The sequence below is a fragment of the Manis javanica genome, chromosome 7 (genome assembly GCF_040802235.1).
Source record: "Manis javanica isolate MJ-LG chromosome 7, MJ_LKY, whole genome shotgun sequence".
In the NCBI taxonomy this organism is placed as follows: domain Eukaryota; kingdom Metazoa; phylum Chordata; class Mammalia; order Pholidota; family Manidae; genus Manis; species Manis javanica.
In genome coordinates, this window is record NC_133162.1 from 90,784,607 (window position 1) to 91,015,575 (window position 230,969).

Genomic DNA, 230,969 nt, shown 5'->3' on the forward strand with positions numbered 1-230,969 from the left:
TGGCTTTGAGTGTTTGGGGTCCTTGTTGAGACCTGCTGCGTCGGGCTGACACTTGGACCCCAGCTAGCTGGCTGAATAAAGACTTTGCTTGAATTTACATCTCTATGCCTGTGTAGTTTGTTCTCTGGAGAAGCCTGGGAAGCCCAGACCCTAACATTTGGGGGCTCGTCTGGGATACGAGCGGCTTCCCTGAGAACAAAGGACAGCTGGAAGCAAGGTCTAATTGTCCGGACGGGGCAGTGTAATTCGAGGGTCGCTCCCTCGTGTCTGCATAAATCCATTATAAAGCGGGAGTCGCCATCCCGTGTATGGTCTCAAGTTAGTGGTCCCGAGTGAGGAAGTCCGGGCTGGTAGTCCCGGCCCCCAGGTTAGCGACCCTGGGTAAAAGCCCAGGTAACCAATCCTGGCCCTAGGGTCTGAGTGACTCGGCCTTAGGAAGGCAAATCCGATCAGCAGAAAACTGGTGCCCGAGGAGGAAAAGATTGAGCTCGTCACCCTGCGACAGTCCAAGTGGACACCCTTCGGGAGAATTACGAGAGTTTTTGAGGACCCTGAAAGTGGTGAGTGTGGTGCGCACCAGAGTGAGAGAAGGACCAGTCCGAACGAGTGCGATAAGATGTGGTGTGTGTGCTTGGTGTTATCATTGATTGTTTTACTGTGTTTTGGTTTCGGTTTATATTTTTTTTGCGCTTCTCATTTTAAGTTTCCTTGTTCTAAGGTTCTCCTGCTCTCTCCGTTCCTCCTTTCTGCCACTACATCATTCCCCGCGGGCACGGGTCGGGCAATTAAGAGCCATTAGGGCGCCTGCCGCTAGAAGACTCCCGTGACAAGATAAGGGGGTCACAGCCGCGAATCCCAGATAAATTTGCGTCCCCCGTGGAAGGAAAACTGTGCAACGACAGGCACATACAACAGTCATTTTGTTTGAAGTGGCATCTTCATCCTTCGCTTTTGTCTCCCTCATATTCCTTTTCCTTCTTCTTTCTCACCATGGGACAGACTCAGACGACACCCTAAGTTACACCCGGCTGTTACTGATAAACTGGAGCATGTGGTGCCTGAGGGATGAGGGAGGGGGCAGAAGCTGGCCAATTCTCTCTGGGCCGGCTAGGCTCACATCATTGGTTCAAGAAACATCAGCAGACAACACAGGCCCTCAGGCAGGTCATAGGAGACCAGCAAGGGCTGGTAGCTACTGAGCCCAAGCTAGTTAGATGCAGTGCAAATCCGTGACCCAGAAGACAGGTCATCGGATGGCTTATAGGGAAAAGAAGGGAAGATGGGTGTCTGTAATGGCAGCTTTCAAATTGTAATCGTCAGCCCATGTTTTAGTCTGACCACTAATTTGGATGCCCACAGAGCCCCATGTGCTTGTCAGGCTGGCTCTTGCCATGGGGAGGAAGAGGGAGAATCCTGCCCCCATAATGCATAGAGCACATCTTTGCCACCTTAGTGCCCAGCCCTGGCAATGCTGTTTCCACAGCAAGGCCTCTTCCTCCCCATGGTCCTGGGCAAAGAGGAGACCAAGCGTTCAAACCCCATCTGTGCTTTCCTCGCTCTCTCCTTTCTCTTCCTGCCCCTTTCAGAAACCCACCTGTCCACCAGCTCCTGGAACCTTTGGGCCTCATGCACCACCTGCTTATGGGCTTCAAGTACTTCCCCCTAGAGGTGGCTCCTTTTCCAACTTCTTCCTATTTGAAATTCAGCCTTGTGCGCTGCTGACCAGACATCCCCAGAAACACAAGACAGGAAAAGTTTTACCCACAAAATTATAGTGACAACTGAATAGGGCAAAACCCCTCCCAGTAAATGGCCCAAACCATTTCATCTCAAGATCTTTATGAAGAGACTTTAACTCTGAAACTTCAGGCCTATGTTACATCATTACTGTCAGGGGCCTTTTGACTCCTTTCCCTCCACACTAGACAACTAGCACCTCTGAGTCAAGAACTCCTTTTCATGCTCTCACATACTCCCTCATTCCAGCAACCTGACATTTTTGGGTACTCTGTGTCCTTGACTGTGGCTCTTCAGCTCAGCATGCTCCCTGCTAACCTAAAGAACCTCTCACTGCAGATCCCACACTTTGCTTCCTCCTCCATTCAGGGAAGGGGCAGGCGAAGCATCAAACCTCAGCTCTGGTCCTGATTATCACTAGCTCTATTAGAGCGTTTCCTGTCATAGCCTCAATAAACGTATAACCGCTGACCTTCTCTGAAGACCCTGCATTGGAGTTCTGGTTATTACCTTCTTCACTTCTCTCGCAAAGAGAACAACAAAAATTGAAGTTCGAATCAGCCAACAGCTGCTCTGTGGATGCTCAGCTAGAGGCAGACCCAAGCCCCGCCTGGGAGCCAGGAACACCCACATGTGTTAGCCTTGGAGCTCCAGTCTGCACAACAGGACCACGGCATCCCTGTTGAGAAGGGACACAGGAAGGGGTGAAAAAGAAAATAAAAGGCCGGAGAAAGAGGAATAAAGGAAGGAGAGGAACAGGAGGGGAAGTAAAGAGAAAATAGGTAAAAATGAGAGGGGCGAGCAAGAGCCAGCAGAATAGCAGGATTTACAGTGAGGGGAGCCTAGGGTTCGGGGCCGGGTGCTCCCTTTGCCCATCCCTGAATCCTAGCCACAAGCACATGGCTTTTTCAAAAGCAGAACTTTTTGATTCCTCTGGAGATGAGTGTCCTCTGAGGTTTTTTTCCCTTGTTTACCAGCCAGCTAGGCAGGAGCTCTAAAGTTCACTTCATACCAAAATGCACTCATTGCAAAACACTTGGAATATTAGCACAGAAATGCCAAGGGGAGGATGGAGGCTTTTTCTCTCCCTGCCAACAAGGGGGTTTCAAATGCTTGCACACTTTCTACAGGGGGCCTTAACTAAAGGAATGATTCAAGGCTTAGTGGGTTAAAAAGACAGAGTCCTTGCATTCAGCCAAACTGAGTGTTTCCTGTTGTGCCCAAAGTCACAAATCCCAGAAGACCACCAAGGAGCCAACACTGATGCAAAAGCAAAGAGCCTTTATTCGAGCTAGCTCGAGCTCAATCGCTCATCTACACCATCACAGTGGCAAGATGTCAGAGAAAGAGAGGGAGTTTCAATACCGCAAAGGTTTTATGGGGTTCTAGGGCAGTTGGTGGGGTGATGGTCGTGGCTCTGGCTTATTGGCTGGAACTAGGGGTAGTTGGTGGGGTTATAGGTTGTGGCTCCAGTGAATTGGCAGGGTCTAAGGGTGGTGGGTGAGCTCTTTGCTGACTCGAGAGGAGAGAGACCAAGCTCCAATTGGGTGAAATAGGATCCAGGTCCTGATTGGCTGAGGTAGGATCCGGGTCCCAATTGGCTGAAATAGAATCTGGGAGCTTGCCCTTTCATTTCCTAACCAGTTTCCCATTAACCAGCTGATAATCATTTACAAGGACTTAACATTTTTTCTAAACAAATACAACTGTATTGAAAGACCTGTTTTAATGTGTCAGCACACAAGGAGAGGGAAGCAGCTCACTGATGGTAACAGGACAATAACATCAGGGCCATGGGCTGTGTGCCTGGGCCTCCTCCTCTTCCTCAAAGCCTGATGATGAATTCCTCCCACCCTACACACTTAGGACGGTTTACTAGATAGAGCCTAACTAATTAAAAGCATCTGTACATCTAACAGAGACTCTCCCTGGCTTCACCAGGTGCTCGCTACTTCTTCTGATTCCCTTGCTTTTCCTTCTGTATTATTTTCTATACACCACTCCAAACACTCCAAACAGCCATGGGGAGCCTTGTACACAGCAGCTCATCGCCCCCCATCCCTACATTCCAGCGCTGCCTCTTTGCATCTGAAGCAAAATAGGTGTTCCAGCTGAATATTAAGCTATTACTTTCTTTAAATCTGTCTCACTTTTAATCATATGGAATAGCAGGGAGAACTAACCTTACATGTCAATCAGTAATGAAAATAAAAAAAGTGGATTTAAATAAAATACCCCTCATTGTCTAAGAGACAGCCATCCAGAGCATGCCAGTAAGGTGGGCTTTAAGAAGGTTTGCCACCCTGTCGTGCAACGGGGAGCCTGCAAGTCCAAGGCAACCCTAGGAAGACTGGTGATGCTATCAAGGAGGAGTGTGCTTGTGTGCTGATTGTTAGGGTCTAGGACTCCGGGGTTTCCAGAGAACAAGACACACAGACACAGAGATGAAAATCCAAGCAAAGTCTTTATTCAGCCAGCAAGCTGGGGTCAACAGCACCTCCCCTGACACGCAGGCCGAGTCCGAGCTGCCGACCCCGAAGCAACTTTGGGTACTGATTATATAGGATCTTCACAGCAGTTACACCAAAGCCCACGCAGTTCTACAACTAACAGGTTTAAAACACAGTCTATATTGTAACCAATGGGAAACTTTGTAACCTTTTTAGGGAATGCACCAGTTGCCTGCCAGCTTCAATTGTTATCTCTTGCTTACCCAAGCATGTCTATGTGACTTATCACGGGTTACATCCCCAGGCGTTCCCAGGCTGTTGCCCACTTCTAGTTATCTAACTTAGGGTAGGCACATTTCTCAGAAGCCTCGGGTAATTTACACAAGAAAAGACTGGGTGGCTCTCGCTCTAGGCAGTCAGATTAAGTGTCATTAGTTCTTTTTCCTGACTTGATGCTCTCTGCACTCCGTTACATTTCCCCCCTTTTCTTGATCAGAGTAAGGAATCTTCCACAGCGGTGTCTAGGGCCTGATATTTTTGGCGAAGGACCAGGAGTTGGACGGTGTCAAACCTCTCCTGCACAAACTTAAGCAGCCTGTTTATTATACACGGGCCGATGGTAAGCAAAAACAGCAGGATGACCAGTGGCCCTGCAATGGCCAAGAGGAGGGTAGTAAACCATGGCTTTTGCTTGAACCAAGACTCAAACCAGCCTTCGCTGCTGCTGTTTTCATATTCTTCATGCCACCTGTCAAGATCTTTTATTAGTTTGGCTAAGGAATCTCTGACTGCACCTGTCTTATCTACATAGAAACAGCATTCTTCTTTTAGGGCTGTGCATAGCCCACCTTCTTTTAAGAACAAGAGGTCCAGGCCTCTTCGGTTCTGTAGGACCACCTCTGACAGGGAGGTGAGGGATTGCTCCAGGTCTGATATTGACTGTCGGAGTCGTTCTAGGTCCCTGTTGACTGCCAGCCTCAGGGCTGTGAGCCCTTTTTCCCGTGTCACAAGGGCTGCAACCCCAGTGCCTGCCCCTGCTATCCCTAGGGAGAAGAGGGTCCCAATGGTCACGGCGGTAACAACCTCTCTCTTGCTCCAGTGGGGGCTTGGCCTTTCTTCCCAATAAGAAAGGAGAGATTCATGAGAATGATATATTAGGCGAAGTAGAATGGCCACCAGCACACAAAACTCACTGTTACAATTGAACACAGAGGTGGATAGGGCCGGAGTGAGGCCTGTCTTTGAGCAGAGCCACCAACCCAAGGAGGGTATAATCCACTTTCCCTGCTCCCACATAGTGTTATTATAGGAGGAGCATAACTGGCTCTGGGTCGTCGGGACTGTGCCTACACACGTACCAACAACTGAGACTTGAGCGATTGTAAGTCCCCACGGTCTCCCGTCCCAGTAAGTGGAATGGGAGTTGTTGATAGTGTAGGAGCCATTTATCCCGATTGCCTCATAGAAGGGGGGTGAACCTGGGTAGCATAGCCAACAGGGATCGGTGAGGGAGGAAGTGGTGTGGTTAAGAATCTGTACTACTGCCTGTACCATTTCCCACATGGGATTATCTAACCCAGAGGGAGTGTGCTGGGCCCATAACCCAGAGGTCGATGGACCCGGTCCTCTCGTGGGCTCTGGAGCAAGCGTTCTGGTTGGCATTTTCTCATCCTTATTGCTCAGGCCCTTGTCCTGGATTGAAGGTTTCTGGGGATTTATAACTGGGTTGGGACCTACGGCGGCGGTGGGAGTTGACACGGTTAATTTAATGATGAGGGTCGAGCTGGCATGCCCCCCATATTTATAATACACCATTCCCCATGTTAGTCCATTTATCCAGTGTGATACCTCAGTGTTTTTGCCTGTCTCAGTGAATTGAACTCTTACCCAATCCTGGTCCGTTTTGTCACAAGCCTTGGTTTTGTAAAGGGTCATAGGCTGGTGACAAGGGATGCCCTTGTTGACATAAGTAAATTTGACAGAATCGATTTTTGTAACTGTCCATTTCCAATCCCCATCATTCGAGGCTACACAGTCCCAGCTGGCACAAAAGAAGTCATGCCCCCCCCCCCACAGTGCCTTCCTTTACCTGTTCCTGGGCAAGCATAAAACCCATGGGAGCGAGCCAAATTTGGAGGGACAGAACGGTAAACAGGGTTGATCTGCTGAAAGCAGAAATACAGGTCAGGCCACCAGGTTCTGATTGGCGCACTGTGTTGTGTGGAGTTGATGACTTCACCATTGTCGCTATCAATCAGCATCCAGGTCAGGTTCCTTGGTTGATGGGGGTTGGTGCCTCTGATCCCCACAGATGTGGCTCCCGTGAAGATCCATACTAAGAAGCTTATTAGCAGGATCTCTTTCGTCTTCGGCTTAAGTGTAGTTTTAGGGGATTGGCAGGATGCTGCTGCACCTTCCACTCTTCTTTTCGGTTCCTTGGATCGTTACGAGGTAGGACCCGAATGTGGGTGTGGTGCACCCATGGAGCAATACCATCAACCTTGAGAGCAGTGGGGGTGGTAAACAATACAACGTAAGGTCCTTTCCACCTGGGCTTGAGAGTCCTCACTTGGTGTCTCTTGACCCACACCATATCCCCTGGGACTATGCCATGTTCCAGGCTCGGAATTTTCCTGCCCTCATAATATGCTCTGATCAGGGGCCAGATTTCCTGCTGCACTTTAGCAAGAGCTTGCAACACATTCAGATAGTCAGGGGCCGGGTCCTCTGCACCGGGAAGCTGCACTTGCCGAGTTATGGGTGGAGGGGCCCCGTACATTATCTCAAATGGAGTTGAACTATGTACATAGGGGGAGTTCCGAGCGCGGAAGATGGCTAAGGGAAGGAGGGTCACCCAGTCCCCGCCAGTCTCCAATACCAATTTAGAAAGGGTCTCCTTCAGGGTCCGATTCATTCTTTCTACCTGCCCAGAGCTTTGTGGATTATAAGCACAATGTAACTTCCAATCTAGTCCCAAAGCTAGGGCTAGTCCTTGCAGGATTTTGCTAACGAAAGCCGAGCCATTATCGGAACCTATTGCTTCAGGGACCCCATATCTGGGGATGATTTCCTCAATTAATCTTTTTGCTACTACCTGGCTAGTCTCATGCTTGGTTGGAAAGGCCTCCACCCACCCAGAGAAAGTATCTACCATAACCAGCAAATACTTGTATTCATACTTCCCTGGTTTTATCTCCGTGAAGTCTATTTCCCAATTCCTCCCTGGAGCCCTCCCCCTTTCCCGGGTACCTGCCGGGTGCAGCCCTCTTGGGGCTGGTCTTAGCATTGCACAGCTACTGTATTCTTTCGTGATCTGACGAGCTGCCTCATTCTGGTGGGGAAACACCAACTGCGCAGACTGGAAAAGGCTGAGCAGTTTTTTCCAGCCTAGATGGGTGGACTTATGCAGATTAGCAAGCATGTACTGCCCCAATACTTCTGGCAGGATCAACCTACCTTCTTGGTCCCTACTCCAATTTCCCTCCCCAAACACTTTCCCCGAGACTTGTTTCCACTCAAGATCCTGGGGGGAATACTCAGGTTTGGGTGGCAAGGCGGGCAGTTCAGGTATGGGTATTTCGAGGGCTGTAAGTACAAGGGAGTCCGAGAGGGCAGCCCTCTTAGCTTCCACATCAGCATGGTTGTTGCCGATAGCCTCAGGTGTCCTCTTTGGTTGGTGGCCCGGTACATGTATAACTGCTACCACCTTTGGTTTTTCTATAGCAGCTAGTAGTCTTTGGACTTCTTGCAGATTCCTCAGCCCCTTCCCTTCCACGGAATGGAATCCTCTTTCTCAGTAGATGGCACCATGGACATGGACAGTACCAAAGGCATATCTGCTATCTATGTAAATGTTGGCCCGCTTGCCTTCTGCTCTTTCCAGGGCCTCAGCGAGAGCAATAAGTTCCGCCTTCTGTGCTGAGGTGCCAGGGGGCAGAGCTGCGCTCCAGACAACTTCCCCTTCGTGGGTTACTTCTGCTGCCCCTGCTCTCCTGACCCCCTCCTGCACAAAGCTGCTCCCATCCGTATACCAATTTAGCTCACAGTTTGGTAACAGTGTGTCTTTCAGGTCTGCTCGCACCTGGATAATTTCGGAAAGGATGTCTCTACAGTCATGGATGGGGGTCGTCAGATCTGGGTCCGGCAGAAGGGTGGCAGGATTTAGTGTTACCGGGTCAGAGAAGGCGATTCTTGGAGAATCTAGTAGGAGCCCTTGGTAGTGAGTGAGTCTTGCGTTCGTCATCCATTTTCCTGGAGGATGCTTGAGGATCCCCTCTACGGTATGTGGGGCTGTTACTCTCATGTTCTGGCCAAAAGTCAGCTTGTCTGCCTCCTTTACCAGTAGAGCGATAGCTGCTAGGATACACAGACAAGGTGGCCACCCGGAGGCCACTGGGTCTAGCTGCTTGGACAAATAGGCCACAGGTCTTTTCCACAGGCCCAGCTGCTGAGCCAGGACTCCTTTAGCCACACCCTTCTTTTCATCTATAAAAAGGATAAAGGGTTTTTCTGGGTCTGGCAGAGATAGGGCAGGGGCCCGGAGGAGAGCTTCTTTTAGTCTGTCAATAGCCTCTTGTTGTTCCTGAGCCCATTGCCAGCCCAGCCCTTCTTTGGTTGCTTCACATAGCGGTCGGGCTATTTCTGTGTACCCTGGAATCCAGAGCCTGCAAAACCCGGCTGAACCAAGAAATTTTCTCACTCCCCGGGGTGAGGAAGGGATGGGGATAGTCAGGATAGTTTGTTTCATGGCCTGCGTTAGCCACCTGGCCCCATTAGATATTTTGTACCCCAAGTAGACTACTGACCTCTGACAGATGTGGGCTTTCTTGGCACTGGCTCAATATCCCAGTTCGCCCAGTTCAGCCAGCAAGTTCCCCGTGGCTTCTTCTCACTCTTCACGGGTTTCCGTGGCCAGCAACAGGTCATCCACATACTGCAGCAGTGTCACACAGGGGTGGCTCCTGCAAAAGGGCTCCAGGTCCTGGGTTAAGGCTTCATTGAATAAGGTGGGAGAGTTCTTGAAGCCCTGTCGTAGTCTAGTCCAGGTAAGCTGCCCTTTTCTTCCACCCCCCCCCCCAGCTCTTGCCACTCAAAGGCAAACAAAGGCTGACTAACTTCAGAAGGCATCTTTCAGGTCCAGAGTAGTATACCACACATGTGAGGGTGGCAGGTGGCTGAGTAGGGTGTAAGGGTTGGGCACTGTAGAGTGGATGTCTTCTACCCTCTCATTGACTTTCCGCAAGTCCTGCACTGGTCTGTAATCTCTACTGCCAGGCTTCCTCACTGGAAGCAGGGGCATATTCCATTCAGATTGGCAGGTTTTAAGGATTCCTGTCTCCAACAGTCTATGGATATGGGGTGCTATACTTTTCCTAGCCTCTTCTGGCATTGGATATTGCCGGACCCGGATGGGTAGAGCCACGGCTTTGAGTTGAACAATGACCGGGGATAGGTGTTTAGCGAGAACAATTTCTCTGGTCTCAGCCCATGCGGAAGGGAACCTCTGTAACCAAGAGTCCATTTCTCCCCAGCCCCCCTTTCCTTGATCCGCCTGAAACAGATGATGTTCGCCGGCCAGGGACAGAGTTAACACATGCACCGGTTGTAGGGGCTGCCCTTCTTTGTCCATGATTTTTATCCCTTCGGGTTCAAAATGAATGTGCGCCCCAACCTTGGTTAGTAAGTCTCTACCTAACAATGGTGCGGGGCTCTCGGTACGACCAGAAATGAGTGAGAGACCTGATGCCTTCCTAGGTCCACTTTTCTGCTAGTGGTCCAGGCACATTTCTTGGACCCTGTCGCTTCCTGGACTATACTTGTGCGTCCTGGGTTCAGGGGACCGTGGGCCTGGTTAAGAACTGAATATTGTGCCCCATGAACCCAGTGGAAGTCCCCTCCATGCACAGGGTTACCCAGGACTCAGGGAGGGGTGCCAAGCCCCGTCCCCATCAATCCTCCTCTCCTAGGTGCAGGGTCTTAACAGGGTTCCCTCTTCCTTGTTCCCTCCTTTGGGGGCACTCCCTCTTCCAATGTCCATATCTCTTATACAGGGCGCATTGGTCTCGTCCTAGTCAGGATTGGCGGGGTCCTGTTCCTCGAGGTGGCCTAGGGCCCTCCTTCACCCCAGCCAGGAATATCCTTGCCATCTCCTCCCTCTGCTTCTTGTTCTCCCTCTTCTGAAATTCTCTGTCTTCCTTCCTATTTTACTCCTGCATTACCCATTTCTCTTTCCTCAGCCTTTCTTCTCTATCCTCCGGAGTTTCCCTAGCATTGAAGACCTTCTCCATCTGCTGCAGCAGTTCCATAATAGAGATCTCTCCCAGGTCCTCCCGCTTGTGGAGTTTTCTCCGGATATCGGAGGCTGCCTGGTTGATGAATGAGAGGACTACAGCTGATCTATGTTCCTCTGCTTCCGGGTTTATGGGGGTATACTGCCTGTAAGCATCAAACAGCCTTTCCAGATACGCGGCTGGGTTTTCCATTTCCCCCTGAACAATAGTTTTTACCTTAGCCAGGTTAGTGGGCCATCTGGCGGCCGCCCAGAGACCGGTCATCAGAGTCTGGCAGTAGATCCGGACACGCTCCCTAACCTTCTGCAGTCCCGAAGTCCCAATCCGGGTGCGTAAGTGGGAACACCTCATCGATGATGGGCTGGAGGGTAGTGGGTCTTCCATTCTCTCCAAGGACATTTTTCCTGGCCTCATTGAGGATACGCTTTCGCTCTTCTATCGTGAAGAGAGTGTGGAGCAATTGCTGGCAGTCATCCCATGTGGGACGATGGGTAAACATAATGGACTCCACTAGACCTATAAGACACTTGGGGTCCTCTGAGAAGGGAGGGTTCTGAGTCCTCCAATTATAGAGGTCACTAGATGAAAAGGGCCAGTATTGATATTGTTGAGCGATGCCTGTACCGATGGCTCACACAGGCAGAACCGGCACTGCTCCTTCTGAGGTGGAGGAGGGAGCCTCCCCTTCTTGTTCCCTGGCCCCCCGACGCCTTAACTGCATTCCTCCTGTTCTACCTGATGCCCAGCATGGGGCCAGGGTGGGGGAGTGTGGGGAAGCTCTTTCCGGCCTCCTGCCTCCCTCTGCTGAAGAGTCTGGGGAAGCTGCGGCCGCCTGGTTCCCGCTGGGTTCCCCAGCCTCGTTTTCTATCCTCCCGGCAGCTTCACCCCTCTCCTCTGCATATGAGGGTGGCTGCTCAATCGGCAGAATGGGGTAGAGAGTAGAACTGTCGGGGAGGACAGGCGGCACACTCGGGCCCACAGGATTTCTGGCCCTGCAATCAGAAGGCTTTAATTTTTCCTGAGCAACTAGGACGGAGGTCTTTAGTGGGTCAGTATGAGGTTTCCCCACCAAAAAGGGCCTCAGCCAGGATGGAGGATTCTTGGCTAGATTTTCCCAGACCAAGATATAGGGGAGTTGGTCAGGGTGGCCCTCAGGGTCTGGTCAGGAGATAATGGTTTTGACTTTGCTGATAAGGTTCAGGGAAAGAGACCCCTGGGTTGGCCAGCCTACTCCAAAGGAAGGCCACTCAACTGAGCAAAAGGTGTCAAGCTTACCCTTCTTGATGCCAAGGCTCATATTTAAGGCCTGTTCCTTGACCTTTGGGAAATGGGAAAGGATCAGACTCTTAGGAGTAGCCTGAGTCTGACCCATAGTGAAAAAGAAGAAGAAAAAGAATATGAGGGAGACAAAGGCGAAGGATGAAGATTCCACTTCAAACAAGATGACTGTTGTATGTGCTTGTGAACGGGTGCCTGTCATTGCACAGTTTTTCTTCTGCGGGAGACGCGAATTTATCTGGGATTCACGGCTGTGACCCCCTTATCCTGTCATGGGAGTCTTCTAGTGGTGGGCACCCTAATGGCTCTTAATTGCCCGACCTGTGCCCGCGGGGAATGATGTAGTGGCAGAAAGGAGGAACGGAGAGAGCAGGAGAACCTTAGAACAAGGAAACTTAAAATGAAAAGTGCAAAAAAAAAAATAGAAACCGAAACCAAAACACAATAAAACAATCAATGATAACACCAAGCACACACACCACATCTGATCGCACTTGTTCAGACCGGTCCTTCTTTCACTCTGGTGCGCACCAACCTCACCACTTTCAGGATCCTCAAAAACTCTCGTGATTCTCCTGAAAGGCGTCCACTCGGACTGCTGCAGGGTGACGAGCTTGATTCTTTCCTCCTCGGGCACCAGGTTCCTGCCAATCGGACTTGCTTTCCTAAGGCCGAGTCACTCAGACCCTAGGGCCAGGATTAGTCACCTGGACTTCACCCAGGGTCACTAACCCAGGGGCCGGGACTACCAACCCGGACTCTCTCACTCGGGGTCACTAACCCGAGACCATACACGGGATGGTGACTCCCACTTTATAATGGATTTATGCAGACACCAGGGGGCGACCCTCGAATTACACTGCCACATCTGGACAATTAGACCTTGCCTCCAGCCGTCCTTTGTTCTCAGGGAAGCCTCACGGATCCTGGACAAGCCCCCAGATGTTAGAGTCTAGGACTCCGGGGTTTCCCAGAGAACAAGACACATGGACACGGAGATGAAAATCCAAGCAAAGTCTTTATTCAGCCAGCAAGCTGGGGTCGACAGCACCTCCCCTGACACGCAGGCCGAGTTCGAGCTGCTGACCTCGAAGCAACTTTGGGTACTGATTATATAGGATCTTCACAGCAGTTACACCAAGGCCCGTGCAATTCTACAACTAAAAGGTTTAAAACACAGTCTATATTGTAACCAATGGGAAACATTGTAACCTTTTTAGGGAATGCGCCAGTTGCCTGCCAGCTTCAATTGTTATCTCTTGCTTACCTAAGCATGTCTATGTGACTTATCATGGGTTACATCCCCAGGCATTCCCAGGCTGTTGCCCACTTCTAGTTATCTAACTTAGGGTAGGCGCATTTCTCAGAAGCCTTGGGTAATTTACACAAGAAAAGACTGGGTGGCTCTCGCTCTAGGCAGTCAGGTTAAGTGTCATTAGTTCTTTTTCCTGACTTGATGCTCTCTGCACTGTTACACTGATTTAACTGTTGTTTTTAACCTGAATTTTACAGGAATAATGACTGGTTAACCCAGGTTGATAAATGAAGTCTTAGAAATGCCGTGTTTCGAAGTTCGTCCCAGGGAGTGGTGCCCTCAGAAGGCACTGAGGATGCGCGCACAGCCAGCTTTGCCACGGCGCCCTCTAGTGTCCAAAGCACCACAGTGACAGCTTTCCCTGATCCACTAGGGTCCTGAGAAACCCTATTATTACTTTAATTACAGATTAATTACACCCTTTCATCAAGATTAGAACATTCCATACAAAACATGACGGCTGAAGAGTAGAAGACTGGCTTTTTCTCTTCTCTTCTTATCGTGACGTCATTCTTCCTAGGCTCTTTCGACTTAGTAGTAACCAAGAAAACAGCTGTGCGCTCAGACTCTCAGGGTTCAAGTCACAGTTCTCTGGCTTGCAGTTGTCCTGGGGCAAGGGACTAATTTGTCAGGGTCCAATGCCTGTCTCCTAAGGTAGCTGGAACAGTAAATGGAAAGGACTTTGAATGAGCCTGACTGAAACCTGATGACAAATGTCAGCTATTGGTCCTTTTTGTTATTGCCATTATTTTTAAGTAAATCAGAGCATCGTTAGATTTGTGAAGTGATGATTAGGTCCAATCTCTTCGTTTTACAGGAGCACCTTTTGCTCTGAGTGTGCAGGGTACGAGCTGCTGGGGCACAGCTGTGGGGACTGGGTCAGAACCGAGCCTCACTCATATGTGTGGGTGCAGGAGTTAAGGGGAATCCCTGCCCATTGTTTCTGAGGAGTGTGAGGATGATGAGATCCAGAATCCAAGGCTGAGAGAGTACAGAATGACGTTAACTACAGTCTGCCTAGAAGTACCAGCCTCACACACTTTTGGGAAGCCTAAAAGGACAACGCACACAAAATTAAAATCCAGTACTTGTAAATCTGCTTCCAGAGTGCTAGATTTCAAACCCTTACACATCTTCTGAGGCCAGATCCAGCTCCAATGGCCAAGGTTCCAGAGGGCCTTGCCCACATGTGGAACAAAGAGGCACCCTGGCCTCGGAGCTGACTTCTCTCAATGAAAGGTTCTGTTTGTTTTGTTTTTAAAGAAGAACCTGCACACAAAAGGCCAAATGTATGATTCCATTTATATGGAGTTCCCAGAGCAGGCAAATTCATAGAGACAGAAAGTAGAACAGAAGTTACCAGAGGCTGAGGACAGGCGATGGGGAGTTATAAATGAATGCGTAGGCTAGTATTGCTAAGGAAATGTATGCCAGTCTGCATGCTGGTTCATTCTTAAGGCTGGTAAATCTCAGCCTAATGTTTCTTTTATTGTGCTGAAGACTATTGTACCTTGGGTTAAGACTTGCAATACAGCAAAAGCTTAATGAAACAACACCACCTCCCCCGCTGAGGGAACCTCTGGGATTCCCTGACCTCATTCTGATCTCCTGACAGCACCTAATGCTGGCTTACATATAAATGGGTATACACACAATTACCAATCAACAAATTTGGTGGTCTCTGGCAAACATGAAGAGGGGCCATTAATAAATGGTACCAGAAATTCTCTTCCAATGCGAAGACACTTGAATTTCAAATATGAAATGTTCAACCTATGGCAATCACCTGAGTCACCAAGTCAGCATGCCTGCATGGAAGGAGCTCTATAGTAAGGATGAGAAGCCTGGGTTCTTGACACAGCTCACCGGCTCACTAGCTGCAGGATCTTGACAAATGGCATGACCTCTGTGCTTCAGATTGCTTCTTTCTGAAATGGGCTCGCAAGGTGATAAATAAAGGCTTCCAGTCATCATTCTGTGATCTGGGCTGAATACTGGTGTTGGGTCTACCACTGCCATGGTGAAGGGTACCCCTCACAGCTACATAATTTAAAGAACTTCCAAAAAAGATCCAACTGGACTAAGGTTATATTATTTGCCAATAAAAAAATTCTACCCTCTCTTTGTGGAATAATCTGCAAGCACATAATGAAAGATTGAATATAGGATTTCACATCTCAAAACAAAAAGAGCATTGAAGGAACAATGTACAGGATTTTTATTTAAGGTACTATCCTTAACACCCACCTATTCTTCTTAAACCCTCACGCATTCAGTCCACTACTGAGGGAGGGTACCACATCCCCTCAGTTTTCTGATGACAATACCAATATGTAGAAAACGGACAACTCTGATAAGCCATATACATAGACGACTTGGATATTTTTCTTGAAATTAAGACTAGATACATGAAAGTGTGACTTGGGCAGGGCAGGGGTGGGGCAGATGAAAACTTGTAAAATCTTTTCCTGTTTCCATCTAAAAATTTCCCCTCAGAAATAAAGCTGATGAAAGAGTATGAGTCTCATTTCACATGTATGCGGAGTTGTTATGTTTTATATTGTTAATTTTATATGAGGAAAACTATGTTTAAGCTCAGAGAGTCCAATACTGCTATCTGGTTATACTCAGCAAAAGGATGTATGAAAAAAATCTTCATGAAACAGTGTCCATGGTGTCAGCCATTGCAGCCCTTTTCTGTGGATAGGCACCAAAGAAGAAGCCCCCATTGCAAGAGCCAGGGGCGTTTTCCTCTTCAGGGGACACAGTGATTTCCCCATGAAAAGGAAGAACAGAGGGTCCTCTGTGATTCTGTGTTTCCTGTCAAGGACTTCAGATCAGAGTAGTTCTTCCCCTTCCCACCCTGCCCCCAGGGACTGGGAATGGACTAGACATTGGCAGCAGCCATTTATTCTTTAAAAGGTCAGGACAAAGAAATGGATGAACTAGTCTAAAGATTCTGTATGGGAAAGAGTTGTGATCTGTCTCTTGACAGTTTTATGATTTCAATCTACACGAAGGATCTGAAAGCAACCATGTTATCTTATTAAAATGAATGGTTCAAATTTATCTGAATTTGATATGAAGCTATACTTTCATTAAAGAAACTTTTATGAACTATATCAATCACCACTGAATTCTTATTGGGATGATATTTTTGTAGCAATGAGATTGCCACGAGGGGACATCCTTACCAATGTTGAACGATTGGGGCTGCTTGGGGCTGATCTGCAAGCTAATGAAGACATGTCTGTCATTCATTATCCTGTATCAGAGTGGGCTGACCAACTTTATCACATGGAAACCATGTAAGTGATTTGGAGTCAGCTAAAACTGGTTCAAATACTACTAGCTCTCTCACTTATTTGCTATGTGAATATAAGAAGGTTTTACTTACACAAGCCTCACTTTCAGTGAACTGAATTCATTAGTGTCTTTCTTAAGGTGAGAAGCAAACTGAGTAATATTTATAAGCAACTCCCAACTGCGCCTGACACACAGGAAGTCTCCAGTAAACAGTAGTTGCCGCCATCATCGTTCTACACGGCAAGTCATATTTAGATTATCACACACATGATGTGAAAATATTGCTAAATTATATGTTTTTTCAAATGCAACAAAGATGTCCAAATGTTTCCCAGGTCACTGGAAGTGGTTCAGAGACATTTATTAAATCCTCTATAAAAGGAAAATGGAGAATCACGGGAAGATGGCAGCGTGAGTAGTTCAGAGGAAATCTCCTCCCCAAAACATATATATTTATGAAAATACAATAAATACAACTATTCCTAAAAGAGACACCAGTGGTTGCAGTAAAATGGCCAGGATACATCTACATCTGTGAGAACTCAGCATCACATGAAGGGGGTAAGATACAAGCCGTGGCCAGGCAGGACCCAAATACTTCCCCACCCCAAAACCCAGAGGGAAGAAAGGGGTCAGAATGGGGAGGGAGTGAAATCCTAGGACTGCTAAACAACCAGCTCTAGAAATCTGCACCCGGGATGCAGACACAAGGTGCACAGGGTGCTGGATATTAGAGAAATGGAAAAGCAAAATCTGTGGGCAGGTCCCCACAACTGGCACCCCTGAGACAAAAGAAAAGCGAGTGCTTTCTGCAAGTCTTAAAGAGACAGGGACCCCATAGCTGGACGAAGTTGTCCTGGCAGCTGGGAAAACTGGGGAAACTTAGGCAACCTAAACCCCGGGGAGGCAGTGTAGCTCTGAGCCCATCATGGCACTAATGAGCCTGCCAGTTGTTCCTCCAACTGGCGTGGACCCCAACACAGTGGCCCAGTAGCGGGAGAGTGGCAAAACGTGCTGGGGATGGCAGCGCCGGAAGGGATCGGGGGAAGAGACATGCACCACAGGAGAGGCTTGTGCTAGCTGTAGTGGCACAACTGAACAGCCTGGAACGGCTCGCGCGCACTGGCAGCAGTAAAGCCAGAGGAGCCCAGTATAGGCCTGCATGGAAGAGACCCACGTGCACCTGCAGCGGAGCCAGAGGGAGCAGGCACGCTCCCAGCAGCCAACCAGAATCCCAGCCCAATACACAGCCACCCAGGCCAGACCAAAAGGCCACTGCTGCTAAACAGCTGCCCAGAAGGGTTGCTGCTACTATGGAGGAGGGCATCTGGAATGCCTGCCACTCCCTGCAGGGCTTGTGCTGCTCTGATGGACACATTGCCCACAGCAGCTTATGGGACTAACCCGGTGGCTGCTCCAGGAGTACGGGTAACTGAAACAGTCAGCGGAGAAGGGCAAGGCATCCAGCAAGCAGGAAAGGACTTTTTTCTCCGAGCTGACACACCCGCAACCTGCATACAGCCACCGCTATCACCATGAAAAGGCAAAAAAATTTAGTCCAGTCCAAGATAGTTCAAACAACACCTGAGGAAGGATCTGCAGAGGCAGAACTCACCAGTCTCCCTGAAAAAGAATTCAAAATAAAAATCATAAACATGCTGACAGAGCTGCAGAGAAATATGCAAGAGCTAAGGGATGAAGTCTGGAGGGAGATTAGAGATGTCTGGAGGGAGATTACAGAAGTGAAACAAACTCTGGAAGGATTTATGAGCAGAATGGATAAGATGTAAGAGGGCACTGACAGAATAGAAACCAGAGAACAGGAATGCATAGAAGCAGATGCAGAGAGAGATAAAAGGGTATCCAGGAAAGAAACAATATTAAGAGAACTGTGTGAACAATCCAAAGGAACAATGTCCACATTATAGGGGTACCAGAGGAAGAAGAGAGAGAAAAAGGGATAGAAAGTGTCTTTGAAGAAATACTTGCTGAAAACTTCCCCAAACTGGGGGAGGAAATATTTGCTCAGACTACGGAGGCACACAGAACTCCCGAGAGACAGGATTCAAACAGGGCAACACCAGGACACATAATAATTAAAACGGTAAATATCAAGGACACAGACAGAGTATTAAAGGCAGACAGAGAGAGAAGAAAGGTCACCTACAAAGGAAAACCCATCAGGCTATCATCAGACTTCTCAACAGAAACCTTACAGGCCAGAAGAGAATGGCATGATATATCTAATGCAATGAAACAGAAGGGCCTTGAACCAAGGATACTATATCCAGCACGATTATCATTTAAATATGAAGGAGGGATTAAACAATTCCCAGACAAGCAAAAGTTGAGGGAATTCGCCTCCCACAAACTACCTCTACAGGGTATCTTAGAGGGACTTCTCTAGACGGAAACACACCTAAAAAGACCACAGAACAAAACACCCAACATATGAAGAATGGAGGAGGAGGAAAAAGAAGGGAAAGAAATAATCATCAGACTGTGTTTAACTCAATAAGTGACTGAGGTCAGACAATAAGGTAGTAAGCAAGCTAAACTTGAACTTTTGGTAGCCATGAATCTAAAGCCTGCAATGGCAATAAGTACAGATCTTTCAATAATCACACTAAATGCAAATGGACTGAATGCACCAATCAAAAGACACAGAGTAATAGAATGGATAAGAAAGAAAGACCTATCTGTATGCTGCTTACAAGAGACTCACCTCAAACCCAAAGACATGCACAGATTAAAAGTCAAGGAATGGAGAAAAATATTTCACGCAAACAACAAGGAGAAAAAAGTAGGTGTTGAAATACTAGTATCAGACGAAATAGACTTCAAAATAAAGAAAGTAACAAGAGATAAAAAAGGACATTACATAATGATAAAGGGCTCAGTCCAACAAGAGGATATAACCATTATAAATATATATGCACCCAACACAGGAGCATCAGCATATGTGAAACAAATACTAACAGAACTAAAGGATGAAATAAAATGCAATGCATACTTTTTAGTAGACTTCAACACACCATTCACTCCAAAGGACAGATCCACCAGACAGAAAATAAGTAAGAACACAGAGGCACTGAACAATGCACTAGAACAGATGAACCTAATAGATATCTACAGAACACTACATCCAAAAGCAACAGGATAAACATTCATCTCAAGTGCACATAGAACATTCTCCAGAATAGACCACACACTAGGCCACAAAAGGAGCCTCAGTAAATTAAAAAAGATTGAACTTCTACCAACCAAATTTTCAGACCACAAAGGTATAAATCTAGAAATAAACTGTACAACAAAAGCAAAAAGTCTCACAAACACATGGAGGCTAAACAACATGATTCTAAATAATCAATAGATCGATGACCAAATTAAAAAGGAGATCCAGCAATATATGGAAACAAATGACAAAACCAACACAAAGCCTCAACTTCTGTGGGATGCAGCAAAAGCAGTCTTAAGAGGAAAGTATATAGCAGTCCAGGCATATTTAAACAAGGAAGAACAATGCCAAATGAATAGTCTAATATCACAAATATCGAAATTGGTAAAAGAAGAACAAATGAGACCGAAGGTCAACAGATGGAGGGACATAATAAAGATCAGAGAAAAAATGAATAAAATTGAGAAGAATAAAACAGTAGAAAAAATTAATGAAACCAAGAGCAGCTCCATCGAGAAAATAAACAAAATAGATAAGCCTCTAGCCAGACTTATAAAGAGAAAAAGAGAGTCAACACACATCAACAGAATCAGAAACGAGAAATGAAAAATCATGACGGACCCCACAGAAATACAAAGAATTATTAGAGAATACTATGGAAACCTATACCCTAACAAACTGCAAAGCCTAGGAGAAATGGACAACTTCCTAGAAAAATGCAACCTTCCAAGACTGACCCAGAAAGAAACAGAAAATCTAAACAGACCAATTACCAGCAACGAAATTGAATTGGTAATCAAAAAACTACCCAAGAACAAAACCCCTGGGCCAGATGGATTTACCTCAGAATTTTATCAGACATACAGAGATGACATAACACCGATTCTCCTTAAAGTTTTCCAAAAAATAGAAAAGGAGGAAATACTCCCAAATTCATTCTATTAAGCCAACATCACCCTAATACCAAATCCAGGCAAAGACCCCACCAAAAAAGGAAATTACAGACCAATATCCCTGATGAACATAGACGCAAAAATACTCAACAAAATATTAGCAAGCAGAATTCAAAAATACATCAAGAGGATCATACACCATGACCAAGTGGGATTCATCCCAGGGATGCAAGGATGGTACAACATTCGAAAATCCATCAACACCATCCACCACATCAACAAAAAGAAGGACAAAAACCACATGATCATCTCCATAGATGCTGAAAAAGCATTGGCAAAATTCAACATCCATTCATGATAAAAACTCTCAACAAAATGGGTATACAGGGCAACTACCTCAAAGCAATAAAGGCCATATAAGATAAACACACAGCTAACATCATACTGAACAGCAAGAGACTAAAACCTTTTCCTCTGAGATCGGGAACAAGACAGGGATGCCCACTCTCCCCACTGTTATTCAAAGTGGTACTGGAGGTCCTAGCCATGGCAATCAGACAAAACAAAGAAATACAAAGAATCCAGATTGGTAATGAAGAAGTGAAACTGTCACTATTTGCAGATGACATGATATTGTACGTAAAAATCCCTTAAGACTCCACTGCAAAACTGCTAGAACTAATATCTGAATTCAGCAAAGTTGCAAGATACTAAATTAACACAAAGAAATCTGTAGCTTTCCTATACACCAACAAAGAACTAATAGAAAGAGAAATCAGGAAAACAATCCCATTCACAATAGCATCAAAAAGAATGAAATACCTAGGAATAAACCTAACCAAGGAAGTGAAAGACCTATACCCTGAAAACTGCAAGACACTCTTAAGAGAAATTAAAGAGGTCACTAACAAATGGAAACTCATCTCATGCTCCTGGCTAGGAAAAATTAGTATTGTCAAAATGGCCATCCTGCCCAAAGCAATATACAGATTTGATGTAATCCCTATCAAATTATCAACAGCATTCTTCAATGAACTGGAACAAATAGTTTAAAAATTCATATGGAACTGTCAAAGACTCCAAATAGCCAAAGCAATCCTGAGAAGGAAGAATAAAGTGGGGGTATCTTGCTCCCCAACTTCAAGTTCTACTACAAAGCCACAGTAATCAAGACAATTTGGTACTGGCACAAGAACAGAGTCACAGACCAGTGGAACAGAATAGAGACTCCAGACATTAAGCCAAACATATATGGCCAATTAATATACAATAAAGGAGCCATGTACATTCAATGGGGAAATGACAGTCTCATCAACAGACGGTGCGAGCAAAACTGGACAATTACATGTAAGAGAATGAAACTGGATCACTGTCTAATCCCATACACAAAAGTAAACTCCAAATGGATCAAAGACCTGAATGTAAGTCATGAAACCATAAAACTCTTAGAAAAAAACATAGGCAAAAATCTCATGGACATAAACGTGAGTGACTTCTTCATGAACATATCTCCCCGGGCAAGGGAAACAAAGGCAAAAATGAACAAGTGGGACTATATCAAGCTAAAAAGCTTCTGTACAGCAAAGGATACCATCAATAGAACAAAAAGGTACCCTACAGTATGGGAGAATATATTCATAAATGACAGATCTGATAAAGGATTGACATCCAAAATATATAAAGAGCTCACATGCCTTAACAAACAAAAAGCAAATAATCCAATTAAAAAACGGCAGAGGAGTTGAATAGACAGTTCTCTAAAGAAGAAATCCAGATGGCCAACAGGCACATGAAAAGATGCTCCACATCGCTAATCATCAGAGAAATGCAAATTAAAACCACAATGAGATATCACCTCACACCAGTAAGGATCACCATCATCAAAAAGACAAACAACATCAAATGGTGTCGAGGTTGTGGAGAAACAGGAACCTTCCTACACTGCTGGTGGGAATGTAAATTAGTTCAACCATTGTGGAAAGCAGTATGGAGGTTCCTCAGAATACTCAAAATAGAAATACCATTTGACCCAGGAATTCCACTTCTAGGAATTTACCCTAAGAATGCAGCACTCCAGTTTGAAAAAGACAGATGCAACCCTATGTTTATTGCCAAGATATGGAAGCAACCTAAATGTCCATCTGTAGATGAATGGATAAAGAAGATGTGGTACATATACACAATGGAATATTATTCAGCCATAAGAAAAAAACAGATCCTACCATTTGCAACAACATGGATGGAGCTAGAGGGTATTATACTCAGTGAATAAGCCAGGTGGAGAAGGACAAGTACCAAGTGATTTCACTCATATGTGGAGTATAAGAACAAAGGAAAACTGAAGGAACAAAACAGCAGCAGAATCACAGAACCCAAGAATGGACTAATAGTTACCAAAGGGAAAGGGACTGGGATGATGTGTGGTAAGGGAGAGATAAGGGTGGGGAAAAAGAAAGAAGGCATTATGATTAGCATGTATAGTGCATGGGGGCATGGGGAGGGCTGTGCAACACAGAGAAAACAAGTAGTGATTTTACAGCATCTTACTACACAGACGGACAGTGACTATGAAGGGGTGTGTGTGGGGGACTTGGTGAAGGGGGGAACCTAGTAAACATAATGTTCTTTCTGTAATTGCAGGTTAATGATACCAAAAAAAAAAAAGGAAGGTATGGAGGAGCCCTTCTGGTTCTGTTCCTATTACATTAATGAAGGGTTGCTGGAATACAGCTTCCAATCAACATTATAAAGCAATTTTCCCCTTAACCCTTTATTTGAAGACAAAATGACACTTAAAGATCAGAGGGAGGCTGATTCATAAACAGGCTATTACTCTTGCAGGATATTCTCAAATAAATAAAAATGAATAATCTACTAAAACCATGGAAAACTAAATAGTCATCTCTTGACCTCTTTAGAGAGTTCAAATACAACACCACTAAGGATATCCTCACAATGGAAAGCAGTGGCCATGAGGCAGGAGCACCAGGAATGCAAAATTCTGTAGCACGTTTCTGCCCCTGCCCTGGCTTCCAGTCTCCACCAGAGCTGTTTCCAGCCCTCCTGGTCTCTGAGTTGCAGGTAATTCCTGCAGATAACCAAACTACAGGCTTATTCTGTAAATCAGAATGAAATCATGATGATAAACCTTTTTACAATCTGTAAATTCCTTTAACTGTTGTCACCCTGGTGTTTTCCAGCCAGCTCATACTACCTGGCAAGGGAGCCAACTGACAAAATTTCAAGTTATTGTTCAACCATTGGTAGCTTGAAATCAGCTACTAAGGGAGTGTTCACACAGGAGGTATGGGAAGACATTGCCAGTCAGCACTTTTCTTTTCTGGAGAGCTTGTTATTAAGCACTTCCAGCACACCACTTGTTCTAGTTGTTATTGTCAATATATATGAAGTTTCCCAAGTCTACAGATGAGTGAACAAAAGTTTAGGGAAAAGAAATCCATTGTGAGGCAATCCATCTCACTCAGATTCTTAAAGAAGCATGGTAATCCGACAGAGTGGACATAGTGTAGCACACAATTGGACATGTTAAATCAAAAGAGAAGAATATTTATTAATAATGCAAGTAATACAAGAACATGGTAGGAGATGAAAATGGAAAAACAACATGAGTTGCTGCACCTTTTGTGCATCCTATGGACTGAACTTGATTTTGAGTGACATCATCAGGCTGCATAATCACTGAAAATCTACCAAAATGTAATACAGGTTAAAAGATAGGGAAGTGTACTGTGAAAAGTAGTATAGAGGTCTCTCAAAAAATAAACAGAGAAACGCCATATACCCAGTAATTCCAGTTCTGGGAAGCTACCCAAAGAAAACAAAATCACTAATTTGAAAACCCTGTGTTTATCGCAGCATTATTTACAGTAGCCAAGATAGGAAGCAATATAAGCATTCATTGATAGATGAATGGATAAAGAAGATGTGGTACATATACACAATGGAATATTACTCAGCCATAGAAAAGAAGGAGATCTTCCATTTGTGACAACATTGATGGACCTAGAGGGTATCATGCTGAGTGAAACAAGTCAGACAGAAAAATGACAAATACCATATGATTTCCTTTATATGTGGAATCTAAAAAAACAAAACAAATGAACAGAAATAGACTCATAAACTTAGAGAACAGACTGGTGGTTGTCATTGGTATGGGAGGATGGGTGAAATATGGAAGAGAATAAAGGGACACACACTTCCAGTTATAAAATAAATTAGTTACAAGGATGAGCAGTAAAGCATAGAGAATATAGTCAATATTATTATAATAACTTCATATAGTGACAGGTGATAACTGCACATACAGGTAGTAATGTATTTAATTGTCAAATCACTATGTTGTAACTCAAAACTAATATAGTATTGTATATCAATTGTATTTCAATTTAAAAAATCAATGGTAAAAAAATAGGTAAATGTGACAAAAGATATAGAGGCTACTCATGAAATCAGGAAAAAATTAAATACAAAGAAGTAAATACAGTAACCCCCTCTTATGAGAGGGTATACATTCCTAGGCCCCCAGGAGCTTCCTGAGACTGCAGATAGTACAAAACCCTATATGGCCTCTTTTTTCCTATATGTGCATACTTGTGATGAAGTTTAACTTATAAATTAGGTACAGTAAGAGCTTAACAATATCTAATAATCATATAGAACAATTATAACAAAATACTGTAGTAAAAGTATGTGAACATTGTCTCTCTTTCTCAAAATATCTTACTGTACCACACTCACCCTTCTAATGATCATGTGGTGTGATAAAACGCCTATGTGATGAGATGAAGTGAGGACACAGTGCGAGGCTATAATGACCTGGCCACCACAGGTCGGAAGGAAGATCAGTGGCTTCTGGGTGATGACTGACCACAGGCAACTGAAATCATGGAAGGAAACGGCAGATAAGGGGGACCACTGTGATAACTACACTTGAAGGAAAATCCAGGAGGTTTGGCATCTCTAAGAAAGAAGCTTCCCAACAACAAAAAAACTTGTTGAAAACAATGACAGGAAAAATTCTTAAACAAACCAAAAATGTAGGAAACACCCGACCTGGAGGACAGTCTCCGCATGGGTTGCTGGATGTCTATTAGACAGATAAACATTCTCTGCAATGAGGATCTTGATTCACATGGGGCTTCACCTCACAGGGGGGATAAACCCCTGTGGCTGGTGTTGCTATTTAGAACTTGCATGTGCTGATATTTACAGCAACAGAAGAAAATAAAGGTGGAGACTTTCTTAAGAATCAGAAAACAGGGAAAACACTGTTTTTACTAATATCATTCTAAGATAAAAATGCCCCTGAGGCACGGGGCGGTGGCGGGGCCCGAGGAGCTGCCTGTGCCACACCCACATGAAGCCTCTCTCGCTGCATCCCTGCCCCGCCACCCCGCTCCCGCTGCGGGTCTCTGGGCAGAGGGGAGCCACCCAGCTGCCGCTGGTTCTGCCGCCTGAGCCAGCCTGACCCAGACCCGCGACCCTGCCACCGCCCAGGCACCAGCCTGCCTGGCAGTCGGCGGTGCGTGACCGGAGCAACCATGGCCGCCCACAGGTGTCCGCTGGAGGTGGTGCCACTGCCTGCAGATGTGCGAGAGGGCCTGGCCGAGCAGGAGCTGGAGCTGACAGAAGACAACTCTTCCTAAAATAGAGACCAGAGGACACAGGACAACATCCAGACCACATCCACACCTGCAAGAACCCAGCACCTCGCAAAGGGGCAGCCCAACCCAGGCCATGCCCACAACAACAGCGGAGATAAACCCCATAGGAGCCGGGCAGGAAGCAGAAGCCCTGTCTGCGTGCAGCTACCCACCACAAGCCATTAGACGTCACTTTTCTCCCAAGAGAGGAAGGCCACAAACCATCAAGAAGGGAAGTTCTTCCAGCCGTCACTAGTCCCAGCTCTGCAAACTATTCCCATCACCATGAAAAGAAAAAATTACAGGCAAACCAAGATCACAGAGACACCAGAGAAGGAGACAGACCTAACCAGTCATCCAGAAAAAGAATTCAAAATAAAAATCATAAACATGCTGACGGAGATGCAGAGACATACACAAGAAAAATGAGATGAAGTCCAGAGGGAGATCACAGATGCCAGAAAGGAGATCACAGAAATGAAACAAACTCTAGAAGGATTTATAAGCAGAATGGATAAGATGCAAGAGGCCATTGATGGAATTGAAACCAGAGAACAGGAACACATAGAAGCTGACATAGAGAGAGATAAAAGGATCTCTAGGAATGAAACAATATTAAGAGAACTGTGTGACCAATCCAAAAGGAACAATATCCATATTATAGGGGTACCAGAAGAAGAAGAGAGAGGAAAAGGGACGGAAAGTATCTTGGAAGAAATAATTGCTGAAAACTTCCCCAAACTGGGGGAGGAAATAATCGAACAGACCACGGAAATACACAGAACCACCAACAGAAAGGATCCAAGGAGGACAACAGCAAGACACATAATAATTAAAATGGCAAGGATCAAGGACAAGGAAAGAGTTTTAAAGGCAGCTAGAGAGAAAAAGGTCATGTATAAAGGAAAACCCACCAGGCTAACATCAGACTTCTCGACAGAAACCCTACAGGCCAGAAGAGAATGGCATGATATATTTAATGCAATAAAACAGAAGGGCATTGAACCAAGGATACTGTATCCAGCACGATTATCATTTAAATATGATGGTGGGATTAAACAATTCCCAGATAAGCAAAAGCTGAGGAAATTTGCTTCCCACAAACCACCTCTACAGGTCATCTTACAGGGACTGCTCTAGATGGGAGCACTCCTAGAAAGAGCACAGAACAAAACACCCAACATATGAAGAATGGAGGAGGAGGAATAAGAAGGGAGAGAAGAAAAGAATCTCCAGACAGTGTATATAACAGCACAATAATCAAGCTAAGTTAGGTGGTAAGATACTAAAGAGGCTAACCTTGAACCTTCGTTAACCACGAATTTAAAGCCTGCAATGGCAATAAGTACATATCCTTCAATAGTTACTCTAAATGTAAATGGACTGAATACACCAATCAAAACACACAGAGTAATAGAATGGATAAAAAAGGAAGACCCATCTATATGCTGCTTACAAGGAACTCACCTCAAACCCAAAGACATGTACAGACCAGAAGTCAAGGGATGGAAAAACATATTTCAGGCAAACAACAGCGAGAAGAAAGCAGGGGTTGCAGTACTAATATGAGACAAAATAGATTTCAAAACAAAGAAAGTAACAAGAGATAAAGAAGGACACTACATAATGATAAAGGGCTCAGTCCAACAAGAGGATATAACCATTCTAAATATATATGCACCCAATACAGGAGCACCAGCATATGTGAAACAAATACTAACAGAACTAAAGGGGGAAATAGAATGCAATGCATTCATTTTGGGAGATTTCAACACACCACTCACCCCAAAAGATAGATCCAGTGGGCAGAAAATAAGTAAGGACATGGAAGCACTGAACAACACAGTAGAGCAGATGGACCTAATAGACATCTATAGAACTCTACATCCAAAAGCAACAGGATATACATTCTTCTCAAGTGCACATGGAACATTCTCGAGAATAGACCACATACTAGCCCACAAAAAGAGCCTCAGCAAAACCCAAAATATTGAAATTCTAAGAACCAATTTTTCAGACCGCAAAGGTATAAAAGTAGAAATAAATTCTACAAAGAAAAGGAAAAGGCTCACAAACACATGGAGGCTTAACAACATGCTCCTAAATAATCAATAGATCAATGAACAAATTAAAATAGAGATCAAGGAATGTATAGAAACAATTGACAACAACAACACAAAGCCCGAACTTCTGTGGGACGCAGTGAAAGCAGTCCTAAGAGGAAAGTATATAGCCATCCAGGCACACTTGAAGAAGGAAGAACAATCCCAAATGAATAGTCTAACATCACAATTATTGAAATTGGAAAAAGAAGAACAAATGAGGCCTAAAGTCAGCAGAAGGAGGGACATAATAAAGATCAGAGAAGAAATCAACAAAATTGAGAAGAATGAAACAATAGCAAAAATCAATGAAACCAAGAGCTGGTTCTTTGAGAAAACTCACAAAATAGATAAGCCTCTAGCCAAACTTATTAAGAGAAAAAGAGAATCAACACAAATCAACAGAATCAGAAAAGAGAATGGAAAAATCATGACAGACTCCACAGAAATACAAAGAATTATTAAAGACTACTATGAAAATCTATATGCCAACAAGCTGGAAAACCTAGAAGAAATGGACAACTTCCTAGAAAAATACAACCTTCCAAGACTCACTCAGGAAGAAACACAAAAGTTAAACAAGCCAATTGCGAGCAAAGAATTTGAAACTGTAATCAAAAAACTACCCAAGACAAAGCACCCGGGCCAGACACATTTACCTCAGAATTTTAACAGACACACAGAGATGACATAATACCCATACTCCTTAAAGTGTTCCAAAAAATAGAAGAGGAGGGAATACTCCCAAACACACTCCATGAAGCCAACATCACCCTAATACCAAAACCAGGCAAAGACCCAACCGAAAAAGAAAATTACAGACCAATATCCCTGATGAATGTAGATGCAAAAATACTTAATAAAATATTAGCAAACCGAATTCAAAAGTATATCAAAAGGATCATACTCCATGACCAACTGGGATTCATCCCAGGGATGCAAGGATGGTACAACATTCGAAAATCCATCAACATCATCCACCACATGAACAAAAAGAAGGACAAAAACCACATGATAATCTCCATAGATGCTGAAAAAACATTCCACAAGATTCAACATCCATTCATGATAAAATCTCTCAGCAAAATGGGAATAGAGGGCAAGTTCCTCAACATAATAAAGGCCATATATCATAAACCCACAGCCAACATTATACTGAACAGCGAGAGGCTGAAAGCTTTTCCTCTGAGATTGGGAACTAGACAGGGATGCCCACTCTCCCCACTGCTATTTATCATAGTACTGGAGGTCCTAGCCACAGCAATCAGACAAAACAAAGAAATACAAGGAATCCAGATTGGTAAAGAAGAAGTTAAACTGTCACTATTTGCAGATGACATGATATTGTACATAAAAAACCCTAAACACTCCACCCAAAACTACTAGAACTGCTATCAGAATATAGCAAAGTTGCAGGATACAAAGTTAACACACAGAAATGTGTAGCTTTCCTATACACTAATGATGAACCAATAGAAAGAGAAATCAGGAAAACAATTCCATTCACAATTGCATCAAAAAGAATAAAATACCTAGGAATAAACATAACCAAAGAAGTGAAGGACCTATACTCTGAAAACTACAAGTCACTTTTAAGAGAAATTAAAGGAGACACTAACAAATGGAAACTCATCTCACGCTCGTGGCTAGGAAGAATTAATATCATCAAAATGGCCATCCTGCCCAAAGCAATATACAGATTTGATGCAATCCTTATCAAATTACCAGTAACATTTTCCAGCAAAATAGTTCAAAAATTCAGATGGAACCATCAAAGACCCCGAATAGCCAAAGAAATCCTGAGAAAGAAGAATAAGGTAGGGGGGATCTCACTCCCCAACTTCAAGTTCTACTATAAAGCCATAATAATCAACACAATTTGGTACTGGCACAAGAATAGAGCCACAGACCAGTGGAACAGATTAGAGACTCCAGAAATTAACCCAAACATATATGGTCAATTAATATTTGATAAAGGACCCATGGACATACAATGGCAAAATAGTCTCTTCAACAGATGGTGCTGGCAAAACTGGACAGCTACATGTAGGAGAATGAAACTTGACCATTGTCTAACCCCATACACAAAAGTAAATTCAAAATGGATCAAAGACCTGAATGTAAGTCATGAAACCATTAAACTCTTGGAAAAAAACATAGGCAAAAACCTCTTAGACATAAACATGAGTGACCTCGTCTTGAACATATCTCCCTGGGCAAGGAAAACAACAGCAAAAATGAACAAGTGGGACTATCTTAAGCTGAAAAGCTTCTGTACAGCAATAGACACCATCAATAGAACAAAAAGGAACCCTACAGTGTGGGAGAATGTATTTGTAAATGACAGATCCGATAAACGCTTGACGTCCAAAATATATAAAGAGCTCACACGCCTCAACAAACAAAAAATAAATAATCCAGTTAAAAAATGGGCAGAGGAACTGAACAGACAGTTCTCCCAAAAAGAAATACAGATGGCCAACAGACACATGAAAAGATGCTCCACATCACTAATTATCAGAGAAATGCAAATTAAAACTACAATGAGGTATCACCTCACACCAGTAAGGATGGCTGCCATCCAAAAGACAAACAACAACAAATGTTGGCGAGGCTGTGGAGAAAGGGAAACCCTCCTACACTGCTGGTGGGAATGTAAATTAGTTCAACCATTGTGGAAAGCAGTATGGAGGTTCATCAAAATGCTCAATACAGACTTACCATTTGACCCAGGAATTCCACTCCTAGGAATTTACCCTAAGAACACAACAATCAATTTCGAGAAAGACATATGCACCCCTATGTTTATCACAGCACTATTTACAATAGCCAAGAATTAGAAGCAACCTAAATGTCCATCAGTAGATGAATGGATAAAGAAGATGTGTTACATATACACAATGGAATACTACTCAGCCATAAGAAGAGGGCAAATCCTACCATTTGCAACAACATGGATGGACCTGGAGGGTATTATGCTCAGTGAAATAAGTCAAGCGGAGAAAGAGCAATACCAAATGATTTCACTCATCTGTGGAGTATAAGAACAAAGGAAAAACTGAAGGAACAAAACAGCAGTGGAATCACAGAACGCAAGAATGGACTAACAAGTACCAAAGGGAAAGGGACTGGGGAGGATGGGTGGGTAGGGAGGGATAAGGGGGGGGGGAGAAGAAGAGGGGTATTAAGATTAGCATGCATTGGGGGTGGAAGAAAGTGGAGGGCTGTACAAGACAGAGATGACAAGTAGTGATTCTACAACATTTTGCTATGCTGATGGACAGTGATTATAAAGGGGTTTATAGGGGAGACCTGGTATAGGGGAGAGCCTAGTAAACATAATATTCTTCATGTAAGTGTAGATTAAAGATAACAAACAAAAAAAAAAGAAAGAGAAGGGGGATTATTCCCTGATCGGATAAAACTAACTGCAAATCAAGATTAATGCATGCTTTAAATATCCTTAATTTTGATCACTTAAAGGGTGTCAGATGATTGCTAATGGATGTACACTTTTCTCCTAATAGTCCTTTCTCTTAAAAAAAAATGCCCCTGAAAAAATGTCGATGAGATACAAAACCATTTTCAGATGCTTGGTCCAAAATGCTTGCAAATTTCTGCCAGACTCATCCTACCATCTCCCCCATTACAGGAGCCTGACTTCAGTCCCATGAGCTCTACACCAGACACAGGTGACCCCACCATCTATGCATGTGTCAGGAAGCTAATTATGATTAGAAAGATTTTCCCCAATTCAAACAACAAGCAGGTTAGAGATAAGGGGTTGAGAAATGAGTCTCATTCAAACCAAATTTCAGATTTTATAAGTATAGACAAAGATAACAAAAATGAGAGGTGAGAGGAAATTAGTAGATGGCTGGTAGTGTTAAGTCTGAAGCTTAACACTGTCTGTCTTCAGTGGACAGAAGTGGTATAACATAGAGCAAGGATGGGAAGAAATTGGTCCTTTTGTTCTCAATTTTTTTTTCTGAGAAGGTGGATTTTTCATATCTGCTCAACTCTGAGGAGGTTCCAAAGATGCCTGTGCCTCTCTCTCACAACCACACCACACAGAAATCTTATCCCAAAAGACACCTTTTTCAGTATATTATGTTGCAAGTACCTTTGGCTTAAAGTGCTATCCATTTTTCATGAACTAGAAAAATCAATCATGTCAGATTTCTTAATGTTTTACTAGCTTTATAAATGAATTTGTGATAAAGCATAGATGATTAAAATTAATTTAGTTTGTAAACATGAAGTAGTCTGGAAGTAAAAATACCACTGCCTTCTGTCCTGACCCGCAGGACTATCAACGGGGGTCGACTACCTGGAGGAGAGAATGAAGGGGCAAGGGACACAAAGAACGGACAGCAAGACAGGATGTCTGATCAAGCTGACACAGTTTATTGTTTGCAGGCTCAATTTATACAGGTAACAAGGAAGGGGTGGGTCAGAAGGTGATTAGGCCTTAGGTGGCATTGGCGGAAAGGTGTAGAGGGGTAATTGGGCCTTTGCTGGCGCCGGCGGGAGCAGAGGACCCGGAAGAGAAGCAGGGAGTTCGCCATCTTGTGGGTGGGGGCCCTTCGGAGGGAGGTTTCAAGGGTGGGGCTTTCCCCTGGGGCAGAGGGTGTTTCTTGATTAACAAGATGTTGGCAATATTAATAGGCCAGTGGAAAGAACAGAAAAGCACAGGTTGCTAGGTAACTTAACCACTAGTTGTGGCTTAGGAGTTTGCTAAATGCATTTCTTGGTAATAGGGGAAAGCTTGTTTCTAATGCATGGATGGATTCATTGCTTCCAATTTTACAGGAGAGACTTTACTCAAAGGTTGCTGTTGTCTTAAGGCTTTCATAACCGAGCCTGCCTAAACCTGTGGGTTTGCTCCCAACATCTCCCCCATTTTTCTTATATTGAAACAGCCAGCCTAGCTCTGGCTGGGTCAAGGCCTGTGCCTGTCTTAGGTTCTACCGTTGAAGGAAATCCTTACCTGTCATGGGGCCATAGTCCTCTAACGACTATACCCTGACTTAGGTTGGTATTCCCAATACAACCATATCTTAACCATCATTGGCTACCAGTCTTGACTTAATTTGTTGTAAGAATTCTGTAAAGCTGAGTACTCCAAGGGGGGGGTGCAGGGGTCTGATCCTCAGTGGGTACCTTGCGTATGGGTACCTGGCGTGTGAAGAGAACTCCTTTAGTCCTACAGACTGTGCTGAAGAGAAGGAAGTTGCTTGATTACGCCCGAAATGTCCTTATTTTCTGAGGAGAGGAAGACACTGGACACAAACCTCTATGCAATCAGACATGTCCTTCAAGGCAGGTTTTTCGCTGCTGTTACCCTTGGTACTCAGCCAGCTTACTCAAGGACTCTTAGAAGAGTCATACTGATATTCATATCTACTGGAGGAGGGAGCTTCCTCATCATCGCTATCACGAGCAAGTTTGTGATAGTGGACTTGAATAGGCTTGCCAACAAGGGTGTCTATTTGCTTCTTTACAAGGCTCGTCAAATGTTTAAGAGCCCAAGGGCCAAAAGACAAGAGCAATATTAATCCTATGAGGGGGCCTAAGAGAGAGGGTAAAAGAGTAGTAAGCCATGGAGAGGTGGAGAACCAATTTTTATACCAACTTTCACTCTGCTCTCTTTCTATTCTCTTTTTTTCTAACCCTTCTCTAACTCTTCTCATACAATCTCTAACTACTCCTGTTTTGTAAGCATAGAAACAACACTCCTCTTTCAGGGCAGCACAAAGCCTGCCCTGCTGCAGACAGAACAGGTCTAGCCCCCTGCAATTTTGGAGAACTACTTCAGCGAGGGACGAGATCGAATCTGTCAGGTCAGAGATTCCTTTCTGCAATTCTTGTATATCTTGATCTATAGTGGCACTGAGCTCATGATAGCGGGAGTTAGAAAGAAGCAGAGAAGATATGTTTGTGCCTGCACCTACAGTCCCTAGGCCAAGCAGAATAGTGATAGTAACAGCAGTAATGGCTTATCGGCGGGAGCGTTTAGGGAGGGAAGGGTCTGAAGATTGTTCCAAGATATGGAAGAACTCATCAGGCTGGTAGTAAATGAGCCTGGGTATAACTTTTACGAGAACACAAAATCCATGTTCTTGTAATACTAGATTGTAGGCACAGGGGGTGAGTCCATCTAAGCAGGCCCACCAGGTGTCACTGGGGGGAACTATAAATTGGGGTCCCCGTTCAATGGAGAAGATTTCTCGACAGAGGTGGGTGTACTCATGAGGGATCTTTTGAAGAGTGTTAGTTATACAAGTCCCGTTACCGACTACTTGGGCTAAGGTTAGGCCTTCCCAACTAGAGCATTCCCAGCAGTTGTAGGTATCATTGGAGGTAGAAAAGTTGCCAGGGATGGTGGCACCTTCATAAAAAGGGGGGGAAGAGTGGTAACATAACCAACATTCAGCGGTAAGCTCAGGAGTGGTGGAATTAAGACTAAGGAAGGTTTGATTTATGAGAGTGAGGACAAGGTCTTTAGAGCTCGCTAGGGCCGGCACTGGTGGTGTAGGGGAGGGTTTAAGACTGCTAGTTGTGAAGCTATGGTCAGGCGAGAGGGCGGAAGGTTTTGGTGGGGGAGGGTGTTTCCCACCTAGGACTGTATTTGGGCCTATGGCGGTGGAAGGGGTGGCAGGGAACTCTTTAAGGAGTTTAATAGTGAAGGTGATGCCTTCATCATAATGTTCTTTATATAAGCGAAGACCCCAAGTATATCCTTGTGTCCAGCTTGAGGCTTTTTTCCCTGTTTCGGTGAATATGACTGAAAGAGGGTTGCACCAACCTCTAGTAGCACTGTATGTGTGCTCGCATTCTGGGAGGGCCTCAGGGTACTGAGGATTCTTGAACGGATGCCCGTTCGCAAATGGACTGTGGCAGTAATTGGCTCTGGCTATAATGTAATCCCAGGAAGAGGATGGCTTCCAATAGGTATCTCCCGTGGTCTCACACCCCCATGAAGCACAATAAAAATCTGTTTTGCCTCTGCATTTATGGAGGAGTTCACGGGGTTGGTGTTGCCCGGGGCAGACATAAAAAGAATATGACCTAAGAACTGACCGGCACCCAGAATCTGAACAACCTGGCATGGCTACATGATCTTTCTGGAAGATATTGGGCATGGAACTCTGGTCTAGAAGGTGTTCTATTCCCAGGGGGCCCCTGCTCCCAGGGCTAACTTACAAAGATCAGGTTGTAAAACACTTGGCCACCAGACGTCTGGCAAGGTTTGAGAGTGGGACCAAACAACATCTCCTCTTTCAGAAAGAACTATCCAGGTCTAGTTCCAGGGAAAGTGTCGGGATCTCATGGGTTGTGGCACTGGCTGATGGCTCAGAGCTGTGGTCATGATCAGGAGGATGAGGACTTTTAGCGACTGCATCCGCATCTGCAATGGAAAGAGAATTTGTCTCAGGCAGAGATGGAAGCTCCAGTCTGGACTGTGGTAAGTTAGCGGTTTTAACTAGCCTTTCAGGGAGCCATCGAGGCTCGGAGTTTTGCTGGTCATAAATGCAGATGGACCCTCGGCCCCAGATAATAACGGGGTTGGGACCTTTCCATGCGAAGGTCAGTGGATCTTTCCATTTTACTAACACTTGAAGTTCATTGGTTTTTGGGTGTCATAACCGATCAGCAGCTGAGCGTCCGTGGGATTTGAGTGTCAAGAAGTTAATGACAAACAAGGCATGGCTAAGTTGATTGTGGGGGCTGATGGTTATATAGAGGAGGGGATTGTTCTTGAGGTGGGAGAGCGTGTTTTTAAGAGTTTGATGAGCTCGCTCTACAGTTTCTTGTCCTTAGGGATTATATGGGAGGTCTGTGATATGTTTTATCTGGAAGTCAGAACAGAAGCGCTGAAATTTAGCTCCCGTGTAACCTGGCCCATTGTCGGTTTTTATGATCTTTGGCTTGCCTAGCACTGTAAAACAGTGCAAGGTGTGGGTAATGACATCTTCACAAGCCTCTCCGGTAAGGGACGATGTGAAGATAAAACCACTAAAGGTATCTATAGTAACATGGAGGTATTTCATCTTTTTAAAGGGGGTGAAATGAGTGACATCCATTTGCCAAATTTCATTCGGGATTAGTCCCCGAGGGTTCACTCCTAAATGAGGGACAGGAAGATGTGGAGCACAGTCATTACATCTTTTGACAATTTCTTGGGCTTGCTCTCTGGTAATTTTGAACATGAGCCAGAGTATTTGCTGAAAGGTGGTGGAGGGAGTGAGCATGCTGAGCTTGAGTTAGGGGTGCACTGCTGAAAGCTGGCGCTTTTAAGGGAAGAGTATGGGTGGCCTGGTCAGCAAGGGCATTGCCTGCTGAAAGAGGGCCGGGGAGTCCTGTGTGAGCCTGCAAATGGCCAAAGAAAAGGGGTTGGAGCGTCGGACTATGAGATATTGAATTTGTTTAAACAGATCAGCGGTGTTGGAGGAAGGTTTAATAAAGGGAGTGGTTTCTAGGAGAGGTACTGAGTGGGCTATGTAAGAACTATCTGTATAGAGATTGAAAGGGGTATTAGAACACTTGGAGGACTGTGTAAAGTTCAACAAGTTGGGCAGATGAAAAGGGAGTGGGCAGGGAGACGGGGGTTTTATCTTGAATAACATATGCTGCCCACCCTGTTGCTGAGCCATCTGTGAAGATGAGGAGGGCTTCTCGCAAAGGAGAGGGGGGTAACTTTGGGAAAAACTAGGGGATCTGGTCTACTAAACTGGATTAAAGGGTCAGTGGGATAATGATTATCTATGGTCCCAGCAAAGGAGGCACAAGTGATACCCCAGTCATCGTTGGTTTGTAGCAACCTATCTATCTGCTCTGTAGTATATGGAACTACAAGGATATCGGGATCTTTACCAAAATACTGTCTGCTTAGTTTTCTTCCTTTTATGATAATAGAGGCAGTTAGGGAAAAGTAAGGTGTTAGGACTTCTACAGGTTTGTTGGAGAGGTAGACTCAAAGGGGAGGCTTGCCTCATTGTTCAAGGGTCTTGGTAGACTGCCAAAAAACTCCTACTGGAGCATGGGTGGTGGCACAAATTATAAGATATAAAGGAGAAGAGTAGTCAATCTGAAAGGAGGTTTGTAGAGAGATAGCTTGATTTATCTGTTCTATAGCAGTAACTGCTAGGGGCGTTAGGGTGCAGGGGGAGAGGGGATGCGAGGTGCCTGCTAGTAAATTGTTTAAGGAGTTAAACTTTCAGGGGGCAGTTTTAGGTATGGCCTTAAAAACTGTAGGTTGCCTAACAATTTTTGAAAGTCATGCAGCGTCTTAAGGGAAGAAGTGTGGAGCTCTATTTTGGGTGTGAAAATTCGGTGAGCTCGGAGGCTATAGCCTAGGTAAGTATAGGTTTCAGAAAGCTGAATTTTATTGGGAGCAATTTTCAGGTGGGAGGCTTCAAGGGTTTCTAGGAGGTGTTGGAAACAGGCAATGCCTTTAGCTTTATCGGGGGAAGCAATAAGTATGTCATCCATGTAATGAAGGAAGTAAATATGAGGCATTGTCTCCTAACGGGGTCTAGAATTCAGGCTACGAATTTTTGGGCTAAGGTAGGGCTATTCGCCATACCTTGGGGAAGAACACGCCATTGATACCTAGGTGTTGGTTTGTTAAAGTTGATTTGGGGAAGGCTAAAGGCAAAATGGATACAATCATCTGGGTGGAGAGGAATAGTAAAGAAGCAATCTTGCAGGTCTATAACAATCTTATAATAGTTTATGGGTATAGCAGCAGGGAATGCGAGGCCGGGCTGCAAGGCACCCATAGGGACCATAACTTTATTAATGGCTCAAAGGTCTTGTAGGAGCCTCCATTTGCCTGATTTTTTTTGTGATGACAAAAATGGGGGTATTCCAAGGAGAATTGGAAGGTTCAATATGGCCTGCTACCAGCTGCTCCTGTACAAGCTGCATGGCTGCATATAGTTTTTCTGCATTCAGAGGCCACTGATCAACCCAGACAGGCTCAGTTGTTTTCCATGTTATTTTATCGGCATACTGCTGGGGTACAGGTATGATTGTGGCCTCTAGGAGAAAGGGAATCCTAGTCCCTTTCTCTGAGTATTTGATACAATGGTCACAGGAGTTCTAATACCTTGTGCATTCTTTCCTAGCCCTTGGCCAGGCAAGTAGCCTTGTGTCAGCATTTGCTTGGTCACTAACTCGTTTGAGCTACACATAATAATACTCATTTGAGAGAGAATGTCTCATCCCCACAAATTGACTGGAAGCCTAGGAATTACAAAAGGAATAACTGTCCCCGAATTCCCTTCTTGATCTGACCAATGAAGGGACTGGGAACTAACTTGAGGGTTTTGTGACTGTCCAATTCCCTGCGGGTGGGTGGTGGAGTTTGTAAGGGGCCAGGAAGGGGGCCACTGCTCTTTGGCAATAACAGTGGCATCTGCTCCTGAGTCTAGGAGGCCTTGAAAGGCTTTCCCATTTAAGGACAGAGTTAGCATGGGGTGGGCACGTGTAATTTGTTGAGTCCAATAGACATCTGTGGTGCCTATGTCACTCGTTTCACGGTGTTCTTTAAGGCACTTATTGGAGGAAATGATAAGGGGTAGGAGAAGAAGTTGGGCAAGGGTATATTCTGCTGGAATATATAGAGGGCCCTTAAGAGTGGAGGCTAGGATCTGAATTTCTCCTTTGAAATCTGGATCAATTACTCCAGGGTGTATTTGAAGCCCTTTTAGGGAGGCTGAAGCACATCCCAGAATTAAGCCGAAAGTGTTAGGGGAGAGGGACCCTCAGATGCCCATCTGTAGAAGCTTTGTCCCTTATTCTGGAGTCAATATTGTACTGGTGGTGGAACAGAGGTCCTGGGCTGTTTTTTGTGGCTCTCCAGAGGTCTGAAATTGATTTTGGGTTACTGTCGAGGGGATGAACCCAATTGCCCCGGGGTTCATCTTCTGCAGGAGGGCCAGCGGCTGCCCCCTGAAGGGGTTTCCCTAGTTCCTAAAAGGGAGGGGCAGACCTTGTATATCGGTTTTTGACCGGCATTCTTTGGCCCAGTGGTATCCTTTTTGACATCTGGGACAAGGGGTGGAGGGGGGGAATGGATTAATTGGTTTAGGGGTGTTGCCAGAATCGCTAGGAAGGGGCAGATTAAGGCCAGAATTGGGAGGCTGAGGGTTTCGAGGCTGTGGGCAATCCTTGGCAAAATGACCAGGCTGCTCGCAATTAAAGCAAGTTTTTTGTGTTGAGCCAATGCCTGCCCTTTGCAAGGCAACTCCAATAGCCAGTCCAATGGCATGACTAGTTCCGGCACCTGCACAGAGGTGCACGAAGTTGGACACTGACTCTTTGCAATGATGCCGAAGCAGGTCTTGACAGACTGGATTAGCATTCTCAAAAGCCAGCTGTTTAATAAAGGGGTTGTCAGGCTCTTGGATTCCAAACATGCGCTGAGCTGCCTCCATAAGGCAGCTGAAGAAAGAGCTATAGGGCTTGTCTGCTTCTTGCCGTATCTTAGTAAGAGCAGCAGTAGCAGCTCCTTTAGGGGGTAACTTTTTCCAAGCTCCAAGGCCAGCTTGTCTGACTTGAACCAGGAGGCCTGTGGGAAAGCATGCTTGGACTGCTAGAGTGTTATAAGGAGCTTCACCTAAAATTCTTTTTGCTGTCCAGTCTCAGGAACTGGGTCAGGTAAGATTTTTACTTTCAATTTCTTTAGCGAATTCGACAAGCTCGGCTTTCCAAAGAACAAAGTCTCCCCTGCTTAAGGCTGCGCGAGCAAGGTGATGGAATTCATTTGGGGTAAGCCAATCATTAGTGATAGATTCTAGCAGAGCTAGAGTAAACGGGGCAGTAGACCCGTAATTGGAAACAGCTGACTTGAGCTTTTCTGGAGCATGGATATCTATGGGTGAAAAGGATGTTACTGGAGGCCTGTCATTAGGACATGGGCCTCTTTTGGCTCGGTCTTTGGGGCCATGGTCTAAATAGTCATCTTTATTGTCATGCCATGAGTCTCTCTGAGTTCTATCAACAAGAGTAGTACTCACGGGACCTTCTTCTCTCATATCAGGATCAGTGCTCTCTTCTTCAGTGTTATCAGGGTCAAATAATCTAGGGGAGGGGACTCCAGGGAATAGAAACCCCACTCCATAGGGAGACAGGAAAAGTTAGGACAGGGTTGGGCGATTTTTTTGTTTTGTGAAAAAGTGATTTTGAGGGGGGTGGGAAATACTTTTAGAGGCAGAATTTGGAGTGTGGGTTAAATGGATTAGTTTGGAGAGCTCTTGATCTAGGTCGCAGATGGCTTGTAGGAGTTGGATTTGTTCTTTTCTATTTTTGACCATCTGCCTGAGGACTGAGAGGTCATTTGCAGCATGTAAACGCTCACGGGAGAGAGAGGAGAAGGCGGGAAATACTTGGTCAAGAACAGGAGAGTGATAAGGTGGCGGGGGGATGAAGGGGGGTAAGGTTACTGCTTGTGGGTGAAGCACAGAGGCAAGGGCGATGGTAGGGGCTTTAGGTGGCCAGTCAGGATTATTATAACACACTGCCTCTTCCTCCAAAGTGGCTTCATCAGTGGGATTAAGGGGCTCATCAGGATTTAAGTTGATGAGACTAGGGTAAATATTTGGGGGAGGGATAACAGGGAGAGGACGGGAGTCAGCGGAATTATCAGGGGAGGAAAACTTTTCCGTCAGTGATGGGGAAAGAGATTCAACCGTCAGTAAGGGTGGGAGTCTGTCTGATATTTGGGAGGGGTTTGCAGTGGAATCTGAAGGATGTGTTTTGAGAGAAGGGGAGGCTGGCCAAGAAGCCTTGGAAGGGGGACGAGAGCGAGATCTCAAGGTTTTTTCTCCCTCAATGACAACTTTCTGTAAATCGGGCCACTCACGATGAACGTGCAGGACATCATTAATGAGATTCCAATAGCTAAATGCTGACACAGGTACTTTTTCTGGACCAAAAACTCTGTGATAGTCTTGAAGGCAATCGCCCACTTGTTGCCATTTCTTTTCACTGATGGTTCCTTCTTGAGGGAACCAAGGACAGACATCTTCAATAAAGACTAAAAAGCGTTTCAAATCTTTTTTCTTAACCCTTATTCCTTGTGTCCTGAGGGACTCTTTGAGTCCGGCTATAAATAAATCTTCCTGTGAGGATGCTTGCCCCATGCTTACCTTCCTAAATGCATTGCCGATTGAGTATACACGAGTCTATCTCACACCAGGTTCGGAACATGGCGACTCTGGCGAGGGTCTTGTAGCTGCAGACACCTCCTTTCATGGGTGGGCCCACCCCACCCCACCCCATCCCACCCTCCTGGGGGCAACGTTCTCACCTCTCCGGTCTGTCGGGCCCCAAGTTGGGCTCCAGTTGTCCCGACCTGCAGGACTATTAACGGGAGTCGACGACCTGGAGGAGAGAATGAAGGGGCAGGAGACACAAAGAACTGAAGCAGGACAGGATATCTGATCAAGCTGACACAGTTTATTGTTTGCAGGCTCAATTTATACAGGTAACAAGGAAGGGGTGGGTCAGAAGGTTATTGGGCCTTATGTGGTGCCGGCGGGAAGGTGTAGAGGGGTAATTGGGCCTTGGCTGGTGCCGGCGGGAGCAGTGGACCCGGAAGAGAAACAGGGAGTTCGCCATCTTGTGGGTGGGGGCCCTTGGGAGGGAGGTTTTTCCCCTGGGGCAGAGGGTGTTTCTTGATTAACAAGATGTTGGCAATATTAATAGGCCAGTGGAAAGAACAGAAAAGCACAGGTTGCTAGGTAACTTAACCACTAGTTCTGGCTTAGGAGTTTGCTAAATGCATTTCTTGGTAATAGGGGAAAACTTGTTTCTAATGTGTGGATGGATTCATTGTTTCTGATTTTACAGGAGAGACTTTACTCAAAGGTTATTGTTGTCTTAAGGCTTTCATAACTGAGCCTGCCTAAAGGCCCACATGTTTGCTCCCAACAGCCTTCCTTAATGTAAGCACTCACGTTTGTGGTTCTTTGAGACTGTTTCCTGTCTGCTAGGAAAACTGGACAGCTACATGTAAGTGAATGAAACTACATTATTGTCTAATTCCATACAAAAGTAAACTCAAAATGGATCAAAGTCCTAAATATAAGTTATGAAACTATAAAACTCTTAGAAGAAAACATAGGCAAAAATATCTTGAATAGAAACATGAGCAACTTTTTCTTGAATGCATCTCCTCAGGCAAGGGAAACAAAATAAAAAATGAACAAGTGGGATTATATCAAACTAAAAAGATTCTATACAGCAAAGGACACCATCAGCAGAACAAAAAGGAATCCTACCGTATGGGAGAATATATTTATAAATGACATATCCGATAAGGGGTTAACATCCAAAATATATAAAGAGCTCACATGCCTCAACACCTAAAAAACAAATAACCTGGTTAAAAAATGGGCAGAGGATCTGAACAGACACTTCTCCAAAGAAGAAATTCTGATGGCCAACAGGCACATGAAAAGGTGCTCCACATCGCTAATCATCAGGGAAATGCAAATTAAAACCACAATGAGATATCACCTTGCACCAGTTGGGATGGCCTACATCCAAAAGACAACAACAAATGTTGGCAAGGATGTGGAGAAAGGGGAACTCATCTACACTGCTGGTAGGAATGTAAATTAGTTCGACCATTGTGGAAAGCAGTATGGAGGTTCCTCAAAAAACTAAAAATAGAAATACCATTTGACCCAGTAATTCCAGTCTTAGGAATTTACATGAAGAAAACAAGATCCCTGATTCAAAAAGACATATGCACCCCTATGTTTATTGCAGCACTATTTGTGATAGCCAAGATATGGAAGCAACCTAAGTGTCCATCAATAGATGAGTGGATAAATAAGATGCAGCACATATTAAAAATGGAATATTACTCTGCCATAAAAAGAAAAGAAATCCTACCATTTGCACATGGTAGAAGCTAGAGGGTATTTAACTCAGTGAAATAAGACAGGTGGAAAAAGACACATACCAAATGATTTCACTCATTTGTGGAGTATAACAACAGAGCAAAACTGAAGGAACAAAATAGCAGCAGAATCAGACTCCAAAAAGAGACTAGCAGTTACCAAAGGAAAGGGGTGGGGAGATTGGGTGGGGAGGTAGGGAGAAGGGGATTAAGGGGCACAATAATTGCAATCACAATATAGGTAGGTCATGGGGAAGGCAGTACAGCATGGAGAAGGCAAGTAATGACTCTATAACCTCTTACTACGCTGATGGACAGTGACTGCAATGTGGGGTGATGACTTAATAATATGGGTAAATATCGAAACCACAGTGTTGTTTATGTGAAACCACCATAAGATTGTATGTCAATGATACTTTAATAAAAAAAAGACTGTTTCCTGTCATTATTTTTGGCAATTTCTCAAAGACACCACTATATTTTCCCCTTGAATTCAAATTTCTGTGTTATATAGAAAGCATCTACACAAACTCAGGCTGAAACAATTAAGCTTAATCTCATCATTGGCGTTTTACAGGTTGTGAAAGCAGGCTTGTGTGATCTTGCTGTGTGATCCCACATGCACTTCATCTGAAATACTATTTCCCTTTGGGGCAGTAGATCGGCAGAAGAAGGGAGAAGTCCCGACCAGGAGCTTGGATCATGGCTCTGTAGATCCTCAGTCTTTAACCAACTCAGACTGGAGAGTCCCTGCTCCCTGACTCCCAGGCATTCAGAGAACTCCATCATCCATTGGTGCATCTTATTTTCTTAAGAAAAAAAATATGAAAATGCAAAAGAAAAGAGAAACAATAGTTACAGAGAAATCTGCTTTTATAACAAGCCAAAAGAGATTTTGATGCAATACCAAAAAATTTTGAAGTCAGCATAAAATGAAGATAAACTTAAAAGACACACAGCAAGATAAACAGAGTTAGCTAACTGATGGAGAAACAAGTGAAAATACATCAGAGAGACATAGGGCACTTTGCAAAAACCTTGGAGAAAACAACTGTAAACAGAAGACTGCTTTTAAGCTGAATCCTCAGAAGTATGCTAGTTTCCAAAATGTCTCAGGTAAACAGAGGCAGCTCCCAGAGATGAGACAGTCAACCCAGATGCCATGCCCCTCGATGGTGAATGAACACTCAAGGGTTATGGAGTACATTTTAGAATATGAAGTTTCTTCTGGATTAGAAGGCTTTTCCTGAAATCCACTGACCAGGTCGAGGTCACCAGTGAGCTCTTCAGTGTCTTGCATCCAGGGCTCCTTTTATGACATTTCCATTTCCCCCAGATACTCACCACAAGCGCATCCAAGGATCCAAGCAGGAGATAGTAAAATACCAACAAGACCAGAAGCATCTGAGTGAGGTAACTCCTACAATTCTCGCCAGAGATGTGCACAAGAGGAGCAAACTTTGATGCATCTTTTTGAAAGTAAATAGAAAAAGGAAAACTGCAGGAAATCAACTCCAAATTACAACCTTCAGTTGAACAACAAAAAAACTGGTCTTACAGGGGTGAGTGAGTGGAATAGTAAGTAGAAAGGCTGGAAAGATTTGAGGGAAGACAGGAAGGCAGTGTGCAAACAGGCTGGAATGAGGACGGAACTCCGGCCATAACCAGAGACAAGTGCAGCACACTCCTCATATTCAAACAGTACTCTACCCTCTTAGCAAGATTTTCTATTCAAAAAATTTCCAAAGGAAATTAACCAGGTTTATCCATGTGACATTTGATAAACAGTTATAAATGATTTATAAACTGACTAAACATTGGGGTTACCTGGAGAACTCTGAAAAAATGCTGAATCCCAGACTCCCTCCTTCAACCTAAGGCCAGGAAGGTGGCTCCAAGGCCCAGCCAGGGAGGGACTCCGGCTACAGACCCCTGCCCTCAGGCCTTGGAGAATAAGACAGGAAAGTCAGTAAGGCTCCATTTTCCAGAGCAACTGAATTATGAATTGGGTTAAAGCAATCTATCTTATTTTACTCCTTTGTGGAATCCACCTTATCAGCACAAATGGTGTGTTGTTTTGATGTTCTTCAGGCTCAGTCTAAAATTGCTTTGAACATACCAGGCCTCTGGAATGAAATTCTCTCCCTGGGACTTGAGCTGGGCTCTCAGCTAAGCAAGCAGTGATGTTCTCTCTGCTCAACTGCCCTAGGAGGAAACTGACCTTAAGGTAGGGCAGTGGCAGGACTCTTCAGACACCTTTAGAGTGTCTTGGAAAAATGACCACAGAAACTAAGTAGGCTCCTTGAATGTGTGGGGTGCTTCCCTGCAGCCTGCCTGGGCATACTGTGTCTGTGTGGCACATCTGGTCCCGCCAATGAGAAATTCTTCCTGTGTTTGGGCTGTGCTGATTCCAGAAGAAAGCAAACAGACTTCAGCTAACTTCAAGATTCCAGCCAACAATTCTAGATTACTGTTTGCCCATGATAGTTGTAAATTCAGAGCACCACAGAAAACACTGTCACAGGCCCTGTAGAATACCTAGTATAAACTGGATGTGGCCAAATGACATGGCCAGTGCCACTCAGCCAATTAGAGATCTGGGACAAAAGTCACATGTCATGACTCCCAGGCTGGTGGCCTCTCCACATCTCAGGGGAATTGGTATCACGTATTCCTCTTTTTGGAAGCAGATTCAATGATCAAATTCGTTGACAGTAATCAAATATAAAAATTTTAAGCCAATTAAAGAGACCAGAGATTTCCCATTCTGAACAGGCTGAGTCTAGCAGGAATAATGTGATTTGTTCAACAAATGACTGTCTGAAATCGTAAAAGAGTGAGAGCATTTTCCTCTCTGAGGTGAATTGGTGCTTGAAAATCTGTGGCTGACCCTGGAGTCTCTAGGTAATGAAACAGCTTGGAGGGGCATATTAAGGGAAATGCTCTGACTGTGGCCCCCGCTGAGAGGGGCTGCGAAGCTTTACTGCAACCTGTTCACACAGGGTCACATCGGCATGAGGCCCCACAGCCTTGTGCACAGATTTCCAACCAGAAGATCATGCTTCTGAGCACAAGACAATTAAACTGGAGCAGGGACATGGGGGAGAGCCCACTCATGGGAACTGACTGGGCTTGCACTGGCTAAAAGAATACATAAGGAAGCTCATTATTAAAATACATAAGACGTTTCCACAGAGTTGTTTGAACAACTTTGATTTCTAAACATTATCAACTGTATTTTAATCGGTAACCCAAGAAGCAGAGAGGAATACAGAGTCAGGGAAGGAGTATATACTGTTCTCATGCTCCCAGACTCCCACCGTCTTCCCCCCTTGCACTGCACAGTTTCTACCCTGACTTTTACCATCTCACACATCACAGGATTTTTTAAATTTTGATACACTGGGCACATAAATATGCAATCCAGCTCAGAGCTCATAAAGGCAACCATCCAAATTGGGCCCCCATCTCCCCATAATTCCAACAGCTAATGAACTGGTTAGGCTCACACAGCTTGACAAACATTTGTGCAAATTTATATTCTCCGAAGCCTTCAACATGCACACCAAGATAAAACAAAGCTTTAAGTACAGTAGCCAGATAATCACAAGGAATCCAGATTCTCAACACTTACATTCTAAAGGAAATTTTAGGATTTGAATTTAAGCAACAGAGAGTCTATTTGATTGGATATTACATCAAACTAATGGCTGTCCTAGAATGAGAATCTTCTTTAGCATATGCATGTGGACACTTACAGACAAGAAAGACATATCAGGGTTTTTCAGACTTTGACTCAAATTCCAAATGAAGGCCCTCTTTTGTGGACTATAAGATGGAACAACTGTGGAAAAGAGGAGAAAATTCCCTTTGGTTAAAATCATCCATAACATAATCTCATGGTTAGCAAAATAAACCATAATTAGGAAGCACAGAACATACAAAAGTTTTGGTTTAAACATAGGAGGAACATCTTAGTTTTATTGCCACTCCCTGCCCACCTCCAGTCCCTGCCCACCAATATATGTGGCTGAAGTTCCACACTGTAAAAATAAGAAATGTGACCACTTTATGAAGAGAGATGAAAAGGGGAAAGGGAAATTTGAATTCTGGAGAAAAGATTGTTGGTCTTGAAAACCAAGTTTAATTGCTTGCCTCAAATAGGGAACATTTTATCACTATGGGTGAAGTGACTTTAACTCTTTATAGAAAGGTATTATTTAAAGACATTCTTTTATCATGCTTTACACTATAGTATACAATTAATGAAGAAGCCTGGAATAAAGTATAAGTTTTCAGAAGTGTGACTCACAAATTTCAGAATTTGTGAAGGAAACTGCATTGATATGGAAAATTGCAATTATCTCCGTTTTAAAGGCTGACTCAAGGAACTTCTTTCCTTATCTAGAAAATTTCCTTAGATTCTTATTTCACATGCCACTGAGTATATGGTGATACGCTATATATCACGTGGAATTAAACAAACTTTAATGTCTAGGTCACACAAATGAACATTTTCAGTACATGATAAATATAGGACATTCCTGCATAGATTTGCAAATGATGAAAAGTTAGAAGCAGGAAGGGTAAATGAGAATTAATAATTGTAGCCAGGTGTTTTATTAGAAGCTTTGTATATATTATGTATATATAAAGAGATAATACATAAGAGACTCAGGTGTAGTAGAATGTGTAATATGTATATGTAATATACCTATGATATGTGTATGTAATATACTTATGTATATGTGTTACTATGATATGTATATATGATATGCATTTTAATCAGCTTTACACATTTTATATTATCATATCTATTATATTTTATGTTACCATATATATGACCTCAATTATCCCTCACAATGACTATAGCAGGATTTAATCCCCATTTTATAGTTGAGGAATCTGAGGCTCAGAGAGAAAGTTAATGACTTAAACACCATCACACAACCAGTGAAAGTCTGGTCAGTATTAAAACTCAGGTCCACCATGCAACAAAGAGGATGCACAAGCTGGCCTCAGGTTGCATATTTATTGCTAGCTTTTAGGTGATTGTCAGCCCCAGAGTAACTACTTCCCATGAAGCTGCCTTGTGTCAAGCACCACCACACGTTCACAGTAGACAGCAGATCATTACTGCAAGTTAACATAAAGCCAGTTGTTATGGGGGGCCTTTCCAGTATTATCAGGGCTTCCAGGCTCCCAAAACTTCAAGCTCAACCATAAAGATGGGGCAGCGGCATGTCTGCCCATGTCAAGCCTGGAACCCAACTGAAGCCCACTTCAGCCTCCAGCTCTGCATCCCTCAACACTACCATCTCTAAAACGGGAAGTGTGTGCCTGTTCCTTCCTCAACCACTCAGTTCAGAGGTGCTTCAATACCAGTGTTTGATTATTTTGTCTCTGAAAAATATTTTTTTTCCTCCAGCCTTTTTGCCAAGGACAGCAGCATTTTATTAAAGAAGCTAAATACCTCCAGAAAGAATGCCAAAGGCAAATATTAGCAAAGGTGTCTAGCATGGTTTTCTTGCATTCCCAAATAATGTTACTCTTAAAAGCAGAAAAGAGTAGAATTAATTTGGTTTTGCTTAAAAATCAGATCCAGAATGGGTGGAACCAAGATGGCAGCATGAGTAGAGCAGCGGAAATCTCCTCCCAAAACCACATATATTTTTGAAAATACAACAAAGACAACTCTTCCTAAAAGAGAGACCAGAAGACACAGGAAAACAGCCTGACCACATCCACACCTGTGAGAACCCAGCACCTCACGAAGGGGGTAAGACACAAGCTCCAGCCAGGCGGGACCCAAGCACCCCACACCCCAGCTCCGGGCTGGAGAAGAGGAGTCAGAGTGGGGAGGGAGAAGGAGCCCAGGACTGCTAAACACGCAGCCCTAGCCATCCACACCTCCAGCACAGACAGAGTGCATATGTGGGGTCCTGGATAATAGGGAAACAGGTTGGTAAGACCTGTGAGTGGGTCCCCACAGCCAGTGCCCTGGGGACAAAGAAAAGTGAGGGCTTTTTGGAAGTCTTAAAGGGATAGGGACCCCACCACCAGATGGAAGAATCCTGGGAAACTTAGTCCAGCAGCAGGGAATCTGGAGAACTCTGGGCACTCTAACCCCCTGGGCTGCAGGGAGCACAGAAGCCCCTCATGGAGATAAATAGCCTCCCGGCCATTCCCCCTCCAACACAGCTCCACCATGTCAGAGCAGCAGCTCAAGGCAGGTCACGCCCACAGCAACAGCGGAGATAAATTCCATAGCAGCTGGGCAAGAACCAGAAGCCCTGCCTGCGCGCATCTGCCCAGCACAAGCCACTAGAGGTCACTGTTCTCATAGAGAGGAAGGCCACAAACCAACAAGAAGGGAAGTTCTTCCAGCCATCACTCGTGCCAGCTCTGCAAATTATCTCTATCGTCATGAAAAGGCAAAATTACAGGCAGACAAAGATAACAGAGACAACACCTGAGAAGGAGACAGACCTAACCAGTCATCCTGAAAAAGAATTCAAAATAAAAATCATAAACATGCTGACGGAGATGCAGAGAAATATACAAGAGCTACGGGATGAAGTCCAGAGGGAGATTACAGACATCAGGAGGGAGAATACTGATGCCTGGAAGGACATTACAGAAGTGAAACAAACTCTGGAAGGATTTATAAGCAGAATGGATAAGGTGCAAGAGGCCATTGATGGAATAGAAACCAGAGAACAGGAATGCATAGAAGCTGACACAGAGAGAGATAAAAGGATCTCCAAGAATGAAACGATATTAAGAGAACTGTGCGACCAATCCAAAAGGAACAATATCTGTATTATAGGGGTATCAGAAGAAGAAGAGAGAGAAAAAGGGATAGAAAGTGTCTTTGAAGAAATAATTGCTGAAAACTTCCCCAACCTGGGGGAGGAAATAATTAAACAGACTACAGAAATAAACAGAACTCCCAACAGAAAGGACCCAAGGAGGACAACACCAAGACACATAATAATTAAAATGGCAAAGATCAAGGACAAGGAAAGAGTTTTAAAGGCAGCTAGAGAGGAAAAGGTCACCTATAAAGGAAAACCTATCAGGCTATCATCAGACTTCTCAACAGAAACTTTGCAGGCATGATAAATTTAACACAATGAAACAGAAGGGCCTTGAACCAAGGATACGGTACCCAGTATCCAGCATGATTATCATTTAAATCTGAAGGAGGGTTAAAACAATTTCCAGACAAGCAAAAGTTGAGGGAATTTGCCTCACACAAACCACCTCTACAGGGTATTTTAGAGGGACTGCTCTAGATGGGAGCACTCCTAAGGCTAAACAGATGTTACCAGAGAATATAAAATCACAGCAAAGAAAGCAGACCAACCAAATAGTAACTAAAAGCAAAAAATAAAATCAACTACCCACAAAAGCAGTTAAAGGAAACATGAAAGAGCACAGAATAAAACACCCAACATATAAAGAATGGAGGGGGAGGAAAAATAAGGGAGAGAAATAAAGAATCAACAGACAGTGTTCATAATAGCTCAATAAGTGAGTTAAGTTAGGCAGTAAGATACTAAAGAAGCCAACCTTGAACCATAGGTAACAACAAATCTAAAGCACGCAATGGCATTAAGTACATATCTTTCAATAATCACCCTAAATGTAAATGGACTGAATGCACCTATTAAAAGACACAGAGTAATAGAATGGATAAAAAAGCAAGACCCATCTATATGCTGCTTACAAGGCACTTACTTCAAACCCAAAGACATGCACAGACTAAAAGTCAAGGGATGGAAAATGATATTTCATGCAAACAACAACTTGAAAAAAGCAGGTGTTAGAGTACTAGTATCAGACAAAATAGATTCAAAACAAAGCGAGTCACAAGAGATAAAGAAGGACATTATATAATGAAAAAGGGGTCTATCCAACAAGAGGATATAACCATTATAAATATATATGCACCCTATACAGGACCACCAATATATGTGAAACAAATACTAACATAATTAAAAGAGAAAATAGAATGCAATGCATTTATTTTAGGAGACTTCAAAACACCACTCACTCCAAAAGACAGATCCACCAGACACAAAATAAGTAAGGACACAGAGGCACTGAACAACACACTACAACAGATGGACCTAATAGACATCTATAGAACTCTACATCCAAAAGCAACAGGATACACATTCTTCTCAAGTGCACATGAAACATTTTCCAGAATAGACCACATACTAGGCCACAGAAAGGGCCTCAGTAAATTCAAAAAAATTGAAATCCTATCAACCAACTTTACAGATCACAAAGGTATAAAACTAGAAATAAATTGTACAAAGAAAGCAAAAAGGCTCACAAACACATGGAAGCTTAACAACATGATCCTAAATAATCAATGGATCAATGACCAAATTAAAATGGAGATTCAGCAATATATGGAAACAAATGACAACAACACAAAGCCCCAACTTCTGTGGGACACAGTGAAAGCAGTCCTAGGAGGAAAGTATACAGCAATCCAGGAATACTGAAAGAAGGAAGAACAATCCCAAATGAATAGGGTAACATTACAATTATCGAAATTGGAAAAAGAGGAACAAATGAGGCCGAAAGTAAGCAGAAGGAGGGACAATAATAAAGATCAGAGAAGAAATAAATAAAATTGAGAAGAATGAAACAATAGAAAAAAATCAATGAAACCAAGAACTGGTTCTTTGAGAAAATAAACAAAATAGATAAGCCTCTAGTAAGACTATTAAGAGAAAAAGGGAATCAACACACATCAACAGAATCAGAAATGAGAAAGGAAATATCAAGATGGACCCCACAGAAATACAAAGAATTCTTAGAGAATACTATGAAACCTATATGCTAAGAAGCTGGAAAACCTAGAAGAAATGGACAACTTCCTAGAAAAATACAACCTTCCAAGACTCACCAAGAAAGGAACACAAAATCTAAACAAACCAATTACCAGTAAAGAAATTGAAGTGGTTATCAAAAAACCACCCAAGAACAAAACCCCCAGACAAGATGGATTTACCGCGGAATTTTATCAGACACACAGAGAGGACATAATACCCATTCCCCTTAAAGTATTCCAAAAAATAGGAGAGGAGGGAAAACTCCCAAACTCATTCTTTGAAGCCAACATTACCCTAATAACAAAACCAGGCAAAGACCCCACCAAAAAAGAAAATTACAGACCAATATCCCTGATGAATGTAGATGCAAAAATACTCAACAAAATATTAGCAAACCGAAATCAAAAATACATCAAGAGGATCATACACCATGACCGAGTGGGATTCATCCCAGGGATGCAAGGATGGTACAACATTCAAAAATCCATCAACATCATCCACCACATCAACAAAAAGAAAGACAAAAACCACATGATCATCTCCATAGATGCTGAAAAGCATTTCACAAAATTCAACATCCATTCATGATAAAAACTCTCAGCAAAATGGTACAGAGAGCAAGTACCTCAACATGATAAAGGCCATATACAATAAACCCACAGCCAACATCATACTGAACAGCGAGAAGCTGAAAGCTTACCCTCTGAGATCAGGAACAAGACAGGGATGCCCACTCTCTCCACTGTTATTTAACATAGTGTTGGAGATCCTAGCCATGTCAATTAGACAAAACAAAGAAATACAAGGAATCCAGACTGATAAAGAAGAAGTTAAACTGTCACTATTTGCATATGACATGATATTGTACATAAAAAACCCTAAAGACTCCACTCCAAAACTACTAGAACTGATATCAGAATACAGCAAAGTTGCAGGATACAAAATTAACACACAGAAATCTGTGGCTTTCCTATACATTAACAATGAGCCAATTGAAAGAGAAATCATGAAAACAATTTCATTCACAATAACATCAAAAAGAATAAAATACCTAGGAATAAACCTAACCAAAGAAGTGAAAGACCTTTACCCTGAAAACTGCAAGAAACTCTTAAGAGAAACTAAAAAGGACACTAACAAATGGAAACTCATCCCATGTTCTTGGCTAGGAAGAAATAATATCATCAAAATGGCCATCCTGCCCAAAACAATATACAGATTTGATGCAATCCCTATCAAATTACCAGTAACATTTTCCAGTGAACTGGAAGAAATAGTTCAAAACTTCATATGGAAACACCAAAGACCCTGAATAGCCAAAGCAATCCTGAGAAAGAAGAATAAAGTAGGGGGGATCTCACTCCCCAACTTCAAGCTCTACTACAAAGCCATAGTAATCAAGACAATTTGGTTCTGGCACAAGAACAGAGCCACAGACCAGTGGAACAGATTAGCGACTCCAGACATTAACCCAAACATGTACGGTCAATTAATATTTGATAAATGCGCCATGGACATACAATGGGGAAATGAAGTCTCATCAACAGACAGTGCTAGCAAAACTGGACAACTACATGTAAGAGAATGAAACGGGATCACTGTCTAACCCCATACACAAAAGTAAACTCCAAATGGATCAAAGACCTGAATGTAAGTCATGAAACCATAAAACTCTTAGAAAAAAAATAGGTAAATATCTCTTAGACATGAACATGAGTGACCTCTTCTTGAACATATCTCCCCGAGCAAGGAAAACAAAGGAAAAATGAACAAGTGTGACTATATTAAGCTGACAAGCTTCTGTATAGCAAAAGACACCATCAATAGAATAAAAAGGTACCCTACAGTATGGGAGAATATATTTGTAAATGACAGATCCAATAAAGGTTTGACATCCAAAATATATAAAGAACTCACCCAACTCAACAAATAAAAAACAAATAATCCAATTAAAAAATGGGCAGAGGAACTGAACAGACAGTTCTCCAAAAAAAAAAATTCAGATGGGCAACAGACACATGAAAAGATGCTCCACATCACTAATTATCAGAGAAATACAAATTAAAACCACAATGAGATATCACCTCACACCAGTAAGGATGTCTACCATCCAAAAGACAAACAACAACAAATGTTGGCGAGGTTGTGGAGAAAGAGGAACCCTCCTACACTGCTGGTGGGAATGTAAATTAGTTCAACCATTGTGGAAAGCAGTATGGCGGTTCCTCAAAATAGACTTACCATTTGACCCAGGAATTCTACTTCTAAGAATTTACCCTATGAATGCAGCACTTCAGTTTGAAAAGACAGATGCACTCCTATGTTTATCACAGCACTATTCACAATAGCCAAGAATTGGAAGCAACCTAAGTGTCCATCAGTAGATGAATGGATAAAGAAGATGTAGTACATATACACAATGGAATATTATTCAGCATAAGAAGAAAACAAATCCTACCATTTGCAACAACATGGATGGAGCTAGAGGATGTTATGCTCAGTGAAATAAGCCAAGCAGAGAAAGAAAAATATCAAATGATCTCACTCATCTGTGAAGTATAAGAACAAAGAAAAAGTGAAGGAACAAAACCACTGCAGAATCACAGAATCCAAGAATGGACTAACAGTTACCAAAGGGAAAGGGACTGGGAGGATGGGTGTGTAGGGAAGGATAAGGGTGGGGAAGAAGAAAGGGGGTATTATGATTAGCATGCATAATGGGGGTGGTGGGAGAAAGGGGAGGGCTGGGCAACACAGAGAAGACAATAGTGATCCTACAACATTTTGCTATGCTGATGGACAGTGACTGTAATGGGGCTTGTGGGGTGGACTTGGGGTAGGGGAGAGCCTAGTAAAGATAATATTCTTCATGTAATTGTAGATTAATGAAAACAAAAAAAAAGAGAGAAAGAAAATGGGGATTACTTCCTGATAGGATAAAACTAACCACAAATCACCAATTAATGCATGCTTTAAATATCCTTAATTTTGATCATTTAAAGGGTGTCTGATGACCAGCTATGGAAGTACATTTTTCTGATAATATTCCTTTCTCTTACAAAAAAAAAAAAAAGCAGTTCCTGTGTGGTGATCTCCAATAAGTTCTTCAGAATGGTATAAAGGGCATATCAAAGTGTAGGCAAAAGGTTAGTTTGTGTTTATACAGAGGATCAAAGCCTAATTTGGCTACCCAGAAAATGAATTAAGATACGATATGAAGAACTTCCAACATCAACATCCTCTGGAAGAGTCATTCCAGAAGATGATCGTCAAAAAACTACAACAAAGATCCTGGCACTGTTGCAGTTGTAGCTGCATTCATCCCATCAGTCCCTGGACTTGCCATTGGAATGAAGAAGGAGCTATCTAAGCTGGCCTGTGTATACAGTAAAACAACAAATTTGACTGGATCTATACTGTCGGAACTCAACCAAGAATTAGGAGAAGTGCAAGTTGCAGTGCTACAAAATCGTGCACCTATAGACTATCTACTGTTAAAAGAACATATGGGATGTGAACAGTTCCCAGGAATGTGTTGTTTTAATTTGTCTGATTTTTCTCAAACTATTCAAATTCAGTTAGACAATACCCATCATATCATTGATAAGTTTTCACAAATGCCTAGGGTACCTAACTGGTTTTCTTGGTTTCACTGGATATGGCTGGTAATTGTAGGTCTGCTTTTGTTATGTAGGTGTATTCCTATTACATTAATGTGTGTATGCAATTTAATTAGTAGTTTAAGACCTATACATGCTTATGTTACTCTACAAGAAGATATGTCAAAGAAATAATCAATCTTCCCATGTTTTCTTCCATCTGCTACCTCTATAGCTTTTCTTCTTCCTTCCTAATTACAACCCTTTAGTAGAATTCATGCCTCATATCGAAAATTACTGAGTATCATAATTCTTCCAAGTGGTAAAGATACCTCAAGACAAATGCTGGGCATAGAAGCCACAGGGCATAAATATGCAAAGAAGTAAAAAGCTAACCTTTTCAAACAATATTGCTTCTCTCTCACTTACCAACTTTACATTTCCCTGTATGGCCCCGGAAGATGACTGGTTAGCCAGAGATGGGTAAGATTCCTCAAGGGAGGAACAACCTAAGACAGGCACAGTCACAGGGGGGCCATCAGGTGAGAAATTGTGGATCAACAGAGGTGAGGCTTAGAACCTCACCCCTCTGTTTTTTAAATTTTTTTTTGAAGAACATTATGTTTACTAGGCTCTCCCCTACCCCAAGTCCCCCCCACAAACCCCATTAGAGTCACTGTCCATCAGCATAGCAAGACGCTGTAGAATCACTACTTGTCTTCTCTGTCTTGCAAAGCCTTCCCCTTTCCCCCACCCCCAACATTATACATGCTAATCATAATACCCCCTTTCTTCTTCCCCACCCTTATCCCTCCCTACCCTCCCATTCTCCCGAGTCTCTTTCCCTTTGGTAACTGTTAGTCCATTCTTGCATTCTGTGATTCTGTGGTGGTTTTGTTCCTTCAGTTTTTCTTTTGTTCTTATACTCCACAGATGTGTGAAATCATTTGGTATTTGTCTTTTTCTGCTTGGCTTATTTCACTGAGCATAATACCCTCTAGCTCCATCCATGTTGTTGCAAATGGTAGGATTTGTTTTCTTCTTATGGCTGAATAATATTCCATTCTGTATATGTACCATATCTTCTTTATGCATTCATCTACTGATGGACACTTAGGTTGCTTCCATTTCTTGGCTATTGTAAATAGTGCTGCGATAAACATAGGGGTGCATCTGTCTTTTTCTAACTGGAGTGCTGTATCCTTAGGGTCAATTCCTAGAAGTGGAATTCCTGTCACACCCCCTGTTTTGAGAGAAATCTTCTGCATCTGTGGGTGTTTTGTTGCCCTGGTCTAGCTTGGATTAATACTTAGTCTATAGGCACAGACCTGATCATCTACATTTGCCCTCTTACAGCACTAAATTACGTTTTCTACCTTTATCTTGCATCTACCTACCACTTCAGCATTTTATTAAAAAATAATAATAATAAGGGAGAAATGTGGGATTCACATACAAATCAAGTATAAAAATCAAATGAATAATCATATCTGACTTGATTGTTTATAGTTCATGATGTGTGATCAAAACTGAAAGTTTCTGTAATATGACTGCCCTTGCACTGTTCACCATGTAAGAACTTATTCACTATGTAAGAACTTGTTCACCATGTAAGAACTTGTTTGTTATGCTTCAGAAGATTGGAGACTGTTGAGATTAGGCTTGGGGTTGATTAATGATTGTGCATTGAGTCCCCTATACAGAATTTTACTGTTGTTAACAACCATTTGATCAATAAATATGCAGATGCCCTCTCAAAAAAAAAAAATTCAGGGAGGGCACGGTGACCACAAAGGAGAAAAAAAAATCAGATCCAGAGGGCATTCTCCACCAAACTGCAATCCAATCTCTTAGAGTCACTATGAGGTTAAATATTGGATCCAAATCCAGAAATATCTGGCATAATCCCTTGTCATTTAAAATGGGATTTGCACAGTAAAGAAACTGAAACGTAGTTACAATTCTATTTTCCTTTTGCCTTAAAAAAAAAAAGTCCCTGACTTCCTTTCACTCATTATCACTTATAGCCTTACAAAAGCATTCTCTTTTGCAATCTTCTCTCCTGACTTCATCCCAGATGGGGACAGAAGTGGTGACTGTCTTCATTAATACCAAGTGGATGGGCTAAATGCAGCCCAGGATGCTAATGCCAGATTAGGGAAGGAGAAAACCTAAACTGAAAAACAAGTATGGCTCGTTAAACTCTGCATCCTGAGGTGGTATAATATGTAGCCACTCTTGCCACTGCTATTAGTCCAAGAGCATTTCGCTTCCCCAAATGTTGGTATGTGAATGCTTTACAGATTATTACGAAAAGAGATAAATGGTACTTGACTCTGTTGTTTTGGTGAAACCTAATGTGCATAAGGAACATGCATGTAAAAGTTGCACATGTTTTTATATCCTTTGAACCCTTGCTGTATTCATCACTGGCCATACTTATGCAAAGAAAGTGAAACGAATCAATGTTTTTCAGAGCCTTCCAAACCCAAAACCTAAGACAAATAAGTCTCAGAAAAAGAGACTCAGGGTAATTGAAGAAAGAATCAATTCCAAATATAACCTTCAGATATTATGAAATGGGATCCTCCTGGTCTATTACAGAAGAAAGGTAAAATAATTTGCATTGTTTGGATCAGTCAAGCCTTTGGGGTTTCTACCACTTACTAGCAGTAAGATCTTGAGCAAGCTACTGAGCCTTTCTGAAACTCAGTTTTCACTACTGTAGGTAGAAATAATCACCCCTCTCTCATCTGGCCACTTGCTACCACTCTGATAAAATGTTCCAGACAGGTCACACACATTAGAGGGAAAGATCACCACCCTAAAACCAAGAATGCGGTGGACCCAGTATTCCGGGCCTTGTCCTCCAAAACCTTCCTTACTCAGTCTAACATTTTCTTATCCCCTTTCAGATACAGTGCTCTGATTTTATACTCTGAGTCTTTGGTGAACAGGGCCTCGGAGAACCCAGAAATTCCCCTCACCCTCAGTGAAGGTCTGAAGTGCACACTCCTCCTCCAGCTCAACCAGTCCCGCAGCTTCTACTGCTGTCCTCTTTAATGGTGTCTCTCTTCCCACATCCTCTAAACCTATGAAACGGGCATAACTGTGCAGGGAAGGCCCTGCTCTTCTTTCAGGTTTACAGTTCCATTGGAGGTATAAAATGGCCCCATTTCTGTCCACTTGGAACAGGAGGGTGGGTTTCCCCAGCCTCGGCTCACCTGTGTGAGGGACTCTGCAGCTGCTCCTTGGGGCCAGCTTGATTTATTTTCAGGCTTTGTAACATATTTATCCTCCCAGATATGAGAGGAAGCTCAGTAAGAACAGTAGTCCTTTGTGTGTTCACAGCTTTTCAAGGACAAAGACTTGAGGACAAGAAGTGAATTATCCACCGAAAAGACTTATGAATCTGAAAATAGACAGCCGGTCACCAATATTCAAGTGGTTGCTTAACACTTAAATTGTCTTAGGAAATACAATTGGAAAATACACTCAGAGGCTCTTGTAATCTAAATTATATCTAAGGATATTTACAGTAACAACTACACACGTGTGTATTGAACTACGTGGAGGAGGAGAAGGAGCACTCAGGAAGTCTTACCCACGGAAAGCAGGGCCCCTTGGAAGGTCAAGGGGCAAGTGGACCTCACCAGACATGTGCTCTTGGGAAGCATTTGTTGCCCTTGCTGTGACCTGCACACACTACTATTGCTGATTTCCCTGTAAGGGTGTCAGAGATGACTAGGTGACAATTATAGTCTGAACAAATCTAAACTTAAAACAATGAGCAATTTGTGCTTCCCCCTCCTACTGACAACTGACTGAAATGAGCAAAAAGCCAGGTCTGAAATTTCCAGAAAAGAAAGGATATCAGAACGATTCAAAATGAAAAATAAACCAAACAGGCTCCTTTTAAGTAGAAGTTTTCCTACTTTCACCATATTTAAGACAAATCTGGTATATGACTCTTCTGCAATTTCATAAAAGACAGAGAATGCTTTTTTCCCTTTTTTATTTTTACTTCATTTCTTAATAGTAGCAACATTCTTTGCATTCATATATTACCAATATCTCTACTGTTTATTTCTTTCACCTGTCACTGCCCACACAGTTATTCAGAATATTCCCTGTCAGGGTCAAAGCAGAGGTTCTATTTTATGCTGTGCACAACTCTGGAATATTTTCATCACCCCAAAGACATATGAGAGAAATGTATCATTTACTGGAATTATAAACATCTCAAGCCCCAACTTATTTGGGACATAAATTTCCAGACAGGCAAGCCTTTCAACAGGCTTGTTGATTTTTTTACTTAATGGCACTTTGGCATCATTCCTGACTCCCTAAGGGCTGTCTGTCATAGGACCATGCCTTATGCCTCAGTCTGTCCCCTGATTTAGCCATCAGTGATGCCAGTAGGGAGAGAATAAACACAGCAGCAGGAAGGACCTTTGCTGCCTTTAAGCACCTGCCAGTTATCCCTGGATTACTCCCACCTCCCTCTGTGCCCTGCCTGGAGCATACAGCAGGCTCCAGTCCAGTCCTAGCTGACTGAGTCCTCTAGCAAACTGCCAGAGTCCTCTCCACATTGGGTCTGGCCCTCCCATGGATATTAACTCTTCATAGAAAATACCACAAATCAAAATTAATCAAGATAGAGAAACCACAAGCATTCAGAGATTTGGTAACCTTCAAACACCATAATGACTCCGGGGGGAGGTCTTTTAGGTACAGAGCCCACCCCATGCTTCCCCAAGTCTATTCAATTCAAGCTGCACCAAAAATATAATGATTGAGTTCTGTAGGGAATAAAATGGAAAGTAAGCCCCAATCTCTGCTCTTAAATAACTTACAGCCTATAGGAGAAAACTGCATATGTGCCCATAGAAGATGCCATTAGAGCCTGGACAGATCAATGGGCTATGGTGGTTAAAAGACAAGATTACACCAGAGATCAAAAAGTTTCTGGACTCCTTTGCAGGCTCATATTTAACTACACACTTTGTCTTTTACTTCAAATCACATACATGGAAAGAACCGAAAGGATTATTTGTAAGCAAAGCAATATGAGGGAAACATTCACACATATATAAAGACTCTTTGGAGCCCTGTAGTTTACTGATCTGGACATCTTGGACATTTCTTAACTTCCCTGGGCATCCATTTCCTCTTTTATAAAATGGGGACGATGATTCCACCTTGTAGAAATGTAAGAAGTAGATGTAACGTGTGTCAAGAGCCTGGCGCTACAGTGGGATGTGCTCAGCAAGTGTTATATGTTGATATCTAGACTAGGTTCCTCAGAAGTGGTAACAGAAGGTTAAGAGAGGTTAAGTAACTTAGAAATTGCACATGTCATTTTGGGACAAACTAGGATATGAACCTTGGTCTTTTGATGACCAGCCAACTCACAAGATTACCTCTGGTCCTGCATGCAGACCATCAGCACAGATAGCAGAGTCCCACCATGCAAAGCTGGGTACAAGGACCAGTGTTGGCTGCAGCACCCAGAAGCTGTTAGAAATGCAGACTCTCAGGCCCCATATGCCCTTCTCCATCAAAATCTGCATTTGAACAAGCTCACCAGGTGATTCAGAAACATTCACATTGAAGAAGCACTTATGCTTCTGTTCCCTAGGTGACCTTCAAAAGACTGTTTGCTCGTATCAGTTAAATATTCACTCTTTTTAACAGTTAAATATATCAGTTAAATATTCATTGTTTCACTTTACAAACATTTACAGTAAGCCTGCTATGTGCAAGACATTGTGGGGTATGAAAACAACAAAATCCCTGCATCACAGAATATGGTCTAGGGGTCATAGTTCTATGCTGCCTGAAATTTGATCCAAGATACCAGGCCTGGTATGAAAGGGGAGACACAGGGCGTTCAGGCACATCTCCAAGTCAAACCTAAACATGTCATCTGCTAGCTAAAATAATCATGGTCACAGAAAAGCCAGCCACCTGGATCAGAGCAGCCCTACAGCTCTGGGGCAACTTATTACCCCAAGATGGGTCCCATCTGTAATAAAGTCTTGACTCCTAAACTCCAAGATTCCACCAGCTTCTTTTATTTTTCTCCTCACTTATTTGACTTTATTCAGCAAATAAGAGACGCTATTTGCTGGGACAGCTTTGATGCTGGGAATACATTGGTAACAAGTTATAGGAGACCCCATAAGCCAGCAACAAGTGCTGTGGCAAGAACTGAAAACAGGTCACAAGATGTGGAGTCACAGTGAGATGGTCGGGGAGGCCTCCTGCAGGGGCAGTTTGACCTGCAGACACAGGCCTGTGAAGACCTACAGGTGGACCATTCAGGATGAGGAGCAAGTTCTGAGGGTGAAGCCAGCATGGGGCATCCAGGCACGCAGAATATGAGGAAGGTTCCAGGCATGTGGAGGAGAGAAGAGGGAGAACCTCGGCAAGATCTGGAACACTGCCTGTGTGGAACAATGATCTGGTTTTAAATTCTCTTACCATAAAATGTAGTACTGAGTAATAACCTGTTACGGGCTGACTTGCATCCCCACATTCCCATGTTGAGTCCCAGCCCCCAGGACCTCAGAGTGTGACTGTGTTGAGGGTTTATTCTCCTCAGTTCCTGACCCCTCCGCAACAAAGAACTGAAGGGCAGACACACAGTAGTGAAGCAGAAGGAAAGTTTTAGTTGCATACACTCCAAGAGAGGAGCAGGCCAGAGTCAAGGGAGACAAAGGCAGGTTTACTTGAATAAAGCAGAGAGGAAGGGGAGCTCATTGATGGGAACTTGCAAACTCAGATCAGATCTCTCAGTAGCCCTCCCTGCTTATCTGAAGCAGGACAGAGAGAGTGAAGACTTGTGCTTAAAGTCTGGAAAACACAATGAAATAGCAAAGTGACAAAGACACTACTGGAAGAGCACAGAGACAAAACATAATTAAGTTGAGCACTAAGAAGTCTAAAAATACACACTTCAAGGAAGGGGAGCGCAGGCAACCTCAGAGAGGAGGAGCTCTTAAGGGTTTGGGGTCTGGCGTTTTATAGGGCCTTTTGGGTGGGAGTCAACATAAGGCATGATGTATACAGGTGATTTATAATCCCTCTGAGGTTTTTTCTTAAGAATAGTGTTGTTTAAATGACTGTGTTGGCCTGGATCTCAGCTTTCTTTGTCCACATAGGTTTATTTACACTTCAGAGGTCTGTCTCCTGCCCTAGTTAGAGAGTTACTTGATTAAGAGACTGGAAGAAGAGGGGAAAAAAAACAGCATAAAAAGTTAAATTAAAGAATAAGCTGACCTTTTTTGCAGGCTGAGTAGATTTTACAGTGGCATGATCTAATTGATACAATGAAGACATGGGCCGTGCTTGGATACTTTTCTCTACCTGGGGAATATCTGGACATTCCAAGCTGCTCTTGGCCTTTGGAACTTCAACTGATTAACTCATTAACTCTCTGAGTCCTTTCTGGCTCTCTGGTTTTATCTGGTTAACTCTTTGAGTCCCTTTTAGTGGGCTCCACTGGTCTTATTCTCCTTCTACTCACTTACTTCTATTTTTCTGCCTAACGAGTGTATTTGGAGAGAGGGCCTTTAAGGAGGTGGCTTTGGTCATGAGGGTGGCCTAAATCCAATAGGCTGGTGTTCTTGTAAGAAGAGAAGATGAGGACACAGACACTCACAGAGGGAGACCGTGTGAGGACTCAGGGAGGACACAACTATCAACAAGCCAAGGAGAGGGGCCTCAGAGGGAACCACCCTGTTGACACCTCGATCTTGGATGTCCAGCCTCCAGAACTGGGAGACAATAATAGGCTTCTGTTTAAGCCTACAGTCTGGGGATCTTTGTATGGCTTCCCTAGCAAACTAGTACATACCTGATGTAAATTTAAGAACAAGAGTCTTTACAGAGATTCAAAGGAAACTGGGGAGGCTCTGGTACTTTTCTAACTGGTGAATGTCCTCATAAATGTTAATAACCTTCATAACACTGCAGGTCTTAAATTGGCCCCAAAAGTCCTCAGGCCACTGAACTAAACTCCTAAGTCTGTCTCCTTCCAAGAGTCTTTTTCCAACAGTTCCTAAACTAATCATAAAGAAATGCATGAGTTTTCTTCTCAAGTTTTCCTATGTAAATTTCTCTGAACTAAAAAGAAGGTTTTAAGTAAAATTCTCTCATCACTTTAGTTACAGTTGCCTAAATTCTAAGGTGCACTTTTTTCCCCACTTTTCAACATTTTGAAAAATCATGAGGCAATCTTGCATTAAAGCAAGCATTTGGCCTTGGTGTCTGTCCCCCTGAAAGCCATTGTTGAAGCCGTGATGCATCTTACAATTGCTGGCCTTGCAGAAGTAAAGGACACAGCAATGTTCTGGTTCTTTTGAAAGGTCAGTGAAAAGCTAGTGCAGAGGCTCTTTCTCCTTTCTGAATGTTGGCAGCAATGCAGTGGCAGGGATCTTGAAAAAAGCATAGACTTCGATTCAGAAGGACAGCATAGATTCAGTTCACACCTGAACCTGGGCCCTGCAGGATGGGCACTGGGGCAGAGCTGGGCAGCATCTGCCTGCCATATTGTCATGTGGACCCCTCCTTCCCCAACCCAGCTATGCTGTCTGAACCTCCATCGTCAGCACGTTCCCAAGACTTCCTCTTCTTCTTTGCCCTAACGGTGACTTGGTCATCCCTCAATGGCCTCATATGTCCCTGCAGCCACTCACACCCACCCCCCATTGCCTAAGAGGTCACTGTCCCCCAGGGTCTTTGTGTGGTTCTACATCATGTACAGTCCAGGTGCCCACGAGGCTCAGAGTGTCCAGCTTCATACCATAGGCACTGTGCCCTGGTGGTCCCCTTCTACCCTACCCCAGGCCCTGATGTCATCCTCAGATAAATGGGTCAACACCCTGGCTTCTCTGCTCCTTGGCCTCTAGGGTCCATCACCTCACCCATTGTTCTGCCACTATCTCCAACACCCAAAAGGACTGGCCTGGAAGAACCCCAGCCTGGCATGCCTGATGACAATGCTCTCACTCCCCAATGCCCGCCAATGCTGAGCATGGCTGGAGAAATGACACAACCTCAGAGGCTGGCACCACTAAAAGTCACTGGGTCAAATTCCAGTGGGTGCCCCCAACTATAGCTGGCAATTCTTCTGTTTCCCACTTGGGATGTCTGCCACCTCCAAAGCCTATACTGCCATCCTCCACATTCATCCACTCAGGTGGATATTTATTCAAAAGCATTCATGGAGAACTGATGAAGAGCCCAGCCTGGTGCTGGTACAAGGGCTTGCTCAGCCAGGCTTCTGCTCTGCTTTCTCAAGGTATCCTATTGCTACCATCAGAAAGACAAAAGAAGGAAGGAAGAAAGGAAGGGAGGGAGGGAAAGAGAGAGAGAGAAAGGAAGGGAGGGAGGGAGCAAGGGAGGGAGGGAGGGGAGGGAAGAAGGGAGAGAGGGAGGGGAGGGAAGAAGGGAAGGAGGGAAGGAAGGATGGGGAAGGAAGAAGGAAGGCAGGGAGGGAGGGAGAGAGTAAAAAGGAGGGAGGTGAGAAAGGAAGGAAGGAGACAGAGAGAGAGCATGAGAGAGAAATTCCTCGGTCCATTCCCCCTGCCCACTCCCTCCTTCTTTCCCTTCACATTTAACTCACAGTTTTCTCCTCACTGCCTCTGGCTTCCATCCTGCCTCCTTGCCCAGTGAACCAAACCCATCCCCATCTCTCTGTGCACCTGGTGTCCTGAGGCAGAAGCACCCAGGCTCCAGGGCACCCAGGTCTCCCTGCAACATTAGCTATCACTGCCCTCCTTTTCTGAAATAATATCTTCCCTTTACTTCCTTATTAGTCAGCATTCTTTAGTTACCCTGTAGAAAGCTGAAAAATAACTATCAGAGCTCAGTTCAAACCTGCTGAAGCACAAAGGGATCTATTGGTTTACACACTGGGGAGGGTAATAGGGTCATTCCAAGGCCAGAGGCAAGAAAAGCGTTAGTGCCTAGATTCTTGGAAAAAAGAGACCAGAGCTTTGCAGCTTCAGGGACTGCACTGCCACTCCGCACCCACCTCTCATCTCTGCTTGTCCCCTCGTGGCTTCACTGTGCACTGCCACTCCGCACCCACCTCTCATCTCTGCTTGTCCCCTCATGGCTTCACTGTGCGCATAATCTTTCTACATGGCAGGAAAATGAGCCCCTGCCAGCCCTGGATTCTCATGCTCCCGGTTCTCCTTAGGCTGGTGTTTGCTTTCTAAACTGCCAAGGGGCTCTGACAGTCTTTCTCAGGTCACAGCTAAACACCTCTGCAGTCTCCTCCTCCTTTCAGTCCCCACAGCCGCGTCTTGTTCCCAGCCACTTTCCTCTCTCCAGGACGAGGCAACAGCCCCACTAGCTCCATGCAGAGGGAAGGCACTCATGCCCAGCACGGGCCCCTGTGGGAGCCAGACCCGCTGTGACCTGTGCTGCTATCATTGTGCAGATTTAATCAGATCACTCCCTGCTGAAATCTGTTCAGTTGTTCTCTCTGCCTGCTACAATAACTTCCAAGCTCCTTACATGGTGTTCAAGCCCAGCTGGACCTGCCTAATTCTGGAGCTTCAGCAAGGCCTGCTCCATCACATCAGACCACCTACCACAGCTAACATCTCACAATCCGCAAAAGAAGTGTGTTCTTTGTCACCTACAAGTCCCGCTCTTTCTCTGTCTCCATATTTTTCTCTGTCTTAACATTTCCATGTCCTAAGTCACAGCTTGAATGATGTTTAATCCAGAAACTTTCTCCCACTCCCTGTGCTTTCCTGTCACACACTGCTTGCAGCACTTCCCATCACAACTGTCTGCTTTCTGGAAGCATCTTTTAGCAGGCTCCCATTTGAGCACTCAGCACAGAGTGGCCCTTGATAAAAATTACTTGAAAGCAAGAACAGATTTACCATGAACCTAATGACACATATACATCAGGGTCCTTCAACTCCATGGGCCCCTTCCAAGCCCTGCAACTAATTTTGATTCATAATTTTATATACTTTCTCTTAAATAAGACCTACCTCCAAACTGTATGAGCTTCAGGGTCCACAAGATCTGGATTCATCACTGATAACATGAATAAATGGGACAGAAACTGAAGCCCCTGCTCTACAACATGGCACAATAGGGATCAAGCTTGCACATCTCTGCTCAGAGTGCATGCTGTCCAGTGTGCACACTGAGAAAGTCGGCTCAGCACTCCAGGCCTCAGTTTCCTTATTCAGGAAGAAGGATATATATGCTTCACAGAATTTATAAGGTATCATTCATAGAATATCTCTAAACCCACCTACATGGAAGCTGGCATGTGAATGACTCTGTATATGACCATAGGATGAATAATACTTAGAAATAGCATTCATCTCAATTTCCATTCAGTTCTCAAACTCAGTTTGTACCTATTTCAGCAAGCCTTTCCTGAGCCCCTGCTCTATATGCAGAGCACAGACACAGGGCAGGGAACATGGGGGAGGCAGAAGACAAATAATCTCAAAAAGCTGTCACAGAGGTTGGGGAAGTAGAAATTTAAACAAATAACTATAAAATATGCATAAAGAACTACCTTTCTCCATCTTTTTTACTATGTCTCCTTATTTCATATTTTGCTCTTTTTTCTCTCTCTAAGGAGTTATCTCCTACCCTCTGGTCTAAGGTTGTCGATGTTGGTAAATTAACAGCTCTACTCGGGCCCAGTTCTGCCTTGGGTTACCACCTGAATGATATTTAAGGAGACTAAGTTAAAGCTGGGAAATGAACACAAGTTGAACAAGGTTTTCACTGGTGCCACCATAAAAACCCTCTAGGGAGGTAGCAGCTCCTTGAAAAGAAGCCAAGTTTAACTTAGCCAACAGTACGAGTTAAGAAGTTAGAGATAAAATATGCAACAGCAAGCTCTCTCTCTGAGACCACACGCTTAGGAGAAGCATTTAAAGCTCTTGCCCATTTGTAAAATTCAAACAGCAGGACATGCAGAGCAACATACACTGACAATTCAGCTGGGTGACTGAGGTGCAGCCTGGACCACATGCTGAGAAAAGTGGCTGCTGTGCAATCCCAGGGTCTAAAGAGGGACACAGACTTGGTTTGTGCTAAGCTTTGCCTTTGGAAGGAAATGACATTGAGATAAGCATAGCAAAGCAAAGCCTCAGCTTAGTCAGTAATAATAATAATAGTAGATACCATAATATAGAGATAATAATAGCATCAGCCTCATAGAGCTGTTGGGGGATTAAGTAAGATGTGATGCATGCAGTACAGGAGCTATAATTTTAGGGTTTTTTAAAGCTTTTTTTCATTTATTAATTTACATAAAATAAAATATGCCTGGGTTTCTGTGTGTGTGTGTATGTACAGTTCTTTCTGTTTTAATCTATCCATGGCTAGATTCTTGTAATCTCCATCACAAACAGGATACAGAACAATCCCAACAGCCCCAAAGAATTACTTCATGCTGCCCCTTTATAGTCAGACCCCAACCCCATAACGCTGTCCGCAAGGGTCTGTATTTTTCACAGTGTCGTATAAATGGAGTTGCATAAGATAAAGCCTTTTTGAGCTTCTTCTTTGAGTCAGCATAATGCACCCAACTTGCTGTGTGTATTCATAGCGTGTTCCCTCTCATGGCTGAGTAGACTCCAGTGTGTGGATATACCACAGTCTGTCACTTCATTTGTCCCTTGAAGGACATTAGGCTTTTCCAGTTATGGGAGATTATAAATAATACTGCTATAAACATTTGTAACATGTTTTACATTGATATAACTATTCATTTCTTAGGATAAATAAATATCTAGAAGTACAATTGCTCAGTCACAAGGCAAGTGCAATGTTTAACTTCATGAGAAGCTGTTAGACTGTTTTCCAGAACATCTTACCATTTCACATCCTATCAGCAATGTGTAAGAGATCCACATGCACCACATTCTCACCAACACTTGGAGTTGTCAGTTCTTTTTGCCTAAGCCATGAGAGGTATTAAGGTTAGTTATATTTTTAAGATAGAAACATTTATATAAGGTTGTATCTAATCATTTACTTCTTAAGATAAGAACATTCAGGGGTGGTTGAGGTCACAGAAATTGAATTTGTCCTAATGACTAACCACCACCTTCAAAAAACCTTGAAAACTTGAGCATGGAAAGAGGTCCTTCCCTGGAAAGAGGTCTTCCCCACTTTTCCAGCCTCATCTATCATTGTCAATCCAGCCAGGCCAACAATAATGTTACCTAAGACTGAATGAGTCCTTTCTACGAGCCAGGGTGCTGAGCCAGGCCTGTACATATAGTATTTCATTTCATCCTCTCATAGCCCCATGAGGGCCACACTAGTAACAGTCATATTTCTGTGCTATGGCAGAGGAAACTGAGGCTCAGAGAGATCAAGAATCTCCGAAGTTACACAGCTGCCATAGGACAGGGCCAGGAGTTCCTCCTGGTCTCTTCATGCCCCAAATACACCATGCTCCCCGACCAGGGAGTCTGCACTATCTGCTTGCCCAGAGTCCTACAGTATTTCTGCCCTCATCTACCTTCCAGCCACAGCTCCCTCTCTGCCTTCTCCATGATGCCCTTCCTGGCTCTCCCAAGGCACTCCTAATTGTCCCATCTCTGCTCTGTCTACCATTTCATGTTTCTTCATTTCACCCCTGACTCCAGTGTTCTGTTTGCCATGTACATTTTTTGCCTCCCACACCATGACTGTAAGCTCCTGCAGCAGGAATCAGATCTCTTCACTCTTCATGCCCCTTCCCCCAGTGCCTAAGAGGGCCCAACACCAACTGTAGGTGTGCACTGCCAGCTATGGTGTCCAACTGAGAGGCAAGCGGGGCTCACCAGAACCAGTGTTGCCTGGAACTTTAAACATAAGCTCATAGTCCTGAAACAGATACCCAGAAGAAGCACCCATCATATTCTGAGTAAGTAAAAACTTACAAGCAAAGAAAGGCCATTCCATGGACTTACACATAAGTCCCGAGATAGACCCAGACGTCCATCCCTATCAGCATCAAACAGAACCTGGGATACAACATGAGGTGACAACAGGGGAACTCTCCCAACGTGAACAACTTCAGGCCAAAGAGGACAAAAGGAGTGGAAGAAAAAAGGAAGAAGCCGTTTTTCATATTCATACCACAGTTGTTGTCCCTTCTATTTACATAACACGGTGGTCTTATTTTCTCCATTTCTGTGTCATGAGGTTATTAAATTTTTATTCCTCTCTATCACTGTCAGTGAAGAAAGATCATTTTTAATTGGAAAAATAATTGGAATCAGTTCATTACCCCTTAAAGCCCCTTAAGGGATATAGACTCTCCCTCTGGCAAATCTGACCACAAACCCTTCCTAAGAGATGGTGCTTCAGCCCCCAGAGCACAGCTCAGGGGGAGGGTCTGGGAAAAGCAGCTCACTGCAGTGTCTGCATTCAATGAATATATGTTGAATTAACAGGCTAATTTTTTAAACTGAGGCATTTAGTAGTATCAAATGGCAACAATCAAACATTTCATGGACAAAGAATCTTTCCCAGTATTCTCCCAAGTAAAGCTCTGAAGGCTTTGGAGACCATGTACATGTACTGATGATCCAAGACTTTTTTTTATCTATCCCCTAGCTATTGATAAATGTTTTTTGTTAGGCAGGAAAATAGATATGAGTTGGGTAGAAAGATAATAAGGCCAGGAAAGCCCACTAAAAAAGACTCAAAAAGTTAACCAGTTAAAATTAGAAAACCATGAAAGACTCAGAGTTAATGAATTAATCAGTTAAAGCTCAAAAAGCCAGGAGTAACTTGGCCTACAATGTTTGAATATTCCCCAGATAAAGAAGGGTACCTCAGCATAGTGCATATCTTTATTGTGTTAAGCATGCAGGCTCAGCCATAAACAACATAGTGAAGAGCAGAAAGAATTTCATCTTAAAGATGGGATTGCATTTTAAAATTCATAGAAGCTGATGCAGAGAGGGGTAAAAGGATCTCCAGTAATGAAAGAATATTAAGAGAACTGTGTGACCAATCCAAACAGAACAATATCTGCATTATAGGAGTTCCAGAATAAGAGAGAGAAAAAGGTATAGAAAGTGTATTTGAAGAAATAATTGCTGAATACTTCCCCAAACTGGGGGAGAAAATACTCTCTCAGACCATGGAAGCCCACAGAACTCCCAACAGAAGGGACCCAAGGAGGACAACACCAAGACACATGATAATTAAAATGGCAAAGATCAAGGACAAGGACAGAGTTTTAAAGGCAGCCAGAGAGAGAAAAAAGGTCACCTACAAAGGAAAACCCATCAGGCTATCATCAGACTTCTCAACAGAAACCTTACAGGCCAGAAGAGAATGGCATGATATATCTAATGCAATGAAACAGAAGGGCCTTGAACCAAGGATACTGTATCCAGCACAATTATCATTTAAATATGAAGGAGGGATTAAACAATTCCCAGACAAGCAAAAGTTGAGGGAATTTGCCTCCCACAAACCACCTCTTCAGGGTATTTCAGAGGGACTGCTCTAGATGGAAGCACTCCTAAGGCTAAATAGATGTCACCAGAGAAAATAAAATCGCAGCAAAGAAAGCAGACCAACCAAATACTAACTAAAGGCAAAAAATAAAATCAACTACTCACAAAAGCAGTCAAAGGAAACACAAAAGAGCACAGAATAAAACACCTAACATATAAAGAATGAAGGAGGAAGAATAAGAAGGGAGAGAAACAAAGAATTATCAGACTGTGTTTATAATAGCTCAATAAGCAAGTTAAGTTAGGCAATTAATTAGTAAAGAAGCTAACCTTGAACCTTTGGTAACCATGAATCTAATAAAAAACAAAGAAAGAAGAAATCTTAACTCATTTTTAAATCTATAAGGATCTATATAAAAGATAATAGGAAAAAGAAAACTAAGTTCTAATTCCAGTTAAGTTCTGATAATCATAATAATAATATATTTTCACATCATAACATAATGCTGAAATTATTCAGTTAACTTAGAGTGGTACTTACTGCTCCTACCCAGGGACACTTAAAAATGGGGGAAATAGGGATGGGAGAAAGAGGTGCACAAAAACAATAATCAGAGATATGAAACAATCTGCAATACATAGTATAGTCCCATGCAACAAATAATCTCCTCACTCAAACCACAGCCAATGGGCTCTCCTCTAGAAATCACCAAGTCCTACATACCACCATTCTTAGCTTGCTCTTCAAGAAAGAATAAGAATGTGTTTGTGTTTGTGTGTGTGAGTGTGTGCATGCGCATCAATGCTATCAAAAGCCCAGAGTTCAAGTGAATTGTAGAAAGACTAAGATAGATACTGGTTGCCAAGAATGATCTATAAAGCAGAACATCTGTCATATACTTGAGTCACATGTACCCACCCTATTACATAGAATCAAGTTCCTGCTCCAGACTAACTCCCATGTCAAAAAACTGTCCATAGCAACTGGGTATGAAATACAATTAAAATCCTCACGCATTCCCACTGAGGGGATGTGTGGTAGAAGTACTGTTAAGGGCATATAGGAAACAAATGGAAGGAGAGATGGGAAAAGAAATAACAATAGTAAGGACTTCAAAAAATAACATGGATAAAAATAGAAGGAGCTCAGAAATATTTGAGAGCAAGAAAAAATAACAAGGAAAATATGAATAGAATCACAGGAATTCAAGACAGGAAGGGACAGAGTAAATGGCGACTTCAGGAGGCTCAGGAACCTTATTCATTCTGGACCACAAAGACCTCACACAATGCCCGGCATATTTAAGTGCTCAATAAACAATTATTGAAATGACAGGTGGATGGATGAAAAGGAAACTTAGAGATCTGTCTGCACTATATCACACATAAAGCAACTGAGAAGATTTAAAAATTCAGTGAGTTGCTGAAGAGCATTCATTCACCAGCCTTATCTTACACTGTGATACTTACATGCCAGGTGCTAGCAGATGGTTAGCAAACAACAGAACCACAATGAAATGGAGGCCTCCCACATGCTCATATAGGCTTTTCACATGGCATGCAGACATCTCCCAAAAGAATGGTCACAATTATTTAATAAAGGAAGAAGGAAGTTAATTGGAGATGTCAAGCTTAGCAATCACAGGCAAAAGTGGCTGAGGAGAAAAAAACATACAAGCAGAGATGCAAGGACACAAGCGGAAAGAAAAAAAAACCATGGTGTGAAATTAAAAATACAAATATGTACTCCACTGGGCCCCTGATAAAATAATTAATTAATAAGATGAATCAAAGATAAATGATTAGAGATGTAAAAGACCAGCTATGGAAAAACCAGAGAAAAAAAGATTTTGAAATTGTTAAAAAGAAGTTTCCCTCCAAAAGTTCATATTATCTATATGATTAAACCTAAACAAACAAGGATGTACAATTTAGGAAGGCAAACACAGCTAAGATATTTCCCATAACAATCTAAGTTTTGCCATATACAGACAATGTCTACTATGCAGAGTTTCATTGAAGCTCAGAGGAAAACAGGTGACACGTGGTGACTGCAGCCACTCTTCTAGTTCTGGGTCTCACCTTCAAATCATGTCAGATCCCTAGAGGATTCCATATTACACTTAATTAGCCCTACACTTCCATAGTATTATAATTTAACATGCTCCTTAAAATTTGAGAGAACTTAAGACCGACTCCTTTAAGAATCTGCTGAAAAACTAGATATTTTTTTGTGGAATAAAACACATACTCACAGATCTGAAGCTTGTGTACAGCTTCACAGTCTCCATGAACTCCTATTTTGAAGGCATTCCCTAATATTTTTTACTATGGAAGGGGCTGGTAACATCTGTATGAAAAGCACTTTTGTTATAAATCCTTTTGTAAGGATTTCCACTATGCTCTCAAAAAATTTGCCCTTAAGAATTTATTACCACTCCACATTCCTAAAAACTTTGAGCTTTAAGTTGCTTTTGAGGAGGACAGATAATACTCCAACTGTCATTTTTGCGCTGGCTTCTAGGAAGCTCATTGTTACATCAAATTCTCAACCAGAATAAGTAACATTTATCACTAGCATTTTTTTTCAACTCAACTTTCAAATTTTGAATTTTTTTGTTAATTTTGCTATTTATGTCTTTGCTATATGTATTTTCTTTTTCTGATCTTCATTTCCTCCCCCCAACATAAAAAAAGAAAAAAGGCCTACGGGTTTTATTCTTCTGTCCTAGTTTATTTTATTGAAAGTTTCTTCTAAATACAGCTGATAAATGTGGAAAGGAATTACTACCTACACATGCAGAACTTGTTATGAACAAGATTTCTAAGCCAAAGGCTTTCTTTGAGGAGACTTCTGAAGGCGGTCTCACCGGTGGACTTCAGAGTTAAAGAAACCAGTATGCTCACTAGAGCAAATCATCCTTCCTTTTATATCTCAAGCTCCTAAATCAAGAGCAGGATCATGTCAGTGTGGTCATATGGTCTTTCTCCTCTAAAGCAAAAGGTAGGTACAACCATCCCCCTCTCATCCATGGGGATACATTCCAAGAACCTGGGGATGCTTGAAACCACAGAGTGTACGGAGCTCAATATATACTGTGTTTCTCCCTATACATACAGACCTGGGATAAAGTTTAACATATGTTAGGCACAGTATAAGCTTAACAACAATAACTAATAACCAAATAGGACAATTACAACATACTACTGTAATAAAAGTAATGTGAGTGTGGTCTTTCTCTCTCTCAAAGTATCATACTGTCCTGTCCTCTCCTCACCCTCCTTGTGATGATGTGAGGTGATAAATGCTTGCATGATGAGTTGAAGGGGAGTGAGTGTAGGCATCCTGATGTAGCATTAGGCTACTACTGACCTTCTGACCATGTCAGAAGGGGGATCACCTGCTCCTGGACCTTGGTTGACCATGGGTAACTGCAACTATGGACAGTGAAATGGCAGGTAAGTGGAGACAACTGTGCTGGCCCCAAACCGCAGTTGAAAAGTTGACTCCACTCTAACTTTATTACCTTTATAAACTGCCCCTTATCTGCTTCCACTTCCTTCTTACTCATTGAAAAACAAAAAAGTTAAGCGGAACCATCGCTACCAGTAAAAGCAAAGTCCTACCATGTGATACTATCCCTGAGAATCCCTGTACGTATTTTACAGATCCTCTACACAAATTCCTGACAGCTCAGCAGGCCACAGACCCAGCAAGATTTTGAGCTACATCTACAGTATCTTTTCCACTTGGACAGCTGGCATAAAGTAGGAAAAGCCATTAACATGCTAATGATGTCCTATTTAAAATTCTAGACCTGATTATTCTGTGATTAAATCTCTCCCCTTAACGTCTGCTTCCTTTATATCTGAGTTATGTGGGAAATCAACAATATTAATAAAGTACAATACAGATTACCAATTTATACACAAGGAATGGAAAAACATTTATGTAAATCTCAGGGTTGTCTTTTTTCTGAAAAAGAAAAGCAGATGTAGCAAACTGTAAAAAAGTTACTGATTTTTTTCATCCCACCCTCCCTTAAAAAAACAATTGAAATCCACAATCATCAAAGGTTTATAGTTAATTTCCATAAGCATTCAGAGGTTGAAAACAGATTTAGCTTCTATTCATTCTATTTCACTGCACTTAAAATTGCTCAGAATTCAAAGGCATTCTCCTGAAGTCTTGAGAACAGCTGACTGGGAGTCAATCATACCCCATCTTGCTTCTTCACAGACCCTGCATGTCACTGTGACAAAAGTTAGTGGATCCCATGATGATTTCTGTCTCCCTTTGCCCTCGAGTGCTTTGGCATATTTCAGCCCTTTTCATCAGATTGTGCTGTCTGCTGACACCCCAATCTGAGTATCTGACTCAGACAACTCAAGCACCTTCCATGAAAGTATATCAAATGTGTCACGATTCTCAGTAAATTGGAAAAAGAATTTGAAATTTAAAAAAGAAGAAGATCCAAGGTCTGGGTCTGAAATTTAAAATAAAGAAAGGACTAATGTTTCATTTTAACATCTGGCCCCAGTAAACATACAGTTATGGTGCATTTACTATTCTTAAAGATACTATTATAGTGGATACTGCAACAATACAATACAAATGAAACCTAAGGATAGTGTTTGGACCTCAGTGGACTTACAATCTAGCCAGAGACACTGGATGCAATGATACCGTAAGTGATCGGCAAAGCAGGTTCATCTGTGATGAGTCCCTACATACACACTTCCCATCGAGGCCAGCTCTCTGAATTAGTAATTGTTTCCTAAGACTATAAATCTCTCATTCTGCAACATAACCCCTGGCTGGACTTGGACATTCACCTGGTGGGGTCAGCCTTCTTGAACCAAATGTCACCTGTTGGGGACACAGACAAATAAAGCAGAAGAGTCTGATGCCTGACCATCATGGAGTCCATCCCTGACCTTCCTTTTTCCCCAGAATGGCATATTCTGCAACCAGTGCTGGAAGTCAAAATCTACTCTTAAGAACACTGCTGCTCATTTCTTAAATAGTCTTATTTTTAAATGGTTTATCTAAGAAGAAAAGAGTTATCTCATGGTATGTACATGCATACATATGTATACTATTCATTTTCATTTGCTGTACATTTTAACTTGAGCACAGAGTTCCCTCTGAATTTTTAACTTTCAAAACCCAACAAATGGCAGGATATGGGCTTTGGCCTCCTTTTATTACATTTCAATAAGTAAAAGTGTCAGTTTACTAAGGAATTCAATATTGATTTATTTGCTTGTCTGCCATACTCTAACCAACCCAACATTATTCATTTGGTGCACCCAAAGCCAAGTCACCTCAGGTTGATTAAAAATTAGCCTCAGCCCAATAACAGGGAAAAGGGTAAGTGATCCAGCAAAATCCAAATGTGCAATGAAGAGAACGCTTTCACAGCAGTAATGAGCCATCTGCAATTTAGAATCATCCATGGTAACAATCTCTCATTCCATTTGTTTATGTTTTATTCATCATTTTGAAAATACTTAGTGAAGTGACAATAATGAGATTCAAAAATACTATAGAGCTCTTTTTTTTTTCAAGAAATACTAATGACATTCAAGAGCCCAAATGCTCAAATGAAAATACTGCTGGACTAAATTTGACCAAATTTGTTCACATCTTCTTTATTTTTGAAGGGTCCCCACCAGTAAGATGGCAAACTTCCGGTTTCTCTTCGGGGGTCCTCAGTTCCCACCGGCGCCACCTGAAGCCCAATCACCTCTCACCCCCCACCCAATCCCAGCACCTAGCCAACAGCCAACAACCCCGTAGAAGTGACACCTCAATCAATTCATGCCCCTTCCTATATAACCCAGCACCTTTCCCTAATAAAGCGGAACTCTCCAGTGAATTGCTGCTGTGTGTCGCTCCTTTCCTTTCATTGGTGCCGAAACCCGGGAGATGAGACACCCCAACTGGGCCCCGTCTTCCCCCCGACACCAGCAGCAGCTTGCCCTCGTCCTCTTTTTCCGGCGCTGGCTCATCATACTCACCACTCCTCTCTGGCCTTTAGGTAAGTTTTCACCCCGGAGTGGGCCACTCTTCTCTGAGCTATCGCAGTGCCATTGACTGTGATCGTCCGGCAAGGCCCTGACGCTCAGGGATGAGGAGGGAACTCTCCCCGCCTCAGGCCTTCATGGCTGCGGCAGACCCTCAGGCCCCTCCTCCAAAAGCCATAAATCCCCGCCTCAGGCCTTCACGGCTGCAGCGGACACTCAGGCCCCTCGTCCAACAGCCATAAATCCCTGCCTCAGGCCTTCACGGCTGTGGCAGAATCTCAGGCCCCCCCTCCAACAGCCGTAAACAAGGTGACTCCTTTGCGGATGAGAATGCTCCCTTTCCCTGCCCCCTCCTCCTTCCGTTCCATCCTCCGAAATCTGTTCTGTCTGCCGAAAACGCCTAGCGCTAGGTACCTCGTGACTCCGGCACTCTGCCTTCTTAGGGAAGTCTGGGTGATGACCCACACTTCCCAAGAAATTCCGACTCATATATGAGTTTCCGCAGACCACCAAGGATCATCAGGGACACCCTTTGTCTCCTTGCCATCTGCCGCCGGTCCGAGGATCTCCATTCATCTTCCCCTGTTTGTCTCCTAATCTGTCCTTTAGCCATGGGAGCCTCCTCATCCCTCCCTGAAAGTTCACCTCTTGAATGCCTGCTTAAGCATCTGGCTACTCCCTCCCTGACGCCTGATATAAAACCAAAACTTCTCCATAAATATTGCTCCCAAGATTGGCCAACATACCCCCTAGACAATAACAACCAATGGCCCGCAGGGGGAACTCTTGGTCCTAACATCACTCGCGATCTTTTTAACTACTGCCAGCACCTGAAAAAATGGAAGGAGATTCCCTATATCGAAGATTTCTGCCTCCTCCTCTCCCCGCCCCCTCCCAAGTTCTCCTAGCCTGCAAGCCGCCACCCCCGCAGAAGCCTCCCGTTCACTCCCTTCCCCTTCTTCTCCTACAACAGCCCTTCTCCCTTCCTCCCCAACCATCTCCTCCCCCATCTCACCTCCTCCACCTTCATTCCCTGCAGATTAAGCCTGAGCCTTTCAGCCCCCCTTTAATGAGGTCCCAGGGGCCTCCTCCGTCTTTGCCCTCATCACCTGTTTCTCCCCTGTTAGGGACTGCCTTTGTCTTCTCACATGTTTGTAGGGAGAATGGGAAAGCACCTTCCCCCATGTCTGAACGCAGCATGGGAAAGCACAAGCTAGAGAACAATTGGTGCAGTCCTTAGAAGTTATCTGTCCACAAAAACATATCTTGCCAAGACTCCTCACTCTGAAAATAGGGAGACCTTGAAGATGTGTAGAAACACCACCCCTGCTTCTAAATATGCCCTTCCCCCACTTTTGGATGTGGCAGGAATGGAGAACAAAGAACATTCTGTTTACGCATTCCATAAGCAATTAACTAGAGCCCTGCTGCAGCTCAGTTAGTACAGCATGGGACTCTTAATTCAGAGTCATGAGTTCAAGCCCAACTAGAGCAGCAGAAGTAAGCAGCTAAGCTGCTAGCTGGTGACACGTGGGTCCGATTCTATCTTTCTTTATTTTCTTTGCCCCCCTTCTGCACTTCAGGACCTGCTTGACTAGGCACGGCTAGACCGCGTCACTCCCCCACACTGAGCCAGAACCCTTCAGTCCCCCTCAGACTCAGTCCCGAGAGCCTCCCAAAATTATTGCCCCCCTCTGGGAGGTAGCAGCATCCAAAGGCATCGTGCGCGTTCACGTCCCTTTCTCCTTAAGAGATTTAGCCCAACTAGAGAAACGCCTAAGTTCCTTTTCCACTGATCCCATGACATACATCAGGGAGTTTCAATAGACCCTCCAGTCTTACAGCCTCACACATCATGACATTTTCATGCTCCTGGCCAATACTCTCCTCCCTGAAGAGCGTAGATGAGTTTGAGACTTCACCCAAATGCAGGCTACCGAAACCCACAGGACTGACCCCACCTATCCCCCTGGCCCCATTGCTGTCCCCGAACAAGACCCACACTGAGATTATAACACCGCCATGAGACTCTGCTCTCGAAATATTTTTGCCTCCTGCTTAATAGCAGGTCTGAAAAAGGCAGCTCGTAAAGTAGTCAATTTTTAAAAACTCCAAGACATAATTAAAAAGAGAGACAAAACCCCCTCTGAGTTCTTAGACTCACTCAAGCCCTATTACAGCATACCAGCCTGGACCCAGAAACACCTGAAAGAAGACATGTCCTTATGACATACTTCCTAGCTCAAAGCTACCCCGACATTAAAGCTAAACTCAAAAAGTTGGAACAGGGCCCCACTACCCCACAGACTGAGATCCTAACAATGGCCTTTAAAGTCTTCCATAACCGAGAGGAGGAGAAAGAATGCCGTAAACAAAAGGCTGATGAGGCCAATTTCCAGATGTTGGCCCAGCTGATAAAACCACAACCTGGGCGCCCCTCTACAAACAAGCCCCCCCCAGGAGCTTGTTTCAAGTGTGGAAAAGAGGGACATTGGTCAAGGGCATGCCCCTCCCCCAGATCTCCGACCACCCCATGCCCCAGATGCCACAAAAAAGGCCACTGGGGGTCTGATTGCCCAACCACCTGAAGGGAAGGCTGGACGAACAACCCCCATTCTAAGCCAGCCGTAGTGGGGCTGGCAGAAGAAGATTGATGGGGCACGGGGGCTTCTCGCCTGACCATTTCCATCACCAAACAGGAGTCCAGGGTTACTTTAACACTAGATGGTCGCCCCATCTCCTTCCTCCTAGATACAGGAGCCACCTTCTCAGTCTTGCGAGAATACCGGGGCCCTACCATGCCAGCCATTACTCCTACAGTCGGGGAAGGAGGTAAACAGATTTTCCCATTAACCCCCCCCCCTTTTATGCACAATCCTAGACAATCCCATACCTGTCTCCCACTCCTTCCTGGTTATGCCCCAGTGTCCCATCCCTTTACTAGGACGGGACATCCTTTCTCTCCTCCACATTTCCATAACTATATCCACTCCCACAGCCCCCAGTACTCCCTTTCTGATGGCCCTAATAGCCGACGACCCCCCTCTACCCAATGAAAGCCCCTGTTCTGTCCTCATACACCCTGTAAATCCCAAAGTTTGGGACATTACAAGCCCCTCCATGGCCCTATGTCCCCCTGCCTCTATCAAATTATGTGACCCCTCTCAGTATATCTGTCAGCCCAATACCCCCTAACCAGTTCAGCCCTCATAGGCCTCCAACAGGCCTTCATAGGCCTTCAAGCAGACCCACTCACTCCCCATTTAATACAACCATATTAGCTGTTAAAAAAACCAACAGATCTTTCCACCTTGTCCAAGACCTTCGCCTCATCAACATAGCCGTTGTCCCTATCCATCCCTTAGTTCCAAATCCATACAGCCTTTCATCGCAGATCCCTGCCTCAGCATCCCACTTCTCAGTCGTAGATCTCAAGGACCCATTTTTCTATCCCTCTAGACCCCTGCTCCCAAGATTTTTTCATCTTCACCTGGACGGACCCATACACAAGACATTCTGAACAATTCACTTGGACAGTTTTGCCACAAAGCTTCCGAGATAGTCCCCATATTTTTAGACAGGTCCTAGCTCAGTACCTCAAACAGTTTCATCGTGATCACTCCAAGTCCACCTTATAATACATAGACAATCTTCTACTCTGCAGTCTCTCGTGGGAACAGTCTCAACTTGACACTGCCTCCCTACTTAACCTTCTAACTTCCAGAAGTTACCGAGTATCCCCCATCAAAGCTCAAATCTCTTCCCCTCCTGTCACTTATCTCAGATTCCTCCTATCTCAACAAAGAAAGTCCATTGCCTTAGACAGAAAATGGCTCCTCTCTGACCTACCCGTTCCCAAAACCAAGACAGAAATCCTTTCCTTTCTAGGCAGGGCTAGATATTTTAGAGCGTAGATCCCTAACTTCTCCCTTTTGGCAAGACCCCTATACGACCTCAGCAAGAGCCCCCCCTAAAAAACCATTATCCTCCTCACCCCGACACTCCTTCATTAAGCTCTGTCAAGCCCTTGTGGAAGCCTGGCTCCTGACACCCATATCCTCTTGGCACCATTGGAATCAACAGGTTCTCGATCTATGGTTACAGAGAACCTTCATTGATTTCCAACCTGAAGAAGTCCACATCTACTCATCCTTACTGTGGGGAGTCCTATCAACCCTTTCCTCCCAATCCTCAAGCCCTCACTCCCTTCTACGCCCCTGTTCAGCAAGAAGCAGTCAGAGAGAAAGCAACGTCCACAAACCCATAGAGGAGAAAGGGGGGAATGAAGGGTCCCCACCAGTAAGATGGCAAACTTCTGGCTTCTTTTTGGGGTCCTCAGTTCCCGCCGGTGCCACTTGAAGCCCAATCACCTCTCACCCCCCTCCCAATCCCAGGACCTAGCCAAAAGCCACCAGCCCCGTAGAAGTAACACCACAATCACCCTATGCCCCTTCCTATATAACCCAGCACCTTTCCCTAATAAAGCAGAACTCTCTGGTGAATTGCTGCTGTGTCTCGCTCCTTTCCTTTCATCAGTTTTTCTTTGTTCTTATACTCCACATATGAGTGAAATCATTTGGTACTAGTCTTTCTCCAACTGGCTTATTTCACTGAGCATAATACCCTCTAGCTCCATCCATGTTGTTGCAAATGGTTGGATCTGTTTTTTTCTTATGGCTGAGCAATATTTCATAGTGTATATGTATCACCTTTTCTTTATCCATTCATCTACTGATGGCCATTTAGGTTGCTTCCATTTCTTGGCTATTGTATATAGTGCTGTGATAAACATAGGGGTGCACCTTCTTTTTCAAACCAGAGTACTGCATTCTTAGGGTCAATTCCTAGAAGTGGAATTCCTGGGTCAAATGGTACTTCTATTTTGAGCTCTTTGAGGACCCTCAATACTGCTTACCACAATGGTTGAACTAATTTACATTCCCACCAGCGGTGTAGGAGGGTTCCCCTTTCTCCACAACCTCTCCAACATTTGTTGTTGTTTGTCTTTTGGATGGTGGCAATCCTTACTGGTATGAGGTGATATCTCATTGTGGTTTTAATTTGCATTTCTCTGATGACAAGTGATGTGGAGCATCTTTTCATGTGTCTGTTGGCCATCTGAATTTCTTCTTTGGAGAACTGTACAGCTCCTCTGCCCATTTTTTAATGGAATTATTTGCTTTTTGTTTGTTGAGGTGTGTGAGCTCTTTATATATTTTGGATGACAACCCTTTATCGGATCTGTCATTTATGAATATATTCTCCCATACTGTAGGGTACCTTTTTGTTCTATTGATGGTGTCCTATGCTGTACAGAAGCTTTTCAGCTTGATATAGTCCCACTTGTTCATTTTTGCTTTTGTTTTCCTTGCCCGGGGAGATATGTTCATGAAGAAGTCACTCATGTTTATGTCCAAGAGATTTCTGCCTATATTTTTTTCTAAGAGTTTTATCGTTTCATGACTTACATTCAGTCTCTGATTCATTTTGAATTTACTTTTGTGTATGTAGTTAGACAATGATGCAGTTTCATTCTCTTACATGTAGCTGTCCAGTTTTGCCAGCACCATCCGTTGAAGTGACTGTCCTTTCCCCATTGTATGTCCATGGCTCCTTTATCATATATTAATTGACCATAAATGTTTTGGTTAATATCTGGGGTCTCTATTCTGTTCCACTGGTCTGTGGCTCTGTTCTTGTGCCAGTACCAAATTGTCTTGATTACTGTGGCTTTGTAGTAGAGCTTGAAGTTGGCGAGTGGCATCCCACCCAATTTTATTCTTCCTTCTCAGGATTACTTTGGCTATTCGGGGTCTTTGTTGTTTTCATATGAATTTTTGAACTATTTGTTCTAGTTCATTGAAGAATGTTATTGGTAATTTGATAGGGATTGCATCGAATCTGTACATTGCTGTGGCCAGGATGGCCATTTTGATTATATTAATTCTTCCCAGTCAGGAGCAAGGGATAAGTTTCCATTTGTTAGTGTCCTCTTTAATTTTGCTTAAGAGTGTCTTATAGTTTTCAGGGTATAGGTCTTTCACTTCCTTGGTTAAGTTTATTCCTCAGTATTTTATCCTTTTTGATGCAATTGTGAATGAAATTGTTTTCCTGATTTCTCTTTCTATTAGTTAATTGTTAGTGTATGGGAAAGCCACAGATCTCTGTCTGTTAAATTTGTATCCTGCAACTTTGCTATATTCTGATATCAATTCTAGTAGTTTTGGAGTAGAGTCTTTAGTATTTTTTATGTACAATATCATGTCATCTGCAAATAGTGACAGTTTTAAGTTCTTCTTTACCAATCTGGATTCCTTGTATATCTTTGTTTTGTCTAATTGCATTGGCTAGCATCTCCAGTAGTATGTTGTATAACAGTGGGGAGAGTGGGCATCCCTGTCTTGTTTCCAATCGCAAAGGAAAAGCTTTCAGTTTTTCACTGTTCAGTATGATGATGGCTGTGGGTTCATCATATACGGCCTTTATTATGTTGAGGTACCTGCCCTCTATATCCATTTTGTTGAGAGTTTTCATCATGAATGGATGTTGAATTTTGTCGAATGCTTTTTCAGCATCTATGGAGATGATCATGTGGTTTTTGTCCTTCTTTTTGTTGATGTGGTGGATGATGTTGATGCATTTTTTAATGTTGTACCATCCTTGCATCCCTGGGATGAATCCCACTTGGTCATGGTGTATGATCCTCTTGATGTATTTTTGAATTCAGTTTGCTAATATTTTGTTGAGTATTTTTGCATCTACGTTCATCAGGGATATTGGTCTGTAGTTTTCTTTTTTGGTTGGGTCTTTGTCTGGTTTTGGTATTAGGGTGATGTTGGCTTCATAAAATGAGTTTGGGAGTATTCCCTCCTCTTCTATTTTTTGGAAAACTTTAAGGAGAATGGGTAGTATGTCTTCTCTGTGTGTCGATAAAATTCCGAGGTAAATCCATCTAGCCCGGGGGTTTTGTTCTTGGGTAGTTTTTTCATTACCACTTTAATTTCTTTGTTGTTAATTGGTCTGTTTAGATTTTGTGTTTCTTCCTTGGTCAGTCTTGGAAGGTTGTATTTTTCTAGAAAGTCGTCCATTTCTTCTAGGTGTTCCAGCTTCTTAGCATATAGGTTTTCATAATAGTCTCTAATAATTCTTTGTATTTCTGTTGGGTCCGTCGTGATGTTTCCTTTCTTGTTTCTGATTCTGTTGATGTGTGTTGATTCTCTTTTTCTCTTCATAAGTCTGGCTAGAGGCTTATCTATTTTGTTTATTTTCTCCAAGAACCAGCTATTGGTTTCATTGAGTTTTTCTATTGTTTTATTCTTCTCAATTATATTTATTTCTTCTCTGATCTTTATTATGTCACTCCTTCTGCTGACTTTAGGCTTCATTTGTTCTTCTTTTTCCAATTTTGATAATTCTGTTGTTAGACTAGTCATTTGGGTTTGTTCTTCATTCTTTAAATATGCCTGGATTGCTGCATACTTTCCTCTTAAGACTGGTTTCGCTGCATCCCACAGAAGTTGGGGCTTTGTGTTGTTGTTGTCATTTATTTCCATATATTGCTGGATCTCCAGTTTAATTTGGTCATTGATCCATTGACTCTTTAGGAGCGTGTTGTTAAGCCTCCATGTGTTGTGAGCCTTTTTGCTTTCTTTGTACAATTTATTTCTAGTTTTATACCTTTGTGGGCTGAGAAGTTGGTTGGTAAGATTTCAATCTTTTGGAATTTACTGAGGTTCTTTTAGTGGCCTAGTATGTGGTCTAATCTGGAGAATGTTCCATGTGCAATTGAGAAGATTGTGTATCCTGTTGCTTTTGGATGTAGAGTTCTATAGATGTCTATTAGGTCCATCTGTTCTACTGTGTTGTTCAGTGCCTGTGTCCTTACTTATTTTCTGTCTGGTTGATCTGTCCTTTGGAGTGAATGTTGTGTTGAAGTCTCCTAAAATGAATGCATTGCATTCTGTTTCCTCCTTTAGTTCTGTTAGTATTTGTTTCACATATGCCGGTGCTCCTGTGTTTGGTGCATATATATTTATAATGGGTATATCCTCTTGTTGGACTCAGCCCTTTATCATTATGTAATGTCCTTCTTTATCTCTTGTTACTTTCTTTGTTTTGAAGTCTATTTTGTCTGATACTAGCACTGCAACACCTGCTTTTTTGTCCCTATTGTTTTCATAAAATATGTTTCTCCATCCCTTGACTTTTAGTCTGTGCATGTCTTTGGGTTTGAGGTGAGTTTCTTGTAAGCAGCATATATATGGGTGTTGTTTTTTTATCCATTCTATTACTCTGTGTCTTTTGATTGGCGCATTCAGTCCATTTACATTTTGGGTGATTATTGAAAGATATGTACTTATTGCCGTTTCAGGTTTTAGATTCGTGATTACCAAAGGTTCCAGGTTTCTTTCCTTAGTGAGAGTCTAACTTAACTCACTTAGTAATCTGTTACAAACACAATCTACAGGTTCTTTTCTATTTTTCCTTTTTTTCCTCCTTCATTTTTTATACATTAGGTATCAAATTCTGTACTTTTTGTCTATCCCTCGATTGACTTTGTGGATAGGTAACTTAATTTTGCATTTGCTCTGTAATTAGCTGTTCTACTTTCTTTACTGTGGTTTTTACCTGTGGTGACAGCTATTCAACCTTAAGAACACTTCCATCTATAGCAGTCCCTCCAAAATAGACTGTAGAGATTGTTTGTGGGAGGTAAATTCTCTCAGCTTTTGCTTATCTGGAAATTGTTTAATCCCTCCTTCAAATTTAAGTGATAATCTTTCTGGATAAAGTAATCTTGGTTCCAGGCCATTCTGCTTCAATGCATTAAATACATCATGCCTCTCCCTTCTAGCCTGTAAGGTTTCTGCTAAGAAGTCTGATGTTAGCCTGATGGGCTTTCCTTTTCATGTGATCTTATTTCTCTCTCTGGCTGCTTTTAGCAGTCTGTCCTTATCCTTGATTTTTCCCATTTTAATTACTATGTGTCTTGGTATTGTCTTCCTTGGGTCCCTTGTGTTGGGAGATCTGTGGATCTCCATGGCCTGAGAGACTATGCCCTTCCCCAGATTGGGGAAGTTTTCAGCAACTACCTCCTCAAAGACAGTTTCTATCCCTTTCTCTCTCTCTTCTTCTTCTTGTATCCCTATAATGTGAATATTGTTCTGCTTGGATTGGTCACACAGTTCTCTCAATATTCTTTCATTCTTAGAGATCCTTTTTTCTCTCTCTGCCTCAGCTTCTCTGTATTCCTCTTCTCTAGTTTCTATTTCATTTATTGTCTCCTCCACCATATCCAACCTGCTTTTAATGCCCTCCATCATGTTCTTTAACGATTGGATCTCTGACCTGAATTCATTCCTGAGTTCTTGGATGTCTTTCCTTACCTCCATTAGGATGTTGATTATTTTTATTTTGAACTCCCTTTCAGGAAGAGTCATGAGGTCCATATCATTTAAACCTTTCTCAGGAGTTGTATTAACAATTTCACTCTGGACAAGGTTTCTTTGGCATTTCATGTTTGTATATGGCGCCCTCTAGGGTCCAGCAGCTCTATTCTGGAGCTGCTCAGCCCATGAAGCAATGGCGGGGATCGCAGGGGAGCGGTACTGGTGCCTGGGGGGAGGAAAGAGCTGTTTCCTGCCTCCTGGCTGCTGTGCCTGTCTCCACTGCCTGAGCCAGTGGGCTGAGCACACAGATATAAGCTTTTGTCCCAGAGCAGCCAGATATGGATTCCTGCTTTCCACAAGAGGCCAGAATCCCAGTCTCCCCGGGAACTCTGCCTGTATTAACTTTCCAACCCGATAGTCATGCAAGTCTCATGAAAGCACCATGAAATGTAGGTTTGTGCTCCCAGTGCAGACCTCGGGAGCTAGGTATTCAGCAGTCCCAAGCCTTCCACTCTCTCCCTGCTCCGTTTCTCTTCCTCCAGCTGGTGAGCTGGGGTGGGGAAAGGGGTTGGGTCCTGCAGTGCCACAGCTCTGGTACGTTACCCTGTTTGGTGAGGTCTGCTCTTTTCTCCAGGTGTGTGCAGTCTGGTGCCATTGTCTTTCCTGTTGCTCTCTCAAGATTAGGATTAGTTTTACTAGTTAAATTTTCTAATTGTATCCAGTTTTAGGAGGAAGCCTCTGTCTCTCCTCTCATGCTGCCATCTTTAATCCAATCTCCCACAATGGTCATTTATATCATGACTTAATAAATCACACTGTTACATCTTGTGGGGGTGTGGTGTCATTCATCAGTACTACGGTTATATATGAAGCTCACATGTATAGTCTCTAGTTACATATCTGGCAAAAACAAGGCTTGGACCACAGAAGTAAATAAAAAAAGACAAGCTCTCAGTTGTTTACGCATGTCAGGGGTGTCTGTTGTTAAGAAAACACAATCACAACTGAACATCCTGTCACTGATTCAGGTAACTCTGTAAAGAAACCTCTCTCTACACAATCTAGAAAGCCTCTAAAACAAAATGTACTCATAGTGAAATGGCACACATAATTTCTGCTAGCTAATTTCATATTTCTTTATTTGGTTTTAAATACTAACCTTCATTTCCTTCAGTTTGTAGAGTACTTTCAAACTAGCCGTATTTCAAATTCCCATTATTTTCCTTATTTCTTTGTAAATAAGCATACTTGGTAAATGTAGTTATTTATCAGTATGTATGCATTTCACTTTCCTAGTAAGTAACATTTGTTTAGGGACCATGATATACTACATCTGCCCTCTGCCCTCCAGCAGCTCCTAGGGGAAATAAATGGCAGGTGCATGTACAAGCTCACACACACACACATCCCCCTCAGGATCTTTATGTTACCTCATTTCATCTGTATTACATAATCAGCCTATGAAGTGGGTAATAATCTTCTCATTTTACTGGTGGAAAAACAGTTTCCAGCATTTAATATTTTCTAAATCTGAATTTGCTTTTGATTTCATTCTGCATATTAGATGTGGAATCATCATAAATTCTTCTTTTAGGAAATGTTTTCACCTTATCAATTTGGACTGAACTAGCACCTTCTGAGACTATTCTTCAGGGAGTAAACCCCAAGGTGGCCTCAGTTACACTTAACAGCTGGACTAGGAAAAGCAGACAATGGCTCTAACTCCTCTGACAGCAGACACCTCGGCTAAGGCAGTATTGGCATTCTCTACACTGTACTTACAGGGAAAAGCTCTCAGAAAAGCTCAAACCTGCGAGAGCCCCTTCATGGTCTTCTCTCAGTTTTCTCAGTCAGCCTGCTTTCATCTGTGACTGTGCAAGCCAGGAGACTGAGCCAGGGAACAAAAAGAAGATAACTGTCAGACAGAAAATTCTAAAGCCCTGTGCCAAGGGAGAGATCACACTAAAGTATCACAAGGCCATTATGAAATCTAGGGAAGAGGAGAAAGGAAAAGACAGAAAAAGAAAAGATGTCACAGGCAAATAGCAAAACAAAAGCTGACAAGTAATTCTACCCCATTTGCCAAGGCTCCTGCCAAAGAAATCCTCCAGGAAAAGTGTTATGTGCTCCAGGACATCCTAAAAAATGACGTTCACATGAAGCACAGTGTGTCCGTCCTGTCCAGCCACACAACACAATCAAGATCATAAATATTTCACCAGGCAACAATTGTGATCACTTACCATAGGCAGTCTCCCTGTAGTCCAGTTCTCTTCTCAGTCTGTTGTAATCTTCTTTAACACTTTCCAACTTTTTGACATTCCTGGAACTCAGAACCAACAGCTTGTTGAGGAGTCCCTCCAGCCCTTCCTTTTCTGATGCCAGTAACCTTATCTCCTCCGTGAGCTCCTTAGCTGTACAGAAATGGTTTCTTGAAGCGTATTGCAAGAGAGAAGGAGGGAAAACTGAGCTTTACAGTATCCCCACACATGAAAGATTTAGCAGCAGCTAATGTATATTAACAGAGTGGGTACGGGGGACTGAATTTGCAACTACATCCAACTGCATTAACAGTTTTCTGTGGAGGAACCTAGAAAAACATTACCCATCATGCTTAAGCTGAGAAAACCACCAGTCTTTTTTTTTTACTTCCTCTTTCATTAAATATCAGTTCTCACCTATTTCATCCATTACTACAATCGTATTCAAAAAGATGAGAAAGATGATGAAGTTTGTGAAGAGACAAACAGTTTTCTCCTATGGAAACATACAGAGTGGAATTCTTTCTGATTGTGCTGATGAAATAATAAGGGCAAAAATAGAACCAGTGGGAATGAGAAGAAAATGGAGTTTGGCAAGGGAAAATTAAGTCATGGGCAGATGATGAGGCAAGAGAGGTGTAGTGCCATGGGACACAGTCCAGGACCCATCCAGCCCACAGAGAAAGACATGGCCTTTGGCTGCAGTATGCTCAAAGCCTATACATTAGTCCCTGGGCATGTGTAATCCCTTCTACATGACAAGACTTTATGGAGAAATGTGCAGGCTGGCATTGAACCCCCAACATGTTTGTTCTGACGGGTGGGATCAAGTATCTCTTGGACAGTGTGCTGTGGCACAGCTTGGCTCAAGCCTTGCAGATGCTCCATGAGACAGAAAGTGTCAGTGAGATGTGAATGAATGGTATCAGCTCTGGGCAGTTGAATGTGTCATGCTGAGTGACAGATGGTCATGTCCCAGCCCAGGGTCTCTTCTGCCTGCCCCAGCCTGACTTCACTTCCCCCCTCAGGCTCTGCTCGCCCCTGAGCTTGGCCCTTCCACACACAGGACAAGACCAGGATAGGCTCCCAGCCTTGCTGCGCCACATTTCCAGCTCCACCTGCCTCTCCCACACCCCTGGTTGCAGCTTACTTCATCCCCTAGCCTAGGTGACCTCCCAGCCCTGCTTACCCCAACTTATTCTTGTTTTGTCTGTTTTAAGGGTCCCATTGGCCAATTCATGTCCTTGTGAAACATAATAACACAAAAATGTCCTATTGTAACCCAGGGAAGCCACATGGCATCACTTTATTCAAATATCTAAATGTCAAAGAGGTGCAATATTAGACCTAAATTCAAATCCTAGTAATCCTCTTACTTAAACTGTGTGACCTTGAGCAAAGAAATTGGTATATCTATTTCAGAGTAAACTTCTTATAACATATACACTATAATTACATCATAGGTGGCTGGAAGAATAAACAAGAAGTTCTTTTTTTATTGATGTATAGTTAATACAATATTATATTGGCTTCAAGTATACAATATAGTGATTCGACCTTTATCTACATTATTAAATGCTCGCCCCAACTAGTGTAGTTACTATCAACACAGAAAGGTGTTACAGAATAGTTAGGTATATTCCTAATGCTGTACTTTCATCACTGTGACCAATTAATATTATGATTGTGATTTTGTCCCTCTTTATCCTCTTTTCCTATTTCACCCACCCACCTAAGCCCCTTCTCCATTGTACCCACCAGTCACATCTCTGTCTATGAGTCTGTTGCTGTTTTGTTGATTTTGTTAAGAATAAACATGAAATCCTATAAAGCACTGAGCAAAATATATGGTGCATTGAATTTAGCAAGGTTGTAGAATACAAAGTCAGTTGTATTTCTAAATATCAGCAGCAAATAACTGGAAGATTGATTTTCTTAAATACTATTTGCAAGATACTTTAAAACTCAAAATGCTTAGGGACAAATTTAAAGAAACATGTGTAGGAGGACCTTTACACAGAAACCCATTTTTAAAATTTTGAGAGAAATTAAAGAAGGCTTAAGTAGTTAGGAAAATATACTATATATACATTGGAAAACTGAATATTGTTAAGATCTCCATTTTCCTCATATTGATCTATTGATTCAGTACAATTCCAATCAAAATCTCATGAGGGTCTTCTATAGAAATTGATAAGCTGATTCTAAAATGTTAAAGACAATACAAAAGCCTAGATAAATCAAAACAATCTTTAAAAGGTAAAACAAAATTAAAGGACCTATACTATTTGATTTCAAACTAACACTGAAGCTACAATAAATCAAGACAGTATGGCACTGAAACATAGATAGATAAACAACAGATTAATGAAATAGAATAGACAGTCCTGAAATAGGCCCACACTCACACGGTTAACTGATTTTCAACTACAGTGTCAAAACAAGTCAATGAGGAAAAGAGTATTTTCAACAAATGGTAATGAAACAACTAGCTACCTATATGGGGAAAACATCAACCTTGATCCATACCTCAAACAATACACAAAATTTAAGAGATGGATCACAGACCTAAATGTAGAAGCAAAAACTATAAAGCTTCTAGAAGAAAATATAGAATAGCTTTCTGACTTTGGAGTAGAAAAACTTTAGTTAGGACAAAGAAAACACTAACTATATAATAAAAAATGGATAAATGGACCTCATCAAAATTAAAAACATCTTCTTATCAAAAACACCATTAATAAAATGGATAGGCAAACCACAGTCTAGAAGAAAATATTTGCAAAATATATAACTGACAAAGGACTTTATCTTACAACTCAATAAATAAAACACGACAGGTATTTTACATAGGTACATATACAAATGACTGATCAAGCATATGAACAAACGTTGGTGACCATTAGTCACCAGAAAAATGCAGATTAAGGCCATAGATATTCCACTACAAAACCATTCAAATGGCTCAAGTTAACCAAACAAAATCTCTATGTTGGCAAAGATGTAGAGCACCAGAACTCTCATACATGATGAGAGTGTAAAATAGTACAACCACTTTGAGGAAAGTTTGCCAGATTCTCACAAAGTTAAATATACACCTATCCTTTGATCCAACATTTCTACTTCTCAGTATTTACCCAAGAGAAATGAAAATATGTAATAAAAATAACTGTATTAGAATGTTTATAGTGGCTTATTTCATGTGAGCCCCAAACTGAAAGCAACCTAAATGTCCATTGAGAGATGCAGAAACATGGATATATCTATACAGTGGAAGACTACCCAGCAAGAAAAAGGTACCAACTCCTCATACACATGGTGACATGGAAGCATCTCGAAAAAAATGAGTACATACCACATGATTCCACTGATATTAAATTCTAGAACAGGGAAAACTAATCCAGAGTAAAAGACAATGGAACAGAGGCTATCTGGGGAAGGGCCACAAGGGTGAGGTTTCCAGGGTGATGAAATATCCTGAGAAGGCTGCTGATAACACAGGTGTCAAAATTCATAGAACTGTATACTCAGAATCTATGCATTTCTTTCGACATAAATCATACTTCAATAAAAAAGGAAAAATACGTGAGGGAAAATTTAACTATGAAAATTATACCATAAATTAATAACTATATCACATTAATGAGTGCTCCAGAAATAAAAATGTTATCAGGGAGCTCCATTATGTTTCCTAATAGTTTATTATAACCATCATCACAGAAACAGCTACAAACCTCTCCTTTAAATCTCACCACAACCCTAGGTAGGGAGGTTATGTCCTCTGGGATCTATTCTAAGATGCACTTTTTTTAATTTGACATATTCACACCTCTGAAATGGGGATGTTCCTTGCAATCAGCCAGAAGGTAATCCAGATGAAGTTGTTATTCCATGACTATTATTACAGGACCTAGCTGACCATCTGCAACCCCCAGTGTTTCCAAGTACAGACTGTTTAAGGACCATTTGAGTCATGCCTGTGGCCTGAAAAACATCATTGAAATGTATTTGTAAGGTCTGGAAAGCACCAGCATTTAAAACTTGAAGAACGGTGTTGCAGCTTGCAAAAAATCCTACAGAAAACAGGAGTCTGTTCTTGAAGGAAAAGAAAAAAAGTTGCACCACCAATGGCTTTCCTGTGCAGAGGATGATAATGAGCAGAAAAACATGAGCCTCAACTACTTTGAGTCAAAATGTGTTTCCGAACATTCAGCCTCTGAATAGAAAGACTTTTAAGAAAATCTTAACCAATTCATTTTCCTTATATTTTCCTTTTTTAAGAGGGATATGTGATTTTTCAAATGCCTAAATACATGTGAAAAATGTATTTCAAAAAGTACAAAATAAAAATCCTGCACCACAGAAAGCATTGTATCATTGTTTAATTTACAGCAATTTTTCTTTTTTGGTAGTATATAAAATAATGGAACATTTTATGTTCACTGAAATACATGTGGTTATCTCTACTGTACAGTCAAAATAACTGACGTCTAAAGTCTAAAGAATTTAAGGTTGCTGAAGGTTACATAGCAATAAAATGCAAGGCATGTTTCCAATTCAAATATAACTCCAGATCCCTCTTCTTAGGTGCTAAATTATCCTGTTTACTTCTTTATTGTTAATATTTAATAACATGTGATATATAATGTGGAAAACATGAGAAAATGTTATCCCACTTTAAAGGAAGGGAGTCTGAACACCCAGCACATATCAGTTCTTTCACTGATATCTATGGTTTCTAATTCCATGCCTGGATAAATATCTCTGAAGCCCCCACTTACTGTCTATCACTATAGTGGGCAAGTGAAGAAGAGAACCAGGTACTACCTCTGCTCTCCAGGAAGCCATTATTAAATAAAGGGGATAAGATGTATTGTAAGAAATAGGCAAATGTGTGTAGGAGAGCTCAGAGAAGGAAAATTGTTCCAGAAGAGGAGACAGAGACAGGTTTCATGAGGAAAGAAGGTAAGATTTTCAAAAGAAGAGCTATGACGCCTGGTTAGAGAGCAAAGGGCTTTGTTTCAGTGGGTGGTAGGAGGCATGGGACTGAGGTGGAGACTACATTGACAGAGAAATTGGATCCAGATGGGAGACCACCCAAAATGCCAAGCAGATGGGCTTGGACCCTTTAGGAAATACTAAGTCCTGATTAGAACAGTTGGGACTTCCATGAACTATCGAGTTATAAGTAGCAATACAACTAAAACGTTTCCCAGATCTGTGTTTTCTATCTTGGATCAGTTAGGATCACTGTGGATGTTGCCCCCTGTGGGGGATCCATGCCAAACCTCAAGGGGCCAGCTAGGCTCTCAGGATGCTTGTGGGAGGACTAGCCCCGAAGGTGTGACTGCCTCTGGGCAGGCAGGGCAGCCACCATGGCACAGCATGGTGCCTTCAAATGTCCCTCCCAGGCTGGGCGTGGGGAGCCCCAACCTTTCTGCTAGGCTATGTTTTCAAACAAGAAAATTAACAAAAAGTGGGTGGACACCAACTGTGACCCTGGGAACACCAGGCAAAATATGCTACAGTGTGCAATCTCTTCCTGTGAATAGTTCAGAAAGAAAAGACCTCTAAAAACCAATCTGAGGGGACCACCTACACAGATCAAGTGTCCATGCTGAAGACTTGCTGGAATACATCTGCAGCTCATGGCAAGCTCTAGACACCAGAGCCCTTAATAAATCACAACAGAGATCACTAATTCCAACTTGGGTTGCTTCCTTAATCCTAAGGAAGGTGGCTTGGGGAAATGCATACTGACAGAGTGGAAATTTCATATATGCAGAATGAGTGTGAACTTCCAGAGAGACACTTAATATCACAAGCCAAGCCATGATGAAATGCTATACTGCCTGCAGTTAATATTTTATAAGCCTCCTGGCCTCAGATCCAAACCCATGAGGTAAAGCCAGAGGAGCCCAGTAGAGGCCCGTGCAGGAGAGCCCCACACGCACCTGCAGTGGAGCCAGAGGGAGCAGGTGCACTCCCTGCAGCCAACTGGAATCCCAGCCGAATGCACGGCCACACAGGCAATACCCAAAGGCCGCTGCTGGCACACAGCTGCCTGGAAGGGGTGCTGCTAGGACAGAGTAGGGCACCTGGTGTGCCTGTCACTCCCTGCAGGGCTCCATGCTGCTCTGACAGAGACCCCGCCCATAGCAGCTAAGGGGACTAACCTGGTGGCTGCTCCAGGAGTGAGGGTAACCATCAAAGGCAGCAGAGAAGGGCAAGGCATCCAGCAAGCAGGAAAGGACTTTCTTCTCCCAGCTGACACACCCACAACCTGCATACAGCCACCGCTATCACCATGAAAAGGCAAAAAAATTTAGTCCAGTTCAAGATAGTTCAAACAACACCTGAGAAAGGATCTGCAGAGGCAGAACTCACCAGTCTTCCTGAAAAAGAATTCAAAATAAAAATCATAAACATGCTGACAGAGCTGCAGAGAAATATGCAAGAGCTAAGGGATGAAGTCTGGAGGGAGATTAGAGATGTCTGGAGGGAGATTACAGAAGTGAAACAAACTCTGGAAGGATTTATGAGCAGAATGGACAAGATGCAAGAGGGCACTGACAGAATAGAAACCAGAGAACAGGAATGCATAGAAGCAGATTCAGAGAGAGATAAAAGGGTATCCAGGAAAGAAACAATATTAAGAGAACTGTGTGACCAATCCAAAGGAACAATATCCACATTATAGGGGTACCAGAGGAAGAAGAGAGAGAAAAAGGGATAGAAAGTGTCTTTGAAGAAATACTTGCTGAAAACTTCCCCAAACTGGGGGAGGAAATATTTGCTCAGACTACGGAGGCACACAAAACTCCCGAGAGACAGGATTCAAACAGGGCAACACCAGAACACATAATAATTAAAATGGTAAATATCAAGGACACAGACAGAGTATTAAAGGCAGCCAGAGAGAGAAAAAAGGTCACCTACAAAGGAAAACCCATCAGGCTATCATCAGACTTCTCAACAGAAACTTTACAGGCCAGAAGAGAATGGCATGATATATCTAATGCAATGAAACAGAAGGGCCTTGAACCAAGGATACTGTATCCAGCACGATTATCATTTAAATATGAAGGAGGGATTAAACAATTCCCAGACAAGCAAAAGTTGAGTGAATTCGCCTCCCACAAACCACCTCTACATGCACTTCTCTAGATGGGAGCACTCCTAAAAAGAGCAAAGAACAAATCACCCAACATATGAAGACTGGAGGAGGAGGAAAAAGAAGGGAAAGAAATAATCATCAGACTGTGTTTATAACAGCTCAATAAGTGAGTTAAGTTAGACAGTAAGGTAGTAAACAAGCTAAACTTGAACTTTTGGTAACCACGAATCTAAAGCCTGCAATGGCAATAAGTACGTATCTTTCAATAATCACCCTAAATGTAAATGGACTGAATGCACCAATCAAAAGATACAGAGTAATAGAATGGATAAAAAAGCAAGACCCATCCATATGCTGCTTACAAGAGACTCACCTCAAACCCAAAGACATGCACAGATTAAAAGTCAAGGGAAGGAGACAGATATTATATGCAAACAAGAGAGTGAATAAAGCAGGTGTTGCAATACTAGTATCAGACAAAATAGACTTCAAAATAAAGAAAGTAACAAGAGATAAAGAAGGACATTACATAATGATAAAGGGCTCAGTCCAACAAGAGGATATAACCATTATAAATATATATGCACCCAATACAGGAGCACCAATATATGTGAAACAAATACTAACGGAAATAAAGGAGGAAATAGAATGCAATGCATTCATTTTGGGAGACTTTCATGTACCACTAACTCCAAAGGACAGATCCACCAGACCGAAAATAAGTAAGGGCACAGAGGCACTGAACAACACACTAGAACAGATGGACCTAATAGACATCTATAGAACTCTACATCCAAAAGCAACAGGATACACATTCTTCTCAAGTGCACATGGAACATTCTCCAGAATAGACCACATACTAGGCCACAAAAAGAGCCTCAGTAAATTCCAAAAGACTGAAATCATATCAACCAACTTTTCAGACCACAAAGGTATAAAACTAGAAATAAATTGTACAAAGAAAGCAAAAAGGCTCACAAACACATGGAGGCTGAACAACATGATCCTAAATAATCAATGGATCAATAACCAAATTAAAATGGAGATCCAGCAATATATGGAAACAAATGACAACAACACAAAGCCCCAACTTCTGTGGGACGCAGCAAAAGCACTCTTAAGAGGAAAGTATATAGCAATCCAGGCATATTTAAAGAATGAAGAACAATGCCAAATGAATAGTCTAATGTCACAATTATCGAAATTGGAAAAAGAAGAACAAATGAGGCCTAAGGTCAGCAGACGGAGGGACATAATAATGATCAGAGAAGAAATAAATAAAATTGAGAAGAATAAAACAATAGAAAAAATCAATGAAACCAAGAGCTGGTTCTTCAAGAAAATAAAAAAATAGATAAGCCTCTAGCCAGACTTATTAAGAGAAAAAGAGAGTCAACGCACATCAACAGAATCAGAAATAAGAAAGGAAAAATCACAACGGACCCCAGAGAAATATGAAGAATTATTAGAGAATACTATGGAAACCTATATGCTAACAAACCGGAAAACCTAGGAGAAATGGACAACTTCCTAGAAAAATACAACCTTCCAAGACTGACCAAGGAAGAAACACAAAATCTAAACAGACCAATTACCAGCAACGAAATTGAAGTGGTAATCAAAAAACTACCCAAGAACCACACCCCCAGGCCAGATGGATTTACCCCAAAATTTTATCAGACACACAGAGAAGACATAATACCCATTCTCCTTAAAGTTTTCCAAAAAATAGAAGAGGAGGGAATACTCCAAAACTCATTCTATTAAGCCAACATCACACTAATATGAAAACCAGGCAAAAACTCCACCAAAAAAGAAAACTACAGACCAATATCCCTGATGAACACAGATGCAAAAATACTCAACAAAATATTAGCGAACCAAATTCAAAAATACATCAAAAGGATCATACACGATGCCCAAGTGGTATTCATCCCAGGGATGCAAGGATGGTACAACATTCGAAAATCCATCAACATCATCCACCACATCAACAAAAAGAAGGACAAAAACCACATGATCATCTCCATAGATGCTGAAAAAGCATTGGCAAAATTCAACATCCATTCATGATAAAACTCTCAACAAAATGAGCATAGAGGGCAAGTACCTCAACATAATAAAGGCCATATATGATAAACCCACAGCTAACATCCTACTGAACAGCGAGAGGCTGAACCCTTTTCCTCTGAGATCGGGAACAAGACAGGGATGCCCACCCTCCTCACTGTTATTCAACATGGTACAGGATGTCCTAGCCACTGCAATCAGACAAAACAAAGAAATACAAGGAATCCAGATTGGTAAAGAAGAAGTCAAACTGTCACTATTTGCAGATGATATGATATTGTACATAAAACACCCTAAAGACCCCACTGCAAAACTACTAGAACTAATATCGGAATTCAGCAAAGTTGTAGGATACAAAATTAACACACAGAAATCTGTAGCTTTCCTATACACTAACAATGAACTTATAGAAAGAGAAATCAGGAGAAGAATTCCATTCACAATAGCATCAAAAAGAATAAAGTACCTAGGAATAAACCTAACCAAGGAAGTGAAAGACCTATACCCTGAAAACTATAAGACACTCTTAAGAGAAATTAAAGAGGTCACTAACAAATGGAAACTCATCCCATGCTCCTGGCTGTGAAGAATTAATATCATCAAAATGGCCATCCTGCCCAAAACAATATACAGATTCAATGCAATCCCTACCAAATTACCAACAGCATTCTTCAATGAACTGGAACAAATAGTTCAAAAATTCATATGGAACCGCCAAAGACCCCGAATAGCCAAAGCAATCCTGAGAAGTAAGAATAAAGTGGGGGGGCATCTCACTCCCCAACTTCAAGCTCTACTACAAAGCCACAGTAATCAAGACAACTTGATACTGGCACAAGAACAGAGCCACAGAACACTGGAACAGAATAGAGACTCCAGACATTAACCCAAACCTATGTGGCCAATTAATATATGATAAAGGAGCCATGGACATACAATGGGGAAAGGACAGTCTCTTCAACAGATGGTGCTGGCAAAACTGGACAACTACATGTAAGAGAATGAAACTGGATCACTGTCTAACCCCATACACAAAAGTAAATTCGAAATGGTCCAAAGACCTGAATGTAAGCCATGAAACCATAAAACTCTTAGAAAAAAACATAGGCAAAAATCTCATGGACATAAATATGAGTGACTTCTTCATGAACATATTTCCCTGGGCAAGGGAAACAAAGGCAAAAATGAACAAGTGGGACTATATCAAGCTAAAAAGCAAAGGACACTATCAATAGAACGAAAAGGTGTCCTACAGTATGGGAGAATATATTCATAAATGACAGATCCAATAAAGGATTGAAATCCAAAATATATAAAGAGCTCACACACCTCAACAAACAAAAAGCAAATAATCCAATTAAACAATAGGCAGAGGAGCTGAATAGACAGTTCTCTAAAGAAGAAATACAGATAGCCAACAGGCACATGATAAGATGCTCCACATCGCTAATCATCAGAGAAATGCAAATTAAAACCACAATGAGATATCACCTCACACCGGTAAGGATGGCTACCATCCAAAAGACAAACAACAACAAATGTTGGTGAGGGTGTGGACAAAGGGGAACCCTCCTACACTGCTCGTCGGAATGTAAATTAGTTCAACCATTGTGGAAAGCAGTATGGTGGTTCCTCAGAATGCTCAAAATAGAAATACCATTTGACCCAGGAATTCCACTTCTAGGAATTTACTCTAAGAATGCAGCACTCCAGTTTGAAAAAGACAGATGCACCCCTATGTTTATCCCTGCACTATTTACAATAGCCAAGATATGGAAGCAACCTAAATGTCCATCAGTAGATGAATGGATAAAGAAGATGTGGTACAAATACACAATGGAATATTACTCAGCCATAAGAAAAAAACAGATCCTACCATTCGCAACAACATGGATGGAGCTAGAGGGTATTATGCTCAGTGAAATAAGCCAGGCGGAGAAAGACAAGTACCAAAATTTTCACTCATATGTGGAGTATAAGCACAAAGGAAAACTGAAGGAACAAAACAGCAGCAGAATCACAGAACCCAAGAATGGACTAATAGTTACCAAAGGGATAGGGACTGGGGACAATGGGTGGAAAGGGAGGGATAAGGGCGGGGAAAAAGAAAGAGACCATTACGATTGGCATGTATAGTGCGTGGGAGGCACAGGGAGGGCTGTGCAACACAGAGAAGACAAGTAGTGATTTTACAGCATCTTACTACGCAGATGGACAGTGACTGTGAAGGGGTATGCGGGGGGGACTTGGTGAAGGGGGGAACCTAGTAAACATAATGATCATTCTGTAATTGTAGATTAATGATACCAAAATAAAAAAAAGTTTTTTTTAAAAGAGTAAGTGTTTACCTAAACTGTTTGTTCCTTGGAAACAATGGGAGGCAGAAACCTCTGCAAATGAGGCAGGACCCAAAGCAGGTATGAAAATCATAGATTCTGGGGATCAGTAAACAACAAACAATGGCCCATTTTTTTCTTACTCTTATTGACTGTCTCCTAGGTACCAGGCATTAGGCAAAGCCAAAGAATAAAATAACAAGGTGACTCAGCATGGACCAGATCAGTAACGGATGATGTAAGCAGGGAGAGGCTGCACCAGAAATGCATGAACAATGTCAGTTCCAGAGCAAGATCAGGGCATCAGAGAACCAGGCCTTGACCCTCAGGGAGGGAAGTGGCGGGATCCATGCCAGATGAGGACTGGGCAGGGTATAGATGGGGACAGAGCCCAGCTACAGGACCTGGGGCCTGGTCCAGGACCATGTCTCAACAACAGTGCAGACCCAAGTCCAGGACCAAAGGCCAATATGCAGGAAGGACTCTTGTCGCTGAGTCACAGACATGGGCTACCACCCTTTAAATATCTTCTGTTTCTGGGCAGGAAATATCATGGGAACTGAAGAAGTGGTAAGGAGGCCATGGCAGCAGCAGGTGGAACTGGACTGACTCAAGACACAGGTGCTTGTCACCAGACATCAGTGGTCAGGCAAGGCTTGGTGCAGCTCTAGTGAGGGAGGCAGACCTGAGCTTCTGTTGCTGCCACATTAACTACAGAGCCAGGGTCAGCCAGTCCCACTGCATATGCCCCAGCCGCACTGAGACCATCCCCTCACTCTCCACACACACCCCATTCTGAGGAGGGGCCCAAGCCATCAAGCCCTTGGGCAGAGGGTGAGCTTCCAGGGTACAAAGGGGACAAGGAGACTTGTCTGGGCTGAGTTCCCTTTTATGGACACTTTTTCAAGACCTTTGCTCTCACTTCCCTTCCAGGCAGCCAGTCCAGTAAGGTGGGTCTGGGGTTAAGGTATCCGTGCTTTCAAACTCAGCACTGAAATCCAGGCAGACAAACGGATGCTCACCATCAATGAGCATCCCAGCCTAGCTCAGCAGGCAGATGACTGCACCAGCATTTGAGGCCAAAGCCACCTTGTAATAAGGTGCTAAAATAGGCCCTTCAGCATCCTAAGGGAAGTACCTTTTCCCTTCTCTGGCCCTCCCTGCTGTGGAGGGTGGCTCAAAAGGAAAGAGAAGTCACAGTATGTGCAAAGAACGTTGACCACTACCAGCAAAACCCACAGGGTAGCCCATTGACTGAAAGGCCTATTCACCAAGGGCCTAAAGAACAATCAGGAAACAGGGAGGTCAAGGGGCAAGTTCCCATCCCAGTTAATCCAAGTCATCCCTCATCCGATTAGGCCCCCTATTTTCCCAGCTGATCAAAGAACTAAACATAAAACCCAGCCCCTGTATACAATATACCATTTTAAGAATTTTCCCTGGGTTCTCAAAAATGATTATGTACATTTGAGAGAGGGAAATCTGTGCCACCTGAATGATACATTTCCTCCCCAGGGCTTAATAAAGTTGCATCCACCTGTATTCCTGGGGAAAATGTATAGATGAGAAAAGCAAAGTCCTAACTCAGGAGCAGGATTGTGCTCAATGCTCTTTTTTTTCTCTTAACAAATGGGGCTATAATTCCAAGTCAATGACTTGTGAAGCTGTTAAGAGCCAAGCCCCACATTCACATTTCAATGTTCTGCTAGTTGTAAATAATACGACTGACTGCACCAGGAACCAAATTGCTCGTTAGCTGCCAACATTAGTTGTTTAATGATCTGAAGAGCAGAAGCTGCCAATTATTGCATTCCTTCTTAAAATGCCATTTAAAACCCATACATGTAATTATTATACCTTTTTGTTAAATTTTTATGACTATTCTGAAGCTGATGAGCTGTAGGTTCATCTGACTTAGAGAATACTCAAAGAATGCTGTTACATAACTGGGTTAAAATCCATACATCCCACCTGGACTCTAGCCCCTGGGTCGCCACCACTTAGCTAATCAAGTGAGCTAGACCACAGGGCCGGCCCCAGGGCCCCAATCTCTCCGTCTGTTTACTGGGACACAGCATCTCTCCCACCTACCAAATGTAGCTGTTGCAAAAATTAAAAAACAAGAGAGAGAGGAATGCTTAAAAGCACTATTCAAATGATACAAGGTAGGATGCTATTTCCAGAGACTCATATTTTCAATCTACTAATTAATAGAAAAATATATCCCTTAATGGCTACCAGACTAAGGAGGAATTGTGATCCACTAAGAATCCTCCAAATATCTATAATACATTACCAACTAGTTAACCTAACTATATCTCTTTGTCTTGTGGTATCATTCTTTCTGCCTGTAGTCCAGACACACAGGCCATGGAAATATGGCAAAGAATTATATGGCCTACAGAACACCTCTAATCTCTGCACCACAGCTCAACCCCTGGAACTACAAGCCCCAAAATGTAACCTACACAAATAACTTGTATTACAGTATGCATGCAGATGTATTTTTGATAGATTTATTCATCCCTTTGTAAGGAGACCCTGCTGCCCATTTATTCCATGGATTTTAGAGAAGCTCCAAGATGTGTGTGACACAAGGAACAGAGAAAGGGCTATGGGTATGGTGATGACAGCTACCATGCAGCTGCCTCAGTGTTTCCCCATTTCCAGGTACCTGATAAGGCCAGCATCTTGGCCTCAAGCAGCGCAGGTAGTTGGGTTTCAATGTCATGAACTTTCTTCCTGAGAGTGCTGCAGAGTCTCTCGCTCATACACACCTAGAGAAAGAGAAATAGCCTTGAACCAGCGTTCATTCAGGCAAAAATCAGAAGGCCAGAGATTTCTCGGTTCATAAGTAATTAAGGGGGTGATAAAGAGTAACTGGAGGAGAGTTCTTAAAAAGCAATCAATGCAAAAAGAAAGAAAGAAAAAAGGAAGGAGGGAGAGAGGGAGAAAAGAACTAAGTAAAGCCGGCACTAGCGTATTCCAACATTAGGTCCCACACCTTCACCACACCAAAACCCAAGACTGACAGGAACTAACTACACAAGGTGAGCACCAGCGTCACCACTTGCCTACAACCATCCCTGGAATACTCTTGCCCAAGAGGCTTGGCCCCGTCACACCTGGGAAGAAAGTCCTTCCTGACTAACCACATAAGCAGCCTGCTCCTGAGTCCTCCCTCCTGCCCGCCTTTGTTTTTCCATGGTGTCCTCTCCAGCTGACACAGTTTTTATCTCTGTTTTTCTGTTGTTTCTCTCCACTAAGATACAAGCTCTATGCATGCAGGGAATTTGTTCTGTGTCTGGCATATAGTAGGCAGTAAATAAAGATGCACAGCCAATGAGATCAAGGGGAAAGAGGCAGACTAAATTTAATTCTGACTAGAAGCTGTATGATGACACTTTGAGGGCAGACATTTGTTGGTAAGTCAGATTTGAGAAATACACAGGGAATTCTCAGGGAGGTTTGCAGGTTTTACTTTTATTTTTCCAGGATTCTCCAAACACTTCCTACATTTATTTTGGCTTTTTCAAAAACAGCAAAATTCTTAAATCTCAGTTTCTTTTTCCAAATGTCTTGGGTTCACTTTTATTTTGTTTGAAACTCCAACATCACACAATTTGTCTTGTTTAAAGTGAAAATCTCATATTCCACTGATCTCTATACTCAGATTAATGAGTTACCTAAAAAAACTTCCAGTTTAACAAAGGCATACAGCCCAGTTGAATAAGAATGGATGCATGTGTGGAGATATTTTGGGACATTCCACCAAGGATGTTACCTAGAAGCATCCCTCTTTTCTTGCTAAAAATCTAAGATTCCATCCAAAAACAAATTAACCTAGCTGGGTTCATGGAGCCCAGAGATAATATAAAACAATTTCTCCTGAAGAATCTAGATCTTGCTTGATACCATCAACTTGAAATGTGTTGCTTATCTCAGACTGAAATTGAGATTATTTTTAGAATCAGAGCAGACCTCACCCATCCTGCCAACAATGTCACACCACTTCTCCCAGGGCCTTTAACGTATAAACATGTTCTTTTCCATTACACAGCTGTAACATCTCAAATCTCTTTATAAAACTCTTCTGGATGAAGGTGGCAGCATGGTGGCCTCTAAATCAAAGCTTGTACCACGTGCCCAAAGTGGTGAATTCATAGGCCCTGGAAGAGCCCTGAGATTTGTCAGGGTGTTAGATTAGGAGAAAAAGGAAAGATGCTCTGGACACCTTCCCCCCAGCACTCAGTCTAAGGCTGGCTTCATACTCAATGACTGGCACATCCCCTTCCATTCACCTAAGGTGTCATCGAAGTCAGTGGGCATTTCTGTCAACTCTGTAACACCAGCCGTAATTCTTATGCCCCATCATGTCTGCCCAGCATTTCTGATTTTAATTAACAGTAGCTGTTAATCATAACTGGGTCAGTTTCACTTTTCTGATTAAGTAAATCTATCTTTAAGCTGCCACTATTAATATAAAACAATCTTCCTAAATCTTCTTATTAAATTGCAATGTGCATTCTTTGGGGCACTGTTGGACGTAATATAACATCTGCCAATCTCCACATATCGCATTTATTTCCAACTGTTTCTTCCCTCTCACTTATCCTTTAATTACTTTGGTTTGGGTAACCCATAAGAGTTAAAGAAATGTGATGAGTAGAAAGAAGGTTCCATCTCTCCTTGAGGGAGGAGCCAGGTGAACGTCAGATCTGTGTATCTAATGAACTAAAGACAGGAAATGGTGCCAAGGTGAAACTTTTACCTCAAGGTCACCACTCAGTGGACTCCAGAGCAGAGAGAGTTGTTTGGTGTGACCTTGCAGCTTTGTTTTAATTCTCTGTAGACTAATATGTGCCCCTGTACAGAAACATGGTCACATATGTGTGCACATGCATACCCACCTGTACACATACATCTATACCCCAGAAAATCTGTGCCTTTTTATTTCCAAATAAAATTGGACCCTGAGGAACTCATTATCATATGGAACTTTTACATTTACATTTCAAACCTTAGGCATGAATTCCTAAATCTTATGGAAAAGCAAGGGAATTACACGTTTTGGCAAATGCACTGGAGAAGGTATGCAAAGAAAGTGAAAATTACTACTTTGGGCATTTGGACAAACCCCAAAGCTTTCATCGTAGCTGGGGATCATCAGCAAACCCCAATATGGCGTGTATATGTGTGTGTGTGTGTGTGTGTACAGTACAAAATGCCATACAGAACAACACACACACGTAACCACCACAGTGTTACATAATATGCATAGCTGCATACCCACTGCTGGGAAACAGATCCATCCATGATACGCACAAAATAGGTTCTCATACTTGATACACCCAAACCTAAGAGGGCTTCCACCTTTTAATTCTACACAGAAATTAGGATGCACCTGATAAATTGCACTTGTTTACACTAGAAAATAGAGAAGGCATCCTTCTACCACGTACCCCATCTGGGAAACCTCAGCTTCTCTCCATGGCCCTAGTGGCTCCACCTGGAGGTCATAGGGACTGACACTGACAGGGCCTTGATTCTAGTGAGTGACATCAGTGTGACTGGTATGGTGGAAATTCAGGGCTGCTCCCTAACCTCTCCACCTACTGCACACAACCAAACTGGTAAACTGAGTCAGTCTCCCTTGTCCCTGCAGTTAGGCAGGGGGAAGTCCTCAGCTCTGCTTAGCATAGGAGCTGAAGATAAAAGCCCTTGCCAGAGGTCTGCCCTGGGGATGCAGGGCTTCACACAGCTCCCAACAAAGCAGGGCCTGGAGTCTCATCCTGTTCTTTGGGTGAGCAACGCTCATGGGAAGTTCTCTGGAAGGTGAAGCAGGTTTTTGTCTCTGTCTCCCCCAGGTCTCTGTTCCAAGGCTGTCTATGGATAAGACTTAATCCTACCAGGAAGCCCCAGTTTTATGCAGGGCATAATTGCCCATCAAACATCTGCTGTGTGATTTTTAGCAACATCACTTCATGTCTTCAGAAATGACTTTGACACAAAACCTAAGACAGGGCAGAGTAACTAAGCATTTCTGCTCAAGCCAGATCCACAGTCTCTGCTTGGCTGTGGCAATCTGCTGTCAGCAGGACTTCCTGACCTCCCCTGGGCTATAGGAACAGGAAAAGTCCTTGCAGACCAGGGGCTCCCCTCTGCTTTGCTCTCTGCTCAGAAACCTGTTGTCTTTGTTTTTAGAGCGAGCATCTTAAAACCAGTGCAGTCCCCACATCTATGCAGATTATTAATGATTCATACCCAGTTCTCTGCCACACACTTAGTAATAATTCACAGAATAATTGATCCTAGTTCACAGCTGGTCTATAACTGAGCTTGGTATAACTCTCCCTGTGGGGGGAGGTATTGTTTTGTAAACTGAGGTTCTCCTAACCAACCACACACTGGCTATGCAATTGAATTGGCTCTGTGCTCCCAGGAAATAATGAGGGAGTGCTCTCTGTCTACACAGACCTCAGTTGGTCCTGATGTGAAATGTAAATGGCAGATTCAACAAGCAAAATGATTCTGAAGTCAACTTAAAGAGTAAAATACAAAAAACCACCTATTCTACCATTTCTGTATGTCTGGGAGGAATTTGAACTCTGCCCTCCTGGAAGGGAAAGTAACTCATTTCTCAGTTTACTTCCATCATGAAAGCCTTTTGCAGCAAAGGCATTTGACTATGCACAGTGGCATTTTCCATTCACTGACCTGACAGCTACTTCTAAAGCCAAAGTCAAACCAGTCAATCCCCCTGGCACCACAAGTCAGGACCCCCACCATGGGAGCAGTCCTCACCCCTGGCTCTCTGAGTTCACCTCTTGGCCTGCAGAATGGCTTTGCAAAGCCTATATTTCTTCCAGAGCCTGTGTTCTGTGCTCTAGACATGAAGTTTAGGTAAAAGAAAACTCCAGAGATTTCTTTAGAAAATGGGCATATAAGAGCAGTTACCTTAGTAGTGATTTCTTTAAGTGACAAGTTGAGGGATTTCATCCTTTTCTGGAGGCTAGAAGAATCAGAAAGAGGACATTGATCTCCTTGGTGTCATAGTTTGATCCCACCACAGACAGAAACACTGTGAAACAGTGAACCTAACAACATCCCAAAGGCTGAAGAACAGTAAGAAAGATGATGCCAAACTGGTTCCATTTGACTATGGAATGAATGGTACTGGGAAACAGGTTTTCCCTCCCTAATTTTGCTCTACTTAGGCTAGTATTACAATCTGTTATTATTTCCATAGGACGCATCTACTGATAGGGTGGAGGCACAACTCAGATGTGCTCCTGGCAGGAAAGGATGAACTACTCTCCAGGAAGGATGGTCAACATAGGCAATGCTTCAGAAGCAGGTGGTCAAATATCATCTATTTGGGTACACTGTGGAATTCAACAAATAGGTAGTGAGCACTGTGTACATTTGGCAGGGAGATGAGAATGTAGGAGATGGCAGATGTTGAATGTATATGTAAAATAGAATTCCCTTGCTCTTTAAGTTTTCCCCAGTTTTGGTTTTCTCCTTACCACTATTCACCTGACATGATCATTAATTTATCCCATGAATAATTTCTCTCTCCACCCCCTAGAATATAAGTTCCACAATCACAGCAACAGTCAGGTGTGTTCACTCTTGTGTCCTCAGTGTGTTAACACAATTCCTGAGCCTTTAAGTGAGAACACAGTGAACATCCATGAGATGAGTGAGTGAGTGAATGAGACTAAGACTCAGATCTTATTCTCAACATTGCTGTCTAAGAGAGAAGTACATGCAGACCATCAAAAATAACATAAAGCAAGATGAACAAGTGACTATATGGGGAGTAGACACCCAATGCTGGTATCAGACTGCTACGTGAAAACTGTACAGGCAGAATATTGTCCCCAAGAGAGCAGTGGACTTGTGCAGCAATTTAGAAACTGGTGGATTGGCAGGAAAGCTTATTGGCAGAGGTGGAAAGTGAAGGGGGCCTCAAGAAAAAAAGAAGGAAGCATGACATTTCGAGAAGAAGATGAATCCAACAGGACCAGATGGCTCACATGGCAAGCTGTGCAAGAGAAGTTAAAAGGGGGTCGTTATTTCTATCTGCATCTGGAATGTTTGTTAGTATCCATTTAGGGAAATAAATGGGGAAAATGCTAATATTTGTTTAATCTCAGTAGTAGGTAAATGAATATCTGTTGTATTTTTTTTTTTTTTGAGAGTGCATCTCTCATATTTATTGATCAAATGGTTGTTAACAACAATAAAATTCAGTATAGGGGGGTCAATGCTCAATGTACAATCATTAATCCATCTCAAGCCTAATTCTCGTCAGTCTCCAATCTTCTGAAGCATAACGAACAAGTTCTTACATGGTGAACGAATTCTTACAGAGTGAATAAATTCTTACATGGTGAACAGTACAAGGGCAGTCATCACAGAAACTTTCGGTTTTGATCATGCAATATGACCTATAAACCATCAGGTCAAATATGAATATTCATTTGATTTTTGTACTTGATTTATATGTTGATCCCACATTTCTCCTATTATTATTATTATTTTTATTTTTAATAAAATGCTGAAGTGGTAGGTAGATGCAAGATAAAGGTAGAAAACATAGTTTAGTGCTGTAAGAAGGCAAATGTAGAAGATCAGATGATCAGGTGTGTGCCTATGGACTAAGTATTAATCCAGGCTAGACAAGGGCAGCAAGACATCCACGGATGCAGAAGATTTCTCTCAAAGCAGGGGGGGTGAGGTTCTGAGCCTCACTTCTGTTGATCCCCAAATTCTCACCTGATGGCCCCCCTGCGACTGTGCCTGTCTTAGGTTGTTCCTCCCTTGAGGAATCTTACCCGTCTCTGGCTAACCAGTCATCTTCCGGGGCCATACAGGGAAATGTAAAGTTGGTAAGTGAGAGAGAAGCCATATTGTTTGCAAAGGTTAGCTTTTTACTTCTTTGCAGATTTATGCCCTGTGGCTTCTATGCCCAGCACTTGTCTCGAGGTATCTTTACCACCTGGAGGAATTATGATACTCGGTAAATTCGATATGAGGCACGAATTCTATTTAAGGTTTGTAATTAGGAAGGAAGAAGAAAAGCTATAGATGTAGCATATGAAGGAAACTTGGGAGGATTGATTATTTCTTTGACATATCTTCTTGTATAGTACCTTAAGTATGTATAGGTTTTAAACTACTAACTAATTTGCACACACATATTAACATAATAGGAATACGGTGACATAAACAAAGCAAATCTATAATTACCAGCCATCTCCAGTGAAGCCAAGAAAACCATTTAGGCACCCTAGGCATTTGTGAAAATTTATCTATGATATGATGGATATTGTCCAACTGTACTTGAACCATCAGACAAATTAAAGCAGCCCATTTCTGGGATCTGTTCACATCCCATATGTTCTTTTAACCATAGATAGTCTATAGTCATGAGATTTTGGGGTGCTACAACTTGCACCCCTCCCAACTCCTGGTTGAGTTCCAACAGTACAGATCCAGTCAAATTCGTTGTCTCACTGTATGCACATGCCAGCCTAGACATCTCCCTCCTCCTTCTTATGGCAAGTCCAGGAGACGGTGGGCTGGATGCAGCCACAACCGCAGCATCGTCCGGATCCCTGTGGAGGCTTTTTGATGATCATCCCCCGGCACGAGTCCTCCAGAGAGTGCTGATGCCGGAAGCTCCTCCTCATATCGTATCTTAGTTCATTTTCTGGGTATCCAAGCTAGGCCTTGATCTTCTGCGTAGAAACAAACAGACCCTTTGCCCACACTTTGACATGCCCTCTTATACCACTGTGCAGAACTCATTGGAGGTCAGCACACAGTAACTGCTTTTTTTTTTTTTTTTAATTAAGAGAAAGGAATATTATCAGAAAAGAGTACCTCCATAGCTGATCATCTGACACCCTTTAAGTGATCAACATTAAGGATATTTAAAGCATGCGTTGATCTTTGATTTACCAATAGTTTTATCCTGTTAAGGAATAATCCCCCTTTTCTTTCTTTCTTTCTTTTTTTTTTTTTAAATTTTTAATCTACACTTACCTGAAGAATACTATGTTTACTATGCTCTCCCCTATATCAGGTCCCCCCTAACAACCACATTACGGTTACTGTCCATCAGCTTAGCAAAATGTGGTAGAGTCACTACTTGTCCTCTCTGTGTTGTGCAGCCCACCCTCCCCTTTCTCCCTCCCCCCCATGCATGCTAATCTTAATACCCCCCTTCTTCTTCCCCCCCCTTATCCCTCCCTGCCCACCCATCCTCCCCAGTTCCTTTCCCTTTGGTACCTGTTAGTCCATTTTTGGGTTCTGTAATTCTGCTGCTGTTTTGTTCCTTCAGTTTTTCCTTTGTTCCTATACTCCTCAGATGAGTGAAATCATTTGGTATTTCTCTTTCTCCGCTTGGCTTATTTCACTGAGCATAATACTCTCCAGCTCCATCCATGTTGCTGCAAATGGTTGGATTTGCCCTCTTCTTATGGCTGAGTAGTATTCCATTGTGTATATGTACCACATCTTCTTTATCCATTCATCTACAGATGGACATTTAGGTTGCTTCCAATTCTTGGCTATTGTAAATAGTGCTGCGATAAACATAGGAGTGCATCTGTCTTTCTCAAACTTGATTGCTGCGTTCTTAGGGTAAATTCCTAGGAGTGGAATTCCTGGGTCAAATGGTAGGTCTGTTTTGAGCATTTTGATGCACCTCCATACTGCTTTCCACAATGGTTGAACTAATTTACATTCCCACCAGCAGTGTAGGAGGGTTCCCCTTTCTCCACAGCCTCGCCAACATTTGTTGTTGTTTGTCTTTTGGATGGCAGCCATCCTTACTGGTGTGAGGTGATACCTCATTGTAGTTTTAATTTGCATTTCTCTGATAATTAGCGATGTGGAGCATCTTTTCATGTGTCTCTTGGCCATCTGTATTTCTTTTTTGGAGAACTGTCTGTTCAGTTCCTCTGCCCATTTTTTAATTGGGTTATTTGTTTTTTGTTTGTTGAGGCGTGTGAGCTCTTTATATATTCTGGACGTCAAGCCTTTATCAGATCTGTCATTTTCAAATATATTCTCCCATACTGTAGGGTTCCTTTTTGTTCTATTGATGGTGTCTTTCGCTGTACAGAAGCTTTTCAGCTTAATGTAGTCCCACTTGCTCATTTTTGCTGTTGTTTTCCTTGCCCGGGGAGATATGTTCAAGAAGAGATCACTCATGTTTATATCTAAGAGGTTTTTGCCTATGTTTTTTTCCAAGAGTTTAATGGTTTCGTGACTTACATTCAGGTCTTTGATCCATTTTGAGTTTACCTTTGTATATGGGGTTAGACAATGGTCCAGTTTCATTCTCCTACATGTAGCTGTCCAGTTTTGCCAGCACCATCTGTTGAAGAGACTGTCATTTTGCCATTGTATGTCCATGGCTCCTTTATCAAATATTAATTGACCATATATGTTTGGGTTAATTTCTGGGGTCTCTAATCTGTTCCACTGGTCTGTGGCTCTGTTCTTGTGCCAGTACCAAATTGTCTTGATTACTATGGCTTTGTAGTAGAGCTTGAAGTTGGGGAGTGAGATCCCCCCTACTTTATTCTTCTTTTTTAGGATTGCTTTGGCTATTCGGGGTCTTTGGTGTTTCCATATGAATTTTTGAATTATTTGTTCCAATTCATTGAAGAATGTTGCTGGTAATTTGAGAGGGATTGCATCAAATTTGTATATTGCTTTCGGCAGGATGGCCATTTTGACGATATTAATTCTTCCTAGCCATGAGCATGGGATGAGTTTCCATTTATTAGTGTCCCCTTTAATTTCTCTTAAGAGTGACTTGTAGTTTTCAGAGTATAAGTCTTTCACTTCCTTGGTTAGGTTTATTCCTAGGTATTTTATTCTTTTTGATGCAATGGTGAATGGAATTGTTTTCCTGATTTCTCTTTCTATTGATTCGTTGTTAGTGTATAGGAAACCTACAGATTTCTGTGTGTTGATTTTGTATCCTGCAACTTTGCTTTATTCCGATATCAGTTCTAGTAGTTTTGGAGTGGAGTCTTTAGGGTTTTTTATGTACAGTATCATATCATCTGCAAATAGTGACAGTTTAACTTCTTCTTTACCAATCTGAATTCCTTGTATTTCTTTGTTTTGTCTGATTGCCGTGGCTAGGACCTCCAGTACTATGTTAAATAACAGTGGGGAGAGTGGGCATCCCTGTCTGGTTCCCGATCTCAGTGGAAATGCTTTCAGCTTCTCGCTGTTCAGTATAATGCTGGCTGTGGGTTTATCATATATGGCCTTTATTATGTTGAGGTACTTGCCCTCTATTCCCATTTTGCTGAGAGTTTTTATCATGAATGGATGTTGAATTTTGTCAAATGCTTTTTCAGCATCTATGGAGATGATCATGTGGTTTTTGTCTTTCTTTTTGTTGATGTGGTGGATGATGTTGATGGATTTTCGAATGTTGTACCATCCTTGCATCCCTGGGATGAACCCCACTTGGTCATGGTGTATGATCCTTTTGATATACTGTTGAATTCTGTTTGCTAATATTTTATTGAGTATTTTTGCATCTACATTCATCAGGGATATTGGTCTGTAATTTTCTTTTTTGGTGGGGTCTTTTCCTGGTTTTGGTATTAGGGTGATGTTGGCTTCATAGAATGAGTTTGGGAGTATTCCCTCTTCTTCTATTTTGTGGAACACTTTAAGGAGAATGGGTATTATGTCTTCTCTGTGTGTCTGATAAAATTCCGAGGTAAATCCGTCCAGCCCCGGGGTTTTGTTCTTGGGTAGTTTTTTGATTACTGTTTCAATTTCTTTGCTTGTAATTGGTTTGTTTAACTTTTGTGTTTCTTCCTTGGTCAGTCTTGGGAGGTTGTATTTTTCTAGGAAGTTGTCCATTTCTTCTAGGTTTTCCAGCTTGTTGGCATATAGGTTTTCATAGTAGTCTTTAATAATTCTTTGTATTTCTGTGGAGTCTGTCGTGATTTTTCCATTCTCATTTCTGATTATGTTGATTTGTGTTGACTCTCTTTTTCTCTTAATAAGTTGGGCTGGAGGCTTATCTATTTTGTTTATTTTCTCAAAGAACCAGCTCTTGGTTTCGTTGATTTTTGCTATTGTTTTATTCTTCTCAATTTTGTTTATTTCTTCTCTGATCTTTATTATGTCCCTCCTTCTGCTGACTTTAGGCCTCATTTGTTCTTCTTTTTCCAGTTTTAATAGTTGTGATGTTAGACTATTCATTTGGGATTGTTCTTCCTTCTTCAAGTGTGCCTGGATTGCTATATACTTTCCTCTTAAGACTGCTTTCGCTGCATCCCACAGAAGTTGGGGCTTAGTGTTGTTGTTGTCATTTGTTTCTATATATTCCTTGATCTCTATTTTGATTTGTTCATTGATCCATTGATTATTTAGTAGCATGTTGTTAAGCCTCCATGTGTTTGTGAGCCTTTTTGTTTTCTTTGTAGAATTTATTTCTACTTTCATACCTTTGTGGTCTGAAAAATTGGTTGGTAGAATTTCAATATTGTGGAATTTACTGAGGCTCTTTTTGTGAGCTAGTATGTGGTCTATTCTGGAGAATGTTCCATGTGCACTTGAGAAGAATGTATATCCTGTTGCTTTTGGATGTAAAGTTCTATAGATGTCTATTAGGTCCATCTGTTCTAGTGTGTTGTTCAGTGCCTGTGTGTCTTTACTTATTTTCTGCCCGGTGGATCTATCCTTTGGGGTGAGTGGTGTGTTGAAGTCTCCTACAATGAATGCATTGCAGTCTATTTCCCTCTTTAGTTCTGTTAGTATTTGCTTCACATATGCTGGTGCTCCTGTATTGGGTGCATATATATTTAGAATGGTTATATCCTCTTGTTGGACTAAGCCCTTTATCATTATGTAGTGGCCTTCTTTATCTCTTGTTACTTTCTTTGTTTTGAAGTCTATTTTGTCTGATATTAGTACTGCAACCCCTGCTTTCTTCTCACTGTTGTTTGCCTGAAATATGTTTTTCCATCCCTTGACTTTTAGTCTATGCTTATCTTTGGGTTTAAGGTGAGTTTCTTGTAAGCAGCATATAGATGGGTCTTGCTTTTTTATCCATTCTATTACTCTATGTCTTTTGATTGGTGCATTAAGTCCATTTACATTTAGGGTGACTATTGAAAGATATGTACTTATTGCCATTGCAGGCTTTAGATTCGTGGTTACCAAAGGTTCAAGGTTAGCTTCTTTAGTATCTTACTGCCTAACTTAGCTCACTTATTGAGCTGTTATATACACTGTCTGGAGAGTCTTTTCTTCTCTCCCTTCTTATTCCTCCTCCTCCATTCTTCATATGTTGTGTGTTTTGTTCTGTGCTCTTTTTAGGGGTGCTCCCATCTAGAGCAGTCCCTGTAGGATGCCCTGTAGAGGTGGTTTGTGGGAAGCAAATTCCCTCAGCTTTTGCTTGTCTGGGAATTGTTTGATCCCACCATCATATTTAAATGATAGTCGTGCTGGATACAGTATCCTTGGTTCAAGGCCCTTCTGTTTCATTGCATTAAGTATATCATGCCGTTCTCTTCTGGCCTGTAGGGTTTCTGTTGAGAAGTCTGATGTTAGCCTGATTGGTTTTCCTTTATAGGTGACCTTTTTCTCTCTAGCTGCCTTTAAAAGTCTTTCCTTATCCTTGATCCTTGCCATTTTAATTATTATGTGTCTTGGTGTTGTCCTCCTTGGATCCTTTCTGTTGGGGGTTCTGTATAATTCCATGGTCTGTTCGATTATTTCCTCCCCCAGTTTGGGGAAGTTTTCAGCAATTATTTCTTCAAAGACACTTTCTATCCCTTTTCCTCTTTCTTCCTCTTCTGGTATCCCTATAATACGAATGTTTTTCCTTTTGTATTGGTCACATATTTCTCTTAGTGTTGTTTCATTCCTGGAGATCCTTTTATCTCTCTCTATGTCAGCTTCTATACGTTCCTGTTCTCTGGCTTCTATTCCTTCAATGGCCTCTTGCATCTTATCCATTCTGCTTATAAATCCTTCCAGGGATTGTTTCACTTCTGTGATCTCTTTCCTGACATCTGTGATCTCCTTCCGGACTTCATCCCACTGCTCTTGCATTTTTCTCTGCATCTCATCCCACTGCTCTTGCATTTTTCTCTGCATCTCATCCCATTGCTCTTGCATTTTTTTCTGCATCTCTGTCAGCATGTTCATGATTTTTATTTTGAATTCTTTTTCAGGAGGACTAGTTAGGTCTGTCTCCTTCTCAGGTGTTGTCTCTGTGATCTTTGTCTGCCTGTAGTTTTGCCTTTTCATGGTGATAGAGATAGTTTGCAGAGCTGGTACAAGTGACCGCTGGAAGAGCTTCCCTTCTTGTTGGTTTGTAGCCTTTTCCTGGGAGAATAGCGACCTCTAGTGGCTTGTGTTGGGCAGCTGTGCGCAGACAGGGCTTCTGCTTCCTGCCCAGTTGCTTTGGGGTTTATCTCCGCTGTTGCTGTGGGCTTGGCCTGGCTGGGCTGTTCCTCCAAAATGGTGGAGCCCCGTTGGAGGGGGAGCAGCCAGGAGACTATTTATCTCCGTAAGGGGCCTCTGTGCTCCCTGCTGCCCAGGGGGTTAGAGTGCCCAGAGATCCCCAGATTCCCTGCTTCTGGTCTAAGTGACCTGTCCTGCCCCTTTAAGATTTCCAAAAAGCACTCTCCAAACCAAAACAACAGCAGCAACAATGAGAGAGGGAACAGAAACAAAGAGAAAAAAAAAAGGAAAAAAAAGGAAAAAACAAGCGATTTTTTTTTTTTTTTTTTTTTTTTTGTCCTCAGGTGCCGGTCCCAGGCACCCGCTCACTGGTCCTGCTGCCCTGTCTCCCTAGCACCAGGGTCCCTGTCCTTTCAAGGCTTCCAAAAAGCACCCACCCACCGGTCCCGCAGGGAAGGAACGCTCAATATTCTTTGTCCTCAGGCACTGGTCCCACACACCCGCTCACCAGTCCCGCCGCCCTGCCTCCCTAGCACCGGGGTCCCTGTCCCTTCAAGGCTTCCAAAAAGCACTCGGCAAAAAGAGAGAAAAAAAAGGGGAAAAACGCGCAATTTCTTCCGTCCTCAGGTGCTGGTCTCAGGCACCCACCCACCGGTCCCACAGGGAAAAATGCGGGATATTCTTTGTCCTCAGGTGCCGGTCCCAGGCACCCGCTCACCAGTCCCGCCGCCCTGCCTCCCTAGCACCGGGGTCCCTGTCCCTTTTAGGCTTCCGAAAAGCACTCGCAGAAAAGAGAAAAAAAAAAGGGGAAAAACGCGCGATTTCCTCTGTCCTCAAGTGCCGGTCTCAGGCACCCGCCCACCGGTCCCGCAGGGAAAAACGGGGGATATTCTTTGTCCTCAGGCGCCGGTCCCAGCCACCCGCTCACCAGTCCCGCCACCGTGCCTCCCTAGCACTGGGGTCCCCGTCCCTTCAAGGCTTCCAAAAAGCGCTCGCCAAAAAGAGAAAAAAAAAAAAAAAGGGGAAAAACGCGCGACCTCCTCCGTCCTCAGGCACCGGTCTCAGGCACCCGCCCCCAGGTCTCGCAGGGAGAAACGCGGGATATTCTTTGTCCTCCGGCGCCGTTCCCAGGCACCTCCTCACCGGTCCCGCCACCCTGCCTCCCCAGCAACGGGGGCCCGTCCCTCTAAGGCTTCCAAGAAGCGCTCGCCAAAAAAAAAAAAAAAACAAAAAACCGCTCCGGTTTCTCTCCACCCGCTGGGAGCCGGGGAGAGGGGCGCTCGGGTCCCGCCGGGCTGGGGCTTGTATCTTACCCCCTTCACAAGGCGCTGGGTTCTTGCAGGTGTGGATGTGGTCTGGATGTTGTCCTGTGTCCTGTGGTCTCTATTTTAGGAAGATTTTTCTTTGTTATATTTTCATAGCTCTATGTGTTTTTGGGAGGAGATTTCCACTGCTCTACTCACGCCGCCATCTTGGCTCCGCCTCTGTTGTATTTTTTAATGTGTCTGGAATATTTACACAATAAATTTTAAAGAAAAATCAAGTATAAGCTATAATAAGTACTGAATGTCAGGGTAAAGGGTTCTGAGCTTCACCCACAGACAACAGGAAACCCTTCCATTTTTGAGCAGCACAAAAGAAATTGGTTTTATCCTGGAATACTAATTGGGCAGCAATATAAGAAATGATCTGGAGGGGACACACTGAATGTGACAAACCAGGCAGGCACCTCCAGCAAAAAACCATTTGTGAGGTCCAAGATCTACCCAGAGTGAGAGGAGTCAGGAAGGAGACAAGAAAGTGGGTCCTTTGATTATGCTGATCTGAAAAGCAGTGAGAGTGTCTGACCAGGAGCTTTTCACTTATTCATTTTATCATTTTGTTGTTGTTCATTCCCTCACAAGCTCATCAGTTCTCCCACAATCTATTGGGCATCCAGTAAGTTAAGAACTTGGAACATGGACATGACTCTCGCCCTCCACAGCTCCCTGCTGCTAGACAGGGGCGCAAAGTGAAAAAAAAAAGTTACAGGTACTAAAAGAGAGGTGGCCACTTGGAAAAATGGGGAGCTGCAGAGGGGAAGGTCATGTTTTTAGGGGCATCTGTATGGAGGGGCAGGCTGAGCTTCTATAGCAGGGGCTAGAAGGCAGCAGAGCAAGGTTTTCAGTTTGCTGATTGTCACTGTGAGCGCTGGATTTGAATTTCATCATCTCTACCAAACTGTGATTTCTGAGAACAAGACAAGCTCGTTTCAACATAGATATCCTGGAGTGACATCAAAACAGAGTCACCTCTGCTTTACTACACGCACAGACAGGGGGTCCCCAGTCAAGCTGAGGTCTATTGAGCGGAGGTCAGTCTGAGTGGCATACTAACATGGAGAGCAGGAGCAGACCAAGCCACTTGAGAAGTTGGAGACAGAGGGCAGTAGGTGTGAAAGACGAGCCTGAGCCTGTGTGCCTCTGGTCTGAGTAGCAGCACTAGCTTTGAGCTGCTGCTCTCTGCCCTACGAGACTGTCACAGCTCCCTGGGCAATAATGCTCTCCCCTTGCCAGGCTCCAAGAGTTCATTCAACTAAGAACTTTTCAGTAATTGGTTCACCACAAAGTTGTTCCTCTCTGAGCATTAATAGTATCTTACAAGCAGGTTATCCCCACCACACACAGACTAGTTCAGGCATTGACAAGACAGCTAGGTAGTGGGCGCACTTGCTCACGCTGCAAATCTAGGTAATTATAACACCGGTGCCCATAGTTGACACCCGGTGGATCAACCACCATCTTCCAGGGGCTGACACAATTCATGGGCTGGCTCAGATCAGACCCAATACCAGAAAGAAGATTAGTCTCCTTTCAGATATCCATGTTAGAGTAGGGAGGCAGTAATGCAGATAATTTAATGCATTGTTTTATATTTGATTTGATTTATATTTAATTTATGCTATATTATTTTTACAGATATACCTTCCTAATTAGGTTCTGCTCAGGCTAATATTCACATTACTTTCATCCCTGGGGCAGACACAGAATGAAAGGAATTTCGGGGGATACAAGAATATGGATAATCTGCATGCCATGCAGTGGTTTTCAAGCTATTTTTAGTAGTAAAACTCTTTCAAACAAAATTTTATACAGAACTGTAAGATATAAAATAATGAGGGAGGCGTTCAAGCAGGTGGTGTGAGCAGAACAGCAGAAATCTCCTCATAAAACCATATATATTTTTGAAAATACACTAAATACAACTATTCCTAAAAGAGAGACCAAAAGATACAGTACAACAGCCAGGCTACATCTACATCTGTAAGAACTCAGCATCACACGAAGGAGGTAAGATACAAAGCCGTGACCCAGTGGGACCCAAGCGCTCCACCTACACCAGCTCACCAGCAGGAGGAAAGGAGTCAGAGTGGGGAGGGAGTGGAAGCACAGGACTGCTAAATAACCAGCCCTATAATCTGCACTGGGAGCACAGACACACATCGCATGGTGTACTGGATATTAGAGAAACAGAAAAGTAAAATTTGAGATTGAGACTGTGGAGTGTACCCCACAGCCAACTCCCCTGGGACAAAAGAAAAGCCAGCACTTTGAAACTCTTAAAGGGACAAGGGTGTAACAGGTGGACAAAATTGTCCCAGTGCACTCAGCCCAGCAGTCTGGGAATATGAAGGAACTTCAGAAGCCCTAACCCCAGGGTGGCAATGCAGCTCTAAGGCCCTTCACAGCGATAAGCAGCCTGCCATTCATTCCCCCCACTGACAGTACCACAAGCAAACTGGTGGATGCGCCATTGCTGCAGACCAGCTGGGGAGCAGCCCTGCCCACAGCAACCACACAGCAGTCTCTCAGCATGCAACTAACCGGGTCAGACCCAGAGGCTGGTGCGCACGTAACTGCCGGGCACAGACAGAGGAAGCTGGGGCTAAGTCCAGAAGGCACAAAGGGGTGCAGTTCTCACAAATCAACACAGCATGCCTGCGACCGCCAGCAGTGCCTTAGGCCATCCCAAGGGCTGCCCCATCCACGGCAGCTCAGGGGATTAACCCAGAGACAGTTCACTGTGTGGGGGTAACCAGCACAGACAGCAAGGGCAAAGAGACTGGCAAGCATGAAGGGACTTGGTTCTCACAGCTGACACATGCACCACTGGCTGGCAATCACTTCTATTGCCATGAAAAGGCAGAAGAATGTGCTCCAGTCCAAAATCACTCAAACAATGCCAGAGAGAGGGCCTGGCGAGATAGATATAACCAATCTTTTTGAAAAAGAATTCAAAATAAAAGTCATAACCATCTTGATGGACCTGAAGAGAAATATGCAAGAGCTAAGGGATGAAGTCTGCAGGGAGATAATGGAAATGAAGCAGTCAATAGAAGGACTTAAGAGCAGACTGGAAGAGGTGCAAGAAATGTTAATGGAATAGAAGTCAGAGAACAGAAATACAGAAAAGCTGAGGCACAGAGAGATAAAAGTATCTGTAGAAATGAAAGAATATTAAGAGTACTGCGTAACCAATCCAAATGTAACAATATTCACATAATAGGGGTACAAGAAGAAGAAGAGAGAGAAAAAGGGATAGAAAGTGTATTTGAGGAAATAATTGCTGAAAACGTCCTCAATCTGTGGAAGGAAATACTCCTACAGATCTCCCAGCACAAGGGACCCAAGAAGGACAACAACAAGACATGTAATAATTAAAATGGCAAAGATCAAAGACAAGGATAGGGTATTAAAGGCAACCAAAGAGAGAAAAAAGATCACCTACAAAGGAAAACCCATCAGGCTTTCATCAGACTTTGCAAGAGGAACTTTACAGGCCAGAAGAAAATGGCATAATATATTTAATGTAATGAAACAGAAGGGCCTTGAACCAAGAATACTGTTTCCAGCAAGATAATCATTTAACTTTGAAGGAGGGATTAAACAAGTTACAGATAAGCAAAAGTTGAGGGAATTAACCTCCCTCAAACCACCTCTACAATGTATTTTAATGGGACTTCTCTGGATGGAAGTACTCCTTCCATCCAAGGCTAAATAGATGTCACCACAGAAAACCAAATCACAGCAAAGAAAGTAGACCAACCAAACACTAAATAAAGGCAAAATAAAATCAGCTATCCGCAAAATCAGTCAACAGAAGCACAAAAGATATAGAATAGTACACTTAACATATAAAGAGTAGAGGAGGAAGAAAAAGAAGGGAGAGAAATAAAGAATTATCAGATTGTGTTTATAATAGTGTAATAAGTGAGTTAAAGTTAGATGGTTAGATAGTAAAGAAGTTACCATTGAACCTTTGGTAACCACTAATCCAAATTCTGTAATGGTAATAAGTGAATATCTATCAATAATCACCATAAACATAAATGAATTCAATGCACCAAAGACACAGAGTAATAGAATGGATAAAAAAGCAAGAACCATCTATATGCTGTTTAAAAGACAGTCACCTCAAACCCAAAGACATACACAGATTAAAAGTAAAGGGATGGAAAAAGATATTTCATGCAAACAATAGGGAGAAAAAAGCAGGTGTCACAAAAGTTGTATCAGATGAAATAGATTTCAAAGCAAAGAAAGTAACAAGAGATAATGAAGTACATTATATAATTATAAAGGTGTTAGCCCAACAAGAGGCTATAACCATTATAAATATCTATGCACCCAACACAGGAGAACCTACATATGTGAAACAAATACTAACAGAATTAAAGAAGGAAATAGAATGCAATGCATTCATTTTAGGAGACTTCAACACACCACTCACTCCAAAGGACAGATCAATCAGACAGAAAATAAGTAAGAACACAGAGACACTGAACAACACACTAAAAGAGGTGGATGTAACAATCATCTACAGAACTCTACACCCATAAGCAGCAGGATACGCATTCTTCTCAAGTGTATATGGAACATTTTCCAGAATAGACCACATAATAGGCCACAAAAACAGCCTCAGTAAATTCAAAAAGATTGAAATTCTACCAACCAACTTCTCAGGTCACAAAGTTATAAAACTAGAAATAAGTTGTACAAAAAATCAAAAAGTCTCACAAACACATGGAGGCTAAACAACATGCTCCTAAATAATCAGTGGGTCAATGACCAAATTAAAACAGAGATCAGGCAATATATGGAGACAAATGACAACAACAGCACAAAGCTCCAACTTGTGTGGAATGCAGCAAAGGCAGTTCTAAGAGGAAAGTATGCAGCAATCCAGGCCTATTTAAAGAAGGAAAAACAATCCCAAATGAATAGCCTAAAGTCACAATTATTGAAACTTGAAAAAGAAGAACAAATGAGGCCCAAAATCAGCAGAAGGAGGGACATAATAAAGATCAGAGAAGAAATAAATAAAATTGAGAAGAATAAAACAATAGAAAAAAAATCAATGAAACCAAAAGCTGATTCTTTGAAAAAATAACAAAATAGATAAACCCCTAGGCAGACTTATTAAGAGTAAAAGAGAATCTACACACATAAACAGAATAAGAAATGAGAAAAGAAAAATCATGATGGACACCACAAAAACACAAAGAATTATTAGAGAATACTATGAAAACCTATATGCTAACAAACTGGATAACCTAGAAGAAATGGACAACTTTCTAGAAAAATAAGACATTCCGAGGCTGACCAAGGAAGAAACAGAAAATCTAAACAGACCAATTACCAGCAATGAAATTGATTCAGTAATCAAAAAACTATGCAAGAACAAAACCACAAGGCCAGATGGATTCACCAGTGAATTTTATCAGGCATTTAGAGAAAATACAATACCCATTTTCCTTAAAGTTTTCCAAAAAATAGAAGAGGAGGGAATACTCCCAAACTCATTCTATGAAGCCAACATCACCCTAATACCAAAACCAGGCAAAGACCCCACCAAAAAAGAAAATTAGAGACCAATATCCCTAATGAATGTAGATGCAAAAATACTCAATAAAATATTAGCAAAAAGAATTCAACAATATATCAAAAGGATCATACACCATGACCAAGTGGGATTCATCCCAGGGATGCAAGGATGGTACAACATTTGAAAACCCATCAACATCATCCACCACATAAACAAAAAGAAGGACAAAAACCACATGAACATCTCCATAGATGCTGAAAAAGCATTCGACAAAATTCAACATCCATTCATGATAAAAACTCTCAGCAAAATGGGTATAGAGGGCAGGTACCTCAACATAATAAAGGCCATATATGACAAAACCACAGCCAGAATCATATTAAAACTGAGAAGCTGAAAGCTTTTCCCTTAACATTGGGAACAAGACAAGGATGTACACAATCCCCCCTTTTACTCAACATAGTTCTGGAAGTCCTAGCCACGGGAATCACACAACACAAAGAAATAAACGGCATTGAGATTGGTAAGTAAGAAGTCAAACTGTCACTATTTGAAGATGATATAATATTGTACATAAAAAACTCTAAAGAACCCACTCCAAAACTACTAGAACTAATATCTGAATACAGCAAAGTTGCACGAGAGAAAATTAATACACAGAAACCTGTTGCGTTCCTATATACTAGTGATGAACTAGGAAAAAGAGAAATCAGGAAAACAATTCCATTCACAATTGCATCAAAAAGAATAAAATATCTAGGAATAAATCTAACCAAGGAAGTGAAAGACATACACTCTGAAAACTACAAAACACTCTTAAGAGAAATTAAAGAGGACACTAATAAATGGAAATTCATCACATGCTCTTGGCTAGGAAGAATTAATATCATCAAAATGGCCATCCTGGCCAAAGCAATGTACAGATTCGATGCAATCCCTATCAAATTACCAACAACACAATTCAACGAACTGAAACAAGTAGTTCTAAAATTCATATGGAACCACAGAAACCCCAAATAGCCAAAGCAATCCTGAGAAGGAAGAATAAAGTGGGGGCAATCTTGCTTCCCAACTTCAAGCTCTACTACAAACCCACAGTAATCAAGACAATTTGGTACTGGCACAAGAACAGACCCACTGACCAGTGGAACAGAATAGAGAGTTCAGATATTAACCCAAACATATATTGTCAATTAATATACAATAAAGGAGCCATGGATATACAATGAGGAAATTACAGCCTCTTCAACAGCTGGCATTGGGAAAACTGGACAGCTACATATAAGAATGAAACTGGATCATTGTCTAAACCCATACACAAAAGTAAAGTTGAAATGGATCAAAGACTTGCATGTAAGTCATCAAAGGATAAAACTCTTAGAAAAAACATAGGCAAAAATCTAATGGACATAAACATGAGCAACTTCTTTATGAACATATCTCCCCAGACAAGGGAAACAAAAGCAAAAATGAATAAGTGGGAGTACATGAAGCTGAAAAGCTTCTGTACAGCAAAGGATATTATCAATAGAACAAAAAGGCATCATACAGTATGGGAGAATATATTCATAAATGAAATATCTGATAAAGGGTTCATGTCCAAAATATATAAAGAGCTCATGCACTTCAAAAAACAAAAAGCAGGGAGGAGCCAAGATGGCGGTGTGAGTAGAGCAGCAGAAATCGCCTCCCAAAACCATATATATTTTTGAAAATACAACAAATTCAACTATTCCTAAAAGGGAGACCAGAAGACACAGGACAACAGCCTAACTACATCTAAATCTGTGAGAACCCTGTGACTCATGAAGGGGGTAAGATACAAGCTGTGGCCAGTCAGGACCCGAGGGTTCCCCTCACCCCAGCTCCCAGCAGGAGGAGTGAAGTCAGAGCAGGGAGGGAGAGGGAGCCCAGGACTACTAAATAACCAGCCCTAGTCATCTGCACTGGGAGCGCAGACATACAGTGCGTGGTGTGCTGGATATTAGGGAAATGGAAGAGTAAAACAGGTGAGTGGGTCCCCAAAGCCCATGCCTTTGGGACAGAAGAAAAGCGAGTGCTTTTTGAAAGACGTAAAGGGACAAGGGCCTCACAGTGGAATGGAAGTGTCCTGGCACACTCAGCCCAGCAGCTGGGAATCCTGGAGAACTCTGGGTGCCCTAAATCCCTAGGCAGCTGTGCAGCTCGGAGGCCCCTCAAAGCCATAAACAGCTTCCCACTCATACCCCCTTCAGTGCTGCCCCGCCATAGCAGAACAGCTGCCTGAGGACAACCATGCCCACAGCAGCCAGGCAGAGCTTCTTCCACAGCAGCCACGCAAGAATCAGAGACCCCATCTGCATGCAGCTGCACAGCACAAGCTGCTAGGGGGTGCCTTTCTCATAGGAGAGGAAGGCCACAAACTAGCAAGAAGGGACATTGTCCCAGCTGACACACGTGCCAACTCCCCACAACTACTTCTATTGCCATGAAAAGGCAGAAGAATTTGATCCAGAACAGAATCACACAGACATCCTCTCCTGAAAGGGAACCTGGAGAGATAGACTTAACCAATCTTTCTGAAAAATCATTCAAAATAAAGGTCATAACCATGCTGATGGAGCTGCAGAGAAAAATGCAAGAGCTAACTGACAAATTAGAGAGGGAGACTACAGGAACAAAACAATCTCTGGAAGGACTTAAAAGCAGAATGGATGAGATGCAAGAGGCCATTAATGGAAAAGAAAACAGAGAAGAGGAATGCATAGAAATTGATGCAGAGAGAGACAAAAGGATATCTAGGAATGAAACAATATTAAGAGAACTGTGTGACCAATCCAAAAGGAACAATATCTGCATAATAGGGGTACCAGAAGAAGAAGAGAGAGAAAAAGGGATAGAAAGTGTCTTTCAAGAAATAATTGCTGAAAACTTCCCCAAACTGGGGCAGGAAATGGTCACTCAGACAACGGAAGCACACAGAACGCCCAACAGAAGGGACCCAAAGAGGACAATACCAAGACACATAATAATTAAAATGGCAAAGATCAAAGACAAGGACAGAGTTTTAAAGGCAGCTAGAGAGAGTAAAAAGGTCACCTCCAAAGGAAAACCCATCAGGCTATCATCAGACACCTTATAGGCCAGAAGAGAATGGCATGATATATTTAATGCAATGAAACAGAAGGCCTTGAACAAAAAATACTGTATCCAGCACAATTATCATTTAAATATGAAGGAAGGACTAAACAATTCTCAGAGAAGCAAAAGTTGAGGGAATTTGCCTCCCACAAACCACCTCTTCAGGGTATTTTAGAGTGACTGCTCTAGATGGAAGCACTCCAAAGTCTAAATAGATGTCATCAGAGAAAATAAAATCACAGCAAAGAAAGCAGACCAACCAAATACTAACTAAAGGCAAAAAATAAAATCAACTACTCACAAAAGCAGTCAAAGGAAACACAAAAGAGCACAGAATAAAACACCCAACATATAAAGAATGGAGGAGGAGGAATAAGAAGGGGGAGAAATAAAGAAACATCAGACAGTGTTTGTAATAGCTCAACAAGTGAGTTAAGTTAGTAAGATAGTAAAGAAGCTAAGCTTGAACCTTTGGTAACCACGAATCTAAAGCCTGCAATGGCAATAAGTACATATCTTTCAATAATCACCCTAAATGTAAATGAACTGAATGCACCAATCAAAAGACACAGAGTAATAGAACAGATAAAAAAGCAAGACCCATCTATATGCTGCTTACAAGAGACTCACTTTAAACCCAAAGACATACACAGACTAAAAGTCAAAGGATGGAAAAAGATATTTCATGCAAACAACAGAGAGAAAAAAGCAGGTGCTACAGTACTAGAATCAGACAAAATAGACTTCAAAACGAAGAAAGTAACAAGAGATAAAGAAGAACATTACGTAATGATAAAGGGCTCAGTCCAACAAGACGTTATAACCATTATAAACATATATGCACCCAATAGAGGAGCACCAGAGTATGTGAAACAAATACTAACAGAATTTAAGAAGGAAATAGAATGCAACACATTCAATTCATGAGACTTCAACACACCACTCACTGCAAAGGATAGATCCACCAGACACAAAAAAAGTAAGGACACAGAGGTGCTGAACAACACACTAGAACAGATGAACCTAATAGACATCTATAGAACTCTACACCCAAAAGCAACAGGATACACATTCTTCTCAAGTGCACATGGAACATTCTCCAGAATAGATCACATACTAGAACACAAAAAGAGCCTCAGTAAATTCAAAAAGATTGAACTACTACCAACCAACTTTTCAGACCACAAAGGTATAAAACTAGAAATAAATTCTACAAAGAAAGTAAAAATGCCCACAAACACATGGAGGCTTAACAACATTCTCCTAAATAATCAATGGATCAATGACCAAATTAAAATAGAGATCAAACAATATATGGAAACAACTGACAACAACTACACAAAGACCCAACTTCTATGGGATCTGGCAAAAGCAGTCTTAAGAGGAAAGTATATAGCAATCCAGGCATATTAAAAATAGGAAGAACAATCCCAAATGAATATTCTAACATCACAATTATTGAAATTGCAAAAAGAAGAACAAATGAGGCCTAAAGTCAGCAGGAGGGACATAATAAAGATCACAGAAGAAATAAATAAAATTGAGAAGAATAAAAAAAATCAATGAAACCAAGAGCTGGTTCTTAGAGAAAATAAACAAAATAGATAAGCCTCTAGCCAGACTTATTAAGAGAAAAAGAGAATCAACACACATCAACAGAATCAGAAACGAGAAAGGAAAATTAATGACAGGCGCCCGCCAAAATACAAAGAATTATCAGAGAATACCATGAAAACCTATATACTAGCAAGCAGGAAAACCTACAAGAAAGGGACAACTTCCTAGAAAAATACAACTTTCTAAGACTGATCCAGAAAGAAACAGAAAATCTAAACAGACCAATAACCAGCAATGAAATTGAAGCGGTAATCCAAAAACTACCCAAGAACAAAACCCCCAGGCCAGAAGGATTTACCTCAGAATTTTATCAAACATACAGAGAACACATAATACCCATTCTCCTTAAAGCTTTCCAAAAAGAAGAAGAGGAGGGAATACTCCCAAACTCATTCTATGAAGCCAACATCACCCTAATACCAAAACCAGGCAAAGTCCCCACCAAAAAAGAAAGTTACAGACCAATATCCCTGATGAACGTAGATGCAAAAATACTTAACAAAATATTAGCAAACCAAATACATTAAAAGGATCATACAGCATGACCAAGCAGGATTTATCTCAGGGATGCAAGGTTGGTACAACATTCAAAAATCCATCAACATCATCCACCACATAAACAAAAAGACAGACAAAAGCCACATGATCATTCCATAGATGCTGAAAAAGCACACTAGAAAATTCAACATCCATTCATGATAAAAACTCTCAACAAAATGGGTATAGAGGGCAAGTACCTCAACATAATAAAGGCCATATATGATAAACCCACAACCAACATCATACTGAACAGCGAGAAGCTGAAAGCTTTTCCTCTGAGATTGGGAACAAGACAGGGATGCCCACTCTCCCCACTGTTATTCAGCATAGTCCTGGAGGTTCCAGCCATGGCAATTAGACAAAACAAAGAAATACAAGGTATCTAGATTAGTAAAGAAGAACTTAAAACTGTCACTATTTGCAGATGACATGATATTGTACATAAAAATCCCTAAAGATTCCACTCTAAAACTACTAGGACTAATGCAGCAAAGTTGCAGGATACAAAATTAACACACAGAAATCTGTGGCTTTCCTATACACTAACAATGAACTAATAGAAAGAGAAATCAGGAAAACAATTCCATTTACAATGGCATCAAAAATAATAAAATACCTAGGAATAAATCTAACCAAGGAAGTGAAAGATATACACCCTGAACACTACAGGAAACTCTTAAGAGAAATTAAAGAAGACACTAACAAATGGAAACTCATCCCGTGCTCTTTGCGAGGAAGAATTAATATAGCCAAAATGGCCATCCTTCCCAAAGCAATATACAGATTCAATGCAATCCCTATCAAATTACCAACAGCATTCTTCAATGAACTGGAATAAATAGTTCAAAAATTAATATGGAACCACAAAAGACATGGAATAGCCAAAGCAATCCTGAGAACAAAGAATAAAGTCGGGGGGATGTTGCACCCCAACTTCAAGCTCTACTACAAAGCCATAGTAATCAAGACAATTTGGTACTGGCACAAGAACAGAGCCACAGACCAGTGGAACAGATTAGAGACTCCAGACATTAACCCAAACATATATGGTCACTTAATATACGATAAAGGAGCCATGGACATACAATGGGGAAAATACAGTCTCTTCAACAGATGGTGCTAGCAAAACTGGACAGCTACACGTAGGAGAATGAAACTGGACCACTGTCTAACCCCATACACAAAAGTAAATTTAATTGGATCAAAGACTTGCATATAAGTCATAAAACCATAAAACTCTTAGAAAAAAACATAGGCAAAAATCTCCTGGACATAAACATGAGTGACTTATTCATGAACATATATCCCTGGGCATGGAAAACAAAAGCAAAAATGAACAAGTGGGACTATATCAAGCTAAAATCTTCTGTACAACAAAGGACACCATTAATAGAACACAAAGGTATCCTGCCGTATGGGATAATATATTCATAAATGACAAATCCGATAAAGGGTTGACATCCAAAATATATAAAGAGCTCATGGACCTTAACAAACAATCCAAAAAAGCAAATAATCTAATTAAAAAATGGGCAGAGGAGCTGAATAGACAGTTCTCCAAAGAAGAAATTCAGATGGCCAACAGACACACAAAAAGATGCTCCACATCGCTTGTCATGAGAGAAATGCAAATTCAAACCACAATGAGATATCATCTCACACCAGTAAGGATAGCCACCATCCGAAGGACAAACAACAACAAATGTTGACGAGGTTGTGGACAAAGGGGAACCCTCCTACACTGCTGGTGGGAACGTAAATTAGTTCAACCATTGTGGAAATCAATATGAGGATTTCTCAAAAAGCTCAAAAGAGAAATACCATTTGACCCAGAAATTCCACTTCTAGGAATTTAAACTAAGAATACAGCAGCCCAGTTTGAAAAAGACAGATGCGCCCCTATGTTTATTGCAGCATTAGCCAAGAAATGCAAGCAACTGAAGTGTCCATCAATAGATGAATGGATAAAGAAGATGTGGTACATATATACAACGGAATATCACTCAGCCATAAGAAGAAAACAAATCCTACCATTTGCAGCAACCTGGATGGTGGTGGAGGGTATTATGCTCAGTGAAATAAACCAGGCAGAGAAAGACAAGTACCAAATAATTTCACTCATCTGTGAAGTATTAAAACAAAGAAAAACTGAAGGAACTTAACAGCAGCAGAATCACAGAACCCAAGAATGGACTAACAGTTACCAAAGGGAAAGGGACTGGGGAGGATGGGTGGGAAGGGAGGGATAAGGGCAGGGAAGAAGAAAGGGGGCATAACGATTAGCATATACAATGTGCATGGAGGGGGGGCATGGGGAGGGCTGTGCAATACAGAGAAGACAAGTAGTGATTCTACAGTTACTATAATGGGGTTTGTGGGGGGGACTTGGTGAAGGGGGCAGCCTAGTAAACATAATGTTCTGCATGTAATTGTAGATTAATGATACCAAAACAAAACAAAACAAAAAACAAAAAGCAAATAATCCAATTAAAAAATGGGCAGAGGATCTGAACAGACACTTCTCCAAAGGAGAAATTCAGATGGCCAACAGGCACATGAAAAGATGCTCCACAACACTAACCACAATGAGATATCACCTCACACCAGTTAGGATAGCCACCATCCAAGAGACAAACAACAAATATTGGCGAGGATGTGGAGAAAGAGGAACCCTCCTACACTGTTGGTGGGAATGTAAATTAGTTCAACCATTGTGGAAAGCAGTATGGAGGTTCCTCAAAATGCTCAAAATAGACATACCATTTGACCCAGGAATTCCACTTTTGGAATTTACCCTAAGAATGCAGGAGCCCGTTTTGAAAAAGACAGATGCACCCCTATGTTTATCTCAGCACTATTAACAATAGCCAAGAAATGGAAGCAACCTAAGTGTCCATCAGTAGATGAATGGATAAAGAAGAGGTGGTACATATACACAATGGAATATTATTTGGTCATAAGAAGAAAGCAAATCCTACCATTTGCAGCAACACAGATGGAGCTAGAAGCTATTATAGTCAGTGAAATAAGCCAGATGGAGAAAGACAAGCATCAAATGTTTTCACTCATTTGTGGAGTTTAAGAACAAAGAAAAAATTGAAGGAACAAAACAGCAGCAGACTCACAGAACCCAAGAATGGACTAACAGTTACCAAAGGGAGACGGACTGGGGATGGGTGGGAAGTGAGGGATAAGGGGGAAAAGGGGCATTACGATTAGCAGACATAATGTATGGGAGGCGCACAGGGCAGGCAGTACAACACAGAGAAGACAGGTTGTGATTCTATAGCATCTTACTATGCTGATGGACAGTGACTGTAATTGGGTATATGGTGGGGACTTGATAATTCGGAGAGTATGGTAACCATAATGTTGCTCATATAATTGTTCATCAATGATATCAAAATTAAAAAAATAGTAGATCAATCATATGTGATACTCAGATCCTACATACTCATGCTCCAGAGTCCAAGACGGACTCTGCTCATGTCTTAGAGAGACTGCCTTTCTCCAAACATGTTCTTCTGATGTTCATTACACTTCCTGCGACCACTAACCTGTCTGCACTGCCCTCCACACAAGCCTGTGCCTCCACATTACACATTAGATTAACCGGGATGCCTGTCCTGCACTTGCCCCAAAGACAAGCCTTTCAAGAACAAACTCTGTCCCTAGTCTTACCTGACCTTTGCTATACAAGAATATTAAAAGACACACAGATAATTACACCACCACAGCCCCACTAAATTTCTGCAGGACTTTGAACAAGTCACTTTCCTCTGGGGCTCTATTTCTGCAAAGTCGGAAAGTTGGAACAGGTTATTTCTAAGAACTTTCCAGTCCTACCATCTAAAATGTTCTGTCATACAAGATTCTCTTACTGTTATCTTATTTGTAAACATATAGAGAATCTAAAAATCACATAGGTTACATAAAGTGCCAGGTAACATTAGTGACAGAGGAAGAAATATAGGCCAGAACTCTTGTCATTTTTACTAAGCAAAGAATGAGTTTTCAGCCCTCAGAACAAGGTTGCACAGAAAGTCTGTCATCTGCTGGCAGTTGCCCGCCCAACTTCCTGCCTGTGTACACATGGCCTTATGCCAGAGTTTCATTTTAGCAAAAGGCTATGGGAAAGGAAATTCATTTTCATCTCTCCCCATCTCTAGTCCCATCCCTTGTGTCCGGTTTAGTAAAAATAAGTTTAAGAATGAGAAATAGTTACTGAAGCAAACTAGAAATGACACAAAGGGCAAAATGACAGCTACCCTAGCATAGGCCCTACTTGGGTCTTGAATTTTAAAAAAAATACATAGAATCCATTGACATTAACAACCTTGCAAATTACTACTGAGTCCTCTAACCTTCTGTTGGGGACAAGTGGCTAAGGAAATGACAGCAAAAACAGCTTTAGGCAATACAGGATTTTATCTACTTAACCTTTTCCTTCTTTGGACTCTTCTCCCCTCACAGCTGATACTGTCACATGTCACCAGTGGACATACGTGGTGCACAGAGAAGAAAAATGCCAAGAATTCCTCCAGACTTCAGATATCTCATAAGGCATGCCAAGGCACATTTAGCCTTCAGGAGCAAGCTATTCTTTGCAGCTGCAAAAGCTCTTGAGCTGGTGATCAGAGACATTCCTCTTGGGAAAGGCTGTGTGACGCAGTGGACAGAAACTGCATGGAGAGGTAGAAGTTCCCGGCTGGTCATCCTCAGATGTTTGGTACAGCAGGTAAGCTGAGGGATAGGAACGTGATGGCAGTTCTGCCCACATGATGGGCTCATATTCGTGCTGGTCACAGTTAGCTTCTCTTTTGGAGGTCTTGGGCTGAATGAAGTAATGAAACATTTTATGTAAATCATTCATGCAAAAAAGCATATCTATGTTAGCCTAAGAACACATGTGAGAGTAATCAGACAGAAATAAATTAAAGCACCTGAATTTCTAACTAGGGTGAAGTATGTATATTTGACATTCTCTTTGTCCCAAGCAAAGGACCTAAAGTTAAAGAACCAAAGGGAAATAGACCAGAGAATACTCAGGTTTGTCAGACTTTGCTCCCTCCTCTGGCTGTGGATCATATGAGTGACTCATATCCTTCTCTGACTTTCAGGGTTCATGCGTCTTAACTTCAACAAGGATATGATGTCTGTTGCTCACAAGTCTTTTTGGTAAAGTCCAGCTTCTCCAACTAACTCAGCAAACTGAGGTTGAGATGTTGCATTTTATAAGAGCATAAACTCTTTTAAATAAAATGCATATGTGTAAGTCATATATAAGTACTCCTAAAAGGGATAGCACAGAAAGAGAGGAAGAGAAAGAGACCCCATGCACAAGGGTTTCCAGTTCCCCAGAAGTGACTTCCTTTGGTCAAGCTGCTGATATGAAGATGTTGAGCAGAGGAAACAAGCCCTAATGCTGAATTTGCTGGATTTTCAGAATTTTTTCAAATTTGCTGATATGAAAATATAGAACACAAGGCATGCACATGCACGCACATACAGACACACAAACCCTCGCTCCTGCCATCTCTTGCCAATTCCTGATTCCTGTTCCCACTGGGAAACTGCCTGACATTACAGAAGGAAGGCCTGCATCTAAGTCCAGTTCAGTCAAAAATCACAGCTTTTTCAACCAATTAACTTGATATTTCACTCCAAGTGTTCCTTCAACCAGATCCTGCTCACTGCCTCTCAATCTTCTTCCAAACAAAAGCTATATTTCATGTGCCAAAAACATTGTGACTTACAGGCATTTGTCTGTAAGAGATTTTCATTGTCTTATCAAGAAGAAATGAGAACAGGAGTCAAAAACATGAACAGCCTTATGTTCAGATCATAATTACTGTCCTTCTTTCCCAAGTTGTCTAATGATATGCTTTTGCATGATAAGAAAATTGATTACTAGCCTCTTATTGTTGGAAGACTGATAACCAAGCTGGCTCAACATTTTCAGCTACTGTCATAACCCACATGCATTTAAACACTCTAAAAGATTTCAATTCTTGGGTTCCAGAGCCTTTCTCCACTCCTGTGAGTTCAATACTTAGAACACTACAATTTGATCCAAAGGGGAGATGCTTCTGTTTCTAGGTTTATTCTGTTGAGTAATCCAAAAGCAACTTCAGATGTCCATTTCAATCACTGCCACCTTAACTCTAACCATCTAATAAATAATGTCTCATTGCCCCCAGAGTTTTTCCAAGAAATACCCTGAACTGCTTGCATGTTCATTTAATACTAACTTTTTAAAGTATACTGTTTCTTCTAAAGGTCTAAATGTTGTACTTTCCATAACTATAAAGTTAACTCAAAAGGTTTTGCTTTCTGCTTAGGGCTTATTATGCTTTTCTAACTTAGCTTTAATTCCCTGCTGTCTGGCTAAGAACATGCAAAAGCCAGCAAGAAGAGTTTAGGCCATACATTACCCTCAGGCTCTTTCAAAATCTGCTAACAAAACAACAGATCAATCAGATTCCTGAAACTAGGAATATTTCACTTCCTAAAAAGTTTCAGTGGGTCAGCTAAAGATTTACCCACTTTACTGGATAAATATTGCAAAAATAGACCACTGGTGAAGAAATGAATGAACAGGAAAAAATCCAGTTGACTAAAGTAACTGAGTAAGGATTCAAACACCAGTGTCAGTATGACTCAAAGGAAGCTGAGGAAATTCATCAAAAAGGAAATGCTGAGTGTTGGTGGTGGTGATAGCCACGAAGAACACCTTCACATAACAGGCACAGGGGCCCCTGCAAGCACCTACAGAAAGCCTCAAGGTCTGGTTCAGGTCATTTCAGCAGCCTAGGAATCAACACAGGATAGACTCATCAACCCTTTAGCAGCTTGGAAGAAAATACGCAGCAAGCAATGAGCTGGTGCTTCCAACCTGGGTCTGTTCTCTTCCCTGCAGTCACTAGAAAAGTATCTGCCTGAGCAGAACTGATTTACCTTCTGCTGGAAGAGCTTGGAACCCTCAGCTCCAGGTCTGGAGAACAGTTTAGTCTGGCATGTTAACATCTGAAAAGTTAAAGCAAGTGGTATGAACATACGACCCACAAACAGGGAAACATTCCTGGGATATGTCAAGAACAAGAAAATATGATGAAAGGGAATAGAGGATTGTAGAAGACATCCAAATTACAAGGAAATTAAGCACAAACAGTTCTCAAGGTGAAAACAATGGAAAATAAAACTGAGCTTGACCAGAAAAAAACTTTTCAAGCCAGCCACAGGCATGCAGGAAGCCAAGAGCTGACTTGCATTCACAATGTTAGGAGAGCGAGCTACAAGCATTTTAAGATATTACCTCCCATCTTTGAGAATCCATGGTGCTCTAGGTGAAAATAATCAGATACCTAAGTTATAAAAGAAGAAAGGATGAGTCTTCAAATTACAAAGGCCCCCAAGAACAACTACCTAAATAATAATAATAAAACAACAATAATAATGAACCATGTTGTAAACTCCTTGAAGAAAACAAAGCACAAAGAATTTGTAAAATATTCAAGTACAATATTTTAAAATATATAAATTTTCACCATCTAACATCCTATGTCATTTAAAAATCATAGTAAATTTAATCTTGCTCAAAACAAAGTCTTTTTTTAATCTGTGAGATGAGATTCCTACCTTGAATTTCTCAAATACATTCCACAGAAAACAGAAGTCAGAGTCCTCGTTTCCTTCGGTGAGTGGCATCTGCACCCACCCAGACAGGCGGCAGTTTCAAATCCCTTCTTTCATTTCCAACCCTTTTTCTTCTTTTCGGAGTTATGGTTCTGCAGACTTTTCTCATTGCCTGTGATGATGACATTCCAAAGGAAATGGAAGGAAACAGTTGCATTTCAAACTCTGTCCAGCAGCATGAGTTTAAGTTCTGCTCTGTGCCCAGTGATAGGCTGGGCATCAGCAGTGGCTCATTCAAAAATGAAAGAACTTGAACCCCACGGCCCCCAAGGCCCAGTGATTGTCACAGTCTGCCTGGGAACTCTGCAGGAGAGCTGATTTGGGGCTATTAGAAACAGAATTAGTGGGGGTTTTTAAGCCCTTTATTTTAACTTATTTTGCTAAAGCTAGAAGTGCAAAGTGTTCTAAATTCGTAGGGCACCTTCACCATCTAGCTCAAACCTTTATTTTATAAACAAGACTCAGGCTCCCCTAGAGCCTGGCTCTTCCTCCTATAGTCCTTTCTTTGGAACTGCTGACAGACTGTCCAACCTGAATCAGCAGCCTGCTTGCTCTCCCTGGGCTGCCCATATGTAGAGACACATCCTCCCCAATCCCTTTCTGTGACACCAGGCAATCTGTGGGGCACAGAGACAACCATCCTGGCCTGGAAAAACATCCATTTCCTTGGGCTTTGCCCCAGGGACCCAGGCTCTGCCCAGCTGGACTTCTTTGCCAGGTTGTCAATGCCAACCACCTCTCCCCCCATATGAGAAATTGGCCAAAGATGTCAGAACACTTACTGCTGTGTGAATTCAGACCCTTAGCAGTCTCATTTGCAAAATGTGCATAAAACCAAATATTGTCCGGTATGTTTTACAGGATCATTGTGAGCAAAAGTGAGCATTTTGTAAATAATAGCAATATTAAAATTAATGTATTATCTTTATTATTACAAATCTAAGTGAGAAAAACAGGCATCATAAATATGAGGATTGAGGAGACACATTTCAGAGAGTTCCCAAATGCTGAGGTTGCCTTCCAAACCATGCCGCCTTTAAGCAAGGATGTGTAAGCTCCGTGTGGCTCAGATGCTACCATCTCACTGCATTGGCTTCCTGGGTAAATGTCTGTCTGCCTCATGAATTCCAGAGAAAAGCAAGGTGTGTGCTTTAAAATAAAGAAAGGAAGAAAGTCAGAATCTCCTCGAACTGCTGTTTTAGCAACACAAAGTATTCCTCCTCCTCCAGATGATTTCTGCTCCTGGTCCCATAAAGTCATTCTTTCTGACAAACCAACCAGGTGAAAGACAAAGTCAGAGAAGGAAGAAACGCAAAGGGAAGAGGTGGAGACTAAAGAACACAATCACAGCAAACAGAGCAGCTCAGAGACAGACATGTTTTGCTCATGCTCTGCACTGTCCCAGTTGGGTGTCACCTCCATATCACCCCATGGCTTAGGGCCATGGGACACACAGCCCTGCCAAGCTCCTCCCAGATCCACAGTCTTCTTTGTGATTCAGGCCTTGCTGTTCCACTGCGTCTCCTCACTCTCACAAGAAATGTGTCTTTGGGGAATGTGGGACTATTGATCTTTTCCAGTCAATTGTGAACTGCTGCATTTCATTATTTCAACTCTCTTTTGCTGGGGCCTTGATGTCAGCTTGCACTGCTCACTAGGGAACAATGAATGAGTGATAAGGATGCCTGAGTGCCCCATAGCCCATACCTTCCCTAGGGAGCCCTGGGCAGTTAAGCCAGGGAAGCAGGAAGCAGCCCTGGCTTGCCACCAATGTCCGCACAGCTCAGTGTGTAGACCCAGTCCCAGATGTACCAGGAACTCTGTAACCTCAGGGGGAACAATTGAGTTTAGGGATGATGCATCTTCCTCAAGGAGACCCCAGAAAGCACTGTACCCTAGTCAAGAGGCCTCTCATACCCAGTTACCCTCACAGCATCCTAACAGCAGACCACCACAAACTTTGAAGTCTTTCAAGAGCCCCATTCAGCTGATTAGAGTGCAGGATCACTAGGCAAAAGTCACATTTACACCTGATCAAAAGGCAAGCCAGAACAATGGACAGAAGAACAGACCAGAAACAATAAGATCGAAGTTTGGGGCCCACCCTGTCACCTTACCCTCCTATGCAGTTCCAGTTCTAGATTAAGAGGAACAACTTCTATGGATCTCTGCACAGAAACTATCTTTTATTGGCTCAGACGCAAAGGCAGCTATGCATGAATATAAGAAGGCCCCTTACCAGCTGCATCACCAAGGAAACTTCCTGAGTTTTTGTTTCCTCACCTACAAAATGAGAATAACAAGGACAGCCTGCCTACCACACTGGCCTGCCCTAACAGGCACAGTTAGCATGTGAGAAAGCTGCCACTCTGCCGCCTGCACATCTCTGCACAGGCACACAACCCAGCTGCAGGGATATTTCTCATGAAGCCAACTTAAAACACAGAGGCGTTGCTAAATTCTGTGTGGGTTCTAAGTTAAGCACGCCCTCACTTTGCCCCTCAAAAAGCCATCAGTTTATTGGCTAAGATGAAAACTGAGAGAAGCATAGTAAACCTCTGTGTCATTAAAGCAAAAGGAGAGATAAGTAGGACATGTCTGGGTGGTGGGACCAAATGAGGTTTGTTTGAAGACTCTCTCTCTCTCTATATATATATATATATATATATGCATATAAATAAATTCACATAGATATTTCATTATATATCATACATATAAAATGTATGCACAAATGTATAACATAATGTGTATGTGTAGAATTACATATAATATATGCAATATACATGTTATATATACCAATACGTATGTATGCATATATATATGAGCATGTGTGTGTGTAGAATGACTTCCATAGGGACACAAGGGAAGCAGGGGTAGGTAACTACCTTTGAGGCCAAGGCATTAGCATAAAGACATGTAGAAAGGGGCAGGGGGAGGGCACAGGCATATTCAGTGGTCAGTTGCCCATGGCTGAAATTTGGCAAAGACCCAGATTTCTTCTATTCCCACAAGAGCATGAGCCAAGGGGTAAGATTTCTGCCAGAAAATGCTAGTGCTGGAAAGGGAATGGCAGAAAATTCTGAGCAACTTCCCAGAACTTATCTGGGGCTTGGTTTTATAGGCTGGATAGGATCTGATTCGTGGGTGAGAGGAAACAGTTATTCACCATATAGTCTAAGACACACTGGACAGGCAGTTTGAAGGCCTTTGGGAGACTGAAATGCTCACAAGAAAAATGACAAGCAGTAAGAATAGTAAAGTGCTTCCTCCCACCCAGCACTTTCTCAAGAGCTTTAATTTTACATGTATTAGCTCTCTTCATCTGCATAACAGCCCCAGAAGGCAGACGATGGTATGGTCCTGTCCCTCAGAGAATAAGTGGTCCCCAGCTAATAAGTGGTGGAGGGAGGATTCAACCCCAGATAATCAGATGGCAGAGCCTGTATTCTCAACCACTACAGGTGGTGAGTTTTACTAAGTATTTTCTGCAGCACAATAGCTAAGCAGAACATTAACCCCTACTGCTGTATACCCACTTGCAGGCCTTCCTCCCCTCTGCAAATTCATTCGGGTACCCCTCACTTTTTTGTCTAACTTGTCAAAAATGGTGTGAGTTCTGACTTTTGTCAAAATAAGGTTATGAACTCCTGAAGGGCAAAAGGTATAAGTATTTGTGGATATTCCACAATACAGAACATAGGGACAATTCATTCCATAGTAAGTAGAAAGGAAACCAGGCTGAGAAGTAATGAAAAGGAGTTCAGGTATCAGTTTTGCCTCTTATTAACTGGGACTCTGGGCAAATTATTAACCTTCTTAAACTTTCTTTCATTCATCTATAGAATGGATATAATAATAGAAGGTACTCATAGAGTAAATCCTAGCACAGTGCCTGGCACACAGGAAGCACACATTAAATGTTCACTACCATTAATAATAATTCATTCTCCCCAATGAAAACCCCATCACTGAATCTCCCCATCTTAGGGCTTACCCCCTCGCTTGGGAAGAGGCCTAGCCCACCTCTCTGCAGGTGACTGTCCTCAGCAAAGTTTGGTATCAGAACCTCTAGTCAGTTAAGCTCCAGTAGATCTCTAAGGAAGAGAAAATGCCCCTGGCCATGTTTGGAAATGGAGAGGGTGTGTATTAGGATGGAGAGGAGTCCTGGCATTTGATGAGTTGGGTGGCCAGGTTGTAAAAGATCTTGTAATGCTATGGACTGTCCAACACAATGAAGAATTTTTGCACTCAAAATATCAGTAGTGCTTCCACTGAAAAAATACAGGACTGCTTGGAAGATATATACATCTGAAGGACGACAGACAAAATTAATCCCATCAACAGGTCAAAGAGGTGAGGCATCCAAAATCAGAAGTCACCAGTACCTCCTTCGGGTTTCAGGTGGTTCGGCTTGGAGGGTAATCTGACTGGCCAAGGCCAGGGTGTTGTGCAAGCCCTCACTGAGCCCTTGCAGCTCACCCAGGGACAACCTCTGCACCAGGAAGGTCAGGTCACAGCCCTGCCACAGGAGCTGCGGCTCTTGCTCATCTATCTCCCTTCTCAGCTGTTGATCTTCTGCTTCCAGAACAGACATCCTTGCTTGGAGGGCTTCAATTTCTTTCTGTGGCAAATGGAGAGACCAGATTTTATAAATTAACCCTACTCGCAGTAAACTGCTCTGCTGATAATGAGTCCCTTAAATGAGAGTCAGACATATGCACAAGAGCTGTGAAGTCTCCTTCTGAGGTAGGCAGATTTGGGGAGGTTTGCTGAACTGGAAAAATCTTGCCAGTTTTATTTATAGTTTTGATTAGTTGGCAGAAAGAAAAACATTCCCTCCCAAGCATTAAATAACAGCAGGGGGTGAGCCAAGAATTTGACTTAGATGAGCCCAGCAAATATTATAAATGACTTACTTCATTTCAAGTGGAGGAGCAAGAACAGAGGGCACCAAACATCATGTACTTGAGATACAAGCTAAGCAGGTATCATGAGTTACAGACCAAAAAAGAAAAGCAAACAATCCTTGGTTGGTCTGGTCCTGAACATGAAAATTTAATGTGTAGAGAAACATTAAAAACCAGTCTACAAGACTGAAAGACCAAAGAGATGCTGCAGAAAGTGTTATGAATCTAAAGTTCACAAAAATGTTAAATAAATTTGATTTCCACTGATGCAGCAAACGAAAATCCAAAGATTCCATAGAGTATCATCCAATCTCAAGGTCAATGAACAAAACAAGCAGCAAGTAATTGAACACCCATGTGTACACAGCGTTACAGCAAATAATTATCTCATTACCCATGGCATTGTGAATTTGCAATATGGCTCTTTTAATTAACACACTCACATGTTCTGTGCTTTGGTTTCGGGCTGATAGGAGCACAGCTCTAATCTCAGGTGTCTTCCCATCTCTGACCTATGTTCTCTCAGCCCCAAGGTACAGACCACCTACAACTTCTACCTCCTGACCCCACTTCCAGTAGGGGAGGAAGGAGACTGAGGAGGCCCTGAAGATCCACCATGAAGACACTATGCAAAGAAAATAACGTGTGTCTCCCATTGGACCAAGAGTACAGTATTACTGACATTGTCTCCCAACTAACCTCCCTACTTCCACCTCTGACTGCCCACACCCTACTCTTTTCTTTTTTCTCTTTTGTTTTTTCAACTATGGTAAAATACATAAAACAAAATTTACCATTTAAATCATCATTAAATGTACAGTTCAGTGACATTAAGTACATTCACATTGTACCACCATAACCACTGTCCATCTCCAGAATTCTTTCATCTCGCAAATCCTATACTCTGTCCCATTAAACTCCAAATCCTAATCCACACGTCCAGCCCCTGGTAACCACCTTTCTACTCTACAGTCTGTCCCTGTGAACTGATGACTCTAGGTATCTCACATAAGTGGAAACATACAGTATTTGTCTTTTTGTGCTTACTTATTCCACTTAGCATGAGGTCCTCCAGGTTCATCCATGTTGTAGTATGTGTCAGAATTTCTTTTCTTTTCAAGGCTGAATAATATTCCATTGTAAGGACTGACTGTATTTTGTCTATCCATTCATTCACTGATGGACACTTGAATTACTTCTACCTTTAGCTATTTGAATAATGCTTCTGTGAACATCTCTTTGAGACCCTGTTTTCAATTCTTCTGAGCATATACCCAGAAGTAGAATTACTGGATCATGTGATGATTCTGTGCTTAACTTTCTGAAGAACCTCCACACCTCCATGTTTTACATAGTGCCCCTACACCCTACTGGTAAAACAGAAGTCAAAGTAATTCTTTAAAATGTGTTTAGATTACATCACTTCACTGCTTATAACCCTCCAGTGATTCCCCATTTCATCAGAGAAAAGCCAAAGTCTTTACCAAGGCCCTATAAGGGCCCTTTCAATGTTAACCTTCTCCTCTGCTGTTCTTCCTACCCTTTGAACACCTGAGGCACATCCTACTTCAGGCCTTCCCATGGCTGCTCCCTCCACTAGGAACACTCTTTCTATTCACTCTCCTCCTCCAAGTGCTTGCTTCCATTTCACTTCTTAATGGGTAGACCCCAACACCTTGGTCTATGCTTTGTAGCCCTTACAACCTACAGAGAAAATGAAAGTTCCTATGGCCAGGATTCTCACAAGTCAGCTTGCTCACTGTACATGTGTGGACAATACGTTATTATTGAATCTATATAAAGAGCTCTGCCCAGTGCTCTGGGAACACAGCTGCAAGAGAGTAGAAACTGGAGGGGTGGCAGCACCAAGAACAGAGACTGAGACAACTGTGCAGGCAGAGAGGCCCCAAGGCAGAGACCAGCCTGCTGCATGTAGACTCGCTCTGAGTGGATGGGATTCTAGCACTTGACTTGCCACCATGGGACTAAAGCTGGATCTAAACCCTTTCCCCACAGGACCATTCCATTGTCACTTTTCAGTCTCACTGAATCAAGAGTGAACTTGCCCAGGGCTGAAACCCCCTGGCAAGACACCACCCTACAACATACTACGTATATAATTTAGTATGTTTGTCATTTCTTGTCTATCTCCCCAGCCTCACCCCACCTAGAACAACAACTCCACAGAAATCCTAAGCATCTCAAAGAGAATCTGGAACATGGTAGGCACTCAATAAACACCTGCTGAATAAAATGGATATCCACCCTCCCCGAGAGTTCTGCCAAGAACACTCCCGTCAAATACTAAATATCCTGGGCTAAAATTATCTTCTGTATACTGACATCATCAGGAATTGTCAGTAGACCTTTAATTGTTGAATATTGCCCAAAACCAGATTTCACATTCTCAGCTACCCAAACTTTACAAAGATGCTCACTGAATATATATGTTCAGTTTATTGGAGAATAATTTCAAATTGCAATGGTGTTTCTTTCCCTTTGCCACCTTTCTGTTATGGGGACTTGGATGGGCACTCAGATAACAGGAACTCTGCATGAGGAGGCAGCAGAGAGGGACTCCAGGAGCTTGTCCAAGTCCCCACAACCTTGTCAAAGTTCATTCAGTTGTTTGGAGCCTAAGCCAGAATTTGGACTTAAGTCTTGAAGACATATACCCTTTCCAGAAGTCATGGTGCCTCCAATCAGCGCTTCCTCTATATTCCCATTCCTGCAAGGCTTCCAGGTTCAAGCAAGCATGGTCCCAGCTACAGTTTCCTGCCTCTGGGGACCCTGTTGACTGCCTCCTGGCTTCACCTGCATGCTGCATCTAGATTTCTAGCCCCTGGATGATTCTTACCCAGCTTTCATCTACTGCTCTGGGCCAACATAGAGCTTCCATGTGCAGCCTGTTATTGTTAGGCTGGAGAAAGGTAAAACAAGGATATGCAAACAGAACAGAGAGATGCTATAGGGGGAGAACAGAACAGACCCCAAAGTCCATGCCGTATATGGAAAGGGGACAGCTCTCCCTGAATTCCATCCTGATGTGTCAACTAAGACCTGGATGTCAGCCTCCTCCCTCTTGGAAGGAAAAAAAGTTTCTAGTTGTCTATTATGTCACCTTTAGCCAATCATACCTCTACACACCCCCTAAGATAGCTTGCCCACTCCTTCCCCTCCTAATCTCTTATAAGCCCCCCAACCTCCCCAACTGGGTGGAACTTCTCTGGCCTGTGACAAGAAGGCCACAGAAGCTCACCTGGGGGTATTTAAATAAATTACCTGGCCCTTTGTTGCCTCTCTTTGCCTGCTTATTTCAGCTAAAATTTATCTTACAGTTATCCCAGGTGTGTTTGCCTTGCCTAGTCCATACTTAGACCTCTGCCTCCTAACAACTGCTACTCATGGTCCATCTTGATAGGAATTTCCATAAAGGATTTTCACAGCACAGCTTTCTGCCCTCCCAAATAACCTTCTAAAGGTCAAAATGATAAAAGGTGACAAATTGGTCTGGCAGACAAGAAAAGAATATTCAAAAGGTAATGAGGATGGGGTGGAGCCAAGATGGCGGCATGAATAGAGCAGTGGAAATCTCCCAAAAACATATATTTTTGAAAATACAACAAATTCAACTATTCCAAAGAGACCAGAAGATACAGGACAATAGCAAGACTACATCTACACCTGCGGGAACCCTGTGCCTCATGAAGGGGGTAAGATACAAGCCGCAGCCTGGCGGAATCCGAGCTCCCCTCACTCCAGCTCCCGGTGGGAGGAGAGCAGTTGGAGCAGGGAGGGAGAGGGAGCCCAGGACTGCTAAATAGCCAGCCCTAGCCATCTGCACTGGAGCACAGACACATAGTATCTGCAGGGTGCTGGATACTAGGGAAATGGGACAGTAAAATCTGTGAGAGGATCCCCACAGCTAGCACCCCTGGGACAAAGAAAAGAGAGTGCTTTTTGAAAGTCTGCAAGGGACAGGGACCCCACCGCTGAATGGAGGCATCCTGGCACAATCAGCTCAGCAGCTGGGAACCCAGGGAACTCCGGGCACCCTAACCCCTGGGCAGCAGTGCAGCTCCAAGGCTCCTCATGGTGAAAAACAGCCTCCCACCCATTCCCACTCTGGGGCAGCCCCACCATAGTGGAGCACAGGCCTGAGAGTGGCCACAACCACAGCAACTGTGCACAGAGCTTCCTTCAGAGTGGCCCGGGGAAGAAGCAGAAACCTCATCTGCACGCAGCTGCCCAGCACAAGCTGCTAGGGGTCACCATTCTCCCAGGAGAGAAAGGCCACAAACTAGCAAGAAGGGATGTTCTCCCAGCTGACACATGCCAACTACCCACGACTATCTCTATCACCATGAAAAGACAGAAGAATTTGATACAGACCAGATTAACCCAGATAGTCTCCCCTGAAAAGGAATCTGGGGAACAGATCTAATCAATCTTCTTGAAAAAGAATTTAAAATTAAGGTCATAACCATGATGATGGACTTGCAGAGAAATATGCAAGAGCTAAGGAGGGAGAATACAGAAATAAAGCAATCTCTGGAAGGATTTAAAAGCAGAATGGATGACATACAAGAGGCCATTGATGGATTAGAAACAAGAGAACAGGAACACATAGAAGCTGGCTCAGAGAGAGATAAAAGGATCTCCAGAAATGAAACAATATTGACACAGGCGATGCTGCTCATGCTGTTTGACAAGGTCCAGGCATGAGGAGAAATCCTGAAAATGGGAGACCACATAACTGGCCCCTGCTAATTCCTGCAATTATTTTTGCAGTTGTGATGTTGGTGATTAGGCTCATATATGGGAAATCTTATGTACTTAAGATTTATTCATCTTTAGTAAATAATATAACCCAAAATATTGATCAAAGCAGCAATTCTGGATATGAAAGCAATGTTATGGGACCAACTGTTCCAGGCATATTGCCACAAATAAGTGAGGCAGAACAACCCAGGCCTCTCAAAACTAGATGCAGTTTGTTCCTCCTATTGCAAAAATTGAAACATGATTAACCAGGATTTATGATAAACTGGGCCATAGAAAAATCCCCATAGAAAAAAGATTTTTCTGAGAAATTTATATGAAACAGAAAAGTAATAAAGATTAATACTCCCCACTGCCCAGGGTCCCCCTTATGTTGCTTATAATATTAGAAGACACCTCTGGCACCCCCTCATAGAAAGAATTTATGAGCAAAATAGTAAAATTTATATTTATAAATATCCCATATATAAAAGTTTATAATGAATTTATGATAAAATATTATTATATTAATGGTAAGGTAGTAAGAGCAGATTTAGTGTCATTATATGAAAGATTAAAGAAGACTGCAAGGCCCTGGTGCCTGTGGACACAGGAGGAAAGGTGTAAACATCTGAAATTGTGGAATGAATATTATGAAAGAATAAGGTGGGTTTTTTTGTATTCGTAGGAATGTTGAGGAATGTTAAAACTTATGGGTGATAAAAGTACTATACCTAGACTTTAGATGTAAACCTAAACCCACATGTATCGGATAAAATTTAATTAATACTACATTTAATAACCAAAAGACATATAGCTTGCATTTTATATAACCTGCTTAAACCTTATATAACCTAAGACACATATCTTAAACTCTATATAACCTTACATGCTTATAAGTAAAAATCATAGCCCACATGCTGCCTCATGCCATTTTCTGTTTAGCACCTAGCATGCAGCTTACATGAATTACTAATCACAATAGACTAAGAGAAAGTTTAAAATTAAATGTTAAACAGCTACTATTAGAGCAAATGATGATATCTACTTAAGGGTAATAAGCTGGAATTATGTAGTAACTGACAGGAAAAATATTGTATTATTCATGATTAAAGAAAAATGTTTAACATTTAAGCCTTAAAAAGACATAAAAATAAAGACCCGGCCACTTGATGTCAGGAGATGTTACAACCTTGATTGGGTGTTTCGTCTCCTCATTCATCTACTCACTTGCTGATGCTGCCCTTTCCTTCATGACAGCTCAGCTGGAGCTGGACTCTGCCAGAATATTAAGAGAACTGTGTGACCAATCAAAAAGGAACAATATCCTAATTATAGGTGTACCAGAAGAAGAGAGAGAAAAAGGGATAGAAAGTGTCTTTCAACAAATAATTGCTGAAAACTTCCCCAAACCAGGGGAGAAAACAGTCGCTCAGACCACAGAAGTACACAGAACTCCCAACAGAAAGGACCAAAAGAGGACTACACCAAGACACATAATAATTAAAATGGCAAAGATCAAGGACAAGGAAAGAATTTTAAAGGCAGCTAGGGAGAGGAAAAAGGTCACCTACAAAGCAAAACCCATCAGGCTATCATCAGACTTCTCAACAGAAACCTTACAGGCCAGAAGAGAATCACATGATATATTTAATGCAATGAAACAGAAGGACCTTGAACCAAGAAAACTATAACCAGCACAATTACCATTTAAATATGAAGGAGGGATTAAACAATTCCCAGAGAAGCAAAAGTTGAGGGAATTTGCCTCCCACAAACCTGCTCTATAGTGTATTTTAGAGTGACTGCTCAAGATGGGAACACTCCTCAGGCTAAACAGATTTCACCAGAGAAAATAAAATCACAGCAAAGAAAGAATATGAACTAAATATTAACTAAAGGCAAAATATAAAATCAACTACCCACAAAAGCAGTCAAAGGGAACACAAAAGAGCACAGAATAAAACACCCAACATATAAAGAATGAAAGAGGAGGAATAAGAAGGGAGAGAAATGAAGAATCATCAGACAGTGTTTATAATAGCTCAATAAGTGAGTTAAGTTAGGCAGAAAGATACTAAAGAAGCCAACCTTGAACCATTGGTAACAACGAATCTAAAGCCTGCAATGGCATTAAGTACATATCTTTCAATAATCACCCTAAATGTAAATAGACTGAATGCACCAATCAAAAGACACAGAGTAATAGAATGGATAAAAAAGCAAGACCCATCTATATGCTGCTTACAAGACACTCACCTCAAACCCAAAGACATGCACAGACTAAAAGTCAAGGGATGGAAAAAGATATTTCATGCAAACAACAACTTGAAAAAAGCAGGTGTTACAGTACTAGTATCAGACAAAATAGACTTCAAAACAAAAAAAGTAACAAGAGATAAAAACAAAGAAAGTAACAAGATGATAAAGCGATCGGTCAAACAAGAGAATATAACCATTATAAATATATATGCACCCAACACAGAAGCACCAGAGTATGGGAAACAAATACTAACAGAATTAAAGGAGGAAATGGAATGCAATGCACTCATTTTAGGAGACTTCAACACACCACTAAGTCCAAAGGATGGATCCATCAGACAGAAAATAACTAAGGACACAGAGGCACTGAACAATACACTAGAACAGATGTACCTAATAGACATCTTAACAACTCTACATCCAAAAGCAACAGGATACACATTCTTTTCAGGTGCACATGGAACATTCTCCAGAATAGACCACATACTGGGCCACAAAAAGAGCCTCAGTAAACTCAAAAAGATTGAACTTCTACCAACCAACTTTTCAGACCAAAAAGGTGTAAAACTAGAAATAAATTGTACAAAGAAAGTAAACAGACCCACAAACACATGGAGGCTTAACAAAATGCTCCTAAATAATCAATGGATCAATGACCAAATCAAAATAGAGATCAAGCAATATATGGGAATAAATGACAACAACAACACAAAGCCCCAACTTCTCTGGGATGTAGCAAAAGCAGTCTTAAGAGGAAAGTATATAGCAATTCAGGCATATTTAAAGAAGTAAGAACAATCACAAATAAATAGTCTAATGTCACAATTATCAAAATTCAAAAAAGAACAACAAATGAGGCCTAAAGTCAGCAGAAGGAGGGACATAATAAAGATTACAGAAGAAATAAATAAAATTGAGAAGAATGAAACAATAGAAAAAAATCAATGAAACCAAGACCTGGTTCTTTGAGAAAATAAACAAAATAGATAAGCCTCTAGAAGACTTATTAAGAGAAAAAGAGAATCAACACTAACAGAATCAGAAATGAGAAAGGAAAACTCACGATGGACCCCACAGAAATACAAAGAATTATTAGAGAATACCATGAAAACCTACATGCTAAGAAGCTGGAAAACCTAGAAGAAATGGACAACTTCCTAGAAAAAAATAACCTTCCAAGACTGACCCAGAAAGAAACACGAAATCTAAACAGACCAATTACCAGCAATGAAATTGAAGCATTAATCAAAAAACTACCCAAGAACAAAACCCCTGGGCAAGAAGGATTTACCTCAGAACTTTTTCAGACATACAGAGAAGACATAATACCCATTCTCCTTAAAGTTTTCCAAAAAAGAAGAAGAGGAGGGAATACTCCAAAACTCATTCTATTAAGCCAACATCACACTAATACCAAAACCAGGCAAAGACCCCACCAAAAAAGAAAACTACAGACCAATATCCCTGATGAACGTAGACGCAAAAATACTCAACAGAATATTAGCAAACCGAATTCAAAAATACATCAAGAGGATCATACACCATGACCAAGTGGGATTCATCCCAGGGATGCAAGGATGGTACAACATTCAAAAATCCATCACTAACATCCACCACATAAATAAGAAGAAGGACAAAAACCACATGATCATCTCCACAGATACTGAAAAATCATTCAACAAAATTCAACATCCATTCATGATAAAAACTTTCAACAAAATGGGTATAGAGGGCAAGTACCTCATCATAATAAAGGCCATATATGATAAACCCATGGCCAACATCATGCTGAACAGCGAGAAGCTGAAAGCTTTTCCTCTGAGATTGGGTACAAGACAGGGATGTCCACTCTCCCCACTGTTATTCAACATAGTACTGGAGGTTTTAGCCATGGCAATTAGACAAAAGAAAGAAATACAAGGAATCCAGATTGGTAAAGAAGAAGTCAAACTGTCACTATTTGCAGATGACATGATATTGTACATAGAAAACCCTAAAGATTCTACTCCAAAACTACTAGAATTAATATTGGAATTCAGTAAAGTGGCCAGATACAAAATTAACACACAGAAATCTGTGGCTTTCCTATACACTAACAATGAACTAATAGAAGGAGAAATCAGGAAGGCAAGCCCATTCACAACTGCATTAAAAATAATAAAACACCTAGGAATAAACCTAACCAAGGAAGTGAAAGACCAATACCCTGAAAACGATAAGACACTCTTAAGAGAAATTACAGAGGACACTTACAAATGGAAACTCATCCCATGCTCTTGGCTAGGAAGAATTAATATCATCAAAATGGCCATCCTGCCCAAAGCATATACAGACTTGATGCAATCCCTATCAAATTACCAATAGCATTCTTCAATGAACTGAAACAAATAGTTCAAAAATTCATATGGAAACACCAAAGACCCCAAATAGCCAAAGCAGTTCTGAAAAGGAAAAATAATGTGGGCGGGATCTCACTCCCCAACTTCAAGCTCTACTACAAAGCCACAGTAATCAAGACAATTTCGTACTGGCACAGTAACAGAGCCACAGACCAGGGAACAGAATAGAGACTTCAGACATTAACCCAAACATATTTGGTCAATTAATATATGATAAAGGAGCCATGGCCATACAATGGGGAAATGACAGTTGCTTCAACAGATGGTGCTGGCAAAACTGGACAGCTACATGTAAGAGAATGAAACCAGATCACTGTATAACCCCACACACAAAAGTAAATTCAAAATGAATCAAAGATCTGAATGTAAGTCATGAAACCATAAAACTCTTAGAAAAAAACATAGGCAAAAATCTCATGGATGTATACATGAGCAACTTCTTCATGAACATATTTCCCTGGGCAAGGGAAACAAAAGCATAAATGAACAAGTGGGACTATATCAAGCTGAAAAGCTTCTGTACAGCAAAGGACACCATCAATAGAACAAACAGATACCATACAGTATGGGAGAATATATTCATAAATGACAGATCCAATAAAGGGTTGACATCCAAAATAAATAAAGAGCTCATGCACCTCAACAAACAAAAATCAAATAATCCAATTAAGAATGGGAAGAGTTGCTGAATAGACAGTTCTCTAAAGAAGAAATTCAGATGGACAACAGACACATGAAAAGATGCTCCACATCGCTTGTCATCAGAGAAATGCAAATTAAAACCACATGAGATATCACCTCATACCAGTAAGGATGGTTACCATCCAAAAGACAAACAACAACAAATGTTGGCGAGGTTGTGGAGAAATGGTAACCTTCCTACACTGCAGATGGGAATGTAAATTAGTTCAACCACCATGGAAATCAGTATGGAGGTTCCCCAAAAAGCTCAAAATAGAAATACCATTTGACCCAGGAATTCCACTTCTAGGAATTTACCCTAAGAATGCAGCAGCCCAGTTTGAAAAAGGCATATGCACCCCTATATTAATCCAGCACTATTTACAATAGCCAATAAATGCAAGCAACCTAATTGCCCATCAGTAGATGAATAGATAAAGAAGATGTGGTACATATACACAATGGAATATTATTCAGCTATAAGAAGAAAACAAATACTACCATTTGCAACAACCTGTATGGAGGTGGAGGGTATTATGCTCAGTGAAATAAGCCAGGTGGAGAAAGACAGGTGCCAAATGATTTCACTCATATGTGGAGTATAAGAACAAAGAAAAACTGAAGGAACAAAACAGCAGCAGAATCACAAAACCCAAGAATGGACTAACAGTTACCAAAGGGAAAGGGACTGGGGAAGATGGGTGGGAAGGGAGGCATAAGGGCAGGGAAAAAGAAAGGATGCATTACAATTAGCATGTATAATGTGAGGGGGGACATGGGGAGGGCTGTACAACACAGAGAAGACAGGTAGTGTTTCTGCAGCATCTTGCTATGCTGATGGACAGTGACTGTACTGGGGATTGTGGGGGGAACATGGTGAAGGGGGAGAGCCTAGTAAGCATAATGTTCTGCATGTAATTGTAGGTTAATGACATCAAAATAAAATATGAAAAAATAATAAAAAAGGTAACGAGGAATATCAAAAGCAGGTGCTGAGCTTTCAACCTTTCATTTGTAATGAGATTCCTACCAGCCCTGCAGTCATCTCCACTCACCTCTTCTTTTTGTACTTCACAGGTGTGTGGTTAGAGCCCTGTTACTCTCAAGCAAAGCAAAGACCCACTTTGCTACATTTAGCTTAAATGGATAAGAAAAGTGCTGTCCTAAATGTTAAATAGCCTCCACCTGCTTACCTGCAGCTGTTTCTTTTCTTGAAGAAGCCAGTCTTCTCTGGTGACATGGCAGATGTCCTGAACAGTGGCTTCCAGTGGCTTCAGCTCCATTCTGAGTAGGGCTTGAGTGTCATCCCTGCCAACCCTTAAAATAAAAGCATACACATTGGTGCAGATTTGGAGAAGCTGAAATCTTCAGATCCACAAGAATATTAAGAGCAGGAAATTTCACAAAGTGGCCTGCAGCTGTTCTCTTCCTTAGGAGTTCCAGAGGGATGAGGTCCCTTAATGTGAGCTTCTGTTTTAATTACAACTTATTGGTGCTTTTGCTTTTTTACCCATAGCCAATTTGCTATTATTCAGCTTGTGCCGCCTAGCACTATGGCCCCTAGCCACAGGTCAAAAGATCTCATTAATGGTATTTTTTATATTTATTACAGTGGATAAAATGAGAGTTCCTGTGGCTAGTATTCTCACCTGGCCCTGGTTGACTCACTCACTGCACACCTGTGGGTAATACATGGTTGTTGACTCTATAAAAAGAGCTCCACCCAGTGCTGTGGGTGTGACATGGTGGCAGGGCTGCAAGGCTGCAGGAGAGCAGAGCAGAGGCTGAAGTGGTGGCAGCACTGAGGACAGAGGCCCAGAGGATGGCTGTGTGGGACAGCTGTGCAGACAGAAGGGCCCAAAAGCAGAGACTGGCTTGCTGCATACAGACTCGCTCTGATTGAATGGGATTCTAGTGACTGATCTGCCACCTGGAAATAAATTTGGGTATAACCCTTTCACCCCAGAGAACATTTTGCTGTCAATTTCTTTGGTCACACTGAATCCATAGTGAACTTGCCCAGGGCTGAAACCCATTGGCAAGACAATTACATGTTAGAGTGATAACATTTTTATATATTGGGTTGAGTTCAATATATTTTTTAATTAATTTCACCTGTTTCTTCTTCTATTTAATGTAGCTATTAGATAATTTAAAATTGTGCATGTGGTTTACATTATATTTTATTGGACAGCACTCTCTTGACCAACCAGAGCTGAATTCCAGGCTGATATTGACTGTGAATATTAAAAAGAGGTATGACTGATTTCACAGATACTTGAGAAAGAGCTCTTCAGAAAAGGCTTGTCAAAAAGACTATTGAAAACCATTTAAAATCTGTTTGGCTCCTTCTTTTCTTGCAGGACTCAGCATATTTGGTTAAAGCAAGGCTGGTAAAAATGAATCACAGCTGTATGTTGGAGAGTTGCCTTTGCAGGATTCTTACAGGTAATTACCATCAAAGGATGAAAAACTCATACTTAAAGTAGTTGATTTCTAACTAAGTGCAGTTGGAGAAAAAAAGTATAAGCTAACCAAAACTGTATCAACAATTCAAGGAAGCTGTGTCTAAGAAACACCATCAACTAAAATTAAAAGGCAATGACAAGCTGGGAAAATATTGCCACATATGTGATAGAAAAGGGAAAAATAGTGCTAATTTCAAGAGTTCTACCAAATCAAGAATAAAACAAAGACCTACCAGAAATTTTTAAAAAAAAGGAATTACAAAAGATTAAGGAAAATTCTTATCAAAAATGATTTTAAGTGCAAATTCAAACAACATAAAATATTTTTTGTCTAACTGGAAAAAGTTTTCATAAACCTGTAATCCCTTGGTGATAGTAGAGAATAAGAATCAGATTTAAAATGTATAACTTTGGATCCTCTATTCCCACTTATGAGTTCATTGTATATAAATGGTCATATGTGATGCAGAAAGATCAGCTACAAAAAGATCAGCTATAAAAGTCCCACATTTTTTCTCAGTAGACAACTGAAAACCTCAGGCAAGTTCACTAAGGACTCAGTGAGACTGAGAAACGACAATAGAAAGTTACTGGGGTAAAAGGGTTTATATTCAGCTTTATTCTCCCGGCCATAGGTTGAGCACTAGAATTATGTCTGCATTCAGCAGTCTGTAGGTCTGTAATCCATCTCTGTCTCTGCCTTTACCCAGAGCACTGGGAAGAGCTCTTTATATAGTGACTCAGTCAAATAGCTTATTGCCTACAGATGTGGAAGTACTAGCCCAGGAGTAGGCCAATGACATCATCAAGTAGTTTAGGGTCAGGTGAGCATCCTGGCCACAGGAACTTCCATTTTCCCCACAGCAATGCAATCACTAAAACAAGGTCAGCAAAGAAGATGTAGTCCCATGGAAAATGAAGACTCTATATTGCTGTTTTTAAAGCAGGCATTGCAGTAATATGTATATATTATAAAAATGACATGCATTCTTACTACACTGATGACAGTGACTGTAATGGGGTATGTGTTGGGGACTTGATAATGGGGAGAATCTTGTAACCACAATGTTGCTAATGTAATTGTATATTAATGGTACCAAAAAATGGCATGCAAATAAAATAAGAAATAGGAAAATACCCACCAAAATTTTATCAGCTCTGGGTGGTGGAATAGCTTCTTTTGGCCAATCTTTCATTTTCTAAGTTTTCTATAGTGAGCATGCATTATTTTTGTAACTATAATAAAAATGCTTTCTACCATACACACTAAGCTCTACTAGTTACTTAAATATTAGAATGTGGACTACCTGTTGCAGCACTCAAACAAAACAGATATGTCTGTACTTTAAATAAATGGCATCCTTATATTAATGATCCAAGGGAATCTTCTCCTGCAGAAAAGCAGTGTCTGGGGCATGGGGAAAATGGAAGTTCCTTTGGCCAGGATGTTCACCTAACCCCAAACTACTTGATACTGTAATTGGCCTGCTGCTAGGCTACTGCTTCCACACCCATAGGCAATGACCTATTATTGACTGAGTCACTGTATAAAGAGCTATGCCCAGTGCTCTGGGTGGAGGAAGAGAGGAGGATTACAGACCTTCAGACTGTTGGATGCAGACCTAATTCTAGTGCTTGACCTTTGTTGGGAGAACAAAGCCAGGTAATAAACCCTTTCACCCCAAGAATGTTCCATTGTCATTCCTGAGTCTCACTAAGCCCATAGTGAACTTGCCAGGGGCCAAAATCCTAAGGCAAGACATCTGGCTTCTGAGAGTTTGAGGCATATACTAAATCCATCCCCTTCTCCCCTGGAATCTCCTCCCTCACAGCTGGGACTTAGCTGTCACATGTATATTGATTTGGGGCTCATCAAGAAGAATCATGAAGCTGCATGTTCTAAGCATACAGTCACACAGGTTCCCCCTCCTGCTACATGTCTTAGCAAAGAGAATGAGTAACTGATCTTAATATGCCTTGTGCTTTGTTAGGCAGGAAACTAGATGAGCAAGGTGGAAAGAAAAAAGGCCAGAAAGTCCACTAAAACAGACCCAAAATTAATCAATTAAAGTTCAAAAAGCTAAGAGCAATTGGCCTGGAATGTTTGAATATTCCCCAGATAAAGGAAGGTACCTCAGCATAGCCCATGTCTTTATTATGGTAATCATGCAGGCCCAACTTACTTTCTTTACCTTTACCTACATGCTGTTTTTTTCTCCTTCTGGCCCTAATTAAGTAGTTTGTAACCTAGCAACTAATTTAGCATTCAGGCCCAACCATAAACAACATAGTAAAAGGCAGAAAGGATTCCATTTTAAAGATTGTATTTTAATACCCAGGAAGTTAGAAATGTCAGATTCCTAACTTACTCTTTAGAAAACAGACAATAAATCAGCCCACCTTGGGGACTGGGCAGGCAGCCTGTTTGATCTGCTCCCAGACCAAGACTCCTGGTATCCCAGGGAGAAATCAGAGCAGGAGCTTCCTTATGTTAATTCTAAGTATTCAAAAACCACTTAACAAGTCTGCACCCCAGACCTTAGTCACATTCCTAAAGAATCCTTAAAAGGGGGAACCCCAACCTTTTGGGGTGTTCCTCTTCCTGAGGTCACTCACACTTTCTAAGTATGTGACCTTTTCATCTTAAACTTTCTTTCTCCAAACTTTTCAGGGCACCTCTCCTTGCTGAGGTTGCCTGCTGCACTTCTCTCTTTAAGTTACTTTAAATAAAACTTTTACTCTGTTTCACTACTGTGTCTCTGCCCTTCAATTCTTTGTTGTGGTGGGGACAAGGAGTGAGGAAATACACAATGCTCCCCCAACAGTTTTATCTGTCCTCTTCCACTCACACCTCATTCCACTCATTAATTCAGAAAAAGAAAAACACTATGAAGCCCACCTACCATGTGCCACAGACTGTGTTTGGTGCTAGGGGCACAGCAATAAACAGGACCTGCATCCACAGGAAGATGCAAAACAGTGGATAAATGCTCAACCCACAGCTCCAGATACTGCAGGAGTTGAAAGATGGAAGTGACTTCCCCACTTCCTAAATCTTGAAGTGAGCCGACCAAGAGCTACAATGAAACGGCCCTAATATTTTTAGACACAGTGGTAGAAAACATGTCACCTCAGCTTTTCTGAGTTAAGAAACAGCAGTTACAGGAAAGGGAACCTCGCTTGTATTCCCAACACAGATTCCCAACATATCATGTTATGCCATAACATGGTATGTTACTTATTATAACGTATCATGCAGTTCAGAAATTTATTTTAAGACCTGTTACTGTCTGTTTCACATGCTTAAAAGCAAATTATAAAATAGTAGTATATGGATAAAATGAAGGTTCCTGTGGCCAGGATTCTCACCTGGCCCTGGTCGGCTGGCTAGCTCACTATACATGTGTGGGCAATACATTGTTATTGACTCTATAAAGAGACTTGCCCAGTGCTCTGGACAACACAGTGGCACAGCTGCAAGGCTTCAGAAGAGCAGAGCTGAGGCTGGAGTGGTGACAGTGCCAAGGACAGAAGCCCAGAGGACAGCTGTGCAAAGAGGCCCAGAGGTGGAGACCGCCTTGCTGCATGCAGACTTGCTCTAAGTGAATGGGATTTTAGTGACTGATCTGCCACAGTGGGAATAAAGTTGGGTATGACCCTTTCATCCCAAGAACATTCTACTGTCATTTCTTTGGTCACACTGAATCCATAGTGAACTTGTCAGGGCAGAAACCCATTAGCAAGACATGAAAATGTTTAAATAGATAATAATAAAATAAAATAGTATGAATTGAGAATTTACTGTGCCAGACACTATCATTTTTAGCACACTCACTTCTCATTACAGACCTGAAAGGAAGATACTATTATAACAGTTTTGCTGATGAGGAAACATAGTGTCAGGGAGTTTAAGGGACTTGCTCTTGGTCACATAGGGAAAGAGCAAGAAGCAGAGGCTAGGGGTCATGATGCACTGGGCTGATACCCACTTTGCAGCCCTTTCATGGGCACCATCCACCAGGCAGGCTTTCAGCCACACTATAGTATTACCTACTGGCTTCTAGTCATGGGCCATCCATACCCACTGAGCACGTCCCCTTGCTCACCATTCAACAGGGCAGTCAGAATGATGGGGAGGGCTCAGGACAGGGAGGTAGACACCTTTGTTCAGCTTAGTTTCACCTTTTTCTAGCTTGTGTCTTTGGACTTACCAGCCCTTCCTGAAACTTACTTTCCTCCTTTTTAAAATGAGGAGGAAGAAGAGGATGCCTTCCCTATATGGCTGATAATGGGGAGTGAATCAGTTCAACTGATGGCCACTGCATACCTACTGTGTGCAGGCTCCACCCTCGCCCCTGGCAATGTGAGGAATAAGAATGAGCCCCCTGGTCCAGGGAGCTTGCTATTCCGTCCCTCATGTCTCAGGGCTTGTGCCGGGAAAATGAATGCTGTGCTCATATACAGAGGACACACACCCCTGCACAGGATGATGCTGACTAAAGATGCCAAGTTTCTGAAGATATTTACATCTATCAGAAGGGGAGGTCTTGTCAGCTACTGATGAGGGGATGGGTCTGGGCCCTGGGGTCTCAGGCTATTCATGCAGCCACACACCACAGACCGTGAGCCTCAGGAGAAGAGAGACTGAGCTCATCTCACGTTATCCCCAGTGCCAAGCACAGAGTAGGGGTTTAGCAGATATTTGTTGAATGATTGAATGAGTCCATGGCCTAGAAAATCCAGAAGTCATTTACATTCAGCTTTCTATTACATAGATCATTTCTTTGCACTAATTTATTTCCTAATTTGTTCTACTTATGCAAATAATAAAGAGTTTCTTGAATTTCCTAAACAGAGACCATTTGGGTTGAGTTGGAGTTGCTGAAGGAGTCAACAAAGAATTAAAAATTAGCTACAGAAAGGTTACAGGTGGCTAAACCGGGGATTCTCTCTATTTTATTACTCACATCATTACTTAACCCATCAGAAAGCCCCTGTGATTAACCAAAGCTCCTATCTCTCACATTTTGACTCCAGGTACAGGAAGACATCCACAGACACTGAGAGGTGGCCCCAGGACACACAGTAGCTCAGTAATAAAGCAAGGCACATGTTTCCATCCTCTGAGCCATATTCCCTCTTCCTTCGACAGTGTTGTTCCCTTTATATTTAATAATTCTTAGTGTACAATCCCTAATGTCAGTGCAAATTAGCATTGCTGCTATAAACTAATCAGTATGTAAAATAAGCAAATCCCTCAGGGGCAAGAATTTAAAACATGATGGGTGGAATGTAAGAGCAGCACCCTGTGCCAGCGGGATTGCTGGGTCTCTGAGACCCTGTGCCCAGCACCGAGATTTCATACTGAGACAGGGACCTTGGTTGTAGTCAGAGTAGGGTGAGGGCCTCCTGAAAAAGCAAGGCAGGGTATTTGCAGTCAGAGCAATGTAACTACATGCAAGGAAACTCCCTACTAAAACTCTGTGCTAAACATTCAGCTTTAGAGTCATTCTTCAGTGAGATCAGTTAATATACCCAAATAAAGAAGAGTAGCACATGTTTATTTTAGGCTAATCATTTATAATCATGTGTAAGATTCACTTTAACATGCTGAAAGGCCCAGGCCTATCTGCTGTCTTTCCTCCTTCAGATCTGATGAAGTGATTTTGCAAACTGGGCAAACTAATTTAGCAGGCAAGCCCAGCCATAACACAGTAAAAGGCAAGAAGTATTCCACCTTAAAGATAAGATTGCACTTAACTTAACTCTTTAGCAAACAATGCCTCAGCCCACCTTGGCAGCTGAGCAGGTGGCCTTGTTTCATATGCCCCCAGACCAAGATGCTGGTATCTCAGGGAGAAATCAACAGAGCAGGAGGTACTTGTATCAAGTTAATTGTAAATATCCTGGGACCACTTAATAAGTTCACACCCCTAAACTTTTTTTCATGTTCTCAAAAAATCCTCATCTGCCTATAAAATCCCTAGACAACGCACGAACCCGGACTCTCTTGTCCACACCTGGTGTGAGCTGGGAGCTCTGCCCTTTCACTTTATCTCTAAATAAAAGCCTGTACCTTGCTCTCCTACCTTGAGTGTTTGTGAAGCTCATTCTCTGGCTTTGTGAACAAGAACCTCAGCATCAATGCAGGCCCCACATGTGACTGCTCAGTGATGGAAAAATCCCGGCCTTTCTACTTTTGTCTTTTCCACCAATCATTTAAAGAAGGATAAAAGCCATTTGCCAAGTAAGATCAAACAGTGAGCACATTTTTTATCACTGTGGTAACACTCACCATGTGACTTTTGTGAGTTCATAGTTCAGGAATATTGAGAAAAGAATCAAACACCACTTGGGAGCAGGGAAGGGGATCAACATTTTCTGAGCCAGGTGATTAATGAGTGTGCATCTGAGACACACTCACACAGCCACCCTCTCCCTGTCCAGCACCCTGCACCCCCATGGCCCTCCAGAGCCCTTCTGGGTTCTGAGGGCCACCTTTGAAAGTATCTGGAATCAGAATGCTCATGGGACAGAGGTGGGACCAGACAATCCATGTGCAAGGACACCCCATGACAAGATGGCTCATGGCCATCGCTATAGTTTATACAGTCATATGGATAGCACAGAGGGTTCCTTTCCCACACAGGAGTGCCAGCCTGCCAGCCTTCAAGGCATCAGGACAATTGCCATTTTAGGCCACTGCTGGAATCATAGAATTTTAGTCAGGGAAAGAACTGTTGGGGGAGCACTGTGTACTTTCCTCAGTCCTTGTCCCTGCCGCAACAAAGAATTAAAGGGCAGAGACACAGTAGTGAACCAGAGTAAACGTTTTATTTAAAGTAACTTAAAGAGAGAAGTGCAGCAGGCAACCTCAGCAAGGAGAGGCCTCTGAAAGATTTGGAGAAAGTTTAAGGTTAAAAGGTTACATACTTAGAAAATGTGGGTGATCTCAGAGAGAGGAGTACCCCCTGAAAGGTTGAAAAGAGAGAGTTTAAAGTTAAAATGTTATGCATTTAGAAAGTGTGGGTGACCTCAGAGACAGCGCCCTGAAAGGTTGGGGGTTCCCTCTTTAAGGATTCTTTAGGAATGTAACTAAGGGCCGGGGTTGCAGACTTGTTAAGTAGTCTTTGAATACTTAGAATTAACTTAACACAAGGAAGTTCCTGCTCTGATTTCTCCCTGGGATCCTGGTGCCTTGGTCTGGGAGCAGATCAAACAGGTTGCTTGCCCAGTCCCCAAGGTGGGCTGAGCTATTGTCTATTTGCTAAAGAGTAAGTTAAGAATCCTACATTTTTAACTTCCTGGGTATTAAAATACAATCTTTAGAAAGGAATCCTTCCTGCCTTTCACTATGTTGTTTATGGTTGGGCCTGCATGCTAAATTACTTGCCTAGGTTAGAAACTACTTAATTAGGGCTGGAAGGAGAAATAAAAACAGCGTATAGGTAAAGGTAAAGAAAGTAAGTTGGGCCTGCATGATTACCACAATAAAGACATGGGCTATGCTGAAGGTACCTTCCTTTATCTGGGAAATATTCAAATGTTTTTGCTTTTTGAGCTTTGATAAATTAATTTTGGGTCTTTTTTAGTGGAGTTTCTAGCCTTTTTCTCTTTCCACACAGCTCATATCTATTCTCCTGCCTAATAGAACCAAAATTCATTGCAACCAATGCTCTCATGGTCAGTTAGGACACCTCAGCTCAGATGACTATTTCCGACCTCGAGAGCTGAGCATGGCCCTTCTCATCACCTTTGCTAATCACAGCTTCCTATTGATGACCATTCTGTCAATTTACATCACATGACTTACATTTTTCCACCTCTCCCTCCTTGGGAATATGGGGATCCAGAAGCAGTTTGGGCCAGTGATATACTCACTGTGTATCACCAGCTCCCTCATCCAACAGTGCCATGGATTTGGAGGCCACTCCAACACCACAACCAAATATCCTCAGGAAACAGAACACTGTTGCTCTGTACAGCCTTACCCTACTCACAGTAATGACTGCCGTGCAAGAGAAGAGGGGCCCATGATATGTACTGGGGTTTGTAATAGCTGTGTGCCCAGCACAACCAGCTTTTGAACAGACTTCATTTGAATTTGAGCAAATAGAGTGATATGAGAGACCTTTATAGGAAAGCTGTAAGGCTGGAGGTACTGGAGGGAGGAAAGCAAGGACAGTGCAAGCAGAACAAAGACAGCACCAAATAGCTCTGTGTCATATAAGGAAGGAAGGGACAGCTATTCCTGGATTCCAGTACTGTGACGACAAACCCCGGATGCAGACCCCCTCCATCTGGAAGGAGGAGACCTCTGGCTGTCCATCACCCAACCCTGAGCCAATAAAAATTCTCCACATACCCCTGGTGCAGCCCACTACCTCCTCCCTTCCCTGTGCTTATAAAAATTCCCTGCCTGCCCTGCTGAGGGCGACTTCTCCAGCCTGTGTTTCAGACTGGTGAACCTCACCCAGGATTGCACTCAGATAAACTGCCTGGCCCTTTGTTGCCTCTCGTTACCTATTTATTTCAGTTAGAATTTATCTTACATTTGGTGCCAAAACCCAGGAGGGAGCATGAGTGTGGAGCTCCAACTGGCCACTGGTGGCCCTGCCCCCTCTTTCCCCAACCCGGGACCTCAGCCTGCTCTCCACTGTGTGGACTATTTTCCAGTGAGTCCCTCAGTTTCCCCCAGTCTGTTTCACTTCCTAACTCCATTTCACCTGGTCCGTTCAAAATCGTAGCTACATCCAGGTTGGGGCATCTGGCCCCTGGGCATCCAGCCCACCCTCTGCAGGCATGTGGCCTGCCCCTGGCCCTGCAGTGAAGGAGACGTCCCTCACCCAGGCCCCAGGACATCTGTGGGCATCCAGACCGCCCCTGGCCCTGTGGTGTGGGAGACGTCCTTCACCCAGGCTCCCAGGACACCTCCACTGACTTGGTGCACTTGGGACGCTGGGTGCTTCTCTCAGCAGGATTAGTTGGGGGGTGACACAGACATGGGGAACCAGCCCTCAAAAGCAGAGGCTCAGACCCCATTGTGGTGTCTCATTTCTAATTTGGCTACTCTATATTTGTCCCATGAAGTTCGCAAATGGAAAATTTGTCCCATGAAGTTCGCAAATGGAAGCTGGTCTTTCTTTGCTCTAAGGGCTGGCCTCAGTATCCCTTGGACAATCAATCTCGTTGGCACCCTGAGGGAACTTTTGATTTTGGCTTCCTCACTGACTTGACTAATTATTGCCACCGGAGCAGAAAGTGGGGTGAAATCCCATATGTGCAGGCTTTTTGGACTTTGCGCGCCCTCCCAGATCTGTGTGTTAAGTGTATTCCTTCCCAACTTTTGTTAGCCCAGGCCTCTGCCAAAGACCGCCGATCTCTACCACTCCTATTACTGGGAGGCTCTTCTCTACCCCCCTTCCTGCTCCTCCAGGCCCACTGTGGGGTCCAGCTCCCTTCCTCAATGTTCATGTCCTCATCCCTCCTTCTCTCTCTCTCTCTCTCCACCACCTTGTTCCCCTTCTCTTCCAGTCTCTCCACCATCTTGTTCCCCTTCTCTTCTGTTCGTGCTCCACAGGTGCCAACTCCACCTCAAAAACAATGGATAAAATTCCCCCATATCCTAGTCCCCAACCTTCAAGTTCTGCATCAATTCCCAAGTTGTATCCCCCACTGCCAGTGTCGCCTCCTCCTTCCCCTCCTTCAAACCCACTGCTGTCCTACTCACTGCAGCTGGCACCCAAGTGGTCTAGCCCTCCCGTAACCCACTCTAAGTCACAACAGTCTCAAGCTCATGTGATGGCTCCTCTGAGGGAGGTGGCAGGAGCTGAAGGTGTAATGCAGATTCATGTTCCCTTTTCCCTGGCAGACTTGTCCCAAGTGGAACAGCAATTGGGGTCCTTTTCCTCCAACCCCATAATGTTCGCTAAACAGTTTAAATATCTCACATGAGCTTACAAGCTCACCTGGCATGATGTACATGTAGTCCTCCAATCCACTCTAGCCCCGGAGGAATATGACCATGTCACAGTGGTGGCACAGCACTGTGCCAATGAGGCCCATGCCACAGATGAATGGGAACCCATGGGCAGGGAGGCTGTTCTCTATAAGAACCCCTGTGGGATTGTAATTCTCCTAAGGGTGAGGCATGCCAGGATCGCATGGTTCGCTACTTGTTGGTGAGTATGAACTCAACCTTGCAAAAGGCCATCAATTATGATAAGCTTAGAGAGATTACACAGAGGCCTAATGAAAACCAAAACCCATCAGAATTCCTCAAGCACCTCAAGGAAACCCTAGGGGCTTTTACTAAGGTTGACCTGGCCTCAGCGTTGGGTCCTCTCTCCTGGCCATGCATTTCGTAACTCAGTCAGCTCCCGACATCAGGCGCAAGCTTAAAAAGGCTGAGGATGGTCCCCAGACCACTCTAGGAGACCTGGTAGATATGGCATTTAAGGGTTTTCATGCCCGAGAGGATGAGAGTGAGAAGAGGTCAGCTGCCTGAATGGCGGAACAGACTCGTGACATAACAGCTGCTTTGTGACCAGCTCGTGGAGATGGTTGGGGTGTCCCTGAAGATCGACTTGAACCTCCGAGCCCTTGCTTTTGGTGCAGTGAAGAAGGGCACTGGGCATTGAAGTGCCACAACCAACGATGCAGACTGACCAAACCATGCCCCAGCTGCGGTAAGCCAGGTAATTGGAAAGTAGACTGTCCACTAGGAGGTGATCCTCTGGTGGCAGATCCCCATCGGGGGCAGACGCCTTTGAAAGACTACCCTTTAGACCTGCTGGGCATCCTCAAAGATTGAAGATGCCTGGACTCAGACACCCCGATTACCCTCACTGAGCCCAGGGCCAAGCTCTGGGTAGAGGGTAAGCCCATCTCCTTCTTGGTGGACATGGGGGCTACCTACTCTGTTCTCCCCTCCTTTAAAGGGCTTTAATACCCTGCCAGGGTCTCCATAGTTGGGGTCATGGGAACCCTCACCAGGCCTTTAGAGATGGGCCCGGTGGCCTGCACCTTTCAAGGCATCCCATTTACCCATTCCTTTCTGGTCATGCCACCCTGTCCTACCCCTCACTTGGGACAGAATCTGCTCTATAAGTTAGGAGCCTGTACTTCCCTCCCACCTTTTGAATGCTTAGGTTCCCTCATTGCTTTGGTCTGCAAAGGAGGGTAGGATAACAGGGACTTGAATCTCCCAACTCCCTGGATTGCTATCAATCCAGTCGTGTAGGACCTTTCCACCCCTGTGGTGGCAACCCACCACATCCCGGTTTTAATATGCCTCAAAGACCCATCCTGCTTCCCTTCTTGGCCTCAATTTCCTATTTCTCAGGCTCACCAAAGGGGAGTACAGCCTATTTTTAATCGTCTGCTCTTGCAGGGGCTTTTAGTACCAACTAACTCTCCATGCAATACTCCCATCTTGCCAATAAAAAAGCCTTCTGGAGCATATTGCCTCGTTCAGGACCTCTGAATAATTAACGAAGCTGTTATTCCCTTACACCCACTAGTGCCTAACCCATACACTCTTATGTCTCATGTCCCTTCTGGTATCTCTCATTTTACTGTACTGGACCTTAAAGATGTCTTTTTCACTATACCTCTCCACTCAGACTCGCAGCCTGCTATTTGGCTTCACGTGGGAAGACCCTGACACCTGTCGATCTAGACAATTGACCTGGACAGTTCTATGCAAGGTTTTAGAGATAGCCCCCCTCTTTTTGGACAGGCCCTGGTGGATGACCTCTCACAACATTCAACGGGCGAGAGTACTCTTCTCTAATACATAGATGATCTTTTACTTTGCAGCCCCTCAAAGGAGGTCTCTGTTCTGGACACCACATCCCTTCTTAAAAATTTCCTGGCAGACATGGGACACAGGGTATCCCCTGCCAAAGCACACCTGTCTCTACCCAAGGTTACATACCTTAGGCTAGCTCTAACTCCCACCACTAAAGCCCTAATGGCAGACTGAGTGGCTGTGATTAAACCTCTCCTGCCACCTACTTCAGGGGCCAAGATACCATCCTTTCTAGGATTGGTAAGGTTTTTCAGACACTGGGTACCTAACTTTGCCCTTCTGGCCAGACTGCAGGTGCCACAGAGACTCCCACTTCACCCACCAAGATGGCTTCTGCTTTCAATCAGTTGCAGAATGCATTGCTATCATCCCACCCCTTTGATGCTCCCCTACTTAACTAAGCCAGTTACCCTTTATACAGCAGAAAGGGCAGGGGTGGCCACTGGAGTGCTGGTACAGCCAGTGGGGCCAGGGTGCCATCTCATTGCCTTTCTCTCCAAACAGTTGGATACCACTGCCAGGGGGTAGCAGTCTTGCCTCTGAGCCCTGGCAGCTGCAGGAAGTCTGGCCTAAGAAGCCCTGAAATTAACTCTCCAACAGCCCATTGCTGTGTATTCCCCACACTGGTTACAAGATCTTTTGAGTCATAAATCCCTTGAGCCATTCAAGGGTACAGGAATTCCATCTTCTGTTCATTGAACATCCACAAGTAACCCTACAAGTCTCTCCACCCCTTAACCTAGCCTCCTTGCTTCCCATCAGCAATCAGGAGGATCAGCCCACTCATTCCTATGTAGAGAGTTAGAGGCTCTTAGAAAATCTAGAGAGGGTCTACAAGATGTGCCCCTCAAAGACCCTGACTAGACTTTTTTTGTGGATGGAAGCTCGGTGAAGGAGAGTGATGGGGTGCGAAGCGCAGCCTAGGCAGTGGTGACTCTGTGGCAGGTGATAGAAGCAAACCTACTCCCATCTGGGGCCACCTCCCAGAAAGCCGAATTAGTAGCTCTTACCTTGGCATTACAGCTGGCAGCCAGGAAAGGGGACACAATTTATACTGACTCTAAATATGCCTTCCTAATTACACACACTCATGCTGCAATTTGGAAGGAAAGGGGCTTCCTTACCCCTAAGGGAACCCTGATCATCAACAGCAGGGCTATCAGCCGCATGCTACAGGCCCTACAGGACCCCAAAGAGGTGGCCATCATGTATTGTAAGGGACCTCAGACTGGAAACGATCCAGCAACCAGGAATAATGCGTTGGCAGATGCCACGGCCCAACAGTTAACATCCGGGTCTAGCCAACCCTCTGTGCTGTTCCTTTCCCCCTCTCTATTGCCCCAATACCCCAATGATGAATGGCTACTGTTTCTAGATCCAGGGGGGCATTGGGAGATCAGGGATGGATATACCTTGGGGGACGAATTGCCCTCCTCCGAGCTCAAGGCAGAGATATCATATCCAAAATTCACCAGTTTCTACACATTCGGCTGGAGGCCATGTACCAGTTTCTCTCCCCACATTTGTCCCTTATAGTCTCTGCAAAGCAATAGATCAGGTGCACCAGACCTGCACTACTTGTCATCACGTCTCATCTCAAGGTGCTCTGAAGACCAAGATGGCCCTCCACCAGATGAGGGGAACAATCCCAGACAGGACTGGCAGGTCGATTTCACCCATATGCCTAGGCATAAAAAGCTCCGGTATTTACTAGTTCTGGTTGATACCTCTTCAGGGTGATCGAGGCCTTCCCCACCTACCGAGAGACTGCATCAGTGGTGGCACAGGTGCTGGTGGAACACATTATTCCTCTTTTCGGGCTCCCCACTTCACTCCAATCCAATAACGGACCTGCCTTCATCTCCTGGGTCACTCAGATAACAGCTGAAGCTCTCAATATCACCTGGAAGCTCCATACCCTATCACCCCCAATTGCCGGGTAAGGTCGAAAGGGCTCACAGTCTCCTAAAACACCAACTAACTAAGCTGTCTCTAGAGGTAAAGCTCTCATGGCCTTATCTTCTCCCTATCACTCTCACTCCGCTATGTGATGTCCCCTGGGGACAGGCTGGATTAAGCGCATTTGAGCTAATGTATGGCAGGCCCTTACTGAGCACAGGCCTGCCCACTACCTCTCCTTTGGCCTCCTACCTTCCTTATTTTTCACTGTTGAGACATCTTCTTAGGGAACATGCAGACTAGCTCCTACCCCAACCTACATCATCCAACAACCCAGGAGACGCAGTGATCCTTTAGCCAGGGGATAATGTACTTCTAAGAGAACTCCAGCCAAAATCCCTCCAACCCCACTGGACAGGACCTTATACAGTAATCTTCACTATGCCCTCAGCAGTCGAACTACATGGGCATTCTTCCTGGTATCACCTTTCTAGGCTCAAACGGGTGCCCAGACACGATGATTGGGTGTCTCGTGAAGTGGGTCCTCTTAAGCTGTGGGTTAGTCATGCCAAGTGCAACCAGCCAGATGAATAGCCCAGTAATCTCCAAGCAGAGCTACTCTGCATGGAAGTCTAAGCTCCAAATAGCTCTTCCTCACGTAACCAAAGCCTGAGAAGTAGGCACCCAAAGTTGCCCACATGTGGGTTGTCAGGCACTGGTTCAAATACCGGCACACACAGACATTTTAATTCCATTTCGTGGATTCCATTCCCATGATGTGCCGACAAACCCCAGATGCAGACCCCTCCATTCAGAAGGAGGAGACCTCTGGCTGTCCATCACCTGACCCTGAGCCAATAAAAATTCCCCACATACCCCTTGCATGCTCCACTCCCCCCCTCCCTTCCCTGATCTTATAAAAACTCCCCACCTGCCCTGCTGAGGGCAACTTCTCCAGCCTGTGTTTCAGACTGGTGAACCTCACCCAGGATTGCACTCAAATAAACTGCCTGGCCCTTTGTTGCCTCTCATCACCTGCTTATTTCAGTTAGAATTTATCTTACAAAAGCTTTTATTTATATTATACTAATTCTAAAACAAGTTCTAAGGAGTCTTCTGTGGCTCAGCCCAACTTATTTTTCTCTTCTTTTCTTTCCTCCCTTCTCTTCTTAAGGCGATCATAAGACCGGAGAGAGTGGAAGAAGGGACAGGTCTCACTGGAGGAACCCGACTCAAGACAAATAAGGAAGAGAACAGTGAATGTCACTCAAATGATTCAACGGAAGGTCCCTAGCCACAGGTCCTGCCTAGAACACGCATCATAGTACTCTCTCCCCAGCAACCCAGTATGACCAATTATCAGTGATCATGCCATCAGAGCTCTCCCAGCGCCCTTGATAAGCCTGTTGCCCCTCCTACTGGGCATGATTATCCTGGCTCGTGCACAGACCAGTGAACCTCCCCCAGGATTACTCTGATAAAATTTTATTTGGCTCCTTTGTTGCCACTTGCCTGGTCTGGTTTCATTTACCTTACACTTGGTGCCCAAACCCTGGAGGATGGTGTGGGGCCCCAGTGGGCTCCCCCTCCTCTCCTGACCCAGGACCTCTCTCCAGAACAGGACCTGATCCCAGGGCCTCAGACAACTTGGTGAGTCCATTATCTTCCCTGTTCCCTCCTCCTACACTCCACGGGGCACCCGGTCCGAGATCGCGGCCACATCCAGATGCCCCTCCGGCCTGTGCCTAGTTGGCTCCAGTATAGTGGAGATGTCCCTATCTCCAGATCACCAAACCTGTTTTTCTCATCCCTAACTGGAGTAGATCTGGGATACTAGACCTACTCATTTAGGGATCCAGGGACAGAGGAAATAGTCATGGGAAGCCAGCACTCAAAACCTGAGGCACAGACCCTACTGAGGTGCCTTACTTCCCATCTCACTACTCTGGGCTTATCCGAGGATATCCATAAATGGAAGCTGATCTTCCTTTGTTCCTGGGCCTGGCCCCAATACCCTCTGGATAACCAGTCTCACTGGCCTCCCGAGGGAACTTTTGATTATAGCCTCCTCACCGATCTCAGCAACTATTGTCACCAGACTGGGAAATGGTCCAGGCCTTCTGGGCATTGCACTGCGGCCCAGACCTCTATGTCAAGTGTTCCTCAGCCCAGGTCTGCCTGGCCAAGTCCCCCAGTAGGGGCAACCAACCTCTCACTGCGCTGGAATCTTCCTTTGCTGATCCCCCAGGAGACTTTGGCCTCCCCTCTCCAGCCCCTCCCCCTCCTTCTCCTTCTCTTCCATCTCCTTCTCCTCAACCATCTGCCCCTTCCCAACCCCCTCCTTATTTGCCCTCCAGTGTCCAGGCCTCTTCTGTTCAGGCCTCTTCTGCACCTACTGCTGTGTCATCTCCTGTCTCACCCCTCCCCTATCCTGCTCACACCCCCAAACCACCATCTTTAATTCCTCCTTTGTCTTCCACTTCAGTCCCCCCAAATTCAGGCAATTCCCTTCCCCCACCTGCCTCTGTTCCCACCACAGGGACACAACCACCCACCTCTGTTCCTACTGATGTCACAGCTAACTCCTCTATTTATAGCCTTACTCCCAGCACCCACAAGTTATACCCACCACTTTTGTTGTCACCGCCATCTTGTCCTTCTCCTACATCACTTCCTACCCCTACCCCACCACCATCTTATATCCCCAAGCCACCTCCTAACTGGGCCAGCCCTCTGGTCACTAGATCCCAAGCCCAATTATTGACCCCCCTTTGAGAAGTGGCTGGTGCTGAAGGATTGGTTTGAGTACATGTCCCCTTCTCCCTGGGAGACCTGTTTTAGATAGAAAAATGCCTGGGCTCATACTCTGCCAGTCCGACTGCCTATACCAAGGAGTTTCAGTGCCTAACTAAAGCATATGAACTCATATAGCATGACCTCCATGTGATTCTAACCTCCACTCTCACCCCTGAGGAGCGTGATTGTGTCACCTCAACAGTTCGAGACTACACCAACCAGGTACATAGCTCCAACCAATCTCTACCAGTTGTGGCCACAGCAGTGCCTGCTGAAGACCCACAATGGAACTATCAAGATAATGCCACAGGTAGGACTAGGAGAGATCATATGGTCCACTGTCTTATTGCAGGTATGGATAAGGCAGCTCAAAAAAATCGTTAACTATGACAAACTGAGGGAGGTCACTCAAGAGCCTAATGAAAACCCAGCCTCTTCCCTTAATTGCTTAACAGAGGCTCTTATCCTCCAGACCCATTTAGATCCTTCCTCACCACCAGAGTCCATGGTCTTAGCTACCCACTTTATCACCCAGTCCTTCCCGGACATCAGGCGTAAACTAAAAAAGGTGGAAGAGGGCCCCCAGTCTACAATCTGAGACCTGGTAAATATGGCCTTTAAAGTTTATAATGCCCGAGAGGAGCAAGCTGAGGCCATTCGGACCCAGAGGCGAAAACAGAAGGTGGCCCTTCAAACCCAAGCCCTGGTCACTGCCCTGCAGCCGGCATAACAGGGGCCTCAGGGCCCCCACCTCAGGAAAAAATCTGAGATCTGCATGCCTCCAGGAGCTGGCTTCAAGTGTGGCCAGGATGGCCACTGGGCAAAACATTACCCCAACCCCAGGCCACTGACTTGGCCCTGCCCTATCTGCAAACAGAAAGGTCACTGGAAGTCAGAGTGCCCCCTTGGGATGAGCCATCCTCCAGTGACAGAGTTTCTCAGGGGGCTGGCTCCCCCAATGGGCCCCTCCTCAGAATTCCTGGTTCTCCTGGACAACTGAAGCCGCCTGGACTCGAGCACCCTGTTCACCTTTGCCAAGCCCAGGGCTACACTATGGGTAGCGGGTAAGTCCATTTCCCTTTTAGTAGACACAGGAGCTACCTATTCTGTTTTACCCTCCTTCCACAGGCCTTTACATCCTTCCCACGTCTCAGTTGTGAGAGTCTCTGGAAACCCCTCTAAACCTCTAGAAACAGGCCCAGTGTCCTGCCTCTTCAAAGGCCGCCCCTTCACTCATTCATTTTTAGTCATTCCATCATGTCCAGCCCCCTTGCTAGGAAGGGACCTTCTATATAAGCTTGGGGCATCTATCTGTCTCTCTTAACACCAAGCCTCTCCAACTCCAGTCCTCGCCCTCACCCAGGCTGTCTTCTCCCCTGAGCCCTCATTCAACTTCCCCGTTTCCCCTGAGAAGGTAGACCCAGTGGTCTGGGACACTTCCACTCCAGTAGTGGCCAGATACCACACCCCAGTCCTCATTTGTCTCAAGGACCCCTCCTGCTTCCCTTCTCGGACTCAGTTTTCTATTTCACACACACACCACAAGGGTCTTCAGCCCACTGTCAATTGGCTTCTCACCCAGGGTCTCCTGGTTCCCAGCAATTCCCCTTGCAATACTCCTATACTCCCAGTCAGAAAACCGTCTGGTGCTTATCGACTGGTACAAGATCTATGGATAATCAACTCAGCCATAATGCCACTACATCCAGTTGTCCCTAACCCATATAGTCTTTTATCTCAGATACCCCCTACTACAATTCATTTCACAGTCCTAGACCTTAAAGATGCCTTCTTCAACAACCCCCTATATCCCGATTCCCAGCCGCATTTTGCCTTTACTTGGGAGGATCCGGACACCCACCGAACCTAACAGTTAACCTGAAAGGTTCTGCCTCAGGGACTCCATGATAGCCCCCAGCTTTTTAGCCAACTGTTGGCCAAAAAACTATCCCTCTATGACTCTGGGAGCAGCACCCTCTTCCAGAATGTAGATGACCTCCTCCTGTGCAGCCCCTCAAAAAAAATCTCCCTCCAAGACACAGCCTCCCTCCTTAACTTACTGACACAACAGGGATTTAGGGTCTCCTCCAAAGCTCAACTCTTCACCCCACAAGTCACCTACCTAGGGGTGGCCCTAACCCCCACCTCCAAGGCCCTCATGGTGGACTGCACCACTTCCATCAGGGAACTCCAGCCCCCCATCTCAGGTACTGAGATCTTGTCATTCCTTAAACTAGTAAGCTTCTCCAGACATTGAGTCCCCAACTTTGCTATAATTGCTAAACCGCTATATGCTGCAGCCAAAGAGACCCCCACTAGGCCCCTCACTTCCCCCTCAATGGTAGCTCATGCTTTTGAGGATTTGCAGAGGGCCCTCCTTGCTCCCCCCACCCCCTCATGCTTCCCAATCCTCACAAGCGTTTCATCCTGTTCACTAAAGAAAAAGCTGGAGTGGCAACTGGAGTTCTAGTCCAACCAGTGGGGCCCTCATACTGACCAGTTGCCTTTCTATCCAAACAGACTCCACTTCCAGGGATGGCAACCTTGCCTCTGAGCACTGGCGGTGGCAGCATGCCTACCCAAGGAAGCCTTAAAACTCGCCCCTTGTCTCCTCATTTTTTTTCAACAGTGACTGGCAGAAATCTCCTGAGTTACAGTTAGCCAGATGCTGTTACACCAGTACTCACCCCTTCCCTCCAAACCACCACTGGCCACATACCAGCTGTAACTTCCCCCATGCTGGCCCTCTTCAGCAAGAAGTAGCCAGAACAAGCCAGTGCGCCCCTATGATGAAAAGGCTGGAATATAAGACTGAAGAGAGTGGAGGAAGGGAGGGGTCTCACTGGAGGAACATGACTCAAGCCAAATAAGGAAGAGAATGGTGAATGTCACTCAAATGATTCAATGTCACTCAAATGAATCCCGCCTAGAACACGCATCATAGTACTTCTCCCCAGAAACCCAGCATTACCAATCATTAGTGATCATGCCCTCAGAGCTCTCCCAGCAACCTTGATAAGCCTGTCGCCCCTCTTACTGGGCACGACTTCCCTGGCCTGTGGGCAGACCAGTGAATCTTGCCCAGGATTGCACTAATAAAATTTTATTTGGCTCCTTTGTTGCCACTTGTCTGGTCTGGTTTTGTTTACCTTAGAGTGATGACAGGATGTCAGTGGTGGATCTCCTTGGAGTGTGGGAACCATATGCCATGCATGTGGCTATTTCTCCTAACCTCAAGCTCTGATTCAGGTCCAGAATACATCTGGGCATGCTGGTAATAGCCATCATTGTTATGCTGTACCATGACATAGCCACCTCACTTTCTTTATCTGCAAAATGAGACTGCATTGTCATTTTCTAGTTTTATGCAGGGTATCTTCATTCCATTCTGTGATCTTACAGCTGACTGTCAGTAAATTCCATGGTGTGGTGGTCCTGACATGACAATTCAATGGAAATAAAGAACACATGTTTCAAAGGGAATAGCAGAAGAGCTGGTCAGAGGAAAAACAACCCAGTGCAGAAGCTCATGAGCTCTACAGCATTTATCTCTCTGTTCCCTTCAGAAAGAAAGCATGTGAGAAGGAAATATTTGGACAGGCAACCCAGAGCTCTGCCTTGATAAGCCCCATTGGATAACCATTGCATATCTTTGTTTATAAACTTTGTGTTTTGTTTACTTGTGTTTTAGATTATTCACTGGGAAAGGGTCTTTGATAAAGGATGTTTTGCATACAAAATTTAGGTTTAGATATGACCAGTTTTAATATACATATTGCTGGAAGTACAATGGGAAAACAGATGTATAGTTGGAGGAATGCAAAGTATTAATGAGAAAATTATTGGGCATGTGTGCAATAATAGGCAAACACCTCTCTTAGGTGAAAGGAAACAATAGCTTTCTTTTGACTGGATGAAAGTGCAGCAAGAAGAGATGCTTGCTTGCTCTCCTCAGATCACTGCTATGACGGAATATTGAGATGTAATTTTCTAGTTGCTCCAGAATTAGAGCTAAAGCCAAAGGACACAGGCCTAAATGGCCTCCTTTATAAGTCTCTATCAGGGGGCAGGACACCCCACCTCAGGGGCTTCATTGACATTGCTCCACAATCAGCCATGCCCCTCAGCACACACAGTCATTAGCCATGTAGGAAACAGTCTTCATGAAAGGTGTTTCCCCTTCCCCTTCCCCGAGCCACACAGGGGGGTGAAGAGAAAAGGAAAATGAGCCACTCAGACCAAACGACAAAAGGAAAGCACACCTGCCTCACTCACAAAGGTTGGGAATTTCCTGCTAGAAAGAAGACTATCAGTGATTATCCCATATGGATATCTAAGTTTGGTTTCTCTGACCAGCAACATCTGGAACAAGAATCTGGGTTTGGGCTGCTTTTTTTTTTTTTTAGAAGTGATTCCCAAGAAACTAAGAGGGAGAGAAGGAGAAGGAGAGAAAGCCAATAAACAAGGTGTGGGCAACTGGGGCTCCATCTTGCTAGGAGCCTTCTCAGAAAAACTGGAGCATGTCTCAGAACTGGTCCCCTAGAGGCTGGGTAGGCTGGGGCATCTACCTACGAACTCCTGTTCCTGAGACTGAGGGTGGCCATCAGGGGCATTACCCACTCCCCTTCCTCACAAGCTTCAGAGAAAGCCCTGTGGCATTTCGGTGCCTCAGGTGGGAAAGCCATCAGTAAGCAGGAAACAGCCCATGCTGGGCAGGACATCAGAGGGAGATCAGGGATTGGGGCACAGGGCACCCACCAAGTATGCATGGCAACATGTGCTTATGCAACCAGCTTCCTGATGTATCACTGCAACCCGAGGCAGGATAGAGAAAATGGAGAGCTGCACATGGAAGAGAAGGTCTGTAATGGGGCTGCCACTCAGTGTGGTCCAGATATGTGAGACTCCTGTGAATCAGGTGGGTGCCACATATTCCCTCCAGCAGGTGGGCCTGTTGCACCCAGGGACACCACAAAAGCAGCTGAGTGGTGTGAAAGGAGGTAGTTGCCCAGGTGGACTTCAGGAGGATGCATCAGAATCTGGGCAGTGGGGGTCACTCAGCGCCCTGTGGGGAACCCACAGCAGTACCATGAGACAGTGAGCATGTCAATACCTACAAACAGAGGGCACACCATTCCCTGTTAGCCAAGTAGGCAGCAATGACCCACAAGGAGGGGGCTGCAAACCCCTGATGAGGGAGGATGTGTATTGGATATATAACGGAAATTGAGACAGTACTGGGTAAGCATCAGAAACTTAACATGATCCAGACATTTGTGTTATGTACCCAAGATAGCATGAAGAAATGGGAAAGATGTTATCTTCCCAATGGGTTTCACCCCCAGACAAGTTCACTATGGATTCACTGTGACCAAAGAAATTGACAGCAAAACGTTCTTTGGGATGAAAGGGTTTATTACCTGGCTTGCTCTCTGGTGGTAGGTCGAGCACTAGCATCTCTGCCTCCACCCAGAGCACTGGCAAAGCTCTCTATACAGTGCAATAATAGTTTATTGCCTAAAGGGGTGGAAGCAGTAGCCCAGCAACAGGCCAGTTACATCATCAGGTGGTTTAAGTTCAGTGAGGATCCTGGCCATAGGAAACCCAACTTCTCCATGCCCAACCCCTCCAGGATTCTCACCTTACAATCTACATGCTTTCAATATTATGCAATGGTCCCTGAGCAAGAAAGCTGGAGCACTGTAACCAGATTCCACAACAGCAACAGATGAAAACAACAAATTAGAGATAATAAAATTTAAGATACAGCAAGATTTTGATACAGGTAAAAAATTTATAATAATTATCAAGCCAGAGGAGGTTCATAATAACAAAAATTATAATAATCCTCAAGCCAGAGGAAGTTCCTAATCCGCAAAGACTTCAGGGGTGATAAGACAAATGTTTGATGCCACCAACACAGGCAAATCTTGTTCATTAGGAAAGATGAATGCAAGAGAGTGGTCCTGTGATAGGACTGTAGCAGGAAGAGGGCCCCTTCCAGGTCTAGTTTATGATACTTTTATTCCTTTCCCTGTGTGGGTTACTGAAGGCTCTATATATAGTGCTACTGGAGGTGCATGCACTGGCCATAATGAAAAAACAAAACTCCCTGGTAAGATGCTTCTACCTTCTGGCCATTCAGGATATACTTCTGTTATCCTTGGCAGCCACTCTGCTGTTATTCTAGGAATACACAGTAGGCCAGCTTCCAGGCCTTGTCCCCAAGGTGCCAGAAGAGCAGCCATCATTGGTCCATGTGCTGAATGGTCCAAGGAGATGTCCACTCAATGGAGTCTCCGGGGTTCAGTGCAGTTGGTGCTGGCAGCAAGATGTTATTCTGGTGGCCAAACCTTGGCTGCAGTGTTTCTTCCTTGGTTTGTACTTGCAGTTGTATAGGGGAGGCAGACATATGTGTTAACATAACTACATGGCTCAGGGCTCCCTTTCGGGGTCTCTCTTTCAAATGCCATAGCACAGTCCATGAGCAGACTGTACATTGCTGCAGACTATTGGTATCTCACTTTAGTCTGGATTTTAACAAGACATCGTGCCTCTCTATCATGCCTGCCATGGTAGGATTGTATGGCACATGAAACTTCCATTTGATTCCCAGCTGTCACACCCATTCTTGCAGTGTATGTCCAGTAAAATGGGTGCCCTGATCACTCACAATTATCTGTGCTTGGCCATAGGCAGCAAAGAGTCACTCCAGGCTTCTTTTGGTCTGCTGGTTTACACAACAGGTGGGAAAAGCAACCAGAAGTCCAGTAGCTGTGTCCACACAAGTCATCGCATACCGATATCCTTCTGCCACAAGTAGAGTACCAATATAGTCTATCTGCCACCTGACGAGGGGTATAGGCCCCTTAGCTATTGTCACATCTTGCTGTGGAACTTAGTGTAAGTCCCTTTTGGAGCACATGACACACTCCTGCCTTGCTCTTCTAACTTCTTTGAAGATCTGAGGAAGCCCCACTGATGGGCTACAGCCCATATTGTCTTTGGCCCTGTGTGCAACAAACGCTGATGTAGCCATTGGGCTACATCAGAGGCAGGGTTTCCTTCTAACCAACATAGTTGGGCCGATTTATCTGCGTCATTATTTCCTAGGGATGCCAATGGTAAATGACCTGTCACATGGTATACTGTAATTACTTTAGTCTGACCACAGACCCACAGGTATTGCCACAATTCTTGCCCCCAAAGGGGTCAGTGACAAACCAGTCAGTTGGCATGGTACCAGGTTGGTAGCCATAGGGGCAAGCCCCAATAGACAGCCCAGCTTTCAGTGCAGACAACTATAGGGGAGGACTCCTGGCTGATTATGAGCCACACAGCCGACAACTCTGCCCATTGGCTGCTCTTCCCCTCACCATCTTCCATTCACATTGTGTCAGTCTTAGGATGGAAAGCTATGGCCCTCAATTTTGGGGCTGTCCACAGCTGGAGCCATCTGTGTACCACGCATCTTCAGGTATAGGGGCTCTTCCCTCCTGACAGTGACTCTCTGCTACTAATGGTTCAAAAGCAAGTTCTTCCTGCTTTTCACTACTATATGTCACCAGCGCCAACAGTATTAGAGTTCTTCACTCAAGGGGCTACTAGAGAGGGTACAACGCTGTTGTAGGTAAGCACCTTATGTCGCTAGTGTGAATGTTTGTGCCACACCATGCTTTGGCTTTTGGGTCCAGTATCGTACCCACCCCAAGATGGGATAGGTGGTTATTACCCTTATTGAGGCCATTCCAGTGATGGGTTCTATAGTCAGCAAAGTGTGATACTCAGCAGCCGGTTGTTTCTCTATCAAAGTGTATCATACCTCTGCCCCTTTCCAGAGTTGTGACCAGAATCCAACGGGTTGGTGAGTTTGTTAAAGCCATTGCCAGAGACTCCAGCCATAACCATCTTCAGTCATATGAACATCCAGCTCACAGGGCCTTGGTGTATTTATCACACTCAAGGCCTGCACGACCTTGACTGCCCATTTTGCTGTAGTAAAGGCAGATGCATGTCTCATCCCAGTCCCACTTGAGCCCTTTCATACCAATCGGTATAAGGGCTTCAGAATTTGTGCCAAGTGTGGGATTAACACTCTCCTGTAGCCTAAAAGACCCAGAAACTCCTGTAGCAATGCTACGGTTGTAGGGGTAGGAAAGACCTGAGCTTTATCTGTAACTGCTTCTGAATAACTTTGGTCTTCCCTGACCAGATGTCCCTCAAGAATTTCACAGACAAACCAGGTCCCTGAACCTTGGTACTGTTCACAACCCATCCTTTCTCCTGTAGATGTTGCAGCAGTTTAAGTGCTGCACCTTCTAGATCTGAAAGAGAATCAGACATGAGCATGACATTATCAATACAATGGTACAGCCACACCGTTGGCAGTTTCTTGCATGTAGCCAAGTCCTGGGCTATAAGTCCATGACAGATTGGTGGGGCTGTGGAGGTATCCCTGTGGAAGGACAGTGAAAGTCCATTGCCATCCTTCCCATATGAAGGCAAGCTGTTCCTGACTTTCCTGCTCAATGTCAATGGAAAAGAAGGCATTAGTAATATCTACCACATAATGATATGTTCCTAGTTCATGGCTGAGGGTATCTATCAAGCCTGCAATAGAGGGAACACCAGCATGCATAGGGGGTTTGACCTTAATCAGTTCTCTCCAATCCACAGTCATACGCCAGGAGCTATCTGGCTATTTTACTGGCCACACTGGGGAATTGAAAGGACTATGGGTGGGCTTTATCATATCCACCTTTTCCAGCTCCTGGAGGGTTCCTCCAATCTCTTTATGTCCTCCACACAGTTTTTACTATTTGGTATTAGTCACCCACCGAGGCACAGGCAAAGCTATGGGTGGGTGCCTAGCACATCTCCTCAGAACTGCCTTCACCACACGTACTCTCTGTCTGAACTCACCTGTAGTGGTCTGCAACCATAGACCCAGCAGGAAGTCTTGCAGACACACAGACTAGACTCGTGGCTCTGTCTCTGACCTCTCCCTCTTTGGTCTTAATGGCTGGAACTGCTGCTCTGGTTTCAGCTGTTGCTATAGCTCTAGTAAGATCCTATTTGTCTTCCCATCTAATTTCCTTCCATCTGATGATGCAGATGGAAATGCCTCCAGGATCACCTCTTCATCCTCTCCAGCTCCTCCATTTCTGGGGCTCATGGCACCTTTCTCTTCCTTCCCGCAAATGCCTTCTCTGCTACAACCTTTATCTTTTCTACTGTGCCTCACAGCAATGCTACCTCAGCCTTCAGGTATTAAATCAACCCACATCTGTGTCCTGGAAACCTTCATGGGGCCCTGTAAATTCTTCTTATGAGTAACTGGTCTTATTTATTTCCAGATTCTTGTTGCTTCGGCCTCTCCTAAGTCTGCTATGGTACATGTCACCTTGCTTATGGGATGCCCTAAGTGAGGGGAAAGAATGACCACTCTCGACCCAAAGAGGGATGATGTAGGAGCCATTTGAAGTATAATATTTCTCACCCCAGTAGTGAAAATCTCTTCATCTGGGCCATAATTATTTGGACTATAGATAGCATTTCTTATGCCTAGCTCTCATAACACCTATTGGAGTTCAGCATATGTCTGCCATCTAACAGGAGAGGATGGTAGATCACCCAGATTAGGCCACACAGCATGAAGTGCAGCCATAAGCCAATCAAGGAGGAAGTGACTCCCTGCGGTCTGATGTGCCTTTTGTAATCACTGCCTCAAGGTAGGCTGCACTGTCAGAGAAGCCAGCTTTCCCATCTCTGATCCCAACAGAACAATTCCATTCACACCTAAGTCCCACAGACACAGGAGCCAAGCTGATACTGACTCCAAGGGCTTCTGCCTAAACCAGGAGTCCAAATCTACCAGTTCAGCCTGAGCCTAGGGGTGGACCACAGAGTGCTCCACAACCTGGGGAGGGAGCTGCTCCTCTCCTTGGGGAACTTTCAGCTGCTGGGTCTTTATTTTCTTTACAACCACTAGGCGTGCTTTCAATACAGGAGGTGCCAGTGCCTCTGGCATCACCCCTTCATCCTTCTCCAGCTCCTTCATTTCTGGGGCTGGTGGCACCTTTCTCTCCCCTCCCCCGAGTGCCTCCTCTGCTACAACCTTTACCTTTCTACTGTGACTCACAGCAATGCTACCTCCACCTTCAGAAAGTGTCTTACCTTCAGCTCAATGCTTCGCAGCTGATGTTCTCATGCCACCTCCACCTGTTCTTCCCTCAGGAGTTCTTTTTCCTTGATGGCCTTTTCCTCCTTCAGAACACCTGGCAGTGCTGCCGTCTCATCTCCAATGGCACCTTGCTGCTGGCACTCTTGTGCTGCCTCCTCTCATATCAATGCCATCTCCTTCCTCTGGGAATCTGCAGACGTTTGCAGCTCACATTCTCATGCCACCATTTCTTGGGTCTCTTCTGTAGACCTTTTTAATACTGTGAGAAGCAGCCAACCCCCAGTCCCTGCTGCTTCATGGGAACTCTGCTTCTCAAAGTATCTGCTTTCTATACCAAGGGCCAATTCTACTGCCTTAGGTGTCACCTCCATTTGCCTCAATCCTCTAGGAGGCAAGCCACCTCAGACCACATACGCATTGGGGCCGATCCACTGTTTCCCCATTCACAAGGGCAGCCCACTGAAGTATTCCTCCCATAAGGGCAGCCTGTCTTTTTCCTTGGCCAACAATGAATCCTGCCAACTATACCAATTATCTTGCCAATGGGTTTCGGCCCCAAGCAAGTTCTCTATGGAATCAATGTGACCAAAGAAATTGACAGCAAAACATTCTTTGTGGTGAAAGAGTTTATTACCCAGCGTGTTCTCCCAGCAGTAGGTTGAGCACTAACATCTCTGTCTCCACCTAGAGCACTGGGCCGAGCTGTCTATATAGCACAATAATAGCTTGTTGCCTAAAGGTGTGGAAGCGGTAGCCTGGCAACAGGCCAGTTACATCATCAGGTGCTTTAAGTTCAGTGAGGATCCTGTCCATAGGAACCCCAACTTCCCCACAGATGTATCAACAGAGCACAGCAGAGAGTGAACAATAGTAAAAGTATGTTGCATTTGTACCTACACTAAGTGGAGACACCCCTACCGAATGGAACCAATTATATTACTGAGCAGCATGAGCCAAAAAACAGAGAAGGCAGAATGCCAAACCATCCGAGCATGGGTATCTGCTATGACAGGAGCCCAGTTACCCCACAAATGTAATAGCTAACATTCTCTGGACTGCTGGAAGAGCCTGAACAAATCGAGTGTGAATCAGGGTGCTGATATTCTGCACAGGGTTCAAGGAATTAACCAGTGCTTTTTTAAAAGTTGAATTAAATAGGGATTGTTAAGAATAAAATGACAATAAAAACTAAGTACCTGATTGTTCTTGGGAGTTTACATTTCCTTAAATCTCATTCTAAACCAAATGTTTTTAACCTGAGATCCAAAAACCCTTAAAGGATGAATTGGTAAACCTCAGATGATCTGTGGGCCTCCTGAAATTTCATGTGACCATTTATATGTGGTTTAGGGATTGAAGAAGTCTTTATCTCTCATCATATTCTCAAAGAAATACTTGATCCAAAGAAGTTCCAAGGCACTTATTTATGTTGTTAACTAGTATTGAAAATTTCTCATGTCAGTATAACTATTTCATTTCTACAGGAAAAATACCTTTCATTGGTAAGTGTTCTATTTCCTCCCTGACTTGGAGACAGCCCCTGGCCTGGGAGCAAACGTTTTGTCCAGATCCTGGACCGTGTGAGTTCCAGCCGGCTCTATGCCCCCTGGTGGCAGTGTGGGAACTGTAGCCACAGCCCCTGGGAGTAGGGAGACCTGCAGGTCCAGATATGACAAATGTCACATCTGACAAATGTCTCAGGTCAAACAGGCAGTTGGCACATTTTGACAAGGGGTTTTTTAAGTTATTAATAACTATGTAGTTACATTAATATGCATTAGAAAAGTTCAAGAAAGAAGTCGATTTTGAGTCATGCTTTTCTAATTGTGTTAATACTAGGACAGGTGGCTGTGGCAATAGAAAAGCCAACATAACACATAAATAACTAAACTGTGGACGACAGTGATCTAATTCAACCCTCTCATTTTCTGATGAGGGGAGTGAAGTGTGGAGAAGTTAGGAAACTGTGTCAGGTCATATATAGCTGGTTAGTAGAAGAGATGAGACCAGAAGGCAGGTTAGGTTTCTAATCTCCAATCCAGGGTCCCATCAAGATACCATGAGAGTTCTTCTTGCTGGGTGTGTCAGAAGAAAGGCTGAGAGAGCATTTTCTCTAGGGCAATTAAACCACATTATGGTGAAGGTTCTCTCTTTTTGTTTTTCCTCTCGCTCAAAGATATCCACATATATTTTTATGAACCTATATATAGATTCATACACAAACATCACATTCATTCATTTGGTGAATATTTACAGGATACTTGTTATAGATCAGCCACATTCTAGCCTCTAGGAATAAAAAGATAAATGCAATACAGTCTTGCCCTCAAAGAGCTCATAGTTTCTCAGAGTAGACAGATACTCAAGAAAATAGATTTATTTAAGATCCAAGACAGGGGTGAGATAATTCGGGGGGCTTCAATAATGCAAGAAGGAGATGGTGTGACTTCATTAGGATGGTAGCTGAGCTGAGTCTTGAAGAATGAATAACAACAGTTCGGTGACAACAGTCGGGTATTTGCAAAATCATAGAATTTAGAAATCTTCAGAGCACTTATGTAACTTTTAATGCTTCAGTATGTGTGAATTGCAGGTGCTGGTGATGACTAGTTAAATTCTAGGCTTCTGGAAAACTGGGCAAGAAGTGAATTGGAAAAGCCCTGAATGTCATGCTTGGAAGCAAGGATTTTATCCTGAAAGCAACGAGGGCCACTGAGCATTAGGTGACATTTCCATCTGCAGAATTGTGGAAGATGAATGGGAGAGAATAACACTGCAGTCAGGAATGTGAGCAAGGAGACCACTGCAATAATCCAGATGAAAGATTTTAAAGCAGATGTGGGTGAGCAGTGAGTGGCAATGAGATAGAGGTAGACAGTAGAATCAAGAGGACTTGGTGACCAATGAAGTTGAATGGAAAGGTAAAGGGAGGAGTCAACAATGTTTCAGAGTTTTGCTCGGGTAACCAGGTAGATGGCACATGTCACTGAGACTGGGGTTATAGGAGAAAGGACTGACTACAGGGAAAAATAGTAAATATAATAAACAGGTTTTAAAGACAGTAAAGTTAGTAAAGGCAAGGATTAAAATATAGTAAATTTTTAGGATAAAAAGATAGGAAACAGTAAAGGTCAAGGAGATACTCAGTAGAAAGCTGAATTGAAGGTTGGAACTCTGAAGAGATATCAGGGTTAGAGATATAAATTTGAGGGAAATCCATATATTAATGGTACTAGAAGCACAGGAGTATTTGGCATCACCCAGAAAGACTATATAATGTGAGAAGAAAGGAATGGACTGGAACAGGAGACAGAGGAACAGCCATATCAAGGAGACTAGGTAAGGATCACAAGTTCACAAGAGACTGAGAAGAATGGCTGGCAAAGCAGCAAGAGCAAGAAAGGGTGAATCACAAAAGCCAAGGCAAGGGAAGGTTTTAGGGATGAACTTGACTGATTGAAAATTCTAGCAATGAAGTGATCTAAAACAGAATAAGAATTTTTAAATGACTTAATTTTAACAAACAGAAAATCATTGCTGACTTTAGTAGTGTTAGAGATAGAAATCAGAGGAAAAGGAGAGAGGACAAGAGGTATCAAGATAACACAACAGTTTATATTACCTTAATAAATGATTAATAAAGACCTATAGTTTTATGGGGAACATTAAGTTGAACCCCATGAAATTCCTATTTTTATAGACCAGTCAAATGTAAGAAATGTCAGATGGTATAACCTAATTGAATGACTATGCATGATATTGCCTTTATTCTAATTCACGATGTACTGTGCCAGACTCAACAAGTCAGACCATAACAAAAGCATTGCTCTCCAACCAAATCACATATAGGTTGAAGAGACAATAATTGAAAAGTTGCCATCTTAGACTTGGAGAAACAGTGCAGTGTTATAGTTCCAGGGGGTGCTCAAGCCAAACAGCTGGATTTGTGCCTAGGCTCAGTACCCACCTGCTGGGTGGTCTGTACAAGTCCCTTAGCTTCCCCTGGGCCTGGTTTGCTTATCTTTAAATACAGAAATAGATACAGATGATAATGATACAGATCTCTATATAGATACCAGTGTTGATATATAAATAGGACTACCCCTAGAATTGTCTTGAGGATTAAATGATTATTTCCTGTTCATCAAAGAAAAATAGATAATTATTCAGCCTTAAAAAGGAAGGATGCATGCTACACATGCCACAACAGGGATAAGCCATGAGGACATTAGGCTCAGTGAAATAAGCCAGTCACAGAAGGACAAATATACTGTTTCATTCTACTTACATGCAGTCCCTTGAGGAGTCAATTCACAGGGACAGGAAGTAGAAGGGTGCTTACCAGGGAATGGGGGCACGGGATGGAGAATTAGTGTTTAATGGAGGCAGTTTCAGTTTGGGAAGGTGAGGAAGTTCTGGAGGTGGATGATGGTGATGGTTTCACACAATGTGCATGTATTTAATGCCACTGAACTTACGTTTAGAAATGGTTAAGATGGTAAATTTTATGTTGCATGTATTTTATCACAATAAAGATGAAAAAAGTGAGTTAATTCTTAAAGCACTTGGTAACTGTTACACAAGTGTTTGTTAAATAAATAGAAACACAATACATTGACAGATGCTAAAAATGGCCCAAGACTTGAGTGGAGGACAAGAAATAACCCCAAGGACAAAAGAAAGAGAATTTAATAGAAAATCAAGTTGAGAAGGGCCCCATGTGAGAAAGGGAGAAGAAAGGAAGTGATGCCTCAGTGTCAGAGGAGAAAAGATCAGAAACAGGGAGGTGGGGGTCCCCTGCTCTTTAAGAGGACCACACAGAGTTCATCCAGCAAACATTTATTAAGGAAGTACCTACCAGGAGCCAGGCACCCTGCTGGGTGCTACCAGGAAAACTGCAGGGCAAGCATATGAGAAATTACTGCTCTCACTTTTAAGACAGGCTGTGGGAAGACACCAAGATGAATGGAATGTATAATGCCATGTATACATAAAAGGAACAGGCCAATCTCATGATCATCAGGGCCAATCAGAAGTTGCAAATAAAGCTCACTTGCTGTGGCCATGTTTGTACCTAAGTAGAGGCAGACCTGAATTGTGATTAAGCTAATAGTATTCATCACAAACCTATCCCTGCACAAGCCCTTACCCAGGGAAAGAGGTAACAAACAGGTGGAGGAAAGCAGTGGCTCTCAAATTTTTTGAAAATGCCAGCACCCAGGACACATTCCCAGAGAGCCTGATTTAGTTGGTCTAAGATGGAAGCTGGACATTTAACAACTCTGTAGGTGATTCAAACATGCAGCCAGGACTGAGAGCCATGGGATTAGAATTAGCAGTTGCTCTCTGTATGTTACCCATTCCCAGAGACCCTTGGGGAGCAGAAACAGCAAGTTGCTCAGGAACTGGATATAAGTCAGGAGGAAGATGCATTTTCCTCCCTCAGTCAGAGGGGATCTTACAGCCTTAGCACAATGACATAGGATGGAGCTGCCCTTAACCAGAAGAAATCCACCCCACTGTCTCAGAAAGTTAAGGAAGCTAACACCCAGGCAGTGGCTCATCTTGTGGGGGGTCTCTCCCTGCCAATTAGCAGAAAGGGCTTCTTAGGGGAGCATGACCCACACAGGTCTCTCACTCTGGAAGGAACCATCCTGCACAAACAAGGAAAAGGTGCTTCCCAGGGAAAAACTGAGGGTCTCTCCCTAAGCCCTGTGCAGGTCACCACTACACAGGAGCTAAGAGAGGAAGACACCAATGGAGAGGGGAGTGGCAGCAACCCCACTGAGACCGGGATGGTGGGTGTAGTCAGAGTAGGGTGAGGGTTTCTGGAAAAAGACCCCTACCAAAACTCTGTATTAAACAATTAAGCAAAGACAGAGTCACATTAATTCTCTAAAGTAAAATATCAAACAAACAATATAAGCATTCTTTAGTGAACATTAGTTAAAGCTAAAAAGCCAGGAGTAACTTAGCCTGGAATGTTTGAACATCTCCCAGATAAAAAAAAATGCTTCAGCATAGCCTATGTCTTCTTTGTGTCAATTAAATGAGGCTATTGTAAAATTTACTTTAACCTGCTAAAAAGCCCAGTTTATCTTTAACTTTACCCAGATGCTGCTTTTACTCCTCCAGCCCTTAATCAAGTCATATATAACTTGGGCAATTAAAACAGCAGGCAGGCTCAGTATTAAACAACATAGTAAAGGGCAGAAGGATTTCATCTTAAAGATAAGATTGCATTTTTACACCCAAGAAGTTAAGAAGTAATATTCTTAACTTACTATTTAACAAACAGACAATAAGTCAGCTCACCTTGAAAGCAAGATAAGCATCCTTGATTAATATGCTCCCAAACCAACAAACTGCTATTCTGAGAAAGAATCAAAGCAATAAATTTCTTATGTTAACTCTGCAAAATAATCTGGAAAACTGATGAGAAACTTAGTGTCTCTTCAAAAATAAACATTTAGAGACCATTTGGTGGGTCTGCATCCTGAGCTCTTTGTCTCTCAACTGCCTATAAATTCCCTAGACAACACACCACTACAGACTCCCTTGTCCCCTTCTGGCATGAGCCAGGAGCTCTGTCCTCTCACGGTATCTCTAAATAAAAGCCTCTCCCTAGCTCTCCTACCTTGACTGTTTGCTAAATTCATTCTTCAACTCTGCAAACAAGAACCCCAGCAGCACCACTACTTACTGCTGAGTGGCCCAGCACAGGGCAGCCCAGGTCTGTGCTCTCAGGTAGCCCAGGAGGCTGCTGAGGGCCAGCAGCCTGGAAGGAAGCTGAAAATGCAGGCTGCTTCTCTCTTTCTCCAACTCCTCTAATCTTTGTTTTAACATCTCAGCTGGAAAACCAAAAACAACTAGGGAGGGGAATAAAGAACAATGAAACTCAAAATAGCCCAGTGTCTCAGCTCCACTCCCAGTCAGCATTCCCATTAGTGACACAATACAAAGGTGCCTGGATTGCAGGCCAGTGCTTTCATCTCTGTTGGTGCTTTTAGGAATCTTCTCTTTTTACTGGCAATACAGCCTGCCTAACTTTCATTCTCCTAACAGAGGGTAAATTTTATGTATTTATATCATGGTCATAATTATGATCCTCAGGAGGATGCTTGATATTATTTTTTAAACCACAGTGATCATTTGGGAGAAAACCTATAGTTTTGATGAATTCTGTATAATCGATTCAAAAACCTCACTGCTCAAGCATGGATTTTAAGCATGTTTCCTGAAGAACTGACAATCAAGATAGAACCAGTCACAATTACTAGTCTTAGGAGCAGTAGTCAAATTCTCTCAGGCTATAGAGAGCCACGTAGCCATTTGAGTTACAAACTAGGGGTCCTATTATTCTTTAATGACTTTAAGTCTCCTAGGACAAGATATAAATATAGAATAATTGTAACACAATTGTTCTTTAAAAAAATAAACTGCAGACACACTTTTAGGAGCCAAGATGTCAACATCAGTAAAGCAGTGGAAATCTCCTCCCAAAACCATATATATTTTTGAAAATACAACAAATACAATTATCCCTAAAAGAGAGACCAGAAGATACAGGACAGCAGCCAGGCTACATCTACTCCTGCGAGAACCCAGAGCCTCATGAAGGGGGTAAGATACAAGCCATGGCCCGATGGAACCCAAGCACCCCTCACTCAGCTCCTGGCGGAGGAGAGGAGTCAGAGCAGGGAGGGAGAGGGAGCCCAGGATTATTAAATACCCAGCCCTAGACATCTGCACCGGAAGCACAGACACACAGTGCCTGGTGTGCTGGATACTAGGGAAATGGAACAGTAAAACCTGTGAGCAGGTCTCCACAGTGAGCACCCCTGGGAAAAAGAAAAGCGAGTGCTTTTTGAAAGTCTTAAAGGGACAGGACCCCACAGCTGGATGGAAGCATCCCAGGACACACAGCCCAGCAGCTGGGAATTCTGAGAAACTCCAGGCGTCATAACCCCCTGGGAGGCAGCGCAGCTCTGAGGCCCCTCATGGTGATAAACAGCTTCTCGCCCATTCCCCCTCCAATGCAGCTCTGCCATAGCAGAGCAGCAGTCTGAGCGCGGCCATAATCACAGAAACATGGAGCTTACTCCACAGAGGCAGGGCAAGAATCAGAGACCCCATCTGCATGCAGCTGCCCAGAACAAGCTGCTAGGGGGCGCCATTCTCACAGGAGACGAAGGCCACAAACTACCAAGATGGGAGGTTCTCCCAGCCAACACACGTGCCAGCTCCCCACAGCTACCTCTATCACCACAAAGAGGCAGAAGAATTTGATCCAGACCAGAATCACACAGACATCCTCCCCTGAAAGGGAAACTGGAGAGATAGACCTAACCAATCTTTCTGAAAAATAATTCAAAATAAATGTCATAACCATGCTGATGGGACTGCAGAGAAAAGTGCAAGAGCTAACTTACAAATTAGAGAGGGAGACTACAGAAATAAAACAATCTCTGGAAGAACTTAAAAGCAGAATGGATGAGATGCAAGATGCCATTAATGGAAAAGAAAACAGAGAACAGGAATGCATAGAAACTGATACAGAGAGAGATAAAAGGATAGCCAGGACTGAAACAATATTAAGAGAACTGTGTAACCAATCCAAAGGAACAATATCCACATTATAGGGGTACCAGAAAAAGAAGAGAGAGAAAAAGGGATAGAAAGTGTCTTTCAAGAAATAATTGCTGAAAACTTTCCCAAACTGGGGGAGGAAACGGTCACTCAGACCATGGAAGCACACAGAAAGCCCAACAGAAGGGACACAAACAGGACAACACCAAGACACATAATAATTAAAATGGCAAAGATCAAAGATAAGGACAGAGTTTTAAAGGCAGCTAGAGAAAGGAAAAAGGTCACCTACACTATCTGTGATTGTCTATGTTCTGTTGTTGTCACTCAACTTCAAAGATGTATCTGAAGGTATTTCTATTTTGTGATGAGAAAAGTACACTAGGAGGTCACCATCAATCAATGTATAGCTTATCATCATCTCTAATTTCTAAATGATCTCCTGCCCTAGCCCTACTAGCTGCTGGGGCTTCCACTTCACATGCTGGCATCACCTCTGGGTGCCATTAGGAGGCATTCCACTGGCTCACTCCCAAATTACACCCCTGTTCACTAATTAGAAACTGCAGGCAGAGGGAGCACTCCACCCAGGCCAAGGTCCTGCAGTAGCATGAGGAAAGAGCAGTAGGAGGTGCGGGCAGAGAGGGGCTAGAGTGGGTCACGAAGGCCATTTTGAGGACTTTGGCAGTTACCTTGAGTGATGGGGGAGCCACTAAAGGCTTTTGAGCAGTGGGGTGACATGAACTGACTCTCGTTTAAAATGATTGACTCTCTGGGAGAAGAGGCCATAGAAGCAGAAGCCTAGGGACCAGTGGCAAGGCCACTGCAGCTCCTAGACAAGACTCCATGGTGGCCAGGATCTAGAAGCTAACGTGGGAGTGACAGGAGATGCTGGGATTCAGAGATTCTCTGACAGACTGGACATAGAGAAGGGAAGAAGACAGAAGGCAAGTTATTTTTGTTGTGTTTGTTTTTTTTCTTTTTGCCTGAACAACCAGAAGGATGTTACAGAAAATACTGGAAAACCTGGACTGGATCACTGATGGAAGAACCAAGCAGCACTTGGAGGTCTTGGAGTGTTGAGGTTTTATTTCACACTGACAGGTTCAAAGAGGTGTAATCTCCCAAGGTCTGAGCCCTGAGCACAAGCAAGAGGAGCAATTTATATTATTTTGATATGTGGCATTTTGGCATGAGCAAGGCAAAAGAGGAGCCCAGAGAAGGAGAGAGCTGGGGATGATCTGCTACCTTGGCCAACCAGAGGGGAAAAAAACATTTTGCTGACCCTGATGGTGGTGTTGAATATTTTCCTTATCAGATGAAGTTATCATGAGCTGATCTGGGGGAATCTGTAGTTCTCTACACCAGAAACACCCTTCCATGCAGGGATGAATTACTTCCCTGCCTAGTAATTTATACTGCTTCCATCATTTCTGTACATCACTGATGCCCTGCCTAACACTCCATTGTGTACAAGCCAATGAATGAGTGAATGGGCAAAGAGATTCATAGACATTTGCTATGTCCTGGCCTGGCTCCAAGCACTTTCACACATGTGATCACAAACTGTTCTCAATCCTGGAGGACTTTACCTGGCTTCGAGAGCAAAGGCCTAGTGCCTGGGCCTGGCATCAAGGCCACAACCGAGCTTGCCCAACCTCACTCCCTTCTCCCACATCAACACTCTGCTCCTGGGTGACATAGTGTGACACACCATTAGAGAGAATAGGGAATCACAACACTAAGAATCAGGCACCTGAATTCTATCATCAGCTCCAACACTAAGCAAGTATACATTATTTGACAAACCACTGACCCCATGTAAGCCTCAGAGCTTCATCTAAGTGGGAATAACATTTCCACAAGGTGTTTAGTGAATCATGGTTGTTATTTAACAGCAAAGAGGTGGATCAGAGAATGCCTTGGCTTAGTCAGCTTGGGCTGCTATAACAAAGTTCTGCCATAGACTGGATGGCTTAAACAACAAACATTTATTTCTCATAGTTCTAGAAGTCATGGTGCCAGCAACGTTGGGTTCCCAGTTGCAGACAGCAAACTGCCTGCTGTGTCATCACATGGCAGAGAGAGAGAGCAAACTGGCCTCTTCTTATCAGAGCACTAATCCTACCCATGAGGACTCCACCCTCATGACCTAATCACCTCCTGAAGGCCTCACTTTCTAACACCTTCCCAATATGATTAGGGTTTCACATATGAATTTGGGGGACACAAACATACAGTCCACTGCATGTCTCAAAAGGGGAAGAGGGAAGTTTTGAGCAGAGTGGCCCACTTTATCCATTAACATAGGGAGAAGTGTTTGAAAATGATTGGAAATAGTATTTTTCATTTTCCCAATGTCATGCATATTCATCATTTAATGTATTCATTCAATTAACAAATACTTCTGGTAACTCCATAGTGCTAGGCTATAGGGCTACAAAGATGGACACAAAGATACTTCCTCATTCATAAGGAATTCAGTAGCTGGGTACAAGCATCATAATTATAAACAGGCCTTCCCTTGTTTTACTGTACAAGGGCATCAACAGCAAGCTGCCCCACTGGTCCCAGGGGGCCTTGAAGGAGCACATAGGTGGGGTGTGCCTGCCAGCTCTCAGAGCACAGGGGACTATGGTGTATCAGGAAGTCACACAGAGGCCTGTGTGGCATGCTGCATGATTAGCCTACTCGTGCCTGAGGATGAGTCACATGGAGGGAAAGGAGTAGCAGGTGGACGAGACAGCCAGGAGCCCAGGAGGTAGGTTTCACTGAGATATAAATGAACGGATAAAGCAAGCAAGTCAATACATGAGGATAAAGAGAACCAGGCTTCTTATTATGGGAGAATATGCTGCAATTATGGGTAAGGGGAGAAAGAACTTATGTATGCTGTGTTGGGAGTGGAAGCACTGGTATGAACTAACTGTTTTTAATAGAGAAATAAACTCACAGATAGACATCCAAAAGCTACAGACATGGGTGAGGGCATTTACACATAGCTTCCATCTTTAATTGCTAAGAAAGCCTAGCCCATGGTACCCCAGTAGCAATGAACACCCAAGCACACAGATCCTGATTTCTAAACACCATCCTCCATGACAGGAATGGAGGCTCCTTGGAAAAATGGTAGATTTGAGGCCTGAGGCAGGGCCAGTGCAATCACTAAAATACATTGTTGTATCAAAAAATTAGGACATACTCAAACACTGATGGGGACATGTCCATGACATGAGAGTCACTTTGAAGGAGCTCCCATAGGCCAAACCTGGGATCATGTGAGAGTCCAATAAGTAATGCGGTGAAGGAAGCACAAACCACTGGATAGAATAGGAACCCATGCACCCATCAGTGGAAAGGAAGGAGTGGGTGAGTTGCGGGATGCCAGTGCAATCTTAGAATACCCCCACAAAAAATATACTAGTCAATTTCCAAAAGACAAATGGTAACTTTGTGGTAGAGAAACCTAAAAGCCAAAGTCATAACCTGATAGTCAAGGTTAACATCAGCAGCGGTGCGATGGGTCTATGTCATGTGACACCTAAGGAAGTATGGTATCATTCACATATTACTCCTGTCAGGGCTGCATGAGGAAACATCGACAGACCCAGGTTGAAGGTTGTCTGACAAAATGCAAAGTCAGCAATCCTTAAAAACTGTCAAGGCTGATCACAGGAAGATGGCGGCATGAGTAGTTCAGAGGAAATCTCCTCACCAAAACATATCTATTTATGAAAATAGAATAAATACAGCTATTCTTAAAAAAGACACCAGTGGATGCAGTACAACAGCTAGAATACATCTACATCTGCGAGAACTCAGCATCACACAAAGGGGGTAAGATACAAGCTGGGGCCAGGCGGGACCCAAACGCTCTCCTACCCCAAAACCCAGTGGGAAGAAAGGAGTCAGAACAGGGAGGGAGTGAAAGCCCAGCACTGCTAAACAATAAGCTCTAGAAATCCGCACCCGGAACACGGACACAAGGTGCATGGGGTGCTGGATATTAGAGAAACGGAAAAGCAAAACCTGTGGGCAGGTCCCCAAAACTGGCACCCCTGAGACAAAAGAAAAGCGAGTGCTTTCTGCAAGTCTAAAAGAGACAGGGACCCCATAGAAGGATGAAGTTTTCGCGGCACACTTAGCCAGCAGCTTGGAATCTCAGGGAAACTTAGGCACCCTAAACCCCAGGGAGGCAGTGGAGCTCTGAAGCCCCTCACGGCACTAAGCAGCCTGCCAGTCGTTCCTCCAACTGGCATGGACCCCGAAACACCAGCCCAGTAGCGGGAGAGTGGCAGCACGTGCCGGGGAAGGCAGTGTTGGAAGGTACTGAGAGCAGATCCATGCGCCAACGGCACCAGAGGAGACCAGGAGAGGCTTGTGCGAGCCCTCAGCAGCGCAACCAAAAAATCCAGGCGCAGCTCACATGTACCGGCAGCAGCAGAGCCAGAGGAGCCCGGTAGAGGCCTGTGCACATCTGCAGCAGATCCAGAGGGAGCAAGTACACACCCAGAAACCAAACAGAATCCCAGCCCAAGGCACAGCCACCCGGGCCAGACCCGAAGACCACTGCTGGCATACGGCTGCCTGGCAGGGTCACTGCTAGCATGGAGGAGCACACCTGGCATGCCTGCCACTCCCCGCAGGGCTCTGTGCTGCTCTGACGGACACCCCGCCCACAGCAGCTTAGGGAACTAACCTGGTGGCTGCTCCAGAAGTGCAGATAACCATCACAGGCAGCGGAAAAGGGCAAGGCATCCAGCAAGCAGGAAAGGACTTTCTTCTCACAGCTGACACACCCACAACCTGCCAACAGCCACTGCTATCACCATGAAAAGGCAAAAAATTTGGTCTAGTCCGAGATACTTCAAACAACACCTGAGAAAGGATCTGCAGAAGCAGAACTCACCAGTCTCCCTGAAAAAGAATTCAAAATAAAAATCATAAACATGCTGACAGAGCTGCAGAGAAATATGCAAGAGCTAAGGGATGAAGTCCGGAGGGAGATTACAGACGTCTGGAGGAAGATAACAGACATCTGGAGGAAGATTACAGAAGTGAAACAAACTCTGGAAGAATTTATAAGCAGAATGGATAAGATGCAAGAGGCCATTGATGGAATAGAAACCAGAGAACAGTAATGCATAGAAGCTGATGCAGAGAGAGATAAAAGGATCTCAAGGAATGAAACAATATTAAGAGAACTGTGTGACCAATCCAAAAGGAATATCTGCATTATAGGGGTATCAGACGTGGAAGAGAGAGAAAAAGGGATAGAAAGTGTCTTGAAGAAATAATTGCTGAGAACTTCCCCAAACAGGGGGAGGAAATAGTTGCTATGACTATGGAGGCACACAGAACTCCCGAGAGACAGGATCCAAACAGGAAAATACCAAGACACATAATAATTAAAATGGCAAATTTCAAGGACAAGGACAGAGTATTGAAGGCAACCAGAGAGAGAAAAAAGGTCACCTACAAAGGAAAACCCATCAGGCTATCATCAGACTTCTCAGCAGAAACCTTATATGCCAGAAGAGAATGGCATGATATATTTAATGCAATGAAACAGAAGGGCCTTGAACCAAGGATACTGTATCCAGCACGATTATCATTTAAATATGAAGGAGGGATTAAACAATTCCCAGACAAGCAAAAGTTGAGGGAATTTGCCTCCCACAAACCACCTCTACAGGGTATCTTAGAGGGACTGCTCTAGATGGGAACACTCCTAAAAAGAGCACAGAACAAAACACCCAACATATGAAGAATGGAGGAGGAGGAAAAAGAAGGGAAAGAAATAATCATCAGACTGTGTTTATAACAGCTCAATAAGCGAGTGAGGTCAGACAGTAAGGTAGTAAACAAGCTAACCTTGAACCTTTGGTAACCACAAATCTAAAGCCTGCAATGGCAATAAGTACATATCTTTCAATAATCACCCTAAATGTAAATGGACTGAATGCACCAATCAAAAGACACAGAGTAATAGAATGGATAAAAAAACAACACCCATCTATATGCTGCTTATAAGAGACTCACCTCAAACCCAAAGATATGCACAGATTAAAAGTCAAGGAATGGAGAAAGATATTTCATGCAAACAACAGAGAGAAAAAAGCAGGTGTTGCAATACTAGTATCAGACAAAATAGACTTCAAAATAAAGAAAGTAATAAGAGATAAAGAAGGACCTTACATAATGATAAAGGGCTCAGTCCAACAAGAGGATATAACCATTATAAACATATATGCACCCAATACAGGAGCACCAATATATGTGAAACAAATACTAACAGAATTAAAGGAGGAAATAGAATGCAATGCATTCACTTTTGGAGACTTTTAACACACCACTCAATCCAAAGGACTGATCCACCAGACAGAAAATAAGTAAGGACACAGAGGCACTGAACAACACACTAGAAAAGATGGACCTAATAGACATCTATAGAGCTCTACATCGAAAAGCAACAGGATACACAATCTTCTCAACTGCACATGGAACATTCTCCAGATTAGAACACATACTAGGCCAGAAAAAGAACCTCAGTAAATTCCAAAAGATTGAAATCCTACCAACCAACTTCTCAGACCACAAAGCTATAAAACTAGAAATAAATTGTACAAAGAAAGCAAAAAGGCTCACAAACACATGGAGGCTGAACAACATGCTCCTAAATGACTAATGGATCAATGACCAAATTAAAATGGTGATCCAGCAAGATATGGAAATAAATGACAACAACAACCAAAGCCCCAACTTCTGTGGGATGCAGCAAAAGCAGTCTTAAGAGGAAAGTATATAGCAATCCAGGCATATTTAAAGAAGGAAGAACAATACAAATGAATAGTCTAATGTCATAATTATTGAAATTGGAAAAAGAAGAACAAATGAGGCCTAAGGTCAGCAGAAGGAGGGACATAATAAAGATCAGAGAAGAAATAAACAATATTGAGAATAATGAAACAACAGAAAAAATCAATGAAACCAAGAGCTGGTTCTTTGAGAAAATAAGCAAAATAGATAAGCCTCTAGCCAGACTTATTAAGAGAAAAAAGTGTCAACACACATCAACAGAATCAGAAATGAGAAAGGAAAAATCATGATGGGCCCCACAGAAATACAAAGAATTATTAGAGAATAGTATGGAAACCTATATGCTAACAAGCTGGAAAACCTAGGAGAAATGGACAACTTCCTAGAAAAACACAACCTTCCAAGACTGACCCAGAAAGACAACCTTTCAAGACTGACCCAGAAAGAAACAGAAAATCTAAACAGACCAATTACCAGCAATGAAATTGAATTCGTAATCAAAAAACTACCCAAGAACCACACCCCCGGGCCAGATGGATTTACCTCAGAATTTTATTAGACATACATAGAAGACATAACACCCATTCTCCTTAAAGTTTTCCAAAAAATAGAAAAGGAGGAAATACTCCCAAACTCATTCTATGGAGCCAATATCACCTTAATACCAATACCAGACAAAGACCCCACAGAAAAAGAAAACTACAGACCTATATCCCTTATGAACACAGATGCAAAAATACTCAACAAAATATTAGCAAACCGAATTCAAAAATACATCAAAAGGATCATACACCATGACCAAGTGGGATTCATCCCAGGGATGCAAGGATGGTACAACATTCGAAAATCCATCAACATCATCCACCACATCAACAAAAAGAAGGACAAAAACCACATGATCATCTCCATAGATGCTGAAAAAGCATTGGCAAAATTCAACATCCATTTATGATAAAAACTCTCAACAAAATGAGCATAGAGGGCAAGTACCTCAACATAATAAAGGCCATATATGATAAACCCACAGCTAACATCCTACTGAACAGCGAGAGGCTGAAACCTTTTCCTCTGAGATCGGGAACAAGACAGGGATGCCCACCCTCCTCACTGTTATTCAACATGGTACAGGAGGTCCTAGCCACTGCAATCAGACAAAACAAAGAAATATAAGGAATCCAGATTGGTAAAGAAGAAGTCAAACTGTCACTATTTGCAGATGATATGATATTGTACATAAAACACCCTAAGGACCCCACTGCAAATCTACTAGAACTAATATCAGAATTCAGCAAAGTTGCAGGATACAAAAGTCACACACAGAAATCTGTAGCTCTCCTATGCACTAACAATGAACTAATAGAAAGAGAAATCAGGAAAACAATTCCATTCACAATAGCATCAAAAAGAATAAAGTACCTAGGAATAAACCTAACCAAGGAAGTGAAAGACCTATACCCTGAAAACTATAAGACACTCTTAAGAGAAATTAAAGAGGTCACTAACAAATGGAAACTCATCCCATACTCCTGGCTAGGAAGAATTAATATCATCAAAATGGCCATACTGCCCAAAACATATACAGATTTTATGCAATCCCTATTAAATTACCAACAGCATTCTTCAACAAACTGGAACAAATAGTTCAAAAATTCATATGGAACCGTCAAAGACCCTGAATAGCCAAAGCAATCCTGAGAAGGAAGAATAAAGTGGGGGGGATCTCGCTCCCCAACTTCAAGCTCTACTACAAAGCCATAGTAATCAAGACAGTTTGATACTGGCACAAGAACAGAGCCACAGACCAGTGGAACAGAACAGAATAGAGACTCCAGACATTAACCCAAACATATATGGCCAATTAATATACAATAAAAGAGCCATGGACATACAATGGGGAAATGACAGTCTCTTCAATGGATGGTGCTGGCAAAACTGGATAGCTACATGTAAGAAAATGAAACTGGATCACTGTCTAACCCCATACACAAAAGTAAACTCCAAATGGATCAAAGACCTGAATGTAAGCCATGAAACCATAAAACGCTTAGAAAAAAACATAGGCAAAAATCTCATGGACATAAACATGAGTAGTGACTTCTCCATGAACATATCTCCCCGGGCAAGGGAAAGAAAGACAAAAATGAACAAGTAAGACTATATCAAGCTAAAAAGCTTCTGTACAGCAAAGGACACCATCAATAGAACCAAAAGGTATCCTACAGTATGGGAGAAGATATTTATAAATGACAGATCCGATAAAGGATTGACATTCAAAATATACGAAGAGGTCACACACCTCAACAAACAAAAAGCAAATAATCCAATTAAAATATGGGCAGAGGAGCTGAATAGACAGTTCTCTAAGGAAGAAATCCAGATGGCCAACAGGCACATGAATAGATGCTCCATATCACTAATCATCAGAGAAATGCAAATTAAAACCACAATGAGATATAACCTCACACCAGTAAGGATCGCCATCATCGAAAAGACAATCAACAACAAATGTTGGCAAAGTTGTGGAGAAAGGGGAACCCTCCTACACTGCTGGTGGAAGTGTAAATTAGTTCAACCATTGTGGAAAGCAGTATGGAGGTTCCTCAAAATGCTCAAAATAGAAATACCATTTGACCCAGGAATTCCACTTCTAGGAATTTACCCCAAGAATGCAGCACTCCAGTTTGAAAAAGACAAATGCACCCCTATGTTTATCGCTGCACTATTTACATTAGCCAAGATATGGAAGCAACCTAAATGTCCATCAGTAGATGAATGGATAAAGAAGATGTGGGTGGTACATATACACAATGGAATATTACTCAGCCATAAGAAAAAAACAGATCCTACCATTCGCAGCAACATGGATGGAGCTGGAGGGTATTAGCTTAGTGAAATAAGCCAGGCAGAGAAAGACAAGTACCAAATGATTTCACTCATATGTGGAGTATAAGAACAATGGAAAACTGAAGGAACAAAACAGCAGCAGAATTACAGAACCCAAGAATGGACTAATAGTTACCAAAGGGAAAGGGACTGGGGAGGATGGGAGAGAAGGGAGGGGTAAGGGTGGAGAAAAAGAAAGAGGGCATTACGATTAGCATGTATAGTGTGTGAGGGGTACAGGAGTTCTGTGCGACACAGAGAAGACAAGTAGTGATTTTACAGCATCTTACTATGCAGATGGACAGTGACTGTGAAGGGGTATGTGGGGGGGACTTGGTGAAGGGGGAGCCTAGTAAACATAATGTTCTTCATGTAATTGTAGATTAATGATACCAAAATTTTAAAAAATTCAAAAATTCAAAAATTAAATAAAAAAAAAACTGTTAAGGCCATAACAGATGAATACTTTTCAATTGTTCCAAATAAAAAGAGGCTAAAGAGATGTGAAAACCACAAGTAATGTGTGTTCCTGGGTCAGAAAGGAGGAAAGAACAGTGGTGGAGTCATGGTGAACTGTGAATGGGGTCTGTAGACTGGGTAGGAGTGGTGTACCCATCAGTATAAGGAGAGGTGTGGGTTGATGGCATGTGAAAGTTCCCTGTTTGGGAAAACACACAAGATGGTACATCAGGCTAATGGGGCAGCTCATTCTCAAGTAACCAGAAAAAGGCTAGTGGGAGTGGGCAGATGAGCCCAGCTGGGAGTCACAGTGAAGGAGACAGGAGAGTTCTTTGTACTAATTTGCAACTTTAAGTGGAAAATTATTTCAAAATAAAGTATTTTTAAAAGTATAAATAGATAACCACACACTATTAAACACTATATTAGTGACTTTTATGTCCCTTTATTTGTCTGACTCCTGTTGTGCCTTAAAGGAAACAGAACTCATTTTCTGTGACTTTTCTTTCTTTTAAACATCTGATTTCAGTTTGTAGCTCAAGATTCAAAGCCAGAGTTGTACAGAGTACTGCACACAGCAGGTACTGACTAAATGCAGTTGACTTACCATCTGACAGAATAACCATAATATTAGAAATTTGGGTTGCATTTTGTAAACATAGCCAAACAGTAAAAACAAACAAACTCAACATTAACCATGGAAGATATTAGCAAGCACTAAGCAAAATGATGCATTGAATAATATGTTCTAATTGATACCATATATTTAATTTATAGACCTACAATGCTCTACTTGTAGGATTCCAGCAATAAAAATGCTAATGATCATCTCTTCTATTTTGGATCCAGTAAATGCATTTTTTGGTGCTATGACAACATATTTACTAGTGTTTAATTGAGGGCCAATGTTCATCTGTTATTCCTTAGCACAACAGTACTAAGTGCCTGTTAGCCGGGCTGCGATAAGGAAACAGAATGAAGAAGTGCTTTGTACATCTATGCATAAATAAGCAGATAAGCATTCACAGAGCAGCAAGAAATCTTCACACATAAAGACATACTGCTAAATAGACTTAATTCCTACTGCTTTGTTCTGTCTGTGGGATGACAGAATATACCATGTAAACTATATTCTCAGCTGTGCAGCCATTCGACATTCCAAGGAGGCCCATTACAGTTAAGAAGCAGTCAATGTCTTCATAAGTCATTTTTCCTTGGTTTTACATAATGGCCAAGAAATGCTATTCATTGAGAGCTGAATATTCTAATAATTCCACATTATCATACACATCATGTGTAGATGACCAGGTTACAAAGAATTAGACTGTAATAAAATGTATTTCAGATTAACCTGAGCACAACTGAGCCAGTCTTTGACATTTCAGAATGTTGGAATTTGTCATATTCATTATCATAAAAATCAGCCATTTTTGGGACGTTGAAGACTTCAAGCATAGTAATGATTTTGAGCATCTATTACATGCCTAGCACTATATATACATTATTTCTGAGTTTCATGACAACTTGTAGGGCAGGAGTACAAATGCAAAAACTTAAAGTGCTAAAATTTAAGTCATTTGGCCCAGGGCCTCAGAATTTGAACCTTGATCTCTTAGGGTGCCAAGCTCAGAGTGCCAAGATTTTCTATTATACGTCCCAGGAGCACCCCAGAAGCAGCATCCCTCCAGTTTCCCCAGTCATGCATGGGTCTTATTTATTCATTTATTTAGGTCCCTCGAGACTGGGATCCACTGAGCAAGGACTAAGCCTTATTCATCTCTGCCTTGCTAGTCTCTAGCTCAGTGCCCAGCACATAATAGGTCCTGGACAAATGCTAAATACATGAACAAATGACTGTTTCTGTTTGGATGAGGACTACTGCAGGCACAGAAATGTAGCAACCATTTTACAAGCACTGCTATTCTCCAAGTACTTATCTATGTACCAATATTTTATCCTCCATCATGAGGGAGATGGAATAATTCCTATTTGTAGATCAAAAGACTGAGGTTCATGGAAAATTAACAAAGTTTTTCTAGGTTAGTCACACAGCTATGTGGATTCAAAAATAAAACCAAGGTCTGTGTGGCTCTAAAACCTGTGTTCTTGTGTTCTACAGGGAAGGTCACATTACACAGCATACACCATATCCCAAAATACATACCTGAATGCATTATACACATGCAAACTATTGTATCAACTTGTTTTCCAATTCATCCTCCTTTTTCTCACAGAAAGCATTCATTAGCCAAAACAAACACTGGTGAAAGGGGAAAGATCTAATCTAGGGGAAAAGTGAAATACATGATGGTATATCCTTTCATGCAATGGAATGTGGCAAGTCGAAAAATAATTAGAAAAACTGTGGGGAAATATTTTAGTACTACAAGAGAAAAACAGGATACAAAATTATATGCAAAAATCCTCTGTACTTTATGATTACCAATCTGTTTAACTAAAAAAACTGGAGGGAACTTAGAGTTTTGGCAATCAGTCACTATGATTGTGGGTGACTTTTTCTCAATTTCTTGTCTTATTAAATCAGCTGTAAAATCTTGAACTGCTTATTACTTAGAAAAGTATTATATTTTTTAAATAACCTACTGGTTACTTATGCTACTCACTGATTTCTGCATAAAAATGGAGATGAAGGTTCCTCAAATTATTGATGCTAAACTGCTTAGGGTAAACTTGGATTCCCTGAGAGGACATAGATCTTTTTGGTGTGCACCAAAGAGGATTTCTAGAAATACTATATTCTCAGCTCATCAGTGTGAGGAAAGAAGACTGAGAAATCACTTGGGTTGTTGTATCAATGGAAAACAAACATCTGGGGGAGACACAAAATTTTGGAAAACAAGCAATAATTTAACTGTGACACTTGCCCACTTAGCACTTAGCCTATTACCTTGTTTTTAACACATACTTGTTGATTTGCTCTGGAATATTTCTGTAGAATATTTGGTTTGAAGCTTCTTTTTCAAAGATGCTGTGGAAAATTGAATCACATTATAAATGTGGTCCATGTACATTGTTCAGAACCTGGGGTGACTCTCCACTGGCAACTGTCCACTTTTTTTAAATGCCGTGCAGCCAATGTGCTCCACCATTACTCCCACCCTTTCCAACATGGCTCCGCCACATCCCCTACTACCTCAACAGCTTAACCACCACCACCATCATTGCCATCACCACCACCACCTCCACCACCACCAGAATAAAGGTGATTTTTTTCTTTTATTTATATTCCTGAGCTTTTAAAATGGTTTTACAGTGATCATGTATTGCTTTAACAATTAGTTTTTTTAATTCCATTTTTAGAAATAAAAGGTAATTATCAGCTGGTACATGCAGGCAGTAGAAAGTGAGTTTCCGTACCCAGGGTCACCAAGCATATGAAGTCAAACACCCATTTAAAATTAAGTTAACTCTGAAAGAGAAATTTTTGTTTAAAATTTAATGGCAGATCTTCCCACACAAAACAATTTTTTTGTTTCATTTTCCTCATTTTGATTGAATTTAGGTATATGATCAGTCATTACCAAAGTGGGCTAATCACTTACACAATTACTAACTCTCTTAGGCATCTAGATGCATGGCTTTAAATGGATGAACTCTATATACAGGATATTGAAGTTTATTAGGTATAGTCTAGTTAAGGCAGAAGTTAAAAGAACACTTTATAGCAGACTGACTATATCAACAAGGCCATAGGAAGTTTCTTGTAAGCAATTAATACAACTTATAGATTCAGCCAATGATTCCTGGGCCTTTTCCACACCCACAGTAATGCTGTAGAATGACACTACTGAGAATCCAAATGGCTGCTTCACAGGTTCTCCTTCATAGGTTCTTTTATCATTCTGCACACACATTAAAGGGTTTTTGACCATTTAATACATTGATGTGACTCTCAGACATGAGGGCATACTATTAGCTCTGAGGCTATTTTTAGAAATTGTACAAATGAAAGAATAGAAATTGTACAAATGAAAGAGTAGAAAAGCCTAAACTTTATTTGTCTCTATTGATTTGGTTGCACTCAGTTTTCACTATTCAACTGGATATGGCATTTAATTAGTTCCTATGAATAGACTTTTCATGAGTAATTTGCTCTGCTGGTGTTTTTCTAAAAAATTAGCTGGACACATCTGCTGGCCCATGCTCAGAAACCACAGGCTCTTTCACCTTTTAATGGTAATCACTGCAACCTGCAATCTTTTAAGACCTAATTGTTTTTTGTAGAACATCCTTTAGCACATTCCTCTCTAATGGCATTAAGGGTGCACTGTTGAGCAACCACTATCATTATTATTTTTTAAAGTCTAATGCAAGCCACATTGCTATATATCCCTTTTTACAATGGACAAATAGCACACACCAGTGTGATGCTCAGTGCCAAGAGCAAAATTGGTCTCTGGCTAACAACATGGCAACACAAAGACCTTTGAATAGCATAAAGGGATCTAGGTAAAATGGCATATTCCAAACGAGCTAAAGAGACTAAATCAATTATTTCTACTAGCCTGAGCCATTCCAATTGGGGTGAAATCCAATCAGAAGGACTAAAGTATGTTAGAACATTAGTTCCTTGGAACAAAGTAGAATTAAGCTGTTTTCCTTTGGCTTAAGCACCACAGGACAAATAAAACAGTGACCTTCAATTCAAAGATGATGTTGACAGAAATTGCAAAATGGCAGCCAATGAGATGAATGACTAATAAAGAGCAATGCTTTCATCATGCTGTGACCTAAAAATGTACTGATTTCCAGCAACACCTCTGTAAATAGTAAGAAGCTAAAGGATTTAGAAAGCTCTACAGGAGCAGTTCTACAAGTATCTTCATAGAGTCCTTAGCACCATGAAAATTTTAGAAATAAAACTAGAGCCAGTTGGAACATTTTCCCAGAGCAGTAATGTAACAGTAATAGAAAACAGATGCAAGAAACACCTCTGGTCCTTTGTAGAACCAACTGAATTCCCTTTGTGGTTGCATATGGCATGAAGCCACAATCCCCAGCCATTAAACCTTTCAATTGTTAAGAAAAAATCCAAGGACTGAGCTCCAAAATCCCTGAGCTACAAAAAAAAAAATAAATGACAGCTCAATGACCTTACTTGTAGAGAAGTCTCCCTCCTGGATGCAGATAGCAACCCTTGGCAGGTACCATCCAGAATCCTGCAGGAGGCCTACACTGGAAACTCATGAAAGCAGAAGCCAGCACTCCTTTGCTGATGGTGCGCTTCCCAGTAACTAATACAGTGTTGCTATAAACAGCACTTAATCAATACTTGCAGAATGAGGAGAAGTGCTATATGTATGCTCTCAAAACAGACCTTGGCTTTACAATCCTTTAAACTAGAATCTTAAAGATAAACATCATATAAAATCTATCCTAAAGACAAATATCTTAGGATGTATACAACAAATAAGTAAACCATGTAAAGACAAGTGTTATGATTCTTCTGTGTGTGTAAGATCCTCTAATATAAGAAAAAAATAAAAAATATTCAATGATTTATTTGTTTAAAGGATCAGGAGACCCAGATTTTAGCCCTGTATTCACTGGGACCAATTTTACAATCTCAGGATTGGCTAAGACTCAGTTTCCCCACCCTACATGTGACAATAGTGATACTAGTCTGACTTGTGCCACAGGATGATTGTGAAATGGCAAAAAAAGAATGCCTCTGAACAGTTTTGAAAAATAACAAGTGGTTATAAAATATAAAAATAATCCAAAGAGATTGCTGTGATGGCCCCAGCTTGCTGATTCAGATTTAATTCAATTCAATGGTATCTCTTTAAAATTCAGTGCACATTCAGTGTGGCCCAACACCTGAAGGACTGTCAGATTCCAAGGAGTTTATGGCCGGTGTTGCTCTGGGCTTCCTTTCTCATAATGGAAAATGTACACCAGCTCCCTGTCCTTCCTCCTGGCTCCGTCTCAGCCCTTGTTCACATCTGTAGGCAGCACAAGTTACCTCTAAACTTCCAGGCACCAGTGGTTCAGACTGCCTGGAAGTTATAGACCCCTATGCAGAGGACCAGGACACAGTGATACATTAAATTCCACCAGACACATTAAAAAAGTGTCAGCAACAGAAACACCTGTAGGCATGCAATGTAAAATCACAATGAGGAGCACTGGTGTCCATGAAGAAAAGAGGGGAAAAGAACAAGCTGTAACACTAGGCATGATGAAGAGCTTCTGAATTTTCCACTGATAATCTTTGGCCATGTATTCATCCACTTCATTATCTATATACCAGCAAACAAGTGGTAGCAGGCACCAATGTGCAGGTGTTTTAAGAAAAAATTATATTATAAACTACCAAATATTGACTGATTGGACCAGCTCTTCTTCTGGGTTGATTCTATTAAGCATGAAAGCCCTTTGTTAATTAGCAATCCCAAAAAGTTGACACCAGGTTCTTTTGGGGAGGAAGAATCTCACTGTTGACACTCATCTATCAAAGTCTTAGAAAGAATATGTCTGTGATACTTCCGAAAGGATAATGCAATCTTTCCATTTCTCTCTTCTTGGTATTGTTCCAAAACCACTTTCTGAACTAGGACAGAGCAGCAGAGAGACATGACATGAGACTGTATTGTTTTGGCCACTGCAGATTAATTTTTTTGCCTAAATGCATTCTGGAGGGATATTATAAGAACTGGCCCTGCTGTATGGAATGCTTTGGGATAGCATCTTTTAAATGCTTCTTCCCCCATTCTTTTGTTGTCCATCCCTAACACCTGCTCACAGAGATGGAGTGAATTTCCTGGTTGGTTTGAGAAAAAGACTGAGCAGGCATAGCTCAGCCCCTCCCTCCCTTCATGTTGGAGGCCAGGTGACCATGGGATGTTCATTCTGCTCTGCTCCTCCAAGCCCTCAGGTTTACAAGAGCAGACCCCAACAAAGAGCTGCCTGTACCTTTTCACTGCCTGTGGCTGGATGGGTAATTCTTATTGGGGCATTGGTATTGGGAGGCCCATTGTTGCCATATACCCAAACCACAGTCTACAATGTTGGCTTCATGAGTTATAAACCTGCCATTTCATTCTTTATCTGCTTTACCCTCCATGTTATCTCTCAGTTGGCCCATGATATGGAAAAGCAAGGTGTTATTTGGGGGCTGTGCCAATTATTAAGCCATTATCTCTCAGCTCTCATCTTCTATCTTCTGCTCTGTAGTGCTGGGGCTGGACTTCTGTAGACCCACTGCACTGCTGGCTGACTCCAACTGGGCTCTGCTGACAGAAGCCACTAGAGAGACTGCAAAGCTGTTCTCCATCCCATCTGCTCTTGCTCTTGCCTCCCTGATACCGTCTATGACACCCAAGCAATGCCAGGCTACAGCATATCATTCCCAAAGCTGCAGTTGACCAGAACTCACATAATCAGACTCACCCCCTCAAAGACCCCAACCTTTGGGGCCAGTACTATCTGCTCAGTAGTATGGATGCAGGGACCCTTAGCCAGCTCAGACCATGCCAACTTGACTTCTTCCAGCACACTGGGAAAACACCACCATTATTCTAGCATGTGCTTTGTGTATATTAAATATGAGACTATGACTCAAAAACTATGAAAATATGACTGGAGTCAAGAATCAAGAGGAAAACCTCAGTTCCCCTTGACTGTAGCCTCTTCACAGAGCCTGATTCCTGGAGACTTCACTGTGGTTGGTGCAGACCCAGTGCCGCCTCCTCAGCCTTTTTCTTCACTGCTGTATCCCTCTCTGTGGTCACAGAAGCAAGGCCAGCAGTCATATGTGAGGAAGATATGGAGCCAAAACAGGCTTTTAGGGACATGACTCATTGCTTCTAGAAACAGGGACAACATAGGTAGTAGGGAATCTCTTCTGTCGAGGGGAGGAAATCGAAGAGCCCTAATGGATGGGAACCAGATTCTGTACAGAAAACCAACTGCATGTGGTGAAATGGTCATTGGTCATTTCATTTGTAACAGCAAATCTCTGCTAAGCTCTTGGCACTTAGAGTCATCCTGATGACTGTACTGACCAAGCAAGAGTGACACTGGAGAGCGGAAAATGCCATGAGGAACCTTTCTTTCTTGGGGAGAGATTAATGCCAAAATTACAGTGGAAATAGGGAACAGTTAAGAAAAAAAGATATGAGGTGCAGAAAGATCTCTGGCAGAACAGGGCTCCAGGCACTGTACGGATGCCCTCCCCCAGGGCAGAGTTACTGCAAGTCATTTCTCTTCCCCAGGTCAAGGTCCTCAAGAAAACCACCTTGAAAGTGAGGGAGGTTTGAAAGAGAAGTAAATGGCATCTTGTTTAGGGCTAAATATTTTCAGAGTTCTAGAACACAGAGGCCACTCTGGTGCCATGGTAAGAAGTCTTTGGGGAGAAAGCAATAGGGAAATGAGGCAAGAGTAGAAGTCTCTCCTGGAGCCCTGCTGCTTCCTGACAGCCAGGGATTTCTAGGGTTCCCAAGGACAGGGAACCCCAAGACACAGCCCCATGGAGAGGGTATGGCAGCTGAGCATTCAAAGTCATGTGAAGGACCAGAGCAGTATTTTTCAAAATGTTGATCCAACAGATTAGTGGATGGTAATATTAATTTAAAGGATGGAGACCAACGTTCGCTTTTCATGAACTAGAACAGAATGAATACAATGTCAGAGCAGGCTATATTTTGTTCCGTGGATGTATAGATGCTGGTATATTTCTAACTGTAGGTCATTGTCAAGACTGTGAAGGCCACTGACCCAGAGAATTAATTATCCAGAACCAGCATCGGGTCCAACAAACTTGCCACTGGGCACTTGAAGTTCCTTGGTAGGCAGGTGTAGCCCACTCCACACATCCCAAAAGAGGGAGGAAAGAAGGAAGGACAGGATGAAATATTCTTGCCCATCCTCCTCCCAGAGGGTCCTGGGGGCCCCAGAAGGAGTTGGAGGGTGGGGAGGGCAGGAGCCTGAGTTTGAGAATAACACTGAACAATGGCTGAGGGTGTCATAACAACACTGATGAGACAAAAATCGCCAGAGCAGACTATAAACTATACAGTTATAAATCAAAAGAAGACAAAGGGCCTGCTTTGGGCCAACTGTCCGAGAAGTCTGATACAATAGACATGTTGTAAGAAATTTAATCTTTGATGTAAGTGGGAGACTGCACAGAAGGAATGGCTCTCCCTTAAACTGGACCAGAAATAAGTTCTATAAAAAGAGTAAGTCCACAGCCAATGCATGTGACCTCATAGCAATGTTCCTGGAAGAAAGGGAACAGAATGTCACCATGTTATGGACCCAAGCCCACTGGGTACAAGACCTCTTGCCCAGATGTTCTGTCTGCAATTAGTACACACTGCCACCAAGGGAGAGTGAGCACTCAGTTATGGCCCCAAAAGCCCCAAAAGTTTAATTTCTATAACAGATACTAATCACAGCCTATTTTTCCATTCACTTTTGGGTGTTTTTTTTCCTGCAAAAATCTGTTTAAACACAGACGTTGAACAATACAGGTTTTTTATGCCATGATAGGTGATGGGGACATTAGAGGGAGGAGTCTTAGGGTGGCCAAAAATGCCCGCTTGCCTCTTCTCAGCCCACAGCATCCAAACTACTGCCATCCTGAAAGAGAGGAGGAGCGGGGTGCTGCCCTTAACTCAAGTGAGCATCCTCTTCCATCTGATTTCCCTTCGTCTTTTTGTTACATCTAAAGAAGAAATTATTGGATCTGTGTGGATATGTTTTGTTTGTATTTGGGGAGTTTTATTAATAAGGGTTTGGTTCAGGATTTTGAGGCTTACATGATAGATCCAAAGCAATTAGTTGCAGCTGCCAAGAAAAAAACGAATGCCTCTAAGTGGAATGGACACAGAATAATACCCTTGACTGGGACTAACAATGTTTGAAGTGCACTGCTGTTCATGCTGGAAAACCTTTCCTGCAGAGCTAATCAGAAGCACTCGTGCTCATGTGGATAACCAGAAGGATGTGTTACACACAAAGCACACCGGACGGCCCTGTCTTCACTGTTCAGAACCCGATTAGAGTCAGATGCCATTGTCCTTCTAGGCTGAAATCCTCTGGCATATTGTGCTCTTGGACACTCAAAAGTCAAGCTTCCATATAAAAAGAAGCCTGGATTTGGAAGGAATCTCTTCTTTCCCTCCACAAAGTTCAGAGCTTCTGAGGTATTATTCTTAAGTCCTTAGGGCGGGGCTGCATTTCAGGTATTTTTGTTTACTTCTTATTTTTCTGTGTTCTGTCTTGCTATGTTTTCTGTCAATGGAGCCTTTGTTGAGACCCAGTCTTATAGGACTAATAACCAATAAAGTCAAGGTACTTGGGTTCTCTAGATGCCATCCTCCCGGCCTCACCTGAAGATCCCTGCAGACCCTCAGAACACAGCTTGAAAAGCAGTTTTCTGGCACTCTGAGGAAAATGCCTATATAGGTTCAAAAATGCTGAGGGGCTGTCGATATAGCAGACCCAAGTTGCCACATGCTTGTTGCTTCCCAAGTTTGCGTGACATGAATGAACTTTTCGTTACATAAGCTCTTTAAGGAAAATCAAACGTTTACATCTTCATCCACTGTTTTGATAAACACAGGTCTTATTTCAAAGATGCAAGGGAATTTCTGATTCCATAGATATGCATAAAATATTAATCTCAGTGAGTTTACTTACTTGGGACATGTGTTGCAGAAAATACTGAAAAAACCGGGACTGGATCACCTATGTAAAAACCAAGGAGCACTCGGAGGTCTTGGAGTGTTGAGGCTTTATTTCACACTGGCGGGCTCAGAGGGGAGTAATCTCCCAAAAGTCTGAGCCCCAAACAAAGGCAAAGGGAGCAATATATATCTTTCTACTTCCTTATCTGTAACATTCCTATGTGCACAGCAAGCAAGCAGACAAGGGGGAGGGCATTTAGGGAGTGAACCTTGGGAATGGTGCTCGGCAGAGCGGGAAACCAAGGGAGTGTTCTTTGTTTTTTGTGTTGAGGAGGGGAGACACCCGCTAGCCCTCATAAATTGCTGTCCTTGTAAGGCTTTCTGTATCACTCCCCCCTCTGATGACCCTGTAAACACTTTATTTTAGGGGGCATCTCCCTGGTTTATGACAGGGTCATAGTGACTCTGCATATACATGAGCTGTATGGAGGAAACACGTTCATTGATAAAGTTAGTGAGCCAGTTAAATATGCAGGGTCCCACTAATAGTCTAAGGAACAGCAGAATCAGTGGTACAGTAAGGCCAGTTAGAAGAGTTGTTAGTCATGGATTCTATTCAAACCATCCATGGAACTAAGACTTTTTTGTTCTAACATTTTATTCCTATGCTGGATGTTTCTTTTACTTTGGCTGGAGAGCTCCTAACTATGCCAGACATATTTGCATAAAAAAACAACAATCTGATAAACAGGTGAGATCAGGATTAAAGATGGTGGTGTGAGAGGGGAGACAGAGGCTTCCTCCTAAAGCTGGATACAATTAGAAAACTTAATTGGTGCAACTAATCCTGAGAGAGCAACAGGAAAGAGGACACGTCAGACTGCACACACCTGGAGAAAAGAGCAGACCTCAGTGAACGGAGTAATGTACCAGAGCTGTGGCTCTGTGGGACCTGAGCCCCTCCCCCACCCCAGCTCACTGGCGGGAGGAAGAGAAATGGAGCAGGGAGGGAGTGGAAGGCTTGGGACTGCTGAATACCTAGCTCCAGAGATCTGCGCTGGGAGCACAAACCTACATTTCAAGGTGCTTTCATGAGACTTGCATGACTACCGGGTTGGAAAGTTAATACAGGCAGAGTTCCTGGGGAGACTGGGATTCTGGCTGATTGTGGAAAGCAGGGATCCATATCAGGCTGCTCTAGGACAAAAACTTATACCTCTGTGCCGGGCCCACTGGCTCAGGCAGTGCAGACAGGCACAGGAACCAGGAGGTGGGGAACAGCTCATTCCTACCCCCAGTACCGCTCCCCTGCAACCCCTGACATTGCTTCAGGGGCTCAGCAGCTCCAGAATAGAGCTTCTGGACACTAAAGGGTGCCATATACAAACATGAAATGCCAAAGGAACCTTGTCCAGACTGAAATTGTTCATACAACTCCTGAGAAAGACTTAAATGATATGGACCTTGTGACTCTTCCTGAAAGGGAGTTAAAAATAAAAATAATCACTATCCTAATGGAGGTATGGAAAGACATCCAAGAACTCAGGAATGAATTCAGGTCAGAGATCCAATCATTAAAGAACACGATGGAGGGTATTAAAAGCAGGTTGGATACGGTGGAGGAGACAATAAATGAAATACAAAATAGAGAAGAGGAATACAAAGAAGCTGAGGCACAGAGAGAAAAAAGGATCTCTAAAAATGAAATAATATTGAGAGAACTGTGTGACCAATCCAAGTGGAACAATATTCGCATTATAGGGATACCAGAAGAAGAAGAGAGAGAAAAAGGAGGAGGTAGTTGCTGAAAACTTCCCCAATCTGGGGAAGGACATAGTCTCTCAGGCCATGGAGATCCACAGATCCCCCTACACAAGGGACCCAAGGAAGACAACACAAAGATACATAGTAATTAAAATGGGAAAGATCAAGGATAATGACAGACTGTTAAAAGCATCCAGAGGCAGAAATAAGATCACATACAAAGGAAAGCCCATCAGACTAACAACAGACTTGTCAGCAGAAACCTTACAGGCCAGAAGGGAGTGGCATGATGTATTTAATGCCATGAAACAGAAGGGCCTGGAACCAAGATTACTTTATCCAGGGAGATTATCATTTAAATTTGAAGGAGGGATTAAACAATTTCCAGATAAGCAAAAGCTGAGACAATTTACCTCCCACAAACCATCTCTACAGTCTATTTTGGAGGGACTGCTGTAGATGGAAGTGTTCCGAGGGTTGGATAGCTGTCACCAGAGGTAGTAAAATCATGGTAGGGAGGGTGGAGCAGCTGATTGTGAGGCAAATGCAAAATTAAATTGACTATCTCCAAAGCCAATCGAGGGATAGAGAAAAAGTATAAAATCTAATACCTAATATATAAAGAATGAAGGAGGAAGTAAAAGGAGGAGAAATAGAAAAGAACCTTTAGATTGTGTTTGTAACAGCATACTAAGTGAGTTAAGTTAGACACTTACATAGTAAGGAAAGTAACCTGGAACTTTTGGTAACCACGAATCTAAGGCAATAAGTACATACCTATCAATATTCACCCTAAATGTAAATGGACTGAATGCACCAATCAAAAGACATGGAGTCACTGAATGGATAAATAAACAAGACCCATCTACATGCTGCTTACAAGAGACTCACCTCAAACCCAAAGACATGCACAGACTACAAGTCAAGGGATGGAAAAAGATATATCATGCAAACAATAGGGAGAAAAATAGGGAGATAGTGTTGCAGAACTACTATCAGACAAAATAGACTTCAAAACAAAGAAAGTAACAAGAGATAAAGAAGGACACTACATAATGAGAAAGGGGTAAGTCCAACAAGAGGATATAACCATTATAAATACATATGCACCCAACATAGGAGCACCAGCATATGTGAAACAAATACTAACAGAACTAAAGGAGGAAATAGACTGCAATGCATTCATTTTAGGAGACTTCAAGATACCATTCACTCCAAAGGAAAGATCCACCAGACAGAAAATAAGTAAATACACAGAGGCACTGAACAACACACTAGAGCAGATTGACCTAATAGACATCTATAGAACTCTACACCCAAAAGAAACAGGATACACATTCTTCTCAAGTGCACATGGAACATTCTCCAGAATAGATCATATAATAGAACACAAAAAGAGCCTCAGTAAATTCAAAAAGATTGAAATCCTACCAAACAACTTTTCAGATAACAAAGGTATAAAACTAGAAATAAATTGTAAAAACAAAGCAAAAAGGCTCACAAACACATGGAGGCTTAACAACATGCTTCTAAATAGTCAATGGATCAATGACCAAATTAAAAGGGAGATCCAGCAATATATGGAAATAAATGACAACAACAACACAAAGCCCCAACTTCTATGGGACACAGCAAAAGCAGTCTTAAGAGGAAAGTATATAGCAATCCAGGCATATTTAAAGAAGGAATAACAAATCCAAATGAATAGTCTAACATCACAGTTATCAACTCTGGAAAAAGAAGAACAAATGAGGCCTAAAGTCAGCAGAAGGAGGGACATAACAAAGATCAGAGAAGAAATAAACAAAATCAAGAAGAATAAAACAATAGAAAAAATCAATGAAACCAAGAGCTGGTTCTTTGAGAAAATAAACAAAAAAGATAAGCCTCTAGCCAGATTTATTAAGAGAAAAAGAGAATCAACACAAATCAACAGAATCAGAAATGAGAAAAGAAATATCATGATGGACCCAACAGAAATACAAAGAATTATTAGAAACTAATATGAAAACCTATAGGCTAAGAAGCTGGAAAACCTAGAAAAAATGGACAAGTTCCTAGAAAAATACAACCTTCCAAGACTGACCAAGGAAAAAGCACAAAATCTAAACAAACCAATTACCAGCAAAGAAATTGAAGCGTTAATCAAAAAACTACCCAAGAAAGAAACCCCTGGGCCAGATGGATTTACCTCAGAATTTGTCAGATATACAAAGAAAATATAATACCCATTCTCCTTAAAGTTTTCCAAAAAACAGAAGAGGAGGAAATACTCCCAAACTCAACATCACCCTAATACCAAAACCAGGCAAAGACCCCACCAAAAAAGAAAACTACAGACCAATATCCCTGATGAACATAGATGCAAAAATACTCAATAAAATACTATCAAACCAAATTCAAAATATATCAAAAGGATCATACACCATGACCAAGTGGGATTCATCCCAGGAATGCAAGGATGTTACAACATTCAAAAATCCATCAACATCATCCACCACATCAACAAAAAGAAGGACAAAAACCACATGATCATCTCCATAGATGCTGAAAAGCATTTCACAAAATTCAACATCCATTCATGATAAAAACTCTCAGCAAAATGGTACAGAGAGCAAGTACCTCAACATGATAAAGGCCATATACAATAAACCCACAGCCAACATCATACTGAACAGCGAGAAGCTGAAAGCTTACCCTCTGAGATCAGGAACAAGACAGGGATGCCCACTCTCCCCACTGTTATTTAACATAGTACTGGAGGTCCTAGCCATAGCAATTAGACAAAACAAAGAAATAGAAGGAATTCAGATTGGTAAAGAAGATGTTAAACTGTCACTATTTGCATATGACATGATATTGTACATAAAAAACCCTAAAGACTCCACTCCAAAACTACTAGAACTGATATCGGAATACAGCAAAGTTGCAGGATACAAAATTAACACACAGAAATCTGTGGCTTTCCTATACACTAACAATGAGCCAATAGAAAGAGAAATCAGGAAAACAATTCCACTCACAATAGCATCAAAAAGAATGAAATACCTAGGAATAAACCTAACCAAAGAAGTGAAACGCCTATACCCTGAAAACTATAAGACACTCTTAAGAGACGTTAAAGAGGACACTAACAAATGGAAATGGATCCCATGCTCTTGGCTAGGAAGAATTAATATCGTCAAAATGGCCATCCTACCCAAAGCAATATACAGATTTGATGCAATCACTATCAAATTACCAACAACATTCTTCAATGAACTGGAACAAATAGTTCAAAAATTCATATGGAAACACCAAAGACCCTGAATAGCCAAAGCAATCCTGAGAAAGAAGAATAAAATGGTGGGAACCTCACTCCCCAACTTCAAGATCTACTACAAAGCCATAGTAATCAAGACAATTTGGTACTGGCACAAGAACAGAGCCACAGACCAGTGGAACAGAATAGAGACTCCAGACATTAACCCAAACATATGTGGTCAATTAATATTCGATAAAGGAGCCATGGCCATACAATGAGGAAATGACAGTCTCTTCAACAGATGGTGCTGGCAGAACTGGATAGCTACATGTAAGAGAATGAAACTGGATCACTGTCTAACCCTATACACAAAAGTAAATTCAAAATGGATCAAAGACCTGAATGTAAGTCATGAAACCATAAAACTCTTAGATTTTGCCTAAATCTCTTGGATGTGACCATTGGTGACTTCTTCATGAACATATCTACCCGGGCAAGGAAAACAAAAGCAAAAATGAACACGTGGGACTATATCAAGCTTAAAAGCTTCTGTACAGCAAAGGACACCATCAATAGAACAAAAAGGTACCCTACAGTATAGGAGAATATTTTCATAAATGACAGATCCGATAAAGGCTTGACATCCAAAATATATAAAGAGCTCACACACCTCAACAAAAGAAAAGCAAATAATCCAATTAAAAAATGGGCAGAGGAGCTGAACAGATAGTTCTCTAAAGAAGAAATTCAGATGGCCAACAGACGCATGAAAAGATGCTCCACATCGCTAGTTATCAGAGAAATGCAAATTAAAACCACATGAGATATCACCTCACACCAGTAAGGATTGCCACCATCCAAAAGACAAACAACAACAAATGTTGGCGAGGTTGTGGAGAAAGGGGAACCCTCCTACACTGCTGGTGGGAATGTAAATTAGTTCAACCATTGTGGAAAGCAACATGGAGGTCCCTCAAAATGCTCAAAATAGACTTACCATTTGACCCAGGAACTCCACTTCTAGAAATTTACCCTAAGGATGCAACAGCCCATTTGAAAAAGACAGATTCACCCCTATGTTTATAGCAGCACTATTTACAGTAGCCAAGAAATGGAAGCAACCTAAGTGTCCATCAGTAGATGAATGGATAAAGAAGATGTGGTACATATAAACAATGGAATATTATTCAGCCATAAGAAGAAAACAAGTCCTACCATTTGCAACAACATGGATGCAGCTAGAGGATATTATGCTCAGTGAAATAAGCCTGGTGGAGAAAAACAAATACCAACTGATTTCACTCATCTGTGGAATATAAGAACAAAAGAAAAACTGAAGGAACAAAACAGCAGCATAATCACAGAACCCAAGAATGGACTAACAGTTACCAAAGGGAAAGAGACTGGGGAGAATGGGAGGGTAGGGAGGGATAAAGGTGGGGAAGAAGAAAGGGGGTGTTATGATTAGCATGTATAATGTGGGGGTTGGGGGAAAGGGGAGGGCTTTGCAACACAGAGAAGACAAGTAGTGATTCTACAACATCTTATTATGCTGATGGGCAGTGACTGTAATGAGGTTTGTGGTGGGTACTTGGGGTAGGGGATAGCCTAGAAAACATAATGTTCTTCAAAAAAATTAAAATAATTAAAAAAATAATAATAATAAGGTTATGTGGAAAAAAAAAAAAACAATCTTTTCCAAGGGCTACACATAAGCCTCCCTGTGACATGAACATGAGGTCCAGTCTTCGACGACTTTTAATACTACTTTAGCCAGGGAATGAATCTGATCTTGCAGCTGAATCATGGTGGTTTCAAGCTGCTCTAAATATTGATTAACTTCCTCTGTTTGAGCAGTGAGCCCTAAGTCTCCTTTTATTAGGGCCGTTGTGCCTACTGCAGCTGATTTGGCTACACTGATCTCAACTAGAGCAGGGATCAGCAAAGGGCCATCCTTTTCTGCCTAGGAAATCTCACGGGGGGAAAGGAGCTCCCTTCAGGCCCACTATGCACTTTATAACTTCTGTGCAGTTAAACATTACAGAGAGGTACTTCGGAAATGCAGGCTGAGACTTGAGTTCAGGTAGAAGAGACAGGTAAGCACAGCAAAACAACTTAACTATTACCCAATAGACAATAGAAAGGGCAACTTTTTTGAGGAATAGCCCAGTCCAGGGGTGCAACAGCACAGAGTCCAATGCCCAGAATACAAGACACCACTCTGACGAGAGCCAGGATCCATGACATGCAGGTGTCCATTAGTCAGAGGACAATCATTGGATGCGGAGGCAGACAGGATCTGGAGGTCTGGCTGGGCCTCCCACTGATGTGCTTCCTCATCAGGGTGACAGGCTCTTTTCACTCTGGAATGATGGACACCTGGAGTGATGCCTGCAACCTTGAGGGCAGTAGGAGTAGTTAGAATAATGTGGGGGCCAGTCCACTGATGTTGAGGGGGTCCTTTTTCTAATCTTCAACCCAGACTGGGTCCCCAGCCTGGAAGGAATGTACTGGGGTTCCTAGAGAGATTGGGGCTCTTTCTATGGCGTATTGTTGTAGTTTATTTAGGGTGGCTTCCAAGGCTTGGAGCTGTTCTCTTGCTTCATTATCTCCTATTTGGTGTAGGTTCCCTGGGATGCCTCCTAGACATGAGGGAGGGTGCAGATACACTAATTCAAAAGGGAAAAAAACCTTGAGTTCCAGATGTGTGGCAAGCATTCAGGGGAGCGAGGGACAGTGAATCTGGCCACAGAGGGCCAGTTTCTTGGCAAAATTTAGCTAGGTTCCTTTAAGGGTGCGGTTCATTTGCTCTACTTTCCCTGAACTCTGTGGCCTGTATGCAGTGTGAAGTTTCCAGGTAATGTTGAGGGATTTAGTTAACATTTGCACTACATCTGCTACAAAGGCAGGCCCATTGTCACTGTGGATTGTGGATGGTAGGCCAAACCAGGGCACAATTTCCTCAAGAGGACTTTGGCTACCTCCTGGCTTTGTTCTGTTCTGGTTGGGAAGGCTTCAACCCAGCCAGAGATGTACACACTATTACTAGGAGGAATATCAGTCCCCTACTTGGCTGGACATCCATGAAGTCTATGGCAAGGTCTTCAAAAGGGGAAAAACCCCATTCTTTGGACACCAGGTGGGAGTCATGGCACAGATCAAGCATTATTTCTGGCACAAGTTACACACTGTCTACTCACTGCTCGGCATAGTGCTGGCAACTGGCTGATGTAGTATTGCTTTTGAGGAGGGCCTCCAGTGCAGTTTTTCCCAGGTGGCTGAGCTGGTGGTATTCGCTGACTAGTTGCCTCCTGGTTGCAGCTGGGACAAAGATACATCTGTCTGGAAACATCCACTATCCATTTTCAGTTAAAGTGGCTCCTTCAGTTATGGCCCAGTCTTTCTCCTTTTCAGTGTACCTGGGTGGAGGGGCCTCTACCAGGGTGTTAGGGCCATAGTGAGGGAAGGAGCTCTCCCTGCCTCTTTACTGGCTGCTGCTTTGGCAAGTTCATCTGCTGTGCTATAGGGTTGTTTTCTTTTTGATGTTCTTTGCAATACAGAATTGTTACCTTTATTATGTACAAAGAGATTGAAGGGCCTTTTTATATCTGGCAAGCCCAGGGCTGGTGCCTGTTCTGAAGCAGTTTTTATTTCCAGGAAGGTGGTTCTTGCCTCTTTTGTCCAGACAGGGGCTTTCAGTCTGCTCCCTACCCCCCCACACCCCCCAGGAGGTTGCAGAGGGGCCTTGCCATTGCTAAGAATCTGGGAATCCAGATTTTTGCAGAACCTGGTGGCCCCTGGGAATTCTCACATGCCCCACCTCATCCTGGACTGAGGCAAGGAGTTAACAACCTTTTCTTCTCTGGCCTTAGTGCCCTTTCTCCCTGGGTGAGGAGGAAACCTAAATACTGGATTTCCTGCTGGCAGATTTGTGCTTTTTTTATAGGAGGCTTGGTATCCTGAGTCTGACAGGAGTTGCAGGAGGGCCTTTGTGCCTTTTGCATAATTTTCCTGGGTGTCACTGGCAAAGAAGAGGTCATCTACGTACCATAGGAGGGCACAGCATGTGGCATCTCTTGGAAAGCTGGCAAGATCTGCAGCCAGTGCCTCTCCAAAGAGACTGGGTGAGTTCTTGAACCCTTATGGAAGCTGCGTGCATGTTAACTGCATCTGCCATCCCTTATCCAGTTCAGTCCATTCAAAGGCAAATAAGAGCTGGCTTTGGGGGGCCAGTCAGAGACAGAAAAGGCATCTTCATGTCTGTGCGAGTCAACTATTTGGCAGACTCTGGGATCTGGCTGAGGATGGTGTGTGGGTTTGGGACCACTGGGTGTAAAGAAACAGTCACTCTATTAATGGCTCACAGGTCTTGAACAGGCTGGTACTCTCCTCCTGGCTTTTTGACTGGTAGAAGTGGGTTGCTCCAGGGTGACTGACATTCACTTAGAATACCTGCTTCTTTGAGTCTGATCAGGTGTTCCTGGATGCCTGCTCTTGCCTCTTGTGAGAGGGGTACTGTTCCTGTCTTTGTGGCTCTGAGAATAGTTGCCGTCTTTTTCACTGAAGGGGGTTACAGAGAGAGTGACGACAAAGGGTTCTGCCCCTATGTCAACTGTAAAAGTCTTGTTTTGGCCCCCCACTTTCAGTTTTACCATGGGCTCATGGGGTCAAGCATGTGAGAGCCCGTCCTTGTCAATCTGCATTTTCTCATGCCAGGCCAGTGAGCCTTTCCCCATGAGGTTCCTCCCAGCAGCGACTGGGCCTTGGGGCTTTGTCTTGGTTGGGGCATTCATTCTTCCAATGCCTTTTTTTACAGTAAGCACAGTGGTCCCTGTCTATGGGGATCCTGGGCTTCACCCCTCTTGGTGGTTGGCTTCTCTCTCCATTCTGCCCATCTCTCTCTTTCAGGGAAGCTGCCAGAAGACTTGCCTTTTTCTTTATTTTTCTTTCAGCCTCTCTGTTGGCCTGAACTTCTCTGTTTAGATATATTTTGTTGGCAATTTCAATCAGCTGAGTGATATTCATCCCAGCAAAGCCCTCAAGCTTTTGGAGCTGTTGACTGATGTCTGGGGCAGCTTGGGCTTGAAATGCAGTGTTTACCATCTGCTGGCTCCCTGGTGACTCAGGATTAAAAAGGGGTGTAGATGTGATAAGTTTCACACAGTCTCTCATAATAGTCCCCAGGAGACTCTTCTGGCTGTTGAGTGACTGAAGAAACTTTAGTCATGTTCATAGGCTTGTTGGACCCAGCTTTGATCCCCTGGAGAAGGGAGTCCTGATATTGGTGGTGTTGTCCTTCAGAGATGGTGAAGTTCCTCTTGGGGTGCTCCTCAGGAACAGCAATTTCAGCCTATACACCCTAACCAAGGACCCCGGCTGCCTCCTCTCTTCCATTGTGAACAGGGTGCAGAGAAGTTGTTGACAGTTTTTCTTTAGGTTGGCTGATGGATTTGGAAGAGAGATTAGATAAGCTCAACCAGGGCTTGTGGCTTTTCTGACAGGGTGTCAGTTGTGGAGAAGGGTTGATAGTAAAACATGGACTGGCAGGGCTGGATGTTCCCATACTTATTATGTCTTTCTGGCTTCTGCATCTCTTGCACTGGCACCTGAAGGGCACCTGCTCCTGGCTGAGGATTCAGTCTGGCTGCTGGTCCAGAAGGAAATGGATTCACTGGTTCTGGAGTTGTCAGGGAGGCTGATGGTGGTGGGGTATCAGAGACCAGGAGCTGGGTGCTGACAGCCTTGGAGGCACATAAGGCAGGGGCAATATTAGCTCTTCCTCCAGGTCACTAGTAAAAATTTGCAGAGGCTCAGGCTTCTGTTGATTCTTTGCAAGTTTCTTTGTTGAGGCAACTAAGACCCTACTCTGTCCTTGCCTGTTGCAAGCAAATTGCACCCAAGGGGAAAGAGTCTGGTCAACTTCTAACCAGGAGTTAAAGTATGGGAACTGATTGGGATGACCTGGATCTCTAGGGATGACCCACCAGGCTCAGCGGATTGTTGGGACATCTAGGGTTCCTTCTGGAGGCCACCCTACCCTAAAGGTGGGCAATACAGATTCACACAGGGTTTTCAACCTGCCAGGAGTTAATTTTACTCTGTAGTTTTCTGAAAATCCCTTCCTGAAATTCTTGATCATAGTGTCAAGGACTGTGGGTTTACTGTGCCCTGACCCCATGACGTGTCCGTAGACGGTGCCGCAACAACAGACAAGGGAGGGGTGCCCCCTCTAGAGAAGAGACCAATCAGATGCCCGTCTGTTCATGCTCCTCATGGAGACTTTAGCCAGCCTTGACTAAGGTGCACCCGTATTAAGTCCCAGGCCAGGTCAGCCGAAGCTGAATCACCAATGTGCTGTGATGGCTGGCTGCAAAAGCAGATGGACTGGCAGGACCATGCAGATTCCGTAGCGCAAGCCATGGAATCACAGATTCTGTGAAGACTGAATGACTTTGGCTGCCCTGCACACTCACTCACACACACACATGGACCAGAGTTTAAACATTTCCCCCCTGGGAATGTCTACCTGTGAGACTTCTAAGAAGTCTCCAGGAGGTGATCAGGCTCCCCTTCCACCCCAACGGGTGGGACTGGCAGGGTCAGGTGCCCCGGATCCTTACCAGATTCAACATTGGAACCAGGTTCTCACCTGCCAAGCCTCTTTGAGTCCAGTGGGAACAGAGGAGCAGGGCTGGCCTAGGGCAACTGGGTGGGAGACTGCAAAAAGACCAGGCAGGGTGTGCCTTCTCTGTTATCGCCTGTTCCTTCACTGCCCTGACGTTACCCCAAACCGGTGGCAACAAAGGGCCAGCGTGGTTGGGTTTCCGGGTCATGGAACCATGGGTTATGGAAAATACTGAAAAAACCTGGACTGGATCACTGACCAAAAAACCAAGAGACACTCGGAGGTCTTGGAGTGTTGAGGCTTTATTACACACCGGCGGGTCAGAGGGGAGTAATCTCCCAAAAATCTGAGCCCCGAACAAAGGCAAAGGGAGCAATATATCTCTTTCTGCTTCCTTATCTGTAACATTCCTATGTGCACAGCAAGCGAGCAGGCAAGGGGGAGGAAGTGTAGGGAGTGAACCTTGGGAACCTGTGCTCAGCAGAGTGGGAAGCCAAGGGAGTATTTTGTTGTTTGTGTTGAGGAGGGGTCTAGACAGAGGGGTGGCACCAGCTAGCCCTTGTAAATTGCTGTCCTTGTAAATCTTTCCCTATCACATGAGGCCAAATCCTCAGCAATGGAACTGAGGATTGTATTAGATTTCTAACTTTCCAAGGTATTTTTTGATTTCCTTCTAATTTTTTTCTCTCTTAAAAACTTTTTCTTTTATTTGTAGTGTGGAAAAGATGTAAAGGCAGAAAGCATTATCCATAGCTCCCTAACCAGAGACAGGCCTAGATGATATGCTGGCAGAGTTCTTTCAATAGATACAAAAAGGATACTTTCTGCACCTACTGTGGCCTTCGTTTCTCACATGAGCCAATGAGGACAGCAGGGCAGATGGTACTGTGCCCATTTAGCAGATGAAGATGTGACTTCTCACATCACACTAGACCTGGCTTTGGGAAAGTTCCAGAGGGCATGCCCATTTTCCATTTTTAACTTTCATGACTGGGACCGAGAGTTGCCATCCACTCCAAATAAACATGCAGGCTTTGCACTGGCTTCCTAAATTGGTGAGAGAAGTTCCCCACGGTTGTCCTTTCAGTTAGTGTCAGAACTGGGGCTACAACCCAAGCTGATTGCTTCTCAGTGGCATTTTCCTCCACCAGTCTGCAGGGCTGAGCCACACATATTTCCTCCCTGCCTCTCAGAACCACTCCTGACCCACCACAATCTGGGGGAAGAGGCAAACATGCCCAGATTTGCAATCTTAGCCCTCATGGACAGAAGCCTCAAGAGAAAATGACCCAATGGTAGAAAACTAAAGAGAAGACAGAAAGTTTAGGTAATGGGAAGAATGAAGCTGAGAAGATAAGAAGAAAGCATCCTGTGACATCTGGCAAAGAAGAGAGCAGAAGAGCTGACAAAGAGAAGTCGAAGAATACAGTGTGGTCCGCACAGAGTAATCAAGTGCACAGCAATGAAAATTAATTATGAACAAATCGCATTTAAAAACAAACTCCCAGAGGAACTAATTATACTAAATGTTCTGGCTGTGACTTAGGTAGTAGTCATTGATAAGCCATCCTTGGGGATGTGAAAGTCACCATGCTCCACAGCTAACAGGGGCTGCCCCAGGGCCTGTCTCCTTCCAAACAATAAGCTTCTGTCAGGTCAGTGTTCTATCAAGCCTGTCAATTGTAACTTATTTTGTGTTAGGAGACAAGCTAGCACATTGTATAAAGGTCAAGTGGAAAACTATCCCTTCTGCTACATCACTGTCATCGACTGATAAAGGTCATTCCACCTAATACATTGCCATGACAGAAAATAACTTTGTCTACTGTGAAATATTAAAAATTCTCTCTGCTATGTGCTTTCTGGTTTCTCTGTTCTCAAATGGTATTAAACTAGGCACTCCAAGTAATCCAGCTGCTGCTGTGACAATAACTTGTTTGCAAACAAACTTAAACAGAAAACACAAAGACAGTAGGTTTAAAAGATTATCTATATAGACTCACAGTCTCTAAATATTTTACTGGCATTATAATTGTAGTAACTGGCATTCATTCAGTCTCATGTTTATAGTTCAATATTTAACATATAACCCAAGTATTTACCATATACCATCTCACTGAATTCTCAAAAAAAAAAACCCATTACTCCATTTTACAGATGGGAAAAACTGAAGCTTGAAAATCTGAAGGAATTCATCCAAGCTTATACGGCAAATAAATGCCAGAACCTTTGATGTCAGATTTTGAAGGAGGTTGCCCTGAAAGGCACAAATGCTTTATGTTAACATTGTTAGTAGAATTATTGACTATTAATAACATCATGATAGTGATAATCATGTGTAGTGAAGATGTATTTTGAACATTCATTTGTTTATCCAGCAACCATTTCTTAAGAGTCTATATTGACCAGGTACTATGCTAAATACTGTGGATAAAACTTAAAATTAGATGGGGTCTCTTTCTCTGCCAGGCAGATTACAGTTCAGCTGAGAAGACAGCCAAGAGCTATACTAAAACACAATATATATGAGGCTAGAGAACATGCCCAGAAGCAGGGGCCCTGAAACCAAATCCTCCTGGCCTGGCAAGAGTGTCAGAGATGGGAGGTGGGAGCAATGAGTGCAGGCGTGATGAGTTGCTCCCTCCAGGTACACCTGATGGACTCAAGAGAGTTGGGGAGAAAATGGAGGAGCGAGAAATGAAATCAGCAGGCAAGGCAGGGCCAGGGCAAGAAGTGTTCCTGCAGGCCAAGGTTAATATTTATCCTGGAAATGTGAGTCCTGGAGCAAGGTGAAATGGGAAAGGGATCCTGTATGCATTTGATCTTTCTCAAGAATACATGGCAATGTATTAGGTGGAATGACCTTTATCAGTCAATGACACTGGCTACAATGTGAAAGATGAATTGGAGGGGGTGCAAATGGAGGCAGAACCCTAGAAGAAACTAGTGTGCCAGACCAGACAAAAGCGAATGAGATCTAAGGATGGAAGAAAGAGATATTTAGGAGATGAAACCTAAAAGATGTGGTGGCTCAATGTCCAGGGAAGGTGAGGGTCAAGCCTGGCTCCCAGTTTCTCTTGCTTGAGTCACCATCCAGTGCAGGAGGAAATACAGGCAGAGGACCTGGGTGGAGCTGTAAAAGAGATAAGGAATGATAGGAGGAATGGTAGGGAAAATACAGTATTTGGATCTTAAGTTGTACATCCTACACAGTAGTATTGGGAGAAAAGTGATATCAAAAATCCAAGTCCTTTTTCTTATTAATAGAAATATTTGATTGTCAGGAAACAAATGTACAATGAAAACAATTGTCAGGCTCAGATAATCAGGCAAATGAAGTACATGGGTCTCTGAATTGTCTGAAAGCACACAGAAATGCAAAGTGTTCAGCTATGGGGTTGGGAGACTTCCGGCAACTAGCAGATTCTAAGGCAATCTCTCTGTTCACTGCTTTATTTTATGACTCCACTCAGGCCACACTCCAAATGCAAGCCTTGCTACTATGACCCACTGGGTCTGCCTTTCCTCATTGACTAGCAAGACCAAAGGCCAATGTAGGACCCACACTTGTGACTCAACGAGGCAAAGGATGCAAAGAAAGCTGGGTTCCATACTGTGCCGAGGCTCCCAGTCATGGCCCCCAGGGTAGGGGTGAACAATTCCTCAGATAGCTTGTTCCCAACAACCCATGAGCAGAGTGTCTGCCTCCTTCCAAGTGAAAACCTGGTAGGTTTTTGTTTCCAAGTTTTATAGGAAAGTCATCCAAATTTCCCTAGAAAACTTAAAAAAAAAAAAGTGGGTCATCATTCATCTCCCAAAGACAGGGCCTCCATAGAAACTGATGTATTCACTCCAGGCTGTCTGCCTTCATTGATTTGGGAGCAGGAAGAACAGGCAGAGAGACCAGCAGAAGATGGGTTGAAGAGCTTGTTAAATCTGGAGGCACTGGCCACTCAGGGTTTTCTTGTGTATCTCTGTCATGCAGAATGCATCTCTGTCATACGTTGATAGTATATTTGCTGTCAACTCTTTTATTAGACAGGATGCAAGATTTAATTAGTGCCGGGACAGTTTATAAAAACAAGTGAGCTGTCCAATGATGCAGTGCCCAATGGGAGGAGCCCCATGAAAGAGCAGGGGCACCATATCATTGCCATTATGCAGAGGAAGTGGACACCATGTTTGTGAATGACTATTTTAAACAGAAAGCTTAATACATTCTGGGAATTGCACCTTAATCCTCTCTGCTCATGAAGGTACAGGTCACAAAACAGCAGAGACCCATAGAAAAATGACCAGAACAGAAAATCAATCTCCCTTCAATCTCTCCTCCACTCTTGTCTTGAGCAATCCATTTATGTCTCTTTTTCTTTCTTATTCATATTTTCTATTCACTCTCAAAACCAGGATAACCAGTTCTTTCAAAGCCCAAGCAGTATAGATTTCATTTTCTCAATGTCATCCAATATCATGCAAAAGAGAATGAGACAGAGAAGGAGAGACTCAAGGTCATGAAATTCAGCCTGCAGGGAAGAAAAATAGTTTGCCACAGGAAGGTGGGAAGAGTAGTCAAGCTTTAAATGCCTCATTATACTTTGCATGTTTTAATATATATTGCTTCACTTCATTTCCAAATTTCTTTTTCAGCTTAAATGAAATCAGGCTACATGCAAATCAGCTTCTTATTGCCAAATAGAAAATAAGAAGCCAAATCATTCTTATTTTCTGTGTACTACTGATGCTAGCTGTGGGTAGAGATAGTCAGAAGCAGCCACACTTTCCACAGCATTTTCTTATCTGTGTGTCAAGGTACCTTGCAGGCACCTCACAAACACTATGATCACATTCAGCTTTCCACCCACACAGCAAGATGGGTATTATGATTCCTAGTTTATCCATGAGCAGCTTGGTGCTCCAGGACAGATGACAGGACAAAAAGGTACTGCCACAGTGATACTCAGTGCCCTCACCCAGGACTTTCTGCTCTGCCTGCTGAGCTGTCCTCACCCAGGGGTGCATAGGGGGTTATTAAACCTTTCACAGCTTGTTGTATATAAATTACACCTCAACCAAAAACATATAGAATATTAAAACTATGTATGTAGATAAGCACTGCCAAATTTTTCACAGCCCATGAAGGTGTATTTAAGTACTATCCCAGGTTGAATAAGAGTGAATTACTTCTAATTGTCACTTCATGTAGAAATGTCACTTCATGCCAACAGGACTCGCCTGTCAATTTAGTGGCAGGATGTGGGGTCAATAAGCCTCATATTATATGTATATAATAACCAGCTCATGGATTGAACTTTTTCTGAGTCTAACACATAAAGTCCCCCTAGATACTGCCACAGTCAGAGACAGATCAAAGGTAACTTTGTTTCCTAGGGGTGGTTAGGACAAAAGTTTTTGAAAATTTCTAATAAGAGGCAATTTTGATTGTATATGTGAAAGCAGGTTGGGAGGGAAAGGACTGTGTCTTACTCATGGTGGCTTCCCCATCATCTGGAATGATGTTTGGAAAATGAGGCATTCAATCAAAGGTTCCTGAGTAAATGAATAAACTGTTCACAGAGTGTTTTCATTTTAATCTTCTTGTACATTTTTAACATCCCTCATTTTGAAATTCATACATTGCTCTCATTCATTCTTGAATTTCTTCCTGTGTGCATGTTTCAAGAGCTAGTAAGTGTACTGGTCACTATTTTTATCTGTCCTACACCAGTCCCCACATTCTCATAAAAGACATACTGCCCCTCTCGAAGAGACAGACAGGTAAACCATGCCTGGCTAACAACAATACTCACCTTTGGTCACAGTAATTGGTCCAAGGAGCTGGCACTTGACCTCCCTGAAAGTTCTCATCCTGGAGCCAAGGGAAGAAGTCTAGAAGTCTCCTTTCTTCTCTAGCCACAGTGCCATCAGTAGAAAAGTCTTGAATTGCCATGTGAATCATTTAAAAACATTCCTCCATCAAAAAGTGGTCTATTTCCTCTCCCCTTGAAATGAGCTAACTTTGGTGACTTGCTTTCAAATGAATAGAATGTTGTGGAATTAGCATACATAATTTTCAGATGAAATCATAAAAGATGACAGAGTTTCTTCCACATCTCTCGCTACCAATCTCTCTTCCTCTCTCTCTCTTTCCCTCAGAACATTCACCATGATGCTGTGAGGAAGCCAAGCAGCCCTGTGGGAAGGCTATGAGTAGGCGGTCCAGCCACAGCCCTGGCAGATCCCCAGCTGACAGCCAGTGTCAGCTGTCCAACATGGGAGCCAGTTTCCAGAGGATCACAAGCCTTGCTCTTCAAGGTGCCCCAGCAAATGCCAAATGGAGAAAAGAGGACTCTGCTGAGATTTCTCCAGATTACAGAATTTTTTAGCATGATTCAATGTCATTTTGATAAGCCCCTAAGCTTGGGGGTAGTCTGTTACACAGCAGTACATAATAGGAATAGATTTGGGTGCCATGCTGGGATGTGCCATAACAAAGCCCAAAACATGTGGCTATAGATTTGGGACCAGGTAGCATGGCATTTGGAAGGGACTTAAAGAGACAGCCAGGAGAAGCATGACTGATCATGAGGAGGCTATTGGTGAGGACTTAAAGGAAAGAGGAAAATGTTATTGGACACTGGAAGGAAGGATGCTTGTTTAGCAGCCTAAAGTTTTGGAACACTGTTACATGAGGTGACTCAGAAAATAGAAAATGTCCATATTGAGCTGGGTGGTCTGGATGAGGGGATTTGCAGGCAGGGTAGTGAAGGGACCCCTGGCTTCTTCTCACTACCCATAGTATCAGGTAAGAAGAGAGAAACAAGTTAAAGCATAGATCATATAAAAGGAGCCTGGACTTACTGGGCTTGAAATTAAAACTATTTCTTATTACCATCCTCTCCAGATGACAAAAGAAGCTAAGATTAAGGAATGGTTCCAGGCAAACATCAAATCCAGAGTGTTGCCTGCAAAGTAGGTCAAAAGATGAGGACAAGACACCAACTGTAAAACCCTTTTTCAGATCTCAAAAGGATCACAGACCCTTTCAAATACTCAAGCAGCCCTTCAAGAATCTTAGTAACCTCATTCCCTACCACCCACCACCCCCACAGCCTCACAGGTAGCCTGAAAAAGAGGCTTATCTTAAAGAGATTTATGGTCATTGCTTTTGTCTGATGGAGTGGATGATAAACGGATTCATACAAAACCCAAAATGCTTTAAAAAGAATTATGCCAAGGTTGGAAAAGAAAAGAGAAAATACAAGATGAAAAGAGGCATTTGGATCCCCAAACAGCTTTGGATGGAAAGCAGGCTGAGAAAATTACTTTGCTACCAAGAAAACTCAGGCTACTTCTTAGAGACCAGGATGACTCAGAATGTAGAACCAGGAGCCCAGAGGTCAGAACTAAGTGCCATGCAAAACCATTTCCAGGCAGCAGGGCTAAACATTCAATGGGTTTGGTACATTACATTACATTATTTGATACATTACATTATTTTATTTATTATATTATTAATTTTAAAAATTGTATTGAATACATATAACATAAAATTTGCCATTTACCCATTTTTAAGTGTACAATTCAGTGACATTAAGTACGTTCACAATGTTGTGCAACCATCACCACCTTACATTTTAAAACTTTTTACCATCTCAAAGAGAAACTGTATAACCATTTATAACTCTCCATTTCCCCTCCTCTCTAGCCTCTGTTAAACTCTACTTTCTATTTCTGAATTTGCCTACTCTAGGCCTTTCATACAAGTGGGATCATACAATATCTGTCCTTTTGTTTCTGGGTTATTTCACTTAATGATTTCAAGATTCATCCATGCTATAGCATGTATCAGAACTTCATTCCTTTGTATGGCAAAATATTCCATTGTATGTATCTATCGCTGTTTATCTATTCATTTACTAATGGACATTTGAGTTGTTTCCACCTTTTGGCTAGTGTGAATAATGTGCAATGACCATCAGCTTACAAATGTCTGAGTTCCCCACTTTCAACTCCTTTAGGAACATACTTAAGAGTAAAATTGCTTGGTAATAAGGTAATTCTATGTTTAGTGTTTAGCTCCTTGAGAAACTGCCAAACTGTTTTCTATAACACTGTACCATTTTATGTTCCTACAGCAATGTATGAGGTTCCAGTTTTGCCGCATCTTCACCAGCATTTGTTATTTTCCTTTTTTTTCATCATAGAAGCCATCCTAGTGGGTGTGAAGGGCTATCTCGTTGTGGTTTTAATATGTATTTCCCTAATAACTAATGATGTTGAGCATCATTTCATTTGTTTATTGGCCATCTATCTATCTTTGGAGAAATGTCTATTGAAATCCTGTACTTTTTTTTAATTGAGTTATTTATCTTTTTATGGTTGCATAAAGGAGTCCTTTTTATGTTCCAGATATATGATTTCCAAATATTCTCTCCCATTCTGTTGATTGTCATTTCACTGTCTTGTGACATACAAAAGTTTTAATTTTAATGGAGTACATCTTACCTATTTTTTTATTATTATTTTTGCTATTTTGTGCTTTTGGTGTTATATCCACTGCCTCCATGTTTTCTACTAAAAGTTTTATTATTTAATCCCTTATATTTAGGTCATTGGAGCATTTTTTGCTTCAATTTTGTCAAAAAGGTAATTTTTGTATATGATATGAGGTAGGGATCCAACTTTCTTCTTTTAGATGTAGAAATCCATTTGTCTCAACATCAACTATGGAAAAGATTATCCTTTCCCCCATTGAATGGACTTGGCATCCTTATCAAAAATCAATTGGCTATAGATACATGGGTGTATTTCTGGACTCTCAATTCTATTCCATTGGTCTATATATCTATCCTCATGCCAGTACCACACTGTTTTGATTGCTATAGCTTTATAGTAATTTTTAAAATCAGGAAGTGTTAGTCCTCCAATTTTGTTCTTTTTCAGTATTGTTTTGGCTATTCTGACCCTTTCAAATTCCATATGAATTTGAAGACCAGCTTTATTGCAAAAGGGTAATTGCAATATTGATAGTGATTGAGTTGAATCTGTAGGTTGCTGTGGGCAATACTGCCATCTTGACAATAGTAAATCTTCCTATTCATGAACACAGGCTCTTCCCATTAATTCAATTCTTCTTTAATTTCTTACAGCATGTCTTGAAATTTTCAGTGCGAACATCCTTAACATCCTTGATTTAACTTATTCCCAATTATTTTATTATTTTAGATGCTATTATAAATGGAATTGCCTTCTTAATTTTCTTTTTGTATTGTTTTTGTAGGTATATAGAAACATCACTGATATTTGTGTGTTGATTTTGTACCCTGAAACATTGCTGAAGTTTATTAGCACTCATAGTTTTGCCATTGGGTTCTTCGGGATTTTCTATATGTAAGATCATGTCATCTGAAAACAGAGATAACAATAATTCTTTTCTTCTTTGTCCTTTTTTTTCTTTTTTGCCTAATTGTTCTGGTTGGAACTTCCAGTACAATGTTGAATAGCAACATGAATGCTGCATTCCTAATCTCAGGGAGAAAGAATGATGTTAACTGTAGACTCATAAGTATCCTTTATCATGTTGATAAAATTCCCTTCTATCCCTCATTTTTGCAGTTTTTATTATGCAAAGGTGTTGGGCTTTTGTCAAGCACCTTTTCTGCATCAATTAAGATGATCAGATCTCTTTTCTTCCCTACACTCTATTATTGTGATGTATACATATGTTGAAACACTTTTCCTTTCAGGATAAATCCCATTTGGCCATGGATTATAACCCCTTTAATGTGCTATTGAACTAGGTTTACTAGCATTTTGTTGAGGACTTTGCATCTATATTTATAAGGAATATTCATCTATAATTTTTCCTAATTGTGATGTCTTCATCTGGATTTGGTATTTGGTATTGGTATAATGCTGGCCTCACAGAATGAGCTGGAAAATGTTCTTCCCACTTTTATTCTTTAGGAGTTTGAGAAGGATTCATGTTAAACTCCTCTTAAAAGTTTGGTAGTATTCACCAGTGAAGCCATCTGGCAGTGGACACTTTTATGGTTTTTGATTAGTAATTCCATCTCCTCCTGTTCTTGAGTCAGTTTAGGTCATTTATGTTTTCAAGGAATTTGTGCTTTGCATCTAGGTTGTCTGACTTGTTGGCATAAAATTGTTCATAGCATTCTCTTATAATCATTTTTATTTCTGTATGGTTGG

At 42.7% G+C, this 230,969-nt stretch overlaps 1 protein-coding gene across 7 annotated transcripts; it reads right to left on the reverse strand.

The window, feature by feature from the left end:
- Positions 1-34,995: 34,995 nt before the first annotated feature.
- Positions 34,996-186,426, reverse strand: LOC108394314 (disrupted in schizophrenia 1 protein-like). Of its 7 annotated transcripts, XR_012133330.1 has the most exons (13): positions 175,670-186,426; positions 151,758-151,881; positions 139,940-140,175; positions 135,498-135,666; positions 135,175-135,223; positions 134,817-134,885; positions 132,300-132,693; positions 117,032-117,223; positions 107,208-107,262; positions 102,925-103,027; positions 88,710-88,897; positions 46,888-46,973; positions 41,658-43,938 (listed from the first exon to the last, which is right to left on the reverse strand). XR_012133330.1 is itself a non-coding variant. In XM_073241288.1 (4 exons), exons 1-4 carry the CDS (start codon positions 175,678-175,680, stop codon positions 136,673-136,675), a joined length of 402 nt encoding a protein of 133 aa, XP_073097389.1. In that variant the 5' UTR covers positions 175,681-186,426; the 3' UTR covers positions 135,673-136,672. The 7 variants fall into 7 exon arrangements, 1 of the variants encoding a protein (XP_073097389.1); XR_012133332.1 differs by having other exon boundaries at positions 41,658-46,973; positions 140,034-140,175; XR_012133328.1 differs by having other exon boundaries at positions 41,658-46,973.
- Between the last annotated feature and the right edge of the window lie 44,543 nt (positions 186,427-230,969).

Coding starts and splice junctions, on each gene's coding strand:
- LOC108394314 (XM_073241288.1), bottom strand. Junction 140,176..151,757: donor AAGAAAAGAAACAGCTGCAG/GTAAGCAGGTGG, acceptor CATTTGCCACAG/AAAGAAATTGAAGCCCTCCA. Junction 136,704..139,939: donor CCACCTGAAACCCGAAGGAG/GTACTGGTGACT, acceptor TTTATTTTAAAG/CACACACCTTGCTTTTCTCT.